This window comes from Phalacrocorax aristotelis, chromosome 8, assembly GCF_949628215.1.
Source record: "Phalacrocorax aristotelis chromosome 8, bGulAri2.1, whole genome shotgun sequence".
Lineage (NCBI taxonomy): Eukaryota > Metazoa > Chordata > Aves > Suliformes > Phalacrocoracidae > Phalacrocorax > Phalacrocorax aristotelis.
In genome coordinates this window covers 34,804,248-35,092,605 of record NC_134283.1, presented here as the reverse complement: position 1 = coordinate 35,092,605, position 288,358 = coordinate 34,804,248, and the positions used below count along the sequence as shown (strand labels likewise).

Sequence of the window (288,358 nt, the reverse complement as noted above, 5' to 3'; positions counted from 1 at the left end):
TCTTCTCTTCTCCAGTCCCTCTCCCCAGTTCAGACACCTTCCTCGGCATCCCCTTTGCTCTGGCTCAGCAAAGCAGAGCAGCTCCCTCAGTGATCAGTGGTTGCTTTGGGACAGGGATGATAACATGGGTCAAGGACTTCATAAATCCTGCAAGATTTGCTCTGGGCAGAGGCTCCAGCTCCATGGAGTACCTGTGGTCTGGTCCTCCCCAGCCTGATGAGGCATCCCACATGCACGGCTTTGGCTCCAGCATCCTAACACAGGCATGTTCCTATTGTCAGGTTCATTCACACAACAGTCACAGCTACGTTTCTCCGTATTAAAAGGGCATACATATGCTTTTCATCCTCACACTTGATCCCAACAAGTCAACCCTTTCTCTGCTATGAGAACTTGTTGGCTGAAAGTCACTCTGTAAAAGCAAAGCCTGCAGCAGTACGCAACCGAGTTTAGCCATGACTGGCAAAAGGCAGTAACATTGAGAGATTTGTGCAGCAGATCCTGTTGAGAAGAATAGAAATTATCCCAAAGAGAGAGCTTTCTCCACAACTGCAGGAAAATATCTTTCTTGAGAACCAAAAGGTTTTTTTCTCGCCACCCCCAGCCCCCCCCTACCCCCCACCCCCCCAACCTGTGAGATACGTTGCCAAGCCAGGCAAAATTACAGTGTCCTAGTGCTGTGGGGCAAAGATGAACAAGAGGGAGAAATAAAGCATCTTTTTTTCCTTCCTATAGGAAAGTATTATACAAGTAACCAGCTGCACTGGCCAGGGAGGGTTTTTCTAAAAGCTCTGGCATGCTCTGCTGTTACTAGACTAAATAGATTGTTGGGCTTCTCCATCAGAAGCTTTGTTACAGAAAAGCTGTACAAAGTAAATATATTCCTTCCAAGGCCAAAACCTTCTAGTGCCAAGTCTCAGCTCAGAGCAGATGTCTGCGGTTGGGCTGCAAAGCCCCCGAGGAGCAGGGGGTTTGCACTGACCAGGTGTCCCCGTCTGAGCGGTGCAGCCCCTGCAGCAGCGCGGGCTGGAGGCAGCTGGTGGAGGCTGGTGGTGTCAGACAGCAGCACGCTAATGAACTGAGAAGCACCAGAGGAAATTCCTCGCTGTGGAGATGGGAATACAACCCCCACGCAGTCAGGGACATTTCAGTCATCTATGTTGCTGCGTAACCTTGGGTAAGTGGCTTAAATTTTTAAGAGGCAGGGTTGAGCAGCACAGCAGGTTTCTGAAGAAATCTGCTCTATTAATGGCTCTGGGAGGGAGTGTCCTTTGTCAGACAGAGAGAGAAAATGGGATTTATTATTAGAGATATCCTAGAGAAAGAAATGGGATTCAGCACTGCTAAGGTTGCTTCTAAGTCTGAAGCAGGAAAAAGCATGAGGCTGAGTTAGCACCCCTCCTCCTGCACCATGTCTGAACTGATGAAGATCAGCTTAAGAATTTCTCTTCTCCCTGTTCCTCACTTCCTCTGACACAGGGATTATTGCTGCTGGCGAAGTGCTGTGCACTATCCAGGGATGCACTATAAGCACCAAAGCACCAGTCTCCCACTTCAGGGAACCCAAGATTTCACGTGATTCAAAGTGGGGAGTGGATTGTAAGGGAATTTTTCTTGATGGAGGTAAAACAAGAGGCCAGTTTATTCACAGGACACACTCAATGGGAAAAAGCCAGCAGTCTGTACACCAATATCTTTTTCGCTACTTTTAAGAAACTTGCAGTGTCAGGCAAAACTGGAGCTTTAACCCAACAGCAATGAAATAATCTTTCACAAAAACACTCTGCCTGCATCTGAACTTTGCCTGCATCTGGCGGCTGAGAACATTGTCACGGCTTTAACCCTCTGATATTAACAGAAAAAGATATTGATGAGCGTCCCTCTGACGAAGGAAACCAAATGGTGTTTTTAACTTCAGTGGATTCTTTACAGATTTTCAATTCCTTAGCAAGGCTGTTGCTCCAGACTGGGGTGTAACTGAGATGCATTAGCCACTCACTCGAAAACTTTCCCAGGAACACATGTGCACCCACACAGACTATGCATTCAGATATAAATACATACTGTACCTGCACATGCATTAAGCTGCTGTCCCTGGGCTGTCTGGACATTTCCACTGCCAGCTCGGCTGCTTAGTCAATCAGGGTGCTCAACACTGCCAGCTCAACATGACAAATAAAGCAAACTTAGAAAAATGGCTCATCACTGTTGGATATCTGACCACAGCCATGAAAAGCAGAAGAGGGTATTTTAATGACCAGCCCTCATGAAAGACAAGGACGCTGGGTGTTTTCACCACAAGAGGGATGGTGAACCTCTTAAAAACAGGCCACACTCTTCTACAAACAAGTACAGCAACTTGCTGATGAACGACCCACCCCACCTCTTCTTCCTGTACTGTCTCCTCACTGGAACAAGCCAGCAACTGTGTCCAGCACAGTGGAAAATCTCCCTCCAAAATATTCCAGCCTTCTTTCTTATATTAATGTTGACAAAAGGCCAAATTCCATCAGTATAGACCGATCCTATTCATAGCATAGCATCTACTGGGATGAAGAAAGTACATCCTTGAAGGTTTTTCAGGTGCAGAATGACCTGAAGCTGTACCATTGGTCTGAGCACACCTTAGCTCTGAAAGGCTGGGATACTATCCGGATGCAGCTTCTGAAACTCTGATTAGTTGCAGGTTTCAAAGCACATAGATCTCACTCAAAAAACTGGCTGTTCCGTGCAAGCAGTGTTTTTTACAGACTCAAGGAGACTAGGGTCAGTTATACTGGAAACCTTTTAACAAAATATTCAAGACCAACTCTAGTCTTTCTTTTAGCCTAGGTAGTGTAAATGGATTATATTATAAGTCTCTAGTAAGAGGCAGAGTGGGGTGTAAACCCACCTTTTTAGAGTCCTGTATCAAGATAAGAAAAAGTATATCCTACTCTTATGAAAAAGAATAACTCAGGATGTGCCAAGGATTACTTCCATCTTGGAAGGGAATATCCATCAATGAATCCTAAAGCGTTTTATGAGAGCTAAGCATCTACATCACACAGCATTCACCTCTGATGATCTGCAGCAGGGAGAACTAATACACAGAAAAGGAAATGGAGGCACAAAAATCTTATAATTAGTGTCTGAAAACATAATCCTGTAACCAAACCAGTATGGCAACCTAATCACTTGTGTGCAAGGAAGGTCTCTCAGCAGGAGAAATTACACCCTTTCCTGGAGAAAGGCCAAAGACTTATTCTTAAGGGGACCAGTGCTTTCTGGACGTGGAAATAAACAGTTTACAACTTACCATTGACAAAACCTCACAAATCTAAACAGAGAAGCTGATTAAAATATTGTAGAAACAGTAAAACTGATTAAAAGAGATAATTTTATCAGCTTTGTACAACAGGAAGTGGGCAAAATGTTAATTCAAAATTTTAAATGTTTATTTGAAACATCCTTTAGAGGTCCTCAAAATTTTGCTGTCTATCAGTTTGAGGTCTATCATCTTATTTCATTCACCGTGTCCTCCACACACACATACCCCTTTTAATGAATTGCTAGAGTTGCTTTGACTTTTGGCACATGATGAAGTCTTACGCAGCCAAATGTCTTCAGAAGTCTACGCCCAGCTTAATTTGAAGGTGTTTTATCTGGACATTCAGCCACCAACCCACTTGCTCTTCAAAGAGGAGAGAAACTGGAGGTCAAACTGGCTTATTCAGAGAGGAAATAGCTTATTCTGAAGCAGCCAGTGAAGTGACCACTTTGATTACCTTGATGTAAAATAACAGGATTTGGCCCGGTCATTATTTTTCCACCAAGCATTTCACAGAAGCCAAGGAAAGCAGTAGTTGTATCAACTTGAGACAACTATCAGGTCACCAGGCATCTTTCCCTTCCAGGTCTCCAAAGCACTGCAGGCTTGGAAGAGCCCCTGTGCAGGCAGGGCAGCTACAGGCATCTGATGTGCATATGCTGTGCTAGCCTCCGTTCAGGCATTTGCACAAGGGAAGGAAGAAATTTGTCTTTCATAGGAAGTATCAGGGGAACCAAGAAAGAGGTTGAAAAACTGCAAAAGTCATCTCTCAATGTTCAGGGGCTTTACTTCACCTGCTAACTGTTGTTTCCCTGCACAGTGCACCTGCTCCGTATGTGTCTTCAAGTCATAGATACAGAATTTTCCAACAAAAAGCAAACCTACAGTTTGTTGTTCCCCCCAGAGCCAGCATAACTCCAGAGAGGTCCAGATGCTGTTTTCCTTCCTGCATTTCCAACATGATCTCCACTCTTACCTGTGACCAGGACACCACAGCTACTCTGAATTTCACAGCAGTTGCTCACCAAGGACTCAGGTCCACCTGCTCTGAAAACACACATCTGCCCCACTCACTGCATGGCTGATTTCCCTTGGCATCAAGCACAACCAGGCCTGCAGGACACAACTGAGCAACATGGACCATATCCCACAGAGGGCAATAATTCTTCTAGCTATCAATTAGGTGCATTTGTTATTGGAGATGATGGTAAAGTGATTAAAGTTGATGAAATAACAAAAGAAAACCTCTGAAATCAAGAGTCGCTTGCCCAACCCTCACTTTTGCAGTCTGAGCACCACAGATGCCATGTGCCCAGTGGTCTAGCAGAGGTCAGGTCTGCAGTGAAATGCCCCCTGCCACATAAAAGCCGAATCTCATCATCACAGCCTGAAGGGAGGAGTATTGACAGTCTGACTTGCACTAAGCTTTGGAAATCTGAGATTATTGCACAGGATTAGTCAGTGGGTAACACAAAACCCAAAAGCCACAATTACCATCTAAGCAGCAGCCACTCTGCCCAAATTGCTCTCAGCCATCCCAGACATTGTATTTGTGGGAAACAAGGAGCAGAGAGCACCTGATCCCTCTGGCTACCCCAGAAGGCAGCTCCTGGCTGGCTCTGCCCAGGGAAAGGAATACACAGGTTTTCAGAACTGACATCTCTTGAAGTACGTGGAACCCACAGGGTAGGCAGTGGAGCAAGGTGGAAGAGAGGTCTGACATACACAGAGTTAAAAAACCTCAGTGAAGGGGAAAGGAAACCAGCCCACATTTGTGCCTATTCCTGGATATTCAAGAGACTTTTAGGCATCTGAGATATTAAGAATCACACTTGCTTGATGCACAAGAGATCCTTTGAAAAAGCTACAGCCTTTTTATTCACATAAACTTCATCTGAGTTACCTTTTCTTCTCTTCGGTAAGGAATTTGCACCAAGGTTTTATTTGCCTTCAGGGCAAACATGATGCTTTGCAGGAAAGCACTGTCAAACAGACCCCTCTCCTAGACAAGTAATTATGAGAACAAATAGCTCCTTCTTAACCCACAGAGGAGTCTGCCAACCCCTCTCTCTGCTATTCTCGGCTTCCCGGCTTATAAAGGGTTACATGCGATATAAATGAATGGCTTGTCCTTCTCTGGCTGGTTGGGAAGCTGAACAGATTTCAGCTGGCAGCAGGGCAGAGCTGTGCTGTGGGTACTCACTGCAGGTTACCCTGTAATGGTAACAGGAGACATCCTATGCCCTCCCAAACAGGTCTCAGGCAAGTGCATAGCAGTGTTGCAGCATTGTAGAGTAAGTTTACATGTGTCAGGTGCTCCATGAAAAAGCAAACAAAGCAGTTCCTTCCAAGAAGACCCTGCAGACTAAATGCAAGATGATGCTAGAGGCAATGATAAACATACAGACACACTTTTAAGTAGTAAGATGAACATCTAGATAGGATGCTGTGAGTGAGCTAGAGGGCCATGACAATGCCAGGCCTGGGTACAGTGGTTGAAGCATGGGGAAGTCCTGGAAGCAGGAGTGGCAGCGCCCCGGGGCTCTGCAGCAGTCTGTCTCTGAATGCAGTTCAAGAAAGTGATTTCCAGCTGTGATCTTTAAGCCCAACTCTTAACTTCAGTTTTTACTAAGCAGTACAATGTTTTAGATTTGCTGTGAAATCTCTGTTTTTTCCACTTGTTTTCATAAATCCATAGAGAATGTCCCTAATGCTTCAATTTTAACTACAGTTCTACTATTGCCTTTGTCAAACAGCCCTGACTTTCATCTCACCTGAGAATAGCCAATGTAGGTCAAAATCCACTGGATTTGTGAGGGCTCAGTGCCAGCTCCACAAATCCATAGAAGGATAGGCAAAACCAGCACACAGATTGTGTTATCCCTACATTTAAGACTGAATAGAACTTCACAAAGCAGAAGGATTTCAAAAAAAAGGATCTATGACCTGCAGTGAGATTAGATAAACCACTTCAGCAAAATGAGCAGGACAGGGAGAACTGATCCTTTGTATTAGAAGTTGCACCCAGTGTTGTGAGAGGCCCCTTCCATCAGGTATGAATTTAGGACATTACAGTGCTTTACAGATGGGTGGCACCCTGAATCCAAAATCCCTACCTGCACTGAGCACTAGTTATGAGTGTTGTCAATGAAGTGAAGGGCAGTTCTTAAGAAATAATCTGCAATCTGATGTCAGCAAAACTATCAAAGCCTGGCCCTTCACTTTTATTGGCTAGCAAGTGTGAAAAAGAGGTGCAAAGAGGGCATTCTAGATTCAGTAAGGAAAAGAATTAATCACACAGCAGCCATTCATTAAAGGAGTTAAAAGTCTTTTGCAGAGCTGTACTACTCCTCAGAGAGAAAATGGGAATGATCATGTTTTCAGAGGCATCTGATGACTTCTCTATTTTTGTGCACTTTGCTTTCTAACTCTGCTACCCAGAATGCCCGTTTTCTCCTACAAGCAAAACTGTAGCGATAAGGCTGGACACTGAGAGAAAATTGATGAAAAAAGGGGGTCATTTCAGGGAAGCATCCCACAGTTCAGCTGTTCCTCATAAAGCACCTCAACTATCAGGACTTTAGCTAACCATGCCTCTACGCACGCCTGGAGCATTTCTCACAGGAGCACCAGGATACGTGTTCCTTTTCCAGCAATAAGTCGGTTCATCCTCAAATAGCCATCAGCTTCATATGTTTTAAACCTGGTGCATGTGCAGGAGATTATTCTGGGATTTCCAGCCAGTCTTACTTGCAAATGTCTCAAGATTCTCTCTTCCCATGACATCTGAGGCTTCTTATAGAGCAGAGCATCCCTGTCTGTGGCCTCTGGTGAGGAACAGCACAAGCAGAAAAGATGTGAACAGAAACAGGACCATCTTAAAATTAAAGGTATAACAGAGAAATAACAGCATGAATGGGAGTGAGGAAAGTGAGGGAGAGGAGTTATGTCTTACGTTATACTCGATGCCTTGCCAAACAACATGAACACTTAGCAAGACATGCCTTATGATCCTGCTCTTGATCAGAACAAAACTCATATCCAGAAACAGGACAGTATCCAAAAACACAAAACTAGGCTCTTGCCATTCATATTTGCTTACTGAATTTTACTCAGAAATTTACAGGCCCTATTCCTAGAAAAAAGGGGAGAACTCTTCTCTTTCTTTGCATGAAGGTAGTGTGAGAATGGGGGAAAAATCTTTCACCTTTTCAAGATGTGGTTTGCAAATCACCTCTCCATCTGAGAAGCTCAGGATGAGTAAAAGTAATGATCCCTCTGCCTTGGCCAGAAAAAAATTAAGAAGTCGGAGCACAAAATGAACGTTTGTGTTGAAATCATGGAACGGTTTTGCCTCTGCCTTGCAGTCCAACACACACATCTTGGTATGCACACAGCACCCAGACAAGCACTCTTGCTCCCCATTTTCTTCGTGATGAGACCACCCATGGGCAGTGGAGCAGGATGGATTCAGGAGGAGGATGAGGGGGTACACTGGGCATACACCCCATGTCAATCGCTGGAAAGAGCTCATCACATGGAAAAAACAGGAACATATTCCACTGGTGCAATCAAAAGAACATTGACTTCATTGGGACCTAACATTGGTGTTATTATGATGTTGGGGTGAGAAGTGCCTATTTATCCTCCTTTCATTTCTTGTTAAAAAGCGTAGCCCATGTCAGAGCGGAGGAGAGCTGCAACACAGAGGAGACATTATTCTCAGCTTTGGATTAAGATCAGTATTTTAATGAAAGCACTTATTAGCCCCAGCTGGGGCTCAATTTTCCAGTGAGTTGGGAAAAAAAAATATATTGCCCTGGCCATTCTTCTCTGGGGATTGTGCAGAGACATCTGAGAGTATCAATTACTGATCATAATACTCTTATTGGAAACGAACAGCTGGGGAAAAGCCGCTGGCTGGAAATGACTGGATAACTTTACATTTTAAAGTATAGTTATTGGCTATATGGTGTCCATTTTTCCCACTCTGGGTTCCCAACTGCTCTCAATGGGCTGCAGTAACCCTGCCCTTGCCACCCTCTCATGCCAGTGCCACCTTGCCAACGATCAGAGGAGACTCAGCTTTCTGCAGAGACCACAGTTGGCCTTGGGCTGCCCGATGCATAGAGCTAAGCACAGCCTCAGGCGTCCTCCTATGGGCTGTGCGTATCGCTCAGAGCCACCTGAACTCTCAGCCTTAGGGAGAGAGATGCTCTGTGTACTGTCTCCCAAAAGCTACAGCAACCCAAATGCCTTCTGGGCCATTCATATGCCAATGCAGGTGACTGCCCATGGAACTGGGAGATGTGCTGGTGTAATTCCTGAATTCAGACCCTTCTCAGAGCCGTAACTCTGAATTCACATGTATCCTGTACTGCCTTGGGTGAGGAGGGAGAGCTGCCCAGCTATTAAAAGCAGTCTTGTGCTGCCCAGGTCCACTGCAGCCCTGCACACCCTGCCACGGCACCGCAGTGATTCCTCACTCTGATGGGAGGGTGTCCTGTCCCCCAGGCAGGGAAAGGATCACAAAGGGAACTCACTGCCATGTCAATAACTTGGTTTTGACAAGATTGCTGTGTGGGAAGGGAAACATTGTTCAGTCAGCTGAGTCTATGGGTCTCCAACTTCCTCCTGCAGTTATGGGATGGAGGAACAACTACATGGACACAAGGTTATTCCTGGAGAACACAGATGCTAACGTGCCCTCTTTACATGCTTGTACCATCCAGTGCCTTAGGCACCCAGGCCCCCGTCAAAACATGCTTAAGAAGATTTGTAACTTAATGCAGTGACAAAAGGAAGGTGAGTGAGCAATGATGCAGGGGGCAATTGTGCAGAGATGTCTGCATGTCCTTGTGTGTATAGAGAGCTTTGTGCTGGACATATGAAGGAAGACAGACCCTGAGCTGGCAGATTGCAGTGTGAACTAAAAGCTGGTGCCATCTCAACACCTTATACAATAGCCGATCCAGAAACAGATTAAATCAGAGCAGAGCTGGGGAAAGGAAGCTGTTATTTCAAAGTTAAACATCATATGCATGAGAGGTTCAAAATGAGGGGCAGACCTCTGCCTTGTTCAGCAAGGAGGGTACGGAGATGTGCATGCGTGGTGTTACATTTACAAAAGAACTGGTGCAAGGGTAAAGAGGCCAGCAGTAGCGGGCATGCGGGTCGGATGTGGATGTGTGCAGAGCTACCAGCTTTTCCCTCATGCCCCCAGGGGTGGAGAGGTGGCAGCAGTTCACTCCTGCCCTGAGGGACTAAGCAAGGGGTGGAGGGAGAGACGCCCACAGATGTGTGCCAGCAATTTCTGGAAGAGTTTAAAGCTGTCTTCACGTAAACAGCTGCACTGAACCATAATGGATAGGGGAGGGTGAGGCGGGGTAGATTTTATCAGAATATCAAATCAATAAAATGCTCTATCTGAGAACCTGTTCTCTAAATGCCATGGAAGAAAACCTCAGATTCCAGGAGCTGGTCCCCAGCTAGCCTGGGACCAGGTAGCTCAGGAGTTTCATGAGGAAGCAAAGGAAATCACAGGTAGGTTGGCCTTCTGAATTGTGTTATTGCTTGAGATTTGATTAAGTGTTTTATTCCCCTCCTCATCCCCACAACCAGTTCATCCTAGCTGAACTGAAAGCCTAATTCTTTGCAGGGAACAGAAGAGAACATGAATGAAAGCCAAACCTTGAAGGCCTTTCCCACCTTTTAAAAGAGAAATAATCCTCACTGCTGACCCTACAGTATTTTCACAGCCCTCTGATAACACAGGGGCTGAAAAGGCACCTCATCAGACCCAAATCCCAGCCATTATAACATGACAAATTACATTTCCCACAAGCACCCTCCAGCCAGGGAGACAGCGCAGTGCCCACAGCTGCTCTAAGCCCAAAGGCAGATGCTAATCGTCATCTTCTGGAAACAAGCAATGAGCACCTGAAAAGAAACCTAGTCTGAGCATCACACAGACCAGCCATTCAGCTCAGGCCAGTCCCATTAGATTTGGTTGACAAAAGAATCCAACGTGCACATTTATAACTTGCCAAAAAAAAAAAAGACAGGAAAAAAAATAGGAAGAAAAGCTTTCCCTTCTGAATGGAGAGTTTCTGTGGCCCAGCCTCCCTCCTCGTCAGCAGACAGGGTGGAATTCCCAGGCTACAAGGGAGATCTCCTGGGGCTGATCATGTTCTTAAAGGTATGTTCCAAATCAAGAAGGCTGGGATGAGGCATAATAATTACATAGGCTTCCTGAGAACTGGCTTAATATCCCTCAAGACTGATTTAACCTAGTTTTTCATTCTGCTTTCACATCAAAAAATAAAGATTTGTCTATATCTTGATATACTGCAAATCAGGAAATGGAGGCGTATGGTATATCTCATCCTCCCCTGCCTGGAGCTCTCTGAGGCAGGCTGCCAAGGCAGAGCTGCCCTTGCTTTTGCAGACACTTCCATTGTGTCAGCAAAGCTGTGCCGATTAACGCTGGTGAGAAAGAGAAACTAGTGGCCTGTTAAAGGTCTGAGAGTCAGGAGCTATCTAATCCTGAGCTGGCACAGGCTTTTACGTCCTTGAAATTCATAGATAATAATTAGTATCATTACTAGCCTACATTAGACAATTAGACACCTATTGGTCTGTAAAGACAAATGAGGATGGAAAGCTTTACAGGCTCCAGGCCATAGCTGGCTATAATTAACATTAACACAAGGATATTGGAAAATGTGCCTGTATTATTGGACGAGTGCTAATCTTGCACTTACCTTTGCAGTCTCTGGAGCACCTTTAGCAGTCCTGAGATCCAAAGGAGCACACTGGCATTTCCTTTTCCAGCTGAGCTCAGGCTGTGGACCTTCTGGCAGGCAATCCCAAGAGGTGGTGGGAAAGACCCCAGACCACTGTGTCTGCCTGATGCTGTACATGTGCTGTCACTGCAAGTCCAGATGGGAGAAGCAGAGGTTATCAGCTCCAAGTCAGCCAAGGAACCTGCCTGCAGCAGGTATCTACAGAGGGCAGACCCACGGCTCCATCCTGGGAGACCAGCTGGGTAAATCCCAGGGAGCACCCAGAGATAAATAGTGCAGTCTGGCCGCAAAGCCACACAGCAGCCTAGATGCAGACACACTAGTCTGGCCTGCTTGCAGAAACACTGGACTTTTCTGTTCCACAGGAATGTATTTCTGTAGCGACAGCTATCAGCCTCCACTTTGACATTAGCATGGACCATGCAGGGCTGGTGAAGAAGTGAGCTGGTTGCTGTAAAGCTATCTTTAGACTGTGCTACACATGATTATAGAGAGACTGTAATCATAACTGACCTTCTTCATTACAAGTGCTTTTAATTCTGTAATAAATGAATGCTCTACAGACCAAGACACAATTATTTTACATTGAATGCTGCCAATTTAGAATCCCGATTCCAGCTTTAAAGATACAGATCTCTAACAGCAGAGGTCTGTTACAACACATACCTTATAACTGGACTGCAAACGTATCTCCAAACACTACACAATGTCATCATGGTCATCAATGTCGTCATATATTTGGTAGGTTGTCTTCCATTGCTAAGTTAGCTCAGCATGGCAGACACATCTGTGTGACAGCTGGGCAAGGCATGTTTGATGCCACATGTTTGTGAGACAACAGGGCATCTGCAAAGCCCAAAGTGTAAATTTTGTAAAAGAAAAGAAAAAAAGAGGAGCAGATCATAGAATTATGGAATGTCCTGAGTTAGAAGGGACCCACAGGGATCACTGAGTCCAACGCCTGTCCCAGCACAGGACAACCCCAAATTCACACCGTGTCTCTGAGGGCGTTGTCCAAAGGCTTCTTGAATATCATCAGGCTTGGTGCTGTGATGCCTCCCTGGGGAGCCTGTTCCAGTGCTCCACCACCGTCTGGGGGAAGAACCTTTTCCTAATATCCAGCCTAAACCTCCCCCGGCACATCTTCCTGCCATTCCCTTGGGTCCTGTCGTTGGTCACCAGAGAGAAGAGATCAGCACCTGCCCCTCCTCGTCCCCGTGTGAGGAAGCTGCAGACCGCGATGACCGCGATGAAGTCTGCCCTCAGTCTCCTCTTCTCCAGGCTGAGCAAACCAAGGGACTTTAGCCACTCCTCATACAGCTTCCCCTCTAAACCCTTCACCAACTTTGTGGCCCTTCTCTGGACACACTGTAGTAGCCTTGTATCCTTAATGTACTGTGGTGACCAGAACTCTACACAGCACTCAAGGTGAGGCCGCACCAGTGCAGAGTAGAACAGGGCAATCACCTCCCTCGACCGGCAGCAATGCAGGGCTTGATGCACCCCAGGACACAGCTGGCCCTCTGGGCTGCCAGGGCACACTGTTGGCTCATGCTCCCCTTGCCGTTGACCAGAACCCCCAGGTCCCTCTCTACGGAGCTGCTCTCCATCCTCTCATTCCCCAGTCTGTCTGTACATCCAGGGTTGCCGTGCCCCAGGTGCAAAATCTGGCACTTGCCCTTGTTAAACTTCATATGGCTGGTGATTGCCCAGCTCTCCAGTCTGTCCAGATCTCTCTGCAGGGTCTCTCTGCCCTCAAGAGTGTCAACAGCTCCTCCCAATTTTGTGTCATCAGCAAACTTAATTAGCAGTCCTGCACCCAAGTAATTTATGAAGACACTAAAGACTATTGGCCCTAAGATGGATCCCTGCAGAACCCCGCTAGTAACTGGCCACTAGCGCGATGTAACCCCACTTACTATGACCCTTTGAGCCTGAGCCGCCAGCCAGTCACTCACCCACTGCATTACACATTTATCCAGCTGTATGCTGGACATTTTGTCCAGGAGGATACTGTGAGAGACAGTATCGACAGTATCGAAAGCTTTACCATGTACGGGTGAAGAAGAAAAGTCAAGATAAAGGGAATTTCAAGGAAACAGAACTGAAATGCACAGTGAGCCCTACACTGCCAGCCATTGTTTTAGACTGCTTCTGGCAAAAGTCCTGTTTGATAGATCATTACAGATTCTGTTAGTTGTTTCTAGAAATCTAGAAAAAAAATCCTCATACGCCTACTGCAATCAGTAATGCACTAAAGCAAGTAAACACGGTATTTGTTAATGTTTCCGGAGATCTTTCCATTCCATTGGTTTAATCTGTAGAACAAGAATGTAAATACCTTAGATTACTTATCTCATTTTAAAAAAAAAAAAAAAGACCACCTCTCAATTTTGCAGCAATGCAGCCTGCAATCTGTACAGACAGTCCTGGGGTACTAGTGAATAATATAACCTTCAGTTCTTCTTTAGCAAAATAAATGACATTTTTACTTGTTCTTCCCTTACTGGTGTTTTTGGAACATACAGAAAGGAAAAAATTGTCAGACAAAAATAGTCTACGTGTCACTTCGAACCAATCACCTGGGACCTGGACTCAAAGCCCATTGAAATCAGTGGAAAGATTCCTCGTGACTTCCACAGGGTTTGGCTCTGACCCACACGAATGCATTTCTTGCAGGTGTAAGTATACATGTTTCTTTTTAAATTGCCTAAACAAAGACTGCCCTCAAGAACCACCTTAACCGCAGCTGCATTTCCCTATAACAGGGAGCTTCCCCTCTGCCTTCAGCAATGTTCCTGGTCCACAGCCAAATTGCCAGTCCTCTATCTTCTTCTCCAAACCCGTCATTTTTGTATGGCCCACATTTCTAAGTGTCCAGGTGCACAGGTCTGGCCTGTCCCCCCGCAGCATTTTCTTGCCTACATGGCTAACACCGCTGCCACGCAAGTGCCTGCGTAAGCATCAGAGGTTACCCAGGAAATTAACCTCCCACATCCCCATGGGAGATGGGTCTGCTCTCTGCTGTTGGCTGGCAGGACAGGGCAGGGGAAGAGCAGTACATGGCAAAAGTCTCACAATGATTTTCATATACATCTCTATATATGGATATTATTAACAGCACTCCTTTCATTTTATTCTTTTAGATAATCCCAGCCAAACTGCCTTTTGAATTTGTTGCTTCATATTCCAGAATATTGAATGAGGAACTGGGGAATTTTTTCTGGCTGGAGGTAAAAAAGCCAATTATTTTCACTTATTAGCTTATTGTAGCTGGAACCTGACTTCAAGTGTATCAGGCTCAGTGCCTAGAAGGCTTCACCATGTAACACAGAGATCACTAACAACCAAGAAGTAAGATAACCTCCTGCCAGCAGTTCTGGAGTTTGGTGCAGAAGGAAGAGGTGCCCGTATCAGCAGTATTTGTGCAAACCAAACAGAAAGTGAAATCAGTGAACGTGAACCTTGCCTAAATAGGTCACTTGTCTGCTTGGGTTTCTCCCTCCGCCCCTCTGATCCCCAAATGGTCTTTGAACATTCAGAGTTCTTCAAGTCACTGAAGGACAATTACACTCTCCACTAAGCACAAAAACAAAACTTGCATAATATAGTGTTGAACTCAGAGGGTTAAAGGACGCCCCTGGGATCAGCAGCAGTGACAAATAAGCACGTTGAATGTTCTTTCACCTTTCTGATTGCTCATTAAGCTTTGGCTTAGTTCCATGTATGAACTCATTGTACCAAAACACGCTTACTCCCTGCTATTGGGTTTACATGTACAATACAAACAGGTCCCGAGATGGGCAAGCGCAGGGGAACCAAATGTGCAAAAGGTAAGGCAGATTCTGAAATCCACTGTACTGCAGAAGGCTACCTATGGCTCTTCACAAGCTGAAAATTAGTATGAAATGTGCCAGGGACAACACATGCAAGGATTTATTAATTTTGCCAGAAATTAAATGGCATCCATCTCTAACGCTTGAGCACAGGACAAGGAATCAGGAGAGACTGGCTTTCTGCCTGGTTCTGCTGCTCACTCCCACTCTGACACTGTGCTACTTTCAGCACCATACCTTTTCTCATGCCTCAGTTTACCCATCTGTGTTCTGCAGGTCTGTGGCTCTAAGCTGCTCCATGTATTTTTTAAAGAAAGGAGCGCTGAAAAGAAAGCCAAAAGAGGGAAGGAAGGAATGGAAAGGCAAATCCTTCCAACATTAATCAGCCCTCACTTTGCCTAAGAACCACAGGAGAGGTAGAAGTAAAAGGAACCATGAAGGCTGAAAGCACTAGGTTTCAGACAAGTCCACCGTGACAACTGTGCCCCTTTAATAGAGGGGACGGTTCAAATCAGCAGGCATAAGCTTGGTCCTCTTGGGCTTTACTCCCTGCCAACAGTATTCAATGTACTGCTTTGTCTTTCAGAAAGAACATGTAATTGCTATCGTTCATTATTTACAGATGTGCAGATATCTGAATCTACTCAACAACCATACTGAGCTGCCGTCCAGAGCCAAGAAGTTAGGTTCACAAGAGGCTTAGGAAGACTATCCTGAGAGATGAGAATTGGGTTTCTGGTGTTCAATTCAAGCCATTTTCCCCTTGAAAACACCTGCTGGTTCCTTCCCTGGCACTCACAGGGAAGCAAAAGACAATTTCATGCTATTCCTTATCTGCCTCCTCTGTATCCTTTTGTCAGTTCCCACCAGTGACTTCCCTATCAGGTGTCACATCTGGGAGGGATGTAAAGCTGACAGGCAGAGAGATGCCTGCCCAGCCATCTCAAATTAACCACTTCCATGCTTTTCCCTGTGTAAACATGGGTTCACTCAGTGGGTCAGTGGTAAGTAAATAACTGGATACTGTGGAGGTTCTCCCCCAGCTTGGGACAGTATCAGTTGATGTGATCCTGGCCCTGCCAAAGCTAACATCAAACATGTGTTGACTTTAACACTCTTGCAAAACAATAACAACACAATGCTGTGATATTCCCCAGCGTGGCTCCCTTCAAGACTGAGACAGTGGCAAGATGAAGAAACATCCATCTCTACAGGAGCTCACCAAGCATGCTTGGGAGGAAGGGAGCAGAAACCCAGCAGCCCACAAACAAGGGTGTAGCATAGTGAGAGGAGCTGATAAAAGGTATCTCACTTTTACTTTGAAGGATTAAAGTCATTAGAAGATGGGCTCACAGACACGCAGCCCTGCTCCCTCAGTCCATTTTTGAGAAGAGGGTGGGGGATCACTATGCACAAGGACAAATAACTTCCTAGTGAAGATTGGACCATTCAATGGCAAAGAAATCCAGAGCAGGTCCCAGATGCATGGCAGTGAACTGGCAAGGACCAGTCATAAGTGGATGGCATTTGCAAATCACTAAGGTTAAAAAATCCTGATAATAAAAACCACAGGCTAAGAAATCTGGGGCATCTCCAAATTTCTGTACATTTATCTAACACTTGTTAGACAAGTTGAGATTCCTGTTCTAGCTGTGAGCACCTAAAGACACAAGCAATGTGACTTTCAGGGATTCTCTGAAAACAATGGGGACTTGGAAATGTAAAAATTTTCCCAGCTTCTGGGCTAATCCCTCAATGATTAGCCACTTTCTTAAAGCACAAGGCAGCTAAAATACTGGCTAAGTTACAATAGTATGGGGTAGAAGACAACAGGATTTACAGGGTTAGGTTTAACAGGATTGAAGGTTAACAGGATTTTAAGGTTAAGGTTTAAAATAACACAGAAAAAGATGGAAATCCACAGTTATGAAGAATGATCTGTATTATTCATTTCTTTCTTCCCTGAATCTGCACAGACTGTAAATCAACCCAAATCAGGAGATGTCACCAGCCAGTGTTGTCCTCTCCAGCCCAGAGCACTGGACTGGTAGACACAGGGCCCTGACACTGAGCTGTTATGTGACACCTGGAAAGTCACATCACATTCCTGCTTCTTCTCCCACCCGCTGTTGGTTTAGGTGGTGGTTGTTGTTGTTGTGTGCTGGAGTGAACACCCCTTGCTCCGGGCTCACAGAGCATCCTGGCCTAAAGGGCTGGTCTCTTTTGGGGTTACTAATCATCACCATGGTATCAGCAATACACAGCTTATATGCGCAAAGCTCCTGGGATGTGCACAGAGGATTAAAGCACAGGGAAACATATCCTGAGCGACTAAAAGAAAATGTTCAATTCACACCTTTAGTCTTTCCTAACAACTGCGCACTTCTGCGTATTTGAGCCTCTCTCCGAATATCGCTGGTTACAAGTATTTGACGCAAAGCAATGCCAAGAAGCACTTTTCCTTGGTTTTGTTTTTCTGTGGATGCAGAACCCTGCCTAAAAAATCACCAGCTAGAAATACTGGACTGTCGTGGCTGCATGGCCTGGATTTTTCTTCCAGGACCATGAGATTTCAGACGGGTGTGCTTCTTGGTGTGCTATGCTTGGTATGTACTGGATTTGATTATAGGTTTTCTTGCGCTTCTATCTTCATTAGTTCTACATCACAGAGAACGTGGAATGCATGCATTGCCAGCCCAGGAAAACTAAGATGTGTCATTGTTTTTCAAGGACATATGCTTGGGGCATATGTTTTTCCCTACTTCTTCTCTGTCAATGTATAAATCCCAAATGGAGCTATCAACAAAAAAAAAAAAGAGAACCATGCTGACCCAGTTTAAGGGTTGGGGTTTTTTCCTTTCATTCTTTTGCTTCTTAAGGCCAGAGACAGAACAGAGGCCACAGCAGAGCTGCCAAAACACATGTGCATGTTGAACGTTTTTGTCTAAAGACACTATGAAGTGCTAAAATATTAAATATATCAAGCAGAAAGGTTTCCTCTGGCCTTCGGAGGAGTTCTGCAAATGGCAATAAAAATGTAAAAGAAGAATGCTGAATAATCAAATGTGGTTTCTTTTTTTAAATGTAAATAGTAAAAGCTGAGTGTTAGTGAGCTGACGCTGAGTCCTGGAGACTCCACACTAAGAGCAGAGACAGCCCTGGGCAGAGGCAGGACAAGGCTCTTCAGCCCCACTCCTTCCCCTATGCTGGAGGGATCATTTCTAGGGGTAAAAAACATACAGGGCCCCGCTAGCAAATATGAATTGTGAGCTTCAGGACCAGACATATTTGGATCAGAGGTTTTTTTGCACCATCCAATCTAGGCTCTGAAATCCTGAATAAGCTTGGCTTTTCAGTCCCCCTGTCCCACTCTGAGTTGTTCAGGACCAGACTTTGGATTCAGGGCTGTTTTCCAGTTCTAACAATTTGCTCAGATCTTGACTTCTCTGGCGGGACTGCCAGCAAGGAGAAGAGAAGAGGATATTTGAAAAGCGAACGCTTGCCTTAGATGAACTCAGAAGTGACCTCCGAATTCAACCCCCAAAGGTCAGTAAACAGCCACTGAATGGCAGCAACAAACACTGCTGATGAGTTTGAGGACAGCCCAGGACATAAAGTCCACTCTCACTCCCCAAGTGTGCCATATTACTTATCATCACTGCTATTATTTAACCATTTGGACCATGCTTTCCCCCTCCACCGTGTGGTATCAGAGATGGGCGCTCCGAGTCAGCAAAGGTCTGGGATCATAACAGAGTCCCTAAGCTGTGTTGGTGGCAAGTTTTGTGGGTTTTTTTATTTTATTTTTTTTGTCTGCAAACCCACTGAAGTAAATACCAAGTAATTATGGTGTTCTGAAGTGACCTTATGGAGCATGTGCTCGAGTCCATGGACCTCAGCCAAAGCTACTATTGTGGGTTTCATGCCAAGGCTTGGGAGAACCCTGGCTCCCTCCCATTGTTTTCTTTGGCCGGGCTCTATGGATTCTCAGCCTGGCAAGAAAGCCCCATTTTAAAAGTACTGGCAAACATCGTGCAGTTTGTCACACCACGGCTTATGATTTAGGACCTTGATTTAGGCTCAACACTGGGCTCTTTTGTTTAGCTGTGTTGGTACATCATTTGCAACTTTGTATTAGTTAATAAACGTCAGTCGGCTAAGAGCGTGGCATGTCCAGTATTGCAGTGAGGATTTTCCCTTGAATATACAATCCGTAGTGGGAATGACCGAGGGAAATTGAAACAGCTCTATCCGTCAGCTGGGGGCTTAAGCTCGTGTAAACAAGGCTTTCTAATACAACGGATGCTTCAGTGATAAAACGATTTTGCTGCATACCTGCGTAACCCCGGAGCTGGAGGATAAGGATTTGCACTTCTCTTTTCTGTCAAATAGAACCTCTTTTTGTTTATGATTTTACCTCAGAAATACAGGTGAAATTTGAAGGGGTTAAAAAAAACCCACACAAAACCACCTCTCTGGATCCACAAATCCATCTTACAGTTCCCTCAGGCTTTGCTAGTACATAGTTATAAGCAAAAAATGACTCTGCAAAAAGCAGCCTTTTGGTAAAAACCAGCCCTTGCGCACTTTGTGTATTTTGGAAGCCATATTCAATCATTTTACTGGCTAAGGATAGCAAAAACCAGACGCTGAGATTCAGACTCCTCCAAATCCTCTGTGCATGGGGAGGAGGGGGAAGAGGGCAGGCTGAACATTTAAAATCAAACTAGTGTGAAGGAGAAAAGTCTTCTAGAAATAGAGTCAAGGTGCTCGAAATCTCTGTACCTTTGTGACTGGCTCTGCTGAAACTCAAAAAGAAAATAAACAGCCCTCCCTGCTTCTTATTGAAATTAATAAGTCAGTCAGCTTCTCCCTGAAATAACTGTCACTTTTTTGCTGTTGAACTAATCAAGAACAATAGAACACAATTAATAAATCATAGATACAGAATGCAAATGAGCTAGTAAACCAGCTAAATAATGATGATACTGGATCAAATCACCAGTGACTTACTTGGCCAATAACAACGCAGAGATGAAGCTTAGACTAGGGTCAGTTGCTACTAATACTGAGCCTAGAAAATCAAGGATGTGGTTGGTGCTAGCGCTTGGCCCCTGTAGCCATTACAGATTCCTCCAGGGTCCAAACAGACAAGGAAAGGCTTTATTTCCTCTATCTTTAAGTCCCGTGTACCTACCTTTGATATATAATACTTGGGAATTACTATTTTCTCACTAGAGAGTAGTTTTGGTTGTATTTTACAGTCTCTGTGTGATTAGAGGGAGGGTCACTCAGAATTTGGGTTAGGAAGTGACAAATGGTGCATATGCATGTATCTATACAAAAGGCTATCAATTCCAACTCTTACTGTCTCTTTAACACTCCAGAAGTATAAGTGGAAAATATCAGAGGGAACTGCCTTCCAGTGTACTTTCCATATTGACAAAATGGGGAAAAAAAGGGAGTAATGTTATTTCATGACAAACAAGAGACAAGCATGACACAACACACTCTTTGGAGTCTTATGGCACCAAGGTTTGGTTATGTCACCTCTAGTCTGTATCTCACACCAACAGGTTTCTCTGGCTCCTGGCTCATCTGTTTGACCCAGCACAGACATGTTTTTCTCCTTTTTATATAACTTGGCTTGGAAAGCACAGAAGTCATCCTTGCTTTGTGGTGTAACATTGGAAGTATGGCAGTATGATATTCTGCTCATACTTAACCAGGGTTGTAACTCCACCTTGCTCCACCTCTTGCATTCTCCAGAGCATTTCTGACCGAAGCAGGTTAGCAAAAGCCAAACCTGATCAACACATAGCAAATTGGATCCCTGAACAGCTTGGAAAGTCCCTTTCTTTACATTGGTGGGTCTTTTACAATATCTGTCAGAACTCCTGCAAGCAATGCAAGGCCCAAAAAGCACAGGATAAACCAGAGCCAACTGCATGAAAGGCATCTCAGCACCCCTCTCTGGTGGGCTGTGGATGGCTCCCACATGACCCAGCCTCAATGTATTCATGGACACATCTTATGACCTGATGAACTGCTGCAGTTTTTCACTCGGTCTCAAAAATTCTCATGGCTTTTCTGAAAATACACCTTGAGGTTCCTCTGCAACAAACTGGAAGTTGATAAAACAGCCACCTTGGATTAACAGGGCAAAGGGTCAACCTCCAGTCACAGGACCCAATGTCAGACCTGTGCTACAGCTCTTTGGTACAAATCCCATTTAAGCTAAAGAAAACTAAAATGTGTGTACACCCAAGCCCACTCTTATGTCTATGTACACTTCACATCAGCCCCTGTAATTTCTGGTCCCAAGTTCACACCCAAACAGGAAAGGGACTTTTTTTTTGCTTCAGGTGTGACTGAAATCTCACTCAATTCACCATGCTCATGAGAATTCAACACTGGATCTCACTGAACAGCTGACCTGACTTCAGGCTTGCCATATGAGGCCAAATCCTAACAGAAACCACCTGTGGTATTTCAATAATATTAAATCCAAGCTGAATTCAGCCTTGTACCCGACTTACATCCAGCATCAATTTCCTTGGCCCACTTCTAGTCCCTTGCTGTCAGCACTCCAGGACTGAGAGTCATGGAAGAATAAACTGCATTCTGTTAAAGCTCATGGCCAACACTGCCAGCTGAAGTGTTATCCCTGCTATCCGTACTGAGGTGGTGATGGGGTATGAAACAGAACAGTTTGTTTTCCAGATCTGATGCAAGGTTTCAGTTATTCAGCTTGCAGTTTTGACTACAAGGTGGGGTTAGCCAGCTCTGACAACATATGGATGTCATTCATGGTACTAGCTGTTTCCTATAGGATCTGGAAAGGTCTGAGGCATGACTTTATCTTACTGCAGCACTTGGAATTGGCTGTGATGCACGGGAGGAAAAATTCCTGGGAAAGGCCGGGGCCTCTCCAAGGATGGTCCCAAGTCCTGGCATTCACTCCCTTTGTAGTACAGCAGTGCAATGTTGCAAGGTTTTGCACTTAGCCAGCATCTGGCTCACTGTAAGACATATCATTGTTTGCTAGTAACGGAGTAGGAAAACTCATTTATTGTTATCTATTTTGGCCATATTTATATAAATATTTCTAATATCTCAGCTGGTCTGTATTGGGCAGCAACAGATCTTGTGCATGAGATATGAAGCCCCATCAGTCATACTGATTATGGAACTCAAGCAGTAAACAGCCCACTGATTTGCTGTTTTAAATACACCAGTTTTCAGCCCCGTCTTCCCAGATCCTGCAGAAGCTTGCAGATTTATCCTTCAGGCAAAATTACATCTAAGATGTTTTTGCATCTCCAGTCTTTTGTTCTCCTTCCCATACTCCCTTTCCTGTGAATCTAAACTGTTCCCAGAGGCCAAGACCACACAACAGGGCAGGCTTGGCTCTTCCATGCACCCCACAGCTTGAGAGCCCATGTGCCCACATGTCCTCCCCAAAGATCAAGATAAAACCTCTCTCCATGGCCTTGTTTTTTTCAGAAAGGCACCCAAATACACAGGGGGGGAAGGAGCTGGGACGAGTTCAAACAGTTTCTCCTGGTTGCAAGACCAGAGGATCAGGGATACAGGGTGCCTCCACTCACAGCACAGGCCCAGGCAATAGCTCCAGATATTGACCTTCTACCTTTCAGTGCTGCAGGGCAAGGGCAGAAGTAGGTCTCCATCAAAGAGAGCCAATACCACTGTCTCCTCAATGGGAAGACAAACCTCTTAGTGTGTATCCCAGCAAGCAGCACCAGGTTCTGGCCCTATTGGTGCCAACACCATGAGGGATAGGTGGTGTCAGCGACCAGAAAATGAGAATTTGGATGTGTGGTGCAGGTTCAGCTCACCAATTTAGGTATAAAGAAGCAGAAATGCAAACAACATTAGCCAGAATTGTTTATGATATGAACAGTGACCTGCAGGACACAGTTAAAAGACTGTGCAGTATTAGTGGAGCAGAGGCAGAGATAGATAGGTGGTTTCAGAACTGCGTTCCTTTAGTGGACACCACTGAGAATTGGGCTCCTTGGACCCTGGTGACCCAGAAAAGCAGGGCTCCATTTCATTCTCCACCCTCCAGCATCACTACCAACAACAGATATGAAGCTTTAACAGCTGCAGACACTCATGAGTGAGGTCTGCAAGATGCAGCTGTACCAGCAGCACAGAGTGGATACCATAAAAAGAAGAGACAAGTGCTCGTAGTGGGTGGCTCTGTTAAAGGCACTGAGGCACCCATCTGCCGACCTGACAGGGAGTCACAAGAAGTTTTCTCCCGTCTGGGAGCTACTATCTGAGACATCACTGAGTGGCTGCCACAACTTGTCAAGAGCTCAGATTACTATCCGCTGTTACTCTTCCATGTGAGCTCAAACGATGGTATAAACCAGAGCATGGGCAGAATCAAGGAAGACTATAAAACCCTGAGGGAGCAAGTGAAAAATATTGGTGCCCAAGTCATCTTCTCCTCCATTTTACCAGTTGGAGAAAAATGGGAAGCCAGTAATAGACGAATAACGCAAATCAACTCTTGGCTACATGGCTGGTGCCGTTGTGAGGGTTTTGGTTTTTATGACAATGACTTTCCCCAGCAACCATAGCCTCTTAAGGAAGGATGGAATCCACCTGTCTAGAAGGGGCAAGGGAATCTCTGGCAGCAGGCTGGCCAGCTTGGTGAGGCAGGCTTTAAACTTGAAGGACTTGGGGGTGGGGTCCAAAGTGGCAATGCTAATGCCATCACATCCAATGGGGGAATAAGCCAGGCCAACCAGAGCGGCGACAAAGGTGCCTTAGCTGCCTCACGAGATGACAATCAGAAGACCAACCACTTCAAGGGTGTGTATGGCTATAGTGGACCTTCATGCACCCCTCCAGGGAAACCTGCCTGCTCAGTTACCTCTCTGAAATGCCTGTACACCAACACACGCAGTATGGGGAAGAAACAGGAGGAACTAGAGATCTGTGTGCAGTCGCAGGGTCACGATCTGTTTGCAAGCACAGAGACATGGTGGGATAGCTCACATGTCTGGAATGTTGTCATGGATAGCTACATACTTTTTAGAAAAGACAGGACAGCAAGACAAGGTGGGGGAGTGGCTCTTTATGTGAGGGAGCAACTGGAAAGTATCGAGCTCTGCTTAGGGATGGAGGAAGAACGAGTCAAGAGCTTACAGGTAAAAATTAAGGGGCAGGCAAATACAAGTGACACTGTTGTGGGCATTTGCTACAGGCCACCTGATCAAGAAGAGGAAGTTGATGAAGCCTTCTACAGACAGCTGGAAGTAGCCTCACAGTTGCAGGCCCTGGTTATCATGAGGGACTTCAACCACCCTGATATTTGCGGGAAAAGCAACACAGCGAGGCATGCACATTGAGAAGGTTCCTGCAGAGCATCAAGGATAACTTTTTGACACAGGTGGTGGAGAAGCCAATAAAGTGAGATGTGCTGCTTGACCTTATACTAACAAACAAAGAAGGTCTAGTTGGGGTAGCCTTGGCTGCAGTGACCATAAGATGATGGAGTTCAGGATCCTGTGTGGTAGAAGCAGGGCAACAAATATGATTACAACCCTGGACTTCAGGAGAGCTAACTTTGGGCTCTTCAAAGACCTGCTTGGAGAAATCCCATGGGTTAGGGCTCTAGAAGGTAGGGGGAGTCCAAAGGAGCTAGTCAATATTCAAGTACCACTTCTTCCAAGCTCAACATTGGTGCCTCCCTGTGAGGAAGAAGTCAAGCAAAGGAGACAGGAGACCTGTATGGATGAGCAAAGAGCTTCTAGAAAAACTCAAGTGGAAGAAGGATGTTCACAGTATGTGGGAAAAGGGACTGGCCACTTGGGAGGAATATAGGAACCCTGTCAGGGTATGCAGAGATCCAATGAGGAAGGCCAAGGCCCACTTGGAACTCAATCTGGCAGGGGATGTCAAGGATAACAAGAAGGGCTTCTTCAAATACATCAGTAGTAAAAGACTGGAGTAACTGCGGGTCAGCCACTGAATGAGGTGGATGCTGGTGACACAGAATGCAGAGAAGGCAGAGTTGCTGAATGTCACCTTTGCTTCAGTCTTTACTGCTAAAGGCTGCCTCTTAGGCATCCCAGCCCCAGAGATGAGAGACAAAATCTGGAGAAAGGAAGACTTCCCTTGGGTTGAGGAGGATTGAGTTAGAGATCATGTAGGCAAACTGGATCCTCACAAGTCCATGGGCCTCACAAATCCATGCGCCCACAAATGCTGAGGGAGCTGGCAGATGCTGTTGCTAAGCCACTCTCCGTCTTTGAAAGGTCATGGGGTGCCCAAGGACTGGAGGGTAGCCAATGTTACTCCAGTCTTCAAAAAGGGCAAGAAGGAGGACCTGGAAAACTATAGGCCAGTCAGCCTCACCTCCATCCTCAGAAAAGTGATGGAACAGTTCATCCTGGAGGTCATCTCCAGGCATATAGAGGAAAAGAAGGTTATCAGAAGCAGTCAACATGGATCCACCAAGGGGAGATCGTGCTTGACCAACCTGATTGATAGCCTTCTGTGATGGCATGACTGGCTGGGTAGATGAAGGGAGAGCAGTGCATGTTGTCTATCTTGACTTCAGTAAGGCATTCAACACTGTCTCCCATAACATCTTCATAGGTAAGCTTAGGAAGTGTGGGTTAGATGAGTGCACAGTGAGGTGGATTGAGAACTGGCTGAATGGCAGAGCCCAGAGGGTCGTGATCAATGGGGCAGAGTCTGGTTGGAGGCCTTTAACTAGTGGTGTTCCCCAGGGGTCTGTACTGGGTCCAGTCTTGTTCAACAGATTCATCAATGACCTGGACAAAGGGACAGAGTGGTCCCTCAGCAAGTTCGCTGATGATACAAAACTGGGAGGAGTGGCTGATACACCAGAAGGCTGTGCTGCCATTCAGCGAGATCTGGGCCAGCTGGAGAGCTGGGCTGAGGGGAACTTCATGAAATTCAACAAGAGTAAGTGCAAGGTCCTGCACCTGAGGAGGAACAACCCCACGCACCAGTGCAGGTTGGGCGTTGATCTGCTGGAAAGCAGCTCCACTAAGAAGCATCTGGGAGTGCTGGTGGGCAACAAGCTGACCACAAGCCAGCACTGTGCCCTTGTGGCCAAGAAGGCCAACGGTATCTTGGGGTGCATTAAAAGGAGTGTGGTAAGCAGGTCGAGGGAGGTTATCCTTCCCCTCTTCTCTGCCCTAGTGAGGCCACATCTGGAGCACTGAGTCCAGTTCTGGGCTTCCCAGTTCAAGAAAGACAGGGAACTACTGGAGAGAGTCCAGTGGAGAGCTACCAAGATGATCAGGAGACTGGAATATCTCCCTTTTGAGAAAAGGCTGAGAGACCTGTGTTTGTTTAGCCTGGAGAAGAGAAGGCTGAGGGGGGATCTTATCGATGCTTATAAATACCTAAAGGGCAGGTGTCAAGACGATGGGGCCAGACTCTTTTCAGTGGTGCCCAATGACATGACAAGGGGCAACGGGCACAAACTGGAACACAGGAAGTTTCACCTGAATATGAGGAAAAACTTCTTTCCTGTGAGGGTGACAGAGCAGTGGCACAGGCTGCCCAGAGAGGTTGTGGAGTGTCCTCCTCTGGAAATATTCAAAACCCACCTGTGCGCAGTCCTCTAGGACCTGCACCTTGCTCTAGGTGTATCTGCTCAAGCAGGGGTGTTGGACCAGATGATCCTCAGAGGTCCCTTCCAACCCCTACCATTCTGTGATTCTGTGATCTGTGACTTCATCATCCATTTCTGTTAGAAGAGGTATCCTTGCCTCTATTTACCACCAGGACAGAGGACATTGATTCAACTACTTGTATATATGTGCTCATGTATATCAAAATGAGGGAGGGACACCACAGGTTCTGAGGACAGGACAGCACCTTCATCCTTGTACAGAAAAGACTCACTGAAATGAAGATACAAAGAGCAAGAAGATGAATAGGAGATCAAAGGAGAACATACTGCCCTTTTCGCTCAAGGGCCTGATACTAAAACCATTAAATCAATGTCAAAACTCCCACTGCATTTAGAAAAGAATTTAAATATTTTTGGAAAAAAGGTATTTTGTACAAAATGTCATTTGTGTCTAAAGAATGTTTGGACAAGAAAATAGTAACTATTATTATTGGCATTATCACAGAAATAAGGCCCCAGTTGTCCTTTCTTAGAAGAGTTAAATTTCTCCTATTATGAAACAGGAAAACAATCTCTGTAAGGAAAAATTTTCCAGCCAATGCCCATCCAAAACTCCAGGTCACCAGCAAATATATCCAAATACACAATAAGGTCACACAAAGAAATACAGAGAACAGCCCTCTTTGTCTAGAATATTAAGTACTGGAACAAATAACAGCAACATCCTTATGAGTTGTTCACATTTTTCCCAGCATGGCTCTTCCATGCTGAGGGTTGATTTTTTTTTTTTTTTTCCTATCACACTGTATGGATTTTTCTCTCTCTTCATCTGTTTCTCACTCCATTCCAAGTAAAGCAAGTGGTATATCTTCCTCTGGAGTCACCTATTAGACTACAGGTCTCTGCAGCCTGCAGATACTGCTAGCCCAACTAGAAGCCTTTGTTGTTGTTGTTTGGTTGTTTGTTTTTCATTTTGTTTTGTTTTGTTTTAATTTAAAAAACACTTAACAAATAACCCTTCACTCATTCCTGTCCACCTCTGTTCTCTGTTTCCTACAATGCTCATGCTACCCAACCCCATCTCCTCACTGCTTTCATCTTCTCTGCTCTTCCTTGGTCCTTTTTCCCCTGCATCTTTTGTTCCAGAAGTGGCTGGGATTTCTTTAACTATAAGCCTTACTGAGGAAGCCAACAGCTGACACAGGTCTGACCACAAGTCTGTCATACCAGCCCTTAGAGGGGAAAATACAGGTTTGATTGGTTCAGACATCAGAGGTCCTTCACCCACCATTCTAGTCAAAACCAGAAATTGTGCATCTAAATTACAGTTCGCTCAGTTCTTACAGGTATGGTATAAATGTACCTTAATGGTTACCTTAAATACCCCACTACCTTTCATATCCTTCAGATTTTCAATGACTACTACTATTTCTTACCCAACCCTAATCCCATACTTCTTCTTATACTATATAATTATTTGTCATACTGCAGTACTACTTGATGTTATTTTTTTAATAAATCGCATCCAGTGTTGGTACAGGTGGGCCCAATTCAGGATAGTGATGCTTCAGAGCTGCTGACACTCACAAGTTTGGGGTAAGTTGGATCTTTCCCCAGGGATGAACATTTTGGAGATATGCACACATGGAAAAGAAAGATTTTGAAATTTTAAACCATGTCAGTGAGTAATGTATAAATAGTGTCTCCAGGTTGGGACCTTACAGATAGGGGGGGATCTCTCAATGCTACAGGCCTTCATTTTGCAATAGTTATTTTAGCCAGAGGGGTCCTAATATCTTTACAGGCTTTTAACAAATGTTTTATATACTGTTGTGGCAAGATAAGGAAAAAAAAGAACTCAAAAAGTTTGTGTGCACAGAATTTCTTAGTTGTACTTCTCTAATCCTCCCATAAGTGGTATAAAGGAGAGTTAGAACCTATTGAACCAAGGTCTGTTCGCTCTGTCCAAACATTATTAATGATGTGAGCTCCAAAGAATTTGCTCTTTCCTCTCCTCTCTTAGTTTCTGTATTTTGGACAACTTTTCAACAAAAAGATCAAGTACTATCTCCTTTCAAAGTGCCTCTAATTGGGTTGTTACTGGGAGCATAAAATATACACAGTTATTGTTATTGAACCTACCACAAACTGAGGCTAGCCAATGCTCAGAGTTCAATTCCACTGGCAGCAGATAGGTATTTTGCCCTGTTCAAATCTTTTTTATGTAAAGGAGTAAGATCCCTCCAGTATCCGTCATGGTGGAGTTACATGACTGACCCCTTCTTGAACAAACTTTGCAAACCACGAGCACCCACATCTGAGCAGAAACTGAGATTAAATAAAGTTGTTTGCAGAACTTTTTCCTGCAGAATTTCTCAAAGTTCTTGTCCAGAAAATCTCCCTCCCATCCCACAGACATCCTGTACTGGGTCAATAGCTCACTGCCCAGCCATATCTCAATCCACGCCAGGGACAAAGGGAACTTTTTGTTCCATTAGCGGCTCCTGTAAGCCAGAACTGCTATTGGCTGTGTGTCCCAGTGGCTCCCTGGCAGGGGCCACAAGCTGCCTTGTACAGCCCTGCCCAAACCAGCCATTTCTGGGGGTCGTTCCTCTAAATCTCAATGGCGCTCCAAGGTCTTCATTTATGTCTCTGAGTCAGGTGAGATTATCCAGCCCTTGGTACCAGGGTAACAAAGTGCTCTTCTCCAAGCTGCCCAGTGTCAGCCCATGATGGCGAGGGTCTCTGCCACTGCCTGCGATAGAGGTTTGGAGGTAGAACTGGGCAAAATCCTTTGGTTGAATGAAAACAAAACAGGCAGTGGCAGTTTCACTGGATGTGTACCGACTCTAGCAAATTGTTTCCATTGAAAAATATACATCCAGCGGGGGGGCAGGGGGAGAAAAAAAAAAAAACAGAAAAAAAATTTAGATTTTCTAAATCAGTCGTATTGGTAATTTTAAAAAATTACTTCACTATGCTTTTGAAACACTCCAATGTCTGAACAAAGTACAACATCTGGGTTAAACGACATCTTTTGTTTGACCTGAAGTGAAGTAATTTCAATTCTGCAGTTAGTTTGGGGTTTTTTATCCTGCCTGCTTAACTCAAAACCAAGACCTTTTTCTTCTGAATTTTCAGATCAGCAAACAAAATCTGAAAAATTTATCAGTAGCACAAGTCTAGTTGTGAATTATCTGAGATCCTTGCATGAAAGACTTTCTCAGTTATTTGGAAGTTTTATTTTCATCTACAGTTTCTGTACCCAAAGGAAGGGAAAGTTGGGATTTACAGTTCATTCATGTCCCCAGGAACCAATATAGAGCTGTGAAAGCAAACATTCTCAGGTTATTTCTTCCTATTATATAGTCACCATTAACTCAGATGGTATTGTCAACTTCTGCTTGGGCTTATCTTCAAGACTAGTATTAAATTGTGTGGCTGCATAATTCTGTGACTGTTTTCTTAGCCCTAATGCAGGCTAATAGGTCAACCTTGGCTTTTGGTAAGTCATGAAATGGAAAAAACTCAGTTATAGGGGCTTTAGAATTCTTCCTAGACAGCACACAGTAATTCTTGTTCCTGAGTCATACTGCAAAAGCGCTTTTTATACTATCTTGTGTTTGCTCTCAGAGCAAATGATTACAATTCTGTGCTCTTCCCCAGCCATCCAAAAAGGTATTTGAGAGTCTCTGTGCAGTGAGGGATGAATGTGCTTCAGGGAACACTCTCGCAGGCAGCACGTGCTGGGGCTGCAAATCTTGAAGTGGGCAAGTACTATTTGCATCAACATATGCTGTGCCAGGGCAGGAATGACATTACGTGCTTCATTCACTGTGGATGCAGGAGTAGATTTTGTTACCTTTTAGGGCATACAATTGACATCAGGGATATGATTCAAAAAGAACCCACAGAGATTCCGTGTTCACAGCACAAGCTGCCAGGGGCAAGCAGAACCAACTGTTGTAAGTGACCAAAGAAGAGGACCCAAGAGAGGACCTACCAAAGCAGTCTTGCTCACAGGTACATCCAAAATGTACCATGCTGTTACTGTTAAAGTTTATTTTTTAAGTGTGACCCAGCTCATAGCCAAAAGTACTTGCCGTCCTGTGGCGTCTGGCCAGTGCTAAAATAATGCAGTGGTGTCAAGTCTGACATGACTGCAGAAAGTGCCCACCTAACAGTGTTTGCAGTGTAGATTGCTGATACAGGGATTCAAAGCACACTGCATGTACTACATCATTCTATAGCATGCAAGGCAAAAAAGCACCACAGGCTTTTCCAGTTCATTTTATGTTCAGAGACCTAAAACAGAAGCTAGATCTCACAAGTCCTGGTCCCTTATGGTAGCCACAAGAACATCTGTCCCAGACATTTCACCTCACCGGATACCTGACATGACGACTGAACAGCACATTGCAATAGCTTTCCAAAAGCAACTGGGTGTAGATATTAATTATTAGGAGCAGAGGACCGACCTTTCCTTGAGTCATTTTCTGTCCCCTTTCAATATGAATTGACAAGATTAATTATTTTCAAAGAGAATATAAAATGACTTAGCAGAAAGCCAGACACTTACATGCTAGCAAAATTGGTGAAACACATCCTGTTGCTTTGGAAGGCATCAGGACAATGCTGCTCATTCAGTCTCTGCCCGGTGACCACTCTGGAAAAGAAGGAGTCACACAAAGGCAGGGAGATTCACTGCTTCCCGTGGTGCACAGCACACAACAAATCTGGCAAACACCTGTCCCGAGGAGGAGGAATCAAAGCCATGTCTTGCAGAGAACGATGAGCCGATGTTGCACATATTGAGCACTATCCAAATTCCAGACGTGTCCATGCTCCGCATTGTCCCGCTGTTTGTGAACATTCACAGGGTAATCGCCATCCTTCTTACCAGTAACTTGATCTGCAGGTCAGGAAGGAAACTGATAGTGGAACCAGATTCCTCATTACTCAGTATTTCCTATTTAAAGAAAAAAAAAAAAAGTCATCTTATCTTAGAGCAGAAACAATGACTAGCAAATTTTCAAGGGGACAACTCATGAACAATTCCCAGGCTGAAATCTGTTTAGATCAACCATCTGTCTAATAACAGCTCCATGATACTCAAAGGGAAAACAAGTAAAATCTGCATCCCTATTTTGGCACCTCAGTAACACAGCTTGCTTTTCAGAAGCACTCAATATCCAACAGCCGTCATGGAAGTCAACACGGGCAGAAGATAGCAACACTGATTTGAATAGATAATAAGCATAGGAAATAGGTGACCTTTGTTAAATCTGCCTTAACATAGCTGAACACTGATTTGCTCCCTCACATACACACCATAGGAAAGGCAGAGCCGGGAGGAAGGAAACAGACAGGACACAGCATCCTAAAATAATCCCTCAAGATTACTGTGACATATTCCTGGGGGCAAAGGTGGCTGCAGAGACCTAAGGTGTGCATAAAACTTCCTCATTTCCCCACAGCTGGAGTTTGTTATCAGCTTTGTATATCTGTATTGCTCTAAACTTTGCATTTAACAGACATATTTCTAGTAACCGTTTCTAAATTCATAGCATTTATATGCTGAATATGGGCAGCCTGCAGCTACATGTGCTGTAGAAGCAGATCTTGCAAGCCTGACTCATAGCAATAACAGCTTCAGTATCAGCTTCTTAATTATGATGGAAATTACTGGAGCAAATTACCATAAAGGTTTAGGAACATTCAGTCCATTCTGACCCTTCCAGGTCTGTTGCAATACGTATTTGCTTTTTCCTTATAAATGTTAAAATGCCTTCCTTTTTATTTTTTTTTTTACCAGCCTTCTCCTTCTCTTGGGAACATGGAAAGAAACTTCTTTTCACCATGGCAAGGTACCAAGACGACAGGTGGCTTCATGCGTAAACAATGATAATTGGGAAAGAGGTGATAGAAATTCCACTCTGCACACTTCCAAGTCTAGCACACAAGTTCTCCACAGTGTATGAGGTTGCTTGAGGCAGAAAAGAGTTACCCACTCCACTAAATCCTAACTAAAAATCATCAACAGGTCTTCAACCCACCTACGGACCTTCATCCACACCAACTTTGGAGCAATTACTCCACAAATCCAGGGTCACATACCCACACTTAGAGGAGAAAAGTGAGAATACCACTAGATGAAGAAACCAATCTTTTGCATCAGTGTAGCCTTTACAGCCTGACCAAGGGAGGCAAAGCCTTATATTGATGAATGTGTTTGCAACTCCTAACTTCTGGGAAAGGTAATAGCCTGCAAAATGCATAGCAATTCTCTGGGAAAGAACTAAAGCACTACCATTTTAACGTGATGTTTTTCCTTCTGCAAATGTAGTCTTTAAAGGAGTCTGAGTGTTGAAAATTATCATTATGCCACTTTCGGAGAACTGACATTACAAGATAAGTCAGAACAAATTCAAGACATTAGTCCATTTGCAGTAGGGAATTCCTTCAGGTTGGATTAACCAAGATTTACTCGGTTTGCTTGTGTTCCGTGTCCTTGTGTTGGCTTTGTACAAGTTCCAGTGAGCTCCGCTGGAATTAATGTGCTGATAGGGTCATGCCAGGGGAGCCTCATCTGAGATGAACCAGATTTCCACTGGCCCTTACTGGATCTTAATAGCGCATTTGAATTTGCATGTGCTTACACATATAGGCTGAGAGAGGGGGGCTGTAGGACCAGCAAACTGGCCTTCAGCTTTTCACGTGAACTTGTATGGCATGATCAGTCACCATGGCTTTTTTTTGCCCCACAAACAAGCACTTCCCCCTGTGTTCTCATACCTCTGTGGATTCAGAACAGAGTGTTCCTTCCCATGCTCCGACCAGGAAGACAACAAAGGGCTGGCCCCGAAGGGTGATAATGAAAATGCCTTGGTAATGAACCCATCTGGTGATGTTCTCATTGGCCTGGCTTTCAGTGCCAAGAAACTCAGCAGGGGTCACCCACTCTTTAAAGCAAACATATGTACAATACGTACGGATTTTACTTTCCTTGCAATTTCCACCCCACCCCCCATTGCTAATGTTTTAAATACTTTCCCTGAAAATACTTCTCTGCAGGAACGGCTGCTAAGCAGATATCCGACTTTGCTGCTATGCAATCTAGTGGGCTAACCTCTTCAAGGGAAGAGTGCCCCAAATTAAGCCAAGAATTTCATGTGACAGGGCCCACACTTCCAAATCAACACAAGTTACTGGATATCAAGGCAACCCCCATGCTGCTAATCTATAAAGGCCAGGACCTGCTTTCCAACACTGGGGCTGAGTGACATGGGACCACCCATGTCCACAGAGACAGATGCTCTTCCTTACCAAAAAAGTGCATCTTGGCAATACTGCCTATTGAAAACAATCTTTGACCATGCTATCTCCAGACATGCCTGGACCTTATCTAGCAGAGCAATAACTGGGCCAGACCATAAGCTTGCCACCAGGGTGCTAACACTGAAACAGTCAGTTGTGTGGCAGCCCTCAAGCTTGGGCCCTATTTAGCTCATTAGCACAGAAGTATCCCAGGACATCAGCCAGCCCAGCCATCTCATGCAGGACAAGCTCCCAGCACCCAGACCCTGGAAGTGAGGCACCGGTGCCTTCATCCACACCCAAACTCTGCAGCACAGCTCCATCCTCCATAGACAAAGCACTGGCTCTTGTCACCTCCTAACAGACATAACCACAACTGGCAAGTCAACAGAGTGTAAGGTGGGAAAGGGAAAGGAGCCCACCGTTACCTGTGCCAGGGCACAGACACTGAACCAAGCCTACTGCTGGAGAATTTTAAGGAAATGTCCAGCAAATCAAAGTAATGGGACAAGCAGCACCTTCGGCCCCACTGGCCAGGAGGTCTCCCATAGCTCAAAAGTGCCCTCCTCTGGCTGATTTTGACACTCATCTGTGATTGCCGGGATAACACTTTCTGTGGGAAGGAATGATTGAAAATTAGCTGCAAAGTGATCACTGAAGATCAAATTATCCTGAAGAAGGAGATTTTTCAAAATGGTATGAGACATGTGCCAGCTGCACCATGGCTCCCATCACAGTCAGTGTGCAGGAAGCAGCTCAGACCTGCAGGGAACAGCTACCCTCTGATGAAGTCCTCAGCCAGGGATTTCAGTTCAGGTCAGCTTGTGGTTCTGAAGCCTCACGTTTTACAGCTCTCAACATAGGTAATGAAAAAACTTCATTTTCAGAACTGAGTTCTGAATTACGGAACACAATTTTCTGGCTCAAAAATCTCCATACTGCTAAGTCATCTGGACTTTTGTCTCCAAGCAGTTATATCCCAGACAACTATTTTAGGAGAAGGCAAATCATGCCCTAGAAATGCCTGTTTTCTCTTTGCTGACTGTAATGGCAGTCTAGACAGTGAGCACAGATGGAGATCTCTGTATTTGGTCAGGTGAATCACACCCGCACAGACTCCAAGTTTCAAAACTTCACCCTTCATCCAAGCTTAAAAGTTGCTTTACTGGCTAAAGTTGTTCATGATGTAAACTATCCACAGATATCTTAGGAATCTCTGACTTACCTATCTGTCACTGCACATGTATTCCACCTAGGTATGTCATAATGCTCTTTTTAAATTTCATTTTAGTATCATGGGGAGGTTCCCTACTTTCCTTAGAAGATAATTCCACAGACTAGTAAGTCTTGGATTTATTCTTTCTCATCCTCCCTTATGGTATATCTTGGGTATTTCCTAGAGATTGTGTTTGCATTTAAGAATGTTATATATATAATCAACATCTATGCTTATATACCTTGTCAATTTTTTATCTAAATAAATGTATTTATTTAAATAAGTCACTATAGAATCTCATTACTCAGTTCAGTTGTCTTGTGCCATATTTTTCAGCTGTTTCCTTGATTACCTGATGTCAGTAAGGAGCTGACCAGAACTACAACTTTCAAGCCACTCTCCATATATTTAAGAATGTTAAAAACAGTTTAAGGAAAGCAGAATAAAAAAACAGTTTTGTAAATCACTGGAAGTATATGTGCAAGCAAAGCTTAGGCAGCTCTCAATGGGCTTCTTTACATGTTATTAACCTGATCTGCATGATACAGAAAAAGACATCACTAACTGCTTTTGTACCAAAAAAGCGGTCTATGGAAAAGGACATGTTTTTAGAAATAAACAAATGAAAGACAATTAAAAGTAACATTGAGACAGTAAGGTGAGGTTCACAGGGCAGAGGTTTATTGTGGAAAGCCCTAGAATGCTCTTATGGTGTTTCTATAACACTATTATGATTTGAAAGGACACCCTATCTTGTAACATAGGAGCAGGGGTAACACAACCTTTTTCCAGGGTGTATTTTTGCCAGCATGAGTTAAGGCTCCTCTGTATTTAGCCCTCATCACACATTTGGCGTTTGCCTTCTGAAGATTCCCTCCAGTTTGACAACAGCATTCACATCACCATCATTCTGGCTAAAAAGATCTTCCAAAATACATTGATTACAGATTCTTTTCCTCTGATAATTTGCTTCTCCATGTGGCAGGGAGTAGTCCTGTTTTCAGTTAGTAGGTCTGTCTGGCATGACATGCAAACCACCAAAGATGTTTGCTTCAATTCCCAGCAGTCAGGACAGAGTGTATTTGAACTTCTTGGAACATGCGAGACTTTGGGGTTTCTTGCATGTAATGGTAAGTGAGCTTCCTCGCTTTGATTTCTGCACCAAGTCATGGTGCAGAAATACTCTTCATTTTTCACTTACTTAGGTAGCTCCACTCTTAGATATAATTGCATAAGTCTATTTGGCCGACTCAGACAGACACTTTGTCTCTGTCCACACCCGTCCTCATAAGTTTGTGACTTGGCTTTGACTTTTCTAAACAGACCGTTAAGGATTTATTAAATTTAGTCTCTCAATAAAAAGAATATATATGGTATTATAAAAATCAACTGCCTGGCTTCGTTTTTTTCCAGTTTGATGATATTAGAGCTACATCACCCAGTCCACTGTCCCTTACAGTCCAAAGGCTGTCTGGGTGTAACTGATGCTACCACTTGGCTCAGGGTCTCTGTTACCGCTGGCTACTGCAGGGGAGGATGCAAGCCAATTATAGTCTAGAAACATCAAGTCTTCTTGACTTACCATTAACACTGAAGCTTTATTATTATGAAACCTTTTTAATAAAGCACTGCCAAAAAGCCAAGAATGGGGCTTTTTGGGCACTACATATCCACAGGGAGGTAGACAGTCACTGCCTAGTTTGTAATTTTAAATAAATAAATAAATAAATAAATAAATAAGTGACAAACAGGGCAGAAGAAGGGGTGTTCTAGGTCTAATGCTGGGATTATGTGAACTATCTGTGAGGTCCTCTTCCCCCTGAATGTCTCCTGAATAGCTTTTATGGGAGATATCTATGTCTGTACTTCTGACAGTCTGTAATGGGTAATAATAATTAAAGCACATCTTAAATAGAAGATAAGAGTATATTTCTCAGAATCCCTACCCGGAAATAGGGTGGTTTAGCTTGGCAGAGTGGAAAAAAAGCCTGGCATATTATGTCAAAAAGGATCTGCCTTTCTTTAAATATATAAAATCTCTCATGGTTACAGTTTAACATATAACCACTCTCTTTCAAATTCTGCTTTCAGTAGTTCCTCAACATTGAGATCCAGCTTCTTCTATTCCAGTCCTTTTCACAGCAGCCAAGGCTACAAAAAGATTTTAACACTTCACATGTTCAGAGAACTTTAAAGAGCTCTGCAAACATCTATTAACACTTGCAACAGCTCCACAGGTCTGTTGTAGGGGTTTCTCATTTTATCCCCAATGTATAGACAGAGTAACTAAGGTAACAGCAGGCAAAAAGTATTTAACTTCCCACTTCCAAGCTGTAGTGTGTTAACTATTAGATAATTATTCTTCTGCTGAGAACAGCTTAATGCTGTAATGTACAAATATTGACTGCTTGTGCTCAAGTGCCACTCTCAAAAATCTCCTTCAGAGGTACCTGCATCAATCTAGTTTCATGCAGAAATTACAGTCTATTTGCAAAGTTTGTACAAGGATTTTGGCTGCCAGACTGTGAAAGTCTGCATTGAAAGTGTCAGTTCAGACCCTGTACAAAAGCAGTCCTTAGCTTTGAGGTCCAAGTAGCAGAAGACCTCCTTCATTAAAAACCAGGGACCCTATAATCAGTGCTCCCCCTGAGTAACTACTGTGAACCAGGGCATGGAGGGGTGTCACTTGGGTCACTGTTCCCAACTCCACTGTCACCAAACACCTATAGCAAAGGCCTTTCTGCAGCAGGAGGTGTCCAGAGGGGCAACCCCAGCCTCACGCTGGTGCCTGCCCCTGCCTGCAATGCTGCATTTGGAAACACATTTTTCTGACAATGAAGAGACCTGCAAAAAACAAAACTGTGCACCTTTTCCAGGCTGGGAAAACATCCTGAACTGTTGCCTGCCTTCCACCCCATTACTAATCACTGCAAACAGCTGTTCCCTCTTTTTCTTTTTTCCTTTGTTACTGTTTAACACCATTCTGATCACCTGTTTCTGGCAAAGACAGAACAGCAGAAAGAAAATTCTAGATACCACTCCCTACAGCTGAAAAAGGTAAAGGCAACTTAATGATATGATTCTTCAGCTCCCCAGAAATTGAACGGAAACACCTTAAATTCATCTCATATAATCTGCTGATATTCAGACTGTCCTGTATTGAAAATCTCACCAGAACCCAAGAAAGGAAAACACTATTTTTCATTTCCAGTCCTCTGACCCATCCAGGTCTCATGAACAACAGCTAATGAAGTAATAGGTTCAGATTTTACCAGTACCTACTAGGGTAGGTCAACCTAAAACAGCTTGAAGCTATTAAAATGGTTCTATATATTTCTGTGAACACATGTATCATAAAGTCAAAATTATGAAGTGCCTGGTACAAATAGATTTTGAAAACAGTCAGGAACTGTTTGTTCCCAGCCCTGGGGGAGAAAGAGATCCCTAAGATGGACCATAGCTGCCCATTGAATCTATAGATGGTGAGAGCCTTTAATCTTATCCCTTTCAAGATTTAGCAGGGGATGAAAGTCCATTTTGGTGAATCAGTAAAACCTTCAAAACTGAAGGTGATGTGACTTGTGTACTGTTTAAAAAAAATCACCACACAGATGGCAAAATAAATGCAGAAAGGAAGAGCCAACTGTGAATTTGCGTATATACAGGCCAGCTCCTCAGCTGTTAGGAGTGAGCCCAGTTTATACTAGCTGACAGCCTGACTCCATGGTTGGGGTTTTGTTTGGTTGGGGATTTTGAAACTGATGGTTCTTTGGTTTGGTTTTTTGTTTGGGGTTTGGGTTTTTTTGTTTGTGTTTGTTTACTGTTTTTTTTAATTACGATAAAGCTATTCAGCAGTATTTTTTTCCCTTATACCCATTCTCTTCCTCCCCAGATCCAGCTCCCAAAAAGCTAAACAGACCCCTATAGCTTCAATGGGAGTAAAGATGGAGCTTTACCATGAAGGCAGCAGCTGAATTCTGTGGTGAGGAGCAGGGTAGATTGGCAGTACCAACCAGTCTGCCTCTCCATTGTCTTCAGCAGCCTCATCACCATGGCAATGGAGAGGGAACATCATTGGAAGATAGTCTGGGGCAATAACCTAATGCAGGGATTCAACCTGGGAACACTGCCTGGTTAGCACATATCCAACCCGAATCCTCCTTCATGGGTAATACTCAAGCTATTTCTAATCAGCCTCCTGTACCCAGTTTCTGGGGTGACACAGGAGATGTGCCCCTGCCATCAGCCACCACCAGTCCCAGCATTGTGTGCCCAGGAAGACCAGGCAGGCTGCACCAAGCAAAGCACTATACAGGTGAGACACTTCCAACTGTTTGAGGCATCTTCAGTTTTTCTGAAGCATCTCCCTATTGCTTTTTTCACTGCTAGGAGGACAGTGAAAGGGCTAAGTTCCCCTAATAAGTGTTGCCTCACCAAAATCAGAATTAGTTTGACTACATCAATGCATGCACCTGAGGGGACCCTTAGATCAGTTTTGTCCCCACTAATACTAACAGTACCAGGGAACAGCTACTACAGCTGAACTTATCCTGAGAGCACTCTTCAGCCAGCCAATACTGGCTTATGGTGACTTGATATTTCAGCATAACTACAGGGACAAATGGAATGAAGCAAAATCATGACAGAACTACACTGCTTTAAATCAATTTATGAATTACTTGGTCAGGTCAGCACATTGGCCCAGAAAAGAAAGAAATCTGTTCAGAGAAGGAACTGTGAGACCTAATAGAAAAAACCATGACCTCCAGCCCTCCTGCATGAATAAATCTACCAGCAGAGCACCATTCGTGGCAGCAGTGATGAAAAACTTTGGAGAAAAAGCCTACTACAAGCAAGTAACAAATATATTTAAGCAATAAATATAGCCCACTTCTTAGTTTTGATTAGGCAGGACTCATGCAACTACAGGGCAGCATTAGAATATAAAAACCCTCATGTCATCAAGCCAAACAGCCTTCCAAATATCACTCCTCCTCCCACCGCCTTCTGGGTTTTGCAGGAATTGTTTCTTGATGGTCAACCCTCGATTCCATCTGTTGTATCATGACAGCCCTTTGCTGTCATGAACAGAACAGAAGAGCAGGGTTTGCTTCTGAGCCGATAAAGGAATGTGGCATTTTTTGCAAGACTGGCATAAAAAACCCCCCCTGAGTTTCAACAGCAGACCTTGCAGTCAGGGGGCACTCAGAAATTAAAAAGGGAGCAGAGCTCCTGAGGGTCTTTGGGGGTTTGGGTTTTTTCCTTTTCTTTTTTTGTTTTTCCATTGAGCAAGGAACAGGTGTTCAGCTATTTCATAGCCAGGAGCATCATTCCAGTCAGAGATGCCTCTCCAGCGTCAAGGGCTTTCCAGGAACGTATTTGCACTCATTAGCCGTTATTGCCACAATGGTACAAGTCAGCACAAGCTTGGGGTGCTGGCACAAATATAAATGCGGTTGCTGTCCAGAAAAGCGTATTAAGTTTGTTTGAATGAGATGAAGGCAGCTATAGTGGAACGAAGCATCCTCTAGGTATCTTAAGCTAATCATAAAAAAAGTAGAGGAAAATGGAAACAAGTCATTGTTTGTTGAATTGCATGTCCAAATGTGATCATTAAAAATATTTTGCCAGGCCTAATGCTCTCTCTGACACATCAGATTTGCCTATTCAATCACTGGGACTATGGGTATATACCAAGTGCCAGTCAGGAAAATGCATCTAATCAACCTTTTGCATGTATCTCCTCATTATGTGTTCAGACTTATAGCCCTTGTGCTCGAAAATAATCCTCCCAGATGTGCACCCCAGACTATTTCAATATCTGGGCCTGTATTTTCACTGATCTTGACATTTATTCAATAATACAGTATCTTGTACTCAGCCAGCAGTTCACATTTTCATACCCTTCAGACAGAAATCCGTTCTCAATGCCTATCTGAAGACATCAGTTTATATCACTCCTCAGACACAGCATGCTATTTTAACTAGGTTCTAACTAATTTTATTTAGGCATTAACTCATTACATTAGCAAATCTGATCCATGACAGTAATTGCTCTCTAACAGCTACTGTCTGGCCACCCTCTGCTCTGCATCTCCTCAGCAGCAGCCTCATGGGAGAGGCTCTGGTCCTGATGGACATTAGAACCAAACCTTCCTTTCCTGCCAAGAGGCAGCTTTTGTCTGCATTTGTCAGCTAGAAGCTAGGCCAGGAACTACAGCATAGAGTGAAGTATCAGAAGGAACCAGGCTTTCTGGAACAATTTTCAAAGAAAAGGTTGCAAAGCCTTTGTTTTGGATAAACGAATAAACCGCTTCCGCACAAGCCACTGGTCAAGAGCATTAACTCCACTTTATCTGCAGCAAACACTCCCATTTTCAGTATCCCTCCTGCCTCTGTACTTTATTTACCTCACTGATGGAAACACATCTTTCACCTTCTTCAACCTTTGGGGAGATAGCTTGCTTTTCCCATTCCCTCTGGGACCTCAGAAATCCCAAATCCTGACCGCAGGAAACAGGGCAGATTTGTCCCAAAAGCTTCTGTCCAAACAAGCACCTTGTTGGGCAGTCTGCTTGCTGTTTTGATGGGACACCTAAAGTATTATACAGTCTGTGAGAAGCCAAGCAGGGTGTAGAAAAATGCCCATGTTTTTAATTAGGTTTTTGATGACACAGGAGGCATGGAACAGTACTAATTTTGAACAGTGCAAAGGACACATGGGGACAACAAAGGCAGGAATGAAATATCTCACTCAGGAGCTCAACAGCTTTCTGCAAAGAGCTGTGATGGGGGAAGAATAGAGACCTCCATGCCATGGTTTGATGAACACTGAGTCCAGGTAGTATGCCTACCAAAAATGTGCAGCCACTTGGGGCAAAATGCGGCACAGGTAGAAGCTCTGCTGGTTCAAATTTGCTCAAAACGTTTCAACATGTCAACTTTGTACCAGGAGGCTTTATGCCAGATCAAATATCACCTGCCTGCATTATGCTGGATCAGTATTCTCCATCCTCCTGGCACCAGCATAAAGCTGAAATAAAATGGCAAAGCCGGTATGGATTCTGCATCTTGTGGTCAATGGGAAGGCAACCACATTCCCATCCCTGACCTACATCGATTTACTACCTCTGGATGCACAGACCTGACACTATACAAGCACAACCTGAAGATGGAATTACACAACCATTTTTCCATGAAAAGGTAGAATTTGAGAAGTTCCCCCTTTCCTGCCCGACCCAGGTGTCGTGCTGCCATCCCTACGCTTCAATTTACCTCCTGTTTGCTTGTGCTGATGCAACTGTTGTGGAGCTATGTGGTAAACTGGGTCAGGGAAACTTCTTTTGGATAGCAGCCAGGTTTTTGTTTTTTTAATTTTGGATCATTTCACGTCTCCACAAAGAGTTGCCTCAGGACAACCGAGGGGGCAATGAACTGTGTGGCACAGTGCCAAGAGCAAGTGGCCAAAGGTGGGAGCAAAACTTCTAAATTGCCTCTGCTGCTGGGGAAAACATACATGTAACTGCACCCGGAGTAACTTTAGCTGCCAACTTCCTGAGCAAGCTATCAGCATAGCATTTGCATTTGAATTGAGAGAAAAATCCCCAAGGAGCATGCCTAGGCAGGTGGCTAGTCTGGAGTTGGTCAGAGGTGGGATGGAAGGAGGGCATTCTTCATGAAAATTGAGTAAACAGTTCCCCAGGCTGCTACACACTGCAAGGATTTTAGGTTGTTTCCAAAACTTTTACCTACCTATCTGTACCTTTGCCTTAAGCTTTACCAAATCTTCCCTTTGCTTTGCAAGAAAACCTGTCTAGGGTCATGGGACCAGACTCCGTGCAATGGAAAAGCTCATCTGGCTAATTAATTACTGCTCCTGCCTCCCTCAGCATCAGAGAACGAATCCAGGTACTTTGGCTTCAGCTACATGAACTAATAGGAAGGCACTTTTAATTACAGCTAGGGAATGCATCCTCTGTATTTTGCAGTCATCAAGCTTGGTCCACAGCAGGGAATTTTCCCTCTTGTAGCTTGTGGAAAATTGATGGGAGCCACAAGTACGGGCCAGGCTGCGGGAAACCTGGACTCCCAAATCGATTCTGAATCTTGCCGAGGGTGGTAAACGCACATACCTGCTTCCAGCCAAGTCTGCCTAAAACCACATATGATACTGTCTGCTGCTGGATTTTTATTTGCTTGCCTATTTCAGGGGGAAAAGGGGTGAGAAAGGAAGGGGGAGGTGAGCGTGATAGCAGGATTACCACATATGGTCATTATAATCATTAACCACAGCGCACTAAATGAATCATTAGGCACCACAACAGATCCACACATGCTTTACTTCTTAAAGCTTCCTGACTTGAATCTCTGTTTTCTGTACAAATGCCCAGTGATTGTTTCAAGCAACCGAGCACATGTCCAATGTTACTGCTGCAACTCCTTCCAAAAAAATAACAAAACAGATGAAGCTCTGCTGAAGGAACAGATCTGTTTATAGAACATACTTTTCTTTCACTAGACCAAATCTATTCAGCCCTCTCAAATAAATATGTACATTAAAAACTTGATAACTGTCTAAATCAGAAAAAGAAATAAATAGCAAATGGGAAATTATGTAATGAAGAGCAACTTCAATAAGAACGTGCATTTTAAAATACTTTATGCATGCTCTTTTGAGGCTAAATATAAAAGCAATTTTTTAAAATTCAAACATCTAAGACTGACTAAATGGTTCTATTAGAGACAGAGAGGAACAAAAATATGAAGGAAAGGGATTTTTTTTTTTAATAAATGAGTCTTCAATCTATAGTATTACAACCTAAATGTTGTCTTAGCCTCAAATATAAGAATTTGAAAGTGAATTTAACTATGCAAATGAAGCAATACAGACTTGTTTGGGTTTATTATCCAAGCTAAAATTTTTTTAAAAATATGGAATAATATGAATCATATTTTTTTCAAATTCTATTGTTCTTATTACTCAAGCAGCTACTTCCACAGTCATATGCTTGCAACAGTACCTGGCAGCAGTTTCAATAAGTTATCTGAGTATTACAAAATGGCTTTACAACAGCAGACGAAACTGCTCCATTCAAACCTCCTAAACTGATCCCCTTTTGGCTTCCATTCTGAAATAGCCCCTCTGGAACAGCCCTCCTCAGATCACAAGGCTGCTGAGATCATGCCAACTGAATCAAAATCCCAGGAAATCACAATAGGATTAAAAAATCCTGAGGAAAGAAGCCAACCAGCAGTTTTTCTATGTACATTAATAAAAGCAGGATCAGGCCATACATACAACACTATAATCTCCCAACCTTCACTCAGGTGTAGACGTCTGGACTGTGGCTTCACATACATTTGCACAGTACTTAGCAGGCTGAAAAAAGCAAGTAATGATAATTATGCAAAGAAGAGTTGGCTTCATTGATTCAGCTCCGCTGAATAAAGGTTGCAGGAGCAGACTCAAGATTATATATTATATCTTTCTTCAGTTTATTCTGATTTAATAGAGAGGACATGTGCAAGGTTTATAAGCAGAGCCCTGAATGCACAGGTAAGCCAACAATAATCATCGCAGTTATATCAGTCCAGATAATATCGTTCTATCTATCAGCTGTCTCTGCAGTTTATATGAGCTGCTTATCTCAAAGAGCTATTAGATCTGAACTTTAGTTCAGTCTTTTGTTTGATCTTGTTTTCTTCTGCATTCATTTGAAGCTCCGCATATCGTGCTTTTAATTTCACATCGAAACGCATCAGGACCTTTAATTTTATTCCTGCTACTGATGTAGTATGGTCTTAGCAACAATGAGAACAGTGAGCAAGTCATGAAAATAATAAACCATGCTAGGTCTGGAGGCTATGAAATCAGTTCAAACATACTGCGGGGAGCTGTACTGCCTGCACTGAGACACATGGCTTTCCATGGGCACCAGCCCATTTATGAGTCATGAAACATAATGGAGTATTGTTGAAAGCTTTGGGACCATGAGAAATTATCTACTGCCCGGCATGGGGAATGGTATAAACTGGCAAGGAACTGGAGTTACATTCTTTTACAGAAATGAAATCAGACAGCCTTGGCCTGCTTTCCAGTATACAAAACCACAAATCATGAGGACAACTCCTTAATTAGGACTAATTTTTTTTTTTTTTTTAAAGAGAGTTGCCACTGCACTAACCAACCAGGGAAGCCAACATTTTCTCTGTCCCTAGCCAAGTTATAATAAGGCAGGGGACATATTGAAGACAAAAAGGAGGCAGGGGTAAATGAGACCAGTGCCTCAGCATGAGCTACAAAAGCAAATGCACCTTGCTCTTTCCCACACCTGGTAACATTCCCTCATGCCAAGGATTTGGTACACATGGGCAAGTAGAACAAAAGCTATTTGCTTAGTATCATGGTGTGATAACAACGCAGTGCCATAGGTATGCGTATCTCCACGCAGAGAAGAGCTGTCAATGTGGGAGGCAGTGTGTGCTGTAGGGGAGAGCACAGGGCTGGATGTCATTTCTCATCCACACCTGACCTTCCTCCTGATTCCTGTGCCTTTAGAGTAAAAATGTTAAATGGCCCTCTGACTGAGAAAGCAAAAATTATATTTTTAAATAAATTATGAAGTGCTTAGGAAATTGCATTACTGCAGGGATACAGAGCTTAGTGGATAAATGTCTGAGGGCGGAGAAAAGAAGACAAAGTCAGAAACTCCTCATTGGTATCCAGTGAAAGCAAAATGAACAATGTCACATTGAAAAACAGGAAACTCCATTTAAATACAAGAAAAAGTTGCTTTACTCTGAGGGTGGTTTGAACAATGGAACAAGATGCCCTGAGAGGCTGTGGAGTCTCCATCCTTAGACACATTCAACATGGCCCTTGAGCAACCTGCTTTATCCTTCCTTGTTTGCGGGGGTAAAACTGGACTAGATGATCTTCAGAGGTCCCTACTAACCTTAACATTGTGGGTGCAGGAGATCCTCCTTCCATTCGGTGTCCCCAGCAAAGCATGCTAGAACTGGAAATGCAGCACTAAGTAGGATGACCTACTGTGTCAGTACAACTTGCCCAAGTCAGCTGCCTCCATGAAAGCATGTAAAGGTAAAGCCAGCCTATAATGGGCATCTAAACAAAAGGTTTTCCACTGACTAAATGCCTTCCCAATCAAAAGAAATGCAGAAATCCAGGAGATCTAAGTGAAGAGTTAACAATGTGAATGTACATTTGAATATTTATATAGATTTGCTCCTTCCATGCTCGCACACCTTTTGTGCTAGCTTGCCACAAGCTTTGGAAAGATCAGATTTTACTGGCAGAACTGCTCATGGAAAGCACATTCGTATTTACTTTGGAAATGCTTACACACTCATCCAGTCAAGGAGACAATAACAATATTACTTATACTCTCTAAAAAATTTCAGTTAACTGATATAATCTGGATATTGAGTATAATCTGGATGTTATATATTCAGAGCCTAGAAAGGTGAATAAAAACCCAAAGATTAACAGCTCTTAACAAAACAGTTTTTAACCTGGAATTAAAATACGCTATAGGAAATTATGATCGGTGTACCAGTGATGAATGAGCAGAAAAGGACAAAACTGAATGGATATTCAACTAGGAATCATTCAGCAGTCTACAAATGCAACCTCATCTTCCATTGTATAGCAGTTGCATCATGTTACACATCGCCAGTAATAAATCAGGAGTTTACTTCCCCGCCGCCCACCACGGATTATCTGAGATGGAACCAGGAATGGATGGGCTCCATTCTCTTCCCTTCCCCAAGGAAATCTCAAATTGATCAAAGCATAAATGCTGCCTGAAGTATGTGATTATGTTTGACATTGATAACATATTTTCCAAGTTCGAGAAGGTATCAGTGGCCCTTAGATACTGCAGTTTGACTCCAAATTTACAAATCCCCATGAGATGTATAGGCACAGTATGTCTACTAGGCTTCAAAACAAAGCATGTGGTTTGCAGAGGGAGTGGGTAGGTGCAACTCTGGAAGCTGAGGACAATCATAACTTCTGAAAGTGGTACTCCTTAATATGACAAAATATAAATGGATGCGTTTGACTTCTGGCACCCAGGTTAAAAAAGCTGGGATTGAACTATAGTGTCAGCAGAATGTTGTTCTCTTGGAAGATCGTGAAGTCCTTTACTTTCCTGTAGCACTTCTTTGGGATACAAGTGACATAGACTCAGTTCCTAGCTCAATCCCAGCTGCTTGTGAGTCCCTGAGCAAGTTGTTTCAGCCAGTCTGTTTTTTGGTTCACCCTGTAAAGGACAGACTGAAAGCTCTGTGTCAAAAAAGTATCAGGACAATATTCCAAAAATAGAGGGTAAGGTATTCAGAGGTCATGGTCCCAGGCAAGCAGGCAGGAGGTGAGATATGATCTAGTGCAACACCTGAAAAGAGTCTAAAGAAAGATGGAACAGAAACCCCTATGAAAGGCTTCAGCTTAAAGCTGAGGCATGGGCATTTCACCCAATCAACAAAAAACACCTCTCTGGGAGGACATGTACAATCTCTGGGGAAGGGACCACACATTTTCCATACTTGCCTATTACTCGAAGCAGTACAGCTTTGATCCTTGCTGCAGGAACTTCTGAAGATGCATTTAAAGTGCAATTGAAAGTACGAGCACTGCTCTTTTAGACATCCCCAAGGTAGTGTTATCAATACTTGATCCAGTTAGCACAGAAGTATGGCTGACAGCAGTGGGAGTATCAGCTCAGGCTCAGTATGCTTGCCTGAGACTTTGAGAATATATTTGGCAACTAAGCATCTGCCAGTGCTGTTACACCGCTATTGGATGGGTACATGAGGTGGAGCAATCACACCTTCAGCTGGACAGCAGACATACTCTGAGACCCAGCAATCAGGCAACTATGAAAGATGAAAAAGGAGAGTGTGAGTCTGGGGAGGCCTTAGGCAAACTCTTTGGACGAGTGCATGTCTGACTTTCACTCCAAGAGTGAGATATCTTTCCTTTTATTGGAAACCATTACTACATAAAATTTTATATTCTCCCCATACACATACCTAATGAGAACTGAGAACTCTTGCACATTAGTGTTGTTCCTGGATAACCAAAATGTCACCTTCATAGCTACTTGTGGGTTGCAGTTCCACCTCATGCTCTCTAAAAGTGCAGCTGGTCCATTAAAAGAATTAAAAAACTCAATATTTGTGACAATCACATCTATGTTAATGTCTTCCAGCTTCTTGGCTGGGATGACGCATCCCAATAATGCAGCAAAAGAAAGTGCCCTCTTTCATACAAACTAGACTTTCGTTTTCCACAAAGCTTTTCCAAGTCCTGGACACATGGTCATAGTAAATGCAACCTCTCTGACTTTACCTCTCTGATCCAGCAATAATTGGGAGGCAAGACTGAACCAGAGTTTAAAACCATGTCACCACCAGCCATCTTTGGAGAAAGACTGAGAGAGGATCCAGAAAGGATTTGATCTCAAACCTACCAAGTAGATTTGCAGAAATAAAATCTGAAGTCCTAGAACTTTGTGAATTTGAATAAGTGGCGAGCTTTGGCCAAGGAAAGCAGTGAAGGTGAAAGCAGGACTTCAAAACAAATATTTTCCTGCATTCCTAAAAGGCCTTTAGTTTAAAAAAAGCATTTGTAATAAAACCTAAAACAAGTTTTTAAAACTTCAGAAACCAAGGGCACAAACAAGTTCCAAGACAGTCAGAAGAGCTGCATCATTGCTTAAACTGTGGGGAGAAAAAACACCCGTTAACTTGATGACATGGGTGAAAAATTAAAGTATTAAATCAGAGTGGGGTTTGTTCGTTTATTTGTTTTAAAAAAGGCTCACACATTCTAAAGCAGTTTTGGGTTGGTGGTGTTTTGGTTTGGTTTTCTTTTTGGAGGGGGGGTGGGGGGGTGGTCCTCTCTTTTTAATGTCTGCCTTCTTTTCCTCTAGCTATTTTGTGCCACTGATTATTCTGGAACAAAATTCTCACAAATTATAGCACTTTTATAAGTTATGCAACATAGGAAGTAATAGCTCAGTAATCATCAATATTCAGCCCATCTTGTGGGAAACCAAAGAAAATTATAAAAGTGAGAGGGAATTTATGAAAAGAATGTCCGTTGCATCAGCCAGTCCATCTGTGACGTTTTGTTCATTATGTAGATCATACCACTGACATATGGAAGAGACATTTCACTGTTGTAGTCTACATGAAAGAAGTTGGAAGTGTTTTATTTCACAACTAGAACATCATATGGAGAGCCTCACAAGTTTACTGGGATTCCTAATATGTTTTGCCTTTGTCCTTTTGTATACCCTTCTCTTTTTTTACCCTCAATATGTAAACTAATTAGAGAGATAAAACAACTCATATAAGATGTGACTCACACAGCACTTAAGAGAACAGTGCAGTACTACCCTCAGACAGGGAAACAGCCCAGCTCACAAAAGGCTATAACTCAGGCCTGGGGATCATTCCCATGGATGCTTAGATATCAAGCTTAATTGCAAGGTCAGGTTAGGTAAGTCTAATTTTAGACTGATTTCCTACCTACATGTCCAGGTCCAAGCCTTTGTACTTGGAAACTGCAAATATAAATGGATAACTTTGTGTTTTGCATTTGCATGTATAGCATTGGAAAAAAACACCCCCTGGTGTTTTTGAGAAAATTCTGGCCCTGGGTGTGGCTGCCCAATGCCTTCTGCATGGAATTTGACCAGATATATCAACCAGGCACGATGCAACTCGTTCAATCCCTAGAAGAGGAACATGAACTATAAGTGTATTGCATATGATTAAGACATAGCAACTTGGCCTTGTTGAAATGAAGATCAAAACAGGCTAACAATTTAATAAGTGATAAAAGCCAGCTTCAAGCATTAACAGCAACACTAAGAAGGTCTCGAGTCTGCTTATCCAAGCCATGCTCCTGTCATGTCACCGCAGGACGACTGTTCCAGTACATTAAGCCATCTCCCACTTCAGGACCATGCTGGACCACCCAATGCTGATTCTTGTGATCATTCCCCATGACATCTGAGGAAAGGAGTGTAACAGTACCTCAGACCTTGACATATTCCTTTTGTGTGATTCCAGCTTCCCATCTTTTGGATGCTACTCCAGCACTAGTATTGCAGCCCGCTCACTTGTGTGTGATGTGCCAAGTGCACCTGCTGATTGCTTTTCTTGATGATAAATCCATAAGGAAGTCTCTCTCTGTGTGTGATGGTGAAAGGACAAGCATGCAGTTGTACTGGGGAATAGAAGATGAAGAAGCAGCAAGAGGTGGAGCTTACATATGCTACTACATATACTACAAAGCAAATCATGCTAAATTACAGACAATATTCCAAAGCCTCTCATTTCCTTTGCTATAGCCATCAGAAGATAGCTCACTGCCATTCGCCCCCATTCCCATCCCAGCTGTTGAACCACCCACTTGTTGTCCTTATGTTCTGTGACATGCAGAGCAGATGCCAACAGCCCCACATCATAAAAGACTCCAACCTATGCAGGGCCTGAGCCTTCCCTGCTCAGCTGTCACAGCCATAGTTTGTTGCAAAACAAACTACAGATTTCTTTTCAGAAATGCTGTATTACACCCAGTTTCTAAAGAGCATTCATCACCCTCTCGGGAAGAAGCAACTGGGTTAAGATGACAAACCCAACTTCTCTGCACATGTGTTTACCTAACTAATGAGAAATGAGAAATGAGGAATGTCTGTATGCAAAGTCAAATTCCTCCAGAGATCAAGTATGCTTAGATCTGGCCATGAGAGTAACTAATAATATGCAAGTGTTATGAACTATTTACAGGCTTAACCCAACTGCAATGAAGTCAATGGTTTAACTCTGCCTTCAAAGGGAAAGGGATCTGGGCCTCAGAGCATACTTGCGGCACAGCGAACTGCTAGGCTGGCTCATCTCCCTGCAATGACTTTAGTAGCTGCAGCCTGTGTGGGATAAATCCCCAAATTATACCTACTTCCTGCTACAGAAAATTCTGATGATTCTGGGTCTTCCGCCTCTCTAAACGCCTTTATTTGAAATAGAGGTAATAAATTATATAACTAGATACACATATACACTTCAGGATGAACAGAAGGACTGAAAATCATTAATCCTTTCTGGACCGACAGATGGAGGTTCTGTCTCAATCATATTGTTAACAAAGTAGAAGTCATGCTAAAGGGTCCTGTGAGCCTCTGCTCTCTCTAGACATTGCTGTGAAGAACAGCAAGCAAGAAATACCACTACAGCACTGTACTCTGAGAAGACACAATTAAGATGCCTTTGTACCTCTACTGCACGCTTACAAGCGTGAGCTCTTTCTATACAGGAACAAATTTAATTCGGCAGTCGGAACGCAGGAATGGCATCCAGAACTCCTGAGCCTTGCCAGCCATTTGTCCCATTTGTTCAACCATCTTGCACAAGCCACTTAATCCGATTTTATTTTTTTCAAGCTGGTTACCTGAAATAGGGCCTAATCCAATCCCCAAAAAGGCAAATGGTAAATTTCCAGTCCACTTCAATGGTACCCACGGGCTCATAGGCTTCTACATCTATATTTAGACACTTAAATATAGTAGTCTGGGCTTCAGAGATTACTGAGTGCCCACAGCTGCCACTGATCTCAGACAGGGGTAAAGAAGAACAAATCTCTGGTTCAAAAACTTTCTCAGTTGCAGACTACTGCAGTCTAGGAAGGTATAATCAAGGGACGTATAGGTGTATTCTTGCTGTGTTACAGATTTCTCCTTACACAGCTGCTATGATCCAAATCAGACCCAAGTTAGAGGACTACTTGCACTTCTGGGATGACACAGTACAGCTCTTTCTCTGTTCCCTCCGATAGACTTACGTACTAAAGATTGCAAGTCATTGCAAAAACACTACTTAAGTTCTCCAATATGTGGCCACACTGTCATTGTGAAGGTTTAGAAAGCCTCACACAGGCAAACTGAGGAAATTCTCAGAGAAATCGAAGAAAACCCATTCTCCACAGACCATCCAGCCCAGCCTTGTCCAGTTAGACTGCTATTCTGCACAATGTCCCCATTTTGACAAAGCTGCAGAAATCCATTGAACTGATACTCCACAGTAGTCAAAGCACATCCTCAGCACCAGGACCTTAGGTAAGCAGAGTCAGGGAAAAGTAATGGGCATATGGCTGGAATCACTCTATTGCCACAAGAACCAGCACAGCAGAAGAGCAATAGGTAGAGGTAAGGAAAGAGACAAGGCTCAAACATGATTCATCTGCCTTGTTCTTTAAGGCAGAAATAACATTACTTCTTTGCACATGTCATTCCATTTATGACATTGGAAATTTCACTATAAATGGTTTTAGTTACAGAGTTTTCATTTGGGTTCATCACAGTCTTCAAGTTCACATTCAGACTTGTTCCTCATTTCTGAACCTACTGCCCAACTTCAGCAGCAAAAGAGAACCCTGAATGTCTGGTAGTCTTCAAGAGCTGCTTGTTAGACAGTTTAACTACCATGAATCTCTGCTAGAATCCTCATGCTTACATTTTCAGACATACATTTACAACAGTTTACAGGCATCATTCCTGAAGATGACCATGGAATTGTGATGACAGGTAAAAATCACCAGCAAGATATGTAAGTGTAACACAGTGTGAAATCCCAAAACTGGACACAGAATCAGATGCACAAATAATGCTGGAATAAGTCTACAAAACCAGGTTACAATTTACTCCTGTGTTTATTCTCCTTTACCTGCATACCTCAAGTTCAGTCAAAGGACACTCCAGTTTCAGAACACTACAAATCAGACACCAGCACAGAATGCATATCAACTGAAATCTATCTCAAACAGGAATAGGCTGCATTTTGCAAATAATACAAGAAATACAAATATGGTGTAGTAGTAATAATGATGTCAATTTGTAAAACTATATTTGTCCTATGTACAATGCAATTCTATAGACTGTTCTCTCTGTGCCTCTAATTACATCTCTTTTCAGGACGACCATGGCAAATTCTCTTTCCAACTGTGTAACATAACACATTTTACTTCTGCCATTTTAGTGAAAAGGGGAAGACAACAAAAATCTTATTAGAAATAAAATAGTAACAGATTCCCTCCTGAAAGGGAATTTGGAAGTTGATGGACCTGCAAAACTGAAATGTAGCAGATTTTTCTAAACTGTGTCTGTTCTACCCTGTGTCATTTCTATGGCTGTTCCATCCGCAACAGCTAAACCACAGCAGTCCCTGGGATATGGCATGACTTCTGGGGAGATCTGCAAGGGGCCAAGAAACCTAAAGCATCTCCTGCATGGGTCTAATGGAAACTGGCAAAGCATGACAGTAGGTATCATCAACCGACCACATTAAAAAGGCAGGAGGCAAACTGCATCCTGACTGGGTTCACAACATAACTAAGCCATCCCATTTTCTGTTAGTAGGGGCAAAGCCTGCAAATCTGTGCCCTGGCTCGAGAGAAGAGGAGGCTGCCACAGGGAAGGGAGGGCAGCGAGGCAAATCAAATCGTATGCCCATCTGGAACATGACCTCTGGGTAGCTGTGGATAGACTTCAGCGATTTCACCTTGTCTGATGTAACCCTGCCTCACAGCAGTGATGAAAGGAGTGGCCTTGTGATAGGATTGGCTTTGATGGGCAGATTAGATTTCATGCCAACACAGTTCTACTGGGACAGGGGAAAAAAAAAGTCATGAATGAAAGAGTGATTGATGTTCCCTCTTTATTGTACAAGAACTTTGATTGTCAACTGATCTGTCCTTTGGTTAAACATACCTTGGACATTAGGCCAAGGTGAGCACCTGAATTTTTTGTTTAAAAATAACAACAAATTATCACATGTATCAAGTTCCTTTAGCTTTTCTTGTGCATTTCTCCCTCCCCAAAAAGCCAGGCTAGGGAAAGACATATATAAACAAAATCCTTAAAAAAAAAAAAAAAACCCTAGCAGCTCTCAAGGGCAGAGTGAAAGTCTGGACTTGTAAAAATACTTGGGCAACAGTCCAAGCAAAAGGCCTGATCTTTAGAACAACTAAACAAAGGAGAGTAGGATCTTGTCCCACATCAGTCTTTAGAGGACAGTGAGAATATGCAGAGCTGTGGTCCCAAAGCACTCAACATCAAAGGGTGTGAAGAATGGCCTCCTCCAAGAAATTTGGGGAGTGCTGCCCAAGAAGCCACTGCCAACTTAAAGGAGATGGAAGGAGAAACGTAACCCAGATACAGACCAGTGAATGTCAGCTTATTTTTAAACCTCCTCTACAATAACTGAAAGCTGAAATGCACCAAGCAGGAATGGGTGGCGCTGGGGCTTGTGTCACTTGGCTGTGATTGCCTTAGTGTGTTGTTTCATTCCCTCAGACAAGCTAGAAGATACTTTCTCAGCAAAAAGGTTGAGATCAAGTCAGGCATAATCAGTACATCCCACCAAATCCAACCTAAACTCAACCATTTTCTAGTGAAGGGATAAAGGCATATTGTTCCACTCCTCAGAAACCCCACTGACTATCACTGACAGATGTTCTAAACCCCAAGCTGCTCAGAGAGAAGGGCCATACACAGCCAGGTCTGTTAAATTCTCATTTGCTGGTAACCTCTGTGCTCAAAATACTAAGCCATTTACTTCCTCAGGAGTTTATTTTTCCCCTTAGGAGAATTATCTGTTTCTGTCAATCCTATTCATTTTCCATTCAAGTTCCAGATTGTGCAACTTCCCCAACACACCTCCTTTTATAAAGTAGAAAGGACCAAAATTACTAGCAAAAGTACAGACGTTGGTTTCCTCATCTGCCCCTTGCAATCTCTTCATTTGTTGCTGATGTTGAGCTCTTATGACTGATTTAATTGATGCTCCTTGCTAACTGTTTTTATACAACCAAATCAAGATAGATCGTAAAATGTTCAAAAGCAGATGACTGGACCATTAGTGCTGCAGAGCCAGCTGCAGACAAGCACTAGAGAATACTGGACAATGTCTGAACATAACCACTACCTCAAGTCTTCCTTCACTTCTTCACCTCCCCTCTAATCCCTCTTGAACTACCAATGGGTGCAAGGGTCTCAGTGGCCATTCCAAAAGGCACATCAGTGCAAAGACTCAGCTTGAAAGGATTTGGTGTTCTTGAAGCATTGGCAATGCTCAATTTTCCTGCACCATGAGCTCTCAGGATCCTGGCCAGCCTCAAGGTTTTTCCCACCCACCCACCTTCAGCATCAGGCAGTCTTCTCCACCAGGAGAAGCAGGTAGAGTGAAGCTGTCCCTTGCAGTGGGTCTAACACAAGTTGGAAAAGACCCTGGGAGAGGGTCCTATGAATGTCCTTTCCCGCACTCTGACCTACATCCAGCCACTGACACATTGCCATTCCTGACAAAAGGAGAAGAGAAAAAAAATGGTAAATGGCACAGAATATCATGTGGGAGTTGAGAACTTCTTCAGGGAAGTGTGTTTTTTTGTGAGCAGAGAGTCTCCATGAGGCAAGTGGAAAGTTACTAGGAGCCTTTTCTGTCCCAGCATTATGCCACTGTGCAGGACTGCATTGTCCCAAGAAGATTTAGATCTGACTCTACACTGGTGCCACTGATGTCAGAACTGGGCTGGCACGTACAAATAAATATGAAGTATTTTGTTGCTATGTCACAATGGCAGCAGCCTCTTTTCCATATTTATGCCTACAAAATGTTGTTCCCCAGGATCAGAGAGGACTTCTGTGCAATCCAGGCACTGGTGACAAGCCTCCTTTAATTGCACGCAGAAATATGTTTTTAGGAATAAGACCAAGAAGTCAGTGCAGCTTCCTCCTTGTTAAAAACTAAAATAAAAATGTTAAAATTCCTGATGGGTTGGGAGTGAAGAAAAATGAAAGTGTTGATCAGCTCTGCAGCTGGAAAAAAGACTACTGGTACAAATAAAATTTTAAAAAGCCTGGTAATATTTTAAAAACTGTGTGGCTGGAAAAAAAGCAATTTTTGTTACTGTTAGGGATTTACAGCTGCTGGAGATTCAGGTTTCCATAAAAACCTATCTACTGTTTAATGCCACTAAAATTCTGGTAAGTTAACTTCTTAAATATTTAACATTTGTAGATACTTACCCACTGGAAACCCAAACCAAGCTACAAAGGAGCTGTGATAGCTACATCAGGGATCTTATTAATTTCAGCATCAGATATGTTAAGGGGGCTGGGGGGAGAGGGGAGGAAAGGGGGACAACTTGTTTTCTTTTTAAAGAGAAAACCACTCTTGTCCTTGACCCCAGATAGCCTTCTGTTCCAACCACATACCAACAGGGAAGAGCAGGCTACAAGATAAAACATAGGAGACCTGAGAAACTGGGTTATTGCTGTTGTTCCAGCTCTGACTGCCATCATAACATAAGCAAGTACATCAGATAGGGTGCTTAAATGTGTCTCCTCATTCTGAATGTCCACCCTAAGGGACAAAGCAGGCCTGGTTTTCCCAGATACCCACCTTCCTTTTCCAGCTAAAGCCAAGGGAAGCTGCAGATGCTCTGAACCTCAGCTAAAGTACTTCCTGTCAAGCATTTAAGAGGGGAGGTCCACAAAATCAGAAGCCACTTCTGAAAAGGACTTCTATTTCTGTGATTTCCAGAGCATTTGTTTTTAGAATTTTAAGTCACCTTAAGCAAAGTTAAATGTCAGCTTTAATAGATTACTAAACCTCCTCTCAATTCCAGTGCCAGCAGTCAGAAAAACTGTGAAGCAAAACCTGCTATTGCCAGCACAACTCATCCCGCATTTCTTCAGATCAGTGCAGCAAAGTTCTAACTATTAAGTACAGTTTTGGCTACTTTCTTTAGCAATTATAAACAGCTGATCCATTTGTCTCAAAGTCAATAATAGTAAAAAAAAATCATAAATACAGCCTATTGATTTTGAACTCCCTATTTTTTTATTTCTTAAACAAATCAAAGAGAATTACTACAGACGAATAACACATTCTCGATCAAATACCTCAACCTGAAGTTGAGTGTTATCTACTAATTTTCCTGGCTAGGGTTTTATTCCAAACAGAGAATCCAAGCAAAAGAGCCATCAGAAAATAACACAGGGGCTTTTTTTCTGTGACATTTGTGCATGATTTATATTGATGATGATCATACTAAAGCAAGAAACAAGGCAGATTGATATTCAGACACCACAACGCTTGCAGCACTGGCATGTATAAAAATTAATTTTTCTTCACTTTTCAGCTGAGCAAATTTACTCTGCGCTCCACATAGCAAAAACGAATGAAAAAAAGATGGAAGACTGAGGCCAGCTTCACATGGATCACTTCCAGATTCCAGCCTCCATTTAACATTGCTTTGTCTTTGATCCTCATATAAGTTCAAAAGTACATGTTTACATCAAGGTCATTACAGCTGACTCAATAATTCGGCAAGACAAAATGTTTGAAAGAAAATAAGTGGTTAAAGTAACTATTGAGCATTTTGTTATCAGTTTATGTCATACCATAAAGCAGAAAATGACCTTAAATATTGAAGCAAAAGACATGCATGAGAGAGAAACCATAGGCAGCCAAAAGCACTGGGATTCTGGATAACAGTTTACAGCAGCAAATGCTCTTGAACTGTTTAACTTATACATGGTTTCAAAGCAGGATAAAGTCTAACTCTGCAGCAGGCAGACTTTAACCCTAGAAAAAAACTGTTCAAAATGATGAAGCTCTTTCATCAACCCTCACTTGGTATTTTTTTCCCCAGTTCTTTTCTACATGAATTCTAAAAAGTTTGAGGTTTGCTTTTTCCAATCTCCTTCACTTGAACTTTGCAGGCTCTCTCATCGTCATAGATCTTCCAGTTTTGCTTGAAAATTAGTTAACCTGTAAAAATTACAAACATCCTATAACAGCTTCCTTTCCACAGGGTTATTACACTTCATGAGCTAGAATAGACAAACATAGTTGTTCCCCACTCCCACCAAGGTTTAAGTGACCTGCACTCGAAGGCAGCATTGAACCCCAAACAGGAACAGTGACTGTCTCTAAGTCATATTTGGTGACAGAGCTTCTGAGTATCCCTTGCATGAAAACAATGACAGGGATAGCAAGAGTAATTAAATGTACACTGTCCTGGAGGAGGAAGGCAGGGTAACACACTCTCTGCATATCCACTGTGGAGCTGCGGGCTGTTGATAGCTTGATATGCCACAGACACAACATAAGGCAAGCAGAGCTCAGATTGTCATAGGTCCATCATCCCTGCAGCTCAGACACCAAGGTCTTGGTAGGAAGAACCTTAGAGCCATCTTCTCTGCTTGGCATCAACCATGCAGTCTCCAGGCAAGAACAAATGGATGCATGATGGCAGCAGATCTTTTGCCAGGTAACTTCAAACACAGAAACATCACAAGCAGTAATGAAGGTATGCATTTATCCAGTTTCAAAGTATTTCACAGCTCTGGAGGCTAAAGAGATGAGCTCTCTTCCATAACAGTGTATTCACCTGTGGGACACTTGCTTCTGCGGCTATGTGGGGAGAACATGGCTCATTTCAGTAAAATACAGCATCATGCTGGCAATCTGTGTATGTTGTGACCTGTGTACATACATGTGCTTCTCTATCATGGGAAGAAAAGAGTACAAAACCCCTCTGTTTTAATTCTGATCCAATTTCCAAGAGCCAGGGAAAGGGAAAATAGGGGGCAGGTTTGAGACCTGGCAGAACAATTCAATGATTCATCAGAAATTACACAGGTGCCACAAGAAAGGAGTTTTCTCCACTAAGAATGGCTGTTTTGCCAAAAATCCAGCTACATACTAAAAAATCCTCCAACCCCAGGTTTAACCCAGGCATATCAACACACTGTGGTACAGTCTAACCTTTCTCCCGTCTCTCATTCTCTGAGGCATATCCCTTCCACAGTCCCCATCTCTCCACTGGTTTTAGCATTTCCCTGAGCCAGAGACTTTAACACTCCCCTAAAGCCAGACCTATCCCCATGCTCCACACCTGGAGGCAGTCTCAAATGTCTCCCCAGTACAGTGGGTGGCTTGGCTCCCTCTAATGCTCTGAGCTGAACCTCACTGCCTTGCAAGAGATCCTTCTTCCTACTACAGTCCCTGATCAGCCCAGCTTTAACCTCTAGAGACCCACCATGCAGACGTCCTCCCTCTTTCACTGTGTAGTTGTCACTGAAAGAATGGCATTGTCATGGTAAAGTTACTCTTCTGGCTTTGGAGCTTTCTAGAACTGGTGAAAGGGCTCACTGACTGCATCAAGCTCCCAATGAATTGTTGTTTTTATTATCACAGTACTTAAATACAACAGGGAACTAGAAACTACAACTTCCAAAACTTCTTTACATCAGCTCTTCAAATGCTGCTGAGAAAAGTTATATTACAGTCTAATCCAGTGGGAATATTACCTTAGGTCACGCTCACCTCCCATCTCAAATAGAGTCACATTTGGCCACCTGATTTACCATCAACTGTCCTGTGCTGATACCTATCCATTTGTTTGATAGACAGGTGTCAATTATATAAGTTACCTCCACCTAATTCTATTAAACCCATTGACCACCACACTCCATTGGATGGGAGTTTATCACCTCAAGTGCCTTTGCAGGTCACGTTCCTGCTGTTCACCCCTATCTCTGCATCCACGCAAATGCCAATGCTCTCATGGAGAACAGCAATTACCAGAACATGTGAGATGTGGCAGGAGGCAGAGGAGCAGCTTGCAAAGAGTGTGGCCACCCTGGCAGCACCTACAGAAACTCCTATTAGGTGGAGATTTAAAGTCAGCCAGGTCTTGTGTCATCTTTCATCAGGCTTCTTGGCTTTCCCTCTCTGTGAACAAATGATGAATATGACTTTCTTTGTTTGAGTTCTTGCGATGAAGCACTGTTTGCTTAAGGCTCCTTTTTATTTATTTTTTTCCTGCAGCTTGTTGACTTTTGTAAGACATTCATAAATTTGTTCTGAGTGCCAGTGAGATGCTTAATGGTGCTAAAGGGAAGGTATTAAGGATAGTCGACTCATGTTAGAACAAGCCACTTGAAAGTAGCTATAAAAGTCTGGATTTCATTTTGCCATCAAACAGCTTCTTTTCTTTTTCTCCCCCCAACATCCCCCTTAAAGAGTTGATTTCACAAACAATAGAATAATTTTCACATTAATATGAAAGTGCATGTCTGGGTTTGCTTTTTTTAATAGAAACTTTCCTATTGGGGACATTCAAGACCTTGTATTCTGTCTGCATGAAATCAGCTCCCTTTTCAGGAAAACCTTGGCAGCTTAAGACCTCCAGGGTGAGCTCATGTTCTTTTGCACTCCCTCAAACTCATCTCTGCTCTTTCATTGCTCTGGCAATGAGTTTAGGCTAGACTTAGGGACTACAGTGTCCTAGAATGAAGCCAGTAGCTACACATTCCTCCTCATTTTGCTCATAGGCACACTGGAGGTTTTTTGATTCCTTCAGGACTGTAGCCACTGGCCACATAATTTGGAAACTCCACCCTCTGGTCCTATTGCTCTAAGGTCACATTGACACAGACACAAAATATTCTGATCTTATTGTCTTTGGTACTGAAGTACCTCTCATTGGGAGCTATGACTGGTAATTGGGGGCTACCACTCATGTGTGGTCACCCTCCAGATCCCTGTCAGCCCCAGGCCAGCAGAGAGCTTTTTGCACAAGAATAGACCAAAGCTACTTTTTGGAATCAGCAGGCATCGATGCTGAGGACTTGTCTCTGCCTCTGGCTTTGGACAGACAGATCCCTTTCCTTCCCAGAATAGTCTCTGCATGCATTTCAGCCCTGAAAGATGCAAAATTGTGTTGGGGTGCAGTGGTCTGAGAACCTCCAAATAGCTACTGCTGGGACAGAGGAGCAGATAGCTCAGTGCTCAGCGAGCAGGAGAGGAGAGGACAAGGGGGTGCCCAGAGGAGCCAGGTGGGGAGGAGAGGAAGCCCCTCCTCTTAGAATAGGAATTAGGAGACCGAAAGGAGTGGGAGAGCAGGGTTTGGGAGGGTCTTTTTTGTTTGTTTGTTTGTTTTAACTGTGTGGCAAGAATTAGTTGTCAATGCTTTTTTTTTTAATTAATTTTCTTGGTGCTTTCACTTTCATTGCTCATTACAGCAATACAGAAAGTACCAGCAAGGAAATCTTGAACACTGTCATCTCAGACACCTCTCATAAGAGTCAGGGTGAGTTTTACCCCAGGAAGGACTGTCAGCTTTGATCCAGGCTAGCAACCTGACTATCATTTGCAGCTTAAAGTCACTTCTAAAAATATTCAAAACTAACGTCCCCCAAAGAACCTCCCCAGACAGCAGGGGAAGCATAGGGGAAAATAAACTTTCTAATATAGGTCTTTAAACTGCCTCTATTGTTTTTATTGGATACTTCTAGATTTTCTGGATACATGCACAGCTACATTCCAGTACTCTCTGTTATAACGCATCATTATGCCACAAACAAACCCCATGCTGCCAGTATGGTAATGGAAAAGACCTGGCAGATGGTCCAGATCAGCAGAGATAAGAGTAAACTACCACGTAGCTAAGGTACCTGCCCAGGGGGAGGATGCAGGTACCAGTTAACATGCAGCTAGCTGCTTCTGGTATTCTCTCTTTTTTTTGAAAATGCATGTATATCATTCAAACAGGTTTTCCAGTCCATGCAAATGTTAATTGCCATGGTTTGAAACATTCTGTACCCCACTAGTATTAAATGGTAAACCAGCAGTTCTGATGATATATCATAGTGAATGATTTATCCGGTGATATACTACATTCCTGCAGTGTGCTTAAGCAATAAGGCATGCTGGGGAGGTCTGAGTGATTAGTTTGCCCCTAGAGTGGACTACAGTCAAACATTAATGACCTTGAGCACCCAAGAAGTTCAATTAATGCCTTGAAATGGACTTCCTAGAAGGCCTGATGGCTATTATTAAATGGAACATTAACACAAGGAACACACTTCTGTGCCTTTGCAAGGACTTGTAAACATGGGTAGAGTTTTTCTCACATCCAAAGTACTCTAGCTGTGTTCCTAACTTAGCAAGCACCTGAAGACTTTTGTTGACAGATGGGCCCCAACTGCATTATGGATGCAGACTTCCACCATCACCAAAAGTTTGGGCTGTTTAGAGAACAGTGTTTGGGTCAAAAGACTTGGAAGAAGCTGTGGTTTCTGGTACTATCAGGATGCAGGCAATGTGCAGTTCTATACCACCTTCTCTGTTTCTTCAGCCTCCACTCCCTCCAAAATGCCCAAAAGCCCAAAACAAGCAGAGTGAGGAAGAGCATCTTCCAGAGTTCTCCTAGGGAAGGCCAAGGAGGGCTGGCACTCCTTAAGGTAATTTGCCAGCTTCAACATTACTAATGACTACAGGGACAGACCCGTCCCATCCACTACAGACTTTGCCACATGGACACATCACCTTGCTGCACCCTTGTCACACTGTTTGTGAGGGGAAGAAATGTACACTGGCAAGAACCAAGAACTAGTTTGGCAGATGATTCATTAAAATGCTCTGTAGAAAGGCTCTCCTATAAATCCATCTAAGCAACCCATCAATACTTCCAGCTGATGCCACCAACAGTCATATTCCTCCACCCCCTCAGAGGAGTGCAGAGAGAAGCAGCCAGCTCATTCAGGGGCCAGAAGAAACCCTCTTAAGAGATGGCACTAGCAAGAGTGGAGCTAGGAAGAAACCTCCAAGGATGATGACTTGCATAGGAACCACCTACTCCCTTAGTGCACTTGAAGTCATACACACGTTGCTCTGCCTCTAATAGCCCAGCTGTAGCTTCTTCCTCTCCTGAAGACTGATGCAAGCCCCTTTCTCTACAGGTTATCCATCCATTTTTAGTTCATTTAAAGACCTTAACCTGCAACACCTTCTCAGCCAGGCCAAGCCAGCTGTGATGCAACAAGGCAGGAGTGCGCTACAGTACAGCCAGCCCAGGTTTGCTCTTCTGAGGCCACCCATCCCAGCTATAAAACCCCCTGCCAAGACAAATTGGATTAAGCTCAGGTCGTATTATGTGTGACCTGGGCTGCAGAGACTTTTCACTCTAGCCTTTCTTCAGTAAAAAGAACTCCACAGGCTCAGCATGACGGCAAAAGAGAGAAAGGAGACTGAAGCTATGAAGAAAGAACTGGACTCCTGGGGAGAGGAGAACAAAGAGAGATAAGATGCAAGGTAAATAAAGAGGCACGAGGGCTTAGCTGTGACTTCAGAGAGAGAAAGTGAGGGGCAAGGGGTCAAACTTTACACTAATTAACCTTGTGTCAGCAAACCCTGAAGGTCTGAAACCACCCCAATGACTGCGGCATGGGCAGTCAAGTCTGGCCCATCTTCATCTTTTAAACCAAGGATGAAGAAAGTGACAAAAAAGTGACAGTTCCACCTTCAGATCCCAGGCAGTTTGCCACAGGTCTGACCTGAAAATGGGAGTTTGCTTTGGAATATCCCCACAGTGTCATTTTACCTTTGTACAAAACAGCATTGTGAAAATGTGCACCTGCTCCCTGATCCACCAAACATAGACGTACAAACTAGCCTTTAAATACAGGAGCCTCTGTTAACTGAGTGTGACGATTCACAATCCAAAATTATTAAGGATTTACTTAAATACTTTCCTGGATCAGGAAAAGTATTGCCATGGGTGCCCTCCAGCTGCACAGTTAACTGAAGCAGTACTTGATTCTGTCAATGTCATTGACAGAGTGGTAAAAATCACTCAGCAAGTAACACAAATGTAGAAACTATGAAGTTTCTACATATAAAATAAATTGGATGCCCATGTCTTGTATACTATATATATAGCATACAGAAAAAGAGTGTTATCTCTGTCCCCAGTGGCTAATAGAAAAATAGGAAGCCTGGTTTGGGTGTTCTGGCAAGTAGAAACATAGTGTGATTGTTATTTAATGGATTTACTTGTTGGCTTGGAAAGAGAATTCAAATTCTTGGTGTATTAACATTGAAAAAGCATCACAGAAAATGGTGTTTTCTTCAAACACTGAACAACCAGATTTATTCTGATAAAGAAAACAGACCTCCATAGCACAAGTCTGTCTTCCTACTGCATCCCTCTAGAGCAGGGGATCCCCCAAACCACTGGGAGATCCACTCAGAGCTTCTGCATAAGGCCTACAGAGAGAATTTTTTTTCATTATTGGTGTAGTACTGTATTACATTCACATATATACCTAGAGTTACTGCAGTACAGATTAACTTTGTTAGACAGTTACCAGGAAGTTCTGCTGCCAGTGAACAACCCCATGAACAAAACTGTGGGGACCCCCCTTTTTCAATCTTCTGTCTAGAAATTTTGGACACCTTTTTCCACCTGCTACAGAATTTAAATACAAATTTGCAGGATTTTGGGAAGGCAAGGCAAGCTCTGCCCAGTCTCTAGCACACAACAAACTAATAATCACAGCAGACATCCCACAGCTGCATTTCTAGTCTCTCAGTATGAAAGATCAGTGATTGAGAACTCCTGCCTCCTGAAAAGTCTCTTTTGCTTCCCAGTCCAGTTTGTATTTGTTTAAACCTGAGGCAGGCAAACAGGACACAAACCCCCAGGAATCCATAACCACCCTGATGCTTCTGGGTTGCAAATCATCTCCACTACCATCTGTTTTCAGTCACTCCGAAACGAGTTCTGAAGAGTCAATTGTTTTCTTCTAGGAAAAATAAACATGCAAACTGCTATTCTCCTGATTTCCAGCAATTTTCTGCTGTGGGTAAATGTAGCTTCAGATTTTAGAACTAAGTCGCATTCTCATCCAAAGAATTTTGCAATATAATTACCTCATTTTTACTGACTTGGATAACTGCTGCCCTTTAAAAAAAAAAAGTCTGCAAGACTAATTCCTCCTCCTGCCCCTTTGTTACAAAATCTTGGAACAATTGATAGTGATTAACCTCACTTGATATTTCTTCGGTTCGCTATTTGTTGATTTAAAGGCATTTTATGACTGATTGTTTTCAGTTGCTTGGACAGCTGTCAGATCTGAACTGTGGTTTGATTTGGCTTCCAGGGAGTAAAATTATTATTTTTCTTATTTTTACAGCTCTAACGCATAGTGGCTGACGGAGGTGGCCCTTCAGAAACCATATATGTGAAACAAAAACTACCTCCAGACTGGGAGAAGATTGCCTAGAGATTCTGCAGGCAGATTACACAAGCAAGATGTGGAAGGCAATAATACAGTTTTGTGGGTTTTTTTTAAATCTTATTACTATTTTTTAAGATGCCCATCTTGTGCATTGAATGCACATACTCTCAAATACAGTGGCAAAATCCATCCCTGGCTGTAACATCAGTGGCTTTACAGGCATGGCTCTGGCCTTTGGAGCAGTACTGGCAGATCTGGCAGGATCTGCACTCTTTGCTTGTTTTGGGGCTGGAGTTCTCCAGCCCAAGCAGTGTCCCCACCCCTGCATGCCTGGGAAAGGCTGTGCTCAGTGGAAGGAGTGTGAAACAGGGTCCAAGACTCCAGACCACAAAATGAGACATAAAAGAGTTATTAGAACCCAAGAAAGAAGGGTGTTCATACTGAACTGCTCAATATCCATCAGCTTCACCTCCCATCATCAACCTCCTGACTGTCTCTAACAGTGACCTATACCCTTTGACTCTGAACCTTACTTACCCTCAATTTTAGCCTATCTTCATCTCTGCATCCTCTTTTTACCTGCTCCTCACACCTGTGTCTTCCATGTGTCCACCCTCTCTTTCCTGGCTCTTCATTTTTCTCATGGTCCATCTACAAACCTGACCAACACTACTTGTATGTCAGCCCTGGCTCACCCTCATGCCTCTTTTTCTGATTCCAGACTAAAAGCTCACCAGCCACTATCTCAAACAAATCATGGAGAAAGACCAATCATCTGTCAAAGTTCCTCCTCGAAAATATGCAGAATAAAGTTTCACTAAAGCAGAAATCTTTGATATTAGACAGTGCTTTCATTGCTTTCATGTAAAATACTCACAAATTTTCCTTGTTTTCAGAAAGTATATGAAAAATCATGTTTCATTCTGGAACATCAGGGCCTTGCGTGATCACAATTGCATTTTCTCCATGGTCTGCTGTGCTCATTTACACACAGTATTAGCGCTAACAACTTGACCTAAAGTAGAACTTACATGTGAGCTTAAGTGGATGGAGAGAGCAACTGACTGCTGTTGACTACAGTTTGATAAAATTTAAGCACTTTTGCACAAAAGAAAGAATGCTCTTACTGCCATGGTGTCTTACTGGACAGATTATGTGATCTGCTTAACATATCTTCACGTTTGTCCCTGCCCAGTTAATAAACACTAGAAGAAGACTGTTTTAAGCCAAGCAATAGATGGTGGTGGCTTAGGGACACAGTAACAGCCATGGGGACACACCTCCTCCTCCTTTTTTGTAATCTGTTGCTTCCGCTGTCCAAAGTTAGCAGCACATAAAAACAGAATAAGTGCTCAGAGATACAGTGAAATGAGGGGTGGGAATCGTTAATTTGCATGCCTCTACCGCCTACAAAGGAAGGTGCCGCCAGTTCTCTCCACCACCCTGAGATACCCCCTCCTTCCACTGCCCACATTACTTCTTAGTCTGCCTCCACTGCCATTCTTAGTTGGCTGCATTACTACCAGCTGTCTTAAAAAAAAAAACAAACAACAAAAAAGAAACCCAACGACAACAACACCACCACCACCACACACACAACTCTCTTTCAGTTGCCAGATTGTTATTCACCCTTTCAGCCCATTCTGAAGCATCTTAAATTATTTAGATGAGATACCTCTCTGGTTCTCTTCTTCAGCCTACAGCCCTGTACTCTTTTCAAGCTTCACACATATTTTTCTTGGATTTTTACTCCTCTTCTAGTCCCTTCCTCCACAACATGCTGCAAGCAGTGGAAGCAAGCCCCATATTATGCCCTGAGAGACTGTTTATAACAATAGACTTGAGCTTGGCTTTACTAGATCACTCATACTGAGATCTTTTCTTCTTTGCTCTCTAAACCTTGGCCATAAATTATTGGGAAAACAGCACAACAGTTGTATCTCACATCTATGCCCCTCATCAGCTTCTCTAATATACTGCAAATATGGCCCATCAAATCCACCAGGCCACGTTCAACCATGCACAACACACAGATCTAGCACTACAGACTATGGGTGAAGTTTCCCACACTCTTGCTCTCATACAGATATTTCAACCCCATTGAAAGATTTGGGAATTCCTTTTGTAGTTCCACAAATCCCAGTGTGTTCCTTTCCCCTCCATCACTCATCATCTTCTCAGGGTACCATCTTCTGCAGACATGTGTATCACTGCTGCAGCAGTGCTGTCCTCTTCCAAGCCACTTGGGTGCAGGATAGAGTGATACCATCCTCGAACAAATCACTATAGTGTTCCCATCCCTCTTGCTTTCCATGACTCTGGTCATATTTCTATCATCTGATTCCTCTTTATCCACATTGCCTGTTCTCATATCCATTCACGTCACACATTTAAGAAGGTGACAAAGAATGCCAAATGTTTTTATATTCCAACTAAACCACATTTGCTGCTTCAACCACCAGCTTAGTTCACTGTTGTCCTTTTAAACAAACACAAACAACTCTAGAAGATCTAGTAACAACGGAAACAGGCAGGCAGCAGAGCAGTACACGCTGAAACTCAGCATGGTCCCCCATTAGGGTGAAAATTTCAAGTGCTTTAATCATTACAAACGGCACCACAATGAGTCAGTGCATATGACGGGTCAGCCTCTTGGCTGGTGCAGAGCCAACAGCTTCCACAGGGGTTCATCAGGCATGAATTGGCCCCATATGTGAAAACCCGCTACAATTTGTCCAGTTTCTCCCATCCCTGTGGAGCAAAGTCTCCATATGTGAGATCCCACAGAGCTGTCAGCCAATGTCACATTTCAATAACAGCAAAAACAACCAGGGCTGCATAAACCAGCAAAGCAATCCCATTGCTCATAAACTGGCAAGTGACCTAGGTTGGCAATGTTTTTGTTGATCACAACCCTTTCTACGGAACAAAACATAGGAACTATCACGCCAGAACAGACTCAGTGATCCATCTTCTCCTTGTCTCCTGTCTCCAGCAGAGGCCGGCCACATTGATACTTTAACAGAAGATTAAAAATGGAGATACGAAGCCTGCAAGACACCTGGGTCTGTCATGCAATATTTTGCCCTTGACCCAGGGCAAAACCCCACTACTTCATATACAACTGTGCAATATTATACTATGATATCCCAGTTATGAAAGATTATCAGGTGCTGCCATAAAGAAATACATGACAACAGAGGATTGTCCTTTCTTCTTTTCCTTTTTATTTTAGCTTGATTAATATAACTGCACATCCTCTTCTTAAGATCAAATCTTTGACTTCTCAACAGACTGGACTTTACAAATTAATTCAATTTTGTGTCAAAAAGCTATGTTATTATTCTTACTTATGTTAATGTTTTCTCTTACAGATGAAGAAGCAGTTTCATAGGATTCTTTCTTGAACCTTTCCCTGTTTCACAGAGCTCTAATCCCTTTCCTTGCCTTATTCAACACCAAATTATTGTTGGTCTCTTTGATCTCTTTTTAGAGAGATTCTTTCACCCCAAACTTTATAAACTTTTTTTTCTTTTCTACATTTATTTCCCATTGTCTTGGACAAGCTTCATAAAGTTCAGCTACAAAAATATTTAGCACTACCTGAAACCAAGATTGCGTTCTCAGTTCCTACAACACAAACCAATAGATCAGGTGAAAAATGAAAAATAAAAGACCTGAAATGATATCTTCTGGCCTGTAGTATCTGAAGCATGGTTTAGGGAAGTTGGCACTGATGATACTGATGGCCATACAATGAACCATATTCTTTGTAAACTGCTGATATTTAAGTACAAGTGGTGCTTCATTTCCAAAGCAGAAATGGAGATCATGATCAGGGGAATGTTTTATTTGCATGTCTTTTTGTCACAAATTGAATGATTTTGCAAATATTATATCAAAATAAAATACAGTCTGTTCTATTATTTGTTCTATTTTTCCTATCTCTGAAACAAGTACTTTGTAAATGCTGTGCCAGCAAGCCTGGTAGGATATGTCAACACGAGGAACTTCTAATTCAATTTTTTAAAAAAGTATAAACACTTATTTTAAGCTACTAAAAATAGAAACGTTTGCCTCAATTTATATATTATTAATACTCATAGCACCTTCTCATTACAGAGCCTGAATTTAAGAGTGAAAACTCTTGCATCCGTCCCCGAGCTAAATATTTTCTGAAGTACCAACTGCCGATTCTGGCAGCCCCACCACCCTTGTTAGGTGATAAATTAATGCTCGCGCTCCCATTGTGCGCCTTGCCAAGCTAGGCAGAGTTCAGCCAGCCAAAGTCTCACTTTGTCCAAACTGCACCCACCCTCTAGTGGGATGAGGAAAAAGTGCTGCTCCAGGCTGCTCTTACAGCCCCGCTCTCATGGGCTGCAATTCTGTCCTGTACATGCTTTATCCTGCAGCACAGGACAATTTGCTGTAATATTGATAGAACATTCATATAGGAGAAGCATGCTAAGATTTTTCTTTCTTTGCTTATCTCTACTCTCCACACATCTGTTAGATACATGCTAATAAGGCATGTCAGCTCTAAATGATGATTACAGCCCTGATGAGTTTCACCAAGAAACTTTAGGGAAAATCTTTTCCTTCCAGCTTTGCCTAGCAGTCTTCAGAGTCGGTACCATTTTAACTACAGTTTCATACGTGACTAAGCAGCGACTAGTCCAGTGAATTAGTGGCTGTAACTGTCTTTATACCTTTCTTTTGCTGTAAAGAAAAAGTAAAACACACAAACAAAAATGCTTAGATTAAAAAAAACACCTCAGCCCATTTTCCTCTATGTATTAGATAGACCAATACAATTGACTGTAAAAAGTAGAAAAGTGGAATATTGTAGCTAAACAATGAGCACGGTAATTGTGGTACAGTCTGTGAAAAGCAGCAGAGCTATAAACAGGTTTCAAACCATGACCTAGGTCAGCTGTACAGAATATAACAAGTGAGCAGTCCTTAGGGCAAACCACTCTTGAAAGTGCTGGCAGCAACTGAAGGCCAGATCCTGCTTCCCACAGACAGGGAGGAGACAGAGCAGGATGCTTTGCAAGGGACAGGCAAGCACGATGAAGGATGAGAGCAGGGCAGCATCCCCAGCTAGAGATACAGGCCCCTAATACTTGGGCAAGAGCTGAGCGGGTCCAGTGTCCACAGCCAAGGTCAGCCATGGTCCAGAGCCCCAGGCAAGTCCAAATCAAGCCAGAAGGTCAAGGCACAAGGCTAAGCACAACAGCCCCACAACAGCAGGGGCAGAGCCTAAATGCAGATCAGGATCAGTGGGCACTGGGTGTATGGGTGGGGGGCCAGAGGGAGCTGCTCAGGGCAGTCAGAATCTGCTAGCACCCTCTGAGGTCTGGCAAACATCTTTATATACCCAGACTAATGATCCCCAGTGATTTTAGGTGAGTCAAATTAGGTCCAAAAGAAATAAGTAAAGATTTACAGCAAAGATGCAAATTTAAAAGCTATTAAGAAATATATTCTGTTCTCAAATACCAAGATGGAGCTTGCAAATAAATCCACTGCCTTTAGCAGTAAATCTCAATGAAAGCTGAAGAATTGACTCTACAGTGATGCCTTTTAGTAGCCCGACTATTTTGTCCACTGCATGCTTGACAGCAAGGTGAAGGACAGAAATAGAGCAGCCAAGGCCATTAAAAGCAAGATGGGACCTGAAACAACTGAATAGGACTGAAGAAAGTATGATCCCTTCCTCAGAATGATGCAATCAGCAGCCTCCAGCAGCCTGCTGGGCAGACTCAGGTCTAGAATGGAAACAGCGTGAAGTGAAGTGGGGGGGGAACAAAAATAAAGCTGTCTTTCATAGATCACATGGTCCCACCAGGAAATACGGAAACCTCTGACTTGTCTGGCTCTCTGTCTCTCCCTCCCTATGGGTCTTCTGCAGAAAGCATAGCCTGTGTGCCCAAGAGGTGATGAAATCCCTAATGCTGTATGGCACATGGGGAATTTGGGGGATTGCAAAACAGGATGTTTCTTGGAGGAAATACAGTCTCAGCAAGCAAAAGGTTCAAGTACGGTACATCTCACAATGATGTAAGAGCTTGATTATGCATCTCGCTTAAAGCCCAGCTTAGGGTTTTAGTTCTAGTAGAACTAATAGGCAACACCTGCTGCGATGAAAACAATTTCCGTCCCTGAACTCTAGCAGAAGTGTTTATCTTTTGAGTTAGAAAATGATTCTCTAATGTCTGAACAAGACTCCAGGGACAGGAACATATGCCCAGAACTGATGTTTCTGCGCATTAGATAACTTATAAAAATGAGAATTAGAAAAACCTGGTATCGTCAGACGTCTCATCCAATAAAGTCATTAAATGGAAAGTTCAGAAAGGTTACTCTAACGTTTCCTCTCCCTGCCACTGTAGTCCTAGTTGCTCTTTGTAGAGTAGAAACAGAGGCTACTGAAAAATCTTGCTGGGGTAAATTCTGAGTTCAAAATTCAGAGCTTTTCCAGACCTGTCCCTGGCAAAACTACCATTGGCTTCAATGGAAACTTTACCCAAATATGGGCCTCAGGACTTGGGCCTCTTGGTTTTACTTACTAATTTTATTATTAAAGGTTAAACAGAGCTGTTGACAGTACAAACGATTTTCTTACGTAAGCAGTGAAAGGGAGAGTGTCAGATATACAAGATAAAACAATACTGCCAAGTCAAGGCAATATAGGTTATGGGTGAATGTCCTTTCACAGAACATACTGCACCAAATCCCGAGTTTCACCCTCTTCCTCAAGCAAAACTCCCATTTAAATCAACTGGGGCTCAGTGTGACCAAGGGGAGTGGTCAAGACTATGAAAGGACCTTGGGGTTCAGCCATGGTCGCTACAAGGACTTTAAAAGACTTAGCTGTTGAAAACAAAAAAGCATTACCTTTACAGAACAAAATGAGTGAGCAGTGAAAACTACATCAAAAGCCACATGCTTTGCTTTGCACTGAGAAAGAAAAAGGCACAGGTCCCAGGCTCGATCAACAAAGCTGAAGGGTGAAGCATTGCTTCATTTTGAACTTATGGGGACTGTTTGTCCTAATAACATCCCAGAACGAAGAAGACAGACCTGCCCTGCAGATGTAACTGCTGTACAGATTCATTATTTAATACCCATTAAATACTACAACTGCAAATTAAGTGCTTCAGCCATTCAGTTATAAAGACACAACCCTTAACAATAAACCCTTTGATGATACGAATGTCAAGGGAGGGTGTGTAGGCCTTTCCTCCCATAATTTCTGCTATATTTTTTATCTAAAGCTTGGACAGAAACCAGAGACTTGTTTTTAATTCTTGACCAAAAATAATAACAGCAAATGATGTGATGCTTAAAAATAATAACCATCCAGTCAAAGGCAAACTGTTCTCAGTTCACTCTAACAACGCTTCATTCGTTTGGTGATTAAGTGGCAACCCAAAAGTTAACTTCCTGGAAAATCTACTTGTTGTTATAATGAAATCGCTCTGTCAGAGCCATAGGATAGTTCTGTCTTTAATAACAATGCAACAGACATTGAGGGAAATTCCTGTGGTTGTCTGTCCTATTCAGATACAGTTATCATCCAATAGATCATCAGCTGTACAATAGTCAATGGTGTCGCAAAGTTTTTGACACAGTTAACACATTAACACATTAGACAAATGTAGGATTCGAGCCAAATCTCACCAAAGCCAATGGAAAAACTCCAACAGAGTTGGACTGGGCACAGAGATGGTGTCATGGTGTCACATGTATTGTCAATCACGTAGGAAACAAGACAATCACAGCAGCTCTCTTCTGACATCAACGTCTGCCTCTACTTGAGGCTTTGGCAGAGCCTCATGAAAGACTGGCTCTTTTCCTCCTGTTTCTTTTAAGCACCCTGAGAATCACTGGGGGTTGTTTTTGTCATAGGGCACTCAAAAGGGCATTGGCAAAGTTCACAGAACTGAACTCTAAAACATCTTTGTCTTTTCTTATTAAATTTCATATACTTTTAAAAGTGTGGTTTGATTTTTACCCTTTTGCTTTACCCAATGCTTTTTAAAATAAAGAAGAAACAAACCCTTGCTTTACAATCAACCCCACTATCATAAATCACAGACGAGCTCCAGTCGTGTACTATTGAAGCACGGTCATATCAGCAAACATGCCAGTATATCTAACCATGGAATGTATTTTCTGAGCAAATGTTTAGTAAAACTCACATCATTTGCTGAGTAAGGGTTCATTGGGATTGATCTGCTCGGGAAAGGAACATCACAGATGAAAACATACTGTTCCTTTATACTCACAATACTAACACAGCAATAAACACTGTCTCAACTGGCGAATCAAGCTTAAAACAACAAATTCCGTGTGGAAATGGTGCACAGAAATACCAGAACTCCCAGTTTAAACTAAAAAGCTAAAATATAATGAAAGAGAGAGAAAGACTGTGTATTAATCATTATGGCACTGATTCCTGCTGGGTTGAAGATCCAAACGAATGAGTGGGCAAAAGAGCCTGATCCTGGAAATACTCTCACAGAGACATAAGTAAGAGCCTAAATCCAAGATAATTTTCCCCTTTTTGTAAAACCAGGGCAGCAGAAGGTAACCTGTACATTTTCCTATTAATATGGAAGAATATTAGCCCAAGGCTGAAAAGGCAGAGACAGAACAGATCGTAGGTGTCAATGAGGTCTGAATGAAGTCTCCCTCTCCCTTGCTCTCTCTTCTTCCCCATCCCTACCTCCACCCAAATTTGCTGCTATCCATGATTTCGTATTTTAGCACATCCACACCAGCCCCTGCTGCAGGGACGAGGCTCCCACATGGGCACCCCAGCAGGGCGTTTCTTGCTCTCCATCCCCCTGCCTGAGAGCTTGGCAGAGGCAGGAGCTGCACAAGTGGAGCAGCAGGTTGGCAGCTAAGTTTGTGTTTCTCGTTGCTGTGCTGCTCTCTCAGATGCTGCACCAGAGTCAGCCCCACTCCCAAGGAGGCTGTGGCACGTCCTCTTCTGCAATAACCAGACTTCAGGGGACCATCCTAACAGCAGGTGTAGTAAGCAGGAACGTGCTTCCTCTCTCCAGCACACTCTCCTCAGCAGATGCCTGCTGTATTGCATGTTTCTGATGAAGATCTTAGCTTTTAGCCTAACACAGTATTTCAACAGCACTTGAGTAAGTTGCCTTGAGAATACAGCCTGCTCAAGCACTAGCTAAAGGATGCTTCCAGTCTCCTGCCCCAGAGCCTTCCAAGGAAAATGGTTGAAAGAGATGATAAGCAGGTAAATGGCTACTTGGTGATGATCCATCAGGATCAGCCGCATAACAGCAGCACCCGTTATCAAACGTTGCCCAACAAAATACTCTTATCCCCAAAATTTAAATCACTACAAAATTACTCTTTTAAATAAGATGGAAATATGTTGTGAGGGACTTCTTTTTATTTCACTGCAAAGAACACAATCAACATTTTTTTTAACTGAAATTCATAGAAGAATGCATGGTTTACATGAGGAAATGGGGAATGAACATTCATTGCAGTGCACCTGCAGGGGGAAAGAAATTACTTCTCAGAAAGGGCCAAGTTCAGGATTTCAGCCTGCACTTTAAGCAGGGGCTAAGAGTAAAGTCCTGCCTGCTGGAATTGTGAAATTTCTGTAAGCAAGTTTAGAATTAAGTATTAGCACAGCTGGTAAAGGTTTTCAGCTAGGAAAAAGCTACCCCACTGGTGAAGACATGCAGGATGGTGCAGATGAACTGGAGTCTGCGAAAGCACATCAGGTGGGGGGCTGCGTGGACTACAGGGCTGTTGAGAAGCCGCTGCATGAAGGATTTTAGGTCCTTATACCAAAGTGCTTTACCTATAGCTATTATTAAAATATTTTTTACTCTGTTCCTTGCATGGACTTTAGTTTTGCAGACAGCTACGATGAAAACCTTTCAAAACACCAGACAGAAGGAGGAGATGGACCTGACACATAACATGCCATGAGGAGACTGGTTTGGCAGGTCCTGATGGAGTACTTCAGCCCAGTGATGGATTTTCCAGGCAGCTTGTACTGATCTGAATGCAAAACTCATAATGGGAAAAGATGCCTGTTCTTACAAGGGCTCCATTAAAAAAACTTTTGTGAAAAGTCAGGTCATAAACAACTGAATGAAGGAACTTCAAAATCTACATTGGTAAAGAAAAAGAAGGTACAGAATGAACCTAAATTAGATAGATTCTCCCAGGGAAGCAGAAATAGGGGTCTTGTTAAAGCACCAGCTGTTAATTCCCATCTGTATGTAATTTCCATTCCTATCATCTGTGCAGAAGAAAGCCCTTCCAAAACGGATCATTAGTGAACTGGCTAAAAACTGGAGAAGGCTCGAGTGCAAGCTTGTGGTAGGTGCCCCACAGCTTGGAGGGGACCGTCTGTTTCCCATGTGAGTTTGAGGCCAGATGGCATTTCTAGGCAGTATACTGGCAAAGGTCACAAGTGACAGGATTGCCCAAGTGTAGGGAAACCACACTGGAGAAAACTAGAAGTTGCTGAAGCAGCAGAGTCACCATCAGCAAGTCTTCCCCAGGCCCACGCAAAACACTGCCCACTCAGCTGCCATTGAAGGTGTGACACTGACAGCTTGAAAGCCATATTGCTCATCAGAAATAACTCTGACCCACGGAAATGTGCACAGCTGAAGTAATTGGGAACTGCAAGAAGTAAATAAACTATAACTATTAGCTACATCAGGAAAAATCTAGCTCTTAATGAAGTTCATGTCTATACTTTTAATAAAATGACCACTGTCTCTAGTGCTGTTTGGTTTCAAGTGACTTCCACTTCAGCTGCCTGTTGTTTTACCACTGTGAACTGTAAGTGAATTAACTGAGTAAGGTGCTGTTTTGGAGCGAGTTCATCTGTCTGTTAACTGTGCTAACACATCTTGCCCTGGACGTTTTTCAGACATCTCCAGTGGATGGGTATAAGAACAAGTGCTGATTCTGGAGGCAACTCATGGTTTCCCACTGTTCCTCCAGGGTGACAGAGATTAACTGCTCCCCATGTGGACTCTGAGTAAAATTGCGGCAAAACTCGTTCATGAGACAAAGGATTCTCCATTTCTGCCATTTCAACTGGCTGGTGGGAGTCAGCTGTTCACTGCTGGACCAGTTCATGATGGACCAAAAACCATATTCTGCAGGAGAATGACATGACCAAGTAGCAGGTGCGGCTGGTGGAAAGTCACATCACAGGGACAGAGTTCAGTATACCTGGTGTCACAAGAGAAGAGGTTTGTTCTGAAATAGCTCAGTGAGTTAAAGGCTGGCAGATGTGACAGCAGAAGGAAGAGAAATGATGTAACGAGAAGAGCAGCTTTCATGAAACGCTAGTCCCTTCTCCAGAAATGAAGAAGATAGGACCTAGCCCTCATCCAACATTAGACTGCACTTAAACCAGACAGAGCTCTCCAGAGGCTCTGTCATCATCACACTGGTCAGGTGGCAATGAAAGAGAAACAGAATCACATCCTGGAGCACAGCCAGAGGCAACTACCTAAATTGTCCTCAGCAGACCCAACTGCAGCAGTAAGAAATGCCAAAAGATCCTGAGGCGTATGCACTGACTATTGAAACCTTCGTTTACAAACAAATCTACTCTTATCCCCGTGTAGCAGACACCCAGGATAAAACAGAAAGAGTGAAATCCATTCATAGATTAGACATGGTGCCTGTAACACCATCGGACTAAAGCAGTACCCAAATATCAAGGCAAAACGAGTGATGTCCTGGTCTACCGAATGTCATTCAAACCCATAAATGTTCAAGAGATATGTCAGAGAATGATCCATGATCTAACCCAAGATTTGAGAAGCAAAACCACTTTCACTTAGATTATGTCATTTGTGTCCTTAATACACAGAAGGAACTTCTGGAAGGAGAGTAACAGACTCCAAATCATTTTAATGAGATAAAAGAGATCAGTTTGAGAGAAATCATATTCTCCTGGTGGGATGTTTAATCATCTGATCATTTCAGGAGACACACTTTGACACAGTAAGGTGATGGAGCTGTTTGTAGGCTCCAGGAAGTTGTACAGGTTTGCTCAAAACTTCACAGAAAAGGCACAGAACTATCATGTCAGCTAATTAATTGAGATTTTTGACTGGAAAAAGAAATAATCTATTTTAGACAGTCAAAATTGCTGAAAAGCAATCCCTTCTCATTTATTTGAATTCGAAGGACTTCAAAACCAAGCTGATTTCAAATCACCAATCCATCTCATCTCCCCCAAAATACCTTCGAGATGCTGTCAGTCTGCATTTGAACCAGTTGAGATGATTGGTAGGTGATTGTGTCACCTGAGGAATCTGTAAAGGTTTTGAGATCAAAATCAGTAGTCCACTACTAAACTGAAGCCTATGGTTAGCAAAGATGTTATATGTGAAGACCAAGAGTAAGTCTGGAGTTCCCTGGGATGTGCTTTATTCTATCTACTCCCCCTGTTTTTTGCAGGGTGGATAACACGCACAAATTTAGCTGCATTGAGCCACCCAAGTCTGGCTCTCTTTTGTTAGGTCTGTGGATGCACAAAATGTAACTCGGGCTCCCTGACTTGTTCTTGCATAACACTGTCACAAGACCAGTTTGAATCTATTCTCACCGCTCTTTAGCCAGCTGAGGACATCTGCCCGGAATGGAGGACATCTGCCCGAAATGCTGCTTTCCAGGCACATGGTGAGGAATGTATACACACCCAGTATATATAGACATGTATACCCATACATCTCCATGGGTGCCCTGGATTGTACTGTGCAAGGAGTGCTCTGGCGGGGGTACACTGGGGTTTCTGCACCTAACAAATCTTACCCAGCAATGAACGAACTGAACAGCCTATTTTTCGCAAATGCAAAACCAAAGATTTTGGCCTGCTTAGTACATCGAGACTGCCACACACGTTCATTGAAAGAAAGGCAAATGCTGAGGGAACTCCGTAACCCTCCCAGACAGATGCAGAAAAGAATTTGGAAATACCCCCGTGTGTTCCAGCAGTCTATAATGGGCGACTGGCTGTGGAAGAAGAATTGCTGGTATGATCTCAGGACTCAACCCACTGTAGTCAGACAGTCTGCCCACAATGATGAGCCCAGCCAAGACAATACAAGCTGTATACCCACTGATAATCTAGACCCAAATACAAACAACATCCCCATGTCTGACTATGCTACTCAAGTGGGCAGATGAACATGGAAACATAATGTAGATAGCAGGCTACCTAGTCTCCTAGTTTCAGCAAGAGTGAAATTTCTTTGCTGCTTTCCAAAACTCCTAATGGGGCCGGTTGAAATGATGGATGTAAACAGCTCCTCCAGCCACAAGCAATGTGGGATATTTCTAGGAGTACTAAGCTCCTGTGTGTATTACACGGCTGCCTCTATTCAGGAGGCTAAAAAGAAGTTCAGTCCTGCTTGTATATGCTGGAATCATTACATACAGTGTTCCCATAAATCATATGAATGAGTATTACTATGTCACTAGTTAGGACAGTTGCTGTTATTATTGAAAAACCTTCTGGCAATCCAAACCTAGTGCCATCCAAGCTGAGCTTGGCCTCAGTGCAATTTATATCGGCCTCTAGTCTATGCCCTGCAGTTTTCCAAAAAGACTCTGGCAGCTAGACGTCAGCGTTAAGGCTGCTGTGCCCATTCTCCATCATGTTTACCAACCCAAGGGTGAGAGAGGTTGACACGGAGCCATGTCACCAGCCATGCACCCCCAGGAGCTGCGTCCTCCTCCAGGCTGCTAGTGCTCTGCACCCCTGGAGCAGGGTCTGCTCCACAGCTGCGACACCTCTGAGCCAGAGACAGCCCATTTTCCACTTGGGATGAAACACCTCGTGTGTCACAGGGGACCGGGGAGAACTAACGCCAACCTTCCTGCTGGGGATGTTATGCACACAGATGAACCTCAGCAGAGGCTCTCAGGGTGCCCAGCCAAGCTGCTGGTGAAAGAGGACACAAAAGCATAGGCAACATTTACCTTGGCCAATGTGCCATCAATTATCAGAATAGAAACTTGACTAAACATGGAGATTTGAAAAGGCAGAGAGGACTCCCGGGAGGCAGCGTAAGACCATGGACACCCTGTCTGTGGTCTCATTCTGCACATTCCACCCTCCAGACAGCTCTGTCTGAACCGCTTACCCAGAGTCCAATTTATTCCTATGGATTTTCAAGAAATATGAATCCTAAAACAAGATGTACTGAAAGTTCAGTACGTGGTATTAAGGCTAGTATCCATCATGTCAATTCTGTCTCTCCAATGTATTCATTCTGCTTGTTATTATCATCTGGCTATAATCTTCTCATAAACAATACCCTTATGACTTTTTCCATGCCTATTTATTTCCTCAGTCATTGACTTGGTTTCCTGAGGCTATCAAAAAATATATGTAAATATTTATACAAACACATATCTATTTTGAAATTGTCCCTAACTACTTATAAATGCAATATGACATCAACCAAAAATCAAAGCATATCTTGTACATGGGACCCACTACTGGCTACAAAAATGGGTGTAGCTGAAATAGCCCCAGGAAAGGACCCACCCAACCGATATACAGAATCCATTTAAATAAATGTAGGGTCCAGTCTTGGTCCACAGACGGGCAAAACTCTTAAGCAGGTGGGAGAAGAGCCACCTGAATGACAGCACAGGAAGACACCCATGCACCAGCCAGACATGTAGTTATAGTTGTACAGTGCTGCAGCACCACAGCTTATTTATAGTTGGATGGGTGAAAGAGTGGAAGAATTGAATTCCATTCATGGACACGTTTCCAGAATAAAATCTGATTACAGTAGAATAGAGAAGACAGCAAATATTATCTCTGAGGGTTTTTCTCACAGAAAACAGAATGCAGCAATTCTTCCATTTTGGGTTATGGATTTAAAGTAATTTAGAATACGGAGAAAAAACCTTCTGAAATAATCCCTTTGCAGACATGAGAAACTACCATGTGCGGTCCCATGCTGATGAGCCCAGCTATAATCCAATCTTTGCTTTCTGCTGACTAGCTGAGCTCTCGTGGTTTATTATGTCAGCGGAACCCCTCAAAAGAATTATAGCCTTTTATTCAGCTCTGAACCATGTATTATTATTATGAATACTAAACTGGTTCAAATAGTGTATTGGTCCTGCTAAAACATTAGACAAAGTCTTAAGTAATTACCTATCTCTTCAAAGAATGTGTTTTCATTGGCATCAGATCCCACTGAAAGCAGGCGTGCATGCTTGTGGATACACTGTGCACAACATCCCTGGAGCAAGCACATGGCAATGTATAAACAACAGGACAGAGCCCCTGCCACCGCAGCACTGCAAAATAAAAGGCTTCCACAGCAAGCAAAAATCTAATCTTAATAAATCATAATAAAAACACATTAAATGATGCTCAGAATAAACGCAGATATGGATTATGCAGGCAACATGCACATCACAGTGGCAAACTGCAAGTTACTTTGTGACAAATAATAATTAAAGGTATTAATAAAGCTACTTTGAAAATAGATATTAGCATCAGCCCTGCAAAAAGATGGGCTCAGACAGGTTCCTGCATCTAAGTCATCCCAGTGGAATCAGTAGACCCCGTGACAGCAGCAGGACTTTAATTAGTATCTTAAAAGTTGCCTGTTCCAGTATTGGTAACTGCTCACCTAACACCCACAAAGCAGCAGGACCGTGGCTCCACGACTCTGCTCACTACATTAGGCTCCGGTTTTTCTACACACTGTCTGCAAGTCCTGCTCGTAACTGATAAGATTTGGGGAATCTTTTTAGTCTCAACTGCCTGGGCTTGTCAATTAACTATTCACTGAATGCTTTTTTTTTTTCCTAATGTGACTTTCAATGCACAGTAGCCATTATTTCACAGGGAGAATACAAACCCATAAATTGTGTCATGTAGGTCACAAATGGACCAGCACATGCAAGTGTCTCTAAGCCAACATGGTTTACAGGCTGTGCTGCGTGTCACAGCATCTGCCCAGATGCCATATAAGTGAAATGAGAGGACCCACAAAGAAATTGTAGTTAGGCCACGGGAAGAGTCAGAGCTATGGGTTAGTTCTTTTCCAATCTACACTGAGGAGTCCCAAAGCAGTGGGAAGACCATCTACACATACAAAGTGAAATGTGGTTATGAAAAGCCAGTGAAAGCCCAAGATGGGACTGTAGAGATGCTTTTCTGTCTCATTGCTCTTATCCGCTCTGCAGAATTGCATTGAATTTGTTGAGTCCAACATGAAAAAAAAACCTGACCCTTAATTTCAGCATCAGCTGTTGGCTGAAGTGAATCAGTGGAGCAAAAGCACAGGAAAGGCAGGGAAAACATCCATTCAATATGTGTTTGCTGGCATCTGCACGGCCATTCACGGGAGAGGCAGATTCACTTTCAATCTGAGGTCAATCCAACTGAGAGCCAGGACCAGCGGGTAGGGAAATTTAAGAGCATTATATTGTTTGGACTCCGATTCTGGAATCATTGTACTATGCAGAGAGTCGTACTTTGTGGGCGGTGAGTACGGTGCTATAATTACCACTATAATTACACTGGCATGTTTCCTTCTTGGCGAGCCCCATGGAATTACAGTCCTGTTACCTGACCTGGGTTTCTGATAGTCCTAGCACGATGGGCGATAGCATATTTTTTTTCTGGCCTGGCCACAACCTGGTAGGGTTAGTATGAATTGGAAGGCCAGGAATGCCAAGGTAGTTTCTTCCAGAGCAAAAAAAATGTTGTTAATGTCTACTTTGACTGCAGCTATCACTTGTGGCTCCTTCAGGAGGTGAGGTGGAAGAGGAACCGAGGAACCAGAATATCTGAAGATTCTTGCACTGCAAAGGAGAAGGACACCCTGGGACTAGCAAATCTCACCCATCTTTAACTTCTGCCTCACGTAACTGCATCATAAACACACATAAGCTGGGTGTGTCCAATAAATATGTCAGCCGTGACACTTAATTAAATTATTTGCGTTGGGCTTTGGCATTAATATCATAGGGGTAATTCTCATCTCTCCTACAGCTGTTGCTTCAGGATTTGTTGGGTTCGAAAATGCAAAAACATCTTGTGTGGCTGGTGGAACCTAGCTCAACTCTGGATTTTGATCCTGCCCATAATGAAGCATGTGTTAACCTTGAATTCTGTAAAACCAAGGGACGCTGTATATACCAGGTGGTGTTCTGACAGGGGGATCCAGATAATGTTTTTGCTTTATATGAAAGCATGTTTTTCCCCGAATAGAAGAGGATTTCTGCAGAAGAGCTGTGATGAGTTTCCATGCTCCTCTGAGCAGGATCTGACACTGCAGCCCTCAGTCAGGAGACGGAGCTCACAGTGTCCCAGCAGGCCATTGTCTGGATGAAACCAGAGACTCCACTGCAAATCTTTTGCAGATTCTTCTTTCTTCATAACACACAGGGGGATTCGGTTTTGGTGACTTCGCTGAACAACTCTCTGAACCAAAGCTTCTTCTCAAAACCCTCTTCCTTAGTTTCTGATGTATTTTTCTCCCTGCTGATTCGGAGTCTGACCTGGGAATATGAGTGTTACAGGATGTTCAGCACTTCTCTGCGTCAAGCCGCGGCTGACTGAGGTAGCCACTTCACTCAAGGAAATTATTTGAGGTTTTCTGAGAGGCTCTTGACAGTAGGTAAAGATTGTTTCAGCTTGTGGGAGTGCCAACTAGAACCCTTTATAACCTGAATGATATATGTCATAAAAACTCCTGCTGAAACTCACTTTGTCCTCTCAAGACAGCAGTTTTGACGTCACTGTTTGTCTTTTCAACCATCACATAGCAGCTCATCTGGGTAAGAACCGGCAAGTCGGAGATTGCCTACAAGTATCTCCTAACAAGAGTCAGTTCCATGTATTATTTTAGTTAAGAATGTAACTCAGCATGTCTTGCAGATCTCTTCCCCATTCTCCCAGAGGAAAAAAATAATGTACTACTGTGAGAAAAGGGGAGAAATAGATGCTTTTGGCCAAGGCTCTTATCTGGTGACTAAGCAGACTGCAGTCTGATATGTCTCAATCTGAAAAGCCACATTTTGATGACCCTTTTGCACATAATTACCAACAGATCTTCCATTTTTCTTCAGCTAGTGCAGTAGTCACAGAAATCATGACTGTTTGGCATTATCTGCTTTATATTATTTGTAATCACATCACATTTTTGTTTATATCCACAAGTAATAAAAACCATGCATATCTTTAGTTTGACTTAAAGAATAAAGTAAATACATAATTCTGGCAAATTGTTTGGAATTATAGTTTAACAGCATCTGGTTCAGATATTCTGCAGTAAATTGTTGGCACCGACACTGCCACTTTTTTTTTTTTATTTGAATCAAAATGTTCTCAGAAACATGTGGTTTTTGTCCAACTTCCATGTAATCCATTTTATGAAGGCCGCAAAGCTTACAAAGTTTGAAACTTAAACTACCTGGGCAGAAGGGATTGTTTCTGGACACTCATTACACAGCTGATTAACTGAGGAATAAACAATTCCGGCATGCAATGTAGCGTGTCTGTTGTTTCGGCTTTTTGTCTCAAGGAGTTGTCTTTCTCGAAATACCTCCCCAGGTACAATGTGTACATTCCAGCCTGTTTTGCTCACAAATTACATACCTCTCTTTTATGTCAAGTCCAACATAGCTGCACCAGGTTTTCTTATTCCACATAAAAAGTAACCAATTACTTTAGTAAATACCTGCTTTAAAAATATCACAGAGTGGTTTCCTGCTGCTCTAAATACTAAAACGTTCAGCAAGATTTCTGACCCTTATAAATCTTTCAGTTCATATTTTATCAAAGAAGCCAGCCCATCTTTAAACCTGGTGCATAACTCATTGCGACCATTTCTCAAATACTTGGTTTTTTACCCAAGCAATCAGGAAAAAAAAAGGCGGTATAATTTGTAATATAATTAGTTCTGACTTTGCTTGCATTTCATTCTCTGTGGCTTTATTGTCAACTTCTGCTCGTTCGTCATAAAAACTACAGTTACCAGAGATTCAAAAATACTAAATCAATGATAGATGGGGGGAAAGTGGCTTAAAATACAACCCTTTGAAGCTTCCCAACAGACCTACATTTACTGAGCCTAACAGGTTCTCCAGTGTCAAATCCCATTTCAGTCACTCTCAGCAGCTTTATTCGCACCATCAGAGAACCAACTTGTGGGAATTAAATCAACACGTTCCCAGAGCAGCTCCTGCACCGGGAGGAACCAAGTCCAAGAGGCAGCTTCCCTCTGCTCTCCCCCAGCCACTTTCCCAGCAATGCTTTGCAGCTCAGGGCTGGCTTCGTAATGATGTGTCATTTGCAAGTCAGCACCTTACACTAAGCCCCGAGGTGGGGAAATCACCCAGGAGAAGAGGCAACAATAAATTCCCCTGTCTTGCTTATTTTCTCAAGTCTGATGAAATCCCATTGCGCTCCTGGGGCTGCACAGCACAGCTTACTCTACTGAGAAATGCATTTAGTCACAGATAAAAAGCCCAGAATCCAGACCTCGGCACACCTTCCCCACAGCATCCTCTTCCCTTTTGAAGTCATTGGCCTTTCCATCCTTCATAACTGGGTGTGCTCGCTCTCCCCCTGTGCGCTGGAGCCTCTTGCACAGCATTCCTCAGCCTTCACCTGCCTGAAACGGCCTTGCAGGGACGCAGCCCTGTTAATAACCATGGAAGTAGCTTTTCTCCCTAAAAACCCCAACCAGTTACATGTTTCCTATTTAAAGGTAGTTGCAAAGCGCTTGTGCTGCTGCTTGATCATATAAAGTTTTAATCAAATTATGGAACACTCTTAAAAAATAAAACCTATGTATGTTAGCTAAAGGGAACTGAAAAGTGTATTCCTAAACACGTCATCAAACGCCTCGCAACCGGACGCCATCCTGCAATGAGGCGCCTGCGTCCACACAAGCTCCCTGCTGCTGGGGCAAAGCTGCAGGCTCAGCGCCTCAGGATTCAGGCATCCCAAGACTCCTGGAAACCAGCCTCTAAATCACTGGAATTGGTAATTATTCTATAAAATTACCTGGCACTCAAACTGGCAGTCAGTTTTGCTGCCAGGGAGCAAGTTACACTGTGCTCCAAGAGATGCCAAATCTGCTAGAGCATGACTTGCGTATCATGCGCATTTCTCCTGACAGCGCTCACCGTTCAAATGCAGGCGCAGCTTCTTGCCTTGCTAAAGAAGGGCTCAGTGGGATCAGATCCTCTAATCCCGGGAGCACCCTGACGACTGACCTCAAGAAAGAAAAGCAAGGAAAAATCCTACCGCCCCGAGAGCCACCCACTACCCAGCAATGTCTGCTGAGCGGGAGGAGATGGGAAACGCTCGACTTGCTGACAGCCAGCAGATTTCTTCACCAAATAGTGACACGAGGGGGTGCTATTTTAGGCACAGTTTTGGTAAGGAAAAGAGACCTAAGCGAAAATAACCGTGGATGGAGCAATTAATGCAAGATAGGCTGAAGGGGAGGACAAGCGGCACTAAGGCAGCCAGGGCTGCATGGTTTGAAGGACACGCTCTGAGAAATTATGAGACCTGACCGGAGAAGTCAAGCAGAGGGAGGAACCCGGGATCTGGCGCAAGGAGGATGCATGGAATTACTTTAAGTCAAAAGGGCAAAACCCATCCAAAAATCTTAACTTTAAAAAGAGGCAGAAAGATTGATGAGGAATGGCTGCAGGAGGGCATCAGACCTAGAGCAGCAGGGAAAAGGCATTAGGAGAAAACACAGTTTGTGAGGCACAAGAAAAAATATATATATTTGCTGTATAATACAAACTCACTGATTAGGAACAGCACATTGGTTGTTACCTCCTCCAACAGAGAAAAGCTGCTGTCCCTTAAATTCTCCTGCCCGTACTCCCTCTGTGCTGCTCCTGAGTTCATTCGGTCCCTGGTCTTTGAACAGTGGAGATGAGAATTGTTAAAGTCAAGCGAGTTAGACCTAGCAAAGGCAATTAAATAGTAAAACTCTTCAGCTGTATAAATAGTAAGAGAACAAGGACAAAAGAAGGGCCACCAGGCACTCAGGGTGAGGTAAAAATGAAGAAGAAAAACCTATTCCTTTAATAGCCCTGTCGTCAAAAAGGGCAGAGCCCATCCCAGGGGCACCGGGGCTGTGCAGACATCCGTGCCGGCACAGCGAGTTCCTTAAGGAAAGCTGCAAGTTGCAGTTTACAAGGCAGCAGCATATTGGTAAAAGGGAGTTTCCACATGAGCTCGGCACCACCGTTGAGAATTTCAATCTTAAAAAGATGTTTCGAAGTCAAACCCTAAAGAACGATAAACAAACTTTGCACCGCTCAGACCCAGCAAACAAACCTGGCCTGGGACAAAACCAGGGAGGGCCCAGACGAGCAGAGGCGGCGGCGATGCCTCGGGGGCTGCAAGGGGGGTGTCAAAACGAGTCTGCTGGTGCATAGCTGTGGAGCCATGGTCCTGCAGCGCGGTGTCACGTCCCGCCGAGGAGACCCTTGCTCGGGGAGGTGTGAGTGGATTTCCTCAAGAGCATTTTGACAGCTGTGAGGAACCGGTCGGCAGCAGCAGCTGGAGACATTCCTGGCTGTGCCCCCCCACCCCCCCGGCGGGTCCCCCGCCCCCGGCCCAGCACAGCGCGCTCCGGGGGCTGGGGGGCTGCTGGGGGAGGCAGGAGCCGCATGGGGCCTGCGGGGTCTGATGAAACATCTGATGTGCATTACGGCAGGGCAAGGGGGGATACGCACGCCCCCTCCCCAGCGAGCGCGGCGCTTCTCATCACCTGCTAGAGATTTTCCTACACCCCCCCTCCACCGCCCCGCTCCAGCTACCGGCCAGAAGGGAGCAGCCAGAGGGGGAGCCTTGCCAGGGTGATGCTCTCCCCCCGGATGGCGGCGGGGCGGGGTGGGGGGTGGTCACGGAAGGCAGCGCCGGCACTGCTCACCCGTCAGGGTTCGCGCTCAGGTACCACGTCCCCCCTCCCACCCCAGGTGATGGATTTGCCCCAAATGACCTGGGAACTCGCAGGGTACAAAATCCCGGGGAGGAAAAAAAAAAAGGGGGGGGGGGGTAGGAGAGCGGAAGCGGAGGATTTCCAAGAAAGTGCTATAGCTGCTTCGGAGAGGGATTTTGGTTTTTTCCTTTTTCACCAAGTCTTGCAGTGAGGCGTCAGTGCCGCAGGACGGCCGGTGCGGGCAGCCGGCTCCGGGCACGGGCACCCGCACTGCTCCCCGCACTGCCCCGCTGCCCCCCGCACTGCTCCCCGCATCGCGCCGCTCCTCCCCGCCCTGCACTGCTCCCCGCTGGCCCTCGCCCTGCTCCCCGCACTGCTCCCCGCACCGCCCCGCTGCTCCCCGCGAGGGCAGCGGCGGCGCCCGGAGCGGCTCGAAGTTGCCTTCGCAGCCCCGCAGCTGCGGGGGGGCCCAGCCGCTGGGTCCTGCCTCCCTCCCTCCGAGGCAGTTCGCTTGTCAAAACCCCGCTTTTCCACCTTTTTTTTTCTTTCTTTCCCCCCCCCCCCCTCCGACCACACCGCCGAGGGGAGGCACCGTCCCGCCCCCCCCCTCCCCCCGTGTCCGCCACCGGGGGGTGCAGCCGCTGCCCCCCGCACGCCCACCCCCCGCGGCGCGGTGCTGGGGGGGGGGGGCCGGGGAGGCGGGGGGGAGCCGGGGGAGGCGGGAGGCCGCAACCTGCCGGCGGGGCAGGGCCGGCCCCCGGCGGGCGGTCGGAGCGGGGCGGCGGCTGCCATTGGCCGCGGCGCGGAGCGACACCTGCTCGGCTCCCTCATGCGAGTGACACCGGGGCTCGGCGGGGATATTTGAGGCACCCTCCGGCGCCGCTGCCGCCACTCCGCGCTTGCTCGTCGCCGCGCCGGGCACATGCGGTTCGCGGGGCCGCGGCGAGGAGCGCGCTGGGCCCGGGTGCGGCACCCCGCGGGGGAGGACGCGGCGGCGGCGGCGGCGGGGGGAAGGCGTGACCATGTGCGCGGAGCTCCGCGGCAAGCTGCTGGCCCTGGTGGCCCTGCTGCTCGCCAGCGCCCGGGCGGCGGCGGGCACTGAGGCCACCCACCCGCCCGAGGGGCCGCAGGACAGGACCCCGCAGCAGAAGGGGCGCCTGTCCCTGCAGAACACAGGTACGGCGGAGGCGGGGGGCGCAAAGGTGGTGTGTGTCTGTGTGTGCGTGTGTGCCCCCCCCTCGCCGCTTCTGGAGCGCCGGGGGAATAACCGTGTTGAGTTCTGAGAGGCGTTTTATTTCGGTGTCCGACTGTCAGGCATAAATCATCAGAGGAAATAAGAGCTCGCTCCTAATTACCTTTAAAGCCCAGCTTTGCCAAGCACGTGTTGCCCTTGCAACAGCCGCGGCAGCGCTCCGGGCGAAGCGCCTCTGCAGCCGCGCCGGGCACAAAGTGGGTGTCGAGCGGCGGGGAGCGGGGCGGGGAGCCCCGGCCCGCCCCGGCCCGGGGGATGCTGCCGGCCGCGGGGTTGCTGGGCTGGAGCTCGCCAGGAGAAAGTTTCTCAGCGCAGCGTTTGAAACCGGGTCGAGGGGTGGGGTGGGGGGACGGGGGAGCGGCTGGGAGCGCCGGGAGTTTTGCCCCCTTCGTAGGGAGCCGTGCAATGATGCAACGGACCGGGGGTTTCTCTCCTCCTCTCCCGCCCCCTGCGCTCCCTCCCCCGGGTATTATCTGCCTAGAAAGAGAGAGCTGAGGCGTGCACTTTGCTGGATCGCTTCCCAGCCGTGCAAAGAGAGCGCGGGATCCAGACGCTTCCCTTCCCCCCTCCCCCCACTTTCTCCTTTTTTTCCTTTTTTTTTTTTTTTTAACACTCTCCGTGCTGCGAGACGTGTTTAAACACACACGAGCAGGAATGCACGAATGCCCATTAGGGACTGCCACATGTGAATCACGGCACTGTGCAGTTCTCAGCACGCTGGAGCCAGGACATGTGATCCGGCAAAGGGTTTGCATCCGGATGCCAACACAAGCACTACAGCTGAGCTCCCGGCCCCAAAAAAGCCCAGCTCCGCGCTCTGCAGCGCTCCACAAAGAGCTCCATTCCGCTCCCCCCCCCCCCCCCGCCCCGCCTCCCCACCCGGTCCGTGTGTGTTTGCGCAGCTTTTCGCGTCTGGCTGAGACAATCCCAGGAGCCGACCCCGGGGCTCCCCTGTCCCACCCCCAGAAGCTCTTCGGGGCAGGTAGAGGGGGGCGGGGGGGGGGGGAAGGCAGCAGCAGTGATTTGGCTTTGAGCTGGGGGGCGTTCATGTGAACTCCGTCAGACTCCGCATTTACATCCCCGGCTCCTCTCTCTGCCTTGCAGCGGGCTGAAATTAGACCGAAACTTGCTGTAAAGACTTGCAAATGGACCGCATGGCAAAGGGGGAGGCTGGGGATGTCTGAAACGTGCTGCGGTTCAGAGGGGGATTAGGCTGGCTCCCAAGGGCGAGCTTTAATTAAAGGTACCACTAGGGCACAGCGTACAGGAATTCTTAGCATCCTCAGTTCTGGTCTAAAAGCTGCCCCTGTTTAACTTTATCCCCAGGCTTTTTCAGCAAACACCTTCCCTCTGGCAGTACTACCGTATCCATTTTTTTTTAAAAGGACCAGAAGCTGTCTTGTTAAGAATTAGATTTTTGGGGTGTTTTTGGTAAGTGAGTATTAGACAGCATTTTTTACAGTATTACATAACATCTGAAAGGGCAGAAAAAACATGTATGTAACAGCTAGCTCCAGTAGATCTATTTTATGTACTACATATATAATTTTAAAAAAACCCAACTTATTTCTGCACAGGTGAGGACATAGTTGCAGCCTTATGCAGCACAGTGCAAAGGACTGTATTTATCAGTGGGAGTTTGCCATTAACTTCATAGAAATCACGACGGGAAACCCAGTGGTCTGTAAAAAACATCATGCTAAATCACCAAAAACTAGCTCAAAGTACCAGCAATGAGACATTTTAGCTGGCTAGGTCCTGGGCTTCGCAATTTGGTATGTGAATTGGATGGGGGACTTCGTACAAGTCAGCCAGCAAAAACCATGCCTGTCCTTTGCTTCTGAGGAATGCAAAAGCATTAGACAGTTCTCAAGTGAAAGAGCTTGACGTAAGCATAGTGGATTTGGCATTTACTTCTTGGATATCACTTTCATACATAATACACCCAAGTTTTGGCCTAATTTCCGCAAAAAGCGGGCATGCTGTGGGTACAATAACTGTTGTCACATGTTTTTTCTTTTGAACTGATGATGTTAGCAAAATAACTCTTTCCCTCCCCTCTCTATCCACCACCAGCTTCTATGAACAGTTCTTCAAATTAACTGTAATCAATGCTCATTTTAGCTGAAATCCAGCACTGCCTGGTTAATGCTGGCGATGTGGGATGTGGAGTGTTTGAATGCTTTGAAAACAATTCTTGCGAGATCCGAGGCTTACACGAGATCTGCATGACATTCCTGCACAACGCTGGAAAATTTGATGCCCAGGTAATACAGTGAAATGTCCTATGTATCTGCTTGCTTCCAATATACATGTGGCATGTATTTTAGTTCTTCAACGCATCTTTGGGGAAAAAGGTTACCATTACAGAGCAAATCTGCTTTTGCACATTATAATAATAACGTGCAAGTTATAATAATTTTGCACGTTAGCTTCAATAAGAATTTTTCTGTTGAAGGGCCCAGAATCAAGACCCAAGAACAGTAACAGAGCAGTGGTGTGCACCCAACCCAGGAGGCAGGCTCTCTCTAGCTACAGCTGCCTTTCTCACTTTCTCCTCCTGTACTAAATAACTAATATGTAATAAATAACTAAATTGGAACTCTAATGTAGCTGAACGTGGTTTTCAGAAACACTAAGCGGCTTAAGCTTTTACACCATGTTTGTTCAAAGTTGATTCTGAAATGCAACTTGAGCATCCAATTCATTTAGACTTATCGAAATATTTCCCAGTGTGCAATTATTAAAGTTGGTTCTCAAGACCTGCACACAACCAGTACAGGCAACCTCCTAAAGCTGCTGTATTCAAATAAGTGTTTGGATCAAGCACTGATGTTAAAATGCATTACTTACATGGTATGCGGTATTAAGTTTGTCTCCTTCATTTTCTCCCCAGACCATTTATGCATCATTGAGACATCCTGTTATTATGTCTTGTAAACCTACTCTCCCATTTCAGTGTGGAGGGAAGAGAACATTACGACGGGCCAGCGGCATTTGGCTTGACCATGCAGTTTACAGTATAACTTGACTAAAAGCACCAGCCTCATGGCACTGTTAAAAGCGTGGTATAAAGTAGAGCTGTCTTTAGGATTCAGCCTGTTCCATGAGGGATGGTGGGACCACCCAGTAGGAGACACTTTTGAAGTGCTGGAGTTTTAGGCTCCGATTCTTAAGGACATACAAAGGGTCTGGCTAGCCATTAAAACAGGAATTGTCTCTTCTGTGGGTATCTGAAAACCTTCAACTTAATTTCCAAGTGGCTTCCAGAAAATGCTCCTTTATTTTTGCACAATATTCTGTCAGTGAACTAAGTTGACCAAAAAAGTAAGCCCTGTTGGGAGGGGAGGGAAACGTGCCTACGAAGGCTGAGCCTATTCCCCAGGATCCCCAGATATTGCTGATCAAATACAGCCCACTTCCCATCCAGGCTGTCTCCATTGCAGTATAGAAGTATCAAACCCCTGGAGCTTTATTTAATATAGAGGTGACTTTAGCCTTTGCTATGACATAGCTTTTCATGGCTTATCTCTGTATCATCTACAGTTATTTCAAGCTGCATTAAATGACAAGACTAGCATTGGCCATTTTCTGTTGTCTGCTTTCTGCTCTCCTTCCCTCTGAAACCTGATGTCAGGTTTGGTTTGCATAAGAATTTTCTTTTCTCTCCTTATTTGCCTAATGTGCTGTGCATGTTTATTACTGAAGGGAAGGGCAAGTAAGTGCCTTCGGTATAGGAAATAGCAGGGGGTGATGACTGAAGCAGTTCTTTGATCAGCAAGAAATGTTTCTGGCTTGAAATAATCTTGTCTTGAAACAATTTGGGGACAAAATCTGCTTGCAGGTCTGGGTGAATCGTAGTTAATGTTAGCGAAGCTGTGCCAGTGTACTCTTCGGATAAAGGCTAACAAGAATTTGGTCTTCATGAAGCACTTGTGTAAGATAATCTGAAGCTAATGAAGAGATGCAGGGAGTGCAGGAGGCTTCCACACACCTATTGCTCAGCAAAGTACAGAGTCTGAGCAGAGCTGTGGGACTGCGACAGATTCACTGTGTATGGCAGCTATAGTATCAGATAGCAAAGAGAGAAAAGGAAGACGTGGTTTAGATGGTCACTGCACAATTGAATGAAGGCGTCACAACAGTGGTTAAAGAGATGCTGCTAAAGCAGCTTTCCTGCAACTTACTTTTTTAGTTTCTTGATTATTTTTTTTTTAATCTCACTTAGAACTCCTTGTAGCAAACAGACATCAAGACACTGTTGGGTTATCGCTGCTGATCTGAGTCCCTCTCTTAGGAAGTGGTAGTAGCAAAAATACTGGCAGATGGGGAATGGGGCATGTGCATATAGATGGTGCATACTTGTCTATGGGTTTGCAAACTAATTTTAAAATTAAGAAAACCTAATTTGCAGTTACTGAATGGGTATCTGCCTGTGGTCCTGGAGACCTCAGCCATGGCAGGATGCCCTCTCCTTTGTGTGAGCCTGCTGTGCTGACACCCCAGAAGCTAACAAAGCCAGTAACTCAAGCATTGAATTACTTCAAGGTGCTTACTTTTGCCCTTTCCCTTGTTGAGCATTCAGTTGTTGGGTCAGAGGAAACCTAAAAAGACCAGTGAGGAAGCCCTGTGTGTTCAGCTCCACTGGAATAGCAAGGCCAGGTAACTTGGCATGATCTTTAAGGGCAGAGAAACAAAAAGAAGAGGGGGAAAAGCCATTAAGTGGTACCCTTAGCAATCTAATAACCCTTGGCGTTGTCCTGCAGAGGAGCAGCTAGCTGGGCATAAATCAGCTGCTGTGCTTAATGGACAAAAATACAGACCTACTCCATTTCTTTTCTTCTCAGGGAAAATCCTTCATTAAAGACGCTCTGAAGTGTAAGGCTCATGCCTTGAGGCATAAATTCAGCTGCATCAGCCGTAAGTGCCCTGCCATTAAAGAGATGGTGTTCCAGTTACAGCGGGAGTGCTACCTGAAGCATGACCTCTGCTCCGCTGCCAAGGAGAACGTCCAGGTCATTGTGGAGATGATTCACTTCAAAGACCTGCTGCAGCATGAGTAAGTGCCTCTGTGCTAGTGCAGTCAGAGGCATGGGAGCTCCTTTCAGGGGCACAATGGTGCCAACGGGCTGTGCATCTGCCCAAGAGCTGTTTCACCTCCTTCTGGCCTTAAGCATGTCTTGTTTTCCCCATGTACCAGACCAAGGTAATGCTTTCTTCATAGGGGCCCTTGAAGACTAGTTTGTTTACGAAGTCCTAGATATGACTGTGGAAGGGAATGAAATGGGTCAAAGTTGGATCTGGCTGTCTGGTTCTTTAGCAAATACAGTGTCAGTGTCTGCTGTTTCCAGAGGCATCTCACAATGTCTCTGTGGTTTCTGAGCTCAAAGGCACCATTCTGGACCCCAGTATCTTGTCAAAGATGACAGCTAGAGGAGAACTGGGAAGAAGGTCTATGCAAAGTTGTCAGTAAGATCATAATTTCTTCTTTAAATACATACTTTCAAGTGTCTTGCAGTTAATTGTCCCTGAAAGAGCTGCAGTCCCCCAGGTAATCTCCCATTCATCTTATTCCTTATTAATCTCAGATGCTTTTTAATAAAACATGGAAGTGTACAAAATGAAGGCACAGTCAGATTTTTCAGGAGTTCATCCCTCTGACTGGGAACACAGCTGCCCTCTGAGGAATGGCAGGCACAAGTCCTATTTGGAATTGATCAAAGCTGCTACATGACAGCAACAAAGCAGGCACAAGCTGTTTGTACCAACTCTTTGTGCACAGATGCAAAAATCAGAGCCCGTTTTTCTTGCAGGTGAACGTCTCACTCCCAAACAAGAAGGCTGAGCCACAGCCTGGCAGCAGGCTTACCTTAGAGCATCTTCCTACCACGCCTCTGTGCCTTCTTATCCCTAGCAGATATTAGCACAGAAACCCCAAATCCCAGCGATCATGACATACTTCTTTTCTTTTTTTTTTTTCTCTTTTTCTGTTTTTTTTTTTTTTACAGAATCATTTCTTCTGGACTTTTAGCCTTGCATTTTCATTGGTCTTCATAGGAGCTGTGCCCCAATTCCCTTACTTTCTGTTGAAAACCATCCCCCTAATACTTAAGCTGCAGTTGCAGAGAGATATTTTGATGCCAGTTTACTCTCAAATTCAGAATTGTTTGCTGTGGTTTGTACAAGCTGAACATAGTGGCCTGAAAGCAAGGCCCTTTCTGTGGGCATTCCTGAAGGTGGGATCAAAGGCATCGCTGCTGGCAGATCTGGGCCTTGCCAGGGCTGCTGTCTGTGCCCAGGGAGAAGGGCAGCATCCCACTTGCCTGGGGGAGAGGGGAAGCGGGGCTCCATCCTGCACAGCAGCACCTCTCTGTGGGCACTGCTCAGGCTGTATTAGTAGGCTATAAATCAGGTACTTGGTACCAGTTAAACACACACACCCCCAACATTTGGAGATGAGAAGAACTATGAAAGTCAAAGGCCTGTCCAAAGAGAAGTTATCCTTGTTTTACAAACAGGCTAAAGCAAGAATGCTCAAAGGCAGCTGCTTATTTCTGGGGAGCTTAACTGGGGGGTTCTCGGTTTGAGAAGAGACGGATCATTCAGCTGAACACCTATAATTTGCATGATCTCATTTAGAGCTTCCTACACTTCATTTTCAGCATCTCACGGAGTTGGAGCTTAGCTTTCCTATGCGGGACTCCCCAAATAGAAGCGAGCCAGCCTCCTCCCCTCCCCTAAATTTAGAGGCCATCTCTGAAGCTTTTGAACTAAGGAACTTGTTCAAGATCAATAGGCAAGTGTGGCAGAGCTGGAAATAAAATCACGTCTGCTGACTTGCAGCCTTGTGCTCAGTTCAGGTACTATGGTCAGGCCAGCTGAAATGCAGAAAGTAAAACACAGAAGGAGAAATGGGCCAGTATTAATCCACAGGGCTCTGGCAGACGCTGAATACCTGAAATATTTGGCAGCTGAGCCACTTTTTAGTCATACCAGCAACGTTTTTCATACAAAGATTTTTGTAAAGGTTATGCCCAATTTCAACAACTGATTTCATTTGGGTTTCTTTTTTTTTTTTTTAATGCGATGTGCTCAGTTCTCTCTCATCTTCTATTTTATGTTTAAAACAAAAACTAAGAGCAGAGAAGCAAGTGGCAGCTCTCAGACTTGTTCTCTGACTATTTTATTCTGGCTGTTTTCTCCCGATGAGTGTTGAGAAACGCAGTCAGGGCGGTGAAGTCTCCTCCTGAGTCAGCTGCGGTGGGGTGGGGGTCAGGCTGATATGCTATGGTGGAAGTGGTGACAGGCCCTGGCAGATCAGTTGCTGCTGCATTCCAAGTAATGTTTTTTTAAATGGCAGAAATAATCCAAACATGGGAAATATTTTGAGATAGGGGAATAGTGGCTCTCCAGATTAGTCATTCAAAATGAGTTTAAGCAGTTGGGCAAAGTAAAATCAGAGTAGTGTCAGACACTGATTATAATCTGTTGGTTTTCCTCATCTCTTCTGACTTAGTTCACGGGAAGAGATTTAGATTTGTCCACAGCCACCAGATGTGCCCAGAAGGTGCACCCCCAGCACCCCATACAACCATGACTGCTGACTCCAGGCAGTTCTTCACTTGCACTGTGATGGGTCCTATTGTGGATGATTTTAAGCACATCCTTCTGGGCCCGCTAGCAGCTAAGCGGTTGTGTCAATAGACAACATCAATATTCACCCACAAAACTTGCGACTGCAACTATTTTTAAATTGCTGCACTCAGTGACCTGTGGCTGAGGAAGCTGAAGTGCCTGCACTCGGGCTGCGTTGCGTGGGGGACACAGAGGGACGGGTGGGAAGCAGAAACAGTATTTGGCCATGGCTCATTTGGGGTCCTTGTTTGGCTGGGAAAAGGTATATACTGAAAGTTGTACTCAACTCTGTGAGGAAATTAAGAAAAAAAAAAAGCCAAAACCTTGGTGTGGGAAGAAACTGTGCCACCGAAGTGGATTTCCATGTGTCTGAGCTCAGTGCAGTCAGATCCTGAGTCCAGATAGCATCTTACTTGTGGTGGAGATCAACACCTGGTTCTTCAGGGAGAGCTAAAGATGATGAGGAAAAGCCAGTGAACCTCTAGTTGAGTATCTGTTACTCTTCAGAGGTCAGGAAATGCCTCCCTCTTGCAGACTAGTCATCAGTGTATGCTCTGTACCCACCATTCACCTGGAGATATCGAGCTGTTTGATCAAGTCAATGGCTCTGGACACAAGCAGGTTTCCTTTGTTGTGTATCCTGACTAATAAAGATGAAGGGGCATGGAAAGAGAGAGAGGCTGAAGATGTGAGATAGCAGTTCTTCCATTTGACAGCCCTACTTGCCAAGCATGTAGACCTCATATATTCCTCTGGTGGACATTACAGTTATCCCAGAGTATCTCTGGTGGGGGAGTAATCAAGACAGATCCAGCATTTGAGTGAAGCTTTGTTTGACAGGATGTCATCATGTGCATTTCTTACAGCGATATTGCTGATTAGAATATAATATTGCATAATAAACATGTGGGGCAGAATTGGTCTGCAAGGCTGCTGAGTCATTGCGTAGCAGGGGGCTAACAGTACTGAACTGTGCTGTGCACGAAGGGGGTAAGGCAGAGAGGCCATTATGCTTGTTTACTGATAAATAACCCTCTATATATTTTTGACTCTCTGTTTCCTTTGCCTCCAGGCCATACGTTGACCTAGTGAATATCCTGCTCACCTGTGGCGAGGAGGTGAAAAAGGCAATAACAAGAAGCGTCCAGGCCCAGTGTGAACAGAACTGGGGAAGTCTCTGCTCCATCTTGAGCTTCTGCACCTCGTCTGTGCACAGTGACACCATCCTGGGTCCCGAGAAGAAGCCGGCTGAAGCCAGCAAAGCTGCTGCTGGCCGTGGGGACATGCTGGCCCACTCCGACTCCGACCCTAGGGAAAGCTTGCGAGCATCTAAGGGAGAGAGAGGTACTAAGGGCCACTTGAATACCAATGCCCGGGTGAAAGCTGGGGGCCACGGTCCCAAAGGGGCACATGGGATAATGGACCGGGCAGAAGAACTGTCCGACTTCTCTGACATCCGGAGGTGAAAAAAGGCACCAACTCCCTGTTCCCCCCATCCTCCCCCTCCACTGGAAACCTCCTCCGTTGAGTCCCATCTTCCTGTCTACGGACATTCCAAAGCATTTCCCATTCAGAGGTCAAGCACAGGGCATTGCAAGATATATATGGACCTCAGCAACAGTGTATATAGTAGCAAAGGGAGAGCAGTGGCAATGGGTTATTGATCCAGCAAACTCGACACTTGAGCAGCCACCAAACATGGCAAAATGTCTCCGACTAAATTCTTTCCCCTTTTTTATGAAATGGACATCACCTGAAATTTAGGATATTGTTTGGGGGTTGGGTTGTTTTGGGGGTTTGTGGTTTTGTGGGTTTTTGTTGGGTTGTTTTGGTTTTTTAAATTTGGACCCCTTGGCTGGGGAGAAGGTTCCAAGAGGGCTCTGCCAGATTGCATGTGGCCGCTTGTGGCTTAGCACCTCTAAAGGTTTAGGGCGCAGCCTTATAGCAGATGGCTGAATTCCAGGGGGATTTGGTTTCTGCCTGTGGCTGGGAATGCAAGAGCTCAAGGCTCTCTATGTGCCGCTGTCTAATGAAATAGCTACCCCATCTCTTGCACAGGAACCGTGTGGTCTGGAGCTCCACTGCTTTCTCTTAATTAACTTCTGAGCCATTGTTCCCGTCTGGGTGATGCTGCTTAGTTTAAGTGCCCCGTTTTTTTTTTTTTAACCACTGCATAACTTGACACTTGCTAATCCAGTCACTTCAGCATATCGAAGGCAAGTAAGTCAGCTTCCAGACAAGGCAATGTGACTGTTAAGACTTGCACAGTATGGAGGACCCCCAAGGGTATGCTTGTGGACCTCTAAAAACCCTGTGCGTATGCTCTGCTTACACCTACCCACTCAGTGATACAGGTCCCCCACCCTTACGGACAGCCCAAGCTTAAAAGGACGGGTGTAGGCTCAGACAGCAAAGGATCCCATATACTTAGTCTGTAGGGCTGCTTGGAGGGCCCGTCAGAAATCTGTCTCTCCTTAGCAGTAGCATGGTGTGGTTTGCTGGGATGTGGAGCCCCACTCTAACCTGCCTATCAGCTGTGGTTTATCCAAATGCCAAAGATAAGGAGAGGGGGTTGATTTGGGTTTTTTTCAATCATCATGCAGATAACGACCACCAATCTCTGCAGAACAAGTCACTAAAGATGACAAGTGTCAAGAGCTTATTGTCTCTAAGCAGTTTTAAGTGTGAGTGAGGTGTTTGGACACATCTCTCCTACCCCCTATGCAATTGTAATTCTCAGGTTGCAGATCTGCAATCCTATATCCCCAGATATTGTACTGGAAATTGAGGTTACAGCATCCATGAGGACAGAAGGGTGAGGTCTTCAGCTTCCTCTAGAGAAAATGTGAGCTTTCTAAGAAAGTGGGAATCACACCAGGGATTTGAGCCTTCTCGTTTAGATTTAGAAAGTTTGGGAAGAAAACTGTGGGGGCAGGAAGGCAGTTCAGTAGAGACAGAACGTACCCAGTGAACTAACGTACGTCTTGTCGCATGGTGGGAAGGAGCTGTATAAACAGTAGAGGGTGTTGGAATTTGGCTACAATTTCCAACTCAGATTTTAGTTACTGCTAAGTGAACACAGCTTCTAATAGCTATATTCAGGGTTTAATGCATGTATCCACCCGCAGAAGTTATAGGCATTGCTTTTAATAGAAGCCACGTAGGAAGCAAGAGAGGACCATTAAGTCAAAAAGGTGTGTCTCTGTGTGATCACCAGGTCTTTGTTTAAGGATGTGACCTTGATCCTGCCTGATTTTAGCTAAGTTCTGTGACAAAATTGTCATTCGACTTAATTGGGAAGACGTGGGATCAGGCCAGGTACTATAGCGGCGAAGACTATGCTGACCTGAGGAGTGGAGCTCCGGGCAGCGAGAATGCGTGCTGCCCCGTTGGGTTGTAGTACAGCTCTCCCACGGATGGGGCACCCAGGCTGTCCCACGGAGGAGCTTGCCAAGGTTGGATTGGGCCTGCCTCTGATGGCCAGCTCCTCTGCTCCAGAAACTAAGTGGCTGCTGGTGATACCATAAGTGGGTTTCTAGCGTGCCTCCATGGGTTTCCTGTGAGCGTCCTCTCCCCCTCGGTGGCATATAGCCACGATGAAGAACAAGCTCAAACCAAAAAGACAATCCAAGTGTTTTAGCAAAAAAAAAAAAAAAAAGCAAAACAGAAACAGCAACTCACTACCAACATCATGTTCTCGCATTGAACTAAAATAAGATCCCTCTCTCATTAGAGGTCTGATTCATCAACGGGAACCAAACATATAGTTCTACATCCTTGAATGTCTCAGTCAACATACCACCTCAGCATACATACAGTTTTACTTGTATTCATTCATTCTGTGGGGAAAACTGTATGTTCCCCTTGTTTAGTCGATGAAAATTTGAGGGGGGAGGTAGGGCAAGCTGTGGGTGGGAGGGATTTTTGTATAAGGCATAACTTTTTTTTTCCTCTGTGTGTGAAGATTTTATGTGTTCATCTACTGATTCCACATATGCTATTATTGTAAATATTTAACATTTCTATTTATTATAGTGTCTCCATTTAAAAAAAGAACACTGCTGGCTATGATAATTTAAACGTATGTTATGACCTGTGTTGTATATATTCATGCCACTAGTATGGGGTTTTTTTATGTTTAAAGCTGCGTAAATATAGTTTTATACAGTTCCATAATGTTATTGACAGCATAAATCATTTATTTATTGTTAAACCTTCTTTCATATCTAACAAATAGGGTGCGTTTTACCTGAGATTACTTTATTGTGACATCTACATAGCCTTAATTCTTTATAAAAGAGAAAAAAAATGTCCATTTAGATACTGTATGATGCTTTAATTAACATTCCTTATGAACTTGCTGTTCATGAAGGAGGTTTAGCTTAAAAGCCAAGGTATGAATGTTTCCTTTACTCATTACATCTGGAATGAGCCTTGTTCTGGAATGAAAATACTGGGAGAAACAAAACGCCTACTGGAAAAAGATAGCAGTAAACCCTGGAAAATGCTGTCCTAACTTAAAGTGCTGAACTAAAAGGAAAAAAAAAAAAGGGAAAAAAAACCCAAACTGTCCTTAATTCCAAATCTCTGGGAGTACTAGTTTTATCTCATGTAGAATTTGCAGCCAAATAAGCTTGTAAAAAAGAAGATGCATACGGCTTTAGACAAAGCTCTGTACCTTTCACACTATTATTTTCCTTAAACACTAATAAATGTTTTGAATACGTCTGTGGCTGGGTTTTGTCTAGCTGGAATTTCAGCTGCTGCGATAAGGGGTAAGAAAAGCCCTCTGAAGCAGGGCCAGCAGCTTCAGCCGAGGGGGGCAGAGGTAATCTGTCTGCTCATCCTGCCAGAGCCCATCCCTTGTGCCAGCCAGGCAGCGGTAGAGGTGCCCTGGCTGGGGCAGGACGCAGGGACGGAGCCAGCCCTTCCTCTCTGTACACTGGGGAGAGCCGGTGCAGGGGCAGAGACCTTGTCACCAGTGTGTCATTCCCCTGGGGGAGGGAGACCTTGTTGGCTGCTTAGCTGGGACCTGGCAGCTTGGTTTGAGGGCAGAGAGGGAGGACGCAGAACAAACCAGAGGATGAAAAACATGGGGACCAGAAGCCCCTGTCCTTCCCAAGCTCGGACAGTTGCCTCTGCGTTTTGGGAGGTTTTTTCATTATCAGGATCTGGGGATTGGGTTCACTGCAGTGTGTCAGAGCCACCTCATCTGCTTTAAATTTGTATTCAGGTTCAGAAGGCAGTAGGGGGATGCAGATGCTTACCGGTTTCCTTTTCTCACCGCCCGGAGGATCTTGGTTTACAAAATCCCCTTGGGAGGTGGCAGTAGCGCCATGCTGTGCTCAGCTGGGTTGGCTATAGGTACAACTCAGCGTCCCATAAGGGCGGGTCTTGGCTGACCCCAGCACCCACCTATGGCCCCCAGCACGGGGCGAAAGCCCTAAGCGCTGGATTTCAGCCAGACCCATTAACAAATACAACAGCAATGCTTTCTAAAAGCTGTAAAAGCTGATAAGATTTGTCCTGCGTGTATAAAAAGCCCAGTCATTTCATGTAATAGCAAGAGTTACCCATTCAAGATTTTACCTTAAAAACAGAGGACATCCATTTGGCTCTCTACTGTCAGCTATTAATAATCTATCAATAAGTACCAGTCAGTGCCTCAGTACAGGGATGTAACAGGCACATACAGTAGCTGTAATTCTCTCTCAAATCAGTCCATCACAATCCCAGCGTGATCAGGTATCAAAATCTTAAATGCTTACTGGAGTTGCAGCAAAGGAGAAAAGTAAAATCCTAAGATTTACAAAAAGCAAGCTGCAGAAACAGCACTTTGTGTTGTCTCCAAAGTAATTTTCATATAGCATCAGGGTGTAGGCTGCAAAGGGATGGGGAAATTACGAGAAAGCACCTCAGAACATAAAGCACGGGGTTTTTTTAAGGCTGCTTGCATGAAAAAGCACATTTTTAACACTCCTTCTGTGGGGTTTAAAAATAACTAATCCAGTTGAAGCTTTTGGATAAGATGGGCTTCACAAGCCTAAATGTGATTTGGAATCTAGGGCCTGTATAATTTCTTTGCCTTTAGGTGCAACAGCTCTTTATAATCCTGCCATGGACTGTCATCAAACATGAGGGGGGAAAGTGCATCTTGCCAGCAGAGATGTGACAAGGGTTTGGTGGGGGTATGATCTCAGACAAGCCTGCAACCAGGCTACCGCCAAGGAGCAGCTTGTGCTGGTGTTGGACCACTCACTGGCATTAAAGATCCCACTGTATTTTTTTTGCAGGAGCTGGTCCGCACAGTGATTGTCATGCAGCTAAAGTAACTGCATTCTGCCCTCTACCATCCTCCTTGCAACTTCAACTAGAAAATTTATTTTCTATCTCCCGATGCATAAAGTGGTGAGGCTGCATTCTGCTCCAAAAAAGTGGCTAGACATTAGTGATGGAGAAGTGACCCTTACCTTCCCTTAGGGCATCGCATCTCACAAAACAGCACAGTAAGTAACAGAGTGCTGACATTAAACATGTACGGAAGCAGAGAGAGAAAAAGGTGGCCTAAAACAGACTGCAGAGCAGGGACTCTGCATTGCACAACCCTGAGAAGTGTATAACTTAAGATATGTTTAATACCAGCATACAAGTCTGCTTTGAGACTGGAATGATCTTAGTTCAATTTGGTCTGAGTCACTTTGCAAGTGAGGTAAGGAAAACCAAATCAAAGCAATTCAAATTGCAATGCACGTCCATACACAGGTCTCATCCACTTGCACAAATCCCACCAAGATCCATCCATGTGGTCCATTTGGATTTATTCTCCTACAGGCTCCTTTTCTAGCCTCCCAAAAGAAAAAAAAATTAACTCCAGATATTGGCTCGCTCAGGCATACCAAAACATTTACAAATGTATATGGCAATTTACATATGTCAGCCCACATAGTGAGCTGAGTCAAACCTACCGCCAGTGCTTCTGCATTTGTCTTTACTGGTTCCTAGGTACTGCCCTTCACTCTCCTCCCTGAGCCCATGCCTGGAGATGCCAGAGAGCCAAGGCAGCTCCAGAGCAACTCTCTGCTGCGTCACGCCTGATGAATTCATCACAGCGATCTTCCCAGGTGAGGGAATAGTTAAAGCTTGCTGGGAAGCCTCTCAGCAGTGCATTTTTAAAGCTATTTCCTGACACCTCACCAGAAACACAAATCCCACTCAGTTTTCACTGCTAGTTATGTTCATGTTTCCATGCTCTCCTCGCAGACTCTCGCAGGAAAGGCTTCTCTCACACCTGCTAAAGTCAGAAGTTGCTGCATGCTTCCCCAGCAACAAATACAGCAGATCTTGAGCTTTGAGCAATGCTGGGCGGCCTGCATCACCCAGACCCATCATGGTCACCTGCCCTGTGACCAACCAAAACTGAATCATGGAGAGGGGATGCAAGGGGGTGCAGCTGGACCTCCCCAGGGGCAGGAGCTCTACCGATGTCTCACAAGGTCCCTCCCAGGTCTGTTCCTGCGGTGCCAGCGTTAACAGGTCCTGGCACAGGGTTGGGGCTAAGCATAACTATATAATTAGTGAAATCCTAACAATTTTTGTTTCTATACATTTTCTTTAGGGAGAAAGATCCCAGCCAGTGGAGCATTTCATTCCGAAATCAAAACCTCATGTCTTTCTTGATCGGGAATGTAAAATGGGGACTTGAGGGTTTAAAGACATGACAAATTATGGGAAGCTGCAGGGGACGAGAATTCCTGTCTCCAAGGATGCCGACTGTTATAGCCTTGACCTTTTCTGCAAATACCATCCTCCCTTATAAAAATGTGGCTTGGAGTTTAATTAGAAATTCTTTTAAAATAAGAAGTCATCTTTGGAGACCCTGCCATGAGGTTCTCCACATAGATGGGGATATAGCTTTTTTTTAAGGGTATTCTTCTACTGCTGGAAAGTAGTAGCCTAGGGGCAGTGCCACTGCAGTGAACGTGCTGGACCGTGCTGCTGTGCAGCTCAGTGGCTCTGGTGCCACTGCAGAGATCAGGTCTCACACTTGGTTCTGAATAGGAACCTCAACAGGGTTGAAATAGAGGCTGGGTCGGCTTACATGGTGTAAGAACAAAATGCCCCCATGGCACAGACAGCGGCAGCTTCCCTGGTGTCATTGGAAACACAAGCTGATGGAAAGGCTAAAACTAGGCTGCAGTTTAACACAGCAGAGGATCAGCCCTCCACTATCTAAGACATTATGGCACGTAATCCCCTCTATAAACCTCACTTCCATTTCTCAAATTTTCTGCAGTTTGTATCTGCTTTCCTCTATCCCACAATCACACCGGGCTACATTTGTCACCCATGAATAATCCCACTTACATTGCAGAGTCTCTTCCTACCCTGGAGAAAAATGCAGTGGGAGGTGTGGGGAAGCTCAGTGAAAGCTGACAGCCAGGAGAGACTGGGAAAGGCCTACAGAGTGCCTTATTTAGATGTCCTATTTTAAGACAAAATGAAGAAGAACTGTGCACATTCAGCATTTTGTTAAACTGACGTGAAATCAAGCCACTACAAAATCAGTTTGCAGAGGGGTGCAGTGCACATGCTTGAAGCCTTCTTGAAAATAATAATAATAATAATAATAATAATAATAATAATAATAATAAGAAGAAGAAGAAGAAGAAGAAGAAGAAGAAGAAGAAGAATTAAAAAATAGCAGTAGCTCCTGGCTGTCAGCAAGTCCCAACCGCAGGGCTACCAATCCATATATCACAGGACTCAGGGCCACCAATCCATGTATCACAGGAGAGAGGCAAGGCCAAAAAGAATTTCCATTGTCATCAGTAAAAGGAAACATTGCCCTTTGCCTCCCCATGGAGAAAATGAAATAGTGTCTACCTGGGCCCTTGGCATTAACTCACTGCACAAGATGCTTCTGAACAGTAATCACAGGAATTATGTGTTTTCCTCTAGAATGTACCACCTACACTTACTGGTCCAAAATTTAACATTAATGGGTGATGAGTCTGCAGAAGCCCATCAAAAGCATTTTGGCCTGTACAGAAAGAGGGAGTTAAAGCAATCAGGATGTCTTGGAGGGGGCAGAGGATGCCCAGGTAAGCTGAGACTGCTCTGCAGCAAGAAAGGGTTCCCGAGGGTCCGGGCAGCCCTCGGCGGCAGCTGGCTGACTCTGCAGATTCCTTGAAGAGGAGAAGTATTTTGTGGCTATCTGCATTACATGGACTAGTGAAAGCTGGCCACAGCCCACGATCCAGAACTGGGGAATGAGTCTTGGTTAATAATTAAAGGCCCAGTCTTGGGTTCACCAAAGCCTCTGGTAAAACATCTTATTGATAATAACAGGACATTAGTATTAGGCTTCTCCTGGAGCTGGGAATCATTGAAGCTTTCCTGACTGCATAGGCTTATCAGGAATGATATAACAAAATCAGAAAACAGATGAGGCTGAAAATTATCTGTTCTCAAACACCCCACATTCAGAAATGCCTGGATCTGAGGCACGTGGGGTTTTTTGCAGCACTCCCTAAGCATGGACCATTTGCAAACCATGGAAGAGCAGGCAATTTATACTGTCTTTCAACAGAATCAGGAATTGTATGAGACGCTTTTAAGTATGACAAAGATAAGACTTAAATGCTGCTTTTAAAGACCTGAAATAAAGTTTACAAGGCTTTATGACATTATACACCATATTGTTTGAATTCTGGCCATCCTAGGCATAATGGCCTCTCCCTTTCCTTCTGTTTATCATGTAGCACGGCTTTAGTACAGCCTGGAAGAAAAGACCAGCTATACCCTCCCAATGAAGACGGTAGCAGGATGACACCATTTATTTGAGAAAATACAGCAGTTATTCTAAGCAATACCTTAGAAGTCGAAAACTTAAAAGGGCAGTGTAAAAAAAGAACCAGAAGACAGTACTGAGAATATGTGTTGATGCCATTTAAGCACATTAATTCATCTGGGAGCTTGCTTGGAACAAGCTGTTCTTACAGCATTGCCAGACTGACCAGAAGCAAGAACAGCATTAAGGTCCAATTGACCAATAAGTTGGTCAAACCCTCTCTCATGAGACTGCCAGCCAAATTGGTAAACATTGAAGGTCAGAAAAACATACAAATGTCGCAACTTATTGGATTCACATTCCTCTGGGATTCACCTATGTTTTTGTCTGTCGAGACTAAGGGTTCGAGGGGATAGCGGGCAGCTAACAGGAGGATCACGTTCTCTAGCAGCACGAGGCACAGACAGTACAGAGAGGGCGGAGGCTGCAATAGAAAACCTGAACTTCATAGGAAAAGGAAACCCCAGACCCCAAAGCAGCACCCATCCTATCTATATTGCAAGTATTTTCCGATCTTTGTAATTCTCTTAAGAATGAGAAAGTGAGCAAACTTAAAATCCTTCAGGGGCCATAAAACCTGCCAAGCCATTGTAAACCAGGTACCACCACTTTGGAGCAACAGCATCAGGAAGGGATGGAATAACCTGAGAGGTGGCTTATCTGCAACAGACACGGCATGTGCCCAGCAGCCTGAATGCAGCAACCACAGAGTGAGGCACAGCATTGCTGGAAGGAGGGCTACATAAAAGGTACACACTAGTTTAATCCGGCAGACTCCCCCCAGCCCTCGCCCCTGCATGCACACCGCATGAGGTACATTTGTTGTGGTGAGCACAGTCTGTCCTTAGGGCTGTAACTGGCGCAAGCCGGAGGATCCAAGGCTGTCCCCTGGCTGTGGCTGCAGCACCACAGGTGTAGCTGCGCTGTGGTACACCCATAGTAGCGCTTACGTAACCCCAGCTCTAGCACACTAGACGACACGCGCACCCGCAAACGCAGCTTACTCCTCTGGCAGAAACACAGCGGGGCCAGTCTTAGGGACCCTCCTATGGGACTGGCAACTCTGCAGCCACGTGACACAGGGGCTGGAGCCCCCAGTATGGTATCTGGTACTGGATAAATAAAAAATAATTCTGATTAAAATCTCCCAACCCACCAAAATCACCGCAAAGGCACAAAGCTGGCTCCAAACTGTGTGCTCCCGCTGGCTGACCAAATGCAAGTATGCCGATGTGGTGCATCCCAACTGGATGTATGCTACCAAGCAATCTGGTAGTGCAGAGAGTCAGTAGGGTCTGTGATACCCATGGCATCAGCTCACAGGTTACAGTAACAGAGCATGCAATTAGCTAAAATGCTGCTACTGGCAGTAATAGTACAATAGGCCCAAACAGAGACTGCAGTACCCTTGTCCTGAGTTCATATGAAAATGGCAAAGAAGGACTTAGAGTCCAACCAAATCAGGGGAGAAGGTAGAGGAGAAGTACAGACATAGAAACATTGGTTCTTATCCATAGGACCGTGCTGATTCCCACTCAGTGCTGGCTGCATATGGAGCAATTCTGTAGCAAAACCAGACAGAGAGGGAAAGGGACAATCATAGAGTCATAGAGTTATAGAATGTGCTGAGTTGGAAGGGACCCACAGGGATCATTGAGTCCAACTCCTGTCCCAGCACAGGACAACCCCAAATTCACACCATGTCTCTGAGGGCGTTGTCCAAAGGCTTCTTGAATATCGTCAGGCTTGGTGCCGTGGCTGCCTCCCTCCCTGGGGAGCCTGTTCCAGTGCTCCACCACCCTCTGGGGGAAGAATATCCAAACTAAACCTCCCCTGGCACACCTTTCTGCCGTTCCCTTGGGAGAGGGACAGAGAGAAATGCATTAACAGCCTCCCTGCACCTGTCCTGCAGGCTGGCTTTATTAAATGGTCTGTGAGGCACAAATTCCCTGCAAGTCCAGGTTTTCTCTTCTGATTATAACCAAGTGCCATTAGTTTAATTTCAATATCTCTATACTTAATACCTGACTGCAACCTGACAGATTTCTAACAACAGCAACTGCATCTCTAAGGTAATGAAAAGCAAGAGAAAAAGAAGACACACAAGTAAGAAGGCCATCTCTGCTACGTGTGGCCCTGCTGCTAAGCTTTTCCTGCAGTTCAGGTGCTTGCAAGCTCCAGAAAGGTAAGGAATTAGGGTTTATTCCTGTTGCAGAGCTGCACTTATAAGGCCAATAGAAAGAAAGATATCAGGAGAAAGGGGGGGTGGAAAGCAGGGACTGGATTAGCTGCCTTTAACTGCTTTGGTCTCTTTTTATCAGATAGGTGGAATTGCCACCAAAATAAAGGCTAGGAAGGACAAGCCCACTGCCTCCAGACTCAAGAAACAGTTGCTAAAGCCCATCATGATGGAAAAAAAAGCTGTGTAAGTGATCTTCACATCACTAGTCAGGAACTGCACAATCAGCCAGGAGAAGGGTGGGTGCATCAGCCCAACATTAACAAGCCCAGCTATCTCTGCCTTGTGCCCTTCTCAGTAGTTTCCAAAGACAGGGCAACGATTTACCATAAAGAGGCCCTGGGGCACTGACGCGTTATTTCTGGCTTTGAACTTCAGAAACATCCAGGATTCATGGACATGTGCCGTCACTCACACCAGGTGAATTTATCCAGGGTCTCTGTTTCAGCCATACAACCATTGGAAGGCTTCGGTGCCTGCTTTCCATCTGACAGCAGCACAGCTGAACAAGAGAGATGCAAAACTAATCGTACAGAGAAGGGAGCCAAAAAGGGATTCCAGCAACACGAAAACCAGAGGGAAATGCCAGAGTCATGCTATCTGCGATCAGTATCTGTGACCCTTCATTTTCCAAGAAGTAGCAATGATAAGGCAGCTCTGTCCAGGTGAAAGATATCAGCAGGGCTAATTGTAGCTGAGCAGACTGATTCTCATGGCAATACTGTTATCTCCCTGGATTCCAGCTCCCAGCAGCTGCTGTCACGGCTCGTAACATCCAGCAGCAAGAGAGAGAGAAAGGAAGAGAAGGGGGAGAAAGGAGAGAGAAAAGAATGAAGAAGAAAGGAACAGATTGGGAAATAACAAACAGAAGGGAAAGTGTAAGAATAGTCAAAAAAGAAAGGGAAGGAACAGAGAAGATAGGGAAAGAAGCAAAGGCAAATGGGAACCCTTAGCTGCTCCACAATTTCCTCTTAAAGGAGTATCAAGAGAGTGGAGCTGATGGCAGAAATCGCTCACTGTGGGTTGATGGAAAGAGGCAAACTCAACTCATCCCTTCCCTGAGGAGGTACATCTTCTGCAAGGAGAGACCAGGCAGATGCAGAAGACAACAGAAGAGTAAAGAAATTACTTCAGAGACATTACTTCTCCACTGACTCTGCTGGCTGCTTGCTGCTGTAAAAGGCTCAAGAAGTCTAAAAAAATGTAATAAAAAAGGGTAGAGTACTGCTAATGAGCTGCTAATGAGGCCTGGCCTGTGCACACAGCATAGTGCAGAAGGGAGGCTGCTTTGGTCCCTGAAAACTGACCCAAGAGCAAAGGGATGTGCTTGTCCACCAGGAAGGGAAACCCAAAATTCTGATAACTTTGCATCTACTACCACCACATCTCCTGCTATTCCTGCACCCATCCAACAATTTTCTGGTCCCCCTGGCCCATCTCTTACAGTACCCTACCCAATTTCCAGATTTTGGACAGCTGCAGCTTCAAACGGGCCTGAGTTCTGGGCAAGCTGACCCTGCACAGTCCCCAAGCCATGCCCTGCACACACCGGGAGCCTGCTGTGCACGTGCATGGCCAGCTGGACCTGTCAGACCTGCTGCAGTTGGCAAGCAGGTCTGGGCCACATGATTATTACTCTTGTTATTCCTCCTCAGGTCTGGGTAGATACATGGTTCAAGAGTCCATGGACCAAGGAGATGACTCTCAAAACAGGCACAGCAAAGGATGAAAGGAGCAGTGAGAAGTTGCTTGCTCAAGAGCATGCAGCAGAACAACAGTAACATCTAGTGCAAGACAGAAGGGATTTGTTGCCAAAATATAGGGGTCAGGAGCCAGCTGATATGTGCTAAGTTATCCAAGACATTCACCTGGGGCCGGCAGCTACGACCCGGGTCCTCCAGGAGACCAGTGGCCTTCTGGAGCAGCAGTTGCAGGCCAAGTAGGACACCTAACTTCGCAAAATTGACTACAGGCTTATTCTAAGGGCAGTGTCTGATGCTCCAGGCCAGGCTGTCTCCCCACGCAAGGATTCAACTCTCTGTGCTGGCGAAACACCTCCATACAGTATTTGGAAGTCATGTGGGCTCTGAGGAAAAACGTCCAAATCCCTCACAACAACTCTTAGGGCTGTGTGCTTTAGGAATAAATATCATGAGAATGAGAATAGAAAATAAGACATCGTACCCAGTCAAGGCCAAGGCCGTCAACAAAACCTGTGTCAGCCTAAAAGCAACCTGCTGGGTTACATGTAGATAGCCAGTGGGTGCTCTCGGTGTAGATAAACTTTAACTTATCCTTATTAATTTTTTTTTCTTCATTTCACTTACATAAATTTTAAATTACATTAGAAATAGAACCAAACGTATACCTTGGTCTGTTGATATCCTTTGCACTATAGGGAAAAAGTGCACAAATCATACATAATGACAGCATTTTAAAGGAAAGTCAAACTGCTGAAATGATGGAAGCCACAGACCATGACCAAAAAGCTGAACAAGCTTTTGATGAAAATAACTTTTACTGCAAGGATGGAAAAAACAATCAGAATTGTTCATTCTGATTTATTCAATCAGTTTGATTGAGGTACTTTATCATTCAGGTGTTAATTAATTACTTAAAAAGCAGGAAAGTTTATTTTCCTCTTCTAGCCATGAAAAAGTATATCAGAATCCATTCTGCCAGTACTAAAACCTTGAAGACCCTGACCAGGAAAAATACCTCATTTAAGTCACTACTTAAAAAATAACCTTAATACATCAGCTTTACACACAGAACAGGCCTCTATATACTTACTTTGTTTTTCATATGTATTTGACGACATCAGACAATTTCCTTTAGACAAAAATTCCTTCTCATTATTTCTTTTCTGAATTCCCATTTCAATCCTGATACATTCTAAGAAAAATCACAAAAGAAAACCAAGTTTGCCCCCCCGCCAAAAAAAAGAATCCCCCCAAAGGTGCTATGCATCTTTTTCTTACGTAATGAAGTCTCCTCCTGAGAATCTGAATCAACATATGATAAGTTGTATAACTGTGTAAGTAAATATGTACAGGTATGGCAAAAAAACAGAACAAATGTAGTGCAAGGGCTGTATTTAGGGCTCTGACCTACGTCCTCTGGTCAACCACAGCAGACCAGTTTAAGATGTCCAAAGAATTTTGCTGTGGCTTGCTGACGGCCACCACTCCCGGAGCAAAACCGGCACCACGGGACGCACACCTCCATTTCGGGAGTCCCAGAGAGGAGTTTGTTACATCAGCTTAAGCCATCAACAATGGTCAGTTTGCCCCCCAGAAAACAAGCTATTGGGCTGGAGAACTGGAAGTGTGGCTCATCCTGTCCCACAAGAAAACACAAGATGGGAAACTGGGGGCAGTAAAATCTTAAACTGCTGTCACTAAATTCACCAGAGAATATTAGCCAGAAAGTCTGACTGCAAACAGTCCTGACAGTGTGAATCAGGATTTGTGCAAGGAAATAACTAAAACCTACATCAGTCTGAGGCAGGACTGGAATTCACAACACGAAAATTTAGAGCATGATAATGTCAGTGATATTAATCACTCAGATATGTATCAGCCCACCACGCTCACACCAAAGCTGCCCTTCTCCTCCTGTGCATGATGCAGAAAAAGGGACAGCAATATGGCACAGGCAGACAAGAAATTTTCACCCATGTTGCCCTGACACCCCCATATCAGCAGAGCAGGCAGGAGATGGAGGGATCACCAGTTAGTCGGTTTTCCCTGGGCAGGAAGAACTGGTGCAGGTTAGATGCAACCCACAGCCCACCCCAGATTTGTCAGGGCTCACCAGCCCTCCTTCACCCTGCCCCACCAGGTACCCCCATGTTGCCAGCAGCTCCTGCACCCGCTCACAGCCATAAGCACAGACTTTGCAGGGAAGGCCCTGTCCTCCAGCAGCAAATCCTGCTGCACGCTCTGGCTCTGAAACCCAGCAGCTCTCGCATAGACGTATTTCCCTATTCTGCAGCACCATCTTGCAGCAAGAGGAAGGAAAGCACCTTTCACAGACAGCAACACGGAGAGGTGGACCTGAAGGACATGGCAGTCCGGACTGCATTTGCAACCAGGAGCAAGGCAGACAATAAATGAAAGATTTGGATTAGCGATGGAGAGTTACGGCCTCTAGCATCCCAGACAAACCCCAGCATCAGCGCTGAGGTTCAAATGAACTTGGGAATAGTTTGCAGGATTCAGTATTTTATTGTTAAACTCTTCCACCCTCACAGCCCCTTTTCTGCCTACCTCCCTTGCTAGTGGCTGCTTTTCACCCAACTGAAAAGAAGATATTTGCTAAATTCTCTGCTTGAACTTCCTTCCCTGTGAGCATTCCTCCCAGCACAGCCCTCCGGCAGCCACCAGCCTGCCCTGGACCGGCACAGCCCCATCCATGACAGAAAGGAAACAAGCGTGACTTGTCCACACAAAGGCAGCAGCAGGAGTCTAAAAAGTCTAATATGTCTCCACAACCTCTAAAATCTTGTTCCCCAGTCCCAAATTTTCCATCCTCTCTCCCACATAGTTTTAGAGCATCAGGGAGAGCAAAGGATGGGACTGATACCATAGCAGCAACAGCAAAATGACCCTTTACACTCTTTTGCCTCCCACTGCTTAAGCAATATCAGACATGACGAGAATGGGGAGAGGACACAGAGTGCATGAAGGTGCTTGCTTCAGGTTTTCAATTTGTTTGATGACACTCTTAGTTAAATCTCCTCACTTCTGGAGGGGAACTTGGCTTTCTCCTGTCAGTATCTAGATATCTCAGATAACTCTAAGAATAACAGCAAAGGAGGTGCAAGTACTTAAAATAGGAAGAATATTAATATAGAACCACCAAAAATGGCCAATGGGCTCTGAAACAGTGGAAACTTGATATTAACTTTAAGTAAGCTTTAAGTGATTATTTCAAGAGCCATTTTAGTAAATTAAAATTTAAGAAGGCATTTTTGGGAAATTTATGCTCAGACCATTTGTGCCATTAGCTCTGAAGCTAGTTGTATTTTTTAATGACTGAAATAATTCAAATGGGCCAAAACTACCTATCACCAAGACATCAGATTTTTCAATTCTCCAGTAAAAGAAAAGCGAAGTGGCATGCAGCTGGGAACCAGGGCAAAGCCCATCCTTCTGCACACTGCGGTGCGTTTTGCCCTTTGTGTCAGTCAGTGTGAGTGCACATAAAAATAAAAACTTATTTCTATTAAAGAAAAACCCTGAGGTCTTAACCAGAGGAGGGCTGAGAAGAGCCACCACCTTGTGTGTTGACTCTCAAGGCAAAGCTTCGCCTCTTTTTGGCAACACCAACTTTCCCACAAAGCCACGGCTCAGATTTGCACGCAGCAGTGGGAAAGGAGTATAAACTGTTCCTAAACTCAGTGGGTTGTACAGGCCACAGATTACAGTCGGGATTACCAGAGTTATGTACATTTTCTCAAATTATTGCCTTGGGGTTTTTTTTTGTTCCTGTGTCTTTTTTATTCACAGACTTTCTTGTGCTCTGAACACTGCGTGTCCCAGCTCTAGCTGTGAGTGCAGCTCCCAGATCTGCTTCAGTCCTTCCCGATATCCACAGCTCTCATCCTCCCCTCCCTGCAGTACCTTTCTGTTTTCACTTGAAGGCAACCTTGCGCCACACATGTCTGTAAAAAGAACCAGGCTGGGAAAGCACCGCAGCTGCTTCACCCAACAGACATCCCACCTTGCAGGTGGAAAGAGGCTGAGCTCCAGGCACAGAGAAGAAACAACTTAACTGTTCTTATAAGGTTTGATTCATCAACATTCCTACACTGCTGACTTTTCACTTAGCTCCTTTAAATGTGATTTCACCGCTCTCCAATCACAGTCTTGTAAAGTGCAGGAAAGAGACGATCTACCGCTGCGTGGGGAGCACGCAGGTCCCTGGGTGATGCCTCAGTGCTCACTGCCTATTTTGGCTCTTCTCTTCACCAAAAGCATCAATAACGACCACAATTAATAGTAGGGAAAGAGTGGGAGCTCAGTTTTGAGTGGGAACAGGACAAGCCAGAAAGTATGCAGTTAAGAGTGATATTTCCTAATCAGCTGTCCCTGAGGAATTTTATCCTTGGATACTCAGGGAGCCAGTTATCTCAGCCATTAGTGAACTTGTGAGGGACAGGTGAGATACCAGAAGACGGGCAAAGGGCAAAGGTAGCATGTCTCTTCCAAAGAAGGGGATGGGAGGAACCAGGCAATTATAGACCTATCTGCTTAAATGTGATGCCAGGAAAAATACCTGGAGAATTAAGTACCTGAAAAAACCCAAGACAAGTAGCAGGACCCATGGGCTGCTCAACAGTGAGTGGTATAACAGGGTAATGTGTTCTATGCAGAGAAGACGAATACAAGGAGATGCAATATAGAAAAAATTTAGAGTCCATGGCTTTAAACATGTCTTTTCCATTCATTTCAGGGAACAGACACATTGATAAATTACATACATCCACCTCTTGACACTACTTTGGAAAGAACAACCAATAACATTCCTGTGCATTAAGCTGCACTTATGAAACCACTCTTCAAAGCAGAGCAGTATTTAACATTTTATTCCTTTCCTTCTGCTCAAAATGACCATCTGGCAACAGACTTTCTGGATTGGAGCCTTTCCTCTGGTTTCTGTTCGGGGACAAATCAGTTCATGTGATTTAGGGATGCAGAATATAGTTCTCTTCTGAAATGTATGTGGGCTTGAAGTCAAATTCAGATACGGAAAAGATCTGGTGTGAAGCAAGCTGTGGGTTACAATACAGTTTTCTCTACGTGCATGCAATATGTCAAACTAGAAAGATTTGCATCCCTTTCCATGCAGTCTCAGGCTAAGTGGTAAATTCTGTATATTATCCACATTTGCTTTACTTGCCCTAAACTAACCCCATCAAACCTGCCTGAAGTTTCATTTAAAACTTCTAGGAACTTTCATCTGAAACCATAGGATGCAAGATCCTCAGATACAGCAGGCACAATTATGGTAAATTAACTTTTCTTCAAAACAAACCAAACCAAATTCAAACTGCAAGAAGCTAAGAGGTCTCAGGGGCAAAATCTCCCATTTCAGGATGATGTGGGAGTCTGGGAAGATGGTGCAGATTATCCCTAAAGGAAGAACAATTCTCCCTGTGCATCAGCCTGTGTTGCTTTTAGAAGCAACATCTGAAACTTTTAAGAACTAGAGTGTAGTGCATATGCTGAGCCGCCACTGCATGCACAGGGCCTTGGAGACAGAGACAGCAAAATAAGAAGTCTCATCTAATGACCTGCACTGCCTCTGTAACTGTCTGGTCCCAATTCTGCCTGGCCTATGGGCGGAAAATAGTAGGAAATGAAATCTAAGACGCTGCTTGGAAACTTCAGGCCAGTTTCCGATCTTTCCTCCAAATGTCCCAGCACGCTGGTGAGAGAGCTTTGAAACCTGGCCATGTCCATCTGGGGCACAGGAGCAGGCAAGGGGCTGCACCGCCAATGCTGGGAGAGAGCGTCAGTCAGCACGAGGGGGGAACCTGGCTCTCCAGGCTGAGGGTCGTCTGAGGATTAAGCAGAGGACACGCATGCGGCTCCCTAGGGGATGCCACCAGCTTCCCGTTATTCCTCAGGAAAGTCTCCAGGAAACTGTCACTGAATAAACTTTTTTTCTTAAAGGTCTCCACTTTCTAGGCCTAAATTCTGGGAGGATGGTCTTAGAGTATGTTATAAATGGATTTAAAATATCTTGACTTTTATTGCTTGGAGATAAAATGTAGTTAAACAATATTGACAAGGAAAGAGGTTAGTGTCTAAGCAGAGGAAAAGACGGAGGCAGTCTCTTTGCCTTTGCGAACAGAATGAAATGCAAAAACAAATATCAAAACCCAGGAGAAATCTGTTACTTTTAAATAAAATTACTTTCAGCTGTAACAGCTTTTATTTCCATTTATTAGATCTACTAAAGTAGGAGGCCTGAGGAAAAAATTTAAAATCATCAAATCATGTTGCTTCTTTTCCAACAGCCCAGAAAGCAGTCCACAACTTTCACTTAAGTTTTTACCTATGCTTCATCCTTCCTTTTAGGAAATGAGCACCTTAGAAGCCAACCTAAACTAAAAAATAAATGTCTGCCAAAAAGCCTGAAAATAATGTTGCAAAGTATTTGCATTTGTATTTTGTAGTGTTCTGTTTAAGAAAAGCTGTTACAACAGGTTACAGCCCAGTCCAGACCGTGCTGGTGTGCAAGTGCTGCACAAGCATACACTAAAAGAAAGATCATACTCCTTTAACCTTCCCATTAATGGGCAAGGAGACGGACAGGGTCTTATCATCATTTTGCAGGTGAAGCAGAGTCAGATTTGGATCCCCCCAGAGAGGCGCCCACTTAGCTGGTACAATTAGGAAGGCTTTAAGTTCAGGAGAGGCGCTGGGAGCACTGCCCTGGAGCTGCCAGAGCCGTGCCATGGAAAACAAGCCCTATTGCCTAAGTCAGACCCCTCGATGGGCTGCAAATCCTCCTGTTTGTGGTAGGTCTGTCAGGGCTTTGTATTTTTTAGCAGCCAACTGAGCAAGCTGCATCCAGCAGATCCGTGTGTTTCCCAGCGCATGGGCGTTATGCTGTGAGAATATAGTAGCTCTATTGAGATAATGACAGCATCGGAAGCATGTGGCTATCAAATATGGAACAGCCACTCGATCTACTCTAACTAACTAATGTTACTGGCAAAGTGGAACAAGTATACAGTCTCCTGACACTCAAACTCACCTTAAAAGGGTTGTATATTTTCACGGTGAATCTTTCTCCCCGGTTTCCATTTTTCCTTCTGGGACAGTCGTTGAAGTTTTAAATATCTCCATTCACACAAGAGCTACCTAAATTCCTGTACACCTGTATCCCTGCGTATGTATGTCTGTGTGGCTGCTAGACCCAGCCATGGAGGAAATAAGGCGCTGAGTTGGCTTTTTCACCACTTCTCAAATGGTTGCTGCTGCCTACGGTTGCAGACATGACTGTCTCCTGCCAAATAGTAAATGAAGGCTACTCCCCAATCTGAAATCCATAGCAGCTTGTTTTGCTTCCCTGCCAGACAGGCTGTAATCTGATCACACGCCCTGTGGCTTTACCCAGCAATCGCTCTTTCCCTTCTACTGTCACATCGCATCAGGGATGGTACCCACCATAGGTACATCGGACTGGGACTTGATCTGCAGCACATCCTGAGGCAGCCTTCCTTGTGCACATCTACAGAGGCCAAAACAAGAGGAGGATGTGTGCTAGGGGTACTGGATGACAAATGTTAACACAGGATTACCCAACTGGAAAGCCAAGGCATGTTGTCAGGAAACCTTGATACACAGGTTTCATTTCTCCCAGGTGAGCAATAGCTCTAACCCAGCAGTGCCTGTGGAACAGGAGTACGCAGGTATTTGGCTGTTCACAGACTACAGACCTCTGCACTGTGGGTGCATGTTGCTTATAGGGGACTCCCGCTGATGAAACTCACAACTATTTTTGACATATACAAAAGCCACACGGTAGAGGTAAGGAACTACAGCAAGGCATTCATATCAAACAGAAGGGGAATTCTGACTGAATACAATGGTTCAAGCTGAAAAGAAAGGAAATAAAGAAGATAGAGGAAAGCAGCAGAGAAGGGATAGACCTGGAGCTTGTGGAAAGGTTAGCTAGCTGTGCTATTTTGGTTCAATTTGTTTGGGAGGAGACAACTAATACAATTAATTTAACCAGCCAACAAGCTGGAAGGCAGTCCTGGACAAACATCCAGGAGGTGTAGGCCAGTGCGTATTTGTGGGTATCCCTGATGTCACATGAACTGCATGGCTTCTCCAGGAGATGTAGAAGCAGCCAAGTCAGATGGAAAGCAGCCAGCCTGGGTTTGCTAAGTATCCAGAGCAAGATCAGCTGCAGGCCCTGCTCTCAGAGAAGCAGGCACTCTCATATCTAGATGCATCCTAGCCTAGGACATGTGGGCACACAGGCAGGAGGGGCTTACCAGTGCCAAGCGCTCCTCAAAGTGCTTTGACAGAGGAGCAGGGCAGGCATAGATAGAGCTTACTCCTCTCAGGACCTTCACAGTCCTATCATTTCCTAGACTGCTGTATACATGCCCCAAAAAAAACCCCAAAAGCAGTACCTATTCCCCTGACTCCCCCTAAACCTGGCTGCAGGGAATATGCTCCAAGCACTGGTGCCCTCCATAGAAATCAGTTCATCAACCCTTCCTCTGACATCCTGACCCCAAACAGCCCCCATCTCTCTGTGGATCTTACCCAGCACTAACATTTTGTCCTTCTGCTCAGAGCACCTCTCTAATTGGCTTTGTTCTGACATGACTATTAACCTTTTGGATCCACTAAACCCAAAGCAGTGTGTTGGAGAACCTGCCCAGGCTGTATTTCACCTGATTAAAACAGGGTAGGTCCCAGTTCCACATATGCCAAAGCAGATAACAGAGCACATTACCTGCTGAAATCAGGCAGGAGCACGAGATGCTGCTCTGCATTAAAAGAGGAAAGACACTCTGAGTTTGCTCCGTAGACAGCTGTCAGCTCCTTCAACCCGCCAGCTGTGCCTTGGCCACAGCCAGACTACAATCTACCAACCGTGTCAAATGTCCCATTTCGCCAAGTCTGCAGAGCTCAGAGAAAAGAGGATCCAGACAGTGCTTTATCTTGGTGACAACTTTTCTTTTCTGAAATCAGTTGGGAACAACATGTTCAGCTATTGCCAGAAAAGATCACCAACAGCTATTGGCATCATCAGCACTCAGTTATGTGGTTTCCCAAGTGGCACAAGGGATGACAGATTCATATTAATTCCAGTCAGCAAATGGATTATAAATACTCCCCCAGCCATTGCCACCTGATAGTACTGTCCTTGAGCCCTCCAATTGTAGAAGGGAGTGTCAACTCTAAATTTACCTGCCAGCTTGTATCGCATAAAACATACTATTCTGTGATCCTTGGTAGACACTTGGGCTGTGGCCCAGCATGGATTAGACCAGAAACGGCTAGTTCCATCAACCAGACAGACATCTCACTATTGCTTATCTCAAGACTTCGATGGCAGAAAGGAGAGTGGGATGGGTTTGACAGGATGCGTTGGTGTATTGGTCATGCAATTGCCACAGCAGTCCCATCAAGTCTGAGTTAATAAAGTGATCAAAAGCTAGGCCCACCTAACACCTTTCTGATGAGGTAACAGCTTCTGTTCCTAAGGATAGCTTTCCCCATCAGAAAAATGTACCACCGTGACTGATATAAGTAAACCCACTCCAAGGATGGGGTGTCCAAAACCAGATAGAGCTGATACAGAGCAGTCTGAGACAGTATTCCCTGTAAAAAGCAGTAAGCAGGATGCTAAAAGTTTGTACAAATGGGCTATTCACTTGAAGAACTCTAATTAGATCGATTTAACTTTTACAAAATGGAAAGTGAACAAAAAGAAAGCAAGCAAGGAGCTCCACTTTTTTCTAGCTTTAGAACAGTCCCAATGTCTGCAAAACAGGCAGATGCACACAGGTGCTAGCAGCACCTGTCTGCGGTAGACTGTCTCATCCCAAAAAAAAAAGGTCTGCCTGAGTGGGAGGATGGTTTGTAAACGATGAGTTCAGGGCACTTACCTAAAGTAAGCCTATTTTTTTGCCTGTTGCTTGCTCATGCAAAAAGCTTTCCAAGCTCATCAGCTGGAGACAATATCTCATCCCTGTTGCTTGATGGCCACAGATAAAATCTGCCCTCAGTTAGACAAAGACACAGGAGTTACATGGCTGTTGGGGGCTGCATGACATTTTGCTCCACTTTGGGCTTTTTCTGATTTCGTGCCCCAGGTTATTCTCTAGGGGTGCTCTTCTGCACTGCTGAGGACACCCAGCCTCTCAGGCAGCAGCAAGAGCCTTCTGCTCACCATCTGCACCCGCAGCCCCTTCCCCCTAAACCCTGCGAGCCCTGGGGGCTCCCAGGCAGGGCTGCAGGTCCCACAAGATGGCACTCGGCCACAGAGTGAGGGACAGCAGCCCAACAACCCAGTGGCTGCTTCTGGACAGAGCAGGCTCCCCACTAATTGAAACTTGCCCCATATTTCCATTATTTTTTCCCGCTGAGCACTTTTTATCAGTTGAGCCAAAATGGTACCTGCTCGCTTTCTGGAAAACCTCAAGGGAGAGCAAGGCTGGAAGATTATGCACAACAGAAATCCTGGGGAACTTTGCCTTGAGAAACTAAAACACCTCTGCGTTTAGGAAAAGATTTGACCTTGTCTTTTGTTGAGTGAGAATCTCCCTAAATGTAGCGAAGTTACACACCCTGCTAAACAGCAGTTTATCCATGCTTTCTACATACTTGGAAGATTGTAGCGTCTTTTAACGTCAAAAATACTTTCAACTCCCAATGCAGCTATCTCACACGGGGTGTTGGGGTGCATCCAAATCAATGGATGCACTGAACCTCAAACTCTGCACTTTAAATTCTTTAGGCAGTAGGGGGTAAAACTCCTCCCCACATATGGGATAGGCAAATGTGGAACCGCTCATACCTTCAAAGCACCCGGACACCCCTGAAATGAAAGAGGATCTGAAAAGCTCCATCTCTGTGGTTTAGCAGCTCACTGTGGAACAAGGCCTGGAGCTCAACACGAGGGATAAAACTATTGAATGGCTGCTTGTTGCACAAGCACTGTGCATCCTGTGCACTTTGTGACACAGAAGTTTTAAGGAAAAAGCAAAGCTGAAATAAAACCAAAAGCCTGATGGGGTCTGTAGACAACAGAGAGTCACATCCTGAATGCTGAGTGCCTGACTTTGCAGCTTGCGCAATGTCACTTTTGCCTCATCTTTGCTCATGTGTGATACATACAAAAAGTAGTTCAGAGTGACTCCGGTCATACAACAGGCTTTTTCAAAATGCATATTTACTCCAGGGCTGCTGGAGCTTATAACTTAAAAGTACACAGAGCCAACATCATTTACTCACATCAAAATGTAGAGCAGGAATCTGTATTGCAGGACATTTTATCCTATTGGAACTTTAATCCAGCTAATGCTAACAAGTCATTCAGAATGAACATGGTGGGAATGAGAACAGGAGAGAGTGTCAACTAACCGAATGGATCTACTCTATTTCCATTAGATCTCCACCACGGAGTTACCCCACCAGCGATGAGTCCATTGCCTCCTACACAACACCTAAAGTCTCAGCACAAAAACAGCCAAGGATCAGTCTAACAGAGGTTTCACATCCCTGATGAAATTTAAGTTCCCAAGACAGGAGATAAATGGTCATTTTCCGCTCCGTTTTGCCGCAACTTCCATCACCTTAAGTGCAGAGTGCTGCCTAAATGTGAACTACTGGATCAGGTTCATATTTTGTAAATGTTATTGTTATTTTATGAACTTTGGCATCAATGAGAGCAAAGCTAGAGAGGCTGGAATATGACACAATGGTTTTGAGCTTGGCTGTTATTTGTCCATTTTTTAAAAAGTGGGGAGGGAGAAGGAACAGAATAGTTTAGAATTGTGGTTAAACACATTTTTTTCTCTAGAGGCATTAGGTTTTTGCCTTTGCTTTGTTTATTCATCTTTGGGAATAAGTAAAGTCATATTTTTAAACATTGGACATCCCCTTTTTCCTTTTTAAATACTGAAATTCTAAGAGTCACCCTAGACAGGGCTCAGGCTGCTCTGACTGCTTGAAGCCAAATGCATCTTTGAGAGTGTTTTCTTGTAGCCTAAGAAAGTATTTATTTTTTCAGTCATTCAGGCATTGGATGTACCTTGTTTACTTTCCAGGAGCGGTTCAGTTTCATTACTTTTTTCTTTTAAATCACAATATGTAATAGAGTTCCTAGTTTGGGCCTCAGTTCTGTTATGATACTTCAAGCACATGAGTGATCCTTGTAATTCAGGTATTTAAAATTTGACCAGCACTTTAGGATCTCACTGAATCAGCCCTTACATATTTCCTTATTTCTCTTTTGGGGGTGTACTGTCTTTTTACTTTTCTTAAAAGTGGATGCATAATCCAGCTCCAATACACACAAAACCAAGGGCACATTTTTACTAAAGCACATTTTAACAGCGCAAGTGGTGAAGATTAGGGCCCTGGCTGAAAGCATGGAGGTATCCCTCCTCTCCAGGATGGACTGAGCCAAACAGGAGGGCTGGAAGCCATAGGGTAGCTAATCCTGAACTACACGTATGGGGGTAGTGGGGAAAACAACTTCTGCTGGACCCAGTGAAGGGAAAAAGCCTTATAAAATACTTGGGGACAGAGATTTCCACCTCCCCAGGCTGCTGTGTCTAAATGTGTTTCCAAAGCCGAGGAGCTGCAGTGAGGATCCTGGAGGTTTCAGTCCCCCTGTGCAGACAGTGTCGAGTATCTCTCACTGGAGCCGGAGGTCGGGAGTGCATCGCCCAAGCGAGTGCCCCGGACACAGAGGCTGCTCTGGGCGGCCAGAGGGTTGGAGTGGAGAAGGCATCTGGGAAGAAGCAATACAGAGCCTGACAGCTCGGAGACAGCCAGATGTTTTCATCATTATGGAAAAAATCTGTTGGTGCCTCTTTGCCCAGAGAAACACTGGAGGAGGAAATATCCTCTTGAGTTCTGATCAGGACTGCATATTAAAACTGCAACAGGCCAGGGTCAAAAAAAAAAAAAAAAAAACCAACCAGAAATGGGAGGAAGGGGACTTCTCTGACTCCAGCTCTAACACTCAATGTGAAGGTGCCCCAAAATGTTGCACTGCCTTCCCAGGGATCTTTTCCCAAGACACTGCCTCGAAGAGCTGGAGAGACAGGGCCTGGGAGATGGGCTCAAGTGGCGTTTCTCCAGCACCCCCCACCAGCGCTCCCTCGCCCCGCCAGCTGCAGCAGGTGCTGCCCTGGGGATATGCCGCCACCAGGACATGGAACGCTGGAGCTGCATAGCTCTGGAGACTCGCGGCCCTGGGGCTGCAAGGAGACCGAGCACAGCAGTAACGCAACCAGGGGCTGGGCACCCCTGTCCCGGCTTACGAAATCAGTGCTGAAGAGCGCCTGCTGCCCTGCTGGCTCCAGACACCCCCGTCCAGCCCAGACCCCGTGGTTAGCGCTGTAACCACGGCCTGCTGACACCCAAGAGCGAGGCCCAGGGCCGGGTTCTTCAGCCGCACGGGGTACCAGGTCCTAGGTTTTCCCCTCACTCCCCTCATCCCCGCAGGCGCCGGCGCCCGGCTCAGCCCAAGCACCCGGCAGGACGCCAGGACGCGGCATCCCCTTCCTCCGGGCTGCCCCGGGCAGCTCCGCTGGTTCCTCCCTCCCCACGGACTCCCCCTTCCCAAAAGCAGCCCCGGCTTCCCACTAATTTTAACTTTCGGGCACGAAAGATACGGTGCAGTTAAAAACCAAAAGTAACCCCCGAGGACAGGCCGGGAGAACAGTGTGTGAAGCTGTAAGAAAACGCCAACAGCCAAACCCCAATCCCTCCAATTTCTATAAGAAATAAACCCTATCCGCGAAATAAAAGGGCGTTTAACGTTTCAGGCATTTCGCTCGGATTTTTTTTTTTGTTCTTTAGTTGACAAAATGAAAAGGCGGGCGGCGTCTGGGCTTGGGGACGGACGGCGGATCGCGCCGACCTGGCAGGAGGAAGGCAGAAAGCGAGGCACCGCGGGGAACCCTCCCGCCTTTCCTCCCTTTCTTCTTTCCACAGTATTGCTGGGGCTCCAAGAAGAAAAAAAAAAAAAAAAAAAAGGGCTGCCGTTTAAATGGTGCTTTTCCCTCTACCGCTGAAAAACGGGCTGATAATTAACGCAGGAATCGGGAAATTGCAGATCTGGTTTTATTTATGCGACCTTCCTTTGAAATTTAAAAAGAAACTTGTGAAGATATCCGAAACTTGGAAATTTTACCCAGAGAAAAAAGAGAGTACAAATCTAGAAGAACTTTTACAAGATTCTCGTTTCTTTCCATTCTTTTCTTCTTGACACACACTTGGAATATTTCGTATTTCATGTTCGGTGAATTGTATGTTCATCAGGCTGATGCAAACACTTTCCCGCGCGTATATTTGCCAGTTTCTCTCTCTCGTACATTTTAATTTTGCACGGATTTCTTCCCAGCCGTTGTTCTCTCTGCAGAACAAGCCGCGGGAGCGCACGGAGTTTTAGTTTCATGGAGAGGAGACAGAAACGGGACTCTTCGGAGAAACCGCCCCATTCCCCGTCAGAGCACCACAAAACCGAACAACGGATGATTTCCCCGCTTCGACGCAAAAACCTGCTCCCGGGGCTGAGGCGCCCCGGGTCCCTGCGCGGGCGGGCAGTGCCCCCGGCCCCCCCGCTCCACGCCCAGCCCGCGCTCCCGGCGCCTCCGTGTGCAGGGCTCTCCCGTCCCGGTGGGAACGGAGGAACCGGCTCCGCCAAACCCGCGCGACTGGGGCAAACATGAAAGTGGGTCCGAGCGTCCCGGGGTAGCGGGGGTTACATTCCTTTTTTTGGGTTGTTTTTTGTTAAGTTTCGGGGTTTTTTGTTTGGTTGGTTTTTTTGTGGGGAGTTTTGTTGTGTTTTTTAAAAAATTATTTATTATTACCTGGAAGACGCTCGGCGCTCCGCCAGGAGCGGCACCCACCCTGGGGTGGGGGTTGGAGGGCAGGGGTGAGACCCGTCCCGTCCCGCCCGTGCCCCCCCGGGGCAGCCCAGCGGCAAGTGCAGGGAAAGACTCGGGGCCGCCTCGGGAAGGCGCCTGCCCGGTGCAGGGGGACAAGGAGGAAAGGCAGAGCCAGCCGCCCCGCAAAAGCCCCGCGGGAGCGGGGGGGCAGCTCGGCGGGGTCAGGGACCCCCTGTCCCTCCCGTTTTCCCTTGGGGCAGCCAATTTCATGCCTCTCCGGTTGTGGCTCACAGGCTGCCGGCGCAGAAGGGGCACCGCCGGGGGACGCCGGAGCAGAGGTGGGGGTCAGGGCTCTGTAACTCTACTCGCCCAGGTTCATCCTCCCACCCGTCTCGGTGGAGCTGATCCCCTCGGGAAGAGGCTGGGTCCTACTGCGGGAGCCCCGGGGGGACCCCGCAGCCGGGGGGGAGGCGGGTTGAGAGCCGGCACCCCCGGGCGGGGCGGTGGCTGGGAACCTTGTCTCCGCGGGGGGGAATCACTTTTAAGACAAATAAAGGCCAAACACGTTAAATACGCGCGGCACCCTCCCCGGCCCGACCCGCGCCTCCAGGCTGCGCTCCCCTGCCCAGGGCAGACCCGGGGGGGGGGTCCGGAGCAGGACCCCGCCGCCCCCTCCCCGCGCTCCCGGCGAGCGCAAAGCGCGCACGGTGACATCGCAAGACGGATCGGGTTTGCAGGGCCAGCAGGAAGTATCCCAGAAGTCAGACCTTTATCTCCTCTGGAAAGCATCGTGCAGACAGACAAGCTGCAAACACCCTGAAACCCTTGCGGCGGGCTCAGGCTTCCCAGCCAGCCCCGCTCCCGTTCCCGCTGGAGCGGTGGGTACCTTCCCGCCCAGGGGAGGGAAACCGGGCCAAAGCTCCGAGGGAGAGAGCGGGGCAGCCACATTTAGAGCTTTGTTCTTCGAAACAGCCCACGCCTCATAGTGCCTGGAAGGTATTTCGTTTTTAAAACAGTATTCTTAGCCACCAGCGCATCCTGGCTGCTGGACGCGAGTGTCAAACCGTTGTTGTATTTACTAAACGTGCAAGTCTTCCCGCTCGTTTAATTTTGCCGTCCCTATAATAACTGTATTACTCTGCCCTGTGTGCGCTCCCCTTGGAAATGTAACGAACAAGCGCTTTTGTAATGAACTGGCCTCATTAAAAAGCTTTTACTCGAGCGCAGGAAGGCGCCGGGTCCTGGAGCCAGCGGCAGGGACGGGGCAGGAGCGCCAGGAGAGGGCCGGTGGGGCGGACGACGAAATCCCCCATCGCCTCTTTCTTCACCAGCGAAGCCAGCGCAGTTACAGGCAGAAAACTTTATAAGCAGGGTAAAATGAAAGCTTTTAATTCTCTAACCGGCTTTCAGCTTTCCCTTCATCGAGGGCGGAGGGGGGAGACCCACCTCCAGCGCCTGGCGAGGTGCAAAAGCCAGCTTAATCGTCAGATCCCAGGCACGGAGCCCAGGGCAGGAGGCATTTGCTGTCCAAGTCCCCCTGCCCAGGTGACCCCGTCTCCGGGCGGGCCGGCCGCGCACCACAGCCGCAGCAACACGGGACGGGGTACGCCGGGCTTTGCAGGAACCGTCCCGAAATAGAGGGAAGGCACCTCGGTGCTTTGCGGCTGCTGCATCCGCCTGCTGTGCCCTGCCATCAGCGCTCTCCGGCCGGTTTGCAAGGAGGGAAGGGCCCGATGTGCCCCCACCGCGGGCACGGTAGCGACGGGCCGCGATCCGAGAGCGGCGGGCGGGAGCTCCGGAAGCCGGGCGGCGGCAGCGCCGGGGCCGTCCCGGAGGAGCCCCCCGGCTCCCGGGCAGCAGCTCCCACCACCGGGCAGAGGCGAGGCCCTTCGTCAAGGTCAAAACTCTCTTTTTCTTACACAACGCCCGAGGCCGGGGGGGGCAGGGCCGCGGAGCGCGGGGGCTCTCCCCACCGGAGCCCCGGCGCTGGGAGCGGGGCGGGTGTCGTTAGGGCTGGAATAGGAAACAAACGAACAAGGAAGGGGGGTAAGGGTAAGGAAAGGGGGAGGAAAAAGGTAGAAAGAAAAGGAGCAGGTTTTAGCTGCAGCAGAGTGGAGCGCCTGGACAGCTCCAAACCATTTTCCTCTGCGGAAATCCAGAGAGTTGAAAGCAAACCTTTCCCCGGCCCCAGCCGCCCCCCGCAGCGGGCAGTGCGGCCCCCCGGGACCCCGCCACGGCGGCCAGGCACAGCAGACCAGCTACATGGCGGAGGGATTTATTCAACTAAAGCTCTCCGTTTCGTAGCATCCCTTTCCAATAGTTTGAAAGAAATAACCGGCCAAAAGAACTCGGGCAGCCCTCGGGGACCCGCAGAGATCCCGAGCTCCCGGCGGCACCCGCCGCCCACGATGGGAGATGGGAGACTGGCACAAGTTCCTGCAAGGAAACCCTAATAGGCTATTTCTGGACTACTGGCTCTTAACAAATCTATAGCACCTGAAGTGTTAGCACTCAATTAGTGACAAGGTTTCAAACCCCGCCGTTTACTGGTGAGGTATAAACAGAGTCCTCGGGAGATAGCCGGGAATTAGAGCGGGGGGGGGCGGGCCTGGACGTCTTAACCGACTGGGATTAAGAGGAAAACTTTTTTAAAAGGCCCCATCTCTCTCTAAACAGTCCGAGGTGTCGAAAGCTCAGGGGGAGAGAGGATGTGCTCTCCGGAGCTAATTGCGGGGTTGGGGTTTTTGTCCTGTTTGTTTGTTTTCAGCAATAAAAGTTGGGGTTTTTTTTAAAAAAAAAAAAAAAAAGACCTGACGGATCGCATTTAGCAATCCCGGAGAGAAGCAACGAGCGGATGTGGAAGGCAACTCTCGCCTGCGAGGGGCTTTTTGGGCGTGGGGGCCAGGCTCCATCCCGAGAGGGCAGCGAGAGCAACCCGCAAACCCCGTGAAGGCGGCGGGCGGGAGCGGGGTACCCTCGCCTTTCCCTTGCAGCCAGGATAAGAGCAGCGGCTTTGCTCTGTCTCCCCACGTACCGGGGCTCCCGGCTGCGTGGGTGGGCTGCAGAAGGTGTTTCAGGGTGCTCCTCCGGGGTCCTGTCTCCCTTTACTCCTTTTTGCGTGTTACTTAAACGCGATTCTAATTTCCTACCCACTGGCCTGCCACCAAAAGCGACCCCACAGAGGGCAAAGGCGGTGCGGCTGAGCTAGGGGGCCGAGCCGTGCCTTTCCTCCAGCCCTGCCCCGGGGCTCGGCCGGGGCACCCCGGGCTGGGCAGGGCCGGCACCGAGCCTGAGCGCTGCAGGCAGGGTCCGGAGCTGGGCGAACCGCTCGCCTTTGGCCTCTCGGCCGAGACCCCGTTTGCAGCCGGAGCCTGGCTTCAGCGCGCTGCTGGAGAGCGCCGGGGGGAGGTGTGGGTGCTGAGCCCCGACCCGGAAAGTCCGTGAGCTGCTGTGTGTCAGTAACTTATTCATCAATCAGCTGGACGCAGAGCAGACCTGGCCTCTCTTTGCGGAGTGTTTGCTTTTTCACCAATTATTGCGGCCCTGCAGCTCTTTTTGTTGATACAGTAGTTCTAAAAAGTGCTAATGTTCATTTATCAGGGGTCCGAGCCCAGGACTCCCACTAGTTGTGATTCTTCCAAAAATATAAACACGAAGAGAAGGGCTAAGGCTAAAGCTCCCATTTGTTTCTAAACTGCAGTATTAAAAGTGATGCACTGTTGAAGATAAAGCGGAGATAACGCTGTCTGTCTCCAATGAATGTCTCCCCGACGCATTAATGACATTCCAAATGATAGCTCCGGCTTATCGTTCAATTAATCACTTCCACCCTCTGCAGCCGGGCCCACATCGATCGGGAGCCGCCGTGTGACCGGGGGTCTGGAGGAAGCCCGTCAATCCTCAGCGATTCGAGGGCTGTCGGACGGCAGCTCTCCTTCCGCGGACCCAGCGCCCGCCGGCGGGGCTTGCGGCGCTCGGGGTCCGACCCCCGCCGGGTCGGGGCCGCGCTCCCCGCCGGTGCACCGGGGGGGGTGGGGGAGTGGGACACACGGACCTCCGAGCCAGGCGCTGCCCTGCGTGCTCCGGACCTGACCCGGGAAGGGAGTTTTGGGAGCGGGGTGGGGGACAGGAGCGCTGGACCCCGCTTCTCCCCTCCCAAGGGTGAGAGGTGCCACCGAGGCAGGCGAACCTGCGGCCGCGGTTCAGGGATGGGGGGCATCCCGATCACTTCGTTATTTTAGTATTTATCTAACCTACTCCGATTAGCTTGTAATAAAATGAGGCAACTTGTCTAGAAAGAGCGCCGGGCGGTGCAGAGGGCAAGGGGTGCCGCAGGCACCCGGCCAAGCCCTGCCGGCAGGCCTCTGGCCTGAGCCGAGGCTCCTCCGCCTTCCCCAGGCACTTCACCCCTTCTCCTGCAACCCAGGAAAGTCCCCGCCGAACTGCTTCCCAGGGAAGTCCACGGGAGGACTTCCACGGACAGCCGCGAAGGGCGAGACGGCCGCTTGGCCGCCCCCCTCCCCTCATTCAGTAGCAATATTTCAGGCCTCCCCCCGCACACACTAATTGCTCCCACTGTTATCGCAAGATCCGGATCTGGTTCGCGAACAAACCGCGCGCAGGACACCGGCAGACGGCTGCAGCGGGAGGCTGCGAGCGCCGGGGCTGCGGTGGCAGCGGCCGGCGGTCCCCGGAGAGCGGGACAGTCACAGCATCGCCCGCAAAAATATCCGTAACTCAGCCCTCCAGAAGGGAGCCCGAGGGTGCCGAGACACAAAGTCTCGGGGTGGGGGGGGAGCGGGGGAGGGGGGCAGCAGCAGGTCCGCTCGGGAAGGAGCAGCCCGGAGAGGGCAGCTGCGGGCAGGTGCCCGCGTTTTCAGCCCCTTCGGAGGGTCTCCTCCCTTTGCGGGAGGAGGAAGGATTTGCAAAACTCGCCCTGCGACCCCGCGGCCTCCCCGGGCAGGGCCCGGCAGAGGGACCCCCCCAACTCGCCGCATCCCTCCAAGGGCTTCCCTGCCGGCCCCCGCGTCGCCCCCCACCGCCGGCCGTGCCCGCACCTCTCCGAGTCGGGTGCTCCGCACAGAATAACTCGCTAAAAAAGGTTTTTTAGGTTTTCTTTCCTTGCCCCCCGAAGCCAGAAAGCGCCGTAACGCCCCTCCTCAACCTGCGACTTTGCTGCTGACGTTTATTTTAGGGACTCCAAGCGCATTAAATCAACGAGCTCCCACTTCTGCCCGTGATCGCAAGGCCCTGCGGCCAGCGGGGCTCCCGGCCGGGCTGCGGGACCCGGCCAGCACCAGGGGCGGCCCAGGGCGCCGCCGGGTGCCTTGACTTGACTTGCTCCTCTCTTGCCCCCAGGACCCCGGTATATTTTGCAACGCTTTCAACCCGAGTTTTAGAGTTTTATTTTTTATTTATTTTTTCCCCTGACAGTGCTGGTTTTTCGTTTGAAAGCTTTAAAAACAGGCGGGATGGGGAGAAACCAACCGGCACGTCCCTCTCCCAAGCCAGGCTGTTCAGGGACTCTGTCCTGTCAGGTGGGTTTTGCGGGCATTGTGCTGCTTCAGTGTATCTGTACAAACCTTAAAGTGCAGATTTTCCCTTGAGTGCGCTTTGCACAACAGCAAACTCCCATTTTCTAGTTCCTGCGATCGGATATTGCAGAAAACTAAAAATGAAACCTCCGTTCCTTCGCTTAAAAAAAAAATGAAATCAGCACATATTTGGTCGATGGTTTCCTCCCGGCCTGTTTATTTAATCTGACTGTATGATAGATGGCATCAGATAGTGGTTTTGTACACATTAGGCCATTCTGGATTTTTTTTTTTAATGGATCAACAAACTCAGCAGGGGAAAGCTGGATGAATACAGTGCCGCCCCTTTAAATGAGTGGGGATGTTTTTGAGATGTATTACTATATTAGGTGACATGGAACTTTGCATCTCTCATACCATCACTGCAATGTTGGCCAATAGAAAGCTAAAGTCACCCAAAAACTGCCTAGTCCCTCCTTCCCTTCCCTTATGGTCTGGTCCTACCTGCCTTCAGTGCACAAGTCAAGGCTACCCGCGGGAATGCTATGTGCCCCCTCCGTGAGCCCACGCTGCACCACTGCTCCAGGTTGCCTGCTCCTCACCCACTTTTCCATGACCCTGGGCTCCGGCCGCTGCCCCGCTCTCCTCCGCAATGTTTCCTAGCCCTGTGACAACGACACCCTTTTCGGTCAAGGATATTTTGAACTTGGAACAGCATCAGAGCGGCCTGGCCTCCATGGAGCTCTCCTCCCTGGCCTCCCCCTCCTGCATGCTGGCCACCTTCAAGCAGGAGACGTACAGCGCCGAGCCCCCGGCCCTGCCCGACCTGCGGGAGGAGCTGCCCGAGCCGCACCCGGCCAAAACCGCCGCCTTCCCCGGCTCTTACTACGTTAAAAGCTACGTGGAAATGGACTCGGCCAAGGACGCCAAGGCGGACAAGAAAGGTAAAGCCAGAGAGCGGCGGCGGTGCCGGTCGGGGGTCGCCGGTGGCCTCCGAGTTGAGAAAGGGGGAACGGGAGGAAGGCGACCCCCGGCCCGGGCGTGGGCACTCCGCAGGGGCGGCTCGGGCTCCGCAGGGGCGGCGGGGGAAGCGGGGACGGTGCGGGGCTGCGGACGGGAGGCACCGCGCCCGGCCTCGGCTCCCGCCCGGCCTCCAGGGAGGAAGAGCGCAGGGAGCGAAAGCGTCTTCCTCCCCAGCCAGGCCCCCGCGGTGCAGGAGCGGGACGGAGCCACCGCGGGAGACCCCCGCGGCTCCCCCGCGCGGGGCTGGGGCCGCGGCCACGTCGGCTGCCCTGCGGGACGGGCAAAGCTGCGGGACGGAACACGAGGCCTCCAGCTCGTCCAGAGGGAAACCAGGAGACGCAGGTCGTTGCTAAATCGCTGGGCTGAGCGTTCGCCCGTGGGGTCGGGATGGGATCAGGTACAGAGGCTACCAGACGATAAATTCAGGCTGTGGCACAGGCGGTCGCGACTCAAATCAGTGCACGGAGCATCCTTGTTTTCAAACAAAAAACGAACAAACAAAAGAAGACCGAGGGAAAGTTCCTGAAGAGGTTCTTGAAGAGCGGGGCAGGGCCGGTCCCGCTGCCGCAGGAGCGGGGCCGGGGCGCGGGGTTCACTCGCGCTGCACGCGGTTTATTGAACATTGCTTTATTTTTTTGCACGTTTTTGTTTTCCTCCCCCTTTTTCCTTTGCCCGTTTATTTTGCTGCAGAACTGTGTTCCCTGCACAAGAGCCTGGAGCAGGAGAAAAGGGACCTGGAAGATCCCGAGCGCCCCAGACAGAGGAAAAGAAGGAAACCTCGCGTCCTCTTTTCTCAAGCCCAAGTCTACGAACTGGAGAGAAGGTTCAAGCAGCAGAAATACCTCTCGGCTCCCGAGAGGGACCATCTAGCGAACGTCCTAAAGCTCACCTCCACCCAGGTGAAAATTTGGTTCCAGAATCGAAGGTATAAATGCAAAAGGCAGAGACAGGATCAGACCCTCGAAATGGTGGGCATCCCTCCCCCCCGGCGGATAGCGGTGCCGGTGCTGGTGCGCGATGGGAAGCCCTGCCTGGGGGAGTCCTCTCCCTACAGTTCGCCGTACAATGTCAGCATTAACCCGTACAGCTACAACACCTACCCCGCGTACACTAACTACAACAGCCCCGCCTGCAACGCCAACTACAACTGTAACTACCCGTCCATGCAGACCATGCAGCCCTCGGCGGCCGGCAACAACTTCATGAACTTCAGCGTAGGGGACTTGAACGCGGTGCAGACGCCCATCCCGCAGGGGAACGCGGGGATCTCCACGTTGCACGGGATCCGAGCCTGGTAGAGCTGCCCCCGCGCCCAGCCCGCTCCCCTCCCTGGACCCCACCGACCGGCGAGACCCCCGGGTCGGGGGCGGAGGGGCTTCGGCCGCGCCTGCGAGCCGGTCTCGGGACATTGCCAGGCTGCGGGGGGTTGAGGGCGGTTCAGTGTAGCATCCCGGCGGAGCTCACTACCGGGGCGGCCATTTCCAGCGGGGAGGTATTCGGTACGTGGGGCGACGGCGGCGCCCGGCCCCTCTTGCTCCCCCTTCCACCGAGGACTTCGCCCCGGTAATTTCCCTCCTTTATTCCTACGAAGCAGCCCGTCATTTTGGTTGACTTGTTCCCAACACCAGCGAGCCAAGCCCTGCAACTCTTTTTTTTTTATTTTTTACTCTATTATTGAGATCCACATTTAATTTTTGCACTTCCCGTGCGGTCCCCGCTCTCCGGCCGGTTAAATACCTCGCCAGCCCCCAGGTCTCCCCTCGGGAGGCTAAGGCCGGCCTGGGCTGCGCCCCGCAGGCGCCCGGGGCCGGGCCGGGAGTGGGGCCGGCGGCGGCTCTCGCCAGCCCGGGATGAGGCCAGTCCCCCCCCACACACACACACCTCGGCCGAGGAATACAGACACTCGGACCCGCCAGGTCCCCGTAGGGTTATGCACTAAAATGTGAGTTAGTATTGAAATGCACTGTCCGCCCCTCGCCCCGCCGACCGTTCGCGTTTCCCTTTGCTGTACGAGCTGATGGAGATCAGCGAGTTGTCATTAAAGTGAGTGGCTTAACCTTGCGCGTCCCTGGCGTTCCTTGCGCCGCCCGGGCCCCCCCCCCCCATCCCGCCGGGGCGGCGGGGTGCGGAGCCGCCCGCCCCGGGGGCTCTCACTGGCAGGACGCTGCCGCCTCCTCTGCTCCCGGGAGCCTTTCCCTGCGGGTGCCCCCTCCCCCGCCCCCCAAACCGCTTTGTGTAGCGTTTACCCTCCCCTAATTTCAGTAGTTCCCGTTCTGACGCGTGCAACCGGTGTTTGCATTTTAACGTCTTTCAAAAAAAAAAAAAAAAAATTTTAAAGCCGTTTTTTGAGCCCACCGCCCGGGCAGGACAGCTATGCACCGGCCGTGTCCCCCTCCCCCGGGCTGGGATCCGTGACCCCTCGCTCCGAGTTTCGGGGGGGGGGGTGCGGGGAGGGGGAGCAGCTGGTTTCTTCCCTGCACAGAAAAGCGATGCAAGGATGGTATAAACACCCCAAGCCACAAACCAAGGGGATCGGGCCCTGCTGGAGCGGAACTGCTCCCAGCGCATCCGCGGGGGGTTTCGGCAGCCCCTCCGCACCCTGTCCCCATGGGGGAGAGGGGCAGAGGACCCCCCCCCGCCTGCCCCCAAACTGCACAAGGGCTGTGAGCGGGGCTCCCCGCCTCTCCTCTGCTTCAGCCCCAGCCCCTCGGCCGCTTTTACAGTAGTCGCTATCAAATGTCAATTATTGGGAGTGAGAAACAACAAACATTGTAATTCAGCGCAGTCAAAACATCCTCTGAGTGTCTGAGATTGTCCCACCCGGTGATAAGGCGATTAGGAGAACCTGCAACCTCTCCTGCCAGGGCCGTATCGGCCCCATCAGTAAACAGGGATGGAGACAGGGTGGCTGTGGCCCTGGGACACAGGATGAAAGGCTGCCGGTGAATGAAAGCCGCCTGCAGCCTCTATCCCCCTTCCCAAGGGGACCAACCTCACACACACCCCGAAGGTAGGATTGCACAAGGGGCTCCAACCTCCTTCCTATCTCTGCAAATGGAAGAGGAGCCCTGGGTGCTGCTCACAAAGCCCCCTGAAAGCAGTGTAGAGCATAGGCACCTGTCTGGGGCTCAGGGCTGGGCAAAGGGAGGCCTTCTGCCACCTCCCCAGGACAGTCTGCCTCAGGGACACTTGTCCCAGAGAGGTACAGGGACATTGGGTCTGGTACAACAAAGGGGACCAGAGCCTGCCAGCTCGAAGCAGGGACACAGGGCTGCCTGCCCCTAAGTGCACAGGAGCTGGGGCCAGTGCCACGGCTGTGCAGCCCAGGAAGAAGCAAAGGCTACTTTTCATTTGAAACCGCTCCAATCCTGGGAGCACTGGCTGCATGATGACTTTTGCCTTCTTCCCACACAGGCTTTGCATTGCACTGGAGGGACACACAAACTGCAGCAGATGGTAGAGAAGAAGCAGGTTAGCCAGAAAATACTCTGCTCCGAGGGCCAAGGGTGTCTACCTTCCAGAGACCCCTGGGCAAAGAGCATGGGAGGGGGCAGGAGAAAGCTCTGCCACTGTTGGATGCTGTGGGGGAGCTGCGGTTTGGTGCCTTAGTTTGCCTGATCTGTAAAATGGGCACAATGCTGCCATCCCACTCCTTGATGCTGGTATCATGGTCAGTCGGATCCTGCCACTGCAAAGCTCGGCCAGGATCAGAGCTCACAGGGAGCCCTCAGGAGAGAGGACAAGTGCTGAGTTAACATGAGCATTAAGATGAGCTAAAACTTGAACTGCTACCTTCAGAAGCTGGCCCTGAGGAGGGCCCGTTATGAAGTGATCTACCAAGATGGGCTGCACTCAGACTCCAGGAAAAGCCACAGGAAAAAGTAAGTCCACACATCAACACAGCACCCTTCTCCACATACTCTCAACATCCTTCCCCTCCCTCAGACCCCTTAATTTCTCCAAATTTGTTTATTTTTCTCCAGTAATATCTCAGGGCTACTGCTGTCAGGGAATGGATGGTCCAGCAGGATTTGGCCTGCTGTCATTCTGCAGAGGCTGTTCTGGGCACTGGCTTTGGGTCCAATTTCCAACACTGCACTGTGCTTATTCTCAAGAGGGACGGATGTACTACAGTCCCTGCCCATACCGCTGCTCGCACGCTCCCCTCCTCCCCACGCTTCCCCATTCCTGCAGGAATTGCATCACGAGCAGATGCAGGGCAGGATAAGATGGGCTTGGAACAGCAGCTGGAGCTTTGGAGCTGGTTCAGAAAGCGATTTAGGCAGAGGACACAGCACAGCTGGCCAAGGCCGAGCGCAGCACAGCAGCCCAGCTCTGGCAGAGGCACCAGCAGCCGCAACACGAAGCACAGTTAAAGACCTTCATTAGCTGAATTATGGGGAAGTGCAAGCGAAATATATAGTAGGAATTAACCCCCAGCAGGCTGATTTTGGCCAAGGAGGGGCTCACTGTCTTCACATGCAGAAGCATCCCATTGCTGCTAGTCCCACTCTTCCAGGTCTGCCTCACCTCCGGCTGCAGCTCCACAGCAAGAACAGCCTCTGCAGCCAGTACAGCCAACAGGGTCAGGCAGCGGTAAAAGGTCTCCCCGAGACTTCCGAAGGCACCGAGGCCGTCGGCACGCACAGCAGTGTGATGTGCTCTCACAAGTCCAATCCTCTCAAATGGTTAGAAAAACTGAATGCATCAAACTCAACATATTTCTCTGCCTAAGCCTGAAGTGTTTCATATCTATAGAGCCATATGAAAAACAGTACTTAGAAAACATTACTCCAGAGGAAAGCACAGGATACTGGTGTTTCCACAGGGAACCTGAAATCAGAGATTCTCTCAGTGTTTAGGGGCATGGTAAGTGGTGTAGGACAGAGGTTTTAGTAAGATTTACACTTAGATTTGATCTCACTCTCCTTTCCTCAGATTTTTTTGGATGGCACAGTCTGCCACTGGCATTCATTTATGTTTTAGACCAGCTTTTTAAGAAGAATTCAGTGCCCAAACTCCACATGAAAATAAGAGGAGCAAGTGCAGCTCAGCACCACTTCAGACAAACGCATATGGTAGGCTTATACAAACTCTTCAGAATTCACACAATTTGTACAGGAATAAGCTGTCAGCTTAAGGGCTGATACCAAATCCCTTGCCTTTAGCAGTTTTGTAGAAACTGAAGTAACTGCTTTTCCCAAATAACACCCCTGCAGTTCCTGAAGTACATTTCTGGCCAGAATTTTATTTCTTAAGTTCAAAGAATTCTCACATAGAAAGTTACTCTCTGAAGTCAGAAAACAAGGTGATATGGTCCTGGCAGGAGCTAGCTAAACGGTTCCATGTTCCTAAGAAGCCCAGCAAGAAAATAACAGATCAACAACCCTCTCCCCCCTAGTCCCCTGCTCCCAATTAATCTCACTGACAAGAGTTTAGATCAATATCAGCACTAAGTGATTTCTTGTTAATGGGGATTATTAAGAAGAATCAACACCGTTAAAATGCTACTCCACATTGCCTCCGGAGTGAGAAAGGGGTAGGCTTTCAGCCTAAAGTCTGATTTTTAATTCCTGGGTGGTTAGTTATTTACTACAACACAAACTTAATGCTACATTTTGATGCAGAAAGAGGAACATGGAGATTTCTCCTAACAGAAGATCAAGCACTGTCAATTCATTTGTGAAAGTTAATCAATCAAGATTTAGCAAAGTGACATGGAATAAGTTACTTGGAAATCACTACCTGTCTCCTGCAGTCATTTTAAACCCTGCCACTCCAGAGCATTATTCAGTAAGAAAGCCCTATTTTGCTACAAGATCATCCTTAAAGCAGTCCATTAGCCAAAGGCCTTTCCTAATCTCTTCCTAGTTCACTTCCACACCAAAAGAAATTCCAGTGGGTTTTTTTCCCCACCAGCTTTTTGTCTCTCAAAACAGCTTGCTTCATTATCTTAGCACAAACTCCAACCCAGCCTCTAGACAGGTCTCATCCTTACTGCTTCCTCTACTTCATGGGTAGCGCACAGATCCACACAGATTTTTCCTTCTGGATCCCAACAAGGGATATTCAAGGATCTTAAACTCCCCTCTTCTCAATTCCCGCTGCAGTTCTCAGAAAAACAGAGCAAAAGCATCAGCTGCACTAGATTATTGCTGCTGCTTTGAGCTACAGTAAAGGTTGTACTGCTGTGCCTTAGCTAACGGACCAGTTTAAAGCACCTCTACCATTCCCATCACAGTACGACAGAGATTTGCCCCCAGACTATTGCTTGAGATGGCTACTAGAGCCAGTGGGCTGGCTGAGATGAGTAAAAACAGGCGACTTTCTCTGTCTTTGCCTAAAGGAGTTACTGGAACTGCAAATGACATACAAACCATGTCAACGAAGTATGGATGAATATGCTAAGAGGCAGAATAAGACAGAAAATAAATTGTTTTGGAGACGCTGAGCAAGAGGAAAAGTTGACAGAAGCCCAGGAAAAGACACGAAATTCAGAAAAGCAAAGCAGGGCATTTTAAAACCAGCTCTGTGCTGAGCAATTGATGCACTGACTCCACCAAGACTATAACACATCTGTTAAGTCATCTCTGCTTAAAATAACTTTTTTTCTGATGTCAACCAAAGCAGCATGGTCGAATGGCTAAACCACAGGTCTGCGAGTCAGGAGATCTGGGCACTTCTCCCAGCTCCATTAGAGAGGGGCATCATGTCTGCAAGCAGGTCAGCATAGGCAGACCCTCACTCCTACAGAACTGTAAGCAGGTGCCATGCAAGTGCAGGGGTTCACCAATATGATTTGCAGAGGCCGCTCAATACATGCTTAGTTTGATGTGCTGGAAAATAAGTTGTACAAAATAAAAACTAACTTGCAAAGGGGCAGAATCTCTTAGTGGCCAAAATAATTTTATTTCTTAGGGTTGGATAAAATTAATTGGTTTTGTGGAGACATCTTGGAGGTAAATTACTGTTTGTGGAGATGGGAAGGCTAAAGGAGAAACAAGCATGAATGACACTACTGTACAGTGGGCAAGGTCAGGAGTTAACAAGCTCAGATAGGAAAACAAAAGCAAGTTTGTCAAGTGTTTCAAATTCTGTGAACTGCTTTAGCTACTACTTAGTAAGAAACATAACAAACATAACTTAAAGGCATTTCAGAGTTTTGTTCCTAGATCCAGCAAGTCTGGCTGTTTAGCATATTATTAACTATCACAATTAAAAACACCCACTCTCAGAAACATTTTCTAGGTGTTCTGAGTATTGGGAATATGATTTGGTGCACTCTCTTGCTGCAGGAATATACCATAGTTTATTTTAGCACAGCAGACATTTCCTAAACAGATTGCATTGTCCTCCAGCATAAGCTTTGACTAAGTAACAGTATTGGGTCTAGAAATTGCCTCCAAATCCCACCTTTATGGCCAGGATTTTTTTGTACTCCTTACTATCTGTGAAAAATAAAAGCTGCTTTCAGAGCAGTTGCTGCAGTTGGTGGAGGTGCAGTGTAAAGACATGTACATAGCGCTGGCTGGCTGTCATCAAGAGAAGCCGTTAAAAAGCAGGTCACAAAAAAAAAAATCCAAAACCATTTTGGTCAAATAAGAAAGTTTCTTATTTTTTTAAGTACTAAAAAATTAGAATGAAGTCCTACTGCCTGGCTTCAGCAAGTCAGTTCTAATGATACCAGTGAGATGATTTATGCTATTTCAGGGAAGGAAAACATACATCTTGGTTGACTTAAAGTTTCATGTACTGCTTAATGAATTGTGCAGTGTCAGCTGCTGCTTTTCTCTCTGCCGCATACCCACACAGACAGGTCCGGATCCACCCCACAGTTACACACACTTCACTTTACGGACATGGTTAATCCCACTGAAGATTCTCATACCAACACGGACAGCATACGAGGGCTCAGAGTGGAAGTGGACATGCTGACACCCGGCTACATTTCTGGCATCCTCCCATGCTGAGGCTCCAGTATCCTTCTGCTATTTATTTCTGGTTGTGAGGGTTAGAGGAGTTTTTATACTTGCTCTGGGTTAAGGGGTACATCTGAGTTTTTCTTTCCAATTTCATGCCCAGAAATCAACCCATACCCTGTACATCAGTGCGTCCCACAGGAGTCTCCATCCTATAGCTGCTAAACGTACAGAGATGCTCTGCACACAGCCAAGCTCACAATGCAGGTTCCTCATGGGATCTTTATAGACAGCCCTTTTCAAGTGATGCCAGAAAAATTGCTTTGCTTAACCCTAGTTCTGAAGACATGAAAACAGAATTGCTGCTATAAAAAGAGACATTCTGCCATATCTCTCATCCAATGCTCACAAGTATCCAGTGTGCCTGTCTGGGACCTTGGGCTAATTTCTCCTTTTAGATGAACACACAGAAGAAAGAAAAAAAACCAGTGAGAGCCGCTGGTCATTGGCACCTCCAAGAGCCAGGCCTGAGGTGACTACATTTGTCTGGTTAGACCAATTTAGAGCCCATCAGTATTTCACCTTGAGAATTTAAGCCTAAATGATTTCTTACACAATGAGGCATTAGAACTGGAAACCAAATTTCTATTCAGTCCTTGGCAGTACCATTATCTATAGCATTTTATTTCTATACACACAAACATTATTTCCCAGAAGAAAAAGACAGAAGTAAATACTTCATTCTTTTTGCACCAGAAAAAAAAAAGTAAGAGCACATGAGAGAATCACCCCTAGTGCAGCACACCACCACAACAGGGACAGTTGTAGGTTCATTTCCAAATATCCTCTTGCATTTCCTTCTTTCCTAACCACATTTCCAGTCCTATTGGTCTCAATATTCTGGTTGTGAAAACACTGTGCTCTGCCCTTTGATCAGCTAGTGAAAAGCCCTTTCATGTCTTGCTGTCTTCATTACCTTACATTTTAATTGCTGGCCTTGCATGGGAGAGACAGGTGGTACAAGGTCACAGCAGGAGATGACGGATGGCTTTTGGCAGTGCATGTCCAGATTACACATGCCGAAATCAACCTGTGCGGCAGTAACCCGTCCTGTGCTGGGGGATCAGCGGAGCATGCACAACACCTGATGGCTACAGCCACCAAATACCTATTTTAGGTCCTATTAGAAAATGAGAATGAACCAGCTTCTTCAGTTCTTTCATATTAGCATTTCAAAGCACCACACACACAAGTGTTACTTATCTGAGCACCACCATCCCTACAAGCTACTGGGATCACACGTTGATTAGAAGATACACCCAGAAACAGGGATTTAACTCAAGTTACTTAGAAGATCAGGGAGCATTAGAGGTGAAATCCCAAAGTTTCACATCAAAGTTTCTGCACTGATGGCTGAGCCCTAGAGGAGTGAAGATTTCTGAATAAAAGAATCCATTTCAGTGCCAATCTTATTTTAAATCCCATAAAAATCACTGGGAAATGGAAACAGTTTTCCTTTTACACACCCAGAGCTTCTCTTATTTTTCCTTAGAAGATGACAAGTTAGTGCTTTGGACCTCTGGTGTACAGGGGCTTCAGTTTTACCCTGACTCCATATACTTACACTTAGCAAACACATTCACCCATCATTACCATGATACAAAAGGTTTCTTCTCCCAATGCATCTGACTTGCTAACTTCTTGGTCAGGGGAAGAGTTATACAAGGTTTGTTGCAAGGATAGCTATAATGCTATTATTGTTATCTTGGATAGCAGAGGTAAGAAATCATGAGGAGGAAGACACTCTGGACTGTATCATAGAACATATCAGGCTGGACCATCTTACTTGTCCTCTTTAGCCTTAAAAACCTTTAGATGGAGCAAGTGGGCTCCCAAAGCAAGGCTGGATACAAATATGCTTCTAAACATCATGTAATTCAGACTCAAACTTGAGTTCAAGGCCCTTTACAGCACAGAGAAGCCATGATCTCAGTTCTGGTGACATAGGATACTCTTCTGATGAAAGTCAATACCGCTATGCTCAACTTGTCTTGAGTAGAAAGGTATTTTGGGGGTAGATCCATTCAAACCTTAGTGTATAACCCAACAGAACAGAGAGGGTATTTTGGCAAAGTCAGACACTTATTTGCTCCCAGTAGTAAAATGCACATTTACAAGTGCAAAATTAATTGGTTTAAAGATTCTTCTCCATGAAAGCCAAGTTAGCCCTCCAAGATTTGTCTTGAAAGATGGAGACCCTGATTAACTGCAGAGCAGAGGAAATGTCTCCTGACTATTTTCTCCTCCTCCCCCTGCCTCCCAGACGGCCATTCCTTTAATTTTCCAGGCAGGTTCCTTCCCTTCACACAGCTATTCCCAACTGCAGCTGAAATCAAGACATTGGGACTCATTAGCTCTACTCAGTCCTTTCATCCAGAAGTCAACATGACACAGTTAGGACGCATAAATGACAGGAGTCAAGTTTAGACTGAGGTACAGGTGTCTGGGACTGGAGAGGCCATTCAAGCAATTAGTTCCCACTTACACCACCTTGTTCTTTTTTCTTTTTAGGTGAAATAACATCACACAAATATTGCAGATTTTGGTGTGTGCCAGTTGGAGAGTATCATCCGCTTCAAAATGCATTAGCCAGATGCTTTCAAGCCAAAAGTCTCCTTTGAGACCGTTCCTGTTTTATCAGCCAAGATAGCAGCATCCCACCCACCTCCTGAGGGAAAATGAAAATATTTAGGGGATGTTCAAAATCAGGTGAGAAAAACAATGTGGGCCAGAGGACTTCATTCTGTATTTTTATTTTTTCTTAAACCCAGAACCAATGACTTGGGAATTTTTGAGTCACTGACATTTTGCAGAAAACTTTTTGGGAATAATAATAATCACTCTGTGAAAACACAGCTTTGCTGTAATTACTATTTTGCAGAGCGCTCTTTACCTATGCTTGTTATTGCTGCAGCATGCACTGCTTGTTGCTTTGCTTTTTTCAGTAAACTCAGAGTCAGTGAGATCTTGAAATTTGGAAGACCCTATTTTAATTGTAACTCTGAAATTCATTTGATGCAGAATCTTGAGATGGCCATTTAACCTCATGTGTCTCATTACAGACAGTTCAGGTGAGGAACAAGGGTCCCCTGTTGCCTGCTGAATGCAGGCAGGCTGCAAAGACATGGACAGAAATCCCTGCTTTGGAGCACTTGGATGGAAAAATGGATGGGGCAAGGGGTGAGTGCAGGAAAGCCTTTGGACAGAGAGGAACTGACTTTTCAAAAGAGAAAATGCTTGCTGATGACCTGAGCTAAAGATAGGATGAGCGCAACCAGCAGCTTTTTAAAGCAGCAGATCTCGTCTTATCAGAAGTCCCCAAGGAAGGGAACAGCGCTTTCACCGAATACGGCATTTTACAGAGCTCTTCCCCCAGACATTGGGATTACCCGCAGGGCCAGCATCTTGGTGAGTCACCACTCCTTCTGCAGACCTGGCTCTGCCCCAAAAGCCATTTGTTGGACATTTCCCTGAGCTGCTCCCTCGTTACCCCAGTGCTCCATCTGGGTACCACAGGCAGATGCTTCCTTTATCATTTTGACTTTTGACCTTGAGACGGACGGGGCTCTGCCCTGCCACCATCAACACTTCCACCTAGCCCAAACCCCCTCTGCTCCCCACAATGGGGATGCTTTAAAAAAAGGGCATTGTGGTGATAGATTCGTCAAGACCAAGGGTCAAGTTTATGTTGATCTACAGGTGTCAGAAGCGTATTGATCCAATGATTAAGGTCCCCGACAGGTCACCATAAATCCTCAGGAGGATGAAAATACCACATAACTTGCTTGCAGATGTTGCAGAAGTAACCAGATAAGGTAAAGCAACTGCTCAGCAAGTGCTAACAGACACCATTAGAGCAACAGGTGATGCCACAATGTTACTTTGCTGTAAGCCAGGGTGGCCAAACCTATAAAAAGGTGAAAACATCAAGCAACTCAGACCCTGGTCAGGGCAAAACAAGGACATTTTATTTCAGCTTAAACTGGGCATCTTTGGCTTGCATGAGATGAAAGACAGCTTTTAGTATAAATACTTTGCCCTTTTAGGTCAGCACTTTCCATGCATTTCCCTGACAGCCATGGATTACACACAACACAAAAAACTCTTTCTGTGAATGTAATTATTTTGCAGATAGAAAGCTGTTATATTAGGTACAGCCATAGCAGATACAAAAAAGAATCTCCTAGTCCTAATTTCCAGCTCCTCAGCTAATGCTGATGCTGAAGTTCTCCAGTGTTTGACAATGACCAGGATGCATACCATAACCCCTGAAGCCAGGGACCACAGCGAACCTTTCCAGCAGTGGTGGCAGCTCAGGGTTTCTGTAACTCAAGCGTTTAAGCCCAGCAGTTATTGCAGAGCGTGATGCTCAATCCCTTTATCATGTCTCCTCTCCCTGCGGCAGCCGGAGCGAGGTCTAATTTTAAAAAGCAGTGATATGGTGCCGATGCAGTCACACGTGTTACAGTTAGCTGGTGGATATTTAAATATAAATGTGCATAAGCTGTTCTGCAGTTAGGCTATTACACAGTTGATACTGAGTCAAGTTGAACAAAATGCAGAAAGTTAACTAACTTGCTGAAGCTCAGAAGTTAAAATAGATAACTTGCCAATTTTATTTTCAGAATAATCTAGGCATTAATAATCCAAAGTACCTCTCTGGTATAACTAAAGTAATTTTAATAAAAACAAGTTAATAATCAAACACCCATTTTTACCTGACTCCATTCCTTTGGAAGAATAACCCGTAATATAATAAACCAAGACAACACATTTTCCTTTGTGGCCTATTTCAATTAAAATTAGAAATATAATGGCTCTCATAGGCATTAATAACTCTCACCAAGATAGAAGAAACTCAGAGTTTAACTGAAAATCATTTTGAGTATCAAACAGAAAAATTAATTTATTAGACACCATTCATAATTCCTCTATGAAAATTAGAAAATTATATTCCAATAAAGATACTTTCTATGAGAGCAAAATGCTTCTTATGTGAATAATGCGCAATAAATCTGAGTACAGTACAACTCAGCTATAACATGCAGCTGTCGGCGTCAAAGTACAAAGATTAATCACTTTGGAAATGTTTCTAGCATCTGTGTTGCAGAGTTTCAGTGCTAACAGTCACTTACAAGCAGAATAAAGGATAACACATATTGCTGCTTCCAAACTGAGGCTTTCATCTGTGTGAGCCTCTGGTCTGCTTCATCAGTACAAGCAGGCAGCTCACACACCTAAGGTAGGGATGTGCTGGAGTATTTTGCTGAATAGCACCCAGAACATTTAAGAGCATATTAGTAATATTTGTATCATGGCTGGTTTCGCCCACATGCAACTGTGGACACAACACTGGAGAAAGTTTTAAACCCTCCCTTGCTATCTTTACTCATACTGAACGTCCTGGAGCTTGCACTGTCTTTGTTTTGCTGAGGCCAGCTGGGCAGGAAAGGGGAGAAATGATGTGGGGCTCGGCAGAACTTTATTTCACAGTGCTACCTAGTGGTTTCTGGAATAAATGATCAGTCAAAATGCATTTGCTGTACAGAACTTTGATGTGAACAAAACAAAAATGTGTATAACACCTAAACCTGAGAAAGGTATGAACTATGTATTTACACTACAGGGAAAAAAAGAAGGAAAAAATGCATAAGAAGACTTGCAAACTAATCCCAAGCATTTCTGACTGGATATTCATACACCCATGCACACCAACAACCCCAACCCTGCTCCTGCAGCTGTATCGGATGCCAGGGCAGGCAGCACCCTTATTTGACAGCCGGGACTTTTCCTCCCTCATCACTGCTGTGGATTAGCAGAGGCACATGGAGCTAGTGGCAGTCACAGCCCTTCAGAGACTGTCCCTCCCCTTTTCATCCTCTCTCACAGCATCAAGATGTTAATGCCAGACCGTGTGATCAGATTTTCCCAGGTTCCCTGCCAGCACCAGGACACTCGTCAGAGAGAGCCACAAAGCCTTCTCCCCTCCAAACACCCTTCCTCGCTCCTTCCAGCTTTCCTTTGCTCTGCAACAGTTCAGCAACTGCTGCCACCATCTTCTGCATGGCCCAGTATCACCTCCTCCCTGCCTTGTGTCTCTCAGTCTATATTGATCTATGTATCGATCTCTCCATTTTCCAGCGTTGCCAGTGCCCTGTGTTTGCCCATGCAGAAGACAGCACTGCCTGGGTGCTGGGGTGCAAGGTTTAGGTGCTACAAAGCACAAATAAATGAAGTCCTGTTAAAAACCAACAGGGTAGACTGAGAGCCAAGCCTGGCAGGATTCAGTGGATGATGTTAAAACCAAGTATGAGACACAGCCGCTGGACGTGACATTTTTCCCATATTTAGAAAGGGGAGAATGGTACTTGCTTCTCTGGGCAATGCCTTATGATAGCCAGATGAAAGGAGTCATGTACATACTAAGTAGTATTAATAGTCACAGGCTTAATATATATATATGAGAATAATACAGTCAAACAATACTTAACAGTTATTTCCAATAGCAACATTTGTATAATGCCATTGACACTCAACTGTTGATAAGTTGGACACACTTAAGGAATTTTAATAAGCCTTTGAAAAGGTTTAACTGATGTGAATTAAGCTCTGAGATAATTTAAATGCAGGGCTATCATTCTTCAGTTAAAAATAATTGATCTTGAATGTAAACGTCACATCTTACTCCCAAGTCTACAAAGGCAAAGAAAATGTCATTTGTCACCAGCAGCGTCTGGGGCTGATGAACACGTTTCTAGAGAAGCTGCAGAGCCTCTGAGCTGTGCCTGGGCTGCAGGAGGGACCCCACGGCTCTGTACACGCAGGGGAGCTTTTTCTCCTGCAAAGTCATGGACAAGGTACCTCACAGGAATACGATTCAGATATGTTAATTAACAATACATGTGTGGTTATTACTACAACGACACTAAATCCAGTGCCCTAGGCACTGTGGGTGAGTGCAGAAAGGACTGCTAATATCTCTTGGCTTTAATCCGCAAAAACAGATCTGCTGCCACTCCCCTCTTGCAGAGACAGAAGCAGTGTCTTCATCTTGAGTTTAGTAATGAACATAGAAGTGTTTTCTTTTGAAGAGGAGTATTCTATATTACTGCTTGCTGTTCCAGGCGTTGTGCTGTCCTAACTGGCAATTTCTCTCCCAAAGCTCACTATCTTTCCTGGAATCCTCTAACAGACACATAATGTAATGTCTTTTTGACAAGGTGATAAGACCAGAAGCTCTTGCTGAAATCTACAAACCTACATCTTTGTAGAAATTAATTAACTTGCAGTAATGAGAATGTAAATTCCCACTTGCTGTCTTTCAAGCATTAATAGCACTTCATTGTCCACAAAATTATTTACCATTAAGTCTGTGAAAGATCAGGAACTAAGTTTGTGTCAAAGTCTGCAATTACCAAAGATACTGGTGCAAAGACAAAACTATTTTAAACAAATATGAAGGTAAAGAAAATTGTGGGTTTTCAGCTTGTGGTTCCCCCCCCCCCCTTTTTTTTTTTTTTGGCTGGTTCGTTTTGAATAAGCAGACAGATTACTGGCACAAACCAGTCAGTGAAAGCTGGGAGTAGCTGGCATTAAGCTACTTGGATTTTTGCTTCAGCTATTTTCAAATATCATCTCTGACATTTAAATATTTAAACAAATGGGAATAACATTATGATCCTTAGCAGCATTTGCAATTTTATATCCAAGTGAAAAGAAGCAAAAGCAGCATGCTTTTAAGAACACAGCTCAGAAAGGAATTCTTCATTGTTAATCCAAAATATACAGTATTGATATACATATAATAATTTTTATATACATATACACACAATACATTACAATATACGGAACGGGGGAAGGCTCGCTTCTCTTGGAAACATCACGTATTTGCTATTATCAGACACAGGACAGGAGGCCAACTGGATCAATAGACTTACTCAATATAGAAAAATCTTATCTTCATTTCGGACTAGCTAGCCATAATGTCAGCACCTAGATGCCACTGACAGAGTTATCTCCCATCAGCAGCAGCAATAACTCTTTGGTAGTTGGGTGACAGCTATGAAAAGCAATAACCCAAACAGAAAAATTTATCTTCAAAATGGATAGCAGGACAAAAGGGAAAGGGAAACCAACCCACTCCTCTCTGGTCTTTGTGCATTTATTGGGACTACAAAATAACGCTTTGCAGCCTGTGTGGGTTTTCGTTTCAAATCTCCATTGCCGTTGGGACGATGCAAACCAAAGAACTTGTGGCTACGACGAGACCAGACCCCTGGAGGGGTCAGGTCCGAAAGCGTCCCTGGATGTGATACTTAGCCATCATGCTGTTGAAAAGAAGAAAGCAAAAAGCTTTCATGTTGTTCTATATATATGTGGTTCTATCTATAGGGCCTGGTGTGCGCTGATCCCCGAGGAGACGTTCTCCCTGCCTGCCCTTTGGGCGCTTATCGCGGGACCAGGGGGACGCACGCAGCATTATCACCAGGCCAGGCTCAGAGCAGCCGAGTGGCATTTTCCTTTCATGCAGCCACTGACACCAAGCGCAGGGCAAAGCGCTCCACAGCACCACGGCACAGCCCGCGACCCTGCCTGGCAGCCTCCAAAAGCAGGAGATAAGTGGGATACGCAAGTCAGCATTGATGTTGCAGCAGGAGACAAAGGTCAGGAGCGATAACATCTGATCAGTCTCACGTTGCAAGGTTAAAAATAAAAGGAAGCCCAAGTGGAAGTGAGAGACTGGGGTAGTCTAAGGTATGGTGGGATGTCACAGCACTCCAGGGACAGACCTTCACCAGATTCACTTCTCAAAACTCCTATGAAATTGATTTTAATGATTTTACATGGCTACACGAGCCTCATGATTCACCCAGCATTTTAGCACCCAAGCCATCACTTTGAGGCATAAGCATGGCCATGATTACCACAGCTCTTGCTGGATCAGCGTGGACCAGCACCCAAGGTCCACGCTGGAACTGTGCCATTTTCCTCAACACGATGCAAGCCCAGGAAGGCCAGGCTAGGCCCCTCCTGCTCACGTGGAGTAGGTAGGAATAGCCAGTGGGTGAGGGTGTAGCTAGGCAAAAAGAAACTGTCAATCATAAACGCTCAAGGTTACGATTTAGGCACTTGATGGTTACATGATAGACTTAAAATTGTGAGATTAAAAGCCAAGCCCAACCAGAGGCAAATAAAACTAAAAGCTGAGTTTTTTTATGAAGCATTCCAGAGAGATCACATTTAATGTGTTTGCTACTGTGAAGACCATATATCTGCTTATGTAGAATTTTGTACTTTTCATGATCACATGGTGCCAGAAGCTGGGGGTTTATTCTACGTATTGCTCACGCTGGTGGGACCAGCAGCCGCAGCCCATAGCGCAGAGGAGGGCCTTTAGCCTGGGACACTAGTGCTGGCTTTGCTGCCCTTAACCAAGTGCATTTACGTGGAGCCACACAGACACAACTAGGTAACATTTTCCAGTGTCTTTGCAGAAGTATGAATAATTATGAAGTCTTTTACTGTCTAACCACACATGCTGTGTCTCTGCTAACTTGAGTGGAGAGCTCGGTGCACACCACATGAAGGGCCAGGCCCTAAAGCCAATTAAGTCAATAAAGATTCCCAGTGCCTTCCTCAGACTGCAGCTCTCTTTATGTGGAACAGAATCAAATCTTCAAGGCACAGTTGCAGTGCACTGGCACATCCAGAGCATCTCTCGGTGCATCACCCAAAGAAATAGGCACAAACTCTTCCATCACAGGTTCCTGGGAGAAAACTAAAACCTCAGCTCAGTGGGACTGTCTTTTGCCTTGCACAGAGCAGCCCAGACCCTGTTTGTACCATTTTGCATAAGCAAGCAGGTAATAATAAAGTTTAGTTTGTTCAGTGTAACAGCCTTAGCCTGAACAAGTCCACAATCAGCTGCAGGGGCAAGCACCTGCATTAAGCCAGTCCACAAACAGCTTTAGATGGAGGTAGGATGATGCAAGAGTCCCTATATGCATTTCATACAGCTGAGAACCCGACAGCACAATGGGACAGATGCAAAGATAGCAGATGGAGTAACAACTGGTTATGTGACTCCCAGTTGCAATTAGTCCATGAGTCAAAGATCCCAGCACAGCATACAACCAGGAGAACATTAGTTTTCAGGAATGTGTCATCCCTGCTTGACCAGCAGTTTGGGAAGTGTTTATTCAGTGAACATTTGATGTGAACGTGGACATTCACAGTACACTGGGCAACTGGAAGGATAAAGATGACCCTGATGCAGATACCACAGTAGCTAGTTGTAGTACTTACACAACATGAATTTAAATGATACGACTTGAGATTCATTTTCAGGAAGCATTGGCATTTGAATTTTTTTTTTCCTACCAAGCTTTGGTCCATGCAATACCCAGCAGAGAAAGGTCTGACTCCACCTGTGAACATTTTAGGTTCAATTAAACTTCTTATTTCTTTACAGGTAAGTGACAAATCCTTCGGCCATCAAATCTTGGAGAGATTACACCATCATCAACTGATCTCATTCTTCCCTAACAAGCATACCCTAAGATATACATGATTGAGAAATATTCAGTGATATCACCAACTGCTGCATTAGACGAGAGAAGTATCAATACAAGCTCTTTCCACCTCTTTTAAGTTGACATCATTTCTCAACTAATGTAGAAGTACCATACTAAAAAGTACAAACAAGGACTGAATGGGGGCTGAGAGAAAAGAAGGCTTCTTATCAAGGGGAAGGGGATCTTATCTATCCGTATAAATACCTGAAAGGAGGGTACACAGAGGAAGGAGTCAAGCTCTTTCAAGTGGTGCCCAGTGACAGGGCCAGAGGCAATGGACACCAGCTGAAACAGAGGAGGTTCCCTCTGAACGTCAGGAAACATGTTTTTACTGCAAGTGTGACTGAGTACTGGAGCAGGCTGTGCAGGGAGGTTGCAGAGTCTCCATCCATGCAGACATTCAACATCTGTCAGTACACAGTCCTGGACAACAGCTCTAGGTGGCCCTGCTTGAGCAGGGGCTTGGACCAGATGACCTTCAGAGGTTCCTGCCAACCTCAACTGGTCTGCAGCTCTGAGAAGCACTGATAACCAGGGAAACGGAACAACAGCAGAGAAAGCTTCCAGCCCTATTAAAAGGGATAAGTTTGGAAGCAAGGTTCCTATTCTCACCAACTACCCTCAGAGAAAGAACTGCATCTATCTTTCAGCAATCAGAAAAAGTTCATTGGGGGATACTTGGCATTTATACTTCAGAGCATCAGGACTGGCCCATGCTGCAGCTGCCACTCTGCTCTGGCAGCAGAGCACATTTGGTTGTGGGACACAGCACCCACCACCTATTTGGAGACCACTTATCTTACCCTTAAGGGACAGAAACACAGCAAGCAGCCAGGCACCAATTACACAAAGGGCTAGGTGCACTTTGCAGCAATATACAATCACAAAGACACACATCCTGCTAAAATGTTTGCTTAAAGTTTCTCTTCTGGTGGAATCATACCATTACTAATAGGGATGTGAAGCAACGGTAAGCTGATTTCCACCCCCATCCCCTCTTCCACAGAAGAGCCCCACACATTTGCAGACAAGTATGCACATGCTCCCTGGATATTCTCAGCCCCCAAAGATTCCAGCCTGACTTGCCTGGCTTGCTCTGGACCACTTGGCATGTGATAGCAGCCGCACACATTTGGCAGAGACATTTTTAGAAACTTCCAAGCTATGAATTCACCCTTCCATTTTGGTAAAGCCAGTTATGTGGAAAGCATTTCAAAAGCAGAACTTCAAATACAGACTTAATTTCCCCTCAATTCTTAGAGGGGGAAATAAATAAATAATATGACACTCTTCATTTATTTTCCCCACAAAGAGTTATCCTGTAATATTTCTGTATTTGCTGACACCATAACCAATAACAAAATGATTCTAAGTCAAATCAAATTTTCAATGCAGTTACACCATACTTTAAAACTATTCCCAATTCTTTCCTTCTGGTCCATGTTTTATTGCAACCACTAAAATGTTACCTTCCTGAAAACATACAATATACCCCAGCTGTGGCAACATGGATACCCAGCAGGCACCTGCACCTGCCCACAGGCTTCCCTCCATGGACACATAGGAATGGAAACCAGGATCACATCTGCATCCACAGCCTATTAACCACATGCTAGCAACACAGCTAAATACCCAACAGCTCTGTCTGCCTCCTGACACACTGAGGGTCAACTTCCAGGCATTTTCCCCTTTTCCACAGGTGGCCAGAAAAGACAAACTGATCTCAGTAAGTTGGACTCCATAGGCAGGACCTGACATGAACTCTCACAAACCAGCAAGCTCTCAACCTCTAAATTTGCCAAGACATCATAACTGCCCCATCCTCATCCCTAAGTGGCTCCAGCTGCACACTACAACATCCATAGTCCTTTAAATGGCTTCAGCCCCCTTTGCCGGGAGGACACAGGTAGTTAGCCACCAGTCAGCTGATGAGCAGGGGTTCATTAACCCACAGCTGCCTGATTGCTACCAGCTGCCTGTCCCAGCCCCTGAACTCCAGGGCAAGATTTCAGGCCCTTTTTAAGCTCAGAGTAGTTTCTTGCTCCTTCTTTTAAAGAAGTGTTTTCTTTGAAGGAAAAAAGTATTTCACTACAACTGTTTTGTGACAGTGAATCCCACTACCAACTTGCATCAGGACCACATCTGATACCTCCTGCCTGGTGGGGAGGAACAGTCCAGGCAGCAACAGGAACACTGCTTGCTTTCACTTGTGTGTAAACCCTCTGGCACAGACCTGAACACCTCTCCAGAGCCCTCTTTCTTTCTTCCTCTAAATCTCCCTAAACACCTTCTACTCCTGTAGTCCTGGAGCTCCTGGTCTCAGGAAGGCTCCAGCCCTTGGTGACTAAGTCATATCTGAGCCCAAAAGTGCAGAAGGAGAAAAGGCCATCCTCTTCTCACCATCCATGATGGGTCTGCTGCACTTGTCAGGGCAAACTTGAAGGGCAAAGCACCTAACACCACTCTTTTTCAAATAAATTGGTGTAATGCCAGTTTTTACCCTTCACAACACAACCTTGGGTACGCAGCAAAAGCAAGACCCTGAGACACACCATCCTACGTGATTCAACCCCCATCTTCATATTCAGAGATGGCCATGGAGACCATGGGCTGTCCACAAAGCAGAAGATGCATATATAAATCCCCCTGTAGATGCAGAACAGCTGTACAAGCCCAACTTTTCACTTTCCAGATAAATGCTGCAAGTATCAGACAACAAAGAGCCAGGCACAACCACCTCCTCTTCCCATGGTACTGCTCCTGCTCACTTATTCAAAAGATCAGATATAGAGACCTACCTTCAAGCCAGGAACGAGGTCTGTAGGTGAGGAGCAAGCCAGACACTATGCTGCAGCTTGGAGGGACGTTGTTTGAGCACACCCGCTCAGCCATCCCCAGCTGCAGGCCATATGGGCTGAGCGAGGCATGCCACAGTGCATCTACAAGGGATCCAAGGCACCTACCACCAGCTCTAGCTCTGCTCCAACACCCAACCACCAAGCCAGGGTGTCTACAGAGGTGCCACTTGGGGTGGTTGGCCCCCACATGTTAGACCTGGTGCTTCACCAAATCACCCTTCTTACTCCAAAGAGGAAATCACATTTATCTCGCTTCCTCTACTGATTATTTCTCTCCAGGTCCGTGGCCCATCAGGAGCCTGGATGCTTTCTGGCTGCCTATGGAAGGAAACCGTCCAAGTACCAAGTGCTGAAGATCAACCTGTTGTGTCCTGGAGAGGATTTCTAATCTTCCCCAATCCCAAAAGGTCCAGTTGTCCTTGATCTTTTTTTCACTTATTTCCCTTATCTCTAAGATCTGTAAATTGACAGTTGACACAGAGCAGCTAGGTGTGTTTAAAAAAAAGGACTATATAATTTTTTAAAATGAAATCTAGATATAACAGAAAGCAAATGTCATAAGGATGGTCCTTAAAAGATATTTTTTGCCCTCAGAGCGTTCCAGCAGGTCAAGGTCTGAAAGCTAAAATTTCAGTAACAATATAAGAACAGAGCAAAACCCAAGACATTCAGCAACAGACCTTTTATTTTCTCCCAAACTGCTACATTACAATCCCCATCCAAAAAGATCACCCCCTTAAAACAAACTTTACTGAAATTCTCAGCACTGTGAGAAAGCTGCAGCTTTTTTTAAGGTTGATCTACATTCTGACAGGAGCATGTTGCAACGATAAACCCAGCGAACTTCTGCAGACAGTTGTGCTGCCATCACTGCTTACAGCAGAGCTCTCTCCTCTGCCTAGCATCCCAGTATCTCAGAGATGAGCAACAACCTATTTTTATATTGCATCCACATGAGGCAGGAAATACTGAGGCAGCTAGTGTTTGACCACCTGCCGGTACCATGTTTCAGAAAGACAATACTGTTTTCAAGCTGGCTGAAAAAAATAAAGCTGCACTGCTACACCTGGCCTGGGAGCAGTAAGCGGTCCATAAAAAGAGAATTTTATTGACTGAAGTTGTATAAAATGGCACTGCACTGCTGATTTGCAAAATAGGAACTACATTTGAAATTTATTTATAATCCAAATAATCTTCACGTCTTAAAAAATATTGGTATTTAAAGCCATATTTTCCAAGAATGGGGGACAGGTGGACACACTTCTATCACCCTTTCTATGTTTGTACACGTGTGCAGAGGGGCACAGGGACAAGCGGGCTCCAGAGAGAGGGCAGGAGCCTGATGCTAGAGATGACACATGCAAAATGCGACAGCCAGTGTCACTGGATGAAACTTGCTCCATTGTGGCCTCAACTTGCAGACTACACAACGCTCACCTTGGTTAGCAGCCTGCGCATCAGAAGGCTCCTTCCCAAGCAAGGATTTTATTATGATTAAAAAGCACACATGCGTTGACTTTGTGCAATTTATCTAAGCCGAGAAATTTCTCTTATTCAAAACCAGAACATGCACATTGCCAACTTATTCCGATCTTTGTGTAATTCTGTCTATCTGGAAAGGCTATTAGGAAAACTGCACTGGAATACGATGAATAAATGATATGGAAAAAGCCACATCCACTCTATCTAGTCTGCGTTATTACAGGACTTCCAGAGCAAGAAAACACTCTCGACTCCCATGCAGTAGTGCCCTCTGCGGGATGTACCAGTCCTAGTGCAGAGGTTTCCACGTCCCTTGTTACCACCCCAGGAAGAAAGGCTCAGGTATCAACTCTTCAGGCAAAGCCCTTCATTTTGAATTTGATTAGAGATTCCAACTTTTCCTGTTTATGCACATAGCCATGCTATCACCACTTCAGCTGTCCCGTACTCCAGTTTGGATACTACAACCTGCTGCCACTTCTGTATTCAACCAAGCTGGTAGCAGCTGCCACCAAAAGGGTAAATTGCAACTACTGGTCAGATATAGTAAATGAATATTACAATGACAGGACAATCAACTGGTCACCTCTTGTCTCTAAACATACTATTTAGAACTAACTACAAAGCTAACCTGACCTCAAATTTCACATAAACTTATACACCGTAATTTGTGTGATGTCACATTTCTTAGGATATATGTAGCACTGCCTTTTAAAAAACTTCAACTACTAAATTAAGGCACTATTTAACCATTCTGTGAGAATTTCCTAAACAGAAACTTTACCAGCCAGCTCTGAAGAAGCAATGAAACAATTTCCAGAGCAGAAGGCAACATCAGTTTTAAGAACATTGCAGTGCAGCTTTTGGTAGGTACTTCAAGGTACTACATGGAGTGTGGCAGATTGGTATTTATGTTCTTAGATGGAATCAACTCCCACTACAAAAGCACAAGGATAGGGAAGGTAATCCTTGTAAAAGATTTTACTGAGAAAAGATCAACCTTTTGCGCAAGAAAAACTTTCAAACATACAACTTGGCAATACTTTGCAAATATAAAGTATTAAGTGGAATTTTATAAAGGAGCAAAAAGGCTTCTGATTTCAACAGATTGGCAATGTAATTCTCAAATATATTGTGTGAATTAATATTAATAAATGGGGCTCCCATTTTGCTTTGGTCAGAGCCCTCCCAAGACCGGAGGAGCAGAGCCAGACTGTGTGTCTAATGCTCCCAAAAAAACAATCCATAAGCAACCATCGCTGTTAAGTATTAAGCAGAATTTTTAAACTGGAAGTTATTCAGGCTCTTTGAATCCATCCTTTGTTTTTAAATAAAACTCAGTTTACATGGATACAATAAATAGTTTATTAACAGAATGTATGCGAGTTTCTCTCTTACATCCTTCCTCTTACTCAGCACTTTAGACACTGATGTCAAAGCAGCTTCCAGTCCAAGCTAAGGACAAAAGTTAATTTCAAGGCAAGATGAAGAGAAGTTGAAAGTTAAGACTGGCACCTTTGAGTGCCCAGTTCCTCAAGTGTTTATATGGTTCCCCAAACCTACAGGTAAATTGGTGTTTCTTCTTTCCACACCTTGATCTACCTGCTTCTTCCCAACTCGTGCTCATTTAAGCTCTTCTTAGGCAGGCTGCACGCTCCATGGGGACAGTACAGAGTCATGCCTGCTCTCACACTCTTTCAGCTGTTGCAATATCCCTTTATTACTTTGTTTAAAAGCCCTATTGTTATTATGCCATCTCTTTCTGATATTTCATAATAGTTCAGTTCAGCTTTGGAATGTTACAAAAATGGAAAGAGTCTTTTCTTCAAAATATAGAGCACCGTGGCCAAGAATAAGGCAAGGGCGAGAAAGATGAGCAGCTTGTCCGTCAGTTCCCTGCGATTGTACTTTGTTATTAGCTTTCGCCCCAGCTGAATTGTCCCAGACATGGACTTAAATTCTTCATTTGCTTCCAGGATGGTTCTTGAAGAATTGGCTGAAATTAAGGGGAAAAAAAAATTCAGCTGATTGCGCTTCAAGAATACATGACAAAGGATAAAAGCATGCAATATTTGGCAATACAGATAGTGCCTGTGAGACCCTCCTGGGTCAGACTGACTTATGGGTAAGACAAATGCAGACTGTTCTTACAGAAGCTTTCAAAACTCAGTAGTGCTGATGTGCTAAGGAAAAATGCAACGCAAAACAAGAATACTGAATGGCTAGAAGACCCTACATTCTGTTCCTGAAATCTTAGTTTTTAGGTTACGAGATCAAATCCAGTTCATTTTTTTTTTTTATGAACAAAGTCAGCGCTACATGAGAGCTCACTGGAAGCAGAGTGAAATAAGAATGGTGGTAGAACCACCAATTCAGGAGAGAGAAAATCATCATCACTATCAGCATCAGTTCCAACAGCAGCAGGACAGGTCAATATTTTAATATATTAATTGCCCAACTGAAATTGTTCTGCCAGGCCAGAGCAGTAAATCAGTGTGATTCAGATGTGGTTGCAGAAAGAGTAAAAGCAGCATGCAGGAATAAAAGATCCTTAATTATTCAGTTCAAACAATTTGAACAGTTTTTAATAGTTATTTTTGACAAATAAAATGCCTTTTTTTTTTTGGCAATAAAAATAAGAGAGAACATCAACTAGAGGAAAAGTGTTTATCAGTCTCAGTTAAAGACAGAGTTTTGGAATATGCCAAAACAGCAAGATGGAGCATTGGTCCCTTTCAACTTCTCTTTCCCTGTGAGAAAACAAAGATGCAAATGCCCCAAACTCCTCAGCCTTCCTCCTTTCAAATTACTAAATGAAAGCAAAAGCCCAGGAGCCCCCTTTTTCTTATATTACAGAATGCATACCCTGTATGACAGTGAATGCTGGTATATCACTCTGTACTGAACCGATTAAAGAAAGGTCAAACTCCAAGCATGTTGTCTGGTTCACAAAAACAAGCATAGTAGAAACACATCTAATATTTTGCAAGCCATTATGTCCCATCTTAAACAGGCATTTTGATCCAGGTGAAAACAGAAAACTGTTAATGACAAAACAGAGCTTCCCTGCTTCACAGCCACATTTATTCACTGCACACTAGGAAAGGACTTGCTCAGAAAAAGGGAAATCCTAACTACTGATTCAAAATATGCAGCTGGGATGTGTAAATGACCTCTGATAGTTTTTGCCTTGATGAACTCCAAGTGCTGCTCAGTGAGAAACAGGGTGAAAAAGTGTCTGCCAAACTGCCTTTTTAATGGGAGAAGAAACAGGTTATGTTTGCATGAACAAACTGTGCCCAGCTGCCATCCTCAGATGGGGGCAGAAAACAAGGAGGGCAAAAGTTGTGTTATTTATCCTTGTCTTTATACTGTTCTTTCTTCTGCCCAAAAGCACAGCTAGTAAGAGGCCCAGGCAACACAGATCCAACTTCTAAATGCTTCATGAATCACCAGTTCTGACAGGTCACTTGATTTATTGTCTTAGGAGTCTAAGCCAAAGAACTGGGTGAAATCTTGGTTTCACAGTCCCTGATGCACTGCTGACAGAGCAAGTGACCTCAGGTTCAAGTCACTTGATCTCCTCATCTCTTAGTCATCCCAGCTGGAGACTGGGTGAAAACAGTCTTCCAGCCACACTAAGTTTCCTCTGTGTATGGACTTGTACCTCTGCTTTCATTTTCTCTGCTATTACCACATGCATGCCAGGACAGTAGCACAAGAGTAACACCAAACATGCTCTTAGCACTGCGTGAACTCACATTGCTTTTACAAGAAGCTAAAACAAGAGCTCCTCGTCCTGCCCCCTTTTCCTTGTTTACTCATAATATGAAACAGAAATTCTAGGAAACAGCTCCACACAATGTACGTTATTATCTTCTATTTACGTCCAACTGTTAGAGGAATTCTGCTGGACAGTCCTTTATAATCATCACAGTACTTTCTCCTACAGCAAAGCAGGTTTCCACTATGCTCCACACCATGTCAGTTCGCCTCTCCCCATCAAAACAGAACTGGTGAAAGTTCCTTCAATCATCCAATCCATACCCAAACACCCAAATAACATCTGTACCTAGGGTTTGCACGGTCTCCTCACTCTGCTGGACTTGCTGTGACATCATCCTGCTAATGCCCATCAGACTCTCTGTGATGTTACTTGCACTCTCTGCCAGACTTTCCTTTGTAGTCTTCCTGTAAAACAAAGGAATAAAATTAAGTCTTTGGGTACTGCGGGGAAAATGCTGCTGCCAGGGAGCTTAGACAGAGCTCTGCACCAAACACCTCTGTCGATGAACAAAAGACACAACTAGTTTTTACTGAACGAGAAATTCAGATTGTCTTCACGAAACAATCGAAAAAAAAAATCACAAAATATTAAATTCATGAGCCAAAACAACTGCTAGTGGCTCAGAATCTCACAGGGGACTACATTTCACCACTTATTCACCCATAACTGTACAACTTCATGAACTGGTAGAGAAGCTCTGATACAAACTACCACTTCATTATCCTGTATATCCCATTTGTTGCTTCATAATACTAAATATGCCAACTTTTCAACAGAGAAATTATACAAGCTTACATCCAGTTTTGTATGTGAAAACAGCTTGCATGATTCATTACTAGTTTATAAACCTGATGGGAATTCACATAAAAGATGGGCAGAAAATCTATGACGGCTAGCTTATCCCCTTTTCCACTTACACATACTAACGCCAAAAAACCCTGAAATTATCACAATCCTTAACAGTTTAAATCTCCACAAAAGGTAAATACACTCAGAAAAGAACAGCTATGTTCCAAATACAATTAAGTAACTTAAAAACATTACGTCACTTCCATTTAAAACTAGTGAATATAGCATACACTATTCAAATCTCAGATAGTACAGTGGGACAGTCTAATACCTTTGTCTTAAGGAGTCTCCTCCCTGCAGCAGTTGATCTTTCTCAGAGTTGTCAATAGCAATTTTGCAAGCCAGATTTGCCTTTCTCCAAGCTGCCTGATTGCTGAAATCACAAGAGTACAATGTTGTAACACGATGGTAACACCTTGCAAGCGAAAACACTTTTCACAAAGCAATCACCACTGTAACTGAGCACCCCAGATATGCACACGGGCTTTATATTATACCACAGAATAACAATATACTGTCCTGTCATTTCTTAAGTGTATCGTTTATGGAGCAAGGGAAGAAGAAAACTGTGCCTGCTGTCAAATGACAGACCCTCAAGCCACCTACTTGCATGCTTAAAGGGACAGACAGTGGTGAGGGAGTCACGACAGGAGAGAGGAAAGGAGTTATACCCTTTCCATCCCTGATCCTCTCTTGGCCTTCGGTAAAACAGCATCATGTCAGCAACCGTATTTGTGAAACAGGATCTGAAAGACGCTCTCCAGAAGTCAGATGGTCTAGGTTTACAAGGGGCTTGCAAACAGCACCGGCTGCCGGACCCACCTGAGCATTTGTTTCTTATGGTTTTCCACTTCCTGCAGTAAGGCTTGTTTGTCTGACTCTTTATCTTGCTCCTTCGCCATCTGCTCGAGCTCCTTTGGTGGAAAGCAGAAACACGAAAATCTCATCAACAACTGCTGCCACCTGCAACTCGCACACCCCACCCCCGGCCGGGGGGCGAATTAACAGCAGATGGATCCGGCCGGCCAGCCGGCCCCCCACAGGCGGGCTGCGAGCCGCCCCCGGGCAGGCCGCCCGCTGCGGGCCTGCAGCAGGGGCCGGTCGCCGGCCTGGCGCCTCACCTGGATGCGGCCGCGGAGGTGGCGGAACTTCTCCTTCACGGCGGCGTTGAGCTCCCTGAGGGCGCTGAGCGGCCCCGGGCAGTCTCGGATGTCCTGGAAGAGAACAGCGCAGTGAGCGCGGCCCGCGGCGGGCATCGCCGGGCCGGGGCTCCCCGCGGAAGGCGGCGGCCGCCCGGCAGCCCCGGCAGGGGGGACCCGCCGCGGGGGCGGGCGGCGGTACCTGCACGGCCGCCTTGATCTCCAGGTCGAACTTGACGATCTCCTGGTGGCAGACCCGCACCGGCACGCAGGCGGTGGCCGCCATCTTGCGAGGGGAGGGACGGGGAGGCGGCGGCCCCGCCGCCCGGCCCGCGGGCGCTCCCTGCGGGCGCCAAGCAGCGGAGAGGCGGCAGCCGCCGCCCCGGGGGGCCGGGGCCGGGGCCGGGCGGAGGGGGCCCGGGGGCGCCGGGGCTCCGCGCTGTGGCGAACGGTGCTGTACAGCAGCGGCGGTCCGGCGCGGAGTAACGCGCATCGCGTGCCTTAGTGCTGCAGCGTCACAGATTTTACAGCTGTGTAAAATGTGGGTGGCGAGGTGTTCCTTCATACAGCGTGTAAAAGCATGAAAAGGCAGTTTATTAGCTGATGAGGGATAAGGGACCCGCCTTTGGGCCCTTGTCTCAGTGCCCTTTAGCCCTCATGAGCTGAAACGGGCCCAAAGCAGCACCTCCAGTGACAGCCGGGAGAAGCAATGCTAGTGTCAGGGCTGCACAGGCCGCGGGGGCTGCACGGGTTTATACCCAACCGACCTCCCGAGGCTTCTGGCTGGACAGGCCTAGACCATTACAGTCTTTGCCCCTCAGCAGCAGGGAGGGTGGCCGCTGTCAGTGCCTGGAGGTTGGGGAAACAACATACCTCCTGTACCTGTGAAAAGAGGAAAAGGGGGGCAATGTAATGGCCCTTTTGCTTTTTCCACAAACTCCTCCCCTGGTGCCATGTCTTCCCCCTCCTGCCCTCAGACCGTTGCTGTGTGACAAACCAGGTCTGGACAAAGTGAGCTGGTATTGGAGAGATTTTCACCGCCATTGCAGAAAACCAAAGGACCTGGTGGGGGGCAGTCCAGCTGCTTCTGATGGTCCCACCAGGCAGACCCAGCAGCCTTACCAGGCAGCTGTTTGCGTGAGCACTGCCCACGGGGGAAAAGGAGTTACCTCCTTACCTCGCCCTGATCCCTTCTGAAGGAAAGTAGCTGGCAATACCAGGAGACTGAGCACACTCACTGCAAGGGAACACATGCCATTCGCTACCACTCCACACATACAATGATTTGAGACGGTATTTCCTCCACAATTTTTATTTTAAATTACAAAGGATGTTGCATACATTGATGAATTTGTATCTGAATAGAAGTGCTAGGGATCAAGGGTGACAGTAAACAAAGTAAATAGTTTAATTGTGCCTCTTTTCAAAAAAATAAAAACTGCACAACTATTAACCAACATTAAACATTGCAACTCTTAACAGATCATGCTTTTAACAAGGTAAATTTATTTTCTAACAGAGACAAGACTTTCAGTAAGTTTTTTCTGAGCTCCAGTTGGAAGTTGATTATAGAATATCAAGGACAGCATTACAATCATGACCCCAAGCATAGGCAGAACAGGATGCCATGTTTTGCTTAAAATGCTTTTTCTTTTTTTTTCCTGTCAACCACCTACGTCTGCATGTGCCATCAGCATTAAGAGTTCACCCAACCACAAATACTGAGCAAAGTTTTACCTGGATATGTTATTCTGGGAGGACAGTGATATAAGAATATATGAATATCCATCATTATAACAGAAATCAATAAAATTAAGTGCTACTACTAGGTTCTGTTTCTTAATCAGAAGGTATTGATAGGGCAGAGCGTGCTTTTGCCAATACCAAATTCAATGCAGTTTTCCTTACAGTGGGTATTTAACTCACCCAAATTTGACTTGCACAGATACCTGACTACAAAATATTTTTAAGAGAAACTCTGAACACTGATGTCATCTAAAAAGTAGTTTGGAGTTTTCTTTTTTAATGAAAAAAAAAGTCTGGCTTAAAATAGCTCTGGCTCCACTTTTAGCTCCCCCACTCATTAGAAAGCCAATAAATGCATAGTCAGTATTTGCTCTCGTGGAAGTTCATGAATGTCTGAGGCAGAGGATTATAATTCAGTGCGTGCACACACACCTTCTTATGATGCTAGAAGCATTGGGGGGAAAAACATGGCATATTGTGAAACATAAGTTGTAGAAAGATAGAGACATTTTTGTATGCTGCAAAGAAGATATAACCTAAAAGTGCCATCTTTCATTAATGACATTTAAGAATCCCAATTTATATTGGGAGATATTAAAGAGTGGTGTTTTCTCAACATACTAATGCCCTTAATACAGTTACAAGAAGAATCAGTCACTGAAGCAGTAACTGTTTGAAATGTACTTCACATGATCCCTGGGGTAAACAAAATAAACCTCAGCTGTGTGCAAGGCTGTGTCAATAAGCCAAGCCCACATCTAGCAGCACACTTAACTAGACAATTCCAACTGAAGCCTCTAACTGAAGAAGAAAATAAAATCATTATTAGATGCATTCTTGAAATTCAGGTCTCAAGGCCAAATACAGATCCTAACATTCACGGTACATAACTGGGTTACGCCTCAACAGAATTTCAGGAAGACTAGCAAGCACGTTTGAGGAACAGAACTGCATTTGCTATTTCTGCTGAAGGCAACTTGTATACAACCCTTTGAAATTCTCCTGATAAAGCCTTTTAGAGCTTTTTAAAAAAAAGCTATGTTTAAATGATTTATGGAAAAGAAAAAGCACATCCAGTCTTTATATTTTGTTAAGCTAACTTTTATTAATGAAGGCAAATATCAGATAAATATTATGTGGGATCTTTTTAAAATAAAATCAAAACTGACACCACTGTATTTCAGAAGTGTCTAGTTACTTTTAGGTTAGTTAAAAGACCCTTCATCCTTTTTTTTTGTGGTTTGGTTGGTGTTTAAAAAAGAAAAAAATCCAGCCCAAAAAACCCAACCCAAACCAAACCCAAACATTTTCCTGGCCCTCTTAGTATGGAAAAAAAGTCTATATAAAATTAGGAACTGAAGACAGCTGAGCCTGACTCTCACATTAGCTTTACAGAAATGCAACTTCATCAAATCACAATGATTTCAATTGGTATGATAAAAAAATCCAGCCCATCCACACATAAACATAGCCTTACTAGCAAGTGTCTCTCATCCAAAAAACGTACTCACCAAGTATCAGTAAATGTGTTCAATAAACCATAAAAGGAAGCGTTAGCAAAAGGGGCTTAGGGCTAAAAAAACAACCTCCGTGAGCACCCCCACATTTTGCAATGCCATTCAAAACCAGGTCTTCCATATAAATACAAAAGGACTACTGAAATCAGATCTATCCAGACTTTCTTCAGGATGCTTTTATCAGTTCCGATTCAATTTCAGAAAGGTTAGGTTTGAAGAGTTCAGAGGGAATGAAACACATTTAGTTCTAGGTGTACGAGTAAGGCACAATATAAAGCCACATCATCATCTGTCATGAAGGAAGTAGGAAAGTACGCGAATCATACATGGTACAGTAGAACAAGCAGTCCATCAATTCAAAGTGTGGCACCTAAGTTCAGACTGATGAGATCTCAACAAGAGCAGTTATGACAGCATGCTTTTAATATGGAAACAAATTCTAGAGAATCCAGTGTATCAGAAAAAGGAAGAACTTTTGTTTGTATTAAATAAAAAATGTGTAATTGTTTTTGGACATAGGATTAGAAGTGAATATTCACAATGCCTACACTCAAAAACAAACAAAAAGAAATCCAGGACTTCGTTAAGATCCACATACCATGTATGAACACTGAAAATCTTTAGAAAATTGTCTTCTCTAAAGATCATCCAAAATGCATGCCACAATTGCCAAAAAACAGAACGAGTACATTTGTTGGTTTTTATACCCTTATAAGATTTTTGTTTGTGATAAGTATACACTAAATGTATATATTTTAATGACACTAGAGGAAGCAGATTGTTACTGGCATTAAAGTACAACCATTTCTAGACGGTTTAAATGCCACAGAGTCCCCTGGTTAAAATGTAAAGCTGCACAGCTTGCCTATGTCACTTTTATGATAAAGTTAAACCAGCAAAAGGTCTTATCTTTACTCTACATTTTACTGCCAGGTTTTATTTATATCAAGTATCGCTGCAGCATTCTGACCAGCCCAGAGTTAGCAGCAAGTGGCAGGAATCATATAAAACGCAGTTTCTTTTTTTTTTTCCTTTTCTTTTTTTTTTTTTTTAAACAAAGTGCTTTTCTAAGTATACATACATATAAATAGGTACAAAATAAAGTGTCAACATTAAAAAGCTCAACTATTTAAAAGCTTTAACTTAAAATAATACATAGAAAACACTGAAATGCAAGGGTATGGAATTCACTAAAGATTCAAAGTCTACTTTGAAATGCGAGACCAAAATCATATTCTGGTTTTCAGACAAAAATAAAAAGCTATAAAGTTATATTTGCCCAGTATTTCTGAGCAGTAAAAAGGGGCTTTTTAATACCTTGTCAGTTTAATTTGTCACAGAAGTTTTTACCTGATTGCAAAACTGCTCTCTTAGCGTTTAGAAACGCTGCCTTGTCCACACAGTTTGGATATAGCATAAGGACCTCTTGTATCTGAGCAGTGCATTAACACCATTCATCAGAAAGGAACAACAGTATTCAAATCTTGGTACAGCCATGGCCTTAACTTCACAAGAGACATTCTTTGTCGGGGTTTTATGGGCCTTATGCATCTCTGGAATAACTGCAACATCAGCAATAATTACAACAGGAATACATCTGACCCACTGTGTAAACCAGCAGCCAACTCTCACCTCACCCTAACAACAAGAACAAAAACACACCTGAAACAAAAACACCCACATTCCTCTCAGATTTTGCAAGTCTTAAGTGGATTTACAAAGTTTTGCCTAAATTGCCCTGGGTATTTGTTCAGTCTCTTGTAGGAAAGACTTTCTGTACAGCTCAGTAGTGGTATTTTGGCCTCCTCCTCCCTTTTGAGTCTTCCAAAATATTTAGATACAAAGTAAGCTGTGTGCACATTCACAAGTATGTGGCAGGACTGTCACCTTCGTCGTCCACTCTTACTGCACTGCTACTGATTCAGACTTTTTTTATAGTACAAGCTTGGATATAAAAATAATCTACTTATAAACAAAAAGGAATCACAGTACAAACAAACTTAGACAAACTAGAAATGAAGTGGAGAAATTCCCCAAAGGGAGCGGGGAGAAAGCCTTCATGGACTTTTGCATTTTTTTTTCCAGCAGCTACATTTGAAAATATTTGGTATTTCTATTTTCAGTAAACAGTGTTTTGTCATCTTTAAATAGGGAGAGAAAGAACAGGGAGGAAAAGGGGGGGGGGGGGGGTCCATGAAACCAGAGAATGATCTTGCCTTGAGATAAAGGACTTTCTCATCAAAGGCTAAAGCTTTTAATCTGTACGTTAACACTGACTACAAAGCCAACTCTTATTAGCAGAAGAGCAAATAAGAACTGTGTTAATATTCCTCAATCATAGAAACTACTGAATTAACAAGAATAAGTCACGTGTAAGTTTGAGGAAGCTAGTTTCGAAATACCTGTACAAAAATATAAAAGTCTATAAATTTTTTTTGTTTGTTTTGTTTGAAGCCTGTGTTGATCCTTGGAAACATCACATGCATAATAATACATCAACTGGAAAAGTGGCAACTAAGGAATTAGATATTTGTAGCTCTTTTTCTCTCTTTACATATATACACATTACAATAAAAATAATTTTATTTTGGTTGTTTGGTGGAAGTATACTACAACAAACTAAATTTTTTTTTAAATTCTCAAAGTTGAAAACTATTTTACCAATAGCTTACTAAAATCCAAATATATTAAAATCTCCTACAGTAAGTGCAGAGAAAAAAGATTTAAAGACTCCGAGACGGCCACCAACTTATCTACCATGGAAGCGAACTACAAGAACAGCAAAATAATATTGTTATGTATGAATGCTCCTTCTGTAGATAATTGGACCCAAACAAAAAAATTCACAGTTCAGTAAGATCCCTAACCCTGACCTTTAATTTTTTTCTTTTTTTTTCATTTGTTTTTACATTCAGTACAGTATCATATAAGCTGTGCAAAACTTTACTTAGACTGGCAGTTCGCCATATCAGTTGCATTTGTCTTTGGTACAAAAATAAACAATCGCATTAATGTGCAAGTATTTGTTTTCTTCCGGCCAAAGTACCGAAATTGTTTCTAGAGCCATCTTTTATACAATACATAGACTCTGTGGCATATATCTACATTTTCAACATATTCCTATATACATTCAAAAATTTTAAGAGCTGGAACAAATACATTAAAACCTATAATCTTACCATCTATACATCTTGGTTTTTCCCCTCAGGGTTTTCATCATACAAAACTTTACCAGCTTATACTGATAGCTCTCCCCCCAGAATACAAGGCACAAAGAATATACTTTTTTTTCTCTTGCTTGCACAGACATTTAAATACTATATTAAGCTCAGAAAAGTAAAGTCTTATATGGCACACTAGCTCTAATGCCATGTGTGCTATGTACAAGTTAATGACTGCAAAGAAAGCTTACTGTTTTTTAAGAACAAAAAAAAATCCAATTATTTTTTAAAAAAAAGAACAAAAAACTCCCTACATTGACAGCTTTACCAAAAAAACGCTTCCTCTTATTTTACTTGGAGCATAAACCTGTCACAATGTCTGGCATATGCTAAAAATTTTTACTAGCAAAAACATGTTTTTGCTTCTAAAACAAAAGTGATATATTCTGGTCCTAGACAACTTAATTCTAAAAAGAATCCTCATCTCTGTATTGAAGCTTAAAGCAGCTTTGAAACAATCTGGTTTATGCTCCAAAAATGCTATTAAGCATTTTATATCATGCTTTGAATTGTTTTACTACATTGTTATTTAAAAACAATGGAACCTAACAGTAAGTGTTTACATAATGCTAAACTGACATGCAGACCAGAATGCAATTTACAATGAAGTACTTGACAACACAGGTAGAATCTGACTGATGAGAACAGCTGAAGTCATGTCTTAAACTTTTGACATTGGTATTCGTAGCCCTACAAGGCCACCGGTGGGGTCTCCTTCTGCAGTCTTCTCTAAAACTTGATTCACAAATTCTGATGTCTGTCCAGCTACAGGTAGTCCTAAAAACGGAGGGTAAGAAAACGTGCTGTAAGGTTACTATTCATGTATTTGTATGTTCCTATAATACAAAGCCAATGGACGCTTTGGTTAGTAACCAACCAAAAGGCCTAGACAACTGAAATTAGGAAGCACTTGTTCTTTTCCAGAAATGGTCTGCAATCTAACGTATCGTAGGTTATATGTCTCTTCACATACATGCACATACATTAAGTTTACAGCTTACCAAGAGTGTCTTTAATAAGTACGTTCAACTTTTGTTCCATGTTGACTCCTCTATCATCTTTAGGTACCTGCACCCGATTAACTATTTCTTGTTTAATGGAGTTGATAACAAACAGTAAATTATCTGCAAAGGAAAAAATTTGGATTAGACTTCTAGCACGTTCCCCCTGGAGCAAGAGAGATCCACAGTTGTCCACACACTGTTATCTGTAAGTGTCAAAGGTGTCACATCACACTTACTGTAAAATTAAGTTTATATCTGTAAACATATTTTCAAAAATGTTTATATTACATGCATACGTTTACATAATTTACATCTGTAAAGTAGCTCAACACTGCAGGCAACCCAATTTACGTATGCTTTATGGAGTGGGCTGTTCTAGTACCAACAAAACTGTTGGGTTTGTACCAACCCTGTTTTCTCTATAAACTGCCAGGTATGACTCAAGTTACATGATGGTGCAAAACACAGACTTGTCTGAACAAAAGAAAAATTAAGATGCGAAGAGTTGTATTTACCATATTCCGTGTTGAGACCCCAGAGTTTTACTTTATTGGCTTCATACTGGGCTTTCTTTTTTAGTCTACAAGCCCTATAGTAAGAAGAGGGGAAGAATTAGAACACTAACAAAAATTCCAGAATACTAATGCCATCTGTTTGTTTGCCACACGAACTTATCAACCAATACTCCCAGAGCTCTGATGTACAATATCAGCTATCTACTCACTCACCTTTTCTGAAAGCACTGTGCTACCTGTATTTGCTTACGTTTCACACTGCATCACTGTATCATTTGCCCTGCAGCTAAGTAAGCCAGCTTCCAGTTGAAATACATTGTTATCTAGGGAACAGGCAAACTACATCTCTGAAGTGCCAGCTGCCCTTCTTTTTGATAAACTGGTAATTAGCCCATTGCAGAAGCAGGATCTCTTGAGGCAAAAATTAGTTAGATCTTAATCGTACAGCTATAGTAATCCAAATCTACTCATCCATGTGTAGCATTATCTAATATATACCTGGAAGCCAGCTTGTTCTTTTCTTTTCTTGATCTTGGTCTGGCAGTTAAGGGAAGTTCACTGACTGGCGTCAGGTCACTGATCACCTTATTCAGCTTCCTCAGTTCATTACCAATCTGTAGAAGTTTTCTGGGGTTGGGAGTCAGGTCTTCTACATCAGTCCTCCGTGACTTCTTTGCTGCATATTTTCCTGTTTTAAATATGCAGAAAATTGGGCTGGGAAGTGACACAATACATACACAAACCTACGAGATTCTTAAATAAGTAGTATCTTTTGTAAAGTATGAATATATATACTAATATATACATAAAGTAAATTTTTACTTTACCTATATAAAGTAAAAATATATATACTTCTATATAAGGTACTTTTTTGGGGTGCAGTTTGAGTTCCTTTGTTCATTACAAGAGAATGGACTGGAATCACGTGATCCCTATGGCCTTTTGCAATAGAATGAGGATTTCCAGACAAACTGCTTTGTACAATTAATATTATATCCGGATCAGACAAGAGCAAATACTGCTGGCCAGGCTCCTGGATGAGACAGACAGTATACACACAGCTGTGCTGAAAAACGTATGTCACAAGTTCAAACCCAGTTGTTTTGCCCCAACTGTAACTTGCTAACTCATGTGTTCAGCCAATATATCCTCTTGCACACTCAAGTTGAATCTTATTGCTAAAGTTCTATATTAAGAAGGAGTATCAAGGCTTTGTACTAAAATGATCTTCAGTGATACTGAGCTTAAATGATCCACATAAAGGCCAGCAACCCCTTTTAAAAAGCCAAGCTATTTAAGGCCTGGTTTTCCTGAGGAAATACACATATGCAAGACAAAATCTTTATTCCTTAAGTTTCTCTGCCACTGCTCTCTGTCTTTTTCCAAATTTCTATCACAAATGCTGGTTGTTACAGACACTTGCATGAAAATGTTAATATTTATTAGAGAGCTGATAATTTAGCATGATTTATCTGAGGTAGTAGATGGCCTGGGTACACATCTGTATGTGGAAAAAAAATCTTGTATGTGTTATATTCTGTAGCTTCTGGATATTAAATAGTGTTTGATCCTACAAATCCCTTGCATACGCACCTGACTTAAAATTCACTTGCTCCTCCAAGTGTCTGGTAGGACTGAGTCCTCAAGGCATGCTTGGTTATTTGTTCTTTAATAACAAGTATAGATATAAGCCTTCATAAGAAGGAGCAGTAATGGGGACTTTAAGTACTAGTATTTCACTACAAGATAAATAAGCGTATAAAAACTAAGGAGATGAAAAAAAAGTTTCCTTCCCTGAATAAATCTACAAGTAACAACAACAACAACAAAATGTTTTGGTTTAACAGAGGTAAAGTGCCTTGGTAAAGACAATAATTTTCAACTATAAGGGAATGTTAACATTACAACCAGGGAAGTTGATTTCATTTTCTCTTTCAAAGCTAAAATCAAACGGAGCAGCCTACCAAAGAGGTCCTGTGACAAACAAACATTACTCCTAAGAGTGGTTTGTTCTGGGTGATTTAGTAATGCGCGTGGTACAGCACATTGCTTGTCAAAAAGTTACGTGCATAAAACACAGTTATTAGACCAATTGGTTTAAGTTTCTAAATGGGTATTTTAAAGAAACAGTTTATTCAGAGAAAAGTAACTGCTTTACTGTGCTGCACTCACATAGGTGGGAGAAACAAGAAGGGAGGAGCAAAAAGAAACAGTTATGCCTTATTGCTTGTCCTTTACCTCATACTGCAATTAGCGTGAATTTTGCCTCTCAGATCACTTCCAGCTTCCTTCTAACACAAGCAAGACAAACTAACAGCTACAAGGAGCAAGTATCAGTCAAGCGACCCTTCCAATATGTTTACAGTATTGCACTGAGAAAATTTTGAACTCTTGGGGTTTCCACGGAAAGCCCTTGGAAGCTACAAGTCTCAATTCATCCACCTTCCTCTGGAAGAAACCACACTGAAAGTTACTACTGTATGTTCACTATGCCTTCCTTGGACACTGTGCAGAACTCTGCTAATTGAGCAACAGACTTGCAGTGTTTTAATCATATATTTTCATGGCCAAAACACAACTTCTCATCACTTCCAATTATGGGAGTTTGGCTACTGAAGGTGTCAGAAGGAAAGACGTTCACTTGTAACTAGGAATCTCTTCTTACCATGATGGAGACCATTCTTCTGATACATGTTACTTGGCAAGGTATCTCGATTCCACTCGGATGGCCTCAGCATTCTTTCTTGTTGCGATGGCGTTAGTTGCTCGCTGTACTCCCAGAAATATCTTCGCTTGCTTCTTTTCCGAGAGGATATTGCAGTAATTTCTTTTAAATCCTCCACAGAATCATTTTCATACCCTAAAAGGATGCATTGCATTGTTTATGCAAAGTTGACAAAACTGTTTCTAGCCCTTTAATGGTGGACTGAGTATTCAAGTTAAGAGCAAAACCACAGACAAGGCCTGTTTTACATTATCTAATAGACTTGGGTTTCAGCATCAACTGCTACTGGGTACTTGCCTTAAATCCAGGGATAGACATTGAGCCAGGGATGGCACTTCATTAGTTTAAAAGAGACAAATTATTTATGCATTGAAAGCCCCTTTAAGTTCTCTGACCCCTTAAGCTCTATTGGTCTTCTCCCCCTCAGTCCCACCACAGCAGAGTAGAGACAACAGCTGTTGGAGAGTGTTCTTCCATCCGTAGTTTTCTCCATGAATTTGCAGGAACATAATCCTAACTCACCTCCACATTTTAATTAATCTCTAATCAAAAAGCATGGGAAGAGAAGTAGATAATAAAGATGGATTAGCAAAACACTAATAAAGAAAGCAAAATTATTCAAGACTATTCTGAGTTGGAAGGGACCCATTAGGATCATCGAGTCCAGCTCCTGCTCTTCCTTGAGTTTGAATACCTTTGGGAAATAAATCAAACCGCCCATCTCTATTAGACTAGAGGAAGGGGGCTCTGTTATCAGGACAATGACCATCTAAAGACCATCCAAATTGAAAAGACCATCTAAATTGAAGGGGTCTGGACACAAGAGGTTCAATCTCTTCCTCACCTCTTTAGTGGGATGAAAAGAAATGATCCACAGTAAAGCTACACAATATTTTAGAGGTATATAATGATGACCTTGATATGATGAATTGGTCATGAAGTACATGGAAACTGTAATGCCACTACCCACATTGCATAAATATTTATACCATAATTATGTAGGCACAAACCACAGTTTTTAAAATCCTAGGTATGCTTTAGAAAAAAGACAACCTATACTATGGTTAAAAAAGCCCAAAGCACTGCATTGCCTTTTGTAATAAAATGCTATATAATAGTTTAAATTTACTTTAAAAAGGATGCATTTAAAAACATCACATATACTGACGAAGCTTAAAGAAAAGCCAGCCACTGAAGGGACTATAAGCTTTACAAGCCTTGACCCTGTATGCTTGAGCTCTGCTTCATCTTTTAAAAAGAAGAAAGTGTTCTTTGTGCTACTGTTAAAACAGCCCATTCAATTAGTCTGTTTGCACTTGAAAAACCAGTTGAAAGAAGAAAAACAAACTTTCTTGCTGTGGTCTGACTCTCATTTCATAACGCAAAGTATGAATAAAAGTTAGGTGCGCAGAAGGATGAAATCAGTTCTGAAGTTCTGTTTCTAATAATTTCATCAACTCATTTGATTCGCTAGTTTATTAAAAGACTGTTTTAAAGGCAAATCAAACAATAAAACATTCTTTATAAAACCTTTTCTTGTATAGCCAAAATGATTATGACAATTTAAATACAGTTTCAAATACCGTCACTATTATTAACTGTACTTCCATTTTACTGAAATGCTGTTCAACATAAGTATCAAAATACTTTTAAAAAATCCACTTTCCACTTGAAAAAACATGTAAAGCTACCTAAATCATTATAGATATATATTTGTATAAATTTAGCCCGTCTTCATGGTTAACACAGAATTAAGCCAAATAATGAAAACAAATCTCTTTAAGACATGATGTGTACAAATGTCAAGGTTAAAAAATCAAGACTTCCTGTTTGCTTATTAGAACTATAATTAAGTTAGCAACTTAAATTATGTTGACTTAATGCATCCTGCCTTGCAACTCTAATGTTGACCTGCTATCATTTTAAAGTTACCTAGAATAATCTAGTGCACAATGTTCTAACCTAGTCTGTAACATACAGGAGTGCAACAAATCTGTTTAGCTTTTCCGCTCTGTATTTATCTTCCTTGAATTCTCCTCTTAGCAAAGATCATATAGCAGTGTCATTTTCTTTGGTGGGTTTCTAAGAAATCTGAAAGGGTTCTTGTTTTTACCTTTCAAGCACTTTGCAAGTCCCTCCTAAAAAATCTCTGTTCACATCCCTTACTATGGTTTTAGGTTTAAGTTCACAAGGGTTAAATTAAGTAAAACAGAACAGGATAGACATGACTTCTGCATTTTACCAGATTAAAAGCAAAAATAGCCCCACCAAAAAAAAAATCAGAAAAACCCTTCTCTTTATCATGTAATCGTACTGTCAAACCATTTATGAGACGACTTCTCCCAGTTGACGGTCCAGGTGCTCAGCATAGGTGCAGTGCAACTTCTCTAAACAATCTCTATGTCTCTACAAGCACTTTTTCCTTTCATCTGTTTCTTCTCCAGTGCTACTAAAACCCAATCAGTTGTTGCATCTCCCATTTCTGGAATCTCATGACTACTTGCTGGGAGAAGCAGTCATTTACAAATATTTCTATTAAATGAGATAGGTAAAATATACTAGTAATGGCAAAAAAAGTTTCAAGTGCTAGAGAAGGCCTGGGCTGATAATTCCCATAATAAATTACCTTTGCAGGTGACCAAAATTCCTAAATCTGTATCATGGTGATAATAAAAACATTGTTGCCCAAAATTCCTGACAGCCAGTTGCATTTTTAGTTATTTCTCCAAGTTCCTGAAGTTCATTATATCTAAGTATTTCCTCAGACAACACTAACACTTTAAGAAAGCATTTCATGCACTCCAAAAACCTACATGAGGAGTAAACAAAAGCAAACTGTGTATAAAATACATCACAGGGTCAGCAATAACTAATAAGTTTCTGTCCTTTCAGTAAATTACATCTTCACTCTAAATTTATCAACAGATTTTGGTTTCAGTACTACGGAAGGTTAAATCTTCCTGTGCCACGCCTAGTTTTACAAACTTTATCCATAGTATTTACTCCAAAGGTAAAAAGGCAATACAAAGTACAAGAGCGGCATAATTAAGATACCTGGAGACACTGCCTTCTAATATAATCAAAACATACGGTGAAACTTATTATCAGCATACAGAAAGTGAATGGCTTCATTCATGTAGAAGTTCTAGCAAACTTGTATAAGCCAAGTTCCTCAGCTACTGTACTGCATGAAGTAGTTGTATTTAGGTGAGCACTATTGCTTGTCAGTAAAATTTGAACAAATGGCAAATAGTTTATGTAATTCCACCAACTGAAATCCCAGCATTTTAATACCACACCTCTTTTGCAGGGTTACCAGGCTTTCTATGCGACATGCCTCTGTGGGCTGCAAAGCACTGTGCAGTACAGCAATCACTGCAGAGCTCTAATAGCTAGGGAGTTCAATTCAGAAGAAGAGAGGAAGAGGTTTTAAAATGCTAATTAAAATTTGTTATGCACATGTAAAAGTAACATAAAGGGTACAATGCTTAACAAGTTTAGTGCCAACTCAGGAAATCTACTTAGAAAATAATTTAACCTGAGAGTTCATTATGACAAACACTGACAAGCTTTAGGGAAGCTGCTGTTTTTAAAAAGGCAAAATATCAGCTGCTTTCCCCCCTGAAGTTACATATTGCCAAATGTATGAATACCTCAATTCTTATACTCTACTCCAAAGCAGTTATGAAATGTGAATATTTTAATACTTTCTACAATGAAAGTAATAGTTGGTTACAGTCCTGTCCCCTTCCCTTCATATTTTATTTTTATACAACATTACCGCTTTGTTACCTTCTAGGTGAAGGTTAGTTCTTATTTCTGTTGTTAAGGCTCCATTTCTACATGCAGAAGAGAGGAATTCAGTATCCTTTGAAGACCCACTAAGTGTTACTGCTGAAAACCACCAAGAAACAGTTCTATTAGTTTGAGTGGTAGGTGTTTTTTGGATTCTGTGGAAAACTGTACCTACTGTAGCACTTCAACAATGACGAAATTATTTCACTCAGGCTATGATTTTATACCAGCTATCAAGACATACAACTCTGGATAAATTCAAAGCAGCAACCTTTCGAAGCACTAGAAGGCTCTACACATCCTATCATCAAGCGACAAAAAAAAAAAAAAAAAAAAAACCACAATTGTGGGCAGTTGCTCTATGACCTTACGCTACAAGCTAGGTTTCCTGTATTTTCTACTATTATTTTTGTTGCATGACCACAGTTTATGCAGTTTTTCTTGAAACAGGGCAATAGACACCTTGCATAGTTTTCATTTTCAAAGCACTTACAAAATCTGGGATGAAAGTTCATAATTTAAGGTCAGTGTTGCTCATCTGTAACTACAAAACATTGAAAAGCATTCTTTCCCACTTGGCAGACAAATCCATTAACCTCCATGTCAACAAAGCCCAGCATTGGTGATACCTGGTTCTGAGAAAGTATCGCTGATGTCGTCATCTTTATCATCCTCGTAATCTTCCTCCTCATCATCATTTTCAGACAGCTCGTGCTCACTGCCGAATCCTTCATCATGGTCCTCATCTTCAATATCATCCTCATCATCCTCGTCTTCCTCAGGGTCTCCTTTGGCTGACTGTTCACCCAAACTGTCTGTTACAAAAAGAGAATAGTTGTGCTCTTCTTTCTTCTGCGAAGAATCTGACACTGATGTGCTGGCAGAAAGACTGCTCTCCCCCACAATAAGCCCTGGGGTTTCCTGGGGTGGACTGAGGAGCAGTTCTTGAGTCTCTTTAAAAGGCAAAATAGGAGACGTACTGTGACTATGAGGGGACTCTATTCCTTTTCTTTCTTGTCGCTTTGCTACAGCACCACAGTAGCAGGTGTTTTCCTTTGCTGCATCAGCATGTGTCTGGTTCAGCACAGGTCTGCTCTGTGGTAAAGGACTGATCTTTACTTTTGCCTTTTTAACATAGTCTTTACATTCAACGTGAATGTTCACCTTTTCATTATTGTACACATTGGTCTTCACCCTGATTTGTGTACTGGAAGCAGGCTGAGCTGCAGGTTTGCTTGCCTTCTGAACACAGTCCAACAAAGGTGCCTCAGCCTGAACATTCTTGGAGGTACAGACTGGGGCTGCTGCTCTGGTTGCAATTTTTTTGCTAGGTAACAAAGAATTTAGAGGGTTTTGTTTTACACCAAAGAGTAAATCAGGGTAATAGAGTGAATCAGAAACAGGTTGGGAGTCCTCACTGTTAAGCTGAGCCAGTGTTGGTGTTTTGCTTATCACTTCTTCATCTTGGTATGGGCTTGAAAAGTCATCAAGGCCCAGGTAATCCACCTCTTTTGTTCCCCAGATGTCACAGCTAGTTAATTTAGTGTACTTAGTTAAGTCTTCACAGTAGGTGTCCCACTGCTCCCACTTCGAGGTGAGGGCAGCTTCTTTGTCCAGGATGTCCGTAAAAGACTCCAAGTTCTCAAGGTCTTTGCAGTCCTCCATTGACAGTAAGTTGTCTCTGGAGCTTTGCTGATAGTCCATTTCTCTGTCCTGTGCATAATAAAACAAGTTAAAAATTAATACAAAAAAGTATGAATCTACTTAATCTAGTATGGTGAGCTTAATTCTAGTGAAGAGTAAGCAAGTGATAATATATGGAGATACTTCAACTTCCAACTAAAAGCTTCTTTTGAGGGTCAGAATGAACTTCAGCTTCTGTGCTTCAGCAGCAGATAGCTCTGAAGAGATTGCTAAAGATACAGGTCAACTGCTGCTGCATTCTTCTTCTGCTATTGCAAATTCACCTGGTCACCAGGAACTAGACTAGTACCAATATCCATGCATTTAAAATACCAAAGACATCACAGGCAAGATGTTGTCGTCTGTGTTAACCTAAGTCAAACTTCACAATGTGCTTAACAGAATACGCTCAAGTTTACCAGTCCCTGGAAAACCTCATTCTAACATGATCAATTAACAACTATGAGCTACCTTTCTCCTGTGATGCAGAGAAAAAAAAAAAGAATGCTAGTATAAGTAGCTCATGAGTCAACTTTTATTTTGCTTCCCCTGCATTCACAGCTTTGGTGAAGTAGCATACAGCTGCTCTTGCAGAAAAGATTGTAAGGAAGAGTCTCAAGCACTGTTACATAATGTCAACACAACTCTGAGACTTGTATATCAAGTCTCTCCTGATGGCCAGCTTTAACAAGCATCTATTAAGGAAGCATCACATTTGCTGGACAAGCAGTTAGGCTCTTCCCTAATCACAGAACGGCAGGGGTTAGAAAGGACCTCTGGAGATCATCTCGTCCAACCCCGCTGCTTGAGCAGGGGGAACAGGCAGGTGTCCAGGTGGGTTTTGAATATTTCCAGTGAAAGAGACTCCACAGCCTCCCTGGGCAGCCTGTTCCACTGCTCTGTCACCCTCGCAGTAAAGAAGGTTTTCCTCATATGCAGGTGGAACTTCCTGTGTTCCAACTTGTGCCCATTGCCCCTTGTCCTGTTGTTGGGCACCACTGAAAAGACTGTGGCCCCATCCTCTTGACACCCACCCTTTAGATATTTATAAGCATCAATAAGATCCCCCTCAGCCTTCTCTTCTCCAGGCTGAACAAACCCAGGTCTCTCAGCCTTTCCTCATAATCATATCTAGCAGTAATGAACAATCTTGTAGCATTCTTGAACAAATACCCCTTTATTACTACATGAACTAAGGTATTAGTCAAGGAGAGGAAGTTATGTACACACACAGAAAGATGACCTACCAGTTCATACATGAAGTCTGGATCTGAACTGCTTGCCAAGAGATCCGTGCTCATCAGAGTCTGCTCTGAAAACACATGGCTACGAAAGGCATCCCCAAAAGGAGGGTCCATTCCACTCACACTGGGCTACAACAAATCGATACTGACATTTGAAGCATGCTATAAAAAGGCATATTCTTTTTTTCAACAAAGCATAAAGAGTATTGCCATTTCATCCAAGTCTCTGAACTAGTCCTATACCTGCAGATAAGCATGTCATTTGTCAGAGTGACAGAATGCTTTAAGAGCAGCTGACAACACGCAGCTCTTTAATCAAAGGACACATTTGTATTCATCATATAGCTGCAAGAGCATTGCTCATTCATTCTTTTTTGTTGGTTTGAAATTCTCACGTGGCTGCCAAGTTTAGGGACATGTTAGCATTTGTAGAAGAGGAGAGTGAGTACTGGCAAGATCTGTGAGTATCAATAGGCACTATATACTTGCATGGCCTTCATCCCAATACAAACCATTTTGTACTACAGCAGTGTTGACTGTTTTTATTTAGAACTATTAGGACTCATAAAACTTCCACCTGAGATTGTAACAAAAGCAAAATTTATTACAACTAAATCAATAATGTTATATCTCTCAAGAATGAAGTGGAACTTTGCAAAAAAACATTATGCAGGATGACTGGGCATGCAGGGCATGGGCAGCAAGGCTTTCTGCTACATTTAATTCCAGACCTCTATTTCTCTTCTAGACACACTCGCCCTGAGGACTGGGAAGAGACAAACACTGTACTGCTGAAAGCCATCCAGTGTGCTGATGTGTGAATCACTGCAGTAATAAAAGGCTGCTCTCCAGGCACCCACCCTCATCAAGACAACAACTTTGCTGAATCCTGCTGCGTGAACAAATACAGTACCAAAAGCAGCAATATAGCTTCCACCATAGACGCTACTGGGACCCTACAAATATACACCATTTCATCTCTTATAAATTCTCCCTGCTAATGCCAGTCAAATTTGCTCTTAAACATTTTTTTAAAAAAGGAAGCAAAATTATTTACAGAAGCAAATAAAATCATAACAGACTTACCTGAGGCATTTCCAAGCCCAGATTCCCCAAATCCAATTCCAAACTTCTTGTTTTATTCACTTGTAGATTCCTTTCCAGCTTTACCTCAGTCTCAGTGAGTTTACACAATCCATGCAATGAAATTTTTCCTTAGGATAACTTCAGTTCACCCTGATGGAGCTCTTCTATTTGTAGACTTCTGCGTAGAATAAACACAGCAAACGCCCAAGGAGGTAAGTAATCCTTCACCAAAAAGGTAGTGCTTAAAAAACAGCCCAAGTGAAGTAAAGACAAAAATTTCCTCTGAAAAGTGATTATTCCTCCTGCTGGAATGTATAGCAATTTTCTTCCCCTGCCATCCTTCACTGAAAGAAAGCCACAGCTGTTACAGAACACAGTTCCTGCAAAAACCTTTTTGGCCGAGTTACATTTTGTTGCCTTTTTCTCCCCACTACGAAGACCACAAGTTCTACAGACACGTGAAAAGAAAGGCCTGCCTAACTGGAAAGAATGACTGGCATACTGCTGGGTATACAAGGGAGAAACAATCTTTATGACTAATATAACAGAGCCAATAAATTCTAAAAATGTCTCAGGCAAATGTCTCAAAATACTAATTTCAGATAGGGCAGTAGTAGGGTTTCAGCGATACCACCTCCTCTTCTTAAGAGATTAATCCATCCAGTATCAGATAAGATTATATCAATCACTCATATAGCAACATCTAGTGGTAGAGGGATTATTACAGCAAGCATGCTCACTGTCCCGCAGCAGAGGGAGGGAAGAGACAGACTTCCCCAACAGAACAAATTAAAAATTGTGCCAAATTCAGAGTGCCAAATTGTGCCAAAATATTCTCTCTATTAGTTTCAAGTAAGGCACATGTTGAAATTGGTCCAATTTATCTATTAGTAATCTTACCAGTTTAGTAGTTTCTATAAAACCTCTGCTACTTCAGATGTATCTAAAGACTTTTTAAAGCCTCATATCCTGCTTAATCCTGCATTTTTTAACAACATAAGGAAAAACTGAACTGTAGAAAAAGCAAGCACCTTATCAGTAACTATATCTACACTAAAACAATGACAAAAGACTCAAAGTAACGGGAAGTAAAAAAGAACAATGTGATACCAAAAACAACATAAAAAAATAATCCATAGTATCAAACCTTAGTATCTACTGTAATTACACGGTCTTCAAGGATGCTGCTTTCTTACTGTCTTGCTTGTCTGTAAGATCCCTACTCTTATATATAAAAAGTCTCTTTAACAAAAAAGCAGCATTAGAGGAGCATAATCAAAAAACAGAATCATCATACTTGTACAGTGTTTCAGACTATCAGTTAAAATATATTTATTTCTTTGAGCAGAATTCTTCACTCATTGCTCCTAAGTCAGACTTTGCTGCAATCTGCTCAGGCTATGTTTGTTCTCTTGTTTTGAAAACAAATAGTAAAGTAAGAGTGTTCTCCTGCAGCAGAGCTACGCTCAGAACCCTCCTCCCACGAGCACATGACAGCATCCCCATGATTATTCCTACTTTCAGCTATTTTGTTATATTCAGCATATATACCACCAGAATGTGGTAAAAACAGACACTACGCAAAAAAAGACTTTACTTATCAAAATGTACTGCTTTTCAAATAGCAGCTAGAATATAAAGAACAATTACAAGTCCAGTTATACCCAAGTTCTCAGTAAAACTGCGCTACCACTGCCAAAGCAAGCCATTCCTTGTAGGGTCTTGTGTCAAATAAGGGCCAGTTCCTTCTGAGAAAATTCTCTTTGCTCTAAAACTTCCAGGGAACTCTATTTACTTATCTTGAAGTGATGTTTAAAGTTGTTTCTGTTCCAGGGCAACGTGCCTCAACAGCCTCCCTCTCCCTTCACCCAGCAAAGGCCACATCGCAGCAGAACTTGTCCTGCCTATGCTGTTAAAGTGGCACGAATTACTAATTCACTTTTCAGCCTGGCCTGATCTATGAGAAGGGGCCTGTTCTTTAAAAAAATAACAATGTCCTCATATACAACGAAAGAGGCAAGAAAGATATAGTGTTTAATAGGAATCTACACCTGAGTAGTATCTTTCTTTCTTTCCACACGGAGTGGCAGAGATCGATGTCTTTTTCAACAGAACATCAGATTAATACTTTGACGTCAACACCAGAACACCACCACCACCATCTGCATTCACGTGGGAGACTGCATGATGTAAAGGGGAAAGAACGGAGATGTTTGCTGCTTCTTTACTGGATATTCTTTGTTATGCTTTTGTTAGAACATGCACCTCAAGCCATTCCACCGCCTTTCATACACACCCAGGAAAGGGGGGTGAAACTTAATCTGTACTGACACTGATTTGAGTAACAACTGACCAATGCTTCCAAGTATCAGGACCAGGGAGCTTTTGGATCATTTACAAATCCTCAAAACAGACATTAAACATTCAAAATACTTTTACCATTTCAAAGACTAGAGTAATCTTTTAGCTATAAATTTATAGCACCATTTAAGAACGTCAGTGTATGTCCTTCCAGGTCAGAGCAGTATATCAGCTAATCTGATTGTTCCTCTCACTCTCTTTATATTTCACTCTTGACATTTTATAATATTAATATTTAAAATTTATTTGAATCCCATGAGGATCTATTAAAGTATTTTACAACATAAGATTTTTTTCTTTGTAGCCCTATGGAGGGAGGAAACATGGTTAGGCCATAAAAAGACAGACACTGACTCAGGGAGCTGCACAATCTAGGCATGCTTCATGCTCCCAACACAGCAGGACTACCTCCATCTGCCTTCTGAATTTCCCAGAATCATCAAGATCTTCATTAAAAGACTCCCAGTCTTAACTCCCAGTTAAGTTCACACTTAACTCCCAGTATTTTTTTTATGAATTGGTAAATTAAGATGTATAGTAGAAATCAACAACACATATGGAAGCACAGATGTGAAATTTGAACTTGCTGTGAAGGAAAGTAACTATGCAGACCACAGCTAAAGTCCCATTTTTTACAGAATTCATCATTAGTGGCACTCTCAGCTCAAGACTGAGTTAGAACAGAATAGTACAGTTGTTACGTTATCTGTAATGAATATGGATTTGAATGAACTGAAAGATCTGTGGCGGAGCTCAAGAATAGAAGTATGAGAATTACTGAAGATAAACATGGCACGAATTTCTACTTCAGGACAATTTTCATGAATGCCTTACACCAGCCCTTCCCAAAAGCAGAGATACAGAGGTGAAATCTTGTAGTTGTTTCACAGCAACTGAACCGCAGGTGGAATACACAGCCCAAGGCACTGGGCAGGGTGCCGCCACTCCTTTTGGCAGCAGCCAGCAGTTCAATCAGATTAAGCTGATTAAGGAACCAGTCCCTGAGTTGGTTCTGTGTCTGCAGATTCTTGAGTAACATCAGTGCAGAGCTGTGCCCCTGCTCCTGGGAGAAGGCTCGCTCATTCACTTGGGTGTGAGGAAGGGCAAGACGTCTTGGGAACTGCTTTGCTCCTCTAACGTTTAAGATTTTGGGGTACAGATGGAGGCATGCATATACATTGGTTAAAATCCCCATCAGTCATCAATAAGTAACCAGAAGCTGTTCTACAGACTTAATAATTCATTAATCTAATGACAAATCCTAATAAAAATCCTCTGCATTTATATTTACTTTTTGAAAATGTGCATTTAGAACAGTTTAATAGTGGGCCCAAGACACCCGGGACGACTGAACTTCAAACAATCTAATGGCAGGCTTATTACATGATATTACTGATGCACTTACATTGGCAGAGAGCAGGAATTAAACTTAAAACATGCAGCATTAAGGAGACGCATGGCAGTTACCATGCACGTGCTGCTTCCCTAGACTAGTAAAACACCCTTCTGCAAGGATACGTTGTCTCCAAAGAAGTCCCTATAAAAGAAAAACGTAAACTGCCAGCTTTCAGCTTGACAACTCTGAAGGTCTTCCTCAGTCGCCTGTATGAATCATTTGTACTGTAGCTATAACTAAAGTTGCTATTTCCGTCTCGATTCAGATGTGTATTTTGTACAATTTGAAAAGCACACAGAGCATCGCTATACCATTTTGTTGATTGTACGGTGCTTATCACAGCAGCTAAATGCCTGTTATAATACATTACATGAACAATTACACTTTTCACGATGGCAACCTTGGCAAACTGTGCTGTATGCTGCAAAGTTACATTTTTGATGAAGATAAAAAAATAGCACGTCATGAGAGCCTGTCGATACTTGACCTACAAACTCAGGCTAAAACATTCAAAATGCCAAACTCTGAATTTCAGAGAACGTGCAAAAACTATGCCACATATTTTAAAAGAACAATTATGTACCATGCAGTGTTTGCTCTATCTGGACATTTTATGAAATACTACAGTTAAAGATGTAAGAAGTTCTACGCTTCTCTTAAAACTTTTTTCCTTCCACAGTTTGCTTCCTATTACAGAACACACTCTGCTCAGTGTGGTCATCAAGCACAGAACGTATTTTTCTTAGTTTTATTTCCGAGTATAATGTTCTTGGTTGTTTTTTTCCTCTTCTTTCTACATGATTCCCCAATTATTAGCCACACTTAAAATATTCTTTTACTTTTCTTCCCCACCACAAAGAAACTAAGTTTTTTTTTAGTTTGTTGTTTTGTAGCAGGTGAGCAAAGACACTCTTGTAAAAGGTCTTTCTCCGCTTCCACCCACCACAGCCTTATTCACCTGCTCATCCAAAGAAGCCAAGTCCCTCTACTTCTCAGTGATGCATTTCTATTAAAATGCCAGTATAAGCATCTAAGATATTATGCCCTTTGCTTTCTTTGTCCTGGAGAGCAAACAACAGCTGCTTAAGACACTCAGGTCCCAAGTTTGATGGAACATTGCTATTTGAAAGAACGAAAGATGCAAAGGTTGTTTCACTTCTTTTAAGCCTCTTCCCTTCAGGAGAGGGAAACTGCTACTTCACTATTTGTTCCCTTTCCTCTGCTGACCTTCCCTTTCCCCGCCCCAGTATTATTTTTCTAATCCTACTTGCCCAGAGCAGACAGACTTCAGAATCCAGAAGTGATACCACTAAACAGAAGCTCTAGTCTCCAATCACACATGCAACACCTCAGGTAAGAGTTGATGAATTACCAAAAAGAATACAGCATGACATTCTTCGTGTGAATTAATACCCCTACACATCAACACCAGATACCCAACTTTGGGGTGGTATTCCACTTCAGCATGCTGTGTAAGCAAATAGGCAGATGCCAATAACTGATCATAATGCAAGAGGCAGAAGAAAAAAGGGATTTTTTTTTTAAACCAACAAACAACATATTGCATCTACATATTTTATAACAACTATGCCCAGAATAATACATTCCTACTAGAAGCACTAGCTTTTCTGTACATTCTGGAACAGAGACTGAGATTTTATTATTATTTCAGTGCCAAGAGTGGGATCTACAGCATGGTAAACTTATTAGAACTATATTAACACCATTCATTTAAAAAACATTTTATAGTTAAAATACAAATTGCATAAATCTTTATTAAAACACCACTGCAGAGTTAGGAGAGTTGCTTGCACAAGAGAATTAGCAGTAACTAACATTCATTAACTAACATTCAGATTTTTTTTTGAGCCAGAGATTTCTGCTGAAGTAGAGTGCAGTCAGAGCAAAGACAGAAAACAAAAGCAAAACTAGACAACGATTTAGCTTACATTCTCCAGCAGTATTCTACATACCTACATGATGGTTGCTTCCATATTTTTTTCCAACAGTGCAAAGTCTTTCGGGGTAAGAAAAAAAATTAATTCTATAGCTGCCAGAAAAAACCCTCTTATGAGGAAGGGAATGGTACAATCTAGTCTACTCTTCATACTGTAAAATAAAATAATATAATCACGGAAATTACTATAGCAATCTATGCTTTTCAGAAAGCTTTTGGCTTGACTTCCAAGCCAATGCCAACTTTCAAGCACATCTTATGAAGTGGCAAATACCCTTATCAAACTTTTATTTTAAAACATCATTTAATTTGGCTTCACAAACCACAGAGTATGGACACGCAAGTCACAGGAATCTAAACCAGTGTGTTCCCTTATTTATACCACACTACCAGTCTATGAGTCGGGCAGAAGCTTCTATTTATTCCCAGTTAATTCCTCCTAACACTGAAGGGACTTCAAACCTTTGCCCATCAAAAAGCTCTTTTGCCACTCATTAAAAAAAAAACACGGCAAGGATGTTTAGTGGCTTGATGCCTCTGCTGCAGATTTCTCTTATCAGTTAATGCTCCTATCAAACACAGAACAATTCTTTCTTTGCTCAGGTAAACCACTGGCTATAAAGCACTATATGAAGTCTCCGAGTTATTAATGCCTCTAAAAAGTGCTATCACTGAGCACTGATATTTCTACCAGAAACCTTTCCTGCTAAAAAAATCACCAAATATATTCCTATAGAAATTCTGACTTCTCATTTACATTGCCAACATTAAAAGTTGACCAGGTTTCTAAAATAACTGTGTTTGCCCCTCTATAATTCTTACCGTGAAAACATGTATGTAATAATAACACCACCCCACCCCCAAGGATGTTTAGAAGCCACTTGGTTAAGCGATCTGAGACCAAAGGCTAACCAACCTTTTATCACCATCTTTAAAACGTTTTATAGCATTTGAAGGATAATATCAGAATCTGATTCTGTTTTGCAGGTTATGCATTGCATGATTTCAACAAGCTACCCTCAAGCGGCAACAACATAAAGACTACGCTTACTTTAAATGAGAAGTTAACATTTCAGCTGACGTAGCTGAATGATTGAAACTGCCTGTTGCACAAAGAAGCCTGAAAAAAAGAGCGTGCTTTATACTGGAGCCTGACACGGTGAAATCTGGTCATTAAATTATCTTTGATATCCGATCAGTTATGTTAGGCGATGCCCTGAGAAACAGCGTGGGCTGGCCTCGCCATGCTGCACGGTTGCGTTAAACCACTGCCAACTCAGAGGGGCGAGATTAGGGCGTACCAGTAATACCCCGGGCATCGTTATATAAAATAACATCCGAGCTGTAGCCCTTCAGGATGGAGAGGAAATAAAGTTCGGGCTTTAGCCCTTGGTGACATGAGGGGCTTTAGGCAAGCTGCCCCCGACTCAAAGCCTGCTTGAACTTAAACCAGACCCGGAGAGGCGTCGAAGACCCGTGTGAGGAGACGCTGAAAGCCGGAGGCACCCCCGGGGGCGGCTCCTGAGGTGGCTCGGGCAAGTTATCGGTATTTTGTAAGTAAAGTCTGGGGGCACTGCCTCACAGAGGAGGCGGAACGGCGCCCCGTCCCCGTCCCCGTCCCCGCCCGGGAGGGGGAAACCGGACCGCCTGCGCACGGGCGCTGCCCGCCCCCTCCCTGGACTGGGCCCTGGCAGCCCGACCCCGGGAGCGAGAGACGCCCTGAGGAGAAGCGCTCCGGAGGGGGGGCCGCGGGCACCGCTCCAGCCCCCGCCCGCCCCGGGGCAGCTCCCATTCTCATCAGAGCAGCCCCCGCTCTACCCGCGGCAGCTCTGCCCCAGCCCGGGCGGCCCCGGCCCCGGCCCCCGCCCCTGACCCACTAACACACCTCCCAGCCAACATGGCCGCCCCGCCAGCCAGCGCGGAGCGCACCCTACCCCGACCACCACCTCCCCGCCCCGCCCTCCCCGTCTGCTCAATGGCTCGTTCCTCAACCACGCACTCTGCTATTCGCCGCCACCCACGCCACTCACCAGCCCAGCGGTCCTTTCAAGCTAGGGTGAGGCGACATGTAAACAAACCCCCTTCCGCTGCTCCAGAGGGGACCGGCCCGGCCCGCCCAGGGGCAGCCCGACCGCCTCTCCCCGCCGCGGGGGTCCCAGGAGCCCGCGCCGGCCTCCCCCCCGGCCCCGGCGTAGCGTGATGGGCGCGAGGGGCTCCCCTGCCCCGCGGGAGGCAGCCACCGCCCCGCGGCCTCCCGCGGAGCGCACCCCCACTGCCCGGGGAAGCCCCTTCCCAAGCCGCCAGGGCTGCCGCTCACCGTTGGCCGGTGAACCCCCATATCCCCCGCTCCGCCCCAGTCAGTTACATAAAGCACCGTGCCGGAGCGGGGAAGAGTCACTCCGCCGGCCCGGGACCCCTCTCCGCCTCCCCCAGCCCCGCAGCCTTCCCTGTGGGCTGGAGCCGCCCCACCGGACACCGGCACGCCTCCGGTAGAGAAACCCCACACCCCTTCGGGTCACCCCTCCCGGGGCCGTCCCGAGCATTCGAACTGGTCGAAAGCGGAGAAGGCGACTACGAGCCCGAGAAAGCAACGGAGCGCAGGAGCTGCCGAGCCCCTCCGCGCCCCGTCCCCCGCACAACCGGGCTCCCCCGCCCGGACGGCGCTTTCGTTTCCTCGGCGCTCGCGGCCAGACTCACTTTCCTCGTAAAGGCGCGGGCCGCTCCCGAGGGACGGAGGCTGGAAGGGCCACTGACAACTCCCTGCTAAGCCCGCGCCGCGCCCTCAATCCACACCGGCGCTGCTCCCCCAGCCATCGGGGCCCGAGACCTCAGCGCCGGGAGCCGGCCACCCCTCCGCGCACGGCGGTCCTCCCGCAGCACCGGCAGCCACACCCCCCGGCGGAGCGAGGGGAGCGGCGGGCTCCGGCTTCCCTCCCCTCCCGTCCGCCGGGCACCATCCCCGTCCTCTCCCCCTCGGCGCCCGGCAGACCTACCCCTCCCACACCCGCAGCCCCCTGCCCGGCGCGCGCACGCTCGCACCGTCCCCTCCCCGCCGGGACACCCCGCGCCCGCCGCCGCCCCTCCAGCGGGGCAGGGAGCCTGGGGCCGCTCCCCCACCGCTGCCCTCCCGCCGCCCCGGGGCGCAGCCTCCGGCCGGTGCCGCCACAAGCCGTGCCGTGCCATCCCTCAGCACTCACCGGGTGGCCGGGGCTCAGCAGGGGGCGCCGCCCCGCGCGCTCCGGCCCGGACCCTCCATGCGGCTTCGGGGTTTGTTTTGTTTATGTCCCTTCCTGACGGGTTCCCGGAAATCGCGTGACTCGCCCCCATCACGTGGGGAGGGAGGGAGAGAGGGGGGAGGGCAACGCCGCGCCGGCCAATCGCCAGCCGCCGCCGCGCCGGCCAATGGGTCGCCGCCTCGGCGGGGGCCTCCCCCGTCACGTGACAGCGCAGAGGCGCGAGGGCGGCATTTAAGGCGGGGCGCCGTTGGCTGTGGAGGCGCCAGCGGAGGGACCGAGCGGCAGCTGCTCCGGCTCCGACTAGTCCATCCGTTCATCTTCTACCGGCAGCTTTGCATTTTTGCCTCTGCCCGGAGCTAGGCACACGGCCCCCTCTCACAGCGACAAGTAGTTGGCCTCTGTCACTTAACACACAACTGGACAAATTATGTGTCCACTAACTAAGCAGAGACCCAGCCATTCTTATCCTGCTTTTTGTAAAAAAAAAAAAAAAAAAAATAATTCTTCCATTTTTTAGGTGACTTTTTGCATTTTTGCCCCTCTAGGGTAACAAAACTTTTCCACTGTAGCTAAACCCCATCATGCCTGACAGGACAAAGGAGGGAAAAAACACCATAAAACCAAAACACACAAAAAAAGACCCACCATTTTTTTGCCTCAGACAGTTTGTAACACGTGATTCTTGAAACAAGGGACCAGCCACCCACCTCTGACAACTAACCGAAAGCCCTTCACATGAGTAAAATGCTTCTGTGATTTCCAGTAGAGGAAAAGTAAACTTCCATAAATTCTTCAGAACAATTTCCTGTGAGGAGCCCAGCCGAAGATACTTGATTTTCCTAAAAAACACAAACAAAAGTAGTTAAAAGCATTTGAAAGGACCCTGACCTAAACACTTCCTCTACAAGCTGCCCATGTTATGACTTAAAGTCCTTAAGACTTGACTACGGAGTCAGCTTCTTTAATCTTCCTCACTTTTTACCTTCCCCCAAAATATCAATGCACATAGGGAGATCAGACTGTTTTCCCTGCAGTCCCTGGCTTTCTATCTATTTCAAGCACCAGCAAGCATCCTTCATATATACTTCAACATTTTGCATTCTCCTCTGCTGTCACAAAGCAAGAGGAAACTGTTAAAGCCTTTGACACCTGCATTGTTCATTAAACACCAGCGTCTGAACTTCTAATTTCCTGTAGTCATGCAAAAAAAAAAAAATCTGAAGCAGTGTTAATTCCTGGCACACATGGAGCAGACCATTCCATAATCACGATGCAGACAGTAGGTCACACAACATTCAGCACACCAGAAACAAGACGTTATTTTTTTCACCTTTTTCAGTCATGCTACTGCCTGGTATCTGTTTCAGAGAAAATATTAACCATTAAGATAAATGGAAATTTCTTTATCTGGAAAGCACCTAAACAAAAATTGAACTATAGCTTGTTTGTCCAGGCTTTGAATTGCTCCTTACACTAAATTCACCAATGGTGAAACATACCACATGAACCCTGTTTTACTTCTCCTGTATCTTCTACAACAATGAATGATATCTTGGAACCTAAAAAGAAAGCTTGTTAAAGAAAGTAATACTATTGTTTGTCACCAGATGTTTTCTTTTTTGATGTCTCGCTGTAGGGTAAATATGACAGGCAGATCAATGTATTTTAAAAAACTGTTACATATTCAAAATTGTCAGCAATGTCTTGAAGCATTTCTCCTCCCCTCCTCATACGATGTCAACATACATTATCCTCCACACACTTTAAAAAACCCCAGCAACAACCTAAGCTTTTTACAAGATCATTTGGTTTCCAATTTTCTTAAGACTTATTTGCCACAGACTATACAGCATTATGGTCTACAACTTGCATGTTAAAGTACAGCTCTCAATAGTAGGTAATGTAAAAAATCCACTATTCCAGTCCCAACAGTTGCTATGCTTATTGGTAATAATGGGCATACTTGTTTCTTTTACAATTCATACAGTCCAGTTTTTTGTCATGAGTTACAGCATTTTGTCAGGATCTCAGAATTTCCCATATAGTAATGAGTACTATCCCACTGAACAGGTTAACAGTGCTATCCAAAAGGGAAAAAAAAAACCCTGATCCATTATATCCTTGTGTGTAACAATAAAACACACCGAGGAATAACCAATTTATCTGGACATGATATAAGGAGGTAAGAAAGTATACATGAAGACTCCGGCGCATGCAGCAGTATTTATATCCTTTAATGCTATTCCTTAGCAAATAGCTTACTAGACTCATTCCCAAGCCCACGGACTCAGCTGACATTGAGGAGCCTCAGCAATCTTTCATCTCTGGCCTACATTGTCACATGCTTTATCAGGTCTGCAATTCCATGTGCAAGCGTCAAGTCAGTATGAAAAAACTGCTGTGTTTTCTGTTCAATTCAAATCGCTTGTTACTACATGTATCCTCTGAAAAGGCCAGGGAGTAAATTAATCTCCTATCAAAATTACTATTCAAACTAGTCATGTTATCTCTGCTACTGAGTCCCTAGTATCAGACAATGGGAAGTTCATGGAGAAGCAGCTCTTGGGCTAAGCATTCAATTTTTCCTGCAGACCTTTCAGCAATTTTAGATCACAGACTTAGTCCTATTTTAGAACCACCTGAGAGGTCCTGATAGAGGCAGCAAGCGTGCTCATCTCATCACTTGATTGACTTTATATATCATATGATTTTACTGCAGTTTGTCCACATCATATAAGTTTCCTCAGCTCAACTCTGGCTAACTATTGTCTGATTAACACCACAGAAAAGCACATCATAACAGTTAAACATGGCACAAGAACATTTTGTATAAAGCAGAGGATTAGTTTTATTTCCAGGTATGAGAAATTTAAGACCAAATTTCCCAATACAACCAATTTAAAAAAATAAATGCCATCAACATGTGGCACCACTGTTTCTCCTCTCCTCATACGGTTTCATTGCACACATTTTTTTCAAGCGCAAAGAGAACAGGAGTGAACAGCACAGCAACAGACAACCCAAGACCTATAAGACATATACAGTGTTCCCACAGAGTGAGTAAAATGAACAGGAAAGTTCACAGTATGAAACAAAAACTTTATAAATTTTCATCACATCTGAAGTTAACAGACAAAAATTTACAGTACCAAAGATGAGTATAAATTGCATTAGGCACACTGTTAAATGGTATAGTAGGAAGAAAAAATACAGGGCTTTGAACAAGCCATTTGAAGAGCAACAGAAAGTTTAAGGCATTAATGCAGGCTTAGTATCCAACCAACTATGTTAAGGGCATCTTTGGGTCAGTGGAGTTTTCCTCCTGGGGGAGATCTCTTCTTTACCTGCAAAGCAAGAGGCAACTTAATTATTCCTTTCCATAGAGATAATTTACTAATTGAAGATCTGGTTGTTAACCACAACTATTTCCATTTCACAAGTGCACTGAGAAATAGTCGAGAACTGTAGATAATTCATCTATATGGAGCTTCAAGAATAATCTCTTACTTTCTTGCTTTCTTAGCAGTTTCATTTCCAAGTTACTTCAAGTAGACTTAGTTATAAGCTGGTAGAACAACTATTTTACTACAAGGTTTTCAATGCTGTAACAGCATCCAGTCATCTGGATGCTAGACTTTCTTGCACTTGCATGAACAAAGTTCCCGGTCTGAGAACACAGACTGCAGTTTGACAAAATTAAGGAGAAAAGGCAGCATTAGATCACCTTGCTGAAAAGATGCTACAGCCCATATTTACCACAGATACACAAGCTTGCATGTTCTTATATATTGCCATCCAACCCATTAACATGATTATATAAACAAGTCACCTGATACATCATCATCACTTGAATTTGAGGGATACCGACTGAAAGACCAAACGTCTGTAATTTGGCATAGATCAATCAAGTCAGCATCTGTAGAAGCGCCTCACTAGACTGCAGTAGCCTTCTGTGTGCATTTTCAGCCTGCTCCGTTGGTCAAGTAAAATGGGTTTTCTTAGACTATCCTCATTTTTAAATAACATCTCTCCATTCTGGGAATTAGTATTTCATTCTCTTTGTGTTGCCCATACTAATCAATCCAAATCCCAACTGAAAGAGAAATAGGAGGCAGAAAAAGTATAGTATGTGCACCTTGAATGCTGGAAAAGCACATCTTAAAAGCCAAAAAATAACTGGTCAAACAAGAAAGGGTAGCTATATTTATGGGATTCCATGCCGTGTCAGAGAGAGACACCCCAACTCTTTCAAGTGGAGTCTGATTCGCAGCTCCTGTCTACTGAGAAACTCAACAGGCTCCGAGTGCAGAGGCACACAACAGCAGAAGACTGATCACACTGCAGCCTCATAAACGTAGCCACCTCCTTGCAGCTCAGCTCGCTCAACACTACAAGAGTAATTCAAACACGATTGTGGAGAATAGCTTGTCTTGTAATAGCATATTTCTAGCAAGAAAGGCAAGAACCTTCATTTTATTCCAAAATTAGGCCAATGACATTAGATATATCAAAGGTTAAACCAAACTGCTTCATATAACACAGCAGCATACGCTACATAGGTCTCAAACTCTCCATTAAGTTTAAAAGTGACAGCTCCTCACATAAACTTTCTAGCCATCATAGAACACATTAGTTCCCTCTCTTCCTTGGTACAAATTTACCTCCAGTTCTCTAGAAAATACTTCACTGAAAAGGAGTGGAAAAGCCCTGATTCTTTTAGCAGGCACCTAGTGTCCAAGAGTTGTATCTCATCTCCAGTTTGTCCTTCCTGGTCGCAACACACAGATCATTTATCAGTCAGAAGGACACCCAATTTTTATACCCAAGGCATCCACTTGTCCAGATTAACTACATTTCTATTTCAGACCCCAGACAACTGAGTTATCCTATGGAATTCAGGAATCTGTATGCCCATTACCAGAATAGACTGGTCTCTGTTATAGCTAACTAATTATGTGTTAACACATGAGCAGTGAAAATGCACCTAGGCAATTCAGCGTGCCTGACTTAGCTAATTACAGGCCTCTACCTGAACCAGGGCCAAGTCTACCTTTAGCTTCTTGCTGCTTAAAACAGAAGATACAGACACACGTGTCACAGTCTGACAACACCACAGTTCAGATGAAGCCTACTTTGAAGCAGTGGAGCTTTGCTTCAGGGTAAGTGTTCAGGATGCTTTACAGACAGCATTTAACTGAGCTATAACATCAACTGTCATCTGTCTGCTGCTATTGAACATCTGTAAACAGAAGTTAAAGTAATAACAGCAAAGGGGTAGGCAGTCAAATCTAAAAGGACAAAAAAACCAGCAAACCCCAGGTAAAAACCAAGCATGTCTAATTATTCAGTTACCACCATAAAAACTAAAATAGCGGGTGCTTCTTTCCACAGCTATCCTTCATCTGAACCTTCAACTCCAAATGCTGCCGTTCTAGATGAACCTGAAGTCATCATGGTACTTTGTATTTTTGCTGGTCATGTCAGAAAGCATGCCCAAGAACTGAAACAGCAGCATTCCGATAGTGCTACCCAGACAGCAACCACCAGGATCATCTATGATGAAAGGTGCGCACAGGCTATAATTAAAAAAAAAGGCATTAATCTGTAAGCTCAGCATTAGTACTATATACTGACAGGAGATAAAGACTCATTCTAATTGCAGTTCTCACTCTGACTTCCCAGATGAATGAGGGCAACTGTACATTGCTCTGGAAGTCAGCACAGGTCTTGGATGAAATGGCAGTAGGCTTGAAGAGAGGTTTAACAGTTGTTAAACATTAGGAAATCCACTTATGCTAGCTACTAAAAGACACCCCAGTCCAATTATTTTTTTGCAGGAAGAAGAAATATACTGTTCTCCTTACAAATGCCTGTTTACTGAACACAGCATCACACGACATGAAAGCAGAGGAAAAATAACTGTACAAGAATTCAGCCCAAGCTTTTCACAGTATTCAGTCAAGATTAACATCCAAAATGTTTTGTTGCAGCTTATAGAAAGATAGGTTTCTCCTGCAAAACAGCTAGCAATTCTGAACACACTGCTTATACTGAATTTATCCTGAAGCTTTAACGTACCAAATATATTAATATAAAAGATACTCACCTAGTCAATAAATTGCAGCAGAGGACAGACATCCTTAAGGCCAGTGAGATTTAAGGTACCAGATTGTTTCATTGCTTAACTGCGGCCCAAAGAGAGGGTTGAGTTGAGCCAGAATCGCAATCAGCCAACTGCAAGACAAACCCCCCAACCCAAAAGAGAGAACATCAGCCAAATTGCAAAGCTTATGATAACGGAAAGGCTTGTCCAAAGCACAAATACTATCGGAGAAAATACGATTTTCAGGATCTCTAGTATCAAATCAAAGTTTTTCCTCAAGCTCATACACAAAGACCAGATAACCAGAAATGAAGATCTGGTACTGAACCATCCCCACAACTGAAACAATGAATTGTTCTGTTCAATTTAAAGCATCACAAGAACACCTGGCAGCATTTCTCTTGTACTTTTCCTTTGGCAGGGAAGTATTTTGAGACAAATGAAACTCATTTGTGGCCTTAGAAGAGGGAAACTTGAGAGACAGACCTTTTCTCAGTGCCTTTGAAGCATCCTTTAAACAAAAACCTCTGAGAAACATCTTACTCTTTCATTTGCTCTTGTTTTCAGTGTATGACAACCTACCCTCGCAAGACATGGTGTATTTTTCATCAGAGATTGAACAAAAGTGAATTTAAACCGGGCACAGAGGTCAAGGAACAGGGACCTGAAGCAAAAGGGTACAATGCTACAGGAACACACACACAAAAATAAACGCCACAACAACAAAACCAATGTGACAACAAATCCCAGATCATCAGCAACAGCACTCTTGTCAGAGCAGTTCACGAGCTAAGACTGCAGAAGCCATAGCCAAGACTGAGAACAAGAGGAATGTAGTTTGTGGAAAATATCCACAAAAGCTAAACAGAAATAAAATATTCCACTGTTAAGAGATATATTTGCTTTGTTTTATCTCTTTGTTAAGAGATATATTTGCTACAAGATTCAGAAAAAGCAATGATGCTTCCATGGATTTAAATCTATGTTAAATACTAACTATATAAACACATCTAGTGAACACACTGGCTCATCTGTCTGCTATTTCTAGAATGCTTTGTAAGGAGGAGAAAAAGCAGAGCAGCTTTGTAACGGGAGCTGCCACAAATGTATCAGAGTGCTTAGGCAGTCATGGAAAATTCCACACAAACCTCAACGCTTTGACCAGCAAATGAAGTGCAGGTCCGCTGTAAAATGGCTAGAACAGCCAGGGGCAAAAGATGTGAGCCAGACTTAAAGAAAACACATCAATCCTCTTAAAACTTACTAATATTTCTTTTCAATGCCACTTTCAGTTTTGCATAAAGTAGGACTCCAGTTACAACAACATGCTGAGCCTGCAGCAGCCGATCAGTCATGCAAGCCTTGAAATATGTAACAGGCTCTACAAAGCAATTAAAACATCAGCAAGACACCACCAAGATGATACATTAAAATTTACGTTGACATGTCTCTGCTTTGCTATCCAAAACGATGACAACAATGTATTTTGAAACCATGTTAACCATTATGTCAAATTTACTTTGGGAAAAGCAAATTAGCTTGTAAAAACAGAGAGATAGAAGGGGTACCAGAGCACTGTACCATCTGCCTTTAGCATCCTGAACTAACAGAAGTGGGAGGAGGGTAGGAACACTAAAAGCCTGTTAAAGCACATTATTCTTTCTCACTGTACAGAAGGAAGGAACTCTATGCACAAATATCTCACCTCTCCATGCTTCCTGAGTTCAGACCCAGCATGGCTGTGAATTAAATGAGCTGGAAGCACATTCAAAATATTGACGTGTCCCATCTGTATAGCCATGCTTTAGGCAAGCGCTGTACAGTTTTCAAAAGCTATTTGTTGGGACCATGCTGGATACCCAAGCTCCAAGCCATAATGGCATTACAGGTCAATAGTATGTTCCTCCTCCCTGCTCTGTTAGGGCCTAATAATTTAAAGCAGTTGTTAGGCACTGAACTCTACTACTCCCTTGCATTCAAGATAAGCCACGAAAAAGCTTTTCCCACATTTCGCTTAAGCAATGCTGCTTTATACGGTAATCTATCATGACAACACAAAACAAAACGTGGCATTCAAAGTAAAACAAAGCAAGCCTCTGTATCCAACGTGTAATGTTTTAGAGTTGCTAAAATCAGGTATGGCATTCAAGCCACCCACAGGTCCTTAAATTGTACCAGATACCACTTACAACAGTTAGTGTTAATTACCCAGCTCAGGCAAGGAAATTAAAGTCCCTTATGTTCTACCAGAAAGATTTTTTAAAAGGTCTTTCTACCATAACTGCCATCTGTCTATGCTTCATATTAAAAATTAAGGTCCTGCTATCTGTTTAAATGTCAATTTGGGCAACCATATTTTAATCCTTTTAGAATCAGTAGCAAATAATACCATTTTTCAAGGACCCTGTCCTTTGTTAGTAGAATACCATGGTACTGTTTCAGGAACTGCTTTGTAAACAGCAAAACAGATTTAGACTTTGACAGTACCTTACAACATGGTGTAACCTGTAACCTCTGCAGCAGTAACTCCTTATATTTTATCAGGTTCTCAGGCTCGTGTATTCTCCTTCAAAAGGCTGCTGGGTACATCATCTGTACACAAATTATGCAATTGCCCATACAAAAATTTTCCACAGAACAACTAAATTAACACCATGTGATCAATATGGTTATCTGTGATTCAAAATAATCACTGTTAAATCTAAACACAGAAGAAACAGCTTTAAGTGTGACTGACTTCAAATTTAGTTAGCACAAATTCAGTTTGATGCAAATCAATCAAAAAATTCAGTTTGATGCAAGTCAATCGAGTGGTGTTTAATGAAGACAGAAAATTGGGTTTTCCCTATTTTCAACTGGAAAGGTAACTCGATGACTATGAAAGTAGGTCTAGCAGAGCTCTATACAACTCTAAAAAGAAGTAGGTAACAGCACCAGCCACCTACTAAGGACACACAAATACAGAAGACCATACCTGGGACAACACAAGTTATTTTAACCCTAACATATCCAACAAAGAATCCTCAGAAACCATTCTTTTGGGCTTCCTTCAAGATTGGCACAAAAAAATTAGTCTCTTCCTTTAGTCACCGAAATGATGGTCTGAAATTTTTTCAACGCTTTTCCCCCAAAAAAGGGAAAGGATATGGGAAGAACAAACGTACATACATTTGAATAAAACTGAGGAAAGAAAGGTTGGGCCAGATGATTTTCTATGATTTTATACAGAATTCATGGCAGGAGGTTGAAAAGAGAGAGACTGATGAGGCAAAACCTGCTTTTTGTTGTATTCTGGCAAGCAGATAGGTAATTTTTGTACTACTGCTGGTTTAAAACATAGTAAGATTTTGCTGCTTCTCTTTTTTCAAAGTGTAACTGGAGAAAGCCAAAGCGAATACAGAAAACAAGGTAGAGCCCCAAGAAGATCAAAGAATTCCCTCACTGGACATGCAAAACCAGATTATAAATCTTGTTGATACACTAGATTTATAATAGGTCTGTTTTGGTACAAAAATCACTAAACTCACACATGAAATACCACTGTCACTGTACTCGAAGTTAAGAAATTCTACAACAAATACATTCCACATCATAATCTAGAGGATTCTGCAGATTCTGTGTGACCTTGGCTTCCAGGAAGCTGTCCTTCTTCAAACAAACCCTAAACTTCAATGTTTTTAGAACAGTAGGACATTATTTCTGCTAAAATACAGAGTAGGAAGAACTTAAGAACTTGAAAGTTAAAAAAACCAAACCAAAACAAAAAAAGGCCACAAACCCCCCAAACAAACCACCAATTCTGCCACACACACCCCCCCCCCAAAACCCCAGCTTACTGTAACCTGTACACAGTAACCTAGTAAAAATGAGCATCCAGTTCCCCTTCTTAGATAAGTATTTGGGACCTGCCATGAGACTGAGCTGCTATATACTTTACACACAGGCAATGATGCCTTCATAGCACTGAGATTCCCACATTTCAATCCCAAATTCAAGTTTCTGGTACTACAAAGGCCTCAATTTTCTATATCTGCTCAGCAAAACTTTAATTGAAAAAAAAAGTCACAGGTGCAAAACACAGAACCAAGTTTGTTGTACTTTTACAATTATCCAGAAGAATGATTTAAGAATTCAAATGTCAAATACTCTGAATAAAAACAAAACAAAAGGCCTCATCTGTATAAAACCTGAATATCACATTATTAAACTAGATCAAACCTGCATAAGCCTGTGCCACATGCCAACCCAACACGGAACCAAGAAGGCTCCTCCTGGGCAGCACTGGTAATATGGCTTTTGGCTGTCAGTTCTGAAGAATGAGTCTTGAGGTTAGAGATGCATTTCTCTCTATATTCACGTTAAGCTCCTTAGAGTAGCATAAATAATGCCTAACTACTTCAGAAAAGGACAAATACTACTCAGGTACAAGAGGAACTCTGAATAATGATTTTATTACAAGTTAACCCTAATGATCTAACCAGCTTTTTACCAATTTGGGCTTCAAAACAAATTCTTCCCAACACTTTTCAAAGTTATTTCTGCAGAGCACTTCGACAAAATCAGTCTCTATAGTCTAAAAAGAAACAAAAAAAAGACAGAGATAGAAAAAACCAATAAAAAACCCACACCAAATATGGTATGAAGAGTTCCTATCCAAGTCATTTTGTTATTTCCACTAATTCTCTTACAGAAGAAAGGCAGTCTCAAAACATACTGTGCATTTAAAAAGAAACAGTCTTAATATATCAAAGCGTTGCAAGTTTGTCTCAAAAATTATTTATCATATAATAAAAAAACTCTACGTGTAAGGTTTTCCACCCACTGCTCTACCAGAATTTGAGAATGTATTTAACCAAACTAAGCAAAGCAAAACTCATCAGTAGGTTTAGATTAGTATCACCTCAGTAGTAAATATAAGGGTATAAAAAAATGAAAAAGGCAGAAAGTCATGCTCTACTGTGAATCAGAAAAATTCCAAAATTGAAAAGCTGCCGTTATACTTGTGAGCAAATAAGCCACCGAGTTGGAAAGAAGTAGTATCAAGTCAACACAGAGTACTACTCAACAGTTATGTGTCAGAAGACAACAAGAGGAATTCAGGTTGTTTAAATTCAGTATCCACCAACAGGAAGATGTCTTCTTCAGCAGGTTGAAGATCTTTAGGATTAAGAATTCTAAGAGCGGTCAAAGAATACCATGTGTCTAAATCTCTGTGACACATTTGAAAAGCTTCTTCCTAAATATCCTGAAGATATAAAAAAAATGAGCTTTTGATTACCTCAGAACTGTACCTTGATTTAGAGGCAAAACATTATACTTACAACAGGTAGCAGCAAACAGCACATGTCACCAGCATTGTGTTGATAACACTGCAAAAGGAAGGAGAGAAACAGCTGATTAGGCATCATGTTATGAATGACCACAAGATACATCAGGGGGAAAAAACCCCAACAAACAAGAACAAGTTCAACTTTGATCATATGGAAGGTGACTCAACATGAATGTTCTGACTTCTTCCAGCTGAGTAAGCTGCAGAAGCACAGCTGAGACTGCAGAAGAACCGACACAGCTCTCGCAAAGTACACAGCTGTATTTAACAAAAATCATGCCAAAGAGGAGCAAAATCTTATGCAGTCAGTGTCCTTGCTCCATTTCACAGTCACTTCTACCCAGTTATTAAACTACCAAAGCTGGATGTTTTAATGTTAACGGTATACAATAAACATTTTCTCCATTTACTGAAATCTTCTGTAAGCAGGATTTTGCATCAAAATATATATTTTTTATTTTATATAATGAATGAGGGTTTTGCAAATTGAATACAAAATAAAATATCTGAAATTATCTGTAGGATAAGATTTTTCCTTTCTTGCTGAGGGAAGAACGTGTCAGAAACCATAGTTACGCTGAAAAGAAGCAAGAACCAAGCAGCTCTTAAAACTGAAAATGGTAAAACTGCAGGAATACACACATGATTTTGAAATGGGAGGAAAGGAAATGAGTGATCTATGCAGCTCATGGAACTTAGTAGCAAAGTGAAGGGTTTTTTTGTTTGTTTTTCATTTCCCTCTGTATTCCCCCCCCCCCCCCCCAAAAAAAAAAAAAGTAATAAAAACTCATGCTAGGTCAGTAACTTCTAACCCTTTTGTGACATGGATAACATTCAATACTTTTCATCTGTCGATCCACACCTATTTTGTCGACTTTCAAACAAATGATACAAAGCTAATATAGCCTGTATTAAGCTTCAGGAAACCCTCCTTTCCAGGGAACCCCAGAGTCATTGTTTGGGAGTTAAAACACCAAAGGGGCATTTCAACCTATGCAATGTGATTTCTTAGGTCAGTTAAAGCTTACACTGAGTTTTGTTAGAAAAAGAACAATTCTATTCAGAAACAGGCTTTGGGTGGAGTTTTTTTGTTTTAAGAAGATGAGAAGTTAACAGACTACATATTGTTACTAGAGACATGCTAAAGAACCAGGACACAGCAGTGCTCTAGTCGTGTTTGTTAAACAATCACATTTTGGAATGACGACAGAACATCTGTTGGTGACCCACATACTTTAAGGTCATGCCTGGAAGACATATTTCCAAGGTATTTCTGAGGACAGGCAAATCTTCAGGCACAAAACATGCTTTGGGTTTGAAATTGAGGCAGCAAATATCAGAGCTAAATAGAACTTGAGGAAAATTCCTCCAAGTTTTGATAAACAACTAAGAAAAAAACACAGTTGGTACCTGCGGAGTAGAGGAGATAGCAGAGAGAGGAAGAGAGATTAAGAAGTCATTATCTCCTAGGGAAAAGAGAAAGACAAAAACTTGTCTACTTTTTCATCTGAGCAGCCACGATCACTGCAGGAAAAACACTTCTGCTTAGATGCCCTGCCTTTGTCCTCAGGCCACCACAGCTACAAGGCCCCTAGCATAGCATTTAAGCACACAACGAAGATCTACTACAGCAACTTTTTCAGTCTCACCCAGCGTGAAACTAGAGGATGGTGGAATTAGTTAGAAGAGGTCGAGTAAGAGAAGAAAAGGGAAGTTATTGCTCAGACACCATCTAACTTATCAGCAGATCCCCCTGCCACGGGACAGTGTGTACACAGGCGTTTGCAGGGCTTGAGGGGAAAACTCACAACCGTGGCGGATTATTTCGGAAAAAGACACCACTCCCGGCTCCGGCCCCGCGCCCAGAGGCCTCCCGGGCGTTTGCTCTGGCCTCCCGCACCGGCCGGACCTCGGCGGTCCCGGGTCCCCTGGCGCGGCGGGGAGCCCGCGGGGCCACTGCAGCCGGAGGCAGCGGGCCGGGCCGGGCCTCGGCGGCGGGAAAGGGGGAGCTCGGGGGTGCTGGAGCCGCGAGGCCGCCGCCGCTGCTGCCCGGCGGGCCCGCAAGGACACGGCGCGCCTCTGCCAGGCCGCTGCGGAGTACCGGGCTCGCCGCCACGGAGGCCGCCTCACCCGCCCCACGCCCGAGGGGAAGGGAAGGGGCACCCAGCCGTCCCCCGGTCACTCACCCGCGGTTCGGCCCCTTGGGTATGAGCCACGGCAGGACGCCGCCGACCACCCCCCAGAAAACGCTCATGACGATGATAGGCACAGTCAGGCCACCGTACGCCATGGCCGGGCTGGCGGCGGAGCGAAGCTGCAGGCTCCCAGCCGCCGCGCCCCGCCCCTTCTTCACGGCGGCCGCAGCGCCCCGCCCCGCCCCCTCCGCCAATCAGCGACTGCCACGTCCCTGGAGCCCGGAGAGCGGCGGCGCACGGGCGCGAGCGCTTGGCCACGCCCCCCCGTGCTGCCGCTGGCGGGGGCTGCTGCCCACGGGTACCTGAGAGGGCGCTGTAGCGAGGCGGGGGTCGATCTCTTCTCCCAGGTCACCGGCGATAGGGCGAGAGGAAATGGCCTCAAGCTGCGCCAGGGGAGGTTTAGATTGGGTATTACGAAAAATGTCTTCAGTGACAGAGTGGTCAGCACTGGAACAGGGTGTCCAGAGAGGTGGGGGAGTCACCGTCCCTGGGGGTGTTCAAAACACATGTAGACATGGCACTTCAGGGCATGGTTTAGGAGGCCTGGAGGTGTTGGGTTGGTGGTTGGACTTGATCAGCCTGTGTCTTCCAACCTTTGTGACCCTATCTCGGTGTGGGGCTCGCAGCAGGAGCCCAGCTTCCACCTCACAGATTGACCCTGGCATTGCTGAGGAACAGGGGGAAGAAAGAGGCTTTCGGGGTACAGGCGGAGCTCCTGTCAGTGTACAGGCTAGTTTTGAACCCCTCAAACTGAAAAGATGGAGAGGGCTCCCGCAGGAAAGCGCACCGTGCTTCTGCATCAGCTCAACAGCTGAAAAGGTCCCTGGAACACAGTGAAATGGAACCCAAAGGGCTTTCTCAGTACATTGACTCAAGGTGAAGAAAAATCTTATTAAGCAGCGTACATGCATGCATGAACTGCGAGGGGCAGAACCTCTGAACCTGCCTCCTAATAAAAGAAGTGACATTCAAAGCCTGCCTCCTAAAGCAGCCTTCATATTAATGCCTATAAGTAACTTCAAAAGCACCGATGCAATTTTCCTTCATTCTCAGCATCCCCTTTTCCAGACCACAGTGCTGTTCAGACAGGAGCTGAATTTCTTTCCATTCTCTATCAGCACTTAGAGGGCCATCCACTGAGCTGGGAAATTCACTTAATTGCAGGACGGTTTTCACCACACTGCAGCGGCTCTCAATAATGTATAAAGCACTAAAAAGCTAATTTCCTCTTGTAGAAAAGTTCATCCAGAACAGTGTTAGCAACAGTACTGAGACTTCATTGCTACCCTTTTCAAACCAGACAGCTCTACCTCATGAGCTGAGGTAAACCCCCCTAGTCTTCAAGCTATAGCATTAATCTAAGACCCTGAGACATATACACAGTGCACAGAATTAACATGTTCATTTAAAACCACAAGCACATCTAAGTAAGTGTTAAAGATCAGTGGAAGAGACAGAAGTACAATGGTTATTAGATGCATCTTCTCAGGATTGCACTACTCTCTAACGTTGGTTGAAACATTACTTTATGGGGAAAAAGTCTTTAGTTTTCTTAAAAGTAAGCGCTTCAAACCGCTTTTTAATTTAGCAGAAGTATTTTTACATAGCCAACATGAAAACATGAGAATGAATATATTTAAACCTAACCAGATGCTCCATATCAAGACTTTCTAAAGGAGAGGACGCAACAGTAGGTTTAATTTTAGCAATTCTTTAATGGTGTCAAATAGGAAACCACCTATTCTTGCATCTTTTCGATTGTTTCTTCCTTGTATTTGCCCTTCTCCTTGCCAACCTGGCGAGATTTTGCTTTACGCTCCAAGATCTTTTTGCGATCTTTGTCCAGTTTTAGCCTAGTGATCACCACCTAGAGAAAGGAAAAAGAATTTAGCGTCTCTTCAGCATTGAAGTACAGCAACCTGACAGAACTGCGATGCTGTAGCACAGCCCAAGAAGATCAGCTCTGGCACACAAGTGTTATTTCCATGGACTATCTCACTTGGTCTGAGTAGAACTGAGGTACCAACTTGCCTCTGTATTTCACAATTTTCCCAGGCACGGTCAGGGATCAGAGTATATGGACTGTTGCTCCGATGCACAACCAAAACCCTTTCACAAACTGAAGAGCAGCCAAACTTCTATTTATCTACATAATAAAATAATTATTCTTAAGTAAATCTAATTTCCATTAGGCTGCTCAAACACAATGGATACTACATCCATCTGAAACACAGCACATAGCTGATCCCACCACCACGAAAGCAAGTAATGACAGTTGGACTTTATGATCTTGGAGGTCTTTTCCAACCTTAATTCTTTTATGATTCTATATTGGATCACTATTTCTCAATGTTTTAAACAATATCACCTAAGTTTTGCAACACTAGAAAACCGTGCTGCTGCCACAGGCCACTACCACATCGCTGCTGTACCATTTGGAATAGCCAATGCGTCCGGCTAAACTACAGGCAACAGTAAAGTTCATGCACCGCAGTGACTCATACAAAGACACTTTCAAGAACACAGCTGCTATTGAACAGCTGTGAAGTGGCCAGGCAAGTATCAAGTATTACCAACATGGACACATAAAAGGTAAATTGCACAGACCATTTTCTGCCGCAGCCTTAGTGATATTTCTAACAAAGCAACAGCAAACTGAAGCTCTGATTTTCAGCCCCTAGAGAGGCTTCAGTGCTCTTTGTGCCCCCTGAACCTGACGTGTTGGTATTACTAAAAGGAGTCCTTTAAAAATACAACTGCCAGTCAAATCCATAGAAATCCACAGAAAAGCCATAGCGACTGCAGCAGGGCTGCACACTCCTCCTCAGTTCCATTGGAAGAGGCTGCCCAGAGAGGTGGTGGTAGAGTTGCCATCCCTGGAGGTATTTAAAAGACGGTATTTAAAAGACGTGTAGATGTGGCACTTCAGGGCATGGTTTAGGAGGCATGGTAGTGTTGTGCTGACGGTTGGACTCAATGATCCTAGAGGTGTTTTCCAACCTTAATGATTCTATGATTGTGCATTTAGCTCTCTCCTAATTGTAATTAATTCCTACCTCTTTGCCTAAGAGTGGTAGAAACTGTTCATCCACCCCACTGCAAGTCTGCAACAAACTCCACATTCTTCCATTCCTTTTGCATTAACAACCAGAATCTTTACGCAAAGCTTTAGCAAGGTCTGATTCCCAATTAGAGAAAACTTTCACAGAAATAAAGGCCCAACACAAAATTCAATTTCTTTCACTGCTATTTACCACACAAGCAGCATGTGCACTGGCTCCATCTCAATGTCACCTTGTCCATCAAATGTTATTACTGCACACAAGTCATTATGTTGTTTTGGAATAATTCTGCCCTCCCTCTGCTGAACATACCAAGAAAACCTGTTACAACTGGATTTCTTCCACCAACGCTTCAGTATACATGCCCACATGGCAAGGCTGAAGCAGACTAATTTAATCTGCTTCAAACCAGGTTTTGGCTAGTTGTTCTGTTTAGTTTGAAATGTTTTCCTGTTATGATCTGAACAGGCTTTGCCTGGTTTTCATGAACCCTAAATATTGTAAATCACTTCAGGCTAAAACCATAATCAGAAGAACTTAGTTCATGGTAGTCCCCAAGAACAACTCACGATCCTGAGCATGCCTCTAAACATTTCTAACACCTCCTTAACCAGTGCAAATGCCACATAGCAAAGACAAAGGATTGTTCTAAGCCATCTATTTTGTGCTTTAAAAACACTAAGCTCTTCAAAACAGCAGTAAAGTCTCCAGCAGCTTCTCCACCAAATAAGCCCTAGAAACATCGAGAAGTTCTTGGTTTCAACTGTTGCTCCTCTAATACCATGACACCGTAACACCTCCTTGTTCATTACCCCCCAACACTGTACTATCTCGATCCAACACTCCATTTGCCATAACACGGTTCTACTCATGCCAGCAGCAGAGTCTTCATTTGCCAGCAGGGTCTCCACCTGCATTTCAGGTCTCACTTCAAGCACTGTACCTTGCTGGGATGGATCCCCACGTGGACTGTTGTGCCATTAGCCTTCTCACGCTGAACACGTTCAATGTAGATGACGTATTTTTTTCTGTACACCTGGACCACCTTGCCGATCTGCTGTCCTTTGTAGTGACCCCGGACAACCTAAAGGACAGCAGAAGAAGCACACCGCCCCATACTTTGAAACCACGCCTTAAGCAATTGCCGGATCTCAAGAAACACTAATTATCCCAACTGCACAGGCTGAAATCCCAACTCTGCTCTTTGTATACACATGCCACAAAGATATCAATTACTGGGCAATTTCAGCAATCCCTAAAATGGAAAATATAATGGATCAGAAGTGTACTTTCCCCTCATTTTCTCTGCAGTAAACCCTAATGAAGTAACTCTGTATCTTTTCAACCAGAAAGCCAACAGTCAACCTCAGCAGTTTTTGGTCTTAGTTCTTCACCCATCATTGCATTTTATATAAAAAAAGCCTTTAACCTGGATTCATTTCTAAACTGATCTCTCAAAAATATCGCAGATAGAAAATATTCTGTATTAAAAAGAGAAACAATTCTTTTTGTGCTTTATTGTTAAAAGCCTTTAATCCAGCATGATAACCGATGCACGTAACTAAAGCACAGCAAAGCTGCCAGCACACTTGTGTTCCTTGTATTTTCCTTGTCACTGATGTGATCTCCAGAAACTTTTGACGGACCAAGTCTGTGACTGCCTTAACTTGTATTATTTCTGAAAGACTCATGGCAAAGCTCCATCATCAATTTGAACTTGTCTAGCCCGTCCCTTCTGCACAGGCTACACATGGGAACAGATAGAAGCTCATGTGTGACAGTACAACTTAAAAGACAGACAGCGCAGCTACCTGGACTTCATCATCCTTTCGAATGGGCATAGAGCGGACGTTGTATTTCTGCCGCAACTCCTTGGAGAGCGGGGAGGACATTATTTTTCTTCGGATGTGAGAAGGCGCATTGAAGTGTCGTTTGCGGTTCTTGCTGCGGTCTGAGGTCACAAATGGATTGAACTTCATTTTGGCTGCATAAAGAAAAACAAGTTTGACAGATGCTTGTAACTCATACACACTGTGCTTTATCACCTACCCATGCAAAGTACACTAGGACACAAAAAAAGCAATTTATTTTTAACCCCAACCCCCGTTCATATACCCTTACGCACTGCACTTCAAATAAGGTTTAAGCCTCTTCCTTGATTAACAATGACCCTGTGATTGACAGATGTGCTACACAGAGGCACATCAGACCATCCTTCCTAATCCAAAACTTTCTGTTCTCAGGACACCTGACTGACTAGTCTAAATTTTGCACTGTGGCGTACACTGCCTTCATTTATAAAGCAAACATGCGTGTTTGACTCCCAGAGACTGCAAACTCATGCTGCTTAGTGACAAAGGCAGGTCCATGAAGCGAAGCTTCTGCTCAACTCTGCAAACTTCAAGCACTACGCGCTTGCACCTCCTGCGCACGCTAGCCCGGGCCGTACGGCAAGCCAGGGCACGCTGCAAACCGGACCACCTTAGACTGCCTGAGGCATTACTAACCAAGGGACCAAGGGAGCCTGAGCTCCCAAAGGCGCACCCGAGCGCGGGCCCACAACACCAGCAGCGTACCCGCCCCGGGGCCGGCGAGCCCCCCCCGGGCACTGAGCAGCCCCCTCCCGCGCCAGCGGCACCCGCCGGGCCCGGGGCGCCGGAGCCCCTTCCCGCCCCGCCGCCGCCGCCCGAGCAGGCCCGGCCGGGTACGCCGCGGGGGCCCGGCCCCGCCGCGGCCAGCGGGGCACAGCGCGCGGCCGCCCCGCGCAGGATGGCGGCGGATGGAGACGGCGCGTCCGCGGCACCCTTACCCCGCTGCCGCCGCCGCCACCGCCGCCCGGAAAGAGGAGCGTCAGCCGCTTCCGCTCCCCCAAGCGGCTCCGCGATCGCGCGAGACCCTGCGCGCGGCGCGAGGACCACCTGCGCCCCCTGGCGGCCGGCGGCCACAGGTGCGCAGGGGCACCGTCGTCATCTTCTCCCGGCACCGCCCGGGCACCATCACCTTCATCCTCATCCCCCCGGCAGCAGGCTCAGCGCCGGACAAACACCTTTCCCAGTGCCTTTACCCATCTTTTAAGCAGAGTAAGGAGCCTCCAGCACCACCCTGTCACTTCTGGAAATCTGAGTTATCCAACTGTACTGGAGGCTAATTGGAAGCGGGTAGGATCTCCTCCTTCATGAAGATGTTGTACAGCAGACACCAAGGGCAGTAAGCAATACCGGAAGTTAAAAGGAATTGGTTTCTTAAAATGGTGCAGATATATAGTATACAAATTCGATGTGTGTAACCCTTTACTATTTAATATTTAATAATTGTCTCAGCCACTTATTTCTAAACACTCAGTGAGGCAAGACTAAACGGAAATTAAAGGAAGGGGGGAACAAGACCCAGGTTATTTTGTATACCAAATGGCACAGTGACTAAAGCCAAACCCGGCAACGTCCAAGCACTGTCCACTCACCTCTCAGTAAAAAAAGGGAGGTTAGGACACTTGGTACTGTTCAAAACCAAGCACTGACTGTCCAGACATGACTCAGTGCCGATTACAAAAGAGCCCCGTGTTAACTTTCTACACTGTGACCTGGTTTACAGTGATTTCATTGTGTGATAACACTTAGTGCACTGAAATAATAATTAAAAACGAGAAAAAAGCCCTTTTAGACTGATTTTACAATAGTAGTGCAACAAGAAGCCAATCAAAACACAAGAGTTTTAATTATAGAACTAAAAAGACTAATATTTTATTAACATAAGGGTGCAAATTAAAAGAGAAATGCCAGAACTCCTTAATAATCTCCACTGTAAAAATGCAAAAAAACTTGTGCTTTAAACATCGCCACAACATACTACAGGACTACGTCCTCCCACCCCTGCCCCTCTCTCCCTTTCCAAGGACTATTGAGAAATACCTCAGTGACATTTAATCTGGAACTTCAAACGACTACTCTAAAGCAGATACTCATCACAGTCATTTTCACCCTGAACAGTCTGTGTATCACACAAATAAAAAACAACTTTAAATGAGAAAGATCCAGAAATTAACTACACACATTGCCATCTACACTGCAGATTTCACTTTTTACAGAGCAGTAGTTGAATGCAAGTATTTGATAAATCAGATCAAACATTCACAAATGCTTGTCTTCCGTTTTTGTCTACCCCATTTCCATTTTTTTTCCTAAAGGCATAATCTTCAGCAGTCCATATACTGCCTAGAACGTACCTAAGCACAGCTTTCCCTAGAGATAAAAATTTTAACCCCACCATTGCAAAGCATCCTATGCCACAAGTTGTCACCGCATGATGGAGAGTAGCTTTAGAGGGACTTACTTAAACTGGAATATATACAAGTTCTAAATATTTTACTTCCTGCAGGGATGTCTTTCTTGAAAACCACAAATACTTCTGTCAAAATACTGACTTGAAAGAGCAAAGTCAGGAATATGGACGAACAGCTACGATCGATGGTTTTCCCTCCACTATGGCTTGAAATTATTTTTGTTTGATTGATGTTTAAAAGCATAACTCAAGTAATTTTGTTTCTAAAAAGTGTTTGAAAATAAAAGTGAAATCTAACGAGACATGTATGCACGGGCCAGGACTGCTATAACAGTAACTACCTCGCATTCACATTTGGAGAGATGAAGAGCAGATTCTTCTGTAAACACATGATGCAGCATCGTTACACGACCCAAGCCTGCCACGTCTCGAGGACAAGCTCGCCACAACTTACAGCAGACCCAGAAGGTAGCCTTGGCCTGGCAGTACTCAGAGGCTTAGATCTGGTTTAGAGAACTAAGGTGTGGACTGTTTCTTCAGTAGAGTTTTGCCAGAACTTGAGTACAACTTGGTTTCCACATCTAGCAAAAAAATGTGATTTATTAGGTTATTGAAGTGGACATTTTGGCAGAGGAAGCAGGCGCACTGAAGTATGCATCTGTTATTTCCCAAAAAAGCCAAACAGTTTCACTGGTCTGGTTTAGAGAACTGGCCTGGACTGCACATAAGGCAGCATTAATTCAAACAGAGGATGGGGAGAAGGGCAGAAAGAACATGCCAGGGAACACAAGGAATCTGCAACCAGCTTTGCTTGCTTGTGTTGAAGAAACTGTACCAGGGAACAAATTTCAGAAAACTAACAGTACAATCCACTGCACTACAAAGATCTTCTCTTGCACAGCTGAAGAGAAAGACGCACTGCTAAGATATTAAAAATAACAACTTTATAATCCACTGGGTTCATAAGCCGTGAGCAAAGACTCAACAAATTCAGGAGGAAAAACTAGGACAGTTTTGTTGTAAGCTTCAGTTAGTCACAGTGGATTAGAGGAATCCTTCAGCCAGCATGAGAAGCAATTGCAGTGGAAAATCCCAGTCCCACCGGGCAGCCGCCGCCATCCAGTGGGTACCGCTCATGGGCACACGGACGCACGCACCGAAATGAAGACAAGCATCTCATTTTCAAGTTGATTTTTGTAAATGGAAAAAAATGTATAAAATCTATCCATACATTAACAGATACAGGAAGTTACACAATCCAGTTTACACCTAACGTAATAGCAATCAGTCCATAATAAGAACAGGAAAAAAATACCAATGCTGTAATTTGTCCAAAGTCACTACAGGGCAGAGGACGGCAGGGGGAGGGTGGTTGGCTTCTTCTTTTTGGTGTGTGGATAAAACTGGCTACCTTCCCTACTTCCAAAGCAATCAGACAATTTCAACAAACATGTATTAGAAATACCTTTGAAATGCATCTGACTCTAGGATTAACACTGAATATTCAAAGATTCATATTATTACAGCATAATGTTTGGATACTTTTGCCTCCAGGAAAGGGCAGTGGGCAGTAGATATTATCCAAGAGAAATCCTGCACCCGTCTTAGAGCACTGACAGAGTTAAAGATTTTTATTTTATGATTTTCATCCATCCTGGAACGCTTAAAATGTGTGTATCCTCAGCTCAGACATTTACAAAGCATGCAGAGACTGTTAATACTCAAAGAACATTTAGGAGGCTATGGAAAATGCGCTGGTGGGTATTGGTCTAATTTTAGTGAACTCATGTCTACCATAACATGCAAGCCACACCTGGCAGTAGTTTTCCCCTCATGCCCCTGTCTGTTGGAGGCCCCAGAGGACAAGGCTTGAATGAACAGGCATGGAAGCTCAGGTACCATTTTAAGGAATAGAACAAAACAACTACTAGCAGGGCCCAGCTTGTGGGAAGTCCTGCCCTGCTGGTGGCGTACCTGTGGGTGAACAGTGTCAGTCTAGGGCTCAGAAAAGATGCCTGACTGAATTTTATAGGAAAAGGGAGGCACCTTAAACCCTGGAAAGACAGACTTCCTGTGTTTGACAGGTGTATTCAATACACACACACAAAGTAAGACAGTAAGCTGTGCTCATCATCCACCCAGAAGACTGCACCATTTTTCTGAACCCATAGAATATACAACCCCTTTTCAAAATACCAACAACAACACCAATAATAATAATAAAGCAGAAGTGCAGAATCCAGACTGTTGGGTGGTCTGTGTTTAAAAAAAACATAAGAAAGAATAAAAGCTAATGCTGTAAAGACAACTATTCCCTTTCAAAGCAAAGGCCACATAAAACTGTGTTGCTCAGTTTGGTTTTTACTTCATGCCACCTGTAAACACAAAACTGGATATTCAGTTTCTGGGAAGAAATGAAACCACTTTTACATCCAGAGTAAAAGAAAGGCCCTCCACTGCCTGGATCACAGATTACCCAGGAAAACGTAGCTGGGGGAAGGCTTCCTCTTCTTGTTTGCTCACTTCATTAGAAAGGTCATATCTGAATAAAAGAACTTTCAGTAAAAGCACAAAACATTTCTTGATGTTATTTCTGCCCTTTGTCTCTGAAGTTTGCTACAGGGACTAACACTTTCCATTCCTCTCCGACAGATACATCACCTTTTTGGCACCATGGGTGGAATTTCTTCCTAATGTATAATTTTGTGTCATACAAAAGTCGATTGTCTAATCATGCAAATCCAACAGAATTCCAAGAAGTGCCACAAGACAGCTCAACTCTTTGCAATCTACTACCTAGTTTGTACACTGCCATAGGAACCTCCCAGAGAACAGACTGTCATCCTTACTTAGATCTGATGGTATATTTCATATATGTGATTTCAACCTCCCTTTCTGGAGGGAGATAATCGATATCCATGCCCTGATTCCATTGATATTTCACTCTTGGAGCTCTCATATGCATGGAGATTTCTTTGATTTGTTGAAGGCGTCTTCACTGAACAGCCTGATTAGAGAAAAACTTACTGATTTAATCAAATAGAAAATAAAGACAAAAACAGGTAGTGGTAGATTTCTCAATCTTTGCTCCTGCCCTTGGAGACTAGGGTAGAGTTTCACTGCTACTGCATTTTCCCCAGCTGGATCTTCTTCCAGGCCTCTGATGCTGTGAAAATGCAGGAGTCAAGGATCCCAGCTACAGTAAACGTTCCTCCAATGATGGCACATATCTGAAATGTACACAGAGAGGAAACAGGTTTGTCAGTGACGAGGGAAATTTTTACACAGCTTGAAACTGTGGGGAGGGATATTATTGCCTACTACTAGAGTATTTTTTGGAAGCACTAAGAACTGGGTAACGGTACTTCGGACGTAATTACATGACAGTCATTCAGGAAAACCATTCCCTACAGTGGAATAACTTAGTGCTATCCTGAACTCATCACAGCCTGAGCTAATCGTAAATCCCAGCTCCTAGGAGCCTACATCATGAACGCTGTTCCTTTCAGGGCTAAACTCCACCTAACAAAGCCTTCTAGAAGCTCTGTGTTGCTCATATCTTCCTACTAGTGTTTTCTATTATAAATACCATAGCCTTGTAGTCTTTTCCCTATTTCACAAGATACAGCATTTCCGAACAGGCAAAAGACACTTAAATAGTATGTGAAGGACAGTGACTAACAGAGAAACCTAGTTACCAGTGACACCTACAGCTAAGTCTAACACTTTCCATTACAGGGGCTGCTTACAAAAGCACTGCCAACTTAACTCTTTGTGGGCCAAAGCTTTCCATGCAAGAAGTCTCGGGTTCAATTATTTAAACACCAGTAAAAACACGTAATCATTGTAAAGAACAGGGTAAGGGAAAAAATTAATGTCCTGATTGGCGTAACAGCCCATTTCACTTCTGAAGTGCTAGAAAAATGGAGGAGTATTCTGACGTGCCAAACCAAAGGTACTTTGGCATGGAGCAACCAAAATCAGGGGGCACCTGTGGTGGACTTTGCAGCTCATTGCGTCAATTCCATTATCTAGGAAATGGGGAGAATGCCAAACTTCCCTCCCAGGGAAACTGTGAAGGAAAACACATTTGAAGGGTTCAATACTATGACAACAGCTGTCTCAGAGTCCTTGTGGAAACATATGACTATGGAGGGCAGCTGATGTCACTCCAGTCTTCAAAAAGGGCAAGAAGGAAGACCTGGGAAACTATAGGCCAGTCAGCCTCACCTCCATCCCCAGAAAGGTGATGGAACAGTTCATCCGGGAGGTCATCTCCAGGCATATAGAGGAAAAGAAGGTTATCAGAAGCAGTCAACATGGATCCACCAAGGGGAGATCGTGCTTGACCAACCTGATTGATAGCCTTCTGTGATGGCATGACTGGCTGGGTAGATGAAGGGAGAGCAGTGGATGTTGTCTATCTCGACTTCAGCAAGGCATTCAACACTGTCGCCCATAGCATCCTTATAGACAAGTGAAGGAATTGGGTTAGATGAGTGGACAGTGAGATGGATGGAGAACTTGCTCAGCAGCAGAACTGAGTCGTGATCAATGGGGCAGAGTCTGGTTGGAGGCCTTTAACTAGTAGTGTTCCCCAGGGGTCTGTACTGGGTCCAGTCTTGTTCAACAGATTCATCAATGACCTGGACAAAGGGACAGAGTGGTCCCTCAGCAAGTTAGCTGATGATACCAAGCTGGGAGGAGTGGCTGATACACCAGAAGGCTGTGCTGCCATTCAGCGAGATCTGGGCCAGCTGGAGAGCTGGGCTGAGGGGAACCTCACAAAATTCAACAGAAGCAAGTGCAAGGTCCTGCACCTGGGGAGCAACAACCCCATGCACTGGTACAGGTTGGGGGTTGACCTGCTGGAAAGCAGCTCTGATGAGAAGGACCTGGGAGTGCTGGTGGGCAACAGGCTGACCATGAGCCAGCAAAGTGCCCTTGGGGCCAAGAAGGCCAACGGTATCCTGGGGTGCATTAAAAGGAGTGTGGCCAGCAGGCTGAGGGAGGTTATCCTTCCGCTCTTCTCTGCCCTTAGTGAGGCCACATCTGGAGCACTGAGTCCAGTTCTGGGCTCCCCAGTTCAAGACAGGGAACTACTGAAGCCAGTCCAGTGGAGAGCTACCAAGATGATCAGGGGACTGGAGTACCTCCCTTTTAAGGAAAGGCTGAGAGACCTGGGTTTGTTTAGCCTGGAGAAGAGAAGGCTGAGGGGGGATCTTATTGATGCTTATAAATATCTAAAGGGCAGGTGTCAAGAGGATGGGGCCAAACTCTTTTCAGTGGTGCCCAATGACAGGACAAGGGGCAACGGGCACAGGTCGGAACACAGGAAGTTTCACCTGAATATGAGAAAAAACTTCTTTCCTGTGAGGGTAACAGAGCAGGGGCACAGGCTGCCCAGAGGGGTTGTGGAATCTCCTTCCCTGCAGACATTCAAACCCCGCCTGGACGCGTTCCCGTGCCCCCTGCTCTGGGTGTGCCTGTTCAAGCAGCGGGGTTGGACGAGATGATCTCCAGAGGTCCCTTCCAACCCCCACCATTCTGTGATTCTGTATACAACTGACACTGAAGGGAACTGGTGCCACACTAGACCTACCATGCCATGTCTCCCACACAGCACTACGCCCCACGGGCAAAGTTAGATGAAAGAGTAACATAAGAGCAGCAGTGCTTGGCTCAGTAGGGAGTTAGCAGTGGCAACAGAACAAACAGTTCATTAATGGTGAGTGCGAAGGCAGCAAGAAATAAACCACTCATTTACATGCTTATTTATAACTGGAATATGTGTGTTTAGTGAGCTTGGTGAAATGAGGATCTGCAGTAAACGTGGCTTTTGCAAGACAGCTGGCATGCCAGCAGATAAAGGCTTCAAAAACCAGAGCACCAGCCTGAGGCAAAGTTAGTATTTTTAGGGGACAAGTCCAGTTCCTGCCCTCTGTGCCCCCCTCCTTGCCATCCCTCGGAGCATGACGCAGGGTGACTTTTCAGGGAAAATGACCGCAATGGAGTTGGGTTATTTCAGTCCACAGCAGCTCAGCTGACAGGAGATGTTACACCGCAAACAACAGAAAAATCGTCCAACACTAAGATTTTGCATCATATGGTAGGAAAATCTGATTTCAGTGCAGCAGTGCAAGGGTGTGGGGAATAGAAAAAAATATATATTCATCTGCACAGCTCTGTACTGCTGAGTGTTTATGAGTCACACACACCTGGCATTCGCTTGGAGTCTGCCTCCCAGCACGAACACAGCCCTCTTGTTTCGTTGTGACAAAAAAATAAGGCAGCACCAGGGTTGGTCTCTAGGTCAGCACAGAAGCTGCACCGCTGTGTTTCTCTATCGTCACAGTTCTAATAAGTATGGAGAGTTGCTCCTTAGCAGCACTGAATGAAGTTAGACATCATGCACTTATTTATATTTAATGGAGTTTTATACTGGGAATGATTGGTGTTTGGCTCCATGAGGTTACAGTTTGACTCAAGCCCAGTCATTAAAGGTAGAAGGGAAAGAAATATAGAAGTATAATAACTACAGCAGTGAGAGACCATGCAATGCAGTGAACACATGAGGGTTTTGAAGAGAATACGATTATAGGTTAGTGGCTGGGATGCAGGCTGAAGTCTAAAGGAAAACACGAGTGGAAATGTAGGAGGAGGCAACGCTGCAAGGAAAATGACAGAAAGGCAAGTGTCAGGTATGTGAGAGTGGACCTCTGGGATGTCTTAAAATCTGAAAATTACTTTTAAGGACGAGTAGGACACCCAGGTAGTATCTAGTAAGGTAAGCTGCAGAATCCCACTCAGAGATTTCTGGATGACCTGCAGCACGTCTTGTAGAACAACACTGTCTTAGTTTTAAAAATGCCATGGGATCGAGTCTATGATACCTGCAGTAACAGGTCCCATGGCTGAAATAATTCTCCCTGCAACTGTTTTTTCCCCAATTACTTCCAGTTTAAATTTTTCAAACCTAGAGGGCAGACGAGTCCTCTCATATCAGGAAAAAAATTCAATTTTCTTTGGATTTTGAATGCTTCACCAGAACTTTGGCTTGTTTTCTGCCTGCTCTCCCTTCCCAGCCCCTAGACTGACCTCATGATAAAACCTTCTTTCAGTTTGGCCACTTACAGGAACTCATAAATTCTAGCAGTGAAACTTTCCCCCTTGCTCCATAACCTCAACCACGAGGCCATGAATGGCTTCTCTTTATGGGGAGATGCCTTGATCTTAAGCAGTACGGTTTAACGGGCAAAAACTACTGTGTTTAACATTGCGCCAGGTGACTGTGGTTAACCCCAGGACGCATGGCATATTCACAGCACAGTGACAGTGGCAGCACTGACCCACAAGCAACACAAAATCTTATTTAGTACTGAATTGTTTGAAGTGTGATATCTAAAGTAAAATCTATGCTAAACTATTGCCTTTTGCCCTGCACAGGAAGCACCTGTCACGTGGTAGAGAAAATTAGGATAACTCTTCATACCACAAAAACCCAAGGAGCAGGCATGAGTTAGAGTGTCCATTGGGAACACTGCTATCATGCTACAGTGCTGCTCTTAGTGGCGCCTAAGTTTTGGGGGGCCAAACTCATAACAAACAGAGCATCAGATAACCTTCCCAGCAGCAGAATGAGACTCCTTTGGCGCTCTGCTGAACAGCCAACACCCTCTCTCATCTGATCACTCTGGGGGGACAATCCCATGTGGAGTGTATCCCTCCTTCCAACACTGACACCGTTTCCCCTGACAGGTGGCCACACTTAGACACAGGCTGTTACATCTCTAACTGCTGAAGCCCCTTTCAAGCCCGCAGGACCCTCCCCCATCCCCGGGACACATTTAAATTTACTGAAAGCCACACAGGTGCCCTAGTAAACAATCTGCTCCCTGAAAGGAGTTGCAGGTGATTCCCCCCACCCTAGAGCCCCTCTTGTGGTTTTTAAATGAAGCAGCTGCTGCTCAGAAAAAGCTGATGCTTTCTGTGGCCAGCCCCATTCGGCAACGACTCCAGATGCCCTAGCACAATCTCTGTTTGGACCTCAGCCCAGTGCTGATTATCACTAACTGGTCTCCAGAGCAACTGTGATGCAAAAGGCCAAGCTGGAGATACAGGACAGGGCTAGAGCAATGGAAAGGACAATGGAACAGATCACGTCATCAAAACAGGGCAAGGAAACCTAGGATAAAAGGTGTTTTGATCCTCTGCAGCACTGCTCCCCCCCTCCAACCTTTTCAATGCCACTTTGAATGCTGTAAAGCTTTAAGTGTAGCACATACATGGCCAAGGCTGCCCTACTGTGAAACATTCCTAGCCTAAATGAGAACAAGAGCAGGTCATCTGTACCAGGGCCAGATGATCTAGACTGATACTCATGATACAGCATCTGTAACAGGAATCTGCCTCTTAGTCAGCCACATCTGAAAAGGGTATGGCACACCTGCCTGACGTACTGTGTAACAGCTCCTGCAGATATCAGCGTCATCCACACATCTCCATAGGAAGGATGTTCAGTTGGAATGGCCCCACATGAGCTGCTTGAGACTACAGCCATTTATAAGACCAAACAAAGTAGACAAAAATCAATTGTACAACTCCTCTTCAGAAGTCTAGCAGCCAGTACGCGCCTGGCTGACTTTACACACAGGATGGGGCAAAATTCTAGCTGTGGCCATCTCAAATCCAAAGGGTCATTGTGGCAATCAGTGAGGAAAGCCTCTACTCTGGACTTCTTATGTAAACTCTGAAGCACAGCATCAAACTCCACAAAGATACTATTTATACGCATACAATGGCACATTAGCAGTAAATCAATGCTAGCAATGGGCATGACAAAGAATAATGCCAGCTATCAATCCTTTCCAGACACTGTTTCCCATCAAAAACACCTCCACACCCTCACCCCCAACAAGATGTGGAAGAAACCTGTGTGTATAAGAGCATATTGTTAGCAAAAGTAGAGGCAGTGTGAGATGTCAAGTCATAAAACACTGATTGACCTTTTTTAGGATTATGTTTTGAAACCAGACAGATGTGCTAAGAGGTCTTAAACCACAACATTTAGATTTTGTTTCAAGCCCCTTTCTCTTGGTATTTGTATATCCTATAGATCACAAGCATTTCGGAAGTGCAGGGAACTTGGTTTTATCAGAAGCTGAAAAATCAAAATCTTTAAGTGCAGCACAGCCACACTGTTTATGTTACTTCCAATTAAAATATTCAAACAGTTAAAAAATCAAAATCGGAGGTCTTCATTCCAGCCAGTTTATCAGCTACTTCACATTCTACCATGCCTCACTGGCACAGCAGACTGCAGCTTAAATTTTAAGCCAACTCCCTTAGGACACATTTTTTAAAGTTCTGGAAGATCTTTAAATAACTCTGCCTAACTAGCAGTTTGGATGGTACAGCTTTGTTACAGATGCTGAGATCAGTACTGCAGTATGTTATCTGGATAGATCAAAACATAACTTATCAGGAAAACACCTCTGGAATTGGATAATGCAGCTCTTCTCCACTTCTACCCAGGAGTAAATACCTGGAACTGGCATATTCATACTAGGCCAGGCAGCAGCACTGAGTAAAACAACAGCACTGCATTTTCTGCAAGTTAGACCTTAACGTTAGAGAGTCAGTTTATTGCAGCATGCTTTACTACATACCATATTAGCTTTTCTTCCAAGTTTCTGACATGCTGCAATAGTGGCCATCCTGACTAGACAGAGTTTGGCACCTCTGAAATAGGATAATTTTCTTTCTTCTTGTGCCTAGCTATTAAATCAAATTGTCAGAGCATCGGGCTTACCAGTTATCTCACTTACACTTCAGTACAATTGCAGTGATGTACTGCTTTATTCCAATTAAGTCACAATGCTCTGAAGCAGAAACTCAATTACTCTAGACAAAAAATGCTCAGAAAAGAAATGAAAGGTAGGCAGGAGAAGGGAGAATTAGAGGTTTAGAGTAACTCACCGATGTGATAAACCTGTACAAAGGCTGTCGCCTCTCTGTGTATTTCACTGTGATGGGACTCAAATCGTAACGAAACCAGATAGCTGGGATAATGCGGCCAGTGTGACTGTAGGCTACGTACTCCTAGAAAAGAAAGTGGGGAAAAAATGGCAGAAAATGTGAGCAATCTTATTCCAGATAGTGTCTGTAATAAAACTGCTTCTGTGGATCTGGCCCCTACTCCTGTTTTGTACTAATGATCAGACTGAAAGAAGCGAACAGTTAATTCCTGTATGACTGCTCACCCCTCATCCTTACCAAATAGGAAAATAAGTTATTTACAGCCTGGTAATGCTATAGCTGGGTACAGAGAGTGATGGTGCTTACTCTCACCTTCATTCGAATTTACAGAAATAAAAAGAAAGGTTGTCATTGATTTCTCTAGTTTAGATCTGTTCTATTTAAATACAAGCAGTCTCTAAGTGGTTGCAGGTAAAGTTTTCATACTGTCAGTATGTAAATCATATACTGGGATATTCATCAAACAAACAAAATTTAGCTTGCAAGAACCTGAAAATCCCTTTTGTCCATGCACTCAGAATAGCAAGCAGCAGCTCCTATCTGTGAGGACCCCTTCACACAGGGACCGACATTATGAATGCTTTGCCCACTCAGTATGAATCATATAGAGCCATGTTTAAACCATGTTTCAAAATCATGCTAAAAGCCAAAATGAAACTATGTACAGAAAATTATTGGCAAAGGTTCAAGAACACTCCATGCTTGTTTGGGAGAGACATCTTCAGATTGCCAGTGATAATCTCCTTTAATAACAGTTACAGTGCAATCAATCAGCCACAGGACAACACCCCAACAAGACATACGGTACAATGCCAACGCAGAACAGATACTAACATCAACCTATTATAAAAAAATCACATCTTTTTGAGCTGATATTTTGTCTGTGCTCTCAATGGAAATATGTATCATGTTTCAAAGATCAGGACATTTATCTTGACCGACTGAAGAACGCAGGCTGGGGACTCAGCAATCTAATGAGAGCCATCAGCACCGGCACGGCACACACTGCCTTTTTACCCAGTTGCTCTTCCCTTCTTTAGCCCTATGACATGCCTGCCAACTCAGATGACCTCTTCTGTTTTAATTCTTCTCACACAGAGACAAAGACAACCTCACATACTTCAGAAAGATGAAGACAAGCAATAGGACACCCATGAGCATGATACAAAACCCATAACTTTCTGTGAGCTCAGAGGGAGGTAGTGAAACAGCATCTAGCTCCTTCATTACTCTCACACAAATCCCAAATTCCCCTCTATTTAGGTATTTTTCCATGAATGACAAGAGAAGCAGAATGTGGCTGATATCGCTAGTCATAATATTTTCAGGGCTTTTATTGCAGAAGTTCTGCAGCTTATCTTGGCACAGTGGATATCTGGGGAAGTGAGGAAACAGCGTATAGGAGGTGAAAGGGGAGAGGGGACAGACAGTCCACAGAACGGACTCTATTAAGTCTCTTCACAGTAGTCAATCTGTGTCAGACTATTCCAATGGCTTTTGATTTCTGTTTCCCACTGATCAGTATGGGAGTCAAGGACTAAAGCATGATAAAAGAATTTTTATTTTTAATGAGAAGAAAATGCAGAGACAGCACTGTTTCTCTGCACTTCAGCTCTGATAGAACTGACCTCATTTTTTCCTTCCTCTCCCTTTTTCGCCACCAGTAATCCTGCCCTAATGAGTCAGTCTTGGCCAAATGCCCCCATTTGCAACCATGCTCCCACAAGTGTTAAAAGCTCCTGCTGTCTATTTTCCAAATTACTTTCAGAACTTGCGTCGCAAGAGTCTTATCAGAACAACAGTTGTGACACTAAGCAGAACAAATACATTGTAATCTGAATAGAGGGAGACATCCAAATCATTGGGACACACTGCACAAGCAAGCCCAGAAGTCACTAGACAGGAACGTTAATCTGAGAACCAGTCCACAAGAGTGTGTGCTTGATTTTCAGTTATGGCAAACTAGCAGTAACTAGATATTATAAACAGATTCTGGACTTTCACTTAGCACCTGACTGGCAAATCATTTTAAATTGAAAGAGGCTTTTTACCTTAAAAAGCAAATAGGGTATTTTTTTCAAAGTTAAATACATTGTATTATTAAAAGACAAATATCTTCACATTTCATGTAGATTACTTTAAGAATTATAAAGTTACAACAACTATCATAATCCACTATAGTAAAGTAGGCACTGTGAAATAGTCAACCAGTACGTATTTGCTGCTGCAGGTTCAGTGGCTTAATATCTGAAACCAACATTTGTAAAAAGCAAAAAACTCATATTTGTTTGATTCATCCATCACAATTGGGACTGTTTTATTAATAAAACCAGGTGTAAGTGCTGTTTTGTATGTTCACGTGGATTGCAGTTTCCATCCAGATGCATCTTGACACAAATCACGAGAGCTCCTACAGCATGTAAAAACCTTCCACACAATTTATAGAAATCTAGATCAGTTAAACTGACATATGAGAAAGTCAGGAGTAAGAATACCTTTCTCTAGAATTAAAACAATATACCACCTGCTCTGACAAGCCCTCACAATCCCAACCCTGGTAAATGCCAGCACCAGGAGCACCAGGAAGGCCCACTCTCAAGAGCTTCAGTTCCTCCTTCTCCCAGCAGAGGCTACTGCTCACCCACAAACAAATGTACATGGCTGCAGAGCAGAGGAGCAAGAGGGAGGAGGAATGATGACTGAAGATCCTCCATGCATCCACTGGGCTGCAATGGGGAGCTTCTCTAAGAACTACCTGCTTCTTTACCTTATTTGCTACAGTATATTGGTATGAATATCGCTGCTTGCCGCTCATGTCTTCGTACACCGTCGGGACTATCTTCAATATGTAATCATGAGATGCAAGAGCTGGAGTCAGAAAAGGAAAGGAAAGTATAAGTTAGCATTCAGAGAAAGGAATCACAGCCTACATAACATTTCAAAGTGAATGTGCAGAATCAACTAAAATAAGTAAGTCACAGAAAAGGTATCTCCCTCCTCCTTATCTCAGGTTCTGTGACAAAGCGACACTTTCGCATCCTACATTCACGTTCTTTGTACAAAACTTTGTAAGGCATTTGGACGACACCAGAACCTGCCCACCATTCTAAGACTTCTGTAGCACCACGACCCATGGAGATGAGTTTGGGCCACTTGAACTTTCCTAACTGCTTGCAGCTATAAATGGTAAGACTTAGCAGCACCACAAAAAGCTGTCCTGGTTCAAAAACTAGCTAAGGTTAGAGCTGCAGCTCACTGAGCTTCTTTTGACAGAAAAAGCTGAGTCATCACAACCTGTGTAGTCCCAGTCCTTGTCCATCCATCCTTCTTTCTTCCTCCCTTCTCCTACAGCTGCTTAACAATTCTAATTAATCATTTTTTTCATGATTTAAATGGCTTATGCCATTTTTTTTTGCTGGTGAAACAGTTCTAAAACAGAATTCTAAATGATTTCTCTACAGGATACTTCGGCCAAGTGTAACACAATGACACTAGGCTCCTGGAGAAAAAAATAAAACCCCAACCCAAACCAAACAAACCACAGTAGTCTAGCTTCAAAACAGCCATAGAAACTTTGTTCCAAGAAGTGGACAAGACTGATATCTTGCAGGAGCCTGAACACTTGAAGAAAAAAACTACACTGAATAGTAGCATGCACTGGAAATGTATTTTTTTGTCGCTGATCATAAAGAATGGTAACGAAAATGTCTATCCTTCCAGACACAGGGTAGAACTTAAGGTAAGAGCTAACTTGCAACACAAGAACAAGGAAAAGTTCTGGTGGTTATGAGAGCAGCAAAGGGAAGCTATAGGAATAGGATATGGACAAAAACCTCAGTAACTCTGAGATGGCCATACCAGAGCTGGAGACAATGTTCAGGTTGCAAAAGGGCTGCAATGGACCTTTTGAGCTAAGACTTTTCTATGGTACTGGAGAAAATAGAAATGTCTGTCAAAAATGTCTGGACTGTTTTGGTTGAAGAGGCAGATTAAAGACTTCTGTATACACCAGGTGTTGCATGAATATCCCCATTTTCCCTCCTGCAGAGAGTGGCTAAGACCTGAAATCAGCAAGAATACGTACGATTTGAGCTGAGTTTGTCTGCTCCCTCCAAGGCATTGAATGCTCCATGAACATTATGGACCTGGAAAGCAAAAAGGCGTATGAAGAAACTATGCTCTGACTTGGTACTCTTGACCTTTGCTTCCCTATCCTATGCTGTAACAAGGAGATCAGCCTGACCCAACCTTTCCGAAAACACTGCCTCAGTCCAGTAAAAGGTGACTTGAAATATCTTTCAGTGACCATCACCACAGAGGTTGGTTCCAAGTAAAAAAGTTGATTTCACAACATCTTACAAGATGAAACTCCAAAACCACTCCAAAGCTAAAGGAATTGCAGTTGGAAGAGTAGAGTTGTGAAATTTCATTGTGAGGTATTTCCTAAGAGCTTTGCATAGTTAACTGTGAAGTTCATTTATCAGGCTGAAAGGGAAGTAAATGGGAGTCATATTCATGTTAAAACTCAAGAGTTCTCCTGTAAAGGTAGCTCATGTCAGAGCAGTTGGGCTTGTAGATCTTTACCTCATTAGCCCAGCTTTCACACCACACACACTATGCCCTTGGAGATGGGAAGGATACATGCCAACACTGCTATCCATTCAACTTTTCCTTGCATGTCCCAGGCACGCAAGTATCTGCCCAGAATAACAGGACTTCCATCCCATGCCTTCCACATACTATGATCTGGAGTTCAATCTGTGAACTCTGTAAACAGGGAAAACGCCACAGCAACATCTGTAGATTAGAGGTTGTATCATTCACATAATGTACAGCAAGCTACACAGAAAGGACAAATAACTCTACAACCTACAAATTCCTGACCTTAAGCCAGAGAACAGGGAAGAAGAGTTTGGAAGAAGTATTTGGTTGTGGGTGTGACAGAGTTTCACCTCACTAACAGGACAACGCATTCTTCTTCCCAGACCCTCTCCACAACTGATAGCACGTGGATGTATCTGTCTCATCCTAATGGCTGTTTCCCTATTCTGAATGCTACAGAGGAGGTAATGGTTTGGAGGAAGCAGCAACTGAATCGGTTTCCTTCCTGAGAAAGGAAATTCTAGAGAGACAAAATCATCAGCAAGTTCAACTGGCAAGGTGCTGGTAACAAGCGCAGAGCAAAAGCAACAGCTGAACCTTCTATAGTGCCTTCCAGTCTGCTGGCATTTCAAATATTTCACACAACAGCAATCATTTCCGAACTACACATGCAGACTGTACGTATTCTTTACCCATTGTAAAAAGCATACAAAGAAAGAGAAATCCCTGGGATGAGCTACAGTATTATGTTTCATTCTTGACACAGCTGAGAAGTCTCTTATAGAATATCTGGGCCAGAGACTTTAAGCTCCAATTCAAACACTCTAACCATAAATATCTGAGTGGTTACTCAGCCAACAACTATCTATCCTGTGAGGCACCTATATATTTGGACTTACATTCTTGTCCTTGGCTTCCCAGCATCTACACTTCTGTTTATATGCAAAAGTTGTCTGCTCTGCATCTCTCTACATAGTGACCTTGCAAAGCTGTGAGTTACAGAGCTTCCATACAGACAAAGGCACCAGGCATCTCCACAACTGCCTGTTTCTGTGCCATCAGGTACTCTGGTGCATCCACCTCTCTTGTCATTGCAACATGGGTGGCATTTGTAACTCCCAGTCTGATGTTTTACCACGATTTTCCTCGTGGAACACTCTAGACTCCCATTACAATACTTGCTGTCCATACATAGATTGCTAATTAATCTTTGCTCTACAAAGTGCACAGCTGTGTTCCTTGGGGGAACATACTTGTTTGTACCTTGTTAAGTACCTGGAGGGACTTCAACAAGGAGCAAGCTTTTGGCCACAAAATTGTTTTGCAGCAGAGAACTTAAGCAAGCCTGTTTAGCCAGACTTTCTCAGGACTGTCCTGCACTGTCAAGGCCAAATCTAGCGCTTGGAGTAGTGGCACAGGAGGCTACTCAGTGGTTTAACAGTGCCAACACTTCATCCTCCTGCAACACGGACCTCAAAAAGATGTTTGTTGGGGCCTTGAACACCCTAGGCTTTACCCTCTACAAACACATGCAAAGACAAAAAACTGGACATAACTCAGGGACAGTTCAACAGCAGGCTAAAATAACTTCCGACCTTGCAACTATCAAGGAAGGACAACACCTCTGACCAGGTTAAAACTAGGATTATTCAAGACCATGACTTAGCGCTCAGAGAATTCTATGATTAAAAATATATAATCTCCTACTTTCCACATCTCTTTCTTTACTGGGTTATCTGACAGGCAAGAATCTCATTTGTTTGAATTTTGGTCTCATCTACATAGTCTGACACTATTGTGCATGAACGGCTGTTGAAGAACTGAAGTTCATTCAATGCCAGATGAGATTTAAATCTCTGTTTCAAACAGACTGGTTTTTCTGAAGAACACAGCATGTACCTTAGTGGATCATTCTGGCAGAGCTGGTAACAACCTACAAAGAACTAACTCCCAGCACATGACACAAGCGGATGAGGAACTCCTCATCCTCTTTAAGAAATATGAGCATATATTGCATCAAAGCAGTTGGAGACAACGCAAAATATTCAAAGGTGTATCTAGATAGATTTAAAGCTCTCCATACTTGCTGGCTCTCTACACTGCTTGCTGAGTCTTGGTAGCACCTGTTTAGTGAACAAATCCTTTAATTTGTGCTGTTGAACTCATGTTTGCCTACAGGATCAGCAGCACCTGCACGCTGCATTCTTGTGTATGGACATGAGTAGTTATCTTGAACTTTGAAAATACTAATCAGAACGTGTCCAAATCAGGAGCCAACTACATGTTTGCTAGACAGGTTTCTCACCACCAGAACTGAAGATCCTTGCTCCTTTGCCCCCAGCTGTTCAGGCTTCTCATATCATTCATGCTGATTCACACTTCAGCTTCATTACTCAAAGGCTCCATGATAAAACAATGGGAATACTACATTAGAGCACCGATTTCCCACGCAAACTGCAGAACTCCCTATTAGCACTTACCTAGTATTTTTCATAATCTCAGTGTGCTTTACAGACATTAAGCCAAGCTTATTTATATGCTAATATTTCAGCGTTCCCACACAAGATATTTCCTAAAAGAAGCCGGGAGCAGAATCAGAAGACTACAAAGCAATGCTTAGACTTGTTAGCATGAAAAAGGATTTTGGAAGTGGGTGTACAAGAAGCAGACTAATGAGACGTCTGTGCTGAGGAAAGAAGATTACAGAGAGACTATGGGTAAGCAATGTTTAGGGTGAGTCGCAAACTGGGCGTGCACATATATAACTCCCACCTATGATGCTAGCTCCTTGGAAGTAGGCTAAAGAAGTTCTGTAATCTGTCCTTATTGAGAAATCAGGAATTATTACATAACTTACAACACCTGGTGAAACTCTATTCACTGGGCAGGTACAGCATTCAGCTTCTTCCCAGCAGGGAACTGGCAGTTCTAGGTCTAACGTGTTTCACAGAACAAATTTGACTAACCAGTGTCTGCTATACAAGTACAGTGCAGTGAATTAAAACGAACTTGACCAGGGCCTTGGTAAAGACAGCAGCAAGCACACATCTTCCCTTAGTATACTCAAAGCTCCTCTGCAGAAGCAGTCAAGATTTGTTTGCTGTCTTAATAGGGAAAACATTACTACATAGGATTTTGCAAATCCGTGAATCCTCATTTCTACTCCCTGCAGGAAGATAGCCACATAGTTTTCCAAAAGCACTTTCATTTTCACATAAAAACAGCAAAGTTACTCTATGACTGAACACTGCTCCTTCCTGAGGTGGTGGCATGTAAATGGTTTGCAAACTTTTTTGGACTGAGTGTACACTGCATGAATGCAAGGGATGGGCTTGCTTACCCAGGCAGTCCTTTCTTATGCCCTCCCCACACTGTACCTGGCCCTTCCATAAAACCAAAGTGTCTAATGTTAAAGTCACTCTCACTGCATTCGTTCCCCTAGAGCCAGGGAACTTTCAGGGAAGAGAACTCACCTGCAGCTTGTCCCCAAATGAGAGCTTGTGGATGACATGAGTCATGTCAGGATTCTGAGGCTGCGCAGTGGCACTGTGTGTCGACACGTGAAAGTTACCAGGGACCTAAAATTAGTCAAGACAAGGAAGACAGGGTTTCACATTTTATCCCTCAAGGCATTGCTAGGCTCTGTGATATTAAGCAGAAATTCCTGGATCTGTCCAGCCTGGCAGGCTGTATCTACTTAGCAGTGGACAACCTCTGGCACATCAGAGAAAGGCTCTGAAATACTTTCCTGCACTTGACCAACACCACCACACTGCATACAGAGTGGTGATCAGTTACATCCCGCAGCCCAAGAGCCTGGCAACCTCACATCGCTACTGCTGCTGACTAGGAGGTGATGAGTGGATCACTCCCAACTTTAGAGATTCCTAACGCTTAAGGCTATGTCTTTCATCCCTATTAAAACAAGATTCATGTCTCTGACAGGCAACAAACAGTTGCTTAATGTTTTACTCCCACATTTGTAAATGGGCCCACTGCTGCAGAACAACCCAAGAAAGCTGTGGATATCTTATTGTAGTACACATCATGAGCAACCTTACATTTGAGAAGATTTTATATAAAACTCATTCTTACATACAAAGAGGAAAAAACCCCACCAAAACCAATGGAGCTTCCCATACAAACTAAGCTACATCTTCAGCTTCTAGGCCTGGCAATAGCCCTTCCAAGTGCAGGATTTTCTGGTTTTAGTTTTTTAAATGGAGTGAAATACAAAGTTCTGAAAAACAGATATTTCACCTAAGCACTCAGTTCCAAGACAGAAAATGAGTACTGGTGTCATTCTGATGGGATCACTCTAGCATGCACACACTTTTCAGGTCACTAGCCCTACTCTGTGAAGTCTTTCAGCAGATTCAGCTCAATCACTGTTATGAAGATTGCAATAATTTTTTTTCCTATTGAGAAAAGGTTGGGAAATGAAGCAACACTGAGGAGCAATCTGACATGGACTAAGACAAGAGTGGGAGGATGGTTATACAACTGGTGCCCATTGTGTTCTCTGCAGAGACACCTCACCAGCTGGGCCATGGGAGGCCACATGCCAGCTCCATGTGCTTTCAGGAAAGCTAATTTAAATGACTTGAGGAACAGCAGTGCACTCCTGGGAACACTTTCAGGTATGGACACAAGCTGTGTCATACACAAGCTCGGTAAACAGGATGGCAGACTCTGCAGTAAGTAGTACACATGATCATCTCACTGTTACCTTGTCCTCCCTCTTCAGGTTTGAGAATAACACCCAAGCGCAATCCTTGGTCAAGTTTCAAAGCTTGGCCATGTCCCACTCCAGATACCACCTCGTACAGAAGCCTGTACAATTTCTGCCAAGGGACTGCAGGCTTCCAGCTCATACATGAGAGGTCCAGGTTTTCAGAGCCAAAAAGTCCTGGGTCAGGTCCCCTCCCTCTGACAGCAGTCCCAAACACTATATGAGACAACGCAATTAGTGGCGTTTCACAGATTAAGCAGTGAAGGGAGCTCCTCACTGCCATATACAGCAACCCCTTTTTGAGTTGCTTTGGTGAGCAGAATGCACCACATCCAGCAGACAAACCCCCAAATAATTCAGCTCTGTGCTTTGGGAATTAACAGAACAAGAACTACCTTTCAAGAAGCCCTTTCCCAGTTTTGTGGACTATCAGCTGCCAGTAATCTTGGTGGCTTAGAGATGAGGAAAGAAATGTCCTCTTTTTAAGTCCCTAATCCTTTCCATGCCACAAAATCAGTAAGAGGTTCTGCCTGTTATTTTTAGATGCGATTTAACATGACCTAGGAGGAAAAGAAGGAATCAGGATTTTGTAGCCTGTGGTACATGAAGAGGCGTGAATAAAGGGTGTGCCCTTCTTAGGACATCAGTGGGCCCCACCACTGCCTCCCCCACCCCAGCTAGTCATCTCCAGCATTACATAGCAAGATTATTCAACTCTGAACACACCCATCCCAGAGAGCAGCCTCCTCCAGGCCTGGATTTTCATTCTTTGAGACAGAAGCAGAGCATCCTGACAAAGCATGCGCAGAAGTTGTGTGCATGTATTCCAAACATCTCAGCACGGAACCACTTCTGTTATGCTGGCACCCTCTAGTAGGGAACATTCCTGTCATTCTGTGACTCTCGGAACAGAAGAGCACTTGGATACAGACATTGCCAAAGACCTCTGCACAATGAGTCACATTTTGGAGGTGCAAAAGTCCTGACGAGTAAACATAGAAGCCATTTGGCATTTGTAGAGAGTTCATACATCGCCTAAATATTAGGCTGATGCGCTGAAAGAGGAGCACTGGCTGCAACACAGAGCTGCCTTCTGCTGTTAAGCAATGATACCTCAATTACCTTTTTCTGAAAACAAAGGAAAAGCCTGAACTAACACACTCTCTGTGGGTCTAACTACACAGCTTCCTCTCCCCGTATAAGACTTAGCCTTACCACTGATTAGGGACATGAATATACATTCTACAGGAGAGACACTGACACACAGATTTTCATGAACAATTTACAAATGGCTTCTGCTAGCATTTCCCCAGTCACCATACACTCAACCCCTGTCATTCCTACTCACCTTGTTGATGCTGAAATGGCCCTCAAACCTGCAGCCATCCCCATTATTAAGAGGTATCTTCATCGAGTTGTCAATATGACCCACTTCATGCCTTCCCATTTCATCTTGGATGTCTAGTCCAACTACTGCATGGGTGGAAGGGGAAGACACAGAAAAGTAAAACCAAAAGAAACAACAGGAAGGTTGCATAGTAAGAGCATGCACTGCTTTTACTGGGAAAAAATCCACGTCTTTTTTTGACATCTTACTGAACTGTGCTAGTAAGGTCATTTGTCAAATATTAATTGTTATACCAGCTCTTCAGAAAGAACTTTGTAACCAAACTTTTCAGACTGCCTATTTGACACAAATATACCTCCCATATCCTGCCAGTTGACTGCAATCTCAGTTACACAAAAAGAAAAACTTCAGGTAGACAAGGCAGGTGATTTGTGAGAAGCCAACAACTAGCTGGTGCATTCAGAGTTATGAATGAAACTTGGGAGGTTTCGTGCTCCCAGACACAAAAAGGTTGCTATAAAAAAGAGGAAATCAGATTTAGAAAGAAGCCAGCGAGGGAGATCAGCCACTAACATGGGCTGCGGAGTGAGCACAGGCTCCAAGAAAACAGATGTCCTGGCTTGGAACAGAAAGCGATGGGGTATTGGCAAAGGCTGCAGCTACTTGATCTCCATCCATCCTGTTACAGAAGAAGGGCCACTGTACCAGTTTGGGCCCATTTCAAATATTACTTAAAATACAAAGAAAAACTGGAAAGTGAAAATGGGTACTCACATTCACAATGCAGGTTTGGCAAACTGATGTTCAAATTCACTTCTATTTTACCTCCACTGTCTTTGTCTGGGTCATCCACGTAGAGCTCATTAACTCTGGAGGACAGAAAACACAGGTGGGTTCAGGGACATAGCTACTCTCCACAGGAAAAAAACACTGAACAGCTTGCATGGGAAGGGAAAAAAGGAGACTTTGAAGCCAGGAGGTTTGACTGTGTGAGAGCTGCAACAGAGTTATGAGACACAGAGCAGGAAAAGCCCCCCACAACTTCATGAGGGCAAATCACGATTTAATTTTACTTCTTGCTTGGCAAGTGCAGGAGGCTTTAGACAAGTCCCTTGCACCAGCAGAAAACAAAACTCCTGCTCTGATTTATGCTCCCTGCCTCCTTCCCCAACCTGAGTTTCTAGAGGTGATACACAAGACCCTAATGTTGAAGAGGTGGCAGGCTAGTCTGCTAGCCCTCCACATACCTGGGCTGTTACTCCTTTCAGGACAGAGAGAAGCATGCGCTTTTTCAGTTGTTTCATAAATAGTTTTAGAGAAAGGCTGATCTCAACTATCCCAAAGGAATGCTTATTTGTGTAACAAATTGCCTTTTGTTATTGCCACCCAGCTGATAGAACAGTGGCAAGAGAAGGCAGCATGGCATACTTGTATCTCTCTCCATAATATCTCATTTCAATCTATGAATGGTAACTAAAATCAACAACTAAAATTGATGAGAAGAGGATTTGAGCCAGGAACAGATGGGAAGAAACATCCTGGAGAGCAGGATTTAACACACTATGCAACAGTCTCCCAAACAGTAATGTTGTTTCATAGCACCCACAGTGCTGGTGCATATTTCAGAGAAGACAGAACACAGATATAGAGTAAAAGGAATACAAGAGTATCAATATTTATTGTTGGCACATACAATCCATCTGACACATAATAAATAAACAAAAAAAAAAACCCCAACACAAGGACAGCTGAATTAGCTGAACAGTCCTAGAGAATCTACCTCATGGAAACTCGCCACACTGAACCGAAAAAATGGCAAGATTACCTAGCAGCTCTTTCTCCCTCCAAGTCCAACACTGTTCAGCCTCATCAGGTAAGAAGATTTGACAATTTATCTTCCAGTCAGACAGATTATAAAGCTATGGGAACTTACGTTCAGGCAAGGTACATAAACTACCTACACTACTAGTAAGTGCCCTGTATTATTTTTATTCAATGCTCAAAGTGCATGAAAACCTTGGACAAGCCCTTGCCGAAGAGTCTATATGCTAATAGACAAACCAGACTAAGGGCAACTACAAGACAGATTCAAAGTGATTCTGCCCTGGTGATACATCTCCAGACCATAATGTACTGTTTTGCCCTGTGGATTCAGAAGAAACAAGCCTTCACACTGAGAAACACACAGCTGCCAATTTTTTTGAGGTAATTACTCACAGGTCAGTGGGGTTTACAGACACTCATTTAAAACCAGCACAGCATTTGTCTTCAGCTTCACCTCCCTACCTTTCTCTGTTTTTAATTGGCTTGACAAGTTGCTTGCAATCATTACTCAACGTATTTTTCAAGTGATTAATAAAAATGACACAAAGGGAGGGGAAAGATTGCTCATCAGTGACCTGGTTAAAAGCTGCTTGGCTGAGCCCTCTTCTCCTGGGTGGAATGCATTAAATCTTCTACGTGTTTATTACTGGCAGATTGGGTAGCGATCGGGATTAAGTCATATATCCAAATACGGTTGTGAGGAGCAGCTCCAGCCAGGACAGGCATTAATCCCCCAAAGCAATGCACCTTTCTGCGCTCCCTGAGTCCTCCTCCCATTAGGATCCCAGTTGCCAGCCAACCTGTTTCATAACAGCACCTGGCTTCTTCCCAGCTCTCTGCCGTCTGAGATGTGGGCCATGCCCAGCCAGTGCTGCGGGCAACTTGACATTACTGGCAAAAGGGAGCATTCACGCCAGGGCTGGCAGAGGAGCATGCCAGGTTCAGCAGCTCAGCTGAACATCCTAGCTCTTTGGAGGAAAGCTCAAGGAAGGTCAATGTTTATATTTGCTAATCTCCAATTCCAAACCTGTCAGAAAACGTGCGGTCAGGTGTGGTCTGTGAGCAAAGGCACGTAAACCTTTCAGTGATAAGTGAGTGGAAGTGGCTGCTGGTAGAAGTCAAAGAACAAACTGCATGGGGAGCCTATGGAAGGTCTTACACAGGAAGGCAAGTGGTGAGGTCACTCGGTTGCAGACCGGATCACTGAGGCAAAGAGAAGTAGGCCAGTCTGTCCACATCACACAGCCTATTATTTGCAGATAAAGGAAACTGGTTTCCTGTCCTGCACTACGGTCACTGGACCAATGGTTTCCAACCTGTCCCTTCCTTCTCCTCCTCTTTACCTAGTAGCCGCTTGCCCCTCTCCTACTCATGTTCCCAATTTCATAACCCTATCACTCCTTAGACATCTGACAGGTCGTGACAGTCTGTCCTTCCTTCCCCTCCCTCGGACCTGCAGTGCCAATTTTCATGGAGCATTCCACCTGCTAAACCCTGCTTCTCCCTCCCAGCTCCGGCCACTGCTGCCTCCTGGCAGCATCAGCTCTTGCAGAGGGCCCAAGCTAACAAACCCGACAAGGTTTCTTATCAGGGACTCCAAAGTGCACCCTCTGCGCTGACCTGCTCTGTTAGTGAGGTTCCTCTAAGGAGAGCCAAGGGCACAACGACAACACAACACAGGATATGCTTGCTGGGGCAAGCCTCAGAAGAAATGTCATTATTTGCAACAAATTAGAAATTCCACTCCCAAAATACATTCTGGAAACCTCACAGGTAAAGCAAACTTCCAGGGTCAAGGCTACTCCTTCCAGGATCTCCTCCTGAATCACCACCTCCTAAGTCTGGATAGAGCTGGCAGAGAACTGGCACTCACACCTCCATTGCTATCCCAGGGCCAAGAAACCAAATTGCACACAGCCTTCCTGTTATTTAATCAGACAATCCTGGGATGTTGGGAAAAGCACTATTTACCACCTCGAGCGCTCTCCCTGAAGGGATAATGTCTCTAGTGGAAGAAATGAAGTTGACTCTAATTTATACCTGTCCCTCCTGGAACATAAAGTGTTCCAGGAGTAACAGTGCTTAATAGTGAATCTGGGATGGTCACAAGGGAAATAAAACCCGAGGTCAGGCAGAAAGACACTGTAAACACAGCTGCTTCTATGGCTGTTTAGAGAGGCAGCATACAGGGTTGTATTGTGACTCCAAAGACGGCATGTACCTTCTCCGAAGACCCTAAGCATACAGGAGTTGGTATTTTACTGGTTGCTGTTAAGGATCATTTGAATGAAAGTGGCACAATGAAGCAGAGGTGAGGTGCAGAGCTACGAAAGTACAATGAGGGCAATAGGACAGGTGAGAGGTGGACCTCTCCCACCACAGGGCCTCCTGCCACTGATTCAAGGAAAGGGAGGAAAATTTCTCCATGCAGCAGGAGCTGTGATCCACACAGAAAGATTCCATTTCACTTCTAGAAAGAGCCACTTTGAAATACTTCACATTCCTGAGCGGTGCTGCTGGGCTTCTCAGTTACTTACCCCATTTGCTTACAAACCTGTAGCATTACACAGAAAAAGTTGGAGGAACTCTTTGGCTAATATTGCAGATCATGCAAATGGCATGAGAGAGAATGAAAGGGGGAAAGAGCGGCAAGAGGGCTCAGGATTTCTTTAAGATCTTATCCAAAGAAAGCCAGACCTGTTCTCCATGCTTTAGGACTTAGATTTATGACACAACAGCTTTGTTTCCCCAGAAACAAAACTTGCCCAGTAGCTTATTCCACCCTGCAGCCCTGGCCACTAACATTAGACACTTCAGCACTTTAACAGCTGAAGAGCCTGCAGCCCTTTGAATACAAGAGAAGACACACTGCATTGACCTTTCAGAGCTTCACACGCTGCCTGGGTGCTCTCTAAATGCATCTTCCTCGTCCTACTCTCTGCTTCAAGTTCTAGCCTTTCTTCTCCCTCTTTCACATCAAACAACCAGGCACCCCCCTCCCTGGTCATCAGCCATACAGAAAACACAACCACTTACTCCAGCAGGCTGCATTTTACCTTGTCCTCCAACTTCCAGGAGGCACTCTGTTCTCCACGACCCTAAGCCTAAGAGGAAAAATAATTATTCTTTCTTGAGGGAGCTCAAAGCTTCTCAAAAGACTTTCTCAGATGAGCTCTCTTGGCTCCGCTTGCCATTTCAGCTCTAATCAACCACCTTCCAGAAACACAACCGTCCGAAGCTGAGATTCCTGCACTACCTTCTTCTCAGTTGTGCCAGACCAGAGAAGACCCAACATAGGACAAACAACCCATCTTCTCAATTTGTGCGAAAAAACCAACAAGCAGGTCAGCAAATTCTCTACTGCATAATAAATTGTGCATATGTCTATTGCTCTGCCATTTGTAGTCTTCCTTCTATGCCCTGAATATCAATCAGTTCTTCATTGATAAGGTCTTTGTCCCAGATTAGGTCTTGGCTCAGCTGTGAAGCACAGAAAACACACCGTCCTACAAAGGAAGGAATTACAGTTCTCCAGGAGGCAGGAAGAAGGAGAAGGGTTCGAAAGACGTCAATGTAGATTTGAGTCAGAAATTACAAATGACATCATGACACGACCTTCCACTTCCTGCTAACCCACACACGTACATTAGGACAAACGGCATAACAACACTTCACAAATATATAACACCTTTTATTAGGTAATCTCCAAGTTACTACACAAACATTAATTAAGCCTCTTAGCACCCCTGAGAGGTAGGCAGCTAAGTATTACATCCTTCTACAGAAAAGTGTCTGTCTCAAGGTCAGCCCATGGTGAGAGCAGGATTATAACTCCCATTCCCCTCTGACTACTAGGCTGTATTCCCTGTGCTGGTCTAGCTTGCTCCAGCATTTCATCTGCCTCAACTGGATGAGCTGGTGCAGTTGCAGTTGCACCTCCAGCTTAGTGTCTGGGACCTGGATCGGAACATTAAAGTTGTAGCGTTGTGCTCCCAGTACAGATGGGTTATGCTCCACGGTTACAGTTTCCAACAGAAGGAACTATGTTGCACCAGGATCACACTCCGCTGCTTACTGCAGGTGCAGCTTGACCCTGCAGGTTGTTAGGAGAAATTTTCGTGGGCCAAGAGCCACAAGACACATTCAACATACCTTGGAGAGCTAAGGGACAAAAAAAGCTCTGAAGGCAGGTATGATAACAATTTTGCTTCACTGCAGGATTGGTCTTAGGTATGTAAATGAATCCAGTGTGAACAAGCAACACTGGTCTCAGAAGCTCCTGGTGTTTCGTGTCCTCCCACATTCAGGGTACCTGACAGCCTGCGTGAACAGTCAAGTCATGCTGCATGTGACGAGGTCCCGGCACAGGAGGTGGGCTGTGTGATACTCACAGACTGGCCAAGGTATTTTTCATAAAGGTTAAACTGTCCCAAGTGAATGATCTGGTCAGCTTAAATGAACAAATGATTTGGACATTGCTGATGATATATGCTTTTATGCAAAGGCAGTATTTTTATTACAGATATTCTGCCCTGCAGATTAATTAATTGCATTGCCAGGGGCACAGCCTCCCAAGTGGCAAATTTGTCACTTTGGTCTCTTCAGTGCCAGTTACTTCATTTAGAAAAAAAAAAAAAAAAAAAAGAAAAGAAAAAGAAAACACTGCCAGGAATCGTCTGTTGCTTTCTGCAGTGTTCTGTGGCAGGTGAATTATGGTTGAGCAGCTACATTCATACCACAAGTACCATATTCATACCCTCCTACCCCTTCTCCTGGCCGCCAATGCAAGGCAGACTAGATTAGTTAATTACATCTTTCCTCCTTAATGATGGAATACTTGGAAAACTCTTATTGATCCTGCAGAATATAATTCATGACCTAATTATGGTGATAAAACTGCAGGATTATCATCTCGCCAGCTATTAACTTCTAGCACTGATCTGAGTTAATTAGAAAAGACATAGGTGATTTCTACGTTCTTGATCTGCAATGTAACAGCAAGATGAATGAGGAAGGCCGTTAAAGGTATGCCAAGCAATTTCTAGCCCTCAATCTACTCTCAGCTCTCAATCTACTACTGATCCTGCCCAGGAAATACCAGACACATCTAACACGTTAGCTTCATTTCTTCAGCCATTTGAGTCATTTGTTCAGTGGGATAACCATGTTTGATACTGTCAATTTTGCAGAGGTCCAAATGTAGACTTCCTTTTCTTTATCCATCTTTTAGAGAACTGAGGAGGCTGATGTAAGTTATTGTTTTGGACTAAGTTTTCAGTCACTCTCAGTCTGGACAGAAAAGAAGCGCACAAAACCAAACAAGAAGATCCTTGATTTCCAGAGCTAAACTCGCCCTCCCTTTAGCTGCAATGATGGGTTGTGGCTGAGGAAAGGAAAGGAAGAAAGACAGACCTCTGCCCTCACCAGACCTTCACTGTGCTTTTCCTGATAAGGATGCAGCCCCACCTAGGAACCAAGCTTTGATTTCCTTCATGGCTGCTCAGAGGACTGCCTCTCACAGTCATGCAACAAATCTAGAAGATGAGAAACTAGGAGTTTTCTGCCCTGCTCAGGGCTTGTCTACACAGGAAGCTACTCAGCAGCAAAATAGGATGTGCATTTATAATGCGTTACCTATGCCACATGAGCTTCCTGCATGTCTGCTGTAATTCACACAGTGTCTTAGTTCACGTTCCTAACTGAAGTAAGCTCCCATACACAGATGCAATCTTAGTGCTCATTAGAAATGCCCACACGAGTTGTGACATAGCTACTGTGATGCACACTGCCTTCTCCACATAGGTAATGTTTGGTTTTAGTGTTATGACTGTTATCCTCAAGATGAAGGTGTAATTTCTTGGCTTTCTGCCACCCAGACAAGTCTTTAGCAGTTAAGACTATAAATGCTAAGGCAATGGGCTGGTCATGGAAAAACAGCTTTGAAGTTGGGCAAGAGTGACCAAACTGAGATTTCTAGTAATACCAGGAATTTAAGTTGATATGGTCACATGAATGTAAAGGAAGTCCAACAGTGGGTAGAAGCTAGCAAGTATTGGGGGTTAGCAGGGTGCAGAGCAGATGTTATTTTCTCATGTTGCAGCGTAAGTTCAACAAACCACACCAACCTCTCACTTTAGATGCAGATACCAAAGAAACCTCCTGTTGGTGAGAGTCAGACAGTTAAACTGTGGGTACCACTGCTGTTGAGGTTGCTGCTGACTTGCCCTGAAGCAGGCTGTCAATGCACACACCCCACACACAATTACTCGGCGTAATAGGGCTACGAGGTAAGCATGAGTCCACATCAGCAAACCTGGTAAGTCTCTGATGTAAGGCACCAGGACAAGCACTCTAGTTTCCACCTTGCCATCAAAAATGTGCAGCTATCCCCATGCAATCCAGCTTTGTCAAGTGCATGACTGCTTTAAGGGAAATACGTCACTAGAGGAGAAAGACTGATGCAGTCTCATAGTACAGCTGGCAGTGGCAAAGCAGGAAAGCTCACCCCATGTAAGTGCACGCTCTAGTTATTCATTCAGATCCTGGCTGATACTAGGAAACTTCAACCTGGGAGAGATATCTGTTGTAGGAGGCTCTTAATACAAAAGAAACTTGAAGCTTGCAATCAGATTGATGGGAATTGAACAGTTTGCACATAAGGAATATTCCATATCTTCAAAAGTATTCGATTCATGGGCAAACAAGGCTCAAAATATCTTTGTGAGATAGTATATCCCCTGTTACTTGCTACCACCCAGTCCAAACTGTGGCATAGAGTTCTCACACTGTTGTTCCAGACCACGCAGAGCTCCACACATCTGCACTCTGCACCCTTATTCCAAACAATGAGACTATACTGCCTTGCAGCACACTGCCAGTAATACACACTTGAAAAGGAACAAGAGGTTTGCAACATCTTTGAACACCTTTAAGGTACTGGGCTCCCCAGAAGAGAAAGCGATGAGTAAGAAATGGAAAAAGAAAAGTTTACTTCTACTTTAGAAGTTGCTGAACTAGGAAGCATTTTTTTATATGACTTTCTGAACTGTTTCCGCTCTTACAGGGGAAGCCTATTTACAAATGCTGTGGGTGCTCTGTTCCCAGCAAGAGAGATTTTGATGACCTATAACTCACCAGAAGGAGGTTTTCATATTCTGCGAGCTATTGTGTTGGAAGGTCCATGACAAATCAGTTTCCTGCATTCATTTATCTCAGTCTCTTCCATGACATCCTCTCTAAAATTTTACTGCTTTACTGCTTACAAACACCTCCTCCCCACGCAGTTCCTGCTGGGAAGAGCAGTTTACCATCTCTCTGAGGTTTTAATGAGAAACTTGTCAGCTAAGCATGCAGGAACTTATACCGCCACTAATACCTTTGTGGAAAATGTATCATCTTGTTAAGAGAAAAGCATGACGAAGCCTCAGAGAATCACACAATTTTGTTGTTCAGAAAGAAATCTCTAGTCAGGAAACTACCACTACATGAAGGCATGTGCACTCAAATAATTGGATCAAAATTAGGTAAATATTACTAATTCCTCTGGTAGAGTATTAACTAAAATAAAGAAGAAAACCAGATGAGAGAATAAGATCTAAGAGGAGAGCAAGAAAAAGCACTATTTTACTTGAAGCAATTTGTCTAGCTTTTCCTTATTTTTTGAAACAAGAAAATCACAAAAGCTCAGCTCCTGAGAGAAGTGGATTGATAAGGTGACCCTGGTATTTTACAAGCAACTGCATGGAACTGCATTCAAAGAAACAGCAATTGAGTAAGAAACCTAAGATACCATCTTTGAAGTAAACGTGCAATGGGCATAAAAAATTAGCTAGAGCTAGATTACACTATTGTCTTAAGGTTAAACATTACTCAAAGTTAAAATTATTCTTGAAACTATATCCTTGACCCAACTCAGAGCTGCACAAAAACAATGAAAAAGCCACGTGGTTATCAGAAGCCACGTAAAGCATGGTCAATTTAGATATGGCACATGAGCCCATGCATTTCAGAGCTTTTTTGCTCAGCAGTGACATCTGTTGCTATCTGGACCATCACTTAAGTCTGACAGAAGTTCCACCCTTCCTAACTATCCAGGAACTGTGCATCACAGTCCAGTGAGCTCACTGCCACATCAGCAGGACGATGGAGAATGTTTCCTAGAACCCAAAACAAAGGTACCCGTGTTAACAGTTACTAAGAAAAGTTTACTTCAAGGCAGGAGGACCATAAGAACAGCAAAAAAAATTCTGATTAACTAAAATGCTTGTTCTATGAGCAATTTTTTAAAGTGGAAATTTAAACCCAACTTGTTTTAAACAGCTTGGGACAACTTGTCTTCATGCACAAAACCTGTTAACTAAGTTTCCAAATAAGGATCAACAGGCAAAAAGAAAGAAGATAAAATTCACCCGTGAGTAAAGCTATCTGCATGTATCAGAGATTCTGCTCTGACGTTAAGGAAAAAGGTATTATTAACATTAAAATAATAATTCGTATTTTATGCAATTCATTTTTTCCAAAAACCATCTCCCAAAACATCCAGTGAAGACTGGTAGAATGTGATACCCATTTTATCCACAGGGAAGCGAGTGGAAAATAAAACATCTTGTCAGAGATCCCACCATACCTGCAATGGGACCCCACAGTCTCCGAGCACAGGCCATGTGGATTCAACCAGTAGACACCACACATCTAAACCTACGGTATCACTGATGAAAAATACACTAGTTTGAGAATCACTTTGAATCAAATAAGTACAGAGGAAAGTGCCTATTCAGGAGGCGAGGGAAAACAAATCTCAGATGAGGACAAGATGACAACAGCCTAAGGAGGAAGAGGGAAACTGCAACTGACTGGCATTTATCTTAATACTTTACATCTGATCACCAGAGAACTGAAAAGGGTCAGAAGCTTTTGGTGTGATCTGTAGTCACATGAAAAGTATCTACTGTGCTCAACAGAGAAATCCAATATGCAGCTAATAAAGGATCAAGCAGGTCTGGAACAGTTTTCTCTAACAAAAGTATTTTAGAACCAAGTTTGCCTAGCATACATCAGTATATTAAAAAGCTGAAAGAATGACTGAGAATTTGGACTCAACCAAAAGGAATCCAAAAACCCTTAGACAACTAACTGACCTAGTGAAATTACAGGCACATTTTTCCAATATAATAGAGTAAAGCTGTAAAGAATCATATATGCACGTACATTCAAGCAAAGGAAAACATGATTTTTACTTACATTTCTGTGGCTATGAATCCGGTGAGCTCAGACAGGAAGAGAAACAGTATGAAGAGACAGCAGCAGACAGAAACTGGAAAAGAGGCAAGGAGAGGAAAAGGTTAGTTTCATATCTCTAACAAAGACACACACTGTTTTTACACAGGCATATTATTCCCCCCATGGATATGCCACCCAGACACACTTGAGAACTAACACTCTTTAGAGACAATGACCCAGACAAGGCTATCAGAGCAGTGCCTTCAATGGCACGACAATACCCGACATCGTGTTGGGTATCTTAATTCTTGAGTCACCTTTTCCATCATGATTTCCACTTCCCTATGGCTCCTGCATTCTCCACCTCCAGCACGCAATGCCGGCTCTTCCTCCTTCTTGACAAAGCTGCCTTACAATACAATTTCTTTGGAGCCCTTGCTCCAAATGTAATTTTATTACTACTAAAACCTCCAGAAAGGAAAAAGGATCAACACCTCCTTGCTTCAAAAGCATACAATCAGCTATGCGCTGTTTTCTGGATTAGGAGACGGTTTTGTTCTTTGTCAAATTCTAAGGCTATGTGTAAGTCATCTCACAGCCTGAACTACCCACTAGATACAGCTGGTACAGCGAAGACATGGCTATAATGGACTAGTGTAGCCAATGCCTGATACTTCTCTAATTTCTCCATTTGCTGATATATTGACCCTTCAGAAAGGGGAAAATCCCAGTGAAGGACATGCAAAATACCTGGACCACAAGTCCCATGTCTTTTCTAAGAATGCCAACCTAGAGTTAAAAGGAGGGGACCCAAAGTAACTGGCATATTACTGGTTACTCTTCATCAGGAAACTATTCAAAACATTGTACAGTGACATTCACGCAGCAGTGGGACAGTCGCTGACCCACACAGGAGAGGTTGGAAGGAAGGCCAGCTGTAAATCCTATTGAGCAGGGATGATAGGAGCAGACAATGATGCGGCAGCTCAGGGAGACAGGGCTGCAATGTGTGTTTGTATTAAAATACCCAAGTTCACTATGAATCACTATATGAGAGAGTAAATCAGGAAATGGCATGCTATTCCATGGCTGTGACAACAGGAGTACAATCTGGCTCACCCCTCAATCCCAGCACAGTTACAATGACCAAGCACTCTTTGGAAATGACCACTTTACCATAGGCACCAATTAGGATTGAGAAATACAGAAGAAAAACCCTGTTCCTCAACTTTATTCCACATGACCTATACAGCCTGAATGCCCATTCTTCTGGAAGCACAAGCAACAACTGGCTGGGGAGCAATTTCATCATACAATTGCGCCTGTCTGAACTCCCTTGGTAGAGAATGTGAGAGGCAAGGGAAGGAAAGAGGAGGTACTTAAGGCAAATACCAAGACAGACCCTCGAGTAACCTAAAGCCTTGTGCCTCATTCTTCAGATTAGTCAGTTTATAGTTCTGAGTAGAGAGAAATGCGTTACTTCCCCTTCCTCATCAGAGCCATCTGAAGGGTGGATTAATTTACTGTCCCTCTGAAAAGTGCAAGGCATAAAAAGAGATGCCAAAATATCCATTAGCTAAGATGAAGAAAGGGAAAAAAGGGGAAAACAAAGTCAAAGACAGGTATGAAAATTGGAAGCAAGAGGGGATATTAATTTTTAAAGAGAAACCTCAGATGGTCACACAGTTGCTTCCAAGTCTTGGCTGTCAAGACACAGAAGAGCAACAATGCTGTAACACAGCTAAGCCACTGGCACGGTGCACCCTGCAGCCTGGGGGAGGAAAGCACAGCAGCAAATTCTTATGAGAACATATATATCTACATAAGAGCACAAAACTAGCAACCTAGGCACAAGACTAGTTGATTCAGTGTTTCTTACTGTTAATCACCAAACAGCAGAGACACAAGATCTCTGATCATTGGCAGTATGCAGGGGAGAGCATTTGACATAAAGACAATCCTTTCTCCTTTAATTGCTTCTCATATTCTTCTCTGCTTGTTATCATCCTCTACAGGCTTTCCACAGCATCAGCTAGACCTCTCTCTCTATGCAAGCCCAGTACTACTAACTGTAATTTCTCTCCCGGAGCTTTCTCTCCCTTTTTCAATTTTTTAAATTTCTTCTCTGCCATTTCCATCATCAAATTACCATATCCTTTTCCAGTATACTTAGTATTTACTCCCTCGAGTCCATCTTCCAATCCAGCTGTTGCAGTGAAGGCTTGTGACGATACTTACTAAATAAAGTACAGCAAAATTCCACTAACCTATATCTAAAAAAATCCTGGAAGAATGCCCTGAAACACCTGGCAGGGACTGACTTTCAAAGCTCTTCAATGCTTTTGCCAGTCTTCAAACTAAATAGTTTTCAACCTGTAAAAGAGATTAGTGAGGGTGGGCATGACAGGGGTCTATAAAATCACGAGCAGCCTGAAGGAGATGAATGGGGAACAACCACTCACTGTCTCTTCCAGTATGGGAATGGGAGGGAAGGGGGAGGTCAAAAACAAGGGGTTTCCTTTATACAACACCTAAGTAAATTCTGAAAAATTTTGACCATGGATGGTGGGGATGTTTTAACAAAAAAAAGGTCTATAAGATTTCAAAAAGGAATCAGACACACCCTGAGGAAGAAATCCATTGAGGGCTACTAAACACAAATGAACCACCTCTAGCTCAAGAGGTTCAGAACTGCCAACTGACCAAAGCTTCACGACATGTTTATCCTGTCCTCATGCTCCTTCTCAGTCATCTGCTGCTGACCACTCCTGGCAGGAGGATACCAGGCTACATGGACATCTGCACTGACCTAGCCAGCATGGCCACTCTTGTGTTAAACTCTTCCTGTACACAAACATATTCAGGGCAGGGGGTGTCTTTGGCATGAGATTTATGTGAAAGTCTTACGCGTTAAACTGCCTCCTGGGCCAAAATTTTTTCAGACACAGAATGAGAGCTCCTTTTCTTAGCGTGGAGTTGCAGGCATATATGATGTTCCCAGCATAAGAATTTATGCACACAGTGCTTCAGCTACTTATTTCATAGTGAAGGCCTTTACTTGCTTCCATGCAAATGAGCAGTTCCTGCCACCCACATTTGACAACTGTATTATATTTGGGAAAGCAGATTAAAGGCTAGGATCAGACAGAATAAAACAATTAATGCATAGAGCTTAGCTTAACTGCAAGAGCACTGCGATGTTCCCAGAGCTCAAAGGACCATCTAAGACAGGTTTCTTAAAACTCTAATATCATAACATGATCAATACATCAAAGGTTGCTGGTGTTAGTCACACTGGAACACACTGTTGTTGGCTAATCAGCAATCCCCAAAGAATGGGAAATTCTCCCAAGCTTTTTCCCCTGCACTAGTTTTGACAACATAACCTTCTTGTACATATCCCTTCTGATACATACCCCATCTATGTACATTCCTGACTCTTCCTCCCCACCCCACAAGAAATGAAAGAAATGCAGTGTTTAACGCATCATACAGACTGAGAACATGGATCCATGTCTATATTAAGGCATAAAATTAGTAGTATTTATTGTTCAATGGAGCAAACTGCTATGAAGTGCAAGGAACGGGTCTTTTTACAGATGCCATGTGAATCATAACTTTGATATTTCCTGATGTGTATTTAAAACTCCAGCCTCCAAACAGCATAGAGTATTTCTGAATAACATTACCATGTGTGCATACAACATGTGCATGCAAACTATGCATCCACTCACTGTTAAATAGCAGGATTGCTACAGCAGCTGTCTGAGTTGCAGGCCCCTCTCTCAAGAAGTCAGACTGCTCCTCTCCAGCCAGATGCCAACTGTCAGCCAGCCAGGGCATGTGCTGCTGCTGTCTACATACATATCCAAACATGGCCAAGTTGTCACCACATTAGTCAGGTCTGTTAGAATGGCCATGTGCTGGCATCACAGACACACTACATAGGGGTGGGAAGGCCTGAAAAGTCTGGCAGAAGCATCTGGTGGAAGAGGGACAACAATGCCATGACTTGCTGAGTGGCACATGGATCGCAATGCTGCCCGAAAGAAGAGATTTTTATTGAGAAAAAGGAATGAGTAACTTCTGTACACTTTTCAGAGTCCACAGCATTGGGTATGTTGTTCTATACAAACCTCACTCTACTAAACTGCAGTGGACTGTTCTTGCTTCTTTCATTCCTACTAATTTTTGATAGCCAGAAGGGTTGCTACACAGATTTGAAATACCTTGTATGCTACGTTCACTGCAACTTTTGAAATACAAATCCGTACATAACAGAAAGACTCAATAACCTTGCAGTTGGCTTCTGAACTTGTCTCTGGTGAAGACTGCCTGCTCTTCTCCACCAAAATACCCTAACACTTATTCTCCCTGACCTGCTTCTTTCCCAGAGGAGATGGCTACTTTAGCCCTGGTGGTCAGAAGCAGAGCTAGTACCTTCCATCTCTTTTCTTCTGCAGTCTGACCTAATCCTTCTTTGCCAATAAACCTCAAACTTTTTTAAAAAAAGGCCTTTTTACAATGCAAAACCAACTGTAGGAATCCTGAAGTAAATCCATTCCTATTCCTGAAAGCCTTTAGCACCAGAACTGATACTGAACTAAATTTTCAGCAGAAATCATGTGGGAAGGGCCTAAATTAATAGTCAGCTACTATGGACTTTTTATACCTGCCCTGTAAACCTTGAAAGACTTAAAGAAAGCCAAAATACAGTAGCAGCCATAGTTGTTTCACACATTTACTAGACCCTAAAAGATTTTTTTATGAGGCAGAAACTTCCCCTATCCCCAAGCCCCTAATGTTATTACAAGCTGACTTCCATAAAGTATTTTTCACGAAATCATGCAACCTTCCCAGGCTCCAGACTGGCATGGCAATGGGCTGTTCTCATTCACGGCCTCCTAGAACATGCAAGATTCCTAGCTTTCAAATTACAAGTCACAGGCTTGGTCAGACAGAAAGCCCATTAGGAAAGCTGCACACAAGATCCTCACATGCAAAGCCACCAGAGTTTGTTGGCTGTGTGGTTCAAAAGCTTATATCACCCTGCCTAAAAACACTCTGACAAAAAGAAGGAGAACCAGTTAGAGAAGAAAATCAAAGCCTGAGAAGCTGCAAATAACAGTAGAGAGAAATAAGTCAGCTAATTTTAAGTAAGAGTCACAGCCTTCAAACCTTCCCACAAAAGACTTATCACTTGAGCTGTTTACTGCAGATCAGAAAGCCTAACACTGGATGGCCTTTGATGGTTCTTTTGTTTCTAAAACATACTCTTTTGCAGGTGATTCATAACAAGACAAATTCTCAAAGGGAGCCCAGCTATACTGTGGGAACTCTTAGTTTCCAAAACAGAAGAGAAGGCAGGATCACTAACAAGTTCAAAGTGTTCTTTCAAAACACTAAATCTCATATGCCTCTAAATTAGCAGACAGTTTTATTCAAGCCCTTTGTTTACAGTTTCAGCAAACCTAGAAGGGAGTCAACATACAAGTAATTCAGCGGTCAGGAGAATGCAGAGGACAAGGACTCTCTGAAAGTAAATATTTAGAGTAATGTGCTATCTTCACAGAAGCACAGAATAGTTGGGGCTGGCAGGAACTTCTGGAGATAATCCTGTCCAACCCCCCTGCTCAAAGCAGGGTCAGCTAAAGCAGGTTGCTCAGGGCCAGGTCTAGTTAGTTCTGAGTATCTCCAAAGATAGAGACGCTACACCACCCTGGGGAACCTGTTCAAGTCTCTGACCATCCTCACAGTAAGGAGTGTGGAGTTTCTTCCGCTCAAAAAGGGCTTTCCTTTGTGCCCATTGATTCACTGCTACTGACTCAGTTCTATTTGATGCCTGCTGTCACCAAGGGGTATGACATCACTCATGTCAGCAGTGACATACAAGGCTACTGACCCATCTACAAGAATGGATGAATGGAGCACAGCTACATCATCAAAGGAAGTCACTGTTCAATGGAACAGGAAAGCTGCATGAGTTCCCTAATTACAGGCCGGGCAGGATCAACCTGATCAATGTTTACCACTCCGCAGTGCGCTCACTGCATATAATTGTGTGAAATTGTATTACTCAGTCTACTGCATCCCTCAGGAGGAGGAAGGAAGGAAAAGGGGCCCAAGGCAAGAGATTTGTATCACCCAAAGTCTATGTATTGATACACAGGAGTGAGAGTGGATCACTATCAGTGGTTTCTGACCAATCAATTTTTCTTCTTTAAAAGCATGACAAATAACAACAAAAAAAGACCTCTGTTCATTAGTCCCACCTGCAACATCAGATGAATCCACTGAGTATGCTGTGAGAGAAATAACACGTTTCCCAAATCATCTTCACCACTGGCCACAGCATATTGCCACCCATACTGCTCATTACTGATCCAGAACCTGGATTCCCTGTTTGCAGTAGTTTGGTTCCTCAAGTCTCTTCAGCAATCAAACACCTGGCTATACTAATTGTGAATGCAACCATTACCAGCTGTTTTTCACGTTGACTGAGGGGATGCCTATCAGACAGAGGTAAGAAATCTACCAGTCATCACCCCCTCCAGTGTTTGGAGCAGACTCACAGCTTCTGTTCTTGGGAAGACACTAGCAAAAAGCTCTTTAGCTACTTCAGTAGTTAGCAGAGTGGGTATTTCAGTGCTAGCTTTTAGGAGCTCCCTTTCATGACAATATATCTTTACGGCTTTTTGTTGTTGAGATTCTGAATCCATGCAAACTACTCCACTGTTTAGTACAACTTGACAGATTGGGCAAAATGAGCTGTCTCAGCAACAAAGGATACCCTTTCCAGTGTTTAATATCCCTTTAAAAAAATTCCCTGGAGACAGAGAAGCCAACTGATCTTTAATTTTAGACCAGGGATATGCAAGGACATCAAAAAGAAGTGTTACTTACTAATAGCCCCTGTGTAGGTTGGCTGTGTAAGGTCTTTTGGCACCTTCCTGTAGATGTCAAACCTGAAAGAGGAAAAGCAACAGCCATAAAACAGGTGGAACGTGTCAATACATTTCATGTCCCCACAGGGATGAATGCTGCTGAAGTTTTTCCATCCAGCTTTCCAACAACGTTTTTTTCACTTTGCAGAAGGATATGAGAAGGAAAAACAAAACAAAAAAATCCTTTTTCTTTTGTAGAATTATGTAACTGCGCTCCTTCTTGGCTCCAATTTCCAAAGCCTTCTTTCTGCCTCCCTCCGCCTTGCTGTCACGGATCTGTGTAATCTGAACTGTGAGAGGCGCCAGGAAAGAAGTCATGCTGGACAAGTTTATAGACCACCTTAAAAGGAAAAGAATACTCTACAGACTCCTGAATAAAGAGGCCTAGCAAGAAAACAGTGAGAGACAACCTATATTGCCCTTTTTTGTTTGTATCCTGCAATAGCCATAAATTGACAATACCATAGTCAGAAATCAAGGTATTGAGACCTACCCTTGGACACTGGATACACAAGAGAAATTAACCCAAAAAGTTTGCTACTCCCTCAGCAAAATCTAGTTTAATATTAGACTGTTGTTTTGATTCAGTCATATCTTTTAATATCCATATGGCTCAGCTCTGCTATTTTAAACTCTCCATGGTTAAACTTTCACTGCCCTTATGATGTTAGCTGTATTATTTCCTACAACCTTGTGTTCCTGCATGTCCAGCTGTAATGCAGTTCTGACATCAGTTCTTCCACCACTCAATAAAAATTAATGCATTAAAAACATACACACACCCTAAAGAAGGAAGTGACTGGTTCTCCCCCCAAATGGATTTTTTTTATATATACCATGAGTGGGTGAGATTTGATGGTTTTTCCAGCCCTGGAGAGGCATGAGAGATACCGGCTTCCAAATTCCTATTCTATACTGCACCAAGATGAAATACCCCCATGGTTATTCAGAAGTAAATATTAGCAAACACCAAATATTACACTGAGAGTTTAAAAACTAGATCATCTTTCTTTTCTTCGCTCTTCATCTGTTGAGATCACTCACAACTTGGAAGCACTCTGGGTGAATAAAACAGCATTTGCCTTGCTTGAGATTAGAAGGACATTGTTGCTGTGTTTCATTCAGGAGTTGAAGCTGGAGGAAGGAAGGGTAGGAGAGGGAAGGAGAGTGTGTATAAAGAGAGTTCACCTGCCCAGCTCAAGTCCTGAATATGCTACGTAATCACTTAACTGTTCCAACAACCCACTGTGAGACACTTGACAGAGCATGCTGCACAGGATATGCATTGGAGCGATATGTTTTTATGACTCTATTCACTGCCATCTCCCAAACAGATTAGTAATATTCCTGAACCAAACAGTCCATTTATGGCTCTCCAGCTGCCCAGAGAACATCTGGAAAGTGGTGTTTACATTCTTTCCACATACACCAAAGCAACAGCAGCAGCAGATGGTAAAACGACCCAGAGTAGCTGATGACATCATGGTCTCTCAGGCAGAGGAAGTAGTTGATCGTTCCTGCTCACAGCCCATTAAACACTGAAAGCTGGCGTCGTCTCGCCAAAGTCACAATAATAGATCAACAAGGCTAAAAAAGCTGAGAAAGAAAGAAAAGAAAGAAAAGAAAGAAAAGAAAGAAAAGAAAGAAAAGAAAGAAAAGAAAGAAAAGAAAGAAAAGAAAGAAAAAGAAAAGAAAGAAAAGAAAGAAAAGAAAGAAAAGAAAGAAAAGAAAGAAAGAAAAGAAAGGAAGGAAGGAAAGGAAGGAAAGAAAAGAAAGGAAGGAAGGAAAGGAAGGAAAGAAAGGAAAGAAAAGAAAGAAAGAAAGAAAGAAAGAAAGAAAGAAAGAAAGAAAGAAAGAAAGAAAGAAAGAAAGAAAGAAAGAAAGAAAGAAAGAAAGAAAGAAAGAAAGAAAGAAAGAAAGAAAGAAAGAAAGAAAGAAAGAAAGAGAGGGAGTGCAAATGAACACGCAAGAACTGCTGAGTTTGAGTGAACAATTAGAAATAGGAAATAGCTCTATGCTGGATTCAGTAAAAACAGCAGCATGTGGATACTATAAAAGGAAATTTGTTCTTACAATGAGAAATATTTACTAGTATTAAAATGATGACCCATCACAGGATTAGAAAAATAAAAATCTATTTTTTTAAATAACTCAGTGGAAAGTGGATGTCATGGCAGGGTCCCCTCCTCTCAGACTGCCATTTTAATCACGTAACACCCAAACCCCACAAATTAAGTTTTACATGGCATAACTAAGCTAGGATTAGGCAAAGACACTACAGAAAGCAATCAATGGCTTCCAGCCACATTTATTGCCTGGCTTTAGGCACTTAAAAGGCAGTCCACCCTCTCTGTGTTATTCTGCTTCCCATCTCTTCTACCAAATTGTTACATTCCCTCTCTCTTCTACTACCATGACACATCTAAAAAGTGCTTTAAGCAAGTCTCCAGATATGATTTGCCTGGAGTTTTGAGAACTCTTGGGTCTACACTTACAGGCTCAAGCCTCCCTGCAAGCACAGTACAGCACGTTCACAACAGTTGTCACAGGAGGCCCATAACGCCCTTTAAGGATCTCTTAACATATGAGCACAGTGAGCATACACAGCTTGCTAGGCAAAGAACATCAGGCAAACAGCACGCCAGCCTTGAACTTACTGTTGAGAGGCACATAAAAGAAGAGTACAGAACAACCGAGGAGAACTGCATAAAGCTTTAACAGCATTGTTTTGTAGAATGAACACATTTTTAGATAGGACAGACACTAAGGAATAACACAGAATCAAGAATGGACAACGTATACAAAAGAGGTAACGAGAGCAGACTGGATGGTAGGGAGGAAGGAGGAAAGCTCAGCTGAGATCTTAAGGATGAATACAGAAGCTGGAAAGATGACACCCAGAACCTGACTCAAGCAGCAGAAGGGAAGGTAAGCAGGGGAGGTGGATTTAAGCTTGCAGAAGGATGCTGAAATTATCAAAACAATTAACATTAACAGGGAGGTAATGGAATGATACAGGTTTGGAATAAGAGACAAACAATGTTGGCTAGCTTTTGCTCACTCACACGTGATACTAATAAGTCTAAGGGACTACCAAACCAAAAGAAAAAGGACTGGGTACATTCGTGTATCCTGGCAGAATGTTCATCTGCTTGGAAAATACATGGTCTGGATTAGGAGGGTTTACACTTCAGTAAAGGAAAAATACTCTTCAGGGTACCAGGCATCTTCCTATAAAGCATCTGCTACTGGCCACAGCTTGAGAAAGTAATTTATTTAGCCTGATCCAGGACAGTGAGAACAATACCTGGGTTTATGCATTCAGAGAAGGGCAAGTTGGAAGCCAAAAAGGATAGCAAGATATCAAACTTTGAAGAGATTGATGAAGATGCTGGTGTGGCTAGGGAACAGATCTATCTTGTTAACTCTGATTTAAACTCTGAGTTAAAAGAAGATAAAAATTGCATAGGATTTAATGGCAGCTTGAAAAGTATATTTGTGAGACAGAAGAGATGAGAACCCAGCAGTAAGTAGAGGATGGAACCCTAAAGAAGGCCTCATTAATTACATATAATTCTAACAAATAAGTAAATCAAGTAAACTTCTCAAACAAATCCATGAAATTGACAGGAGCTATTGTAACAGGAGACCCTAAGCCCCAAGAAATCAGAGCTTTGTGAAAGCCATACCTCCTATCAGACCTAAGGGTTAAAAATCTGATTAACTTCTGGACTCCACTAGACGAACCCTTCTCCTTTTGCCACTGGCGAAGCCTACGTCAGAGCTCAAAGCAACTTCAGGGGATCACTTACACGTCTTGGGAAGAAAAAAGAATGAGGATTAGACACCACAGAACATTTGTAACATATAAGGGAGGAGGCCACGGAGTTGTATGCATGGTAAAGGGGAACAGGTTTTACTTGCCCTCAGGTCAGATGTTCCTGCAAACACCTGCAGTAAAAATTCCAATAAGACTCCAGGTTCCTGAAACATTGGTCACTTGGAAGATTATTTGTACCCCGGGAACAGAGAGGAACTTCGTGACCTATATATTGCAAAAGCTGCCTTACAGATTTCTGACACTGGCACATTCAAAGCAGTGGAAGATATTACTAATGCTGGAAGAAGACTGGATGTTCAGAAAGGTTATACCAGCCAGCTCATATCACAGCAAGACGCACTGTACTGTACTGTGAATATCGACTTTGATAGTCTTGTAGTCATATCCAAAATGACCATGAGAAACCAGGGTGTAGATTTACAGCATGTTCACTGCCTCACAGTACCTGCTAAGTGAGCTCTCTCAACCTGCAGTACTGTGCAGCAGTTTACCCTGCTTTCACACAAGGGATACATTACTTTATGCTTACAAAGTACACGCATGTACAGTTTCCACAGGATGACCAGCATGTTATTTATATCTAGCTTTTGGCAACTTTCTTCCTTTGCTCAGGAAGGCAAAACTTGTAAGGCAAAGTAATATCTTTGAGTCAATCAACTGACATAGCTGCAGAGTGGAAACAACAAACTTTTTGCTAGGACAGCTCTTCCTCCAGGTCATACATATCCTCAATCCCGTCAGTGGCAGGGAAGAATACTGAAAGGATCAGGAAAACTCATCTGATTAACACATGGCTCAGAAGCTGATGCCATCGGTGGAATTGGTTTTTTTGATCATGGGGAGGTTTACATGGCACCGGGCCTGCCGGCAGCAGATGGAGTTTAGCTATCTCAAAGGGGGAAAAGGACTCTCGCTCTGAGCTGGCAGGGCTCATCAAGAGGGCTTTAAGCTAGGTTTGAAGGGGGAAGGGGATATAACCAGGTTCACGAGAGAGGAGCCAAGAGGTGGTATGCCAGGGCTGGGGGTGAAATTGATAGCCAGGCTCAAGTGCATCTACACCAATGCATGCAGCATGGGCAACAAACAGGAGGAGCTGGAAGCCATTGTGCAGCAGGATAGCTAGGACTTTGTCACCATCATAGAAACACGGTGGGATGACTCATGACTGGAGTGCAGCAATGGACGGCTGTAAGCTCTTCACAAGGGATAGGCAAGGAAGGAGAGGCAGTGGGGTGGCTCTGTATGTTAGGGAGTGTTTCAGTTGTGATAATAAGGTTGGGTGCTTATGGGTAAGGGTGAGGGAGAAGGCCAACAAGGCAGATACCCTGCTGAGAGTCTGTTATAGACCACCCAACCAGGATGAAGAGCTAGATGAAGCGTTCTCCAAGAGGGCAGCAGAAGTCTCAAAATCGCTAGCCCTTGGTCTCGTGGGGGTCTTCAACTTACCAGATGTCTGCTGGAAATACAACACAGCAGAGAGGAAACAGTCTAGGAGGCTCCTGGAGTGTGTGAAAGATAACTTCCTGGCACAGCTGGGAAGTGAGCCTACCAGAGGAGGTGCCTCGCTTGACCTGCTGTTTACAAACAGAGACGGCCTGGTGGGAGATGTGGCGGTCCTGCTGACCGCCTTGGGCTTAGCGACCATGAAATGATAAGAGTTCTCAGTTCTTGGTGAAATAAAGAGTGGGGTCAGCAAAACCACTACCACAGACTTCTGGAGGGCAGACTTTGGCCTGTTCAGGACACTGGTTGGGAGAGTCGCTTGGGAGACAGTCCTGAAGAGCAAAGGAGTCCAGGAAGGCTGGGCATTCTTCAAGAAGGAATTCTTAAAGACACAGGAGCAGGCTGTCCCCATGTGCTATAAGATGAACTGGTGGGGAAAATGTCTGACTGGGCTGAATGGGGAGCTTTTGCTGGGACTAAGGAAAAAAAGAAGAGTCTATGACTTTTGAAAGAAGGGGCAGGCAACTCAAGAAGAGTACAGGGATCTCATTAGATCATGCAGAGGGAAAATTATAAAGGCAAAAGCCCAGCTAGAACTCAACCTGGCCACTGTTGTAAGAGATAACAAAAATGTTTTTACAAATAGATTAAAAACAAAAAGAGAGCCAAGGAGAATCTCCATCATTTATTTGATGAGGGGAGGAACATTGCCACCAAGGATGAGGAAAAGGCCAAGGTATTTAATGCCTTCTTTGCCTCAGTCTTTAATAGTCAGACCAGTTACCCCCAGGGCATTCAGTGCCCTGAGCTGGAAGACAGGGACAGAGAGAAAACTAACGCCCCCCATAATCCAGGAGGAAGTAGTTTATGATGTGCTGTGTCACCTGGACACTCACAAGTCTAATGGGCCAGATGGCTGGCGGAGGAGGTTGCCAAGCCACTCTCCATCGCCAGCAGTCCTGGTTAACAGGGGAGGTCTCAGACGACTGGAGGCTTGCTGATGTGATGCCCATCTACAAGAAGGGCTGGAAGGAAGATCCGTGTAACTACAGGCCAGTCAGCCTGACCTCGGTACCAGGGAAGGTTATGGAGAGGTTCATCTTGAGTGAGCTCACCAGCCAAGTGTGAGACAACCAGGAGATCAGGCCCAGCCAGCATGGGTTCATGAAAGGCAGGTCCTGCCTGACCAACCTGATCTCCTTCTACGACCAGGTGACCCACCTGGTAGATGAGGGAAAGGCTGTGGATGTTGTCCACCTGGACTTTAGCAAAGCCTTTGACACTGTCTCCCACAGCATTCTCCTAGAGAAGCTGGCGGCTCATGGCTTGGATGGGTGTACTCTTTGCTAGATGAAAAAATGGCTGGATGGCCAAGCCCAGAGAGTTGTGGTGAACAGAGCTACATCCAGTTGGTGGCTGGTCACAAGTAGGGTTCCCCAGGGCTCAGTGCTTGGGCCAGTCTTGTTTAATATCTTTATCAATTATCTGGATGAGGGGACTGAGTGCACCCTCATTAAGTTAGCAGATGACACTAAATTGGGCAGGAGTGTTGATCTGGTTGAGGGTAGGAAGGCTCTGCAGAGAGATCTGAACAGGCTTGATTGATGGGCCAAGGTCAACTGTATGAGGTTTAACAAGGCCAACTGCCAGGTCTTGCACTTAGGTCACAACAACCCCATGCAATGTCACAGGCTTAGGGAAGAGTGGCTGGAGAGCTGCCCGGCGGAGAGGGACGCAGGGGTGCTGGTTGACAGCCGGCTGAACATGAGCTAGCAGTGTGCCCAGGTGGCCATGGCGGCCAGCAGCGTCCTGGCTTGCATCAGGCATAGTGTGGCCAGCAGGGGTAGGGCAGTGATCGTGCCCCTGTGCTCGGCACTGGTGAGGCCGCACCTCAAATACTGTGTTCAGTTTTGGGCCCCTCAGGAGAAGGAGGACACTGAGGTGCTGGAGCGTGTCCAGAGAAGGGCAACGAATCTGGGGAAGGGTCTGGAGAACAAGTCTCATGACGAGCGGCTGAGGGAGCTGGGGTTGTTTAGCCTGGAGAAGAGGAGGCTGAGGGGAGGCCTTATCGCTCTCTACAACTACCTGAAGGGAGGTTGTAGCGAGGTGGGGGTCGGTCTCTTCTCCCAAGTCACAGGTGATAGGGCAAGAGGAAATGGCCTCAAGCTGCATCAGGGGAGGTTTAGATTGGATATTAGAAATAATTTCTTTGCTTGAAGAGTGGTCAGGCACTGGACCAGGCTGCCCAGAGAGGTGGTGGAGTCACCATCCCTGGAGGTGTTCAAAACACGTGTAGTCGTGGCACTTGGGGACAGGGTTTCAGAGGCACGGTGGTGTTGGGTTGACGGTTGGACTTGATGATCCTAGAGGTCTTTTCCAACCTTAGTGATTCTATGATTCTATAAAGGGAGGGCTGGACCTTGCAATACCAGAATACAAGGCCAGAAGATTGAATAGGTTGTCATCAGAATAACAAAGCAATTTCCTGACACATCTAGTGTATCTATTATCTTTTCTTTCAATGGAGAGCATGGTTGCAAACAAAGAAATACAGAAAGGCTGTTCAGCAATGTCAGAATTTCGCAGGAACCAGCATTCATACCTAACATCAGGGAATGCTACAGTACTTTTTTCTCAATCCAGTGTTGAAAGGACATAACCAAAAACTTTCTCACCTCCTGACAGGAATGTCAACAGGCTGGTCAAACAGCACTGTAAAGCAGCACAGCACAAGGATCATTCTTAAGTAGGTTCTAACAGAGAATTCACAAACATTAGCATGACTAAGTGAGGTCTGAGGCAGAACTCCGACTGTCTGATGGACCGGTGTACAACAGTCTTCTCAGAAACATAGAAATTACACGTTTGGTCTCATCTTATTGCAGTTGTACAAGTGGACAGCAAGGTATAATTGCAGATGGGGGCACCCCAATGGAGCCGAACAAAAGGATGGCAGATTTCAAGTGCCAGTAAGTATTAGATGGACTTCAAAAGCTATATCTAGACTAATATGGGCTGTTGCTATTCAAATATTTTTTTTCTTCAGATAGAAGTATATAATAGAATCACAGAATGGTTTGGGCTGGAAGGGACCTTTAGAGGTCACCTAGTCCAACCCTGCTGCGGTAAGCATGGACATCTTTAGATCAGGTTGCTCAGAGCCCCGTCCAATCTGACCTTAAATGTTTCTAGGGATGGGGCCTCCACTACCTCTCTGGGCACCCTGTTCCAGTGTTTCACCATGCTCATTGTAAAAAAATTTCCTCCTTATATCCTGTCTAAATCTACCTTCCTTTAGTTTAAAACCATTACCCTTGTCATGTCAGTCAAGTCAAGTATACGCTCTTCGTGTTCACTTTTCAGGATCTCCTAGAGCCACAGAAAGCACCAAAGTGTTTAACAAGCCACAGGCAGATGCAGTAGTGCTCATGTACAAGGCTGGCTACACAAAGGCAATGGTAGGTCAAACCCATCAGAACAAAGCAAGTTGACATCATCACAACATCAGCCCTGGGCTGATTCCTGACTTTCCTTTCAAACCTATCTGGTTGACAGCGCAAGATGGGGACAGGGAGGGCAGAATATGTCTACCCAAACACTGTGGTTTTTTTCTAGAGTAGATAGATACTTCAAATGCCTGCCCTGAGAATGGGGATGAGCTCGTTCCCTCAGCAGGAGCTGCCAGGCTGTGTTTTATATATACCTGAACAGTTTCAAGTCTGGATCTGAAATACTTCAGGAAATGAAGTAATAAATACATTAATTCACTAAGATTACCACCTCTCTGGACAGAAAAATCCTCTCTGACATCTTTGGAGTCTGAAAAGAGCTTCAATAAAACAGTACAGTAACAGCTCTGTAAGATGCTGTTAACTTTTTCATGAGCAAGAAGCAAAGAACTTGAGGTGATTAAAAAAGTATTTGTAAGTATAGCTAACTAGATGGTGGTTGATTTTGAATGTCTTGTAGCAAAGGGAAACTCTGACACCTAAAGGAGTTTGTATCGGAGAAGGAAGAACACTAATTCCTCCTTCAGTTTACAGCACTTGTTTTAACCCTCAATTGTGCTCACCCCTGCCTGGGACAACCAAAGGAGCAATGCACTGGCCATGTCACCTATGGCAGACATTCAGAGCACAGCTTATAAATCTCCCTGTACTACTGACTCATTGTGTGGAGTCACTACAAAGAGACAGCAGATGCTTTAGCTCTGCCTGTGGAGCAATGAAACACAACTATGGAGCGAGCAGCAGTGGGATGTTTTCATGAACCCTCCTGCAAGGTCTGTTTTTACTGATTTAACTAAGAGGGGCAAGCGAAAGATTGTTCTGCAGCTCTTAGATTGTATTTTGGATTCCAGTTATTCAAGAAGCCAAGCATAAGTGCAACACAGTCACATGTGGCACTTGGTTACAGAACAGAATTCAGGCTCCGTAAGTCAGCAGCAAACATTAATTTTCATCCTTTTCCACTCCTCAGATGTTTCAGAAATTTAGCTTTAACACTAACAGGCAGGGGAAAAACGGTTTTGTTCTTCAGGCAGATTATGTTTTTCCCCAGAAGAACTGAATATTTAAACGGTAGGCTTTTTTTTTTATTTTAAGCATACTGGCTCTATCATAGGCATTTCTGCAGCACGTACTGAAAGGAGATGGTGTTAGGACACATGATCATTCTTTACAGCAAATTACATTTCTGATGTCAAAGATTATATTAAAAAAATCAGTATTATGGCTGACATTCCACCTTTAGCAGGTCAATGGTAGCGTAAATACATCATGTGATCTTGTCTTTTCAGCAAGGGTCCATGGCTGTGATTCACACAGAAGAATGTGGGTGTTGAAACAATGCTTGATTCTCTACCTCGCATATTAACCAGCTTTTAGAAGTGGCATCTATTTTTCAGCAGATACAACATTTGAAGTTGAGGTCACTAATTCCCGGTGACATTACTCACTATCAGTAATGAGTCTAGTGCACAGTGAACAATGACCTTAATTTTATTACACATGAATAGCTTTGAGATCTCTTTGAAAGAAGTGATGGCCTGGTGCTACTGAACCAATTTGCTTCATTAACAAGTAATTCTACTTGAAGTGACTTGCAGGTATGTTTTAACAGCAGAAAAGTAACTTCACTATTAAGTTAACCACATAACTGAAAATTTTACAGCAGATTTGACTGAACTAGACAACAGGGGGATTATCGAGTACAGATACAAAAAGTTAACTTTGAAAACACTGTAAAGATTATGTTGCTACTGCAATAAGAAATTTGAAGAACTGCAGAGCCAGTATATTCCAACATGCTGCATTTTGGAGAGTCAGTGCTGAACAAGTGCTCATTCATTATGAGAAGGGAGCAACATCTCCATTATAATCTGTCAGATACCATAACGTCTCTCAAAGGGATGAAAAAAGCCATGGGGGAGATGTCTGTAGGGTTTCCAAGATACAGGTGAAAACCCAGATAAAAAAAAAGCCAACTGGTGAAGCCTTGCAGCCTGAGTTGTCCCAAAGGGCTTTTAGGGTCAGCAAAAACTCCTTCCCTAATTGCTTCCTTCTTGAGAAACACGACTACTCTGAAAAACAGAGGGGCTGCAGACTGAAAAAAGGAAAGGCAAGGCACCTTTGACACATACACAGAGGGACAGGTTGCTTGTCTGATGAAATGAGGAATAATATACCTTCCCAAGCTGAGTTGGCTACCTGGATCAACAAAAGCCCTTGGTCAAACATCATCTCAAGTTAAAATCACAGCACAAAGGAGCAAAGAAGTAATAAACCCTGTCTTCAGTGGCAGTCAGCACTTCAGTGGGAGGCTGTGGGGCATCGATATGAGCTGTATCATTCAGATTTCTGTTGAGATTCTCTCTTCTCACATAATATTTAATTATCTGCAGTACAGGTTAATTCACTCCCAAGATAGCTGTGTAAGTCAGAAAGCAGGAGTAAGTCGTGTCTTTTCAGAACCTTTTCAAAAGCAAGATTGTATCACGCTAAAGCCACTGATCCTTTCATACACCAAGAAAGCAAGCTCTAAAACCTGGCACACCAGCTAACACTGAATTTGTAGGCCAAGCTCTCTGCTCTACAAAGAGAAACAAGATTAGGCTGGCCATTTAAGAATCATTTCATGCAAGAAATGTTTCCTTGCCACTGCACAGAGGAATACAAGCCGGTTAAAGCAGTTTTCAAAACTTGTTTCCCCTTGTGCTTCTACCTGTGTGCTGGTAATGCCCTTACTCAGTTTAACAGCAAGTAGCACAGCTCCTGCAAACTGGAGATCTATTCAAGTGCAACATTGCTGCTGTTTTTTTACATTTGTCAGGTCCTTCTTGCAAACCAAAGAAAAGTGAATTAGAGTATGGCTGCAGGCCTCAAATATCAAGAATCCACGACAGCTTGATGTCAGTATTTCTCCACACACATGCCAGTTCCCGACTAATGTAACAAAGAGCTTGCCTGTTCCTTACAAAGTCCATTCATTACACACTCACCAGTAAATGGGGTTGTAACATGGAGGAATTTCTACCATTACACACTGTACTTGCCATGTTCAAGAAATATAAGAACACAGAGGTATCCCAGGCAGAGTAGACATCTTAAGAAACTCAAAAAGAGGAAGAAAAACAAAAGGTACTTTTTGGCAAAAGAAGGTAAAACACTATTTGTTAATTATACTGGGTTTCTTTTTCAGCTGAATAGAAAAACCGCTGCACAGTGCATTTCTAGGAACATATGTTCATTCAAAACAGCAACCCCAGACTGCTTTTGATGAAAACTACATGCACTGTGGAAGGCAAAGAGGAGGAGAGCTGCCAAACAAAACCTTGGACAGTCAAACCTTTGCCAGCATCCATTTCATCTTCCATAAAAGTCATCTTGAGGCAGTTCTGTCTGATAATAGGTTAGAAAACATCTAGTGTCTTCTCTTCTTTGAGAGTATCTACCATTTAGACATTATAAATAAATTAAATTTTAGGCTACATCCTTCTGAATTAGTCCAGACTCTTTATTACTTCATGTAGACACCAGTGAATCCAGCCAACTAACAACGTCTATTCAGCTACCATTGAAGAGACGAATCATCCTTAACTTTGAGAAGGATTAATTTTCCCTGGAGACAAGGATATAACCTTGGGATTTGTCACTCTACATACTTTTTTTCTTCCTCTTACCATTTTGTATCTGCCTCCTCGATCACTTCTGTTATATTGCTGTATTACAGACATATGACTCAGAGATGGTTGGTTCAGTCACCTTTATTTAGTTCCCCACAGGAACTATAGATCTGATGCAGAGACAGACGACCAGCTCTTCCCACAAGATTTGTATAGCTGTATCTATTTTTAAATTTGTTGTTTCATTACAGAAGAGGTGCATTAGCAGTTCAGGAAACCAACGCTGGTGTGAAATGGGGAGAAGAGAATGAGCAACCTCAACCCCACTTCAGGAAACATGTTTAAGTGCACATGAAATGAGCTGGAACAATGGCTCTGAAGAGTCTTCAACCAGTCTGCAGTATGGGCTACCACACAACTTACTTTCCTCTTATTACTTATTACTGCTGCTACCACCTCTGGATGAAGCATCCCTAGAGACAACAGAAGAATTTACAGACTATGAATCATTCACTACCTGCTGCTACGGAGGCTCTTAGCAGAGACACCACTTATAGTTGAGAATCCAGCAATTCACTTTGCATAAAATGCTTTATAATTTATAAGGAGGATACGGGAAGCAGGAAGAAACTCAGTCATGATAAATGTAAGTTGGATTAGGTCCATCTGACATTGAGACACGACTGTGCACAAATGGATTCCATTTTCTCTCTCCAGGAAACTTTAGCAGAGGTCAGTGTTACAAAGGAGAGATCAGAATTTAGTCACCCCATCTGTCTCAGAAGCTTCCTTCTGCCCCCCAAAATCAATGTAGCTTGGAGGCAGAAGGGAGGAAAAAAAGAGAAAAAAAAAAAAAAAGAGGCCATACTGGATATCTTCTATGTGAATTCATGGAATCAAAAGGAAGCTATGGAGAGACTGTTGTCAGAGCAAGATCATTCAGGCTGGAGACTAATGGCAGAAGGTTAACACCCTTCCAGGAGTACCCACTGGTATTTCTAGAGAAACCTTCCCACCAAAGGCATGCTGGTTTATGTCAAGGAGCATTTGTATCTTTGTAATCTGCTGACTGCTCAGGCAAAGAGATGTCCATCACCTAACCAAAGCTTAAGAATCAGAAGTACAAAGTGCATAAGAGAAAGCCTGCCTTCCCAACAGCTCAAGGTACCTCAGGGTTTGTGTTCACCAAAGTGTTTTAGAGGTTTCAGGAGCCAACTTGGCAAAAGAGCTGGCTTACAGAAAGCACCCACTGAAACACCCAGTAACTGGCACTCCCCATCTGCTTCCCCATACTCCACAACACAAATATGAAGTAAAACAGAATCTCAGGCTGTAGCTACTAGTCTAAGAAGGGAAGAAATTGCTGCCCCAGGACTTTATCTCTTGGTGCTTCTTTGAGACAGACATTAAAAACAAACAAAAAAAAAGATTACCAGGTGCTAGAAAAACTAAGAGCAACTAGGAAAGCATACAGAATACTCCAATGCTACTAGAACAAAAGATTTTAAACAAAAAAAATCAAATCACTTAACTAAGAGCTTAAAAAAAGTTGTTTAATAGGCAGCAACTGTTCCTCTGTTTCCTTGGGTCATTGCTCTCAAATAATGACTTTGGGACAACTCATCCCTGCTTTATAAACAAAAGCTGCCTTTGAATGCTGGGCAGTAGGAGCAGGCCAACCACACCAACTGAACAGCACAAGCCATCAGGCACTCAGCTGTAGGTAGTCACTGCAGTAGCTTTTAACCTCTTCAGAGGCCATTTAACTCTAAATAAAAACAAGCAGGCTTATAAACACACCCTCATGCCACCAAACGCAGACAGGTACCTCTAACACAAAGTGTACCTTTCTGGCTTTGTTCCTTCTTATGAAGCACATCAGACACTCGCAGTAAGATCTTTAAAATCAAAGCTGTTACTTTTGTATAATGGAGAAATCTAAAAACACCAATTTAGTTTTCAGTGCAACTGTTCAAGCTGAGGGAAATGTAAAAGTAGAAGAAACACCACAGCTGAGTCAGGTTTGTACACATAGTCCTCTTTTGATTAACAAAAGACCATCTACTAAAAAAATAAAAATAAAACCCCAGGCACCTGTTTGAAGTTGTTGGGGGGACTTTTATTGTTCACAGTTGTTAAAACCATACCTAGAACTACTGTGACCAGGACCAGAGAGAAAAAAGATTAACCTCTTCACTTGTTAAATTGATTTTTTTCAACAGTGTAATAGCAAGCTGACTCCTTGGGTATGCAGAGATGGCCTGAAAGACCAGTTACTCCATTCCATGTGCCTAATGACAGAATATTTCAAATAATATTCAAATTTTGATTATTTGAAATATTCAAAGAATATTTCAAATAATCAAAACAGCTAGTATCTGGGACAATTATAATGGGACAAATGGGGCAAGACTGCCTACTGTCTAGTGACCCAGAGAGGGGCTGGACACCTGCAGACTCCCCCAGGAGAGAGAAGAGGAACGAGCAGATGGCTGGACAGATGACACAGGGCACTACTCAGCAATTTTGTGGGCTGGATTATGTACCCAAGATGCTCAAAAGCTGCTACAAAAAGAAGTCAGACCTGGTCTCACTAGCAGTTCAGAGCAAGTCCCTAAAATAGGAAAGCATGGCCTTGAGAAAAGGTGCAACCCCTGAATAAGAGAGCTGGAAATCTCTGAACAACAGAGACAGGGAAGCTATCTGAAGTGCCATGTTCCCTCCAAAGTAATGTCAGAACACAGGAGGGTCTCCTTCTCTCAGGGACACTGGAAAGATCTTTAAAATCAAATTACAAGACTTAGAAAGTAGAAGCTCTGTCAGACGGGTTATTTTGTTTTGTTTTTAATCGGGGAAACATCAAGAACAGCGTGTATTTTTAAGTAAAACCTCTCTTACTTTACTCTAAAAAAGCAGCAACTCCCTATGCATTTTCAGCTTCCTGTGGTTCTCACTGTACCTGTTCTGGACAAAAATCCAGAACTTTGTTCCACAGATCTAATGAAGAAAGAATTTCTACATACAGGTAAATTCATTCTAAAACAGTCCAAAGAAAGCAGAGGTGCCTTATTCTAACGCCTTCCTCTATAGATGTATAGGAAGCACTAATTTTTCTATTTTTATGGAGAAATATTAGTTGCAGATTTCATTCTGAAATCCTTTCTTTAGATCATGCTGCTTTTCTTCCCATCCAAAGGCAAGCATGTGCTTTGACAACTCTGCAGGAACGCTTAGCTCCTACACAATCCAGCAAGACAAAAAGTAATAACCCTTCTTCCAAAGTACATTGTAACTATCACCCTGTTTTACAGAGTGGGAAAACAATGGCAAGAAGTCAGCAGCAGGGGAAGAAAATAGGAACTACTGACTCTGAGTGGTTCATTTTGCGACTGTTAATTCTTTGTTTAAACGAAATTTCTATGTTTCCAGTCTGACAGCAGATGAGAACACAAAGTGCAGAGTGCAGCTCAGGACAGCTTCTGGGACAGCCATGCTGTGATCCTGCAGATGGGATGCAGCAGTGGGAGCCAACAGACCTGAATTCTGTTCCGCTCCCAGCACTGATTCACTGTGTAATTTCTGTTCCAATCAATTAAATCTTAGATCTTCAGTGTCTTCATTTTGTAGAGTGACACCTGGTGAGATTTGCCCACTTCTCATCAAGCATGTTGAAATCAGCAATTGAAAAACTCTGCAGAAATATGAAGGATTTCTGATCAAAGTTCCAACTTCTTTGAAGGTCTGTACGAGGAAAGCTCCAGGAAGATGTGCTTATGAAAACAAACTGGATGCATACTGTAAGAGCTAAGCCTTGGGTCAAGAACAGGGTTGTGCCTAGAGTGCATCTTGAACAACAATCACAATGCCGATCATGAACAATCTTCATCAGGAATGGTTTTGTGAACTGGGACACAAACTTCCAAGCATGTGGAAAATAAAATGTGTGATCCTGTTAATCTAAGTTTCACACAGAAAGGAAACACTAAATATACAGCTACCAAAGCTTGGCCCTGAAAGGGAGTTCGAGATGCAAATAAAGACTCAAAGCAAGATTAATAAGCCGATACTTGTAAATACCAAGCACTTATTAACATATTTCATTAGATTAACACCTGCGTAACAACAGATAATATACAAACATCATTAAGTAATCAGCTAGTCCCCGTTTACACACAATAGGGTATTAACACACATACTGCAGAAGTTGAGCTTTAATGGACAAACTCTCAAGGCTTCAAAATTACACTGTAAACTGTTTAATCCTGAACTACTGTGAGCAAGATCTGATATGCGAAGAGCCAGACAAGGAGGTGCAGGGGCTAATGTGGTCTTAAACTAGTTTATCTGTATTGCAAGCAGGTGAACGTTGCAATTTTCAAATTCTGTATGACTGACTCTTCACTCACAACATCACACCAGTTTTCAAAGCATGATCCTCCAAATAATATTTTGACCTGCTGACTCTCCACACTTTTAAGCCCAGGAGTGAAATGCAGGAATAGGTTTCCTTGCCAGCCAGCTCCTCCCTCTTAATTCTAGTTCCAAGAACATAATGAAACTAACAGAGGAAGTTTCTGAAACAAGGAGTGCTGAGAAAAAGAAAACAAGGTTAACCAGGAGGACTGTCTTTAATTACATAATCCAGCCTTTAGGTAACCGGACATTTAGGGAAAGGGGCTGAGAGAACATGGGAGGCATCAGCCTCTGCAGCATTATGTCATCTGGTCTGCTAGTTACTTCGCAGGTACAGGATCTGCATAGGGAAAAAAACCACAGAACAAACCCATTTATATCTAGGATAAAAGACTATGAATCCCCACAACACTCAGAGAAGGAGGGCACAAAAAATGAACACATTCTGCTCCCATTTAAATTTATTTCTTTCCAAGAAAGGAGCTAGTTCTGTTTTCTCTCTTCTGCCAGTCTCTCTGACTCCATTGTGCTGTCCTGCATAACACCTTTTTGTCAACCATGTTCTAAATTTTGTGCTCTTCTTTCAGTGCATAAGAAGTTAGTTCTCTATTGCTCAGCAATACACAGCAATTGTCATTGCTGAAATACACCAAAAGTGCAAACTATTTCAGGTGGCACTGAAGAATGGAGAAGTGGTACACCATGATTCTTTTCCATATAAAATGTTAGGCTCAAACATATTTCAAAGGTAATTAGGATAAGGAAAGTATTTACAATCTCAAATACTCAATTGTGGAGTCTTGCCAGCAAGCATTTTATTTCTTTTTAGGCAGTGAAGCAGGTGTCCAAATGAAGGATGGAAGAGAAATGTATTTTTAATAAAGTGAGCAAATTACACTCTGCTTCATCAAAACAGGAGAAAGCTGTCATGAAGAAAAAATGTCCAAGTAAGGGGACTGGTATTTAAAGGGATCCAGCCCTTCACTAAAGTGTAAGCAAGGGCGATTCTACTTCTGAGTGGTAATAACATATTCTGGAGATCAGAAAGACAGAATGAAGGCAGAGAGAATGGGGAACAGGATTAAACGTATATGGCTGCTCCCCAAACTAAATTGTTCAGATACTTGAATGTCATAAGTAGACCATAACCCTTCCTGTCACGGAGCCTTCATCCACCTTAAGCTCAGAGGTTCTTAATGTTGCAGCTCCCAGCACATCCCAGTGCCTCCCACCAACCACATCCCCCAGACACTCCCTCCAGCACCGTCCCTCACCCATTCCCTCCTTTGTGAGACCACCAGTCCTGAAGATCTCTCCCTTTCCCAATTTGAGATCTGCCAAGCTCAGGGATCCTCTACCTCCTGCCATGTTCCTCCAGCTCACTGCTCACAGCTTCTGGTTCCCAGTATTGCCAGTGCTACTGGTGCCAGAAGCCAACTCCCCAGCCCTCCCCACAAACCCAAAGTCCTGATCTCTAGCAGACACTTAACAAAATTCCAGCTTGGACTGTTATTTCCAAGAAATTACCTACACACAACTCTGAGCAAAACCAGGACACAGCTATGGAAAAAACAGAGTTTGTACCATAGCCTTTCCCACAGCTTCTAGGAAGCACAAAACATTAAGACTGTTGCTGCCTTGTACTGCTGAACACACTGAAACAAGATCTCGTAAGATTAATTTAGCATCAGAACCGTGTAAATTTTATTTGTGGATGCTGCTTTCTCAAAGGTTTAAGTCCCAGCTGCACTAGAACAGCACACAAATCAGAGATTTGTACAAAACAGCATGAACAAATATAACATCTAGAGAAGAAAAAAAGAAAAGAGGAGGTTGTGTGAAGAAAATAGCTCCATCTTCATAAGGCTTCCCTCAAAAGCACACAGGCCAATCCAAACCCTACTGCATGACAGAGAGATTTCTCCATATCAGTAAGGGAAACCCCTAGACAACTGCTAGGCTCACCATCTCATGCTGGACCAGGCCAAGAAAACCACTCCAAGGAAAAACTGTTCAGCCGCGGCTCTGCAAAGTGGGTGAACACAGTAAGGTTCCCTTAACATGGATCAGTAGCTGAGGCTCAGAAAGGGATTGCTACTTGCATGAAGCTGAAAAGAGCTAAGAATAGCAGAACCCTGACTTGAGGGAGTAGACAATGGCATTCGCTGCTGTATACACACACAACAATTCCTCCTCCTCCAAAGCAATTTCTGTAGGACAAAAGCCATTCTTAATACATAAGATTTAGGGGCAGAAGACACACCCTCTCCCAGAGCATCTAGCAGGGATTCAAATATATTGTACTTTTTCAGTATCTAACCTAATAATATCAATAAACCTGCAGTGAACAGCTCAGGTTCTCCTATTTATATTCCAATCTAAGGAGACAAGAATTTCCGTATGTGCTTCTACAACTCAGTCCTAATTTTTAGTTGCATATAACTGTATTACTTACAAGCAAGTACAACTCAAATGTATCATATGGCTTCCAAGTGAAGTTCCTGGCTTTGGCTCAGTTTCTAAGAAACATCCGTATTGATGCTACCCCGCTACAAAAATGTGACGGATAAAGGCCCAAGACAGAGCTGCAACTTGTAGTTGGGGACCAGGTTTACCAGTGTTTGTTAGTCCAGATATAACTTTTTATAATGCAGCAGCCAGATTCAGATTTCAGTTCAGCAGGGTCACATTTGATCTAGAGTGACACGGAATCCAAGCAAGGCTCTGAGATTTCACCTCTATCAGAAAACAAAAAGTCGTATTTACATCACTGGTTGTACTGGTGTTTTAGTAAGCAACCTTGCTTTATTCACAGCACACAGTGGTCTGCAGAAATGGACAGCAATTAGGAAGGCAAATGATCTGCCTTAAGAGTATGACTGTTAAATAAATACTAAGCAACCACGACTGCCTGAAATCCTGTTAGTAGTAATACATGCCTGTTTCTATTAACATAGCATTTTGAATACTTTTCTATTAAATGCCAATCTTTCTAGCTTCTCTGGATTAAGCTATCTACATCTCATTTGGAAACATCCTTAAGAACCAAAAAAAAAAAAAAGCAAACATCCAAACACATGCAATTCAAATGCAGCCAGTCACACTGTCTATCTAATTGCAGTTCCTATTTGTGTGTGTGTGTTCTCCCATGATTGCTACTATAATACTCCAACATTTCAGTATGAGGAAGATTTTGTAGTTTGTGGCAACATTGTGGTTAATGATTTTTTGGCAGAACAAGTTTTCCATTTTGGGGGCAGCTGGCTCAGTACAGGAATACCTAGACAACACTTCAGAGCTTGTTCTTGGGTAGAAGACAAAAACCCCAGATGATTCTACTATTGCTTCTTTCACTGCAAGACTATTCCTTTCTCACCACCTCCACCATTTGAATTACATGCCTAAAAAATACACATGCACACTTCAAAATACAAGTTCAACAACTTCCACAGCTTCTCACTCCACGCTGGTGATGTTGCTTCAACTCTATTTACAGTGTGATTCAGTCATTTTCACATCAATGATCTATGATGGCATGAAGAAAGCATCTGTGTCACCAACAAGTGAACAAAGGAGGACAGTTAAAATTCAGAAGGAACAATACAAAACTTTCCTACAAAGCCAGACCTTAGTACTTCTGTACTTACTCAGGGAAAGTTTTCTACTCCAACAATACTTTAAGAGAAATAATGCATTAGGAAGACTTAGGAAGAAATATTTACACACATGCACACTATGTATAATCAGTTATTTGTGGCAGAAACATCAACAGACACTGTCTGTATAACTTTGCTTGCCCATCTGAATGCTATGACTGCAGAATAATTTCTCAGGTGCCCTCAAAGGGCTATTGTTGAAACAAAGTTAGTCATGGTACTGCCTGGCACCAAAACTAACTTTGGTAATTACGTAAGGTGGCAGCAATACCACTTGGAAGGCTTGTTTACCAGCGATATTGCACAATGTGAAGTGGAACATGATTGCCAGATGTGGCTGCAGTTCAAGATGAAAATACACTTGCAGAGTTACCAGGCACTGTGAAGCAGTAAACTATCGGTTCAGTAGCTAGAGAAAAAAAGTGCAGGTCCCTTCAAAGCATAGAGAGGCGACTATCTAACCAACACAGAAGAATGTTACAGCCACGAAGTTAAAAACGTAGACATTGATTTCGGAAGCAATGGGTACCACCTCAATCACAACAGGATTTAAGATTTTGAACAAAATCATTCTACAAGTGGCAATGTATATGGCTGTGGAAGCGAGCATGACCATGCACAACTTAGTATGGGGCACATGCAAACCTTTTTGATATGCCATTGCTACACAAACCAGCAGGTGCAACTCGTCTGATCAGGAGATGCTGTACCAGCTGGCCTTCGCTGTTTATTCTTCTCTCTTGTCCTGCTGACATTGTTTCAGCCAAGTACACACCTACATGCTGCTATCACTGCCATGTAGCATCTATAAGAGAGGCACCATGAGCTCATTTGTAAAGTAAATTCAGTGTGTAATGTTGCCAAATGAGCTAGTGTGTGCTAATGCAGCTAGTTAAACAATGTGCTGGGAGAGAGCAAGGAGGTTGATGGAGTACAGAGCACCATGATCCAATGAGAAACACAGAGCTGGTTGAGACTCACAAAGAGGTTCCGAATTAAAATGCCTGAGCAAATATGTACATTTCCACTAACATTTGATATTTATTAGGCAGTGCCAAACATCATGTAGTCACTATTTCTACTTAAAAATTGGCAAATGGTCAAACACAGGCTGGACAAATCCCATACAAGTTTAAGTGAGATTTGAGGGGTTACAGAAAGATTTTAAGTCGTGACCCTCACAAACTTGTTGAAAGAAAAATGGTAGGATTACAAAAGACAGCTTTGTTCTTTCTTTTCTTAAGCCTGAAGACTAAAGTAAAGCTATTTTCCTTAGGCTCACAAGTGAATGAGAAATTGTTGTCCAAGGGGTTGCTTAGTTTGGAAAAGATTTTTCTCCTTAGACTACAAATCACCTACCATCTACCAGTTTGCCCTCACTAATCTGGTCGGGAATCGAAGGCAGACAGACAGACCTCCCTGATGTTGCTGAAGCAGTCTGTATCACTGGTTTCATAACTGTGCCAGGTCAGAAGTCTTGAGCATTATCTTGCCTATTAGCCATCACAACTCTTAAGTCTAAATTAAAACCAAACATACTGCCTCTCCTAAAAGCAATAAGGTTGGAAGCGTGTCAGCTTTGGTTAAGACTGGATAACTTGATTTAAAAAAAAAGACATAGACCTGCCTGTGTCCCAAAGCAACAAAAACGTTGTTTATATCTGAACCAGAATACCCATGTAAAAAGTATCATTTATCCCAGACGTGACAAAGAACCGCTGACTATGGGGGCCTGTTGTACTGTGCAGATGGAATAAGAGTCTTTGCCACAAAGAACTTCCACTCTAAATCAGCATTTAAATCTAAATCCCTTGTAAGCCTGGCTCCTTTCAAATGACCTCCAAAATCCAGGTATAACATACTGTTACTTCATTCAGGTTATCAAGTCATAAAAAACGATGACAAAAAAACAGCCAAAAAAACCCAAGCCCCTAATAAAAACATCACGATGATTAACTGTGGGAAATAATTTCCAAATTTCTCAATTAAATATAAAAATAAGGATTCACAGATATTTGCCACTCTATGCCAAAAAAGTGGCCAGGACACAACTGAGATTTGCTCACAATTAGAACAAAAACTTGATTTCAGAGTGGTCTATTTTAGCTTTTCTCAGTTTAATCAGTTAAAGCTACCAAAACAGTTCAGAGGTTTCAGTATCTGCTACAAAGCCATCAGGAACTCATGCAAATAGGCAGATGCCAAGAAAAGCCAATAGATTGAACAGAACTTGCAGCAACATTTCTCTCTACCATGTCCACATCCAGTGCACGGCAGTCAACTTTTGTTTCTGTAATTCTCAACACCAGAGCAGTCTAAAGCCCAGCACTGGCATTCACTGCTGAAGCTAAGCCTCCCTGCTAACCAGATCACACAACATGTGAGAAACCTTCTGGCCCACAATCACCATTCAAGATGACCCAGGCTTACAGTTTAATCTAATTATGATTTTAACCATCCACAGATGCTGCAAGTACACAGGTGACACTGGGTCTTAAAGGCTCGAAGGGGAAACGGCCTTTCAACTCCAGCAATATAACTCAAAATCCCCAACTAGGTATGAAGCTGCTTTGCTCACACAAGTTCTAATGAACCAGGGGGACAGGCAACAAGGAAAAAGCTCTCTCTCTCTCACAGCCAGATAGGTTTTAATAAATAAGAAAGAACCAGGCCTTCTGGAAATACAAACTGATTTAGTAGTTCTGTAGGAGGGCTGGTGTCTCGTGACATGCATTGAACAGACCTGTACTGAAGGCTCCAATCTGGAAGCTGAACACTTGGTTCCTTACCAACATCACAGCAGGACTGTAGAGATTAGTGCGAATGAAATGCTTTGAAAAGTGAAAAGCATTAGGTAAGTACTAAGTATAATTAAAACCCTTGGGACAGAATAATTATTTTTCACTTGAAATTACTGTGAAAATACTACTTTTATTTATAAATTAAATGAATTTTATATTAGCTAAAGGAACCATTGATAAGCCAAGAAAACACAAGTCCTACAGAAAAGAAAAAAGCATAGTACAAAAAAGTACAAGTAACAAAACAAGCTCCTTCCATATCTGATACCAACCAATATGCCTCAGACTCTGACCCATGGAGACAACTTTCAAGAAACATGTTCAAGCACTTTGGGTTCTCCAGTGTGGCCAAATATGAACCCATAAGTCCAGGAGATAGGAAAGAGATTTAGTCACATGGACAGAAATGCCTTCTTTGACTTTTAGTTGGTGAGGAACACCAACTTTTTTGGTCATGGGCTGTTTTCATTACTTGTCATTTGTGTATCTATCTTGTGGCAACCTGTTCCTCCTCAAGCTAGTTTGTGTGAAAACAGAGCTCGAGTCCTAAACTTCTAGCTGGTCTCCTATGCCCTCCTCTACAACTGCTGTTAGCTGTCAGTGTCCTGCCACTCTAAAATGTCAAAAACAAAAGCTCTAAGTGAGGGAAGGTTGCAACAAAAAAAAGAACTTGCCTTCCCAAATGCCCTCGCAGAGCAGTTACGGACAGTGATTTCTTCAAATACATCATCAACACAGACCTATGAAATCTGTGGCTTCCAAAAGAACACAATGCCTTTCCACTTGGGAACCTCTGGATTTGGGACTCTGGAAGATATGCAGGGGCAGTTTTTAAAGTTTCTTAACAATTCAACCCTCTAATCATACATAGGCATAACACCCCCTTTAAAGTGAAATCTCTGAAAGAAAAACCTTGCATTTTACATCATTAAAAACTTCACCTCTTCATTCAGAAACTTACTACAGGTGGTAACCTTACTTCTCTGAAAGTATAGTATTGTACATTCTATAGTTGTCAGGAAGTAACCTGTACTTTTTTTCATATATGCATATATGCATCCTACTTCACCTACAACAGTAAGACTTTCCAACCTCAGCAGATTTTGTTCCACTGACTGCACAACGAACAAAAACCACAACAGCTAAAAGATAGTCTCTAACCTTTGCAAAATTTTGCTCCTGAACTCTGTTTATGCTTCTAAAACAGGAAAGTGGTTGTTGCGCGTGACAATAGTTTCTCTGTACCTTTAAATATAAAGCTATTGTTACCACGGCGGACTTTGAAAAATTCATCTTTGAGAAAATCCAAACTTCAATAAGCTTACATTTGAGAAGCTGCTTTGAAGTGTCTACTTCTAATCCTCCAGTCTGAACGACAAAGTTATTTGCAATTGTGAATCTTTAAAATGGAGATCTGAACTGATGCCTCTATGTTTTTGTAACTCATTAACACAATCTCTGCAACTCAGCCTTTACTTAATGTCTTGTTCCATTCCATAGTGAAGCATTAGTGCTGCCTCTTAAGACGATTACTCTTGGTGAGCCAGTGTTTCCACATGCACATTCTGAGACCCAACAAAAATTACATTTTCAAAGACATCTGAAATAACCTTTTCTTTATCTGCAATTACAAAATGACAGCCACAACCCAGGTTCCCTTACTGTTCAGGCATTGTACAAGTCTGAAAATAGATGGCAATAGGATATGCAACTGGCAGAATGGCTCCAAAGCTGAGAAGAATTTTTCTACCAAATTTTGCACAAAAGCAGAAACAGGGCTCTGGGCCCTGGATCCCACATGATCCAGCAGAAGCTATTTCCAGCTTCAGCAAGTTTTCATTCAGAAGCAACTGTCTCCATGTTCAACAGTGCCCCACAGATCACATACAAGATCCTGTTAGCCTGTATGAGAGGCCTGATTTAGGATTATAGCAAAAACACAATGCACAACTTTTGTTTGGGACAACTAAAAAACTGCAATATCACCATTTCCCTCATCACCTCAAAGGGGTACAAATGTACGGTTCATGCTGGTTGTACCTGAGAAGCATCAAGGAACAATTCTATCTCTCACTGCCCCAAAAGTATGTGTTTTTTATTGTAATGTTAATGCTCTAGTAAAACCTACATGAGAAAGCTCATCTGTGCGTCTTCCCCATGGCATCTATGAATTTGGAAAGTTACAAATCTTTTGGTTCAGGAACAGCTCAAAAAGAAAATGAATCCACAGTTACTATTTCGGGCCATTTGAGTCAAAGGGGTCTTTTTCACTTCTGCTTTGGTACCTGAAGCTGACTGCTATGGCCCAGGGGACGCAGGCGCCCTGTAGCAGGGCCAAATCCCACAGCTCACACCTACTCAAAACAGCAAAACCAAGGGCGGAGGTGCCGACATAATTTCCTAACCATCGGAGAGCCACGGCGTGCAGCTTTTCTCACACATACCCTCTCTGAAACGTAAGGAGTGACCTCCTAAACCTGCTGCAGGAGCCCGGGGACCTGTGCGAGAAGGGGCCCAGCGCCGTCACCTTGACACCTGCAGCGGGGGCCTGCGCCAGGCACACAGCAGTCACCCCGCCGCTCCACCCTTCCTGCCCGGGGCAGCTCGAAACTCCGCACACCTCCTTCTTGCTTTGCACAACAGCGTTATACCATAACAGCCGCTCACTGGGCACAGCCTCCCAGCTTTCCACATCCCTCCCCTGCCTAGACCGACCTACTTCCTTCCTTCCTTCCTTCCTTCCTTCCTTCCATCCATCCATCCATCCATCCGCCCTCCCTCGGGTTTCACCTCGCCCGCAGCCACTCACGGGCCCGGCCCTCGCCTGGCTCTTGCGGGGCCCTCACAAAAGAGGGTGTTCCGGGGCGGGAGGCGCCCACCACTACCCGCCCAGCTCTGCCCCGGCCCGGGGCGGCGGAGGCCGGGGGAGGCCGGGCGGGGAGCGGCGGCCCCGCCGGGCAGCGGGCGAGGCTGGCCGCGGTGCGGGGGTGGGCGGCTCGCCCGGCCGCACTCACCTCCTGAAGTCAAAGGGCATGTTGGTGGCGGGCGCCAGGCAGGCTGCGGGACCCGCCGCCCCCGGCCCCGGCTCTCGCCTCGCTGCCGCCGGCTGCAGGGCCAGGAAGTGACGGGCCCCGCCGCCGCGCAGCACTAGCCCATTGGGCGGCTGCAGCCGGCTGCTGCTTCCGCCGCCGGGTTACGGACAGCGGCGGCCGGGGGGCGGCGGGGCCCTCGGGGGAGGGCTGCGGCCGGCCCCCCCCGCCGCACTCGCGGGCCTCGCCTGCCCCGCCGCGCCCCAGCCCGCCGCCCTGGCACCGCCCCAGGGCCCGCTGAGCTCCTCGCCGCACCCCAGGGGTCTCTGCAGCGCCCCGCAGCTCCGAACATGAGCCAGCAGTGTGCCCAGGTGGCCATGGCGGCCAGCAGCATCCTGGCTTGCATCAGGCATAGTGTGGCCAGCAGGGGTAGGGCAGTGATCGTGCCCCTGTGCTCGGCACTGGTGAGGCCGCACCTCAAATACTGTGTTCAGTTTTGGGCCCCTCAGGAGAAGGAGGACACTGAGGTGCTGGAGCGTGTCCAGAGAAGGGCAACGAATCTGGGGAAGGGTCTGGAGAACAAGTCTCATGACGAGCGGCTGAGGGAGCTGGGGTTGTTTAGCCTGGAGAAGAGGAGGCTGAGGGGAGGCCGTATCGCTCTCTACAACTACCTGAAGGGAGGTTGTAGCGAGGTGGGGGTCGGTCTCTTCTCCCAAGTCACAGGTGATAGGGCAAGAGGAAATGGCCTCAAGCTGCATCAGGGGAGGTTTAGATTGGATATTAGAAATAATTTCTTTGCTTGAAGAGTGGTCAGGCACTGGACCAGGCTGCCCAGAGAGGTGGTGGAGTCACCATCCCTGGAGGTGTTCAAAACACGTGTAGTCGTGGCACTTGGGGACAGGGTTTCAGAGGCATGGTGGTGTTGGGTTGACGGTTGGACTTGATGATCCTAGAGGTCTTTTCCAACCTTAGTGATTCTATGAAAGGCCCCCTTGATGTCTACAGCGCCCCACAGCTCTGAGGGCCCTGCCAGCACCCATAGTGGTCCCCTCAGCCCCCCACAGCCAGCACTCGGTTGCCCTGGTGGCCCCCTCAGCCAACCCTTTCTGTGCCCACAGCACCCTGAGGGCCTTGTAGCTGTACCGCAGGCCCTCTCAGCACCTCTCGGGCCCTGGCAGCACCTGCTGCCCCACAGCCACGGAGCTGCTGAGCCCCAGGGCTGCCTGGAGGTGATCCTGCCTGGCAGAGCAAAGCTCAGCCCTGTGCGGCTGTCCATTCAGTTGCTGCCCGCGTTAGCGAGGTGTGTTGGAGTCTACTGGCCCCTCCACAGCAATCCTGAGCTGCCAGCAGACATGGCCTGCATCAGCCAATGAAGTGGGACTGCCCAGGCCTGCAGGCTGGAGCGTGGCTGCTCGCGTGATTGCGGTGTTCCAGGTTTTGTTGGGCTTCTCTTGCATTCTCAGCATCACAATAATAACAGCTTATGTGTGTGAATGCAGCGTGGTCTTTGTCTGGGAACAGACTGTGCCACTGTGACAGACTGGGAGAAGTCTCATGCTTCAAAGTGCTCATAAAGACAGGAGAATCACCCCTGCACCACTGAGATGTGCACCCCTCCCTGGCAGTGGATAAACTCCTTTGGTGCCAGCATGGCTCTTTCACTTTCTCTTGAAAATCCTTCTGCAGTTTTATTGGAGGCTGTGGAATCAAAGTATGAAAAAGCTCCCTATTCTTTAGGGGAGACATTTGCCCAGTCTTGCGTTTTGCCTGAGGTACTGATGCTTTGTCTGACTGCATCCCTGCTGGGTTTAATGCAATGCACAGGGCTAGTCCCACACTGCTCCACGTACCACGCCAGGTCCTTCCATCAATAATATCACCAGCGAATAGCATCAGGCAGGGACTTTTTGCTGCAGGTAAAGTGTGACCAGTGCTATATTAAGAAGTGCTGTCACTCACATACAGTGCACCTTAGATTACAATGCAGGTACAAAATATGACCACTCTTGCCTTTTAAGTCTAAAAGCAGGGCAAGTGAAAGAAGGAAATGACGGCAATCTAAATATGCTGTGTGCAACATACTGCTTTTCTAATTGAGTCTGCAGCTTTCTTCCTTTTCCTCCTGCTGTCATCATCGCTGTACTTAGAGATTCACATCTTTCCATTTTTTCCTTTCACCCAGAAACAAGGCCTATACCTGGATAAAAAAAGAAATTCACATTGAAACAAGCAGAGAAAAACTACCAAAGAGTCAGAGCTGTTAATCAATGCCATAGTCTTCCAAAGCAAGAGATAATAATTCATTCTGGGAATATTCAAAACTAAACTGGAGGAATCCTGGGGATGAGATAACAAGGCACAATTCCTTAGAAGCCCCCAGGGAATAGATAACAATACCTAATTGGGTTTTTTTTTGATCTCAGACATCTAAATTATCCAACCACATTGTGCAAGCATATTCAGCAGATTGCTAACTGATCAGCCATGAAATCCTGCTGCACTTTGCATTGTGCTCCAAAACTGAACAACCCACTGCAATTAATGAGACAATTCTCATCTCTCTTAAGGTCAAACCAATTACATTGGCATAGCCAGTGGGTACTATCTGTAGTGGAAAAAACAAAACAAAACAGAACCTATCAAGATGGAGTTACACAACCAAGTGCCCGTCTGGGCTCCTGGCAAGGCCCTGATATCATTAGCTATTATTAAGTGACTTGTGCAAAGGCATCAGCTCTCTCAGAAGCCAAGAGGGTGCTGAAGTGGTTACACGAGCACTTCATTTGTATGGTAGACAAATCTTCAGGTGGCCTCGAAGAGTTGTTCCTTTTGCAGGCTCGAGGCTCAAGAACACAGTAAGAGATCACATTGCGAAGATTTTATTGGCAACTAAAAGGTCAAATTCTGAAGAAAGTAATGAGCTCAGGGCAGCGCCATGACAGCTTTCCAATTGGGTCCAGTTCACTTACATCCTTGCCAAGGGAAGAAGAAGTTAATGCCCTGAGATAAGACCCTCGTCACAATATTGTTTAATTACATAAGGCTTCTAGTGAGCCTGAGATAAAAACAGGAATTTGTCCGCAGTCCAGCTGGGTGCGGCTGCTTAGATCATGTTGTGTATTAGAATGGGAACTAAAAGCACGGGTTTATTTGAAGGTGGTTGTCACATCACTAGGACTGGAATGAGTAAACTGATACTGACAACTGATTTAAAAACTAACATTCTTTTTCATGTGAGCAATAAACTAACATTTTCCTGACAACAGTAGCCCTAAAACTATCTATTTTTTCTCTTCACATTACGTTAGGTACATTAACTGAGCTAAACTGCTATTCTGAAATCAGTAAGTAAATATTTTCAGAACTCTTTTATCAATGAAGAAACCAAAGCAGAGGGATGAATTGATTCACCTAAAACTACAGAATAAGACCAGCTTCAGCTCTAAAATTAGCAAACAAATCCCTGCATTCCTAATTCTGGGTTCATAACTATTCTTGAAAAAAAAAGGAACATTTTCCTCATTCCGGCTCACTTTCTTATGGATAAATCAGATCAGGGTTGACTCTACCTGGATTCCTAACTAATGCCTCACAGCAACAAAACTGTTACTTCCTTCCTATTAAAAAAAACAAAAAAGTGGTCAAAAAGTGCTTTATTTGAATCATCTTCCTGGATATTTACTCCATAAACATGTTGTTTCTCCAGGTTTCCTAGATATTCCTAATTTCTAGATGATGTGCTATTCTTTACTTTTAACTTCACATTAACACACCTTATATTAATCCTTGATCATTTTTATTATCTCTATTTTGTAATCTCAAAATTTCCTCTTTCCCAAAAAAGTGTAACCTCAGTCCTTAACCATTCGGTGTGGGATAATATAACATCTTGTAACACTCATATATGATTTCCTCTTTTATTTTGTTTGTGATTCCTTACACATGGCTGAGTTTGATGTTAGCCTCTGGCTTGTGCTATGGCTCTTGCACTGGGAATGTATTGTAAGTGCTGTGACTGGGTCATGAGCAGCATTGTTTGCTAAGGGTAAAGCTGGGTACATACAGTCATCGTTTAGGTCAATTAGGTTTCGTTCATCAATTAGGAATGTGCAGAGACTGTTAAGGAAGGTACAGTGCTTATTCACTTACGCCCCTTCTGCTACTGAGGTGTGTTTGCTCCCAGCTGAAGTGTAGCTTTTTGTTTGGGATGTTGTATGGCAGGGTACGCACCGTGAGATTGTACCCTTGTGACTTTATTCACAGGATATGCTTGTAGCACTCGTGTCAGGGTGGGCTGGGGTTTGAAATGAGCACATTGCTTTGCAGGGCGTGTTTACTTGATTATGTGTTGTATTCTGCAGGGTGTGTTGCTGACTGCATGAAGCATTAAACACAACTGCCGTTCAGGAAGAGGAAAAAACATTTTAGAGAATGAAGAGAAAATGTTATAAAGCATTAAAAAATATAAATAACAGCATGTGAGGAAATCTTTGTGAAGAAACAGGATGCGCATGAGGGTGAAGAATTCAAATGCAAGTGCTGTGCTAAGTATAATAAATAATGAAAGCTCAACCCTTCGTCTTAGGATTTTAGTAGGCTACATGTTGACAGTACTTTCCAAATGCCAGGGAACAAAAAAACAAGCTTTAAGTCTTGTTGCAGTGTGGTGTGTGTTTATCATTATCACAGATATTGTGCTGTCCAACTATTATTGTCAGACTGAACTTTAAATGGACGGTAGAATTAGTTTCTACTCAGCTTACTACATAAGGTCCTTCTTTATTATCATCTGGAGATTTTTCTTTAAGAAGGCATAACAACCACCTCTCTTCTTCCCATTCAATATGCAAAAGAAATAATCTGATTATTTGACAGATGATAGTGCTGGGTACAGCTGCCGTGTGTGTGAGTATGGAGAAGGGTCTGTGCAGCCACGTGGCCTCTTCCTCGTCCTGTGACATTGGGCAAGCACATCATTGGGCAATGCTAGGGGGAATCTATCGCGCTTAAAGTCCCTAGAAAATTTACCCTGTTTTTAATATGGTTTCTCTTTGTTTGCTTGTTTGCTGGTTTGCTTTACTTCTGGGTTCCAGGAATTTACTATGGGAAAGTCACAGTGAGCAGAACATTTTTGTATTTGGTTTCTTTTTCCACTGTGGAAATGAATTCCACAAAGAAGTTTCAGCTCCTGTCACAGGCTTACCTCATGCTTTCACAGTATCCCTATGTTGATTATTGTTTAGCGTAGTTCAGGAGACTGCAAACACTTGAAAGGTCATGGCCAAAGGGAGATGCAGGTTAACAGTTAACTAGGGTGAAGTCCAGTAATAGAGGACTTCGAACACCAAAAAAGAGGCCAAATCTCAAAGAGATTTGGGATTAGCAGCAAAGCAGAGTTGAGGATTAGCACCTGATTCTCAAAGGGGTAATGCTCTGTAGGGAGTTAAATGCCTAAATTCCCTGCACACTGGAGAGGAATAGTTAGGACCCTAAAGACTTGAAGTGCCCTTAGCTAGTACATCGAGTGGCAAGATGCCTACATCAGCCAGTAGGAAGGTCTTAAGGGAAGGGAACATCTGAACATCCCAATGTGAAACTCTGATACAGGACCAAAATGTGTTTGCTTACGGGTTTAAGTAACACATTTTGCAGGGACACCTGAATCAGTCTTCTCAGTGAAAATATGCCTGGGAGATGAGCTACACCTTCTACTTTAAATATGCACCAAGCGCTGAAGAGCAGTGCCCTGGAAGCTGGTTCTGGACCTTTGAACAGGGAGTGCTGTGAGAAACTTTAGGGCATTCAGGGGAAGGGAGGAAAATGTGCTCTGCCCAGCTTCTGAAAGCTGAGCCATGGTGTAAACAGGAGCACATAATTTCTTGTGTCAAATCAGGGTGCCTTGTTAGGGCTCTTAGCTGGGAAACAGTGGCGACATTGGGACTGGGATACTGGTGAAGGGGTCTATGACTTACTGATTTTAAATATCTATAAGCACATAAGCAGTCCTGAGAGTTCCCTTCTGCTGTGTACTTTGAGTCCCACTCAGTCACAGCATGCCTAGGAAATGGGGTCCTAAGACCTTACTGGCAAAACACGCCACCTGATTTCGGGATGGACTTAGGCAAGAAGTAGCTGACAGAATTCAGCCCGCCCAGAGCAGCAGTGCTGGGCAAAAAAAGGCGCCAGACCTTTTGGCGCCTAAAGAAGCTTTCACCAGAAACTGTAGGCACTTTAAGCATCTGACGTAGCTGAGGAGGGGAGGCAGAGCTTTCCTGGGTTGCTCTCATGAGCACAGGCGCCAGCAGTCTGCATAAGTTGCACTTCGATGCCTGAGTGCTCTTTTGGATCTCTCCCAGAGACCTTGCACTGGCATGCTGTCGGTGGGGAGTCAGCGCAGAAGTTCAGAAGGGGCTGGAGATGCTAAGTGCCTGCCCTGCTGCATCAAGAATGACCTTCTCAGAATGGGGAGTTTCTTCCTAGGTACGAGCTGGGAAGCCAGCTTGGGCATCCAAATGCAAGGTCAGGCTGTGCAGAGGTCTCTCTCTAGCAGGAGGGAATGCTATCCTGTGGCCAGCTATACATGGAAACCAGCATTTTTCAACAGAATGAGTATGTGAGGGTTCAGTAGCACTGGGTCATCATAAAGACCCTCGGGCAATAAACAAGTTAACCAAACGAAAACCTTGTCTAGGAGGAATTTTTCAAAGAAGGAGCTGGAAGCTTTGTTGGAAGACTTGCCAAATCCTACTGCAGCAATCTGTGGGCAGCCAGTCTTGCTACTGCAGCTTAGTGGGTTCTCTCCCATCATTGACCCGTTGGAACCAGCCGTGTGCGTGAGATGTTGAATAGCACTTCACTGACTTATTTTGGCATGCTCGCCTGTTCTGCCTTATCAGCTTTCTCAGTGGTTTCCTCTAGATACTGTGTAGTGTTCAGGGAGCTGAGTAAGCCCAGTGGGATATTTCAGACAAGAGATACTATTTTTTCATCTTTTTTATAGTAAGGATGTGGATTTTTAATTGCTGCTTCTGTGATTTGCTAAGAGGCTGCCTCTTCTGAAATGACACTTGTGTTGTCATCATTCTCACTTGGTCGCTTGGCAGTCCTATGATGGTCAGTGGATTGGGGAGGCTTTCTCAGTGCTAAAGAATCTGTTGCAGAAATCAGGGTGTGGCTAGAGAAAATCTTTTATAAAGAGGTTTTATTAACCCTCTGACAAATTAAGCCAGAGGTCGTTGTCCCTGGCCTTGTGTTGGTTTCACCTGGAGCCCGTGGACTCAGCATTTCTGAAGTGTCTGACCTCTGGTCTGGAGTGGGGTTAGTTTTGGTGGTCAACTTCACATGGCTTGCGATCTGATCTAGCATCTATCCTTGTTGCTGACTTCAGTGATCTACCATCTGGCCAAACAGAGGCTCCAAACTGGTGATTATCTCAGAGTGTTGGCTCTAGCATATAGGAGATGGAGATGGAGATGGAAAGAGTGATGTAAATACACAGAACATGCAAAGAAGCATGGAAAGATACAAATTAATGAAGAGAAAAACTGCTTAAGAAGTGAATGTCCAGCAGAAGGGAATTGGGAAGAAATAAGAGCAGATATGTAGGCAAGCTGATGCAGGAACTTAGAGATGACGATAAGAAGTTTCAGCCTATGGGAGAAGCAAAGAGGAGATTTATCTGGTGAGCTTATTCATCAGAAACAAAGCTCAAGTGAAAGGTCCCTTTCAAATGACAGTGTGCATAATCAGAAATCACTAAACCAAGTGACTTGAACAAAGCAACAGATAAACACAGAAAAATCCCCCTGCCTTTAGAGGAAGCCAGGCCTAGCAGCCTCCAGACTTCACCCCCACCAAAGACGACCTCTTTCACCCTGTCTCCTATGAGACCACTTCATGGTTTCTTGCTTAAGCTTCTCACAGAAGAAAGGGCAAAATACTGCCTTCCTCATGCCGTGATGATAAGCCAGCAGTGGAGTTAGCCGGAGTTTATTTTAATTGGACTTTTAAACTTTTTTCCTGGCACTTTAAAGTTTATGAACGGAAAGGATCAGTCTGACTCAGAGACTGGGATCCTTCCAAACATTAATCTTAGCTGCCATATGTTAATGTAGTTTGGCTCTGCTGCATCCTATGGTGTAAAAATGTCTGTACCCTTTAATTTCTGGTGTCAGAGGCTACTAAAGGGAATATATCAGAGACATGGGCAGATTGTGATCGCCTGGCATGCAATCTACAGCCATTTTATGAGATTCTGCGAGTAAGAAGGCCTACAAAACATATATGTTCTGTTCTCCTGAAGTTCATATTTTATCATTCTGCAATATTGGTTGCTTAAATTATAATGTCCAGGGCAATTCTTTAGCCTGTGCTGACTCTGAAGTCTATATACAGGTTTTGGTTATCGTGGTATTGAGCCCAAGGTAGTAAACCTTGGTGTATTAGGTTGGGTTCAGTGGTACAATATTTAGCCCCTTCCCTGTTGGTTGGCTTCGTAGTATGGGTATAACAAACATAAACAAAGATGACTATTCTGTTCATCATGATTTTTCCAGCACTGAAACATGAGTCTCTCATCACTAGTGTTTTGCTTTCTTTCATTCTCTCTCCCAAATGTTTCCATTCTATGGTAACTGTTTTCAAATTTTATGCAGTCTTTAAAGGTGTACACTCAAAGTATTTGGTGTTTCCCTGCCCCTTCCTTATATTCTTACTTATGCACTCTCTTCCCTGAAATCATCATGGGAACAACCCTATGAAAAAAAAGAGAGAAGTTTCCAATTCTACGTATTTCAATGGAATTTCCCCGCTGCCCTTTTTCCATATCAGTGGATGTTTTTTGCTAGTGACAGTTGTGTGAACAGCATCAGGAAGATGAAAACTTCATTACAAGGGCATTCGCAAAGGCTAACACTAGCCTAATAAAACTAATTTTCATAGATTCCCTCTCAATCCTATGTGCAGGGAAAGGTTTCCTCTAGAGGCAATTCAAAGCAGTAACCTCATTCCTTAGAGAACATAGAGTATCCAAAGAGATTAAGTCCTTAAGCCTAACACTTAAAAGCTTAAAAAGATTGAAATCCATTCTCATCTTCAGGGGAGTTACAGCAGACATATACCTGGTCCCACTGTTGTAGGTGTCTTGGCCTTTTGTGCTGACGTGGAGAAAGGTGTTCTTGACTGGGTAACCACTGGTTTATTGTACAGGACAACATCTCTCACTTCTCATCCCAGCTCTGCAGCCAATTTTCTACACAGTTCTGAGCAGAGAGCCCTCTGGCCTTAGTTTTCTGCATGGGAAATGGTGTAAGTCATTATTTTAGTTAATATAACACTTTTCTCCAGGAGGACGGAGATTTGATGGACAGCTGATGGACGTTCAACTATAGCTAGCAAAGGCTCAAAGCTGAGATGGCTTATGATAATGTGGGCTAACAATTAACTAATAGGTCCCTTCCACTGCGCGAGACACACAACTTTCCCACACTGCAGGGAAATTTTATGTGCACATTTTACATTTTTCTATTTTCCCACTGCAGGCGCTGAAACAGCCAGCCGACGTTTGTGAGCATATGACTGATGAACGGTACAGTACGTTCACTTGTCGTCCGGAGACTCGTCAGAGTGACAAGCTGGAGCTGTAGAAGATAGAGATGACTCATGACTGGAGCTTTATGTAAATGAGGAACCTCTTCTCTTGTGTCGTGTTTTACCAATGAGGCCACGTAAAGTTCACGTTGCATTCCCATGTCCCTTCTGTCTTTGAGACAGGGCAGGCAAATGGGGTAAGATAGGTGTGGTTCCCACAGAGAGGGGAATAGGTCAAAACTGGTAGTGAACCTGAATGTGAAACCCCCAGAACTGAAGATTCCTTCCCAGCAGCAATGCCTGGAGAAAGTTTGCTGTTGCCTTTTGCTGTCAGTTGCAAAAGTGATAGAGCCTCTTGCCACTGACTGTAAATTCTGAGGGGGAAGGGGGAAGTAGTGAATTTAGGCGAAGCATTCTCTCCCTGGAAATCAATCAGTTTTAGTAAGATTTATGGGTCATCTGTGACATATCTAATAAACTTATTTAGCTTATCCAAAGCACAAGATAAAGTCCTGCTGCTAAGTGGCATAATACTGCATGCCCTCTCCTAATGGCCTCATGTAGGCAGTGTATCCAGGCAAGAGCAATGAGGAGGAGTGGAAGTGTGAAAAAGCAGTGCAGTTGAATCGTGTCTATCCAAAGCCACAGAAAATATTATTCCAGGTGGAGGGCCAAATTCTCTGACTCACCCACACAAAAGTCACGCTGAAGTTTACTGGAGACAATGGAATTAATCTAGCATAGAACTAATAGGAGAGAGAAGAATGCCAACCTCCAAAATGTTGACCTCCTTAGCTGTCTTATTTCTAGGGTGCTGTGACTCATGTGTATGTATATTGCTAGCAGATACAGCATAGTCCAACTACTGCAGATGACTGCAGGGAGCCAAAAGGTATGAGAAAGTCAACAAACTAGAAAGGATTTGTCTTGTATTAGGTATGCTGTTGAAAATCAGAAGGAAGATTTAGTTGACTCCAGTGGGAGTTTTGCTTGAGTAAGGACTTAAGAGCTGAAATGAGAGATGAAAAATAATCTACCTTGCTAGACCAGAGCTCACAGAATAGTGACTGCCTTCATTTACTCTATGTAATTCTGTTCAGATGAATGCAAGTGACTTCCCACAAATCGTTTCAGAGCCCATATAACTTTTTCCCACTATTCAGCATGTTTGTTCTTATAAAGGCTTATAACGGCTGTTCCTTTATCTGTTGATGTTATCTGACTGAAACACTGTACACATTTTTTCTTATCCATTACAGTCATCCTAATTTGATAATTCGAAGTACATTTAGTTTACTTACCTTTGTCTCATTTTTTCCTTTTCTACTTGATTCAGACATCCATCTGTGGCAACCAGTCTTACCTATTTTAACCCTACTCTTGTTAGTATTGCAGCTACAAAATTCATGTGTTTTGACTTCTTGACTAGTCTGCAGTAAACTTCCCAGACAGGTGATGAATTGATTCAACCCTCATTTCTCACTGAGTTTAAAGGTCAGTCTTGTGATGCTAAGAGTTTCTCCATGAGCTAAATCCTTCATATATTTTTGCTCTTTTCATTGCCTGTTCTCCATTCTATCCCACAATGTAATGGCTGATAATTATGCTCTTTTCAATGGTGTATCTCCTGGTCCATTGAAGGTAGGACCTTTTTCTCAGCAGAGAGCTGACTCATAAGGTATGCTGCCTTCTATCCTTAGAAGTGAGTCACTGATGGATTTTTCATTATACATTCAAGTACCATAGACTGAAATTTTGTCCTACCAGTCTAGTCCTGAGGTAGTGTTTTGAAGTCTTTTTAATTTGGTATTTTAGTTATGCCTCAGTGAGGCTCTATGAGATACAATAGGTGCTGTACAAGGAGCTGTTTTGTATTATATGCTATGAGTATTCCTATTAACTTAAGTAGTGCCATGTTTTCACTCAGTGTGCTGTGGGCTTCCCTAGCTATCATGACATGTTGAACACCTGTTTTCACCCAACACAAATAGTTTACATTTGTTTTTCAGAGCTGTGTGAAAGCTGAGAAGGCTGAGAAATGCCTAAAATAATATGAATCCCATTGGTACTATTGCATTAATAGAAATAGTCCTTATGTTCAGGCAACAGTAATTTGGTGATCTTTCAGACACTCAGTGAAGATTCATCAGTTCTTACGATGGCCCATGACAGAAAGCTAAATGCTGTTATTGCTATTTTATAAACAAGTGAATAAAGGTTGGGGGAGATCAAGTTGTGATAGGGAGGCAATGGAAGTGTTGTGGACGGAACCCGAAAGTCCTGTACATTTTTTTTTCCCCAATGCAACAATATTTTGTATCAAAGCTTTTGCTGTCTTTACAGTTGCTGCCATTCAACTTTGAGTGATGTCAATGTGAATGAGCACCTGGCAGAACCTGTGTAGAGTTGCAACATAGTCTGCAATTCACGGGAGGGTACCAGCTTTTGCCTATCCATGTTGTATTCTGTTAAACTGGCTTTGCAGGGTATTTTGAGGGGGGAGGTCTGAATCTCTCTGATAATGACAGGAGCTGTTATTTAAAACTGTATGATGAAGATGCAAAAGGGGTGCTTTTAAGGTGGATTCTTTGTTCTTCATTACACAAAAGTGGATATGCTGCAATGACAAGTTTGTAAATCATAGTTCCGTTCTCACACCACCCAATAACCTCACAATCTCTCTGTCAACTTCCTGAAGACCTTGGGCAGCTATAATTTGTGATAAAAATGGGACCTAAAATGTTACATGTATATCAAAGCTGAAAATTTGTGGCTGGCTGACCTTTTCACTATGAGCAAATGCACTCATTTCCTTTACGTTGCTTACTGTTTCCCTCTGAAGCTTGGCATAATAGGAAATCCTCTATGATTGTTCTCCTTAATCAGTGGCTCCATTGTGCCGGCTACTGTTCCTTTCAGTGAGCAGTGCAGAGGATCTTGCCACACTCCTAATGGGGCGTCGCCCTCTATGCTGTCAAGCTTCAGTGCCCCAGAAACTCAGACATTTCAGTCCAGCTGCCATGGATGAGAGAATGAGTGGTGCGTGATAAATTCATTATGCTGTCAGAGCAAGGAAACAGCCCCCTGATTTTCAGTTTAGAAAAAAAGGAAAAACAAGCACTCACTGGATTTTACCGTGATATTTCCCAGTGTTTGTGATTAGGCTTAGATGAATAATGAAAGTGAAGGGTTCATAAATTTAGATTTTGCTTCATTTCCATATGTGGGGTAATGTCATTTGTTGTCATGTCACTGCTAGTATTTGCATAGATCTGACGATTATAAAGAAGGCGTGCAAATCTTTAGGACAAATAACTTCTCCAGAAATATGTTCTGAAATGCCTACTAATTATGACTAGCACATCATTTTTCTTTTTCTGATTTATTTCTGTCATCCAGCCAAGGGACAGAAGTTCTATATTGTGACCGTACACCACAAACCACAGATGGTGTAGTATTTGTATACAAGCTTCTTGCTAAAAATTAGGCAAGGATTTAGAAATAAAGGATGTATTGGCTATAGCTTAAAACAGTTTCTGAAATAAAAGAAAGGCTAAAGTTCCCAAAAAAATTATTTGTATTGGTAACCTCTACTTCGTAAAGCATAACATAAACAAAAACATAGTGATGGCTGATGCTCAGGAAGAGCTGATGGTTCACCATGTCTTATCTTTTGCTTCCTGTTGCAGCACAGTAGTGTTGACATCATGTTCTTGCACATGCAATATGCAAAAAGCTCTGCGTTAGTAATTCGGTGTTGACACAAGTAAACAATTTTTGCTTGTTGTTATTGATTTTCTGCTGTTCTGCTTTTCTCCAATAACATCGATGTCTGTGGGGAGCCAGGTGGTCAGTCTGTCTCTACAGATGTTTCACAGTACATCCGTTTTTTTGCTTTCCTATCATGGCTTTCAAGTGCAGCTTGCAATATAAAAAAGTCATGTCCAGAGGACTTTAGTCAGTGTGTAACCCATTCCTTATGTAGAAAGTTCCCAGAGAAGACTGAGGGGTCTTGTATGACAGTGTGGTTAACAAAAATGGCATAATAACCCCAGGATATGGCTTCATGCATTTATACTGGAGTCAAATCTCTAGCGAAATGAGGTTAGTGGCGGCAATGATGATAATAATAAATAATGCACGCTCCCCTTGGATCTTGGCTGACTATCAAGACAGACTTCCTAATGATGAGATGTACATGTCTGTCTCCAGCCTCTTCAAGGTATCTGCCAGGCACCATTTTTTGCAATTACAAAGGACTGTAGATGAGAGCATGCACCATAAGAAGCAATCCAGGAGCATTTGTCCCGGATTTCTGTCTCTGATTTCCATAATCATTCTCATCTCAACTTCTCAGACATTAGCAAGCCAAATCTCAGAACAGCTCTGTCAAGTCCTGACAGTGGTGGCAGTGGCAACCCAGAAGCCTGGAGGCTTTTACTTTTGCCTGTCGTGCTGTGCCTCTTTTGCATGAGGATGAGACAAGAGGGGGAAAAGTCCCTGTCACATTGTGCTAGTAATAGATGGGGACACTGAATCTATCTCCTTTGCTTCCAGTAGAGACTGGGACTATGCAAGAACATGTTACCAAGGGATTCTTCATGAAGATTGCGGAAAGTGTCTGCCCCAAACTGTGTACAGCTGTTGTCTGGGGAAGTGGCTTTCTGCCAATTGCCAAATGTAACTGAAGCACAGTCTCAGCAACATTTGTGGCTTTTCTGTTGGCCGTGTTGCTGGCAATGCCACACCACTTCAGGTAGAAAAGAGGAAGGGTAGCCCCATGGAGGAGCACTGGTTTGGTTGCAAAAAGGCTGGTCTCACCCCAGACTGCTGCTCTCCTCCACAGTCATTCAGCTTCTGCTGGCTCCATTTCCCCACAGTAAAATGGGACCAGCTGCATTCTCTTTCCTCCCAGGTGCTGTACGAGCCATTCTGGTTTCTAAGAGAAGAACAAAAAGCATCTCAGTGCAGTGGCATGTCTACGGGAATATCTTCTTTGCTGTTGCAGGGGATACCATCTTTAATTCCAGTAAGTCATTAAACAAGATAAATAGGCTTTGGCAATAGCAGAACAGACCTCCTCCCAACACATGGACCTATAACACTGGTGTGTGGGAGCAAACAAAACTCAGCACGACTCAGTGCACTCAGGTATCACTCAGAAATATTTCTTCCTCTGCTAAGATGCAAACAGAAGTTGGTATTTGCCCTAATTCGGGATTAGAATATACTTCTGTGCACTCCTGTCTAAT

At 44.2% G+C, this 288,358-nt stretch overlaps 8 protein-coding genes across 24 annotated transcripts in view; 3 read left to right on the top strand and 5 right to left on the bottom strand.

Moving 5' to 3' along the window:
• The window catches only part of BOD1 (biorientation of chromosomes in cell division 1), a 116,496-nt gene extending 30,029 nt beyond the window's left edge, over positions 1-86,467 (top strand). Inside the window, exon 4 of the mRNA XM_075102450.1 lies at positions 86,457-86,467. The gene's annotated coding sequence lies outside the window, so the exon portion shown is untranslated. The remainder of the gene's footprint in view (positions 1-86,456) is intronic.
• Positions 86,468-87,148: 681 nt separating this feature from the next.
• STC2 (stanniocalcin 2) lies at positions 87,149-100,857 on the top strand. Of its 2 annotated transcripts, none has more exons than XM_075102448.1 (4): positions 87,149-87,253; positions 90,619-90,761; positions 93,342-93,553; positions 97,202-100,857. In XM_075102448.1, exons 1-4 carry the CDS (start codon positions 87,163-87,165, stop codon positions 97,593-97,595), a joined length of 840 nt encoding a protein of 279 aa, XP_074958549.1. In that variant the 5' UTR covers positions 87,149-87,162; the 3' UTR covers positions 97,596-100,857. The 2 variants fall into 2 exon arrangements, with proteins under 2 accessions (XP_074958549.1, XP_074958548.1); XM_075102447.1 differs by lacking the exon at positions 87,149-87,253 and adding an exon at positions 88,020-88,418.
• A 30,013-nt stretch (positions 100,858-130,870) lies between these two features.
• Positions 130,871-133,427, top strand: NKX2-5 (NK2 homeobox 5). Its single transcript, XM_075100999.1, has 2 exons — positions 130,871-131,305; positions 132,075-133,427. The coding sequence occupies exons 1-2, from the start codon at positions 131,014-131,016 to the stop codon at positions 132,680-132,682; spliced, it is 900 nt and encodes a 299-aa protein (XP_074957100.1). The 5' UTR covers positions 130,871-131,013; the 3' UTR covers positions 132,683-133,427.
• A 22,191-nt stretch (positions 133,428-155,618) lies between these two features.
• BNIP1 (BCL2 interacting protein 1) lies at positions 155,619-160,415 on the bottom strand. The gene is made up of 6 exons (XM_075102445.1): positions 160,255-160,415; positions 160,035-160,127; positions 159,736-159,827; positions 159,185-159,286; positions 158,350-158,468; positions 155,619-156,273 (listed from the first exon to the last, which is right to left on the bottom strand). The coding sequence occupies exons 1-6, from the start codon at positions 160,336-160,338 to the stop codon at positions 156,077-156,079; spliced, it is 687 nt and encodes a 228-aa protein (XP_074958546.1). The 5' UTR covers positions 160,339-160,415; the 3' UTR covers positions 155,619-156,076.
• A 5,754-nt stretch (positions 160,416-166,169) lies between these two features.
• Positions 166,170-188,646, bottom strand: CREBRF (CREB3 regulatory factor). 16 transcript variants are annotated; one of them, XM_075102442.1, is made up of 11 exons: positions 187,500-187,616; positions 178,589-178,766; positions 177,506-177,631; positions 175,556-176,288; positions 175,205-175,390; positions 174,573-174,674; positions 170,721-170,915; positions 168,554-168,743; positions 168,056-168,129; positions 167,538-167,660; positions 166,170-167,313 (listed from the first exon to the last, which is right to left on the bottom strand). In XM_075102442.1, the coding sequence occupies exons 2-11, from the start codon at positions 178,595-178,597 to the stop codon at positions 167,198-167,200; spliced, it is 1,854 nt and encodes a 617-aa protein (XP_074958543.1). In that variant the 5' UTR covers positions 178,598-178,766; positions 187,500-187,616; the 3' UTR covers positions 166,170-167,197. The 16 variants fall into 16 exon arrangements, 14 of the variants coding, with proteins under 14 accessions (XP_074958543.1, XP_074958534.1, XP_074958530.1 ...); XM_075102433.1 differs by lacking the exon at positions 187,500-187,616 and adding an exon at positions 188,246-188,646 and having other exon boundaries at positions 175,205-176,288; XM_075102429.1 differs by having other exon boundaries at positions 175,205-176,288.
• Positions 188,647-190,616: 1,970 nt separating this feature from the next.
• On the bottom strand, positions 190,617-201,345 carry ATP6V0E1 (ATPase H+ transporting V0 subunit e1). Its single transcript, XM_075102446.1, has 4 exons — positions 201,157-201,345; positions 198,963-199,010; positions 193,645-193,772; positions 190,617-190,882 (listed from the first exon to the last, which is right to left on the bottom strand). The coding sequence occupies exons 1-3, from the start codon at positions 201,258-201,260 to the stop codon at positions 193,679-193,681; spliced, it is 246 nt and encodes an 81-aa protein (XP_074958547.1). The 5' UTR covers positions 201,261-201,345; the 3' UTR covers positions 190,617-190,882; positions 193,645-193,678.
• Positions 201,346-202,860: 1,515 nt separating this feature from the next.
• Positions 202,861-207,141, bottom strand: RPL26L1 (ribosomal protein L26 like 1). The gene is made up of 4 exons (XM_075102427.1): positions 207,037-207,141; positions 206,039-206,211; positions 205,171-205,311; positions 202,861-203,032 (listed from the first exon to the last, which is right to left on the bottom strand). The coding sequence occupies exons 2-4, from the start codon at positions 206,204-206,206 to the stop codon at positions 202,904-202,906; spliced, it is 438 nt and encodes a 145-aa protein (XP_074958528.1). The 5' UTR covers positions 206,207-206,211; positions 207,037-207,141; the 3' UTR covers positions 202,861-202,903.
• Positions 207,142-207,936: 795 nt separating this feature from the next.
• Positions 207,937-273,679, bottom strand: ERGIC1 (endoplasmic reticulum-golgi intermediate compartment 1). The gene is made up of 10 exons (XM_075102428.1): positions 273,504-273,679; positions 247,172-247,233; positions 240,290-240,362; positions 230,000-230,094; positions 229,226-229,350; positions 226,619-226,723; positions 222,628-222,688; positions 221,311-221,411; positions 218,484-218,606; positions 207,937-211,735 (listed from the first exon to the last, which is right to left on the bottom strand). Exons 1-10 carry the CDS (start codon positions 273,521-273,523, stop codon positions 211,628-211,630), a joined length of 873 nt encoding a protein of 290 aa, XP_074958529.1. The 5' UTR covers positions 273,524-273,679; the 3' UTR covers positions 207,937-211,627.
• Positions 273,680-288,358: the final 14,679 nt, after the last annotated feature.

Excerpts from the sequence above, each read along its gene's own strand:
- STC2 (XM_075102447.1), top strand. The coding sequence starts at position 88,265 with ATGTGCGCGGAGCTCCGCGGCAAGCTGCTGGCCCTGGTGGCCCTGCTG. Across the intron at positions 88,419-90,618 it reads CCTGTCCCTGCAGAACACAG|CTGAAATCCAGCACTGCCTG; the intron begins GTACGGCGGAGG and ends TGCTCATTTTAG. Across the intron at positions 93,554-97,201 it reads AAAGACCTGCTGCAGCATGA|GCCATACGTTGACCTAGTGA; the intron begins GTAAGTGCCTCT and ends CTTTGCCTCCAG.
- ERGIC1 (XM_075102428.1), bottom strand. The coding sequence starts at position 273,523 with ATGCCCTTTGACTTCAGGAG. Across the intron at positions 222,689-226,618 it reads CATTTGGGGACAAGCTGCAG|GTCCATAATGTTCATGGAGC; the intron begins GTGAGTTCTCTT and ends TTTGCTTTCCAG. Across the intron at positions 221,412-222,627 it reads AGACAAACTCAGCTCAAATC|CTCTTGCATCTCATGATTAC; the intron begins GTACGTATTCTT and ends TTCTGACTCCAG.
- CREBRF (XM_075102433.1), bottom strand. Across the intron at positions 176,289-177,505 it reads CAGACTTCATGTATGAACTG|GACAGAGAAATGGACTATCA; the intron begins GTAGGTCATCTT and ends TATTATGCACAG. Across the intron at positions 174,675-175,204 it reads CGATACTTTCTCAGAACCAG|CAGTAACACTTAGTGGGTCT; the intron begins GTATCACCAATG and ends GGTGGTTTTCAG.
- RPL26L1 (XM_075102427.1), bottom strand. The coding sequence starts at position 206,206 with ATGAAGTTCAATCCATTTGTGACCTCAGACCGCAGCAAGAACCGCAAA. Across the intron at positions 205,312-206,038 it reads GAAAGGATGATGAAGTCCAG|GTTGTCCGGGGTCACTACAA; the intron begins GTAGCTGCGCTG and ends GCTGTCCTTTAG. Across the intron at positions 203,033-205,170 it reads TGGGGATCCATCCCAGCAAG|GTGGTGATCACTAGGCTAAA; the intron begins GTACAGTGCTTG and ends TCCTTTCTCTAG.
- NKX2-5 (XM_075100999.1), top strand. The coding sequence starts at position 131,014 with ATGTTTCCTAGCCCTGTGACAACGACACCCTTTTCGGTCAAGGATATT. Across the intron at positions 131,306-132,074 it reads CGCCAAGGCGGACAAGAAAG|AACTGTGTTCCCTGCACAAG; the intron begins GTAAAGCCAGAG and ends ATTTTGCTGCAG.
- ATP6V0E1 (XM_075102446.1), bottom strand. The coding sequence starts at position 201,260 with ATGGCGTACGGTGGCCTGACTGTGCCTATCATCGTCATGAGCGTTTTC. Across the intron at positions 199,011-201,156 it reads CCCAAGGGGCCGAACCGCGG|TGTTATCAACACAATGCTGG; the intron begins GTGAGTGACCGG and ends TTCCTTTTGCAG. Across the intron at positions 193,773-198,962 it reads GCTGTTTGCTGCTACCTGTT|TTGGCTGATTGCGATTCTGG; the intron begins GTAAGTATAATG and ends TTTGTCTTGCAG.
- BNIP1 (XM_075102445.1), bottom strand. The coding sequence starts at position 160,338 with ATGGCGGCCACCGCCTGCGTGCCGGTGCGGGTCTGCCACCAGGAGATC. Across the intron at positions 160,128-160,254 it reads AGATCAAGGCGGCCGTGCAG|GACATCCGAGACTGCCCGGG; the intron begins GTACCGCCGCCC and ends GTTCTCTTCCAG. Across the intron at positions 156,274-158,349 it reads GGAGACCGTGCAAACCCTAG|CCAATTCTTCAAGAACCATC; the intron begins GTACAGATGTTA and ends CCTTAATTTCAG.